The sequence below is a fragment of the Calliphora vicina genome, chromosome 5 (genome assembly GCF_958450345.1).
Source record: "Calliphora vicina chromosome 5, idCalVici1.1, whole genome shotgun sequence".
Classification (NCBI taxonomy): Eukaryota; Metazoa; Arthropoda; class Insecta; order Diptera; family Calliphoridae; genus Calliphora; species Calliphora vicina.
This window is the reverse complement of record NC_088784.1, coordinates 52,084,687-52,373,044: the sequence shown is the minus strand read 5'-3', so window position 1 is coordinate 52,373,044 and position 288,358 is coordinate 52,084,687. Positions and strand designations below refer to the sequence as shown.

The 288,358-nt window shown below is 30.5% G+C and overlaps 1 protein-coding gene across 1 annotated transcript; it reads left to right on the top strand.

Annotated features, from left to right (window-relative positions):
• Positions 1-55,113: 55,113 nt before the first annotated feature.
• Positions 55,114-279,413, top strand: Drep2 (DNA fragmentation factor-related protein 2). Its single transcript, XM_065511772.1, has 4 exons — positions 55,114-55,244; positions 214,076-214,172; positions 214,245-214,418; positions 278,072-279,413. The coding sequence occupies exons 1-4, from the start codon at positions 55,233-55,235 to the stop codon at positions 279,184-279,186; spliced, it is 1,398 nt and encodes a 465-aa protein (XP_065367844.1). The 5' UTR covers positions 55,114-55,232; the 3' UTR covers positions 279,187-279,413.
• The last annotated feature ends 8,945 nt before the right edge of the window (positions 279,414-288,358 follow it).

Below are 288,358 nucleotides of genomic sequence, written 5' to 3'. Positions count from 1 at the left end.
TTTTTTAACGATTTATTAATCAATTTTTTTACAAGTTGTGTAAATATATCAAAGGGTTTTGAACGCGAGATTTTCGATAGATCTTAATATTCTGAACGTCTGTTGAATACTTGTTTAATTATACATTAGTGGTAAACTATTAATGCCCAAACATAACTGTCTCAATCTCAAGCTGACTAAAATTCCTTTTTTTAAATGTATCCAACAATTTTTGAAGTAGTTGCCCATAATAACATACAATTTTGGAACTTTCTTTTAATTTTTTACGTATTTTTACTATTTGATAAATTTTAATATTTGTGTGTATATTTTTAATTGAAATATATGGAAACTAAGCTCCCTTAAATCAACGAAAACTCTATGAATATAAGCGATTATGGGTACTCTATTTTTTATTTAAGTAACTTAGGCCATTATCAATTGGACCTTAACAAAATACATAGTAAAATATAGAAATGAAAAATTACAATACAAACAATAAAATTATATAAGTAAAATAAAATAATGAAAAATAAAAGAAAATATCCAACAAAAATATGCAGTTATGAGTTAAATATGCAAAAATATGCTATAAAACGCAAAATATGCTAAAATATGCAGTAAAGGGCAAAATATGCACTAACAAATCGATGCCAAAATTCTTAAAATTGTCTGAAACGGATAAATAACTAACTCATATGTTTATACGACGCACAGCAAAAATGATATTGTATATTTTTGGTTGCCCTGGTTATGAGGATGTACTAAAAGTAGTGTTTATAAACCGGTTAACTGAAAAATCGGTTTTTCTTCGAAATCTCGGTTTTTTTCGAACCGGTTAATTTAAAATGTTGATTTTCGGTTAACCAGTTTTTAAAATTTGGGACTAAAATTAATTAATCTCTTTTTGTGCATTTTTTATATTCATTGTATAAACATTATTGATCCGATTTGAAACCTAAACTGCTGATTTACAATACAAACCTATATTTTTAAGAATTTCAATGATTCTAAATAGTAGAAGACGACGAGTTTACTTAAAAACTTTTTCAGAATAAATTGCACATAATGAAACTATTGAAAATTAAATTCCGCATAATTCTAGAAGTTAAGCTGAATCTTAATAATGATTCATTATAAACTTAGTGATGATTTTACCAATCGTTAAATTGAATTTGACGTACATTTTTTATTATAATAAATTTGACTTATTAGTGTGTTTTGTTCTTAAAGTTTTATTTTATTATTCATTTACAGGAGAGACAAAAAACGTTCTAAAATTCATGATTTGAAATATTTTTGAAATCTGATAATGGAGTTTTATTAATTATTTGGTATGATTTATAATGAAAAATTTGGGACTAGTAACATTTTCTGTTTCATATCAGAAATATTTAATCAAAAAAATTGATTTACATATTTTGGTTGAAATTTAATGAATAAACCAATAATTAAAACAAGTATTATATATTTAGTAACATTTTTATACTCAATTCCATTTGACTGAGATAATAATTTTGAAATTTTTACAAAATAAAATGGACTTAGCACTTTTGTATATTTATAGTTATTTAATATTAACCATTCATGACTACTAAAAACTACAAATATTAAAGCTGTGTATACTTTATAGGACATTTTATGTTTTCTACACATATATGACGGTTAACCGGTTTTTTCGATGTCGGTTAACCGAAAAACCGGTTTTCTAAAAAAGGCCAATTTTCGGTTAACCGACACACAGCACAGAGGGATTATGGTGTCAAAAAGTCAATTTTTCAAACACTTAATTTCAAAAATCAAATGATGCAGTTTTGTAGAGAAATGTTTAAAGATGAAATGTACTGATAGTTTTAAGAATTTTTTTTTTTAAATGAAGTAAAGTCCATGCAAGGGTGTTAAGCAAAAATTTACTTATATTTTCACGCAATTCAGTGGTTTATATATGTGTAATTTTCCTAATAATACCATTCACCTTTAACATATTTGAAAAATATAGCATTTCTCCATAAATACAAAAAAAATAATTATCGGGATTTCATAAACCGTTAAGAAGATATGGCCATATTTATAAGTCTCTAAAAATTATTTTATTTTTGATTTTCCAAGGGATTGTCTTGTTTCGATTTAAAAAAAAAAATAGTTTTCGGAAGTTTTCGGAACAGGACTAAAACTTAACAGATTTTATCGAATAATAAACGAAATATCCAAAAAATTCTTATCTATGTATGGGTTTCGTGGGCGTTGTGCGTGACCGATTTTATTGAAACTCGGCATGCGTTCCTTTTTTTGTTTCAATAAATGTACGTACCAAATTTCTAGACTTTTGCTTGGATATAAACAATTTTATGCGTAAAAATCAATTTAGATTGTATGGGCAGTGGGCGTTGGGTATGGTTGATTTTGATAAAATTTAATTTTTTTCTTAATTAAGTCCATATAATTCTCGGTGCCAAATTTCAATGCCCTACGACCACTCCTTATAATTTTTGCACAAAAATGTTTTGCATTTGGATTGCATGGGCGGTATGCGGTGGGCATGGCCAATTTTAATAAAACTTAGCATACGTTCTTCTTTTGTTTCAGAAAATAAATGTACCAAATTTCTAGACTTTTACTTGGATAAAAAAATTTTATGCTAAAAAATCTATTTGGATTGTATGGACAGTGGGCGTTGGGCGTGGTCGATTTTGATAAAATTTTATTTTTTTATTAGTATGGTCCATATAATTCTGCCAAATTTCAGTGCTCTACGACCACTCCATATAATTTTTGCAAAAAAATGTATGAGGCCCTCTGTGCACAGTGGGGGATCTGAAAAAAAGTGGAAATAAATCTGTAACTTCTAAACGAATTGCCCGATTTTAATAAAATTCCCCGTGGCTATAGAGGAGGTGTTGATAAGTTTTAGTTTTGAATTTGGGCTTATAACACCAAGGGGGGGTCGAGCCACAATGCCCCAAAGTGGGGCACCTCGGGTATATCAAAAATTAAAAATTTTGCCAAATTTTTGTTTGCGATCCGATTTGAAAGATATTTATATATATGGAATCTACTAGACAAGATCTACAAAAAACATTGCTTTAGCCATATATTATCTCTTATAGTTTACGAGTTATTCGCATTTGAAAAGTAAAATTTTATTTTATTTACCTACCTTGGTCTGGTTTTTTGCTATCTTTTCTTTTCCCGTAGTCTAATTAATGGATTTCAAATAACAACAAACTGAAAATTTATAGAATCTTGCCGTTTTGTAGAAATCTTGCACTTTAAAGATAATTATCTTGTAGAAAACTACAAGATAAAGCTAATTACTGCGAGCTATGTATTTGAAAGCCATTAGTTATGCTACGGGAAAATAAAAGATATACATATTATATATCAACGTGTAGGAAATTATGTCCTCTTTTCAAAAATGTACAAAATTTTTAAGAATTAAAAAAATTATAGAAGACTTTTTTCAAAAATATGGGAATAAAATATTATAGCTGATTTTTTTGGAAAATTTTAATTTTTAAAATGCAATAAAAGTTTTGTTTATGAATCGTTTTTAATGAAATTTTACACTTATATAGAAATTTTCGATCCAAATCCAAAAGTGAAAAAGATATTTGTGAATTGTTAATGACAATCCCACAATTCTCAAACAACTTTCCAAAAATCCCAAAATTTTTTGATTTATTGAAGGCACCAAGCTCGGGGCTATGAAATCCCTTTGCACAATATTGAAGATCATATTGGGACATATAAAACAGGCATGCGATTTGAGAAAATGTTGTCTAAAGTTGAAATTTATATAAAAAATATGTCTACTTCGGAAGGCTCTGGACCACGTAATAATACGAATTTTGATATTATTTTGCATTTATAATATTTCACAAAATGTTGTCTTTCAGAAAAATATAAATACACTATTTATCTTTTTCTTATTTTCTGTATAATTTAAAATTAATGTAAGTACTTTTTTCGAAAAAAAATGTCGAAAAAACTACTTTTTTATTATACCCTCCAGCACCATATGTGGTGAATGAAGGTATATATAAGTTTGTCATTCCGTGTGTAACATTGAGAAATATTCATCTGAGATTATTGATCCTTATGAAATTCTAAGTCGATTGAGCTATGTCTGTCTGTCTGTATGTCTGTGTAAAACACGCTCACGTCCAAAATAAACAAACAAAATTGGTAAACTTGCAAGAAAAATGTTTATTGTTCTCCTAAGCAGTTTGGTATTGAAAATCAGCAAAATCGGTTCAGTGAAACCAGAGTTATGAACCAAAATGTGAGACAACCTAAAAAAAACATGATAATTTTAAAATTGTTTTTGTTATATGTGCAAATATATTGCAGATAATACCATAAAATTTTACACACGTTATTTTTATATTAAAAGGACTAACTCTGGTAAAAATTATAGGAATCGGTCCATGATTTCTCCTAGCCCCCATACAAATTTCGTCCCGAAATATGGTTCTTTGGTCTGTAAATGCCTACCAAATTGCAGTATCCACACAAAATTCAGGAAAAATAAGTGTCGTGCTTAAAAAAATCACAACACCAAATTTTTTGTGGATCGGACCATAGCCCCCATATAAAGTTCACTTCCGAAAATCACTTAGATAAGCATAAATGTCTTATAAATATAGCTATTAAGTTCAAATTCGTCATTAATAGTCGCCATATATACCAAAAATGCTGTACCAAATTCTATGAAGATCGGCCAATAATTGGTTATAGCTCCCATATAAGGACCACTTCCGAAAAACATATTAACCTACATAAATATCTGAAAAATATCTATATCAAAACAAAATTTTATACAAATCTCTAATTTATATTTAGAAATCATTCTACAGGATTTTGTGAATATCGGTCAATATTTGACCATAGCTCCCATATAAGGTCCACTTCTGAAAATCAGTTAAGTACTCATAAATATCTTATAAATAGCTTTATCATACTTAAATTCGACACAAATAATAAGTATATACACAGAAATTACTGTACCAAATTTTACGCAGATTGGGCGACAACTGGTCATAGCTCCCTTATAAGGCCCATTTCCGAAAAAGATATTAACCTTAATAAATATTTAAAACAAATCGATATCAAAATTAAATTACGCACAGATCAGTAATTTGTATCCAGCAATCATACTACTGTGAATATCGGTCCATATTTAACCATAGCTCCCATATAAGGTCCACTCCCGAAAATCACTAAACTCCTCATAAATGTCTAACAAATATAGTTATCAGGTTGAAATTCGAAACAAATTTGTTCAGTATATGTATACAAAAATCGATGTACCAAATGTTACGATGATAGGCCCATAATTGGTCATAGCCTCCATATAAGAACCACTTCCGGAAAACACAATAATAAATATCCAAAATAATCTGTTCTGAACCAAAATTTTACACCGATCAGTAATTTGTATCCAAGAATCGTACTACAAGATTTTTTAAATATTGGTCCATAATTCGTCATAGCTCCCATATAAGGTCCACTCTTGTTAATGGCGTTGTTTATATGAAATTGTACAAAAATAGCACTCAAATACTTAGGTCCATAATAGGTCATAGGTTCCATATATTGAATCAAAATAGTACACAGATCAGTAATATTTAAAATCATACTACTGAATTTTGTGAATATCGGTCCATATTTGGCAACAGCTCCCATATAAATACATAAAAATTACGTTAAAATATTTTATGACAATCGACTCATAATAGGTCATATCTCCCATATAAGTCCCACAACCCAATATCTTGAAATTTGTCTAAATATATATACCCTTTTTTATAATCTGTTTCTTCAGTGAAGAATCTTCACTTGAGGTTAAAAAGGAAAAATGTTGATCCAAACGTATTAACTTATTTTCTTATGTTCTAATAGGAATTTCAATTATAAATTGCTGAATTAGATCTGCGTAAACTAGTCTTACTAACAACTGTTATATTATTTCAGTTGTTATACCATTATATTTAGGTGGAGGGTATTTAAGATTCGGCACGGCCGAATATAGTACTCTTACTTGTTTTAATTCATTTTATAAGACTGTCAAAATTATAGTTCTGTAGATAATGGAAAATATATATTTACTTGGTGTGGGTGTTGCCACGCCCATTTTTCCAATTTCGCATTATACACCATAATAATATCAAAATAAAAGTTTTAATAAATTAGCAAATTAATTTATAGGCCTGTTCACGATATCGAAAGAAAAATGATTCGAACAAATTTGTATGAAAACTATTCGAAAGAATTTAAAAAACTGAGTGGTTTTCATACAAGTTTTTTCGACTCATTTTTCTTTCGACATCGTGGAACAGGCAGTATAAGTTTTTTCGTACGACAGGATATTAGGTCGGGCATTTCAATTTGCTAATTCTGATAACGGATTCGTAATCAGCGACATCAAAAACCCCCATATACCAATTTGTAGATCATTTTCTACATTTTTTGACTTTTGGCCGCACTGTGAAATGGTGTAATTGCTCATGCAAAATTTGAGGACTATAGCTATTATAGATTCCTAAATATTTAATTTTTAAAATTAACTTTGTATAGGAGGTACCACGCCCACTTGAATGGAATATCGGTTTAGCCGTCTATAGACTTTAACCATACAAACACATATTCACTTTTATATTCTTTATCTTTATATATATAATTTTTCTGTACGTGTGTTAAGGCCCAACTATAATATGCATACACTAGCTTAAGCAATTCCTTACGGAATCAGCTGTTTGTTTATTTTATACAAAGAAAATAAAGAAATAAATGAAAAGGATGAAGAAAATGTACAAATGGGGCTAAATTGTTTTGAATGCACGTAAGTACATTCTAGCCACAGAAAAGTTTCTTCGGATTTCCTTAAGCATTTGACAGACTTTTCGTTCGATTTTGACATTACCTTAAGCTAGCTTATGCATATTATAGTTATTTTTATATTAAAAGGACTAACTCTGGTAAATATTATAGGAATCGGTCCATGATTTCTCCTAGCCCCCATACAAATTTTATCCTGAAATATAGTTCTATGGTCTGCAAATGCCTACCAAATTGCATTATCCACATAACATTCAGGAAAAATAAGTTTTGTGCTTAAAAAAATCGCAACACCAAATTGTTTATGGATCGGCCCATATTTGACCATAGCCCCCATATAAAGTTCAATTCCGAAAATCACTTAAATAAGCATAAATGTCTTATTAATATCGCTATTAAGTTTAAATTCGTCATAAATAGTCCCAATATATACCAACATCGCTATACCTAATTCTATGAAGATTGGCCAATAATTGGTTATAGCTCCCATATAAGGACCACTTCCGAAAAACACATTAACCTACATAAATATCTGAAAAATATCAATATCAAAACAAAATTGTATACAAATCTCTAATTTATATTTAGAAATCATACTACCGGAATTTGTGAATATCGATCCATATTTGACCATAGCTCCCATATAAGGGCCACTTCTGAAAATCAGTTAAGTACTCATAAATCTCTTATAAATAGCTTTATCATGCTAAAATTCGACAAAAATAATAAGCATATACATGGAAATTACTGTACCAAATTTTACGTAGATTGGCCGATAATTTGTCATAGCTGCAGATCAGTAATTTGTATCCAGCAATCATACTACTGTGAATATCGGTCCATATTTAACCATAGCTCCCATATAAAGTCCACTCCCGAAAATCGCTAAACTCCTCATAAATTTCTTACAAATATATTTATCAGGTTGAAATTCGAAACAAATTTGTTCAATATATACAAAAATCGATGTACCAAATGTTACGATAATTGGACATAGCCTCCATATAAGAACTACTTCTGGAAAAAACATTAACCTTCACAAATATCCAAAATAATCAGTACTGAACCAAAATTTTACAACGATCAGTAATTTGTATCCAAGAATCGTACTACAAGATTTTTTAAATATTGGTCCATAATTGGTCATAGCTCCCATATAAGGTCCACTCTTGTTACTGGCGTTGTTTATATGAAATTGTACAAAAATAGCAATCAAATACTTAGGCCCATAATAGGTCATAGGTTCCATATATTGAACCCAAATAGTACACAGATCAGTAATTTTTAAAATCATACTACTGAATTTTGTGAATATCGATCCATATTTGGTAACAGCTCCCATATAAATACATAAAAATCACGTTAAAATATTTTATGACAATCGACTCATAATAGGTCATATCTCCCATATACATAAGTCCCACAACCCAATATCTTGAAATTTGTCTAAATATATTTGTATACCCTTTTTTATAATCTGTTTCTTCAGTGAAGAATCTTCACTTGAGGTTATTATCTATATATGGGGCATTTCACGTCAAGTGAACCAACTTTTGAAATCGATGTCTTCCGATCGCGATGAAATTTACACCAATGTTAGTTCTATTGGATAGTAATTCGGACACCATTTTTCAACAAGATCGGTCAAGAACTCTCTGAGTTATAGGAGGTCAAAATTTGACATTTTGGCCAAACAGGTGTTTTTTTTTATCCATATAACTTATTACCTATTGTTCTTAGCAAAATGTGTCCCAAATAGTTTAGATAGCTATTTATGCAATCTTTCGAAAAAAAAAATTAAAAAAATTTAATAAAATATTTTTGATTTTTTTTTTTAAAATCAAAAATATTTTTGACTTTTTTTTCAAAATGGGCCCTTTTTATTTTTTTTTTTTATTTTTTTAAGAAAGCTTAGGTCTTTTCCTAAGCGACCTATATGGTCGCTTAGTGGGATGCGAGTGGGATATCTATCAAAAAAAATATTTTGTAACTCAAGATTTAAAATTTTTGAATTTTTTTGCAAAATCAAAAACTTTGTTGACTTTTTTTAAAAAAATGGACCCATTTTTTAATTTTTTTTTTGCTCAGAAGAAAGCTTATGTGTTTTCCTTTAACACCCTTTTTGTCGCTTAGTGGGATGCGAGTGGGATATCTATAAAAAAAATGTTTTGTAACTCAAGACATACAATTTTTTACTTTTTTTTGAAAAATCAAAAACCTTTTTGACTTTTTTTTTCCAAAATGGACTCTTTTTTTATTAATTTTTTTTTTCTCAAAAGAAAGCTTAGGTCTTTTCCTTTAAAACCTTTTTGGTCGCTTAGTGGGATGCGAGTGGGATATCTATCAAAATAAATGTTTTGTAACTCAAGACAAAGGTTTTTAAATTTGCACTATTTTAATTTTTTTCATATTTGTGTGTAAACCTTAAAAATTAAACTTACGCAGATAAACTAGACACATTAGCCTTTCCGATGGTATGTAACATACCCAACTAAAATTTCATAGCCTCGATACTGTAATACCCATAATATGTTAACCTCAGGAATAAAAATCACTTTTTTTCTATGGAAATGTTGAATAATTTAATTTTTTTATTTATTTGTAATAATAATTAATTTAATATATAATAATAATAATAATAATAATAAAAAGATGAATAATTTAGTAAAATTTAATCTTAATCACAATAGATCAATTTATATAATAACTATTTTTACATTTAATTTATGAAGTTTTTAAATTTTCAAATATCCATACTTTTATCCTCCTTATTTGTCACCTTTATTAGCTGCTTTTTTTTGTCAATCCTTTCTTGGCGTTATTAGATTCAGCTACTGATTTCGCTGCTGGCTTCTTTTTTGGCTTTGGAAAGAAATCGCATTGAGTAGATGCAGAAAACTTTTTTAATTTGAGTCTTCCATCGACAAGCGGTATGAAAGCATGGTATTGAGCAGTGCCATCGATTGTTACCGCAGCATCGAATCTGCTCTTTAGTGTTTTCAATGTTTCCTCATGATCCTCTTTGCTACTACAAACTATTTTAGTTTCTTTACAATAATTCTTTGCCCAATGGAATAAAGCAGTCGCATCTAAGATGCGATCTTGATGAGAGCACTGGAGGCTATACTTCGCTGCATTTCTTTTGAGGTTTGCTCCAATACCATCACATGCTCCTTTACCATGAGCAGTAGGATGAAAATGCCACTCAGCTGGCATTCCAAAATCTTTTTCATGAGCTGTAAGATTTGCGAAGCTACTTTTGTTTTTAAAATGTTGGCGAGCTCCGTCCGAAACGTAGTATACCTTTTCTACTGTAAATTTTGATTTTAGATAATTTAGTATTATCTTCTGGTACTCATAAACTGCAACGGTGTCATGTTTTAAATCGTCGGATATGATTGCCATACTTTTGTGTTCCAGGTTTTCTTCTTTCATGTAGTAAATAACTACTGTGAATATAGTTGCTTGGTCGTTATTGAAGTGGAATGCTTGTATGGAATCCTGAAGAACATATTTATAGTTCTCTGCGAAATCAAATGAAATAATGAATTCACCAGACTTCAAATGTGTTTTCAAGTCCTTGAAGAATGACCACTGCTCTTTGACTAAAACGTCATGGGTTCTCAAATTTAGCAATCCTCTACACAGTTCTTCCACAAAATCATCCACATTTAAAATTATGGGTTTCAGTGTGCATCTTTCAGTCTGAAGCCAAGATTCAAATTTTAACTCCTCAATATATTCTCGATCAAAAGAGTTGATTAAATTTTATTTGATGGATGTGGTTTCCGGGCAATTCGAACATTCACCTAAGTGGCAAGAAGTTGTAGCATTAGGGCACATAGTCAATTTAAGACAATCGCGGTAATGGTGTAAATCTTCTGATGAATCATCTTCTAAGTAATTTAAGTTGATTTCCTTCAACATCAATTTAACATTTTCATGGTAAATACAAACACATACTGTATGAGTTCCGCTGCTTCCTGCCAAAACGCAATGTTTTGGCCTCAGTTGTGTAAATTTTGTGAATCCAATTTTGACATCCTCGTATTCAGATTGAAATGTTGCGAATAATTCATTCAGGTTACAGAGAACCATTCTCTTCTGCATTTGAACTTTCTTGCCATCGATTCGTACAGACATCCAGTCTTTCATCCCTGGCATCAGGCGACTCATATCATCTCGCTGATAAAACTGAGTTATTAGAGATTTAGTATCGCACTCCAAAGTTTTTCCCTTCTTTTTGTTTGGGAGTGTGAGAATCCCATGCTCAGCAACCAATTGTTTAGCAATTCTTGCTTTTCGTTGAGACGTTCCAAACTCAGTCATTGTTTTTGCAGAACTCCATGTTCTTGGAGCAAGCGTGAGAAGTTGAATTCTTTCAGCTTCACTCTGTGACGTAACAATGAAAATCACGTGCGCTGAAAACTACCTCTAGGATTGACTAAAAAAGCCGCAAGATACAAAACTCAGACAAATTTTGGGGGTGGAAAATTAATAGCGGTCGGCCTCATATTGCACCCCTCCAGTGGCTATTATCGGTCAGTTGTTGTGGTTTTTATTTTTAAGGTTTTAGAAACACTTACACACAAATATGAAAAAAATCAATTTAAAAACATTTGTCTTGAGTTACAAAACATTTATTTTGATAGATATCCCACTCGCATCCCACTAAGCGACCAAAAAGGTTTTAAAGGAAAATACCTAAGCTTTCTTTTGAGAAAAAAAATTAATAAAAAAAGAGTACATTTTGGAAAAAAAAAAGTCAAAAAGATTTTTGATTTTTCAAAAAAAAGTAAAAAATTGTATGTCTTGAGTAACAAAACATTTTTTTTATAGATATCCCACTCGCATCCCACTAAGCGACAAAAAGGGTGTTAAAGGAAAACACATAAGCTTTCTTCTGAGCAAAAAAAAAAATTAAAAAATGGGTCCATTTTTTTAAAAAAAGTCAACAAAGTTTTTGATTTTGCAAAAAAATTCAAAAATTTTAAATCTTGAGTTACAAAATATTTTTTTTGATAGATATCCCACTCGCATCCCACTAAGCGACCATATAGGTCGCTTAGGAAAAGATCTAAGCTTTCTTAAAAAAAATAAAAAAAAAATTAAAAAGGGCCCATTTTGAAAAAAAAAGTCAAAAATATTTTTGATTTAAAAAAAATAAATCAAAAATATTTTATTAAATTTTTTTAATTTTTTTTTTCGAAAGATTGCATAAATAGCTATCTAAACTATTTGGGACACATTTTGCTAAGAACAATAGGTAATAAGTTATATGGATAAAAAAAACACCTGTTTGGCCAAAATGTCAAATTTTGACCTCCTATAACTCAGAGAGTTCTTGACCGATCTTGTTGAAAAATGGTGTCCGAATTACTATCCAATAGAACTAACATTGGTGCAAATTTCATCGCGATCGGAAGACATCGATTTCAAAAGTTGGTTCACTTGACGTGAAATGCCCCATATATAAATCAGGGTTTCGAAGAACTACTAAAAGCAGTCGCATTTACTGAATAGTTAACTTTTTACAGTCTCATGCTTAACAAGTAAGAGTGCTATATTCGGCTATGCCGAATCTTATATACCCTTCACCTTTGTTGTGGATGCATTATTATTTTTTATAATTAGTATATATGTATGTACATTTCAGCGTACAGCATCCTAAATTTATCAAGAACACAAAAAACAACAACGCCAAACGAAACAAAACACCAAAAGAAAAAACAAAATACGCAAGCCAATGAAACCAACACACATCCAAACATACGTTTAATTGTTTAAAAAACAACAACGCCAAAAGAAACAAAACACAAAAGAAAAACAAAATACGCAAAGAATGCACATCCAAACATACGATTTGTTGCTGTTTTGTCAAAAAAACCAACACACAACCAAACAAACGTTTAGTTGTATAAAAAACAACAACAACGCCAAAAGAAACAAAACACAAAAAAAACAAAATATGTACGCAAAGCATGCACATCCAAAAACATACGTTTTGTTGCTTTTTTGTCAAAAAAAACCAACACACAACCAAACAAACGTTTAGTTGTATAAAAAACAACAACAACGCCAAAAGAAACAAAACACAAAAAAAAAAAAAAATATGTACGCAAAGCATGCACATCCAAAAACATACGTTTTGTTGCTTTTTTGTCAAAAAAAACCAACACACAACCAAACAAACGTTTAGTTGTATAAAAAACAACAACAACGCCAAAAGAAACAAAACACAGAAAAAACAAAATACGCAAAGCATGCACATCCAAAAACATACATATGTACGTTGCTTTTTTGTCAAAGCATGCAATATATTGTGTGTTTTTGATGAAATTTTCAGAGGTTGTCTCGGATTTTTGCTCATATCTCCGTTATTTATGGACGGATTTTGCTGATTTTAAATAGCAAAATTCTCAAAAGTATGTCTGACAGAATTGTTGAAGATTTGGATCCCGGAGATATCTGGGGCCTTCAGAAAATTGATTTCAACAGACAGACGGACAGACAGACAGACAGACAGACAGACAGACAGACAGACAGACAGACAGACAGACAGACAGACAGACATGGCTTAATCGACTCCGCTATCTATAAGGATCCAGAATATATATACTTTATAGGGTCGGAAATGAAAAATGTAGAAATTACAAACGGAATGACAAACTTATATATACCCTTCTCACGAAGCTGAAGGGTATAAAAAAAAGTAACTAATTTCAGTTTTTGATCACATGGTTACTGAAAACAGTTGACTGTGCACACACATTACAACAGCAAGCAGCAATCGATTTTGTTTTTTTCCAGCAGCCAAACGAATCAGCAGCCGCCATGTTTCAGTTTTCAACTCTACCGAACTGATTACACGACTTCAGCAGCAAAAACATTTCTGTGTGTGCTGCTTACGCATTGTCAGTTTCGAGTTTTGTTTTTCGTACTACGCAGCGTAACAAAAACTGCTAGCTCGACTGAATAGTACGACTGGCTAGTTTGGCTGGTTGGTTAGAATTTGTTGTTGTATACACTTTGTGAAGCTAAGTTGTATCGTATGGTTTTTGTGTTTACATTTCATAGAGAAAATTTAAGTGTTGTTATTGTTAATAGAGATAAATGCAAAATTCTTTTTTCAGAAAAAAATTTAATATACATATATTCGATTAACATTAAATTTGATTTCATTACATTTATAAATTTCATAATTTTTCATTATAAAAAATTAAATTAATTACTAAAATTACATACATATCGATGGCTTAATATAAAAAAAGGCGTAACTCGATTTTTTGTTACTTTACTGGAGAAGGAAAAAATTTAATAAAATCCATAAAATTTTAGACACAAGAAAAGTTTTAATGTAATTTTGAATAACAAGAGACTTCACATTTTATTTCTCATTTAAAATGTATTTATTTTTATTTCAATGAAGTTATTTAATATTTAATTGATATTTTTGAAAAAAAAAATAGTTACGCCTTTTTATATTAAGCCATCGATATGTATATTTTCATGTCGCGACATGTCGTTAATAAATTTTTAAAGTCTCCTTGCACAAATTTTTATTGGTTTATGATTTTTAGATACAAAATAAGATTTTATTTGAATTAATATTTACCACTATTTTCTGATATTTTAGTTTTTGTCATTTACTGGTTTTGTTCAATAAATGACAACCACAGTTTTTACACAAAAATGAAAATAAACAAGTAATAGTGCTATAAATACCCTTCACCAAATTATACTTCAAAATTTTAAATATTTTTAGGTAAACAAAATTTAATTTTTTTTACAGTTGTTTTTTGAATTTTTTGGAAAAAAAAATTTTTTTTTGTTTATTTTAATTTTTTTTTTAAATTAAAAAAATTTTTTTTTTTAAATTTAAATTTTTTTTTTTTTGTAATTCCTATCATTAGATATCCATATTGTCTATATTAATGTCTTAGTAATCCAGATATAGGTAAAAAAAAATAGGTCAAAAATCGAGGTTGTCTTGGTTTTTTCCTCATATCTCAGCCATTTGTGCACCGATTTTGCTGATTTTAAATAGCAAAATTCTCGAAAGCATGTCTGACAGAATTATTGAAGATTTGGATCCCGAAGATATCTGGGGTCTTCAGAAAACTGATTTCAACAGACAGACAGACAGACAGACAGACAGACAGACATGGCTTAATCGACTCCGCTATCTATAAGGATCCAGAATATATATACTTTATAGGGTCGGAAATGAAAAATGTAGAAATTACAAACGGAATGACAAACTTATATATACCCTTCTCACGAAGGTGAAGGGTATAAAAAAGGGCTGGGCATTGTCTGGACTTTTTTTAAATATAAGTTGATATCCTACCTATACTTTTCTAAAATCCATAAAACTATTTCCAACTTTTACTAACTTAATACTTGTGGCCCACTGAATGCGGAAATTATCCCAATTTTAGACCGTTTTTAAGAAAATGATTAAAAATATTTAAACATAATTTTTATAAAAAAACAAGTAGGAAAGTATTGTCGGTCAAGCCCGACCATATAATACCCTACACTAAGTAAAAGAGCAAAAACATTTTTCTTTTAAAATTTCAATAATTTATATTTTTGAGTGATTTTCGGAAGTGGGCCTTATATGGGGGATATGACCAATAATGGACCAATCACCATGAAATTAGGTCGAGTGATTTATGTCTATATGAAAGTTTACTATGTTGAATTTTGTGAGTATACCAACATTTTTAAGCGATTTATGCACGTTAAAGTGATTTTCGGAAGCGGGTCTATATGGGAGCTATGACTAATTATTGACCGATCGTAACAAAATTTGGTGATACATTTATAAATTAAACATTTATGACCGATAAAATCCAATTTCGGAAGAACATTTGTATGGGGGCTAGGTGAAATAATGGACCGATTTCGGCCAGTTTCAATAGGCTTGGTCCTTGAGTCGAAAAAATAATATGTACCAAATTTGATCGAAATATCTTCAAAATTGCGACCTGTACTCTGCGCACAAGGTTTACATGGACAGCCAGCCAACCAGACGGACTGATGGACATCGTTTAATCGACTCAGAAAGTGATTCAAAGTCGATCGGTATACTTTAGACTAATAACAGCTAGTCAAGCAGAATTTTTTCTACTTTTACCATATACCCTATAAATTTATTATAAAAACATTATTTCTAAATTTCAATAAACGCCACTTTGTACCATTTGAACCCAATGTACATCGCTAAAGTTTTTTGATACGAAAATAAGGAAATATTAGCGGTATTCACTTTTAAGTGCGAATGGTCTAGCATCATTGCAAATGCAATGATGTAAATGCAAAAAACATTTACAATTTTGCATTTGCAATGATGCAATACCATTCGCACTTAACACTGAAGTCCGCTATTATTTCGCTCACTGACATTGAAAAGTAAACAAAGGTTAGAAAATTTTTTATTTGTTGGTCTGTCGAATTATTGAAAATATAAAATATGTATTTATTTGAAAGTAGTAGGTTTTTAAAATAGAAAAAATAAACGGTTAACCGGTTCCAGAATATTTCTCAAAATAAGTTAATTTGTTCCTACCTTTATTATTTAAGTGGCCTAGGGAATATGTAATAACTTTACAATTTATTTTATTGAGTTTGGTGTTTTATATTTCTTTAGAACTAAAATTGCGTTTACATTACGATTACTTTACATTAAAATAAAAACATACTTGTTTAATGAAGAAATTTTTGCTAAAACTGAAAAAATACACATTTTCCCCTCCATTTATATTTTTTAGAACATGTTTTGCAATCCCAAGAACAATTCGGTGGGCCGATCGAAATTCGCAAATTATTTTTTTTGCTCACTTTAATGTAAATTTAAGAAATTTTTTTATTCCACCATACTGGTATCTATGTACTAAATATGTAAATGATATTTAAGTTTTTAATGAAAATAAAGCATTTCATTTTATTAATAAATATATTCCAAAAATCATAAAGCAAGTGATCATTATTCAATATAAAATAGAATAAAAAAATATCAATAATTTTTATACCCTTCAGCTTCGTGAGAAGGGTATATATAAGTTTGTCATTCCGTTTGTAATTTCTACATTTTTCATTTCCGACCCTATAAAGTATATATATTCTGGATCCTTATAGATAGCGGAGTCGATTAAGCCATGTCCGTCTGTCTGTCTGTCTGTCTGTCTGTCCGTCTGTCTGTCTGTCTGTTGAAATCAATTTTCTGAAGGCCCCAGATATCTCCGGGATCCAAATCTTCAACAATTCTGTCAGACATACTTTCGAGAATTTTGCTATTTAAAATCAGCAAAATCCGTCCATAAATAACGGAGATATGAGCAAAAATCCGAGACAACCTCTGAAAATTTCATCAAAAAACACAATGTATTGCATGCTTTGACAAAAAAACAACAAAACGTATGTTTGGATGTGCAAGTTTTGTGTATTTTGTTTTTTTTTGTGTTTTGTTTCTTTTGGCGTTGTTGTTGTTTTTTATACAACTAAACGGTTGTTTGGTTGTGTGTTGGTTTTTTTTTACAAAAAAGCAACAAAACGTAGGCTTGGATGTGCAGGCTTTGCGTATTTTGTTTTTTTTTGTGTTTTGTTTCTTTTGGCGTTGTTGTTTTTTAAACAATTAAACGTATGTTTGGATGTGTGTTGGTTTCATTGGCTTGCGTATTTTGTTTTTTCTTTTGGTGTTTTGTTTCGTTTGGCATTGTTGTTGTTTTTTGTGTTCTTGATAAATTTAGGATGCTGTACGCTGAAAGTGGGCAATGTACATACATATATACTAATTATAAAAAATAATAATGCATCCACAACAAAGGTGAAGGGTATATAAGATTCGGCATAGCCGAATATAGCACTCTTACTTGTTTATTCTAAATTTATTAATTAATAATTTTATTAAATTTATTTTTTAATAAGAAGTATTTTTAATTAAGATATAATAAATATAAGAATTTCCTATTTATTTCTATTAACAATAATAACATTTAAATTTCCTCTCATATTCATTCATACGATTCAACCTAGCTTCATAAAGTGTGTGTTGTTGTACACACATTTTAAACAACCAGCCAAACCAAGGCGAATTTATACAAGGTGGAGTCAGTCAAACAGCTGATAATTTTTTTTCGCTTTTTTGGTTCTAACAACTGTCAAACCTTGTTTTTATATTTAAATATCTACATATACTAAGCTTATTAACAAAAAATTTATTGTTTACATAAATAATTAAAGCCCTCACTATTCAATTATCTACACTATATTAAGTTTAAATACTTATTTGTTTAATTTTTCATATTGGTTTTTTGACATTTGTTAAGAACAATCGTTGTTTTTGTAGACCTGACACCACCTTAAATGAATTCGCCTTGAGCCAAACTAGCCAGTCCACTATAGTTCAAAGTATCACTTTTTCCGTGCGAAATTAATAACTATTAAAGTATTCTACTGTTTGATACCAAAATTGGACCATAGGTAGAAATACTTATATTTTCAACAAATTTAAGAAAAAATTAACCCTTTGTCGACCATTAATCCATCAGGAGAAAAATAAAGTAAATTCATTGCTTTTGATTAGAAAAAATTTATTTCATATTAGTTTTCAGTCAAATTAGTTGAATCAGTAATTCATTTTGTAAACACATTTGATTCAAAATATTAATTGAAGTATCAGATAAAACTTCGCACAGTGGTATAGAAAAAAAAGAGGGAAATAAATCTGTAATTTCTAAATCCTTAGTCCTTAGTTAGATTTGAATAAAATTTGACATGCGCAAAGAAGAAGTGTTGACAAGTTTAAATTTTGAATGCATGGGCTCAGCAGGGGTGGATGTCATTGGTAACCAAAGATACAAATCTGAAAGCATATATCACCAATAAGCCATATAGTATTTTCATTTCGAAAATAATCTTCCTTTCTTCTGCATTTTTGACATTTTACTTTTAAGTAATTGTAGACAAAATGGCGGACTTTTTCATCCAATAATTTCTTACAGCCCTTAGGAATAACAGGAGCACTAATTTTCTTCACAATATATTTAATAATAGCATCATACTTTGTGTGGTTTGGGCGTTCTTTTAGCCAAATTTCAAAAAGTTAATTTTTTTTATAGCACAGTAACCTAGAAAAAATTAAATTACTCAAAAAGCGCAAAAATGCGCAGTATGAGATAAAGTGAAGTAAATTCACAGCATTTCAATATATTTATTTCCTTTTATTTCAAGTTTAACAAACGTTAACATTTTTTTAAAAGCTTCTATAAAGTTGAAGTTTTGTAATCAAAAGAAATTACTTTAAGGTTATGTTTAAAAATTGTAATTTTTAATATAAGGGGAAATAGTTTTCAAATAATTAGGAGAGATAAATTAAGTACTTAGACGTCTCGTTGTTTTCCATTTTAAACGTTATTTAAATTATTCACACACTTTCCACAATTAACGGTTAAAAGTTACAATATAATATTGATACTATTCACAAATTTTTAAAAATGTATCGAAACTTTGACTTTGAAGGCGTGCTGTCAGGCAGTATTTTGTATTTTACAAAAACCAATTGCGAATTTGATTGCATTGGAGTTTTAGTAACAGGTTGACAGCAAAAAATAATGAATAATAACAGCTTCGAAATTTGAATTTCGCACGAAAAAAGTGATACTATGAACTATAGTGCAGTCGTACTATTCAGTCGAGCTAGCAGTTTTTGTTACGCTGCGTAGTACGATAAACAAAACTCGAAACTGACAATGCGTAAGCAGCACACACAGAAATGTTTTTGCTGCTGATGTCGTGTAATCAGTTCGGTAGAGTTGAAAACTGAAACATGGCGGCTGCTGATTCGTTTGGCTGCTGGAAAAAAACAAAATCGATTGCTGCTTGCTGTTGTAATGTGTGTGCACAGTCAACTGTTTTCAGTAAGCAAATTGTTGAAATTGAAAACTTAAACTTTTTTCAGTTCAGTCGTTACATGAGACTATTTATTTTGGTGCTTAATATTAAACCCTGATATAAATGAGTAACGTTACTGACGCACTGACTGACTGACTGATTCATCATCGCACAGCCCAAACGACTGAAGCTCGAATCATGAAATTTTAACTGTGGGTTCCTCCCTCCCTAAAACGATCCGATAAGAAGGGATTTTTGGAAATTCGAACGTTTAGGGGGTAAAAACGGATAAATTCGGTAACCTTATATATTAAAAACTAATAAAGATACAAAAAAACTTAAAATTGCATATTACTCCATTTAAAAAAAAAGCTGACAGGTGTACTTTTTCGAAATTCGAACCGTTTAGGGGAGAATACCCGTTTTCTCCCCTAAACGGTTCGAATTTCGAAAAAGGACGAAACACCTGTATTTTGGTACTTTTTTGGCACCCTATGTATCTTTTAAACCAATAAACAAATTTTAAATCGCATTCTTTACTTATCAAAAAATAAAAAATATAAGTTTGGTACTTTTTGGAAATTCGAACCATTAAGGGATAAAAATTGTGTTTATTTTTGGTACTTTTTCATAAAATATGTTTTTCTATAATTTGACATAGACATACGAATATTTTATTAGGAACTCCCACCACGATGCAGATTTTTATTTGAATAAAATTTTACCATCGCAATGTACCAAAAAGGGGATAAAATCGGGAAAATACATTTTATTTGAAATTATTAAGCCAATTTTGATAATTTTTTTAACATTGGTTCCTGGATTCATACAAAAATTAACTAACAGGGTGGTATTTGGAACTCGAGTGCCAAGGAGTATATTGGGCCAAATCCGGGTAAACAGTTTGGTACTTTTTTTAAAACATACTTTTTCTTGGCACATTAACACAGATTTTAATCTTTTGAGACATGTCTATAGCATAAACAAAATGGATTGGCAAAATGGAATATTTTTAAATTTCAAACTTGAGGGGTGTTCAAAGAAGAAAAGGGAAATTGGTACTTTTCTCCTAATGGTACTTTTTAACATTTTAAATTATTTCAGTTATCGACATTAAAGTTAGCTGATATGTATCTGAGTGAAGTTAGTATTAGGAATAGGGTATAATATTTATGTACCAAAATGTGAGAACTGAACTATAGGTACTTTTTTATTCATCTAATGGTACTTTTTCAATTTTATATGACAATGGACTTAGAAATATGAAATTAAGCATATATGGTCCTAAGTGAGTGAGAATTCTAAGGGGAGACTTTTTGGTAATTTTTCTTTATTCGAATGGTACTTTTTGAAATTTCTTCACCAATGAACCTAGAAACTTGAAATAAAGCTTACATGGGTCCGAGTGAATGGGAATCCACAAGTGGCTGCTTTTTGGTACTTTTTCTATTTTCTTATGGTACTTTTTGAATTTTCTATAATAATGGACCTATAAATATGAAATTAAGAGTATATAGTCCTATGTGAGTGAAAATTCAAACGGATACTTCATGGTACTTTTTCTTTATTATAATGGTACTTTTTTTAATTTTCTATAATAATGGACTTAGAAACATGAAGTTAAGTGTACAAGGTCCTAAGTCAGTGAGAATTCTAGGGGGAGACTTTTTGGTACTTTTTCTTTATTCTAATGGTACTTTTTGTAATTTCTTCACCAATGAACATAGAAACATGAAGTAAAGCTTATATGGACCGGAGTGACCACAAGTGCCTGATATTTGGTACTTTTTATATATTGTAGCGGTACTTTTTGAATTTTCTGTAATAATGGTCATAGAAATATGAAATTAATCGTACATGTTATAAAGTGAGTGAGAATTCCAGGGGGAGACTTTTTGGTACTTTTTCTTTATTCGAATGTTACTTTTTGTAATTTCTTCACCAATGAACCTAGAAACATGCAATAAAGCTTATATGGACCCGAGTGAGTGGGAATCCACAAGTGGCTGCTTTTTGGTACTTTTTCTATTCTAATGGAACTTTTTGAATTTTCTGTAATAATGGACATAAAAATATGAAATTAAGCGTATATGGTCCTAAGTGAGGGAGAATTATAGGGGGAGACTTTTTGGTAATTTTTTTTATTTCTAATGGTACTTTTTTGAATTTTCAATAACAATGAACTTAGAAACATGAAATTAAGCATATATTGTCCTAAGTGAGAATTCTAGGGGTAGACTTTTTGGTACTTTTTCTTTATTCGAATGGTACCTTTTGTAATTTCTTCACCAATGAACCTAAAGCCATGAAATTAAGCTTATATGGACCCGAGTGAGTGGGAAACCACATGTGGGGGATTTTTGGTACTTTTTATATATTCTAATGGTACTTTTTTAATTTTTTTAATAATGGACATAGAAATATGAAATTAGGCGTATATGGTCCCAAGTGAGTGAAAATTCAAGGGCATACTTCGTTGAACTTTTTCTTTATTCTCATTGGAACTTTTTTGAATTTCCTATAATAATGGACCTAGAGTTTCCAAAAAATCGAAGAATTTCAAAACCGCGGTTTCGGTTTTAAAAAATTAAAAACCGATCGGTTTCGGTTTTAAAAAATTAAAAACCGATCGGTTTCGGTTTTGTGATAATTTATTAAATATTAAGTATTATAGAAACAAAATTAGTTGATAATATAGGAAATGATATACAAATCTAAAATTCAAACTTGATGGGTTATGGTTTAGTGAATGCGAATTTAAAAGTGATAATCAATACTATTTCCTTATTGCAATGGTACTTTTTGAATATTTTATAATAAAAATTTAAAATTAGGAACACATTTTGCATTTTCTATAATAATGGACCCAGAAATATGAAATTAGACATTTACAATTAGATTCACAAAATGAGACTTGATAGTACTATTTCTTTCTTCTAATTGGGGTGGCGAAGCGCACCGGGTCAGCTAGTTAAGTATATAAATTGTTAAATTTCATACGTTCTAATCGGAATTTCAATTATAAAGTGCTGAATTAGATCTGCGTAAACTAGTCTTACTAACAATTGTTATATTATTTCAGTTGTTATACCATCATATTGAGGTGGAGGGTATTTAAGATTCGGCACGACCGAATATAGAACTCTTACTTGTTTTTTTAAGTTTGAATGCACATAACTTTTGACTCAGTAGATGTTTTTAAACAGTTATTTCATACTATTATTAATACATGTCTTGTTAATTCAAAAAATTATGTTTCAAGAAAATCGGGAAAGAATTGGATCCGTTATTAGCTAAAAAACCAGACCAAGGTATGTAAATAAAATAAAATTTTACTTTTCAAATGCGAATAACTCGTAAACTATAAGAGATATATGGCTAAAGCAATGTTTTTTGTCGATCTCGTCTAGTAGATTCCATATATATAAAATCGGATTCAAATCGGATCTCAAACAAAAATTTGGCATTACAACAATTAAAAACTAAATAATTAAATAAAGAAACTATATTACAGTACTAAAGAAAATAAGTCTAAAAATCGTTGTACATCCCAGCAAAAACTTCGCTTACAAATCTACAATGGCTTTTTAATAATGTCTTTTTTAATAACTTACTTTTTAAGTAGTAAAGTCTAAAAAAAAACAAAATAAACAAACAAAACAAAAAAACTGTTACTTTTTTCAATTTGCCCATTTTTTTATTGCTAAGCAGTGGTGTAGTTCGAATCGGGTCTGCGACTTATTTTTTTTTTTATTTTTTTGTGTAAATAAAAATTCTATAAATAACTCTACTAACAAAACAACTTATTTCCGGCCAAAATATAAAGATTTACTTTTGGGACATCGCGAACAAAAATAATGACTTCTTACAGTAAAAAAATAAGTAGTTGAATCGTCAAATTCCCCTTATTTTTCGGCTTATTTGTAAGTAAAGTTTTTGCTATTGAAATCAAATAATATTTAATGCTTTATATTCTAAATAGATATATATTAATTATTATCCTATTTTGAATAATATAGAATAATTTCAATATAAATTTATTTTTTCAAATTTAACTAAAATTCAAAAATAATTAAGTTTTTGGAAATATTTTGAATAAAAATATTCACAATTTACAGCTATGTTCTTCACTAATGAGTTTTGTATGGTGGTCCTCCACCAAAGTTTCTTCAATTGAGTTTTAATGGGTCTCATCCAATGAGTTTTGAATGGTCCTCCACCAGGTTTCTCTTCACATGTATGTACAGTAACCCAAGAAAGTCTACATACAGCAGTTTTTTTAGTTTTTTTATGAGATACATATATAATAATAAATGTCTTATGTCGATTTTATCAAAAAAAAATTCAAATAACGCCCAAAAGTTCACAGTTATTAGAGTTATTGATTCTGAGTAAAATAACGACTCAAAGAAACGACTCAAAACTGTGATAACAGTTATGCGACGGATAAAATTAATACCAATGCGAGGTGAGACGCAGAACTCTCGAAAGCCAAACAACAAAAATCGGCCTGACCGTCATTAAGAGATAATGACGATGACGCGCGAGTTGTTCCTTATCAATGAATCTAAAAGTTCATATTGAAATTCCCTTTATACGCAAGCATTGCACAGTGTAAGATTTTGCTAATCTAGCTGGATTAAAGTAGTTTTTTTGAGTTTCAATTTGAGTAAATATTTTTATCAAATATGAAAGAGCACTTATTATAAAATAAGAAAATGCAAAAACTTTGCCTAATTTGTCACCAATAACAATACAACGGTACTCTAAACTTTTATTTTTGAGTGAATTGAAATCAACAAAAACACTTACATGAAATTGCTCATTTTTAAAAGCGTGTTACTTTTTATTGGAATGAAATTTTGTATCGATTCTTTTTTTATTTTGAAGCTCAACTCGCTGTTAATATCATCAGAATTTATTTTTAGAACATAGAAAATTCTTTTAGTACTTGTTATCGCTGGCTGCTGGTCGTCCATAAGGGGCGAATTTAACAACACCAAAAAAGAGACACAAACAATTTTAAATAATTTGCAGTAATGTGCGGTGCGACACGGTGCGACACGGTGCGTTTGTATATGTGCGTTTATTTCTATTAAAAAATTATTAAAATTAAAATAAAGAAATACAAATAAAATGCATCTACTTACCGCAGTGCTTTTCCCTTATGAACAGACTTTACTTAAAATATTATTTTGTTTTGGACCACTAGTTATTTATGTGTATAACACATTAAAAATAACGGTACCAACTTAACGAAACAAAAGCACTGCAGTGAGGTCAATGTAAAAAGGAACAACAACTAATACATAATCTTCACTAACAAATAGGTAAATATGACAAATAAACAAAACATTAAGGCGGCTCACAAATAATAAAATAATAAAGACAAATAATAAAATTTCAGCTCGCTTATGAGCCATTCTGCGACATCCCCACCTCCGTGGATCGGCTACGATTCACTACTCCAAATCAAGGACAGCAAGTTTGGAAACAGGTCGCTTTAGTATTCCTGTATTAGTACGTACATCAGCACGACGAAAAACACCATCTCTACCTTTAAACACCTCTTCCACTCTGCCTCGTTTCCAATCTCTACGGGACACGGATGGATCACAAATTAGAACCAAATCACCAATAACAATAGGCTTCGTACGTTGACACCATTTGGAGCGTCTAGTCAACGTGGGCAAATAGTCTTTTATCCACCTGTTCCAGAAGTGATCACGTAGCTGACGGGAAATGCGCCACTGCTTTTTTAGAACAACAGGCTGTTCTTCTTTTGCTCCGGCAGGATTTTATGTTACATTAGGGCAACCCAACAAAAAATTATTAGGCGTTAGTGGTTCTTCATCTTCGTGGCTCAACGGCAAGTGTGTCAACGGACGGGAATTCACAATATTTTCCGCTTCAATCAGGAAACAGTGTGTGTTCACGAGGGGCGGATTCTTTCAAAGTTGACTGCAACACACGCTTTACACATTGGACCATCCGTTCCCATATACCACCTTCTGCATGATTATGTGGACAATTAATCTGCCAGTCTATACCTTTAGATGTAAGTTCATCTTGAATTTGAGCCACATCAAATACTTCACTGAACTTCTTGGCAACTTTATCAGCACCAACAAAATTTGTACCATTATCGCTCCTCAGTCTTGTAGGCAGGCCACGTCGATTTATAAAATTGCGTATGGCAAGAATACACGCATCGGTTGACAAATCGAAAGCGACTTCCAAATGAATGGCTCTTATGGTCAGGCAAGTAAATAAGGCCACCCAGCGTTTTTCATGGCGACGACCAATGGTTACAATGAGTGGACCAAAATCGTCCAAACCAGTGTAGGAAAATGGACGAATATATGGCGTCAATCTGTCTGACGGCAATATAATCGGACGCCTTATATCCAATGGTAATCAACTCGCTGCATCCACACGACCATAAACTCGAAGTAATGTGTTTTCATCCATATATGGAGTCAGGGCATACAATTCATTACTTTTGGGCAAAGTACCTTCATTTTTATTAACTTCAATTTCAGCGCTAAATTGTTCTCGTTGGGCTTGACGGCAAAGACAAATGTCAGCACTTTTTAACTCTGCAGTAGTAAACCATTTTCTTCTTCAGGACCAATCATCTTTTGGCAACGATTTATAAAACGTAACACCCAAGCAATCGTACGTTTTAATTTCAAATATGATGAAAATCTATTGAATTCAAAAACAACAGGGTTCTGTCTCTAGGCTACAAGTAGGTATTTCTCGTGTTTTTGGCCATTCATCTTCACAATCGTATAGAAATTTAGGTCCCTTAAACCAGCGGCAATCATCAGAAAAATCAACCAGGCTCTTCATTCTGGTAGTTTCGTCGGCAACATTAAGATTTGTTGGCAGCCATCTCCAATCTGCTGGGCTAGTAGAATCAAGTATCTCAGTAATTCTATGGGCAACAAAAGGTTTGTATCTTCGACTTTCAGATCCAATCCAACTAACTACGGTGCTTGAATCACTCCAGCAAACGATTCTTGATACCTTAATGGAATGTTCCTTCAAAATTGTACTCATCAGACGAGTACCCAATACAGCAGCCTGAAGTTCGAGACGAGGAATACTCATTGCTTTCAGAGGAGCACATCTAGTTTTTGCAGCTACAAAAGTCAATTCAATTTTATTATCAGCATTTATAGACATCCAGTATGACACGGCACCAAATGCATCTTCACTAGCGTCGACAAAAACATGTAGTTCCAGGCGAGAAGGAACACCATTTCTAAAATAAAACCGAGGCACTTTAACATTGATGACATTTTGTAGCTCTTGGCGCCAATTATTCCACATCTCGTTTAATTCTCCGGGCAATGCATCATCCCATCGTATATTGTGTCTCCAAACTTCACGCATCAGTAACTTTGCCGTTATCATATAGTAGCTCAGGAAACCAAGTGGATCGAAAACAGACATAACCACACTTAACAGCTCGCGTTTTGTTGGACACTTCATACCTTCTATAACATCAGCATTCACATTGTGGAACTTCAAATTGAACCTGAAATTATCATCTTTAGGTTGCCAATACATACCAAGTATCTTCTCTGATTGTAGCTGGTTGACATCGCTGGAAAAATTCCTTTAAGAGCCACAATTACTTTTGAAGAGTTCGACGAAAAATTACGTAGTTCAAACCCAGCTGATTTATGAATGTCGCGCACTTGTTTGTCAATCTCAATGGCCCTTGCTGGCGTCGGAAAACTATCCACAAAGTCATCCATATAATGATGATCAACAATCGACTTCACTGCACGCGGATATTTATCACGATAGCTCAGGGCATTTGTTTCTTTGACATAATGGGCTACACAAGGCGAGCAAGCAGCACCAAAGGTCATAACGAGCATTTCATAAAAATCAGGTAGTGCTCTATTGTCCTCGCGCCATAGAAATCTTTGAGAGCATCTATCTTCAGGAGCTACAAGGACCTGGTGAAACATTTCTTTGATGTCTCCACACACTCTCCTCGAAAATTAAATAAAACGGATGGCAGAGGCTTATATTGCTGCGGGCCTTTTAGCAGTTTAGAATTCAGGGAAACACATTCAACATTTGCGGCAACATCAAACACTAAACGAATTTTTCCTGGCTTATTAGGATTAATCACTCCAAAATGCGGAAGATACCAAGTCCTGGGGCACAAATCAGCAGCTTCAATTTACGTACATACCTCTTGGACAAATAATCCTTCATAATGGATTTGTATGCAGCACCAAATTCAGGACTTCTTTTCATCTTTCGCTCAATACCAACAAGTCTATTTAGAGCCATAGAATAGCTATCAGGCAACATAACATCATCTGCATGCCACAAGAGCCGAGTTTGGAATCTACCATCAATCTTAACTGTAGTTTCGTTCAATATTTTTCGAGCCCGTAAGTATCCTTTGATTCTATGACCGGCAATAATTTCACACCAAAATTCTCCGTTTCAAAATAATTTGCCACTAAGTCATAGAGTCTTTGCTCTGGCTGAACTGACAAAAGACACAAATTTTCGCTAGATTGCTTACCCATCATTTTCCCAAATACGACCCATCCTAATGAGGTGTTAGCAGCATATGGACCATTTTCATCCAGAGACACAATTTCATCAGAAAGTCCCAGATGACAATGATCTAATCCAATCAGAACTTTGGAACAACATCATTATATAATTTAATGGGCAAACCAGGATGGCGACTTAAATCCATATTGAAGCTTTGGGCCGGCAATTTTAAATTTGAAACTCCATAAACATTTTGCAAGGCATATTTTCTCTGCTTACCAATTCCACTTACGTGCATATCAACCACTGTTGCCGTTTCTTCCGATGATTTACCAGCATACTAATTTAAATTCAATTGACTTTGATGCCCCTGAAGACCAAGTTTCTTCACCAAGGAGCTGTCCACCATAGTAACCGACGAACATTCATCCAACAACGCATAGGTTTAAATTTTGTTACTGGGACCATAAAGCACAATTGGCACCACTCGGAACAACAACACACCTTTATCTGCAGCTTTAGACAAACAGCTAAGAACAGACTCATGTTCATTTGTGGAACCACTTGGTGCAGGCGAAACAGACGAAAGCTCATTTTTTCCACCATCATTAATCTTGACATCATGTAATAATTTGTTATGTTTTCTTAGGCAACCATCTACGGGACACGTCTTTCGATAACGCAAAATCTACTGGAATGTCCACTACCGAGACACTAAAAACATAACCTCATTTTTTTCACTTCACTCCAACGATTAGGCACACTTAATGAACCAAATTTTCTACACTCAAATATTTTATGATTTGCCTGGCACATAGGGCATTCTTGTTATTTACGTTGACCATCAGCAGCATGAAGGACAACTTTTCTTTTTGGTTCATTATTTTGACGATTTCCACTTGTAGTTTGCACCATTCTTACCAAATCAACAACTCTTTGAGCCATTTGCTAAAATCCAAAATAGTTGGGTATGGTTTTATTGTTGAGGCACAGCGGGTCCACTCCATTCGTTTACTCATTGGATGCTTTCCGACCAATTCTTCCATTAATGTTGGATTAGCTAAATGCTGTTGTCCATTAGCAGTTTCCAAAAAGGCGGCAAGATTCCGCACTTTAACAGCAAAGGGCACAAGTTTATCCACAGCACTTTCACTAATGGGCGCAATTTCTTCCACTTGTTGTAGCTGGCAACGAATAAGCATCTATGGGCGACCATATTGAAAACACAATTGTTCCATAACCATACTCACCATACTCACGTTATCTGCATGGATCAGCAACGACTTCACACATTCACGGGCATCACCCTTCAAAGCTTTTTGGAGCCTTAAACAATTTTATTAAAAGCCGTTATGGGCCAATCTTCAGGCGAGCCACTAAAATCCGGTAAATCATAAATTTTTCGATGCATCAATCCCAAACCACCATTTTGAGACAATCGGAAATTTGGCGGCAACGGTTGACTTCCACACAAATTCGAAAAATTATTTTCATTGCAGCTTACCGAAGAAAATGGCGTACGACGTTCAGTGCAGTCAACGTTGGCTGAGGCAGAATTGTCAACGTTGACTTCGCTGGTACCCGTTACTGGCGGCGCCATATTGGACGGCGCCATATGTTCCGGCGACATGGGAACTGGCAGGCAAAGAAGAAACTCCGGCGTCCGAGGGAGCCACTTGTTGAGAAACAATTTTTGTTCCGGCAGGCGACTTGGCTGTAATCGCTGGCTTTTTCTTGCTGGGGAGCGATGCATTATGAACCACAAATAATCACAAGCGTTTCTCAAAGAGCACACAAAATCTCACAAAAATCACAGCAAATAAGCACCAACATGTTTTAAATATATTTTTATTTGTTCCGGCAGAAAAGGAACCACTTTAAAATATTTCAGATTTAATTTTATTTATTCCGGCAGACAAGGAACCACTTTAAATATTTTTTTAAAAATGTATTTTATGTTCCGGCAGGCTAGGATCCACTTTAGGAAATTTTAAAAAAATTAATTTTATGTTCCGGCAGGCAAGGAACCACTTTAAAATATTTCAGATTTAATTTTATTTGTTCCGACAGACAAGGAACCACTTTAAATATTTTTTAAAAAATGTATTTTATGTTCCGGCAGGCAAGGAACCACTTTATTTATTTCCAAATTAATTTGTATTTGTTCCGGCAGACAAGGAACTACATCGCAGAAAAATCTGCAAACTTTGTTTTATTCCGGCAGACAAGGAACCACAAAAATTTAGCAAATATCAGCTCAAAAAGTACGAAACAAAATTTGTTATCGCTGGCTGCGATGGTCGTCCATAAGGGGCGAATTTAACAACACCAAAAAAGAGACACAAACAATTTTAAATAATTTGCAGTAATGTGCGGTGCGACACGGTGCGACACGGTGCGACACGGTGCGACACGGTGCGTTTGTATATGTGCGTTTATTTCTATTAAAAAATTATTAAAATTAAAATAAAGAAATACATAAAATGCATCTACTTACCGCAGTGCTTTTCCCTTATGAACAGACTTTACTTAAAATATTATTTTGTTTTGGACCACTAGTTATTTATGTGTATAACACATTAAAAATAACGGTACCAACTTAACGAAACAAAAGCACTGCAGTGCTCAAGGTTCATTTAATAAGGTGCCATCGGCAGCACAGCTGATTATAGAAATAGCTCGCACAAATGTCAAACTGCATATATAAAAAATATTCGCCCGTACGTCCGTATGTCAAACTCTATATATAAAAAATAAGTGAATTCGCCTGTATTTATTTCAATTCGCCACTGCTGTCACCTTGTTAAATACGCCTTGGCAGTGCTAATACATAATATTCACTAACAAATAGGTAAATATGACAAATAAACAAAACATTAAGAGCCGCCTTAATAAAAACAGGACGCCATATAAATTCAAATAAATATTTTAAATGAAATACAAAATTATACAATGACAAATAATAAAGCCAAAAGCTTATGAGCCATTCGGCGACAGTACTATTTCATTTAAAAAAAAACTAAATTCTATAATCGATAAATTCTTTTCTATATAGGCTATATCACCAAATTATTTTTAAACGATCTTTAAGGCACATATAAAATTATCTGCAGAAATTTGCCGATTAAAAAAAACAAATAATGACAACGAAATTTTTAATATATGGCTTAAAACACCCGAAAATGAGAGGCTTGACCGTTCCGTAAATCATATTTGTGGAAAAATAAGCAGTAGTAAGTAGTTCTAATTCTGATATTGATTATGAGTAAGTACAAATTTTTGTAAAAAATGTGTATGTAAGATTTAAGGTAAGGTGGAAAGCGGTAAACCGAACAAAACGTGATTTTATGATTTTTTTTGCCTGGTTAAGCACAAACATTGAAATTTCGCAATTTATTTATAAGAAACACGCCGCTTTTTTACTTTTTGATTATCCAACGCGAATAATCACACTTATCGTGGTTGGCGTAAACGTCTTGCGCCTACGACTTTTTTGTACTAGATAAAATGCAAACTGTTTCTTTAATCTAGTACGAAACTGTCGTAGGTGTATGACCAAGATAAGGGTGAATATCAGATTTAAATTTTTGCAGTTGTATGGTAGGTGGGCGTGGCAGTGGTCCAATTTCGACTATTTTTTGACAATGATACATATTGGCCTAGTAACACCTTGTACCAAAATTCATAAGTCTAGCTTCATTTTTTTCCAAGATATTTAATTTAGTCTTCCTAGAATGGCTAAATCTTACACTGTGCATTGCTGGTTGGTAAAATTAACATATTAAGAACGGCCAATGCTAAGTCTTTAAAGTGAAATGTTCTACCTGCATCTCAATAATTGTAAACTTGTGGCCAAAAATCTAACATTTTTTGTTGGAATTTCACCTTTAAAGATCTGAGTCCAACTGATATATGCTAATTTTGACCATTGCAATTAATATTCCCCTGCAGATACTTTTGGATTGAAAAATAAAGTTAATGAATTTTGAACTACCGAAAATTTCCATTTCATTTCAATATTGAAAATTCATTATATACTTTAACAAGTAAGAGAGCTATATTCGGAATGACAAACTTATATATACCCTTCTCACGAAGCTGAAGGGTATAAAAAGTACCAAAAAGTCTTCCCCTAGAATTTATTTATTTATTAATTTTATTTATAAAAGTCTTTGGATTTACAAAATATCCTTACAGACTATTCGCTTAAAAATAATTATAACAAATTCTTTAAATAATGTTTTAATTTTTCTTTAGAAAAACTAAAATCTAAAACATAATTTTCATTTAAATTATTAAACAAATTTTGAGCTCTAACCAATGGTTCATTCAAAGAATAGTTAGTTTTATGTAAACCAATAAAAAAGTAATTATGATATCTTAATGATCTAGATGGTACACTTATATTAACATATGACAACAAATTAGGACATACTTTATTATAATTTACTATATCAAATAAGAATAAAATAGATTGGAATGACCTTCTGCTCTCAAGTGTTTGAATGCCCAACATATTACAACGGATAATGTAAGAAAACATATGATTATAATCTATTATATTGAAAGAAAGAGCAAATTTTGTAAATTTACGTTGAACTCTTTCTAAACGATTTACATGTACAATATAATGGGGGTTCCATATAATAGAAGCATATTCAAGAACAGGTCGAACAAATGAAAAATATAAAGTTTTACGTGTAACGGCCATTTTCACAATGTCGGTTTGTTTAACGGGGACCATTTAACCAACGGTTACCGATTTACGTTTCACCATCATTTGATTACTTAACCAAAGTATTCAGTAGAAAGTATGGCAATAATGCATACATTTGTTTACGAAAACAAGTAAGAAAGTATATAATACCCTACACCAAGTAAATGAGTAAAAATATTTTTCTTTAAAAATATCAATAATTTATATTCGTGAGTGATTTTCGGAAGTGGGCCTTATATGGGAGCTATGACCAATTATGGACCGATCACCATAAAATTAGGTGGTGTGATTTATGTCTATATTAATGTTAAGTATGTTGAATTTTGTGTGTATACCAAAATTTTTAAGCGATTTATGCACGTTAAAGTGATTTTCGGAAGCGGGTCTATATGGGAGCTATGACTAATTATGGACCGATCGTAACAAAATTTGGTGACATGAATTTTGTATATATAAAACTTATTTGAAGCGAAATTTGTGTAGTTACATAGATAAATTAAACATTTATGACCGATAAAGTCCAATTTCGAGGGGACATTTGTATGGGGGCTAGGTGAAATAATGGACCGATTTCAGCAAGTTTCAATAGGCTTGGTCCTTGAGCCGAAAAAATAATATGTACCAAATATCATCGAAATATCTTTAAAATTGCGACCTGTACTCTGCGCACAAGGTTTACATGGACAGCCAGCCAACTGTAAAATTTACAAAACAAACTGAACAACAATTACTGAAAATCAACAAGGAAAAGTGCACATTTGTTGTTTGGTTTGTAAGTGCAATATCCGTGTGGTATATGGATCACCCCGTGCAAAATTTACTTTTTTTCGCTTTACACTTTTAAAAATTATAAATATTACAAAAATATAAATGTTTTTCCATGTTCTTTTATTATATTTCTTACAATTAAGATGCTAATCGGTGAAATTTATTCGGTTATATTTAACAGCAACTTTGTTGTTAAATAGTGTCAGTTAAGAATTAATCGTACATTGTGAAATTCATATCAGCCTAACTTGCGGTTAAAGTTCACGTTAACTTTTAATCGTACATTGTGAAAATGGTCGTAAATTGATTAACAAATTCAGTACTATTTCTCCTAACAAATGCTAGAAGAGAATATGATTTTGGAATAATATAATTTAGATGGTTTATGAAAGTTAATTTGCTATCAAATATAACTCCTAAATCCATGATATCATAAACTTCTCGTAGTAATATAGAATGTGTGGAATAATTAAAATAAACAGTATGTTTCACTTTATGAAAGCATAGATAACAACATTTATCAATATTAAATTGTAATATATTACGATCCGACCATAAAACTAATTTATCCAAACTCTTCTGCAAATCTAAAGCATCTTGAGAACATTTAACATAAAGCAAAAATTTACAGACATTAAGCAAGAAGAAATATCATTATTGTAAATGCAAAAAAAGGGGCCTAACACACTTCCTTGAGGCACAAGGAAGTGTGTTAGGCCTTCTATCCCTTGAGGGATAGAAAAATAATCATCAATATTGACATAACAAACACGCCCAGCAAAAACTTTACTTACTTAGTAAGCCAGCAAGTAATATTGGAGCCAAGGCATAACTACTTATTATTTGACTGAAACACTACTTACCTTTGTTCGAGATTTTTAAAAAATTCATGGGTCAAGCTTACAAATGTACTTACAATCAGTTAAGAAATAAGTAGTAAATTCACAACAAGAATATGTAGCTAAAAAAAAAAAAACACAAAAAATATTGCCTTGTGTGGGAATCGAACAGTCACATTATTTGCTTGTGTTTGATAGTCAAGCTGCTAACTCACTGCTCCATGTACGAGTTATTTTATTGTAAGTTAACAATAGTTTTAACATCAACATATAAATGAATATGATATGAACAAAAAAATTAATGGCTTTGACAGGTGCACAGTGGTTTAGAAACTTTTTTTTTTGGAAATAATTCGGTATCTCGGGAACTATTGGAGATATTATTACAAAATTTCACATGGTTAGAGCTGAGGTGTTTTCGAGTTGAATTACATTTGTTCAGCTTCCTAGGTGTAATACGGGCCAGTTTGTGCCCCCTCAAAGTTGGTCTCAAAATTTTTAAAAAAATCCCCAAAAATTCATTTATGATCCGAATGAGCTGAAATTTAAAATATAAATAGTCCTGGAGAAGATCTACAAAAAATACGCTTACATGTGTAGGTTATCTCCTTCAGTTGAAGAGATATTTAGGTTTATTTATTTTTTTTTTAATTTTGCTCGATTTTTTTTTGTTCTTTAGATATGGCGGCCCTACGGAGGGTAACAGTTATCTCGTCCGTGTAAAAAGTTACACGCATCCAAAGTTGGAACATGTAAAATGGGTCTAATTTTTTACGATTTTTCCTAAAAAAGTCCCTATATTTTTTCTTTTGTAGAAACAAATTTTCTTTGGGACTATATACAATTTTTATATGTTCCGGAAAGAAAACTTAATGCAAAAGCATGTAAAGTAAAATTGGGCTCACTTAAGCGGACACAGTATCCCCCAGACCTATCCAAACTTGGACAATTTTAAAAAAAATATTTAGGTTTCAGTAAAAAATTCTAAAAAGGCAAAGCACCGATCCTCGAAAGAGTTCCGTATTTGTATAACCCTATATGTTGTTTAAATACTTAGAAAGTTGTTTTACTAGCACACGGTAAATATCGTCACAGTAGGCACTTTTCTAAAAAAACTCAGTTTTTGGAAAACATTTTCCCCGTTTTAGGAATTTCGGTATTTAAAAATAAAAAATTTCAAAAATTATAATGTCATTAATTTAAGGACATTTGGATCTAAATTAGTTCCTAATTTTGTTATGATGTCTTTAACCGTTAAAATTTTACATTAAATCAAATTTTATATTTTAATTCGTGGAAAATCACCATATGAAAGTTTTTTTAGTTTTTAAGGTAAATGAAGTCCCAAAATTTTATAAAATTATTTAATTTTACTAAAATATCAATCCTCAGGTCATAATGTTTTCAACAGTATCAAATACTTATATAAAAAGCCTTTATTTACTCCTCAGAAGTTCCACAAACCTTGCCCGCTTTGACAAATTTGAACGTTTTTTCATATAATGCGTGCAAAAATCTGTTACACTAAAATTTCTGTTAAGTCAGTATGTGTTTGAATTCAAAATTTACATTTGATATGTTAATAACATTTTGCACGCATTATATGAAAAAACGTACAAATTTGTCAAAGCGGGCAAGGTTTGTGGAACTTCTGAGGAGCTCTAACCATGTGAAATTTTGTAATAATATCTCCAATAGTTCCCGAGATACCGAATTATTTCCAAAAAAAAAGTTTCTAAACCACTGTGAGGTGGCGAACCACTAACCTCCCGTTTTCCAGTCAAACACACTAGATAGCTGTGCTAAATGCAGAAGTTCATTACCTACCTGTATAAAAATAAGTAATTATTCTAATATAATGCATGAAATAACTAGTTGTCATTACAAAAATTCACAAAATTTTTGCTGGGCGGTTACTCAAATAAAAACTTAACCAGTTCAAAAAATTTTAATGAAATCCAATTTTATCCAATTTTGCTAGCAGGATATTGGATGAGATTTTATCAAAAGCTTTAGAATAGTCCATATATATCGTATCTACTTGAAATCCTAATTCAAAGTTAGATATACAATAATGATTAAAAACTGCTAAATTCGTTGTTGTTGAACGGCCTTGTAAAACCCAAACTGAGCCAATTATAATAGGCTCAACAAAAAAAGAAATTTTTTTAATTATCGTATGTTCAAAAAGCTTTGAAACAGTTGATAACTTAGAAATAGGTCTATAATTTTCAACATTACATTTATTGCCAGATTTAAATACAGGAGTAATAGACGAAAGTTTCCATTTATCTAGAAATATTCCTAACTTCAATGATTTATTGAAAATCAATTGCAGAGGGAAGCAAATAGATAAACAACAATTCTTTATAAAATAAGCACATAAACCATCCGAATCACAGCCTAGCGAACTCTTTAGAACAGATATAGCAGAAACTATATCAGAAATAGATAATTCAATGTCTGAGAACTGACCTGCTGAACGAATATTGTTCAAAACGGAAAAATCAAAATTAGCTGATGGTAAAATAAAATTAGATTTGAAATATTGTGCAAAAAGATTTGCAGACTGAATAGAAGAGTTTGACATATTGTCCTTATAAAAAACAGAAGACGGAATAGAAGATTTACCACGTTTAGAAATAATAAATGACCAGAATGATTTTGGGTTAATATTAATAGAATCCACAAAACCAATAATATATTGATTATATAAATATCTATTGAGAAAATTAAATTCTTTCAAATAATGTTTATATAGCTTAAGATGTTCAATATTATAACCAATCCTATACTTCCTGAAAAATTTCATAGTTTTTTCAAGACCCTAGTATACCAAGGCAACTTATAAACCCTACCATAGCCCTGGGTACATACAAAGAAAATATATCCGACATTTTCCTAAGAAAAATATCATAACAATCAAACACACTTTTCTCAAGAAAAAGCTCAATCCAATTTACAGAATTAATAAAATCATTAATTATATCATAATTACAACATTTAAAGTTATAACAAATTTTATCTGTATTTTTTTTATATAATTATAAGCACAAAAATCTACAGAAATACTTAATGGAATGTGATGTCGCACATTCTGATACTGTACAATTAATTTCATTGGAAACAAAAACTAAGTCCAATATTCTATTTAATGTATTTGGAATAGTATTATATTGTTTTAAGTTAAGACTAAAAAAATAATCAATTAAATTAATCTCATGTAGGCCGTTTACATTTCCTGGTAAAAATAATTGATCATCACCAGGAATAAAAGACCATGTTAATTTACTCAAATTAAAATCACCTAAGATACAAAATTCTGATTCAGTAGAATTAGAATCATATAAACTGATTATATTATTAACATGTTTCTCATAGAGTAAATCACTGCTATTAGGTGATATATAAGAAGCACAAATATAAATATTATTATTACAACTACCTGAAATGGCAACACATATTTGATCTATAAGAGGATCATCATCATGTAAACATATTAATTTTGACTCTAATGAACGTTTTACAATAATTACAACACCGCCTCCTTTATTGAGACCAGTTTTAATAGCATCTCTATCTTTTCTAAATACTTGATATATATTTAGATAAAAAAATTCACCATCATAAAAATTTTCATTAAGCCATGTTTTAATGATAACGTATACATCATAATCCATTTGAGATGTAAATGAAAGAGCTAAGGGCGATTTGCTTCTCATTCCAGAAACATTTTGATAATAAATACATAAAGAATTAGTTTTATGCGTGTTTTTAGCTATGTTAAATGTTGAACCGACGGCTTTTTTGGAAAATTTTTAAACGGACGTACTCTAATATGTTATGGCCAAATAGAAGCATCAAAAAGTCTCTCATAGAAGTTTGAAGATATTCCAAGTTTGAATTTGATTTTATTAAGATCATCTAAATTAGCATCCTTCTTAATTAACTTATAACAGATAATATGTTCTGCATTAACATCAATATGTTTAGCAACATACAACTTAATCTGATCTTCTGTTACAGATGGTTTAAATGACGATAAGTGCACCCATTGCCTACGAACAATAACATCAAGTTCACTGTTATTACTCTAGCCAAAAACAATTATTTTTTGTTTATTATTCTTCTTTTTTAAAACATTAGTCCATTCCAGCGTTGCCACTCATAAAATATTTTTCCTACCAAATTTCAGATTAAAAACTACCAAAACCTACCAAATTTTAAATATTTGTGAAATGATATTTGGATTCCTTTCAAAATTAATAGTTAAATTAAAATTATATTATTGCTGCTATAGCATTACCCTGAGGATGAATATTATTTAATTACATTACAATCATAAATATGTCACATCTAAAAATTGTGTGTGAATCGTTTTATAATTGACCATAAGCCCCATATCAGGCCCATTTCTAAAACTTATTTTAAGGAGCATAAAACTCCTAAAAGTGTTGGTATCCCGACAAAATTCAACACAAATAAGTTTCATGGCGATCGGTACATAATTGGTCATAGCTGTCCACTTCTGAAAATCACTCACGAAAATAAATTATTGAAATTTTAAAAGAAAAATGTTTTTGCTCACTACTTATTACTTCTTTCAACATGACTACACACAATTTAAATAATATGTGTTATAATTGTGAAATATTTAAAATGTGTAAATTAAATGTATAATACGTTAAAAGTTTTAGTATTGCAAGGCCTTTGGCATTTTTGAACTGAACACTACTAAATACGTATTTACTTGACTAAACTAAAAATTTAAGATAATTCTGTCTTCATATTTTATAAATAACTAGCTGAACCCAGTCCGCGTTGCTGGCCCACCGATGATTGTTGCCTCAATTAAATTTGGAGAACATTTTTTGATTGTCAATCGTGTTCCGTTGCATAATTTTGGCGGGTTTATGTTGCGGAGGAACATTATCTGTGATCCAACCTTCAATGTTTCAGTAGCATAATTGAGGCTTGTTCTTCGTTCATTACTGTGTCAATCGACTTGTATTTCATTGTTTCGCCAGTCAGTTTCAATTAATTCGCTTGTTGACATCATCATTTTTTGGTATTGCACGTTCCCACAGCCAATCCGAATTTTTGTAGTTGGTTGTAAGACTTGTGAATACCTTGTCGACAACGGATTGAATATTCATTTGCATTTGGCAGAAGTTCGGCGGGAACGAAATCTGATTTGTCGACGTTGTTTACTATATTAGTTGTACTTTCGGAAATTTTGTTTATCATCGGTGATAGTACAATGTTAACAGCGGCCTACTTGTTTTATTTACCACGCCCCTCCGCCCACAGACCGAAAATCAAAAATCTGAAGATTCACTGAAAATTTGATAAAAATCGGTCCAGCCATATCTCCGGAACCACTATGCCGATTTCGTACAAACTTCACATAAACCATCTACAGACCATCCCCAATGTACCCTCAAATTTTGGTTGAAATCAGTGGACCCATTTTCGCAGTTAGTGGTGACATCAAAATGTACACTTCTTTTTATATATAAGATTTTATTATTTTGGATTAACATAGTTCTTTTGTTAAGTTTTTTGTTAATTTGTTCTTAAAAACACATATTCAAAAAACCTACCAAAATGATACAAAAATCGGAACAAACCAACCAAACTACCAAAAGTCAATTTGTTAACTTAAAAAAAAATTGAGTCGTTGTCCACTCAACGAGACAACTAGGAATACGCATGAGCACTGGTGTATGACTTTTTCTTTATTTTTTCAGTTATTGTATTTGTGTGTTTGTAGGTGCACTGAATAAAATAAAGAATTGAATGTGTTGGTGAGAGTAAGTGTATTGGTGAGAGGATTTATTTTTGCGAACCTCTGCTTTAGATGTAGACAGCGTTACCATATGTCAAGTTTTCCCTTTTTTTGCAAGGTTTTTGAGATGCAAAAAGTTTGGGCCTTTTCGGAAATGCATCACTGCACTGCATTTGATGCGCATCTGTGATAAGTTTGCGATGCTGATGCAAATCAGCTGATGCTATTGCGCAGACAATGCATCAGCTATTTTTGCTAGTTGATGGGTTTTTACGCAGGCTCTTTTATTTTTTTAAAAAAAAGTTTTTTGGAAAATTGTAAATTTATGATATCAATAAATTGAACCGTTTATTTCAAAATGATGTTCCCAAATTCATTTACTAAATATGGTAATTGATTTATTTAGGAGCTGAAGTGTCTCCACCACTAAATTCACATAAATTATCTCAGTCTAATTATATGTACGAATTGGGTTTTGTAATTTTAGTATGTACATATGTAGTTAAAAAATGTTTTTTTTGTTTCAAAATTTTCTTCAAAAAATTTATGGCAACACTGGATGTAGATCAGTGATGTTCAGAAATGAAGATGTATTGGTGAGAGAGCTACCCAGCAAACATAATGTAAAACACTTAAAATAAGAACAAAATAAAGAATGTTTAGATTTAGAATTTTTGCCAGATATAACCAATTTATTAAATGAATGTAATATAAATTTTAAGGAAATGAAAGAAGCCGTAAAATGTATTACGGCCTAAATTGTTTATTTTTTATTTTTGACTTTGTCTTTTTTGTGTTCAATCGTAATTGAAACGCCTGTGTTTGCTATGCTTCATCCAAAAACCAACCAACAACAATGCTTAATGAATTTCTTTAAAAAAAGAGGCATTTGTTACACTCTTTAAAAGAGCACAACAAATGTGTGTACATTTTTTAAACAATTGTTGTATGGGTGAACATCACTGATGTAGTGGATATAGATTGAACACAAAAAAACAAAGTTAAAAATAAATAAAAAATTTGAGGGTATTTCGGCCGTATAATGTATATTCTTTCATTTCCTTAAAATTTAAATTATATTCATTTAATAAATTGGTTTTATTTGACAAAAATTCTAAATCTAAACATTCTTCATTTTGTTATTATTTTAAGTGTTTGACATTGTGTTTGCTGTGTAGCTCTCTCACCAATACATCTTCATTTTTATTTTTGAACATTAATAAAGTAGACTCAGTAGAACAGCTGACTATTTTTTTTACTTTGGTCTGAACTGTCAATTCACTTGTGGTTGTTGTGGCGAAAAATACAACAAGCCCAAAAGCAAAAACAACAACAGGCAACTTTGACAGCTCAGACCTTAAACCAAAAACAAAATTGCTTGTGGTTTTTGTAAATGTTGTATTTGTTGTAGTACTGTCGCTACTTTATTAATTTACTTTGGAATATTCTCATTATCAACAGCAACAACTTCATTTGGGGAGAGCGATTGTCGAACATCACTTTTATTAACGACAAAATCATTGGATTCAGCAATTACATGTTTACTATAAGATGTATTGTTTGCAGTCTCAATATTTTTATTGTAATTTATTATTTTTAAACGGCCATATTCATAAAAATTTTAAACAGCATTTTAAGGCATTTTTAAGCAAAATTCCAAGGTGTATTAATAAGGTGAAGTTACGAACACAGCTGATTTTTATTTATTTGTTTATGTTGAGTTTGAGATTGTCAAACTTTCTTTACTTTTTTTGTTGTCATTAAAAAAAATAATTGAAACAGAAAATATTGAAAAGTTTTCAATTTTGTAAATTTTAGTCTAAACAAAGAATTGTGTAAGAAAAATAAAAGAAAACACATTAAACAATAAAATGAGGTGAGTAGCAGTTGTGAGGACGCAAAGTCACACATTTGTTTTGGCCCACACATTTATTTATTTTTGTCTTATTTTATTTAATTATCTTGTCTTTTGCTAAAATACTAAATTACAATTTAATTATCCGTTAATTTAAATTTATTTGTTACGCCATCTACATGTCGATGTATTATTTATTAACTACAACTCTACCAACAGAGTTGTATAAAACAGTACTAGTAGTCAACTGTGGCTAGTAGTCAACAGTGTGTATGTCTATGTATGTATGTGTCTATGTAATTGTACTATGTGTATAAAAGGCAGGCACAAACCACAGAACAAGATCAGTTGGTTTTGGGCTGATCGCTAGGTAATGTTTGTTTGACTATTACCTATAATAAAATAATTGGGTAGAGTTTGTATGGCCTGCCTTTTTGCTAAATGGATTAATTAGTATTGTTCCCTACCACGCGTACGGTTTTAGAGAAAGTGTATTTAAATTTAATAAAAAGTTTTATAACGTAATATGAAAAAATATATTGTGTTATTATTTTAATAAATTCTGATAACGACCCTGGACAACGTTGAGCTACCCCAGCGTTGAGGAGAAATTCCGTCGTTACAGTGGCGCCCGAGCAGGGACTTTTAAAAAAAAAAAAAATGATCTTTACAAAAAGACATTGAAAAAAAAAGTCATATTGTGAAAAATAATGTTGTGTATAAACTGTGCGTGTTACGAACTTTTGCTAAAGAAAAGATTCATAAATATTAAATAATAGTTAATCGGGCTTCAATAAATGGATTATCGCAAAATAAAAAAATTAACTAATATACGGATAATATTTATGATATTAGCAAAATATCCATATTACGTCAACTGTGTTTATGTCGTGTTCGTCATAAATATAAATAAATTTATATTTAACGCGCTTCGGAAAAAAAAAAAGTTAATCGGGTCGAAAATTTTAAAAATAAATATAAATTTATAATCGCGGAAATGCACTGTAATACGCGTTGCACATTAAACATTTGCTCACAAATATCTACGAAATAATTGAAAAAAAATATATATACTTGTTTATGTCGTGTTTGTCATAAATGTAAATAAATTTATATTTAACGCGTATCGAAAAACAAATCGGGTCGGAAAATATAAATTTATCATCGCGGAAAGGTTTTATTCAATAGAAAAAAAAAATAATAATAATTGTGAATCATGTTAAAAATTTCATGGGCCTACACATTACGCAAGGATGACTTGGTATCCTACTTGGACGAGTTTGGAATTCAACCGGCTGGCAGCGTGGACGAGATGAGAAGGCAGATGGCACAATTTATTGGTAGCCCACACTCTCCTGACCAATTACATCGTTTACTAGCATTGCAGGCAAAGTATGAAAATTCTTCAGGTAACTCTCCAAATCCAACAGTGTCACCATCGAAAGCTCCCAGATTATTAATAAACGGAGAATCGAGCCCACTAAAAATGGAATCAGGTACGTCATCAAATATTAATGCCAGGAAAACAGATGGATACGATACAACCGTACATAAAGTGGAAAATAGGGAAACTGCATTAATCAACACGATTGATTTAGTTCGAAAATGGGGTATACGTTATGATGGAGGAAAGGATCCCCTCATATTCATTGAAAGATTAGAGGAAATGTCGGAACTTTACGGTGTCGATAAAAATTTCTTACCAAGAACTATGCCAGAGTTATGTAAGGAAAAGGCATCGATATGGTTCCGAAATAACAACAAACATTGGAACAAATGGGACTCTTTCAAATCAGATTTTTTAAAATTTTTCCTTACTTCTAGATATTTTGAAAAGCTGGAAGATGATATCCGAAGAAGATGTCAACGATCTCGGGAAACTTTTAAAGATTATGTCCTGGCTCTGCAGAATTTAATGCGACATGCAGAGATGACAGAGGAACAAAAATTGGAGCGGATTTATCGTAATGCGCATCCCAAATATTTGTTATATATTCATCGAAGGGATTTTACCAACTTGAAGGAACTGCTATCCCTCGCCGATGATTTCGAAAGTATACCCACGACAAATAATCCACCAATAAATCCCCAACCCCCTCGATATGAACAACATCGGATGATGACTAATCAAACGCCCAACAATTATAATTCCATCGAAAGGAATTTAAACCAATCTGGTCAACATCGCCAAAATTCTAGGAATGAGGAAATTCTAGAAAATGCGATCCAACACCCATCACCACCTTTGGAGTTAATAAATCTGAGATGTGATGAAAACCGAATAAGTGTAATTACTAAAATTGGAGTGAAAACCATAAACGCTACCATTGACACTGGAGCCACTAGCAGTTATATTAATGAAAATATGGCTGAAACTGTTTTCGCAGCTTATCCAAAAATTACCACCAACCTTGAGGTCATACTAGCCGATGGATCCACCAACCGAATATGGAGTGCTATTGAGAGCCCTGTGAAAATTGGTCAGGAGTTACACAACATAATGTTCCTGATTATGCCTACAGCCATAGAAGAGATGATCATCGGTCTAAATCTACTTAAAATCTTCAAAACTACGATGTCATTTAGTAACCTATCTCTATGTTTGGATGATACCTCATCTGGAGCCGACCCAACGAGTATGGTTATGCAAACCCAACCTGGTTGTTCCGGAAATCCGTCACCAACATCAACAGAAGAAATTGAGATAACACATACCCAACATGAGGAACAAGAAGTTGTACCTAATCCGGTAAGTGTATCCATTTCAATGACAGACGGGACTACTAATAATGACAAAGACGCAGAAAATCAAGAAACAATTAATGCATTTATCGAAGAGGAATTGCAGAAATTTAGAGATATTCACGGCCCTACGAATCTAACGGAGCATCAGATAGTCATGAAGGATGACCGTCCCATAAAAATAAGATACTCAAATCGCAACCCGGCGATGCAGTCAATAATTGATGCGGAAATCAATAAATTACTCGCGAAAGGATATATAGAACCCTCTACCAGTCCATATAGTTTTCCCATAACACTAGCCAAGAAGAAGAATGGCTCATGGAGACTTTGTATGGATTTTCGTCAACTTAATAATCGTTCGATCACCGATGCTTACCCTCTACCGCGTATTAATCATATTCTGGACCGATTAAGAGAAGCAAAATACATCAGCTGTATCGACTTGGAAAACGGTTATTGGCAGATACCAATGGCTGAAAATAGCAGAAAATATACAGCATTCACCGTACCTGGCCGTGGTCTATACCAATGGAGAGTCATGCCATTCGGACTACATTCAGCGCCAGCCACATTTCAACGAACCCTTGATTACGTTATTGGTGCAGAGATGGAACCTCATGCATTCGCGTATTTGGACGACATCATCGTTACGAGTCGTACCTTTAAACAACATATTCATCACTTAAAAGAAGTATTTCATCGATTGAGAAGAGAAAAATTGGTATTAAATTCCGAAAAATGTGAGTTCTTCAAAAGGGAAATTAAATACCTTGGTCATGTCGTGTGCGGAGAAGGTATCAAAACCGATCCCGACAAAATTGCAGCTATCATCAAAATACCAACCCCGAAAAATGTGAAGGATGTACGAAGATTTCTGGGAATCACCTCCTGGTACAGACGCTTTGTTCCAGACTTCGCAAAAATTTCACAACCATTAACATTTTTATTGAAAAAGGGAAGACATTTTAAGTGGGGTCCGGAACAAAGCTTTCGGAGACTTGAAATGCAAACTCACCGAATCCCCTATATTAGCTTGCCCAGATTTTTCGAAATCGTTTCAACTACAAACCGATGCCAGCGATTACGGACTTGGAGCAGTACTCACCCAGGAGATAGACGGGTTGGAACGAGTAATTGTCTACGCAAGTCGTCACTTAAATCAAGCGGAGAAAAACTATACAACTACAGAGAAGGAATGCCTCGCCATCGTATGGGGAATACGTAAAATGAAAATGTATTTAGAAGGATATACATTTGTGGTAATCACCGACCATTTGTCGTTAAAATGGTTAAATTCGATTGAATCACCAACAGGCAGACTAGCCCGCTGGGCTTTAGAACTCCAGCAATATCAGTTCACAATCCAGTATAGAAAAGGATCTCACAATGTGGTTGCCGATGCTTTATCTCGACAACCTTTAGAAACTTTTCAACGTATGGTAACCAGTGAAAAATCAATAGAATGCCCGTGGTTAAAACGAAAAATTAAAGATGTCAAAGAGAATCCCGAAAAATACTCAGATTATTTAATAATAAACAATTCTCTTTACAGACATTTTCCAAGAAACCATTGTGATGAAGATTGTCATCCATGGAAACTTTGTGTGGGAACGAATCTCAGAGAACGTGTATTGAAGGAAAATCATGATGATGCAACAGCCGGCCACCTCGGAATTCGGAAAACAATTAATCGCGTTTGTAATCGCTACTATTGGCCAGGCCTATTCAGAGACATCAGTCGTTATGTGAGAAAATGTTCATCGTGTCAGAAATATAAAATTAGCCAACAAAAGCCAGCAGGAGAAATGTTAGTCAGAATACCAGAGGAAACATGGGCTACCATTTGTCTCGATTTTGTTGGACCATTACCACGTACTAAACACGGAAACACCATGTTACTCGTTATCATCGATCGATTTTCAAAATGGACGGAAATCATACCCCTACGGAAAGCAACATCGGAAAACCTAATTAAAGCATTCAGAGAACGTGTATTATCTAGATTCGGAGTTCCCAAAACAGCTATCACAGATAATGGCTCACAATTCACGAGTAGAGTGTTTCAGAAATACTTGGAAGAAATTGGTGTTACGCAACAATTAACTGCACCATATACACCACAACAAAATCCTACGGAACGTGTCAACAGAACGATAAAAACGATGATATCGCAGCTATCGAATAACAAACACACCATTTGGGATGAACATCTCCCTGAAATAACCTTAGCTATAAATACAAGCTGTTCTGAATCAACCGGTTATTCACCAGCATACATTGTACAAGGTCGAGAACCTCGGTTACCAAGTGCACTATACGATGCAGTAACCATAGGCTCAGGTGCTCCAACACTAAACCCAAAGGAGAGAGCAGTACAATTAAAAGAAATCTTCAGGATAGTAAGAAGTAATCTAGCCAAGGCTTCACAGGATCAAAAACGACATTATAACTTGAGACGTCATATATGGAAGCCGCAAATCGGAGAACAAGTATTGGTCCGTCAACATCAGCTTTCGAAAGCTGTAGACCAATAATTTCTTTTAAACATATACATATATCACATTTTTTAAATATTTTTATAACAATTGTTTTATCTTATTAATAGAATAATGGACAAATAGACAGATGAGAAGAAATTCCAACCAACTCGCGAGAATTTGAGAAGAAGCTATGTTATTATCAACCCTCTATCTCTAGAAATGTACCATACGTGCCACGGACACAGAGATCTCTTCGGTGCACAGTCCGACAAACCATCATTGTGCCAGACACTAATCAGAAAACAACAACTATAAATATAAACGAAAACAACAATTTATACTTTACCACGACGTACATCGGGGCTTACCATAGCCAGCCCAATTCGAAACACGATTCATCAACCCAGCCATAGATACATCGGATTTTGATGACCATAGCGTGTACCGGCTACAAATCCACCCCAACCGAATAATTATAAAATTCGTCAACCGACGAGAGGAGGACGTGTGAGGACGCAAAGTCACACATTTGTTTTGGCCCACACATTTATTTATTTTTGTCTTATTTTATTTAATTATCTTGTCTTTTGCTAAAATACTAAATTACAATTTAATTATCCGTTAATTTAAATTTATTTGTTACGCCATCTACATGTCGATGTATTATTTATTAACTACAACTCTACCAACAGAGTTGTATAAAACAGTACTAGTAGTCCTGTGGCTAGTAGTCAACAGTGTGTATGTCTATGTATGTATGTGTCTATGTAATTGTACTATGTGTATAAAAGGCAGGCACAAACCACAGAACAAGATCAGTTGGTTTTGGGCTGATCGCTAGGTAATATGTTTGTTTGACTATTACCTATAATAAAATAATTGGGTAGAGTTTGTATGGCCTGCCTTTTTGCTAAATGGATTAATTAGTATTGTTCCCTACCACGCGTACGGTTTTAGAGAAAGTGTATTTAAATTTAATAAAAAGTTTTATAACGTAATATGAAAAAATATATTGTGTTATTATTTTAATAAATTCTGATAACGACCCTGTACAACGTTGAGCTACCCCAGCGTTGAGGAGAAATTCCGTTATTTAATCCTCAAAAGTCGAATGGATGACCAAAATAACATAATTTTGTTTGTTTGCTTGTTTTTACATTTAAGATAACGTCACGCCAGACAAACAAAGGTTTATTCTCTTTATCTCTACGCTGCAGCGCACTGACGATCGCAAGTGTGTGAAATTTTGTATTATAACAAAGGTTTATAAAATAAACTAATTACAGAAAAAAATCAGTTATTAAACAAATAGTTAATTTTATAGTCATTTTCAAAAGTGTGCAACGTCACGCCAGATTATGTGTAAAAAACCGTAAAAGGCAAGAAAAATTTTGTTTTCAAAATAATAAAGAAGACATTCCGCAAGGCACTCAGCAATACAGATGCAAACAAAACTTGAGAATTTACTGTCCTCCCGAAATATGACTTTATCGGTAATAAATATTCAATTTATATAGGTATCTTAACAAATTTCGCTCCAAATAAGTTTTATATATAGTGAAGTCATATCACACAATTTCATAATTAGTCATAGCTCCCATGTAAAGCCCACATCCAAAAATCACTTTAACGAACATAAATCTCTTAAAAAATTAGGTATCCACATTAGACTTGCCACCTTTTGAAATTTCCAAAACGGGACACCACTAAATTATCAGAGAACGATGGAAAAAAACATGGAAAATGACCTAGCGTGGGTTATAGGACTTGCTGAGTACATTACAAATTGTGTCAAAAAATTTCAGAAACACCTTCAAATTCAAAAGTTATTCTGAAAAAACCGTTTACAGTGATGTTTTCCAACTTATCGATCTGTAACTCAGTCAGTTTTTATTCAATTTTTATTTTAACGTGTTGGGAAAGAAAACTTATTACGCTTCAAAATGACATGCATTTATTGATACATTTGTAAGTGTTTTATGCGCATAAAATATGCACTTAAAAACGAAAAATATGCTCTTAATATATAAAAAATATGCACTTAAAAATAGTTGGTTATTGATTGATTTCAAAGTTTTATTAAAAAAAATATACAATAAGTAAATAAAATATTGAGCTCATAAATTAAAATTGGTTATTATAGAATTAAATTTAGATTTTAGAGAATTTGGCACCACATGAAAATAAGTAGATTCAATTCATTTTATTATATTTAGTAATAAATTACTATGTGTTTACTTAAGTTTTAAAATTTTTAAACTAAATCTTTGTTTTAGATTCCGAGTTTCTTAGACAATCATAATCAATTGATTTGTCTCATCTTTTAAACTGCCTAATACTTAAAATTTTTTTTTAGTAATTAGTGACATAACATTCTTAATCCATGTGTCCCAATGTTTATAAGATCTCTACTGAGGATGTAAGACTGCGGCAATTAAAAAAATTAAAAAAAAAATTTTGTTCAAGTTTTATCATTGGGACTCAAAATACCCTGACATTTCCTATGTTTCTTCCTTTCTCATCCATTGTATCGTCTATCGATATCCACGTATATTCTTTTTTAATGATTTCTTAATAAATTTTTTTACAAGTTGTGTGAATATATCAACGGGTTTTGAACGCGAGATTTTGATAGATCTTAATATTCTGAACGTCTGTTGAATACTTGTTTAATTTTACATTAGTGGTAAACTATTAATGCCCAAACATAACTGTCTCAAGCTGCCTTAAATTCCTTATTTTAAATGTATCGAAAAAATTTTTAAGAAGTTGCCCATTATAACATACAATTTTGGAATTTTCTTTTAATTTTTTATGTACTTTTACCACATATTTGTTAAATTTTAATATTTGTGTGTGTATATTTTTTATTTAATTGAAATATATGGATACTAAGCTCCCTTAAGTTAACGAAAACTCTATGAAGATAAGTCGATTATGGGTACTCTATTTTTTATTTAAGTATTTAACAAAATAGTAAAATATAGAAATGAAAAATTACAATACAAACAATAAAATTATATCAGGAAAATAAAATAATGAAAAATAAAAGAAAATATGCAGTTATGAGTTAAAAATGCAAAAATATGCTATAAAATGCAAAATATGCTAAAATATGCAGTAAAGGGCAAAATATGCAAAAATATGCACTAACAAATCGATGCCAAAATTCTTAAAATTGTCTGAAACGGATAAATAACTAACTCTTATGCTTATACAACGCACAGCAAAAAATATGATATTGCATATTTTTGGTTGCCCTGGTTATAAGTATTGTTTTTGTTACGACCTTTTTTTGATTTTAGTCGCTTTTCATTGCTTATTTTGATATGAAAGCTTATAAAAATTTATATCAATATATAAAGAAAAGTTCTTAATAAAACATGGTTTTAATTTTTCAAATCGGATGAAAACTGTAAAAGTTATTCAACTTTTCATTAATACCTTTTTGAGTACTTTCTCCCCCAGCGCATTTAAATGTAAAAAAAACAGGGTAAATATTTTTTCGAACTTTTTTCGAAAAAGTTTAATAACTTTTGCAAATATAAACCGATTTTAATAAGTAATATCTCCTTTTTGTCTATATAAAATTGTCTTTAAAGCACTGTGCAAAAAAATTTGGTTTTCATAGAAAAAAATTAAAAAAAATTAAAATAGCTATTGTTGAATTTGAAAAATTACGAAAAAAATAAAAAAAATTTAACTTTTTTAATAAAATTTTTTAAAATTTTGAAATCGGTTTTAAAATGTCTGAGTTAGAGGTATTGAAGTACTACCTACCCTAAAACACTTGTTTCAAAATAACTCAAAATTTTGAGGGTGTTCAAAATCTTTGAAAAAGGTTTTAGCATGGCCTCATCTAGGCATACAACCTCCATTAGGACGCTTTTCAAGTTCTGACAAAAAGTGTTATTTTGAAGCAGTGTTATTATCCTATTTTATTTATTAAAATCAACAATTACACATTAATTTTAATTGTGTAAAATCTGGAGAACTATTACTGTGAAAGTCTTCGAACTTTATACAGGAGTAAATAGTTATTTTCGAATATCTGGAGAACTATAATTGTGGAAGTCTTAAAATTTGCCCTAATATAACCCTTACTATTCTACATTTTTTGGGTGAAAATGTTATTGTGTTAGTGGGCGTGACATCTCTCATACAAAGTAAATAGTTAATTTCGAATATCTGGAGTACTATAATTGTAAACTTTGTATGAATCAAAATGGGCGAGACTGAATTTTTTAAAGTAAATAGTTATTTTCAAATATCTGGAGTACTATAATTGCGAGATTCCTCAAACTTGTCCGATAGCTCACTTATCATTTTACATAGTTTGGCTGTAAAATGGTCGGGATTGGATTGGTGGGAGTGACACCACCCATACAAATGTATTTAAACTTTGTATGAATCATATTCTTATCACTGTACAGAGTTTAGCTAAAATGGTCTAGATCGGAACAGTGGGTGTGAAACTTTCCATTCAAAGTACATAGTAAATTTTGAATATCTGGATAATTAAAATTGCGAGATTCTTCAAACTTTGTCTGAAAATTAATTTTTTATAATTTTACCTAATTTGTTTCACCTCATTAAAAAAATAGTTTCTAAAATCTTTAAATTTTTTTTATTTTACTACGTAGGAGTAACGAAGCGCAGCGGGTTATTTAATAAAGTTTACCTATTTCAGTCCATAATTTAAAATTTATATTTATTATTATTTGAAGTAATAAATTCGACAAACTCAGTCCATTTCAATGGACCAACAACTCACCTTTAACTAAAGGTACAAGCATCCTAGAGCGAGTATCGTGCCATTTATTTTTCATGAAAGTTAAATAATGTTTACTAATGAGTTTATTGAAACTCATAGAAGTTAATGCACTAAGTATCTATGTATATTGTTAAATAGTGATATTCAGTTTTTAGAAAATACTATATTTCATAAAATAAAGCATCCTTGTTTATCGGTATTTCCAATTTTTGATTTTTTTATATTTTTTGTGGTAATTAATGAAAAAGTTATGTTTTTTTTTTTAAACGGGACAAATGGCGTCCCGTTCAGAGTATCGCCGGGACACGGGACATTCGACTCTAAAACTGGTCTGTCCCGTCGAAAACGGGACGGTTGGCAAGTCTAATCCACATAGAATTCAACATAAATAAGTTTAATGTAAACATAAATCACTCGACCTAATTTCGTGACGATCGGTCGAAAATCTGAGTTTGTAATGCTATTTGAAAATCTGAGTTTGTAATGCTATGAATAAAAAACCATCGAACAAAATGGCAATGTTGCTTTAAGAAACAATTATGAAATTTAATTAGCTTTCTAATGCATGTAATTAGGTTCAAATCCGTTAAGAATTGCTTAAATTAGAAGCAAATTACTAAAGCACGATTTTTTAATTTTTTGGAAAAAATGCATTTTGCCTAAAAAAACGATTTGAGAGACCACTTCCTGTTCATCCATATTTAAGTGTTATACACCAAAATTCTTAGTTTTTAGAGTAGATTAAGAAAATCGATGTTCATGAAGGAATTTCGAAAATAGTATAAAAACTGAGACGGTCTAATATAGAGGTACTTAATTACAGTAAAAAAAATTAAAGTAAAAAAAACTTTTTACAAATTTGTCTTTATCATTAATTTTTTTTAAATTTTGTCGTACAAATGTAACGTCACGCCATAATGGAAATGACCATATGTTGATTCTCAAATAAATGTGTAAACTATCGACAAAAAGTATTAAAAGTGAGTTTTTACAGTACCGATTTCACTATTTTTTTATAATTTTTGAAACTGCTTATTTATTATTGGGGAAATATTTGTAACACTATTTTTGATGAAAATCCGATAAATCTTAAAAAAATCCCTATATTGGGCGGTGTATAGCAAATACTGTACGGTTTCTTAAATTTTTTTTATACAAATACTGTTTTATTCTATTCAGGTGACGAATGTATCTGTGTATCTATCGGTTTCTATTATTGACTGCTGCTACTGTAAAAATCCCTATATTTTTTCAACCACTTTTGAAATTCATCCCTATTTTCCTCGTATTTGTCTTGTGGTCCATTCGCAGTGAAAAATCACATTGATGGAAAAAATATAAAAGGGTGTCTTTTCTTTGGACAAACATTTTTCTGCTCGTTATTATTTCAATGGTTTACTGTAGAGGTTGAAAAGTTGTATCTTGAAAGTCAAATCAAATAAAAAATTTGTAGACGTTTTAATAAAAAATACAAAAATTAACTTTAGATTTGGGAGTGGAAGTGCTAAAAAAATATGCATATGCTATTGGCTATTGGCTATAGTTTGCGAAATAAATCTAAAAAACAAATGTTCGGATAATTCGTTCTGATGCTTCTATAGTAAACATATTTAAATCATACATACATATGTAGATGTTAGTTGAATCTCCACAAAAATCAATACAAAATAGATTCGTTTCTTGTGCGAATTTCCAAATGCTTAGCATTACTATCGTAATACTATGAATATGTGCGTGTGTGTTCTGTGGACCTGAAATGTGAAATAATACATCCGACTAAATAAAAAGTATAAAACGGACATCAGACATACAATATATGTATGTACATATGTATGTATGGAAATAAAATCTGTAATATTAAATTATTTTGAAGATTTTACAAAAATTGTTATATAGAAATGAATAATAGGAAACAAACAAACAAAATGAATGAAAATGAGAAAACGTAATAAAAACATCAGCGGCTAACTTCACGCCTTTTTCGTTGCCGTCACGTTACGCACATTATTCACATACCTATACACACAATTACTCTCTCTTTCTCTCTCAGCATCCGTCAATATTTGCCCACACAAAAAACAAACGAAAACATACACACACACACATGCATAATTCATACAACGAACAAGAAGAATAAGTAAATGTGAAAAGTTTTTGTTGGATTTGTACTAGGACTCACTCGTACAGACAATTTAACGGAATTCACTACCAATCAACCAACCAACCAACAAAGGAACGAGTGGATGTAGTTATTTATTGTCTCATACATATGAATGAACTTAAGTGAACGAGCGAGTGAAAGACATGCAGAAGAAGAATACGGAAAACTGTGGAATAAAATAAGAATAAATATACACAAACGAGTATAAAATCGAAATGAAAAATTCAAATAGCCGATGAATTAAAAAAAAAAAAACTAATTAAAATAATAATTCGTAACCTCAAATATTTATGATCGTTTTAAATAACTGCCAAATAATATATGTTTAAAATATAAAAATAACATCCATCATCAGCAATCCTTTTGTTCTTAATCTTAATATTTACTTCATGATATGTAAAATACTATTCATACAACACGAAAATGACTTATCGCAAATATAACGTGCAAAACATAGAAAGAAACATTTACACTTACTGTATATATAGTAAATATGTACCAATGTACATATGTATCTATGTATGTATGTAGGTATACATACAACTATCTCACAGATATGAAATAGTGAAAACGTCTTCCTTTAAATAAATAGCAAAAAAAAATATACATATATAAACAAATTAACATAACAGTCAATAATAAATAAAAAAAGCAATAATATAATACTCATACACTCAACCACATACACCAAATAAACTTCGAATAAAAGTTACATCCATTCGAGCATTTATATATATTCTTGATATGATAATAATCGTGGCCGACATAACTTATTGGAACATTTGCTGATCGTTTTCGTCACGTGCAGGGTATCAAATGGCAGACCCTTTTTGTGGGTTCTGTTGAGGCATGTCGTAATGGCAAGAGAGGTAAGTCCTCTATTATTGTTTATTTTAAATGATATGTGTGTAGGTGTGTTTACATCAGTGATGTTCAAAAATAAAAATGAAGATGTATTGGTGAGAGAGCTACCCAGCAAACATAATGTAAAACACTTAAAATAAGAACAAAATAAAGAATGTTTAGATTTAGAATTTTTGCCAGATATAACCAATTTATTAAATGAATGTAATATAAATTTTAGGGAAATGAAAAAATATACATTATACGGCCGAAATACTCTCAATTTTTGTATTTATTTTTGACTTTGTTTTTCTGTGTTCAATTGTAATTGAAACGCGTGTGTTTGCTATGCTTCATCCAAAAACCAACCAACAACAATGCTTATCGAATTTCTGAAAAATTAGACATTTGCTCTTTAAAAGAGCATAACAAATGTGTTTAAATTTTTTAAATAATTGTTGTATGGGATGAACATCACTGTTGTATGGGATGAACATCACACACATCCATACTTACATATATTTAAATTTTAGTTTGATTTTAAATATTTACTGTTAAAAAAAATTATACTGGGGCAAAACAAACCATTTCGAACGAAAAAATAGATTTTAGAATCTTGTCTATTTCAAATTCAATGTTAATAACAGAGTATTATCAACATTGTTAATAAGTAGAAGTTTCTAATGATAGAAATATTTATGAACATGATGTATGTTGCAAGCAGTCATTATTTGCATATTCGATTTTCGAATGTTAAGGTAGGATCACACGATTGCCGCAATGCACCAAATATTGGTCTATTTTATACGTCAATCGTGTGATTCCACAAATTATTGGCTCATATGTAAAACCACAACAATATTGTGCTTATTTGGCCCAATGAAATGCAACCCTGGTGCGGCAATCATGTGAATGCTTGATAGGCAACATATATATGTTCCCGTTGATCCTATATGGAGCATAGGGCCTCAAGGCAACATGCACCAATAAAAAAGTTAAAAATACACCAATATTGATTGTCTTCTAGTGGGACAATTAAAAAATGAGCGCCAATATTCATTTTTGTAAATGAAATATTCTTTTTGTGAGCCACTCTCTGACCCACATACATCTTTTAACATTTCTTTATTAAGTTTTTTATATGATAATTAAGGCAGACGCAATTTTTTTTATTTAACAAATAATTTTCACAAATAGATTTTTTTTACATTTATGTAAACAAAACAAAGTTTAACATCTAGTACAACAGCTGTTTCTCTGAGTTGCCGTAAACTGGAACAATCGTGTGACTGGAATGCGACAATTATTGCCACTAAATCGCTTTGCGCCAATTTACGACAATCAAATCATAATTGGGGTATTCACACGGTAGTCATAAAGTCGTATGTCATAAAATAATAACACGAAAAAATATGACTGCTGTGAGCAACCCTCATAAGTTAGTGTGCTATTTCAAATTTGAGTCAGCTGATAAAAGAAAAAAACAATTATAAACAATTACAAATATTTTTAATAAAAAATGCCAAAAAAAATTTAATTTAAATTAACTTAATAATAAATTAATAGGCAAGTTGATTTCTTTAGACCCTTTTTACGCTCACATTATACATTCAATTTGGGAAAGGAATATACCATTTTATAGGGATTTATTCACAGAAGTGCAGAATATATATTGAAATCGGTTCAGTTTTTTAGGAGTTATAAGCGTTTAAAGATGTTACTAACACATATGCAAAAACGTGTACATGTGAACCTTAAGCAAAAAAGTAAACAAAGCAATATGTTGTTGTAAATAAATAAGAGAAACAATTAAATAGTATTGATTTCGCTCTGTTTTAAGTGAGAGTTGTTATAGAAAACAAAGAAGAAGACTTTAGTAATTTAAAGTCACAAAAATATATTTTGATGGTGTTTTTTTATTTTCTAACTCCCATATGTGACGGTTTTCAAACTTCATACGAATCAATTATTTATCACTGCATGAAGTTTAATAAAAAATGGGACGGGTCGGAAAAAATGTAAATAGTTATTTCTAAATATTTTGTGAACTATAATTGCAAGATTCTTCAAACTTAGTCTAAATGGCTCTTTTATAATTTTGCAAAGTTTCGCTGAAATTGTTCGGGATTGGAATATCTGTAAAAGTGTTTAAACTTTTTACGAATTAATTTCTTATTACTGTGCGAAGTTTAGCTGAATGTATAAGAAATTAGAATAGAGGGCGTAGCACCTCCCACACAGAGTAAATAATGATTTCAAATATCTGGGGATCCAAAATGGGAGGGGTCAGAAAAGGAGTTGAGTCACCTCCCATACAAAGTAATAATTGCAAGGTTATTAAAATTTTTTCCGCATAGCTCTCTTACCATTTTACAGAGATTGTCTGAAAATGGTCGGGATTGCAGTAGAGGTCGTGGCACAAAGTAAATAATTAATTTTGAATATCTCGAGAACTATAATTCTAAAAATATTTAAACCCTGTATCAATCAATGTATTACCATTCTACGGTGGTTAGCTAAAAACGAATTTATTTCTGATCCCTGTACGAAGGTTAGCTAAGCGTGATCGGCGTAGTAGAAAGACCTCCCCCTTATAAAGGAAAGTTAAAGTAAAGCTTGATATGAGTTATTTTTACATAAAATATTTAAAAATGGGTGGGATCACGGGAGTGGTATCCAAATTAATTCCTTATATTTTGCATGTGTTATTTTCGTACCATGTACGTAGTTAGGTTGTATCAGAAATCCATTCATATTTTTTTAATTTTACTATGATAGGGGTAGCGAAGTGCACCGGGTTATGCTAGTATTAAGAAATCAGACGAAAAAATGGATGAGAAAGGAAGAAAAATAGGAAATGTCATGGTATTTTGAGTCCCAATCATAAAACTTTAACAAAAAGATTTCGTTAGTTGTCGCAGTTTTAAAATCAAATCATTCCACTATTGTAAAGCTTTTTTATAATTCTATTTAAATTTTGGAAATGATATAAAAGTGATTTTTAAACCTTTATGTAGAATAGAAATATTTCGAGAAATTTATATGGAACATGAGGCACATGGATTGAGTAAGTAAAATATTTTTCCACTACTTACAAAAACAAAATTTGAAGTATAAGGCAGTTTAAAAGATGAGGCAAATCAACTCTACGGAAATCTAAAACAAAGATTTAGTTTGAACATTTAAAACTTAAGAAAACAGATAGTAATTTATTGCTAAATATAATAAAATGAATTGAATCAAACTATTCTCATGTAGTGCACAAGACAATGGAAATTTAATCCTATAATAAACAATTTTAATTAATGAGCTCAATATTTTTTTTACTTCTTATATAGTTTTTTCCGCCCAAGGACCAAGCCTATTGAATTTGGCTGAAATCGGTCCATTATTTCACTTAGCCCCCATACAAATGTCCTCCCGAAATTGGACTTTATCGGTCATAAATGTTTAATTTATATAAGTATCTACATAAATTTCGCTCCAAATGTGTTTTATATATACGAAATTCCTGTCACTAAAATTTGTAATGATCGGTCCGTAATTAGTCATAGCTCCCATATAGACGCGTTTCCGAAAATCACTTTAACGTGCATAAATCTCTTAAAAATGTTGATATACACACAAAATTCAACATAAATAACTTCCATATAGACATACGACCTAATTTCATGGTGATCGGTCCATAATTGACCATAGCTCCCATATAAGACCCACTTCCGAAAATAAGTCACGAATATAAATTATTGATATTTTAAAATAAAAATGTTTTTGGACATTTACTTAGTGTAGGGTATATATGGTCGGGCTTGACCGACCATACTCTCTTACATGTTTTTTAATAAAATGTTGAAATCAAATAGTAACCAACTATTTTTGGGTGCATATTTTTTATATTTTAAGAGCATATTTTTCGTTTATAAGTGCATTTTATGCGCATAAAACACTTTTTTTAGAGCATATTTTTGGTTGCCCTGCTCATCACTGGCATGATGGGCTTTTATATAAAATAGGCTCCTTATTACCCTAAAGTACCCACAGTTACTTCGGAATTATTTATTAGATCGTTCATTTGTAGTAAAGTATAAAGACCACACCTCTGACTCTAGAAAAATCGCAGCAGGAGTTCCCCAAGGCAGTATAGTTGGTCCTCTCATGTATATTCTTTATACTTCAGATATGCCCACAAATAACCTGTTACACAAGTCAACTTTTGCAGACGATACAGTTTATAAGCTTACATAAAATTCCAGAAATCGAAATGGAGGATAAGTTAATCCAACAAAGTGCGCACATGTTACTTTCACCTTGAGAAAGGGAAACTGTCCCAAACAAAATCATATTAAATATCTTGGTATACACATTGATCGTCGCCTTACCTGGTCTCAACATATTGAATCGAAATCCACACAACTTAAACTTAAACATTACAGCTCCAGTGGCTCCTTTGTTCCCATTCTGCTCTCAACCTAAACTACAAGGTTCTACTCTACAAAGCTATTATTAAGCCAATATGGACCTATGGGGAACAGCTTCTGCTTCTAATATAGAAAAATTACAAAGACGACAAAATAAAATATTGCGACTAATTACTGGTGACCCGTGGTTATCAGTAACGCGAATATTCATAAGAACCTTAATATTCCATTTGTTCGCGACGAAATAAAACTCTTATGCTCCAGATATGTACGAAAACTGGCAAATCATCCAAATCCTCTTGAACAGGATCTACTCTATTATAATGGACATACTCGACTCAAGCGGGTAGACACATTAGCCCTAGCGGAACAGCATTTAAGATGGACACTTTACGCTACGAAAAATGGATTTTCTGTTGCAATGGCAATAGTCCCAGCAAATATTAGTTAATTTAAGATCTTAATACTAAATCCGATCCAATAAATAAAAAAAATCAACCTGGAACTTGAAAACATTAAATAGTATATAGGTTTCTGGAATAATATGTAACGGTCCATCTTGATATTAAAGATTATTAATTTATATTTCTAGATCATGTAGTTTTTATCTTGCATTTCTAAGCCACTCTCTAAACTTGTCAACGTTTTGTCCAAAAGTCGAAAAATTTAGAAAATTATCCACAAATTGGTATATGGTGGTTTTTGGAGTCGCTGATTACTAATCCGTTATCAGAATTAGCAAATTCAAAATGGCCGACATAATATGGTGTCCTGTCATACGAAAAAATTTATAAATGAATTTGCTAATTGATTAAAAATTTTTGTTTTGATATTATTAGGGTATATAATTGAAAAATTTATTAAAACTAAACAAATTTTAAATATTGGATACTAAAAAAAATCCAAAAAAAATATTATTATTGTATTTTTATACCCTTCACCTTCGTGAGAAGGGTATATACATATAAGTTTGTCATTCCGTTTGTAATTTCTACTTTTTTCATTTCCGACCCTATAAAGTATATATATTCTGGATCCTTATAGATAGCGGAGTCGATTAAGCCATGTCCGTCTGTCTGTCTGTTGAAATCAATTTTCTGAAGACCCCAGTTATCTTCGGGATCCAAATCTTCAATAATTCTGTCAGACATGCTTTCGAGATTTTTGCTATTTAAAATCAGCAAAATCGGTCCACAAATGGCTGAGATATGAGAAAAAAACCAAGACAACCTCGATTGACCTATATCTGGATTACTAAGACATTAATATAGACAATATGGATATCTAATGATAGATATTTCAAAATCATTTGCAACGACGTATATAAGACCATAGTAAGTTGGACCTACAATGGGTCAAAATCGGAAAAAAAAATTAAAAAAAAAAAAAAAATTTAAAAAACAAAAAAAAAAAATTTAAAATTTAAAAAAAAAAAATTTTAAAATTTAAGATAACAATCGAAAAAATTTTTTTTCCAAAAAATGAAAAAAACAACTGGAAAAAAAATTAAATTTTGTTTACCTAAAAATATTTAAAATTTTTAAGTATAATTTGGTGAAGGGTATATAAGATTCGGCACAGCCAAATATAGCACTCTTACTTGTTATACCCTACACCACCATAGTGGGGAGGGTATTATGCGTTTGTGCAGATGTTTTTAACGCCCAAAAATATTAGTCTAAAACCCACCTTAAATTATACCGAGTATAATTATAATTAATATAATATGTACAGAGTACAGGTCGCAATTTTGACGATATTTCGATAAAATTTGGTACATATTACTTTTTCGGCCCAAGGACCAAGCCTATTGAAACTGGCTGAAATCGATCCATTATTTTACCTAGCCCCCATACAAATGTCCCCTCGAAATTGGACTTTATCAGTCATAAATGTTTAATTTATCTATGTCTCTACACAAAATTCGCTCCAAATAAGTTTTATATATACAAAATTCATGTCACCAAATTTTGTTACGATTGGTCCATAATTAGTCATAGCTCCCATATAGACCCGCTTCCGAAAATCACTTTAACGTGCATAAATCGCTTAAAAATGTTGGTATACACACAAAATTCAAGATAGTTAACTTTAATATAGACATAAATCACACGACCTAATTTTATGGTGATCGGTCCATAATTGGTCATAGCTCCCATATTAGGCCCACTTCCGACAATCACTTACGAATATAAATTATTGAAATTTTAAAAGAAAAATATTTTTACTCATTTACTTGGTGTAGGGTATTATATGGTCGGGCTTGACCGACCATACTTTCTTACTTGTTTTTATTGAAATTGAACATGATAAGAAATTAACGTATGTTTGTTTGTTTGCCGATCCTCTTGAAATTTTTACTGTGTGTGTTCCTCTATATTAAGACGACTAGATTTTGAAAATTAAAATAGATGACATAAAGAAAAAAGTCAATTCAGCAATCAACATATAAATGTTATGTTATACAAAGATGAAATTTTATGTCTGAATTTTCATTATTTTTAATTTTTATACCCTACAGCACCATAGTCTGCAGGGTATAATGCGTTTGTGCAGATGTTTGTAACGCCCAAAAATATTGGTCTAACACCCACCTTAAAGTATACTGATCGACTTAGAATCACTTTCTGAGTCGATTAAACGATGTCCGTCCGTCCGTCTGGCTGGTTGGCTGGCTGTCCATGTAAACCTTGTGCGCAGAGTACAGGTCGCAATTTTGAAGATATTTCGATCAAATTTGGTATATATTATTTTTTCGGCTCAAGGACGAAGCCTATTGAAACTGGATGAAATCGGTCCATTATTTCAGCTAGCCCCCATACAAATGTCCTCTCGAAATTGGACTTTATCGGTCATAAATGTTTAATTTATATATGTATCTACACAAATTTCGCTCCAAATAAGTTTCATATATACAAAATTAATGTCACCAAATTTTGTTACGATCGGTCCATAATTAGTCATAGCTCCCATATAGATTCGCTTCCGAAAATCACTTAAACGTGCATAAATTTCCTAAAAATGTTGGTATATACACAAAATTCACACGATCTAATTTCAAGGTGAACGGTCCATAATTGGTCATAGCTCCCATATAAGGCCCACTTCCGAAAATCACTCAAAAATATAAATTATTGAAATTTTAAAAGAAAAATGTTTTTGCTCTTTTACTTTGTGTTGGGTATTATATGGTCGGGCTTGACCAACCATACTTTCTTACTTGTTATTTATACATATGTACATACATATCGTCCCCTTAATAAAACAATAGTGTATAATTTGTTTGCCATTTCGAAATAATTACTTTAATTAATATGAGATAAGTTCAAGTTTTTTAGTTAAATATTTAAGTAAAAATAAAGATGAAATGAAAATTGGTTTTAAATTTTTAAGAATACATGCTTGAGTTTGTCAAGTTTAAACTATCTTTCTTAATATCTATATCAAAACAATTTGAATTGTTATATTTTAAAAAATCTTTAGAGTAAAGAATACCTTCTAAAGGTTCGATTACAAGGGAACATCGAAATTTAGTTTTATTAAGATTGACCTGACTAAAAATACGTTTAGCATTCGCAGAAGAATGTGGCAGTATCATTATTTGTTGAATACATTTTTCTAAATGGGAAAGCAGATGTTTTATCGCCACGCTTTTGTCCACAAACTGTTTTCCAAAACGTTGGTAAATTAATTTCAAAGTCATCATATACTTATATTTTCCTTCCATAATAAATTGAGGATTAATCATATTTAAAGATTTAAAATTGTTATTTCCTTTTCACTCTCTAACAAAATAACATATGCTATGTTTACACTTGGACTTTTAAACGCGTTTAAGCAAAATTTTGATTAAGTTAATCAAAGCCGTTCACATTACATTTGAGATGATTAAGTTGACACTAAAATGATTAAGTTGACAAATAAAAAACAACAAACTAATTTATATTTCTTTTAGGCATTAAATATGGAAATATTATTTTAAACTTATTAATGATAAAATTGTGAACATTTTTTTTAGGAAAAAAAAACTTGTGTCAAAATTTATTTATCGGTAAAATTTAACTGGATTTTTAAAAAATAACTGGACAATTAGTTCAAAAAAGTTAAATTTAAATAATTTTTTTTTTACAAAAATAAAAAAAATAACATAAAATATAAAGAAACGTTAAATTCAGTCCTACATATGTACATATCGTCACCTTAAATCCAAAACAACGTATCATCAAAAAATTCGAAATTAATTTTATTATTGATTACGATTCACTACATATGTATATGCATGAATAACAAAAATTCAAACAACATACCATCAATTGCATGATTTTCTTAAACAAAATAACGTATACGCTTTGAGTAATTAATTAATAGAATTTTACACTATTTTAGGTAGTTTCCTTATATTTTTTAATAAATTTGTTGCAAGAGTTTTTTTTTTTTGGCAATAAAGTAAATTTTTTAATTTAAATAAGTTTCTATACAAACTCCTTTTTTATTTAAGATTTTTTTTCATACAAATTTATATTGATAATACGTTTTTTTGGTTTTAGAAAACATCAGCTCAAAATAACGTAAGACGCATATCATAAAGTGTACTTTGAAAAGTGTACTTTTTTATAAAATATATATATAGTTTTATTGTAATCCAAATTTGAAAATTTTGTTTCAATATCACAAGTAGTTTTAATTTTATATCGTTTTTTGCTTCTTCTATAAACTAGTAAAAATTGATGTTACGTTATTTTGAATTTTAGGTGAAGATATATTCATTTAAATAACATAAAAATATAGAACTATTTTATTTGCCACATATATTTTGTATTTTTATTTACAAAATTTACTAACTCTTTTGCTTTAAAATGTTTGAAACTTTCATTAAAATTTAGCCTTATTCAAATTTCAGCCTTTCTTATGAGTACAGATTATTTAAAATACTAATAATTCTTTTAATCCTTTATATATATTGTGTAAGTTATTTTTATGGCATTTAAAAAAAAATGGACCATATCACATCAATCGCATGCAGCAAAAGTCATTGTAAAACATGCCGTCAATTATATTTGATTTTTCTAAAACTTTGTAAGCTCTGATAAGTTATCCCACAATAAAAGTGATTGTTTAAAATTTAAAAAAGAAATTTTGAAGTAAAGTGATTCGTCTCCGAAATCATATCATTGCTCTAAGTACGTAATATCAAATTTTAAAAATTGATTTGCTTCGAATTTTAAAGTTTTTGTTTCGATATTTTTTAAAATAGCTACTACTTTGCTTCCATATTTTAACCAATGAAAAGATTACTCATAGTACAGTTCTATAATAATGCAGGAATAACTTTATAGGGCTAAATTAATGCATTAAGCCTAGTACTCTGTTCATATTTTTCGCATGAAAAAATCATGGTTTTTTCATGCGAAAAATTTTATATGCAGCTTGACGGCTCGCTGTTGCTTTTAATTTCGTGCGAAAGAAGTGCTGCGTATGTTATTTCGTGAGGAAAAATAAGGTTGCCAGATGTATTTCACATGTTTTCCACAATAAAAACAGAGTACAACTTTTGCGAAATTATTTCGTATATATTTCATGCCAAATATTTTATATGTAGTTTGACAGCATTTCGCACGAAATTTTGAACAGAGTACCTAGCTTTACGTTATACATAAAATACAAATATGCCTCTGACAAACCTTCATCTATATATACTTCATCATCATTATAACAAATTTAAATGACTTTTACCTCTTTACTGCTGGCCAAGAATATATTAATCGGTCGGTTGCTGGCTACATTTCACAATTGTATAACTATACAATTTTTTTCTGTACATAATATGTATTAATAAAAAATATAATTAATACAAAAAAATATTTTTCTAAATTAAAGAAATTATTTTTTAACTGGACAAATTGCATTTTAGCTGGAAACTGGACAAGACACAACAAATTGGATAATCCAGGCCATCTGGCAACCCTACACTACCTACCCCTATCGTAGTAAAATAAAAAAATGTGAAAGGATTTTATAAAAAATTAAATGAATATAATAAATACAGTAATTTTGACTTACCTGCACAACCAACTTTGCACGATATTTTGTGCAGGTAAGATAAAAATGCAGTTAACCTTAATACACTTACGTGCTCATTGATGCTGGTAAGTGCATTTAAGTTTACTGCCCAAAAAAGCAGCTAACGGCAAATAATTTACATGAAGCTTTGTGAATTTTCCGTCTAAACATAATGACAAATTTGTTATTTTAGCTACGTTTCAAATTATTAAGAAGTTGCAAACTTCTCATTTTTTCAAAATCGTATTTTCCTTACTTTGTTTTGATTTAATTTTGTATTAGGCAGCTAAATGAAATTTTTTTCATGAAAACCAGTTGTAGCTTCCAAAAGTATTATGCCCTTATCTTAAATGTGCAGGTATGAACAATGCACTTAAATTAACGAATTTATATGGAGTTTGGTAAATAAATATACAAAGCACAAGTTTTGTGCACTTATAAGCAAAATGCTCTTAAGTGAAAGGCAGGTAAGTCAAAACTACTGTACCGGTATTTTTTTTGTTAGCTTTTTATTGTATACCATGCTTTTCCATTGAAAGTATAAAAAATATCCTGCGATTTTAAAAAATCTTGATACATTTCTTAATTTTGTATATTTTTACAGTGGGAATGTTTCGATCCAGCCTATGATTAGTCAAACTAATTACAATGATAGGAAAGTAAGATATAAAAAGTTAGAAGACTCTAGCTATCTCACAGCTATTTAGATATTCGAAAATAAATATTTTAATATTTAATAGGTATGTATCTTTAAATAGGTGGGAACATCTCCCTTGTTCCGAACTACGCTCAGTTGTTATTGTTCTCACTACGAACTACTGAATGAAAAAATTAATGTATCCATAATCGACTTACCTTCATTGCATTTTCGTTGACTTAAGATAGCTTAGTTTTCATATACATATGTATGTATATTAGAGTGACAGCCGTTTTTTTTTTAGATTTCAAAGAGTGCCGGGTGGAATATTGTGACACTAGGCCTAAATGTTAAGTGCTGAAAATTTGAGCCAAATCGGGCAACGATTTCTGGACGCGCATCGAGGTCAAAGTTCTTATATATGCAAAATTATACTATTTATATGGAATAAATAGGTGAAACTCGTCAAATTTCTGCATTGTTTTCTAGAAATAAATAGATTTATTTATATTAATGAATATTAAATAAAATTTTTTCGCCAAAATTCGGAAAAAATGCAAATTTTTCAGATATTTTAAAAATTTGGCTACTAAATAAATACTTTTGCAATTGAATACAAAAGAATCGAAATGTGTACGTAATTGTCGTTGTAATGAGATATAAAGTTATTACAAATTCGCCAGACCATTATCGTGTTTCAGGCCACTTGAACAAAAAATTTAGGAAAAAAAATTAACATATTTCGAGAAAAATTAAAATAAAAGCTAATTTTTATTTAAAATATATCCGTATTTACTTATGTATGAGTTTTTGTCTTCGTAGGATACCGTTAACCTATTCGCAGGTATGGCCAAAAAAAATTATTTTTTTTAACGGCTGTTTCAAATCTCCATTTTAAAATTTTTAAAAATTTTGTTAAACAAATTTCAGAATTTTTGATCATCACATTGGGATTTATTGAGATCAAAATAGGGAATAAAAATATGAAAAATTATGTCAATACCTCTTACAGTTTTTCCGTACCTGCGATTTAAATTTTGCGATTTTCAAGAAAAACTAATTTTTTGTCCATATTTAGGCGAATGAGCCCAATTTCCTTAATGTTATAAATTTTAAGTAAAACCTATTCATAATACTTGTAATTTTAAATATGGTCTGAAAGTTTTACTAAAATCGGAAAACGATAACCTTAAATCGTGAAGGTCAAAGGTCAAATTTTTCAATATTAGAAAAGATAGCGAAATGTTATACATTTTTGGGCCGATTTTAATGAAACTTGAGCAAAATATACATTGGGGTCTAGCATTTACAACAACAGTGCAAAAATTAATTTTAACCTTTAAGAGGATGGTTAAGAAAATGGTTGTGTTTTTCTTGATTTTAAAAGTTGAGAATAATTTGGACCCCAAGTGCTGCTAAGGGTTAATTTCCATTTTTGTGCTGTTATTTTAAATTCTGGACTTTATGTTATACTTTCCTCAAGTTTCATTAAAATAGGCCCAAAAATATATAACATTTCGCTATCTTTTCTTTAGAAATTCCAAATATTGAAAATTTTTTTCAAAAACTGAAAAAATTGCATTTTTCTCTAATTTTGGCGATAATACAGTTTTTGGGTCATTTTGACCCAAAGGAGATACAGGGTTAATTTCCAAAAAAAAAATTTAATGTAATATTCATTAATCTTATATATAAATAGGCCACACGTTTTTTTGTGGTACACTTTTAAGTATGATATTGTCCACCAATATTGATGAAACCTATATTGGTTAAAAGATTATTTTCTCTAAATGTGCACAATATAATTTTTTTTTTAAAAATTCTTTCCATAAAATTGTTAAAAAACGTTTTAAATTTGCTTGGAAAACAACAACAACATGTTTATGAACATCTAAATACAAGTGTATTTGTACACAAACGTGAAAAATATTTTTGCGTATACTCAAAGTAACTGTATAATTTTGTTATTAGTGGTCGAATTTTGACCACCAGGCGATCCTAGTATAAATAAATCTACATATTTCTAGAAAACAATGCAGAAAGTTAACGAGTTTCACCAATTTATTCCATATAAATAGTAAAATTTTACATATATCTGAACTTTGACCTCGATGCGCGCTCAGAAATCGTTGTCCGATTTGGCTCAAATTTTCAGTACTTAACTATTAGAACTAGTGTAACAATATTCCACCCGGCACTCTTTGAAATTTAAAAAATAAAAATCGGCTGTCACTCTAATGTATATAATAGAAATTTTTGCACATTCTAAAAGATGTTGAAAAAATATTCAGCCCAACTACAAAAGCATAAAGTCGATTTTAATTCCATAAAGTTGACTATTATTTTAAATTTCGTACCATAAAATAAATTTCAAATATAATTTAAAATGTTGTTTTATTATTTAAAAAAAAAGCTTTTTGTTTTGAACTTTTATATTTTGTGTTTTTTATTTACATTCATTGAAAAATATTTTCAATTATTTGAATGTACAGTGACTCTCGTTAATATTCTGTTTTTTTATTCGAGTAATTAAAAGTCCACAAAATTAATAGAAAATAATAAAAAACCGGACATATTATTTTTTTTATTCATAAGACATATGAATAAGAGATCAAAAAAAACTTGTTTTAGAAGTCTGAATATTGAACAAACAACATAAATAAAAACAAAACAAAAGTTAAATAATTCACACTACATTAATATTTGTTTTTTTTAGCATATATAACATATATTGTTTAAATGCAAATTTAAAAAAATAATTTAATATCTGGTTGAATGGATATAACCTCAGAAAGACAATTTGGCATGTTATGAACAATTTTTTTCAAGTAATCTACCCTGATTTTATCCCATTCTTCCTGCAGCCTTTTCTTGAATTCGTTTTTCGAAGAAACGGGATTTCAGCAGACTCGGGGATCTAAATAGACCCATAAATTTTTTATGGGATTCATGTCTGCGGACTGGGCTTTATGGTCGTTGTCCTGATACAATTCAATAGTTCTTGCAATTCCCATTTTTTCTGCAGATTGTTTCAAATTATCTCTCAAAATATTCAAATAAACACCCTTGTTCATAATGCCTTCGATTAATACCAATTTCCCAACCCCTTTCGGTGATATACAGCCCCAAACCATTACACTTCTTCCTCCATGCTTCACTATTGGAGTAAAAATTTTCCTTTTAACTCCTAATTCGGCTTCAGTCACACCATAGTTTTTCCCTCACTTCCAAATAAGTTAAATTTGCTTTCATCGAGAAAATTACGTCAGTAAATTTTAACCTCAGTAAATGAACCCTTAATTTAATAAGGATTCAACGGCCGTATTGCCCGAAAAAAGCCATTACATTCAGGAAAGGTTTTTTCTGAAAATATCTTTCCAAATTCCGCCTTAACTTCAGTAACAATTTTTGGGCACTTAAGCGTTGGTAAGCCTAGATTTTTCGTACAAAACGGAGCTCTTTCATCTCGGTAAACTTTTTTGGATAATGTCACCGACAGTATTTGGCTTCTTATTGAATATTTTAGCAATATTTTTTTCATCTTTTGTAATGATAATCCCCAATTTTCTTTGCTCTAACTTGAGAATAATAATGTTTATTCAGCTAACATTATTAGTTTGATGTTAAGTAATGAGTGTATCCCAATTTTACAAATAATTTATGTAAATATGCAGATTTACAGCGGTGAATTTTATGGTAAAACTAAAAAACCGAATATTATTGAAGCGTGCATATCTATAGTATTTCAGTTTCTTATTATTTTAAAATAGATTCACTCAATATTAATTAAAACCAATTAGTGAAAAGTGAGCTCTAAATATATACCTTTAAGTAAAAAAAAAAAATAAACATTAACAAGATGTCATTATATTCATTGAGAATTTTCGGATTTCGGAAACTGATATATAAAAACCGATTATTAATGAGAGTCACTGTATATCTTGGAAAAAGTTTTGAAGCTTTTTTCAAATAAAAACAAAAGTTCTATTTTAAAATAAAGTCGACTTTAACAAAAATTATCTTTAAAATTTCTTTCGTAGTTAGGGTGATTATGTTCTGCATACTCAGAAATCCTGAAATCGTCCTTTTATCCTGGGACATATAATTCCAATAAGCATTTTTCGTGGGACATAGTTATAATCCCAATCAGTATTCTTGATGGGTGATTTGAAATTAAAAAATTAATAAAATGTTAAGTTAGAAATACACGTTTTGTTAATAAAAGCAATAACGTCCACCAAAATATTTTGTTTTTTTTTTTTAATTACTTACTATCCCCTCTCTTTACCGTATTATGCACGATTTCTTTCTATTTGTTTAATAACTGATAAAAGAAAGTTTTAATTCATATCAAAATTACACTTTTTGTGCTACACTTTGAACGTTGCTTGCAAATGTCTACCTCGACTGCCCATAAATCAGCCGATATTTGTTATTTACAGAAACCAAATATGCAGTTATTTGCTTTGATTTATGCTTATTCAAACGTCATTAACAAAAACATTATAATTGTTAGTGCAAAAAATGTGCAATGTTGTGAAATTCATTGTCAATCTGCATGAATACGCTGACATGTATCGATATATTTTTATTCAAATATTATAATGAACTCTTAAACAGGTTTATGGGTTATTTAGATAAGAAATTGCATTTAAAATAAACAAAATACGAAAGTTTGAAAATTGATGGGACGTTTTATCCCAGTAGTCCTGAAAGGGTTAAGGTTGCTTGAGACAGTTATGGTTAGACATTAACAGTTTACCAATAATATTTAGATTATTAAGATCCATCGAAAACCTCGCTTTCAAAGCATAGATAGATTTACTCAAATTGTTACGAAGATATTAAGTAATCATTAAAAAAAATATACATGGATATCGATAGACGCAACAATGGACGAGAAAGGAAGAAACATAGGAAATATCACGTTATTTTGAGTCCCAATGAAAATACTGCAGCAAAAAGGTTTTTTTCACTATTGTAAGGCTTTGTGATAATTCTATTTAAATTTCGGAAGCCGAATTTATTTAGATCTTAATCCACATGATGTATCCATTGGAGCAATGACACACGATCTCCATAGTGTTTTTCAAATATTATTTAAATGATAAAAATTGGGTTTTAAATCTTTATGAAGAATAGAAACATTTCGAGAAATTTATCCGGAATATCCTCTGCCAACTGATCCTAGAAATATTGGGGCACATGGATTGAGAATGTAAAATATTATGCCACTAATTGCTAAAAAATGTTTGAAGTATTAGGCAGTTAATAACATGAGACAAATCAGTTGATTAAAATTGTGTAAGAAACTCTACGGAAATCTAAAACAAAGAATTAGTTTGAAAATTTTCAAACTTAAGTAAACATATGGTAATTTATCGGTAAATATAATAAAATGAATTGACTCAAACTATTTTGAAGTAGGGCTAAAGTCACTAAAATCGAAATTTAATTCTATAATAACCATTATTAATTTATGAGCTTAATATTTTATTTACTTCTGATATATTTTTTGAATAAAACTTTGAAATCAAACAATAACCAACTACTATTTGTAAGTGTATATTTTTTTACATTTTAAGAGCATATTTTTCGTTTTTATGCGCATAAAACACTTTTTAACAGCATATTTTTGGTTGCCCCCCCCATTTTCAGACAAATTACGTACAATTAAAAAAAACAAAGTATGAAGAATCTCGCCATTTTAGTTATCCAGATATTCAAATTGATTCATACAAAGTTTAAATATTGTGCCATTATAGTTCTCCAGATATTCGAAATTAACTATTTACTTTGTATGGAAAGTCCCAATCCAATACCAACCATTTTTTGCCAAACTATGTAAAATGTTAAGAGAGTTATTCGGACAAAGTTTGAAGAATCTTGCCATTATTGTTCTCAAGATATTTAGAAATAACTATTTTCTTTGTGTGGTATGTGACTCAAGTCCTGTTCCGATCATTTTTGGTTAAACTTCATGTTGTGATATGAAATTGATTCATATAAAGTTTGAATACATTCACAATTATGTACACTCAGGTCGCGTTTTATGCGGATTCAAATTTATGCGGTTTTTAAATTCACTATTTGTTTTTGGAATTTTAACAGATTCTAAAATTTAAATGTTTTTTTTTAAATTCTAGTGATGAAAATGATATTTTACAATATGATGATATGATTATATCACCTAGTGATGAAAATGTCGTGAACCAATTCCTAAACTATGCCGACAATTATTCAGTCATTCCGATTGATCATACATATTTACAGAATTTCCTTAAAAAATGTTTAAGCTTATTTTTTTGATCATTTTCTGTTATTAATGAATTAATATTATATTTTTGTTTATTTTTTTTAAAGGGTTCTTGTTTTTACTGTTTAAGTAAATGAAATAAATATATTTTTGTTGATTTTTTTTATGTTATTTTGCTCTGGATTTTTAATTAAAATTTGAATTTATGCAGTTTTTGGAACGAATCATTAGTTTTTATATGACGCTAGCGTATCGTTTTATGCGAATTCAATTTATGCGATTTTTTTTGGAACGCATCTATCGCATAAAATGAGACCTGAGTGTATAGTACTCTAGATATTCGAAAATAATTATTTATTTTGTATATAAAAACTACGTACACTATGGTTCCAAATCGAATTTTTTTGGCATAAATTAAAATAATCATGTCAGAGCTTTTAATTTCAGCACATTTAATGTCCATGGCATATAAATAAATTTAAACAAAAAATAGTTAATTGGACCACGCCCACACTCTACGCCCACTAAATGGGAAGGTATCCAAACTGAACTATTTGATTATATTTAAAAGAAAATTATATACATTTTGTTTTATATGATTTTTTTTGTTAATATTGATATATCATTAGTATATCATATTTGCGCCCGTTTGCTGTAGAATCCGAAAGCATTTCGGTACGGGTAATCAAAAATTGTGCTAAAATAAAATGGCAATTGTGGGAGTTTGCTTAAAAATGCTGGCGAGATATGAATATACACTCAAAATACACACTTTGGCGAACACTTCCACATTTAAACATCCATGCAAGTTCGTGACCAAACACAACTTTTGGTCCACGGAACTTATAGGTTATGGCGATACTACACAACTACAATATTAAAAATTACAACAAGGACTCAATAAAAATAAAATTCAAAAATGTACCATGAAACTACTTACCTAGGGCTACATTTGCCATTGTTGAAATACTTTATAACTTTATTTTTTAAGGTTTGCTCGTTAAGCAATTGTAACACTGTTTTAACATTTATTTTAAGAACACGTGTTTAGACTTTAAAGTTTCAACTTTGAAAAACTAGCAGACCGGCAGTGTTGCCAACTGTTTTTTTAAATATATTTTTTTGATTGCTTGGAGTGTTTGTTGCCTTTAGGAAAATAAATACATTTTTAACAATTTTAAACTTTTTTTTTTATTTTCGCCAAAAGAAATCGTTTTGGGACCATAGTGTTAAGAAATTGATTCATACAAAGTTTAGATACTTTTACGATTATAGTTCTCCAGATATTCGAAAATATCTATTTATCCGTCCCATTTTGGATAGACTTCATACACTGATAAGAAATTGGTACTTATAAAGTTTGAAGAAAGAAATTAGAAATCTGCAGATATTCGAAAATAACTATTTACTTTGTATGGGTGTTGCCAAGTCCATTTCAAGAAGATCGGTCAAGTGGTTTAGGCTCGCTTTCTTATCGATATAGTGTCAAAGTTCGCGAAAAAAAAACGTTTACTGGCACACTTTTAAAAAAACATTTCAATTATAAATATAATTTAAATTTAACACTAATAAAACTTTATAAATTATAATTGGTTTCAATTTCCCGTAAAATTATTGACGGGAATTTCCGGGAAATTTAAATTTGTTTCCCGGGAAAAACGGGAAATTTAAAATTAATTAAATAGATTTAGATGTAACATCTTTGTTTGATGAAGGGATTGTTCCAAATTTAGAAATATTAGTAGAGGTTTTAAACATCATTAAAGATACAGTAGAAGCATTAAGCTGAAATGAAACCATTTTGCTGTTATCTATAAATTCTACGATTTCTCAAAAAAATATCTATGGAATAAAATGTAAAGTTAATAAACGATATATGTATGTAAGTAACAGCAGACTTATGTCATTGATAAATTACCTAAAAACTTCACAACATAATGAGCTAACAATTACAATGTTAAATTTATTGAAAGCAAAAACTAATGTATTGAATTAAAATAAATTTGACACAAAAGATATTTCATATTTATACCCGTATACTGAACTTTATAACAGTGAGAAATCAATAACAAAACTGAAAATTGTATAACTTTTGTATTGAGTTCATATGCTATGTTCATTAAGTACTATGTTACCATTCGTGTTAAAATTGGAAAGGCAGTTTAAAAGTTATTTACCATTGAAACTGCACAATTTTTGTCGAAAATGTTTGCTACCTCCCTATATCAATGTTAAAAATAAAATGTATTGTTTTATTTGATAAAAAAACCAACTTTTGTGAAGACCGAAATATAAATGAAGCAAAATTTTATTATCTGACGATAAAACCAACATCTGTGGAAACCTAAAGAGTTTTCTCACTGGGTGAAAACTTTGCCACTAAAATAAGAAATCGGATGTCAAATGACTTATTGAATGCATTAGTTATTTTGAAAACTCATTTAAAAAAATTAGTTCTATGTCGAACATATAACATTATTTCTATGAAATAATACTTAATTTTATAGTAACCAACGATCTCCAAATATTCTAAAAAAATTTTTGTTTGCTTTATGTTAATACAATTAAATTATAATGCTTTGCTTTTCATTCTTTTTTAATGAAATGACTCAATTTTATAAAATAATTTTATTTTTTACATACATATGTACATATTTTTTAAAAAAAATTAATGAAATTTTTCATTCGTTTCCCGGAAAATAAAATTATACGGGCAGAAATTGTGAAAATAAGCGAATTCACATAATTGTGAATAAATTCGAAAAGAATCAAACGATATGATCGATATCTCATTTTGTTGCTATTATGTGACTCTAGAGTTGTCAAATATTCGACATATTAAAAAAAACGGTTTTCGAATAATTCGAAAAAGCGTAATTTTTAAAAACCGGTTTTTGGTTTTTTCTATCAAAAACTGGTTCGAATAACCGGTTTTTAGCCTTTTTTGGTCAATTTAAGAATTTAGGTATAAATTAAGCTTAATTTTTTTTATTAAAACAAATTTAAAAATCGGTGAATTTGTGTTCGTGTAGCCTGTTGTCTTGAATGTGTTTAATGCATTAAGCTTTGCTTTTGTAGTATGGCACTCTTAACTGAGCATTCAATCGCTCTTTAAATTATAGTATGTGACATGATACAACCATTAGAAGGTAGAATCACTAGAGAGTGAGTTTAAAATGCTATGGAAAAATAAAAAAAAACAGAAATCCAAAAATACGAATAATAACAAATGAAAATTGAGAAATATTTTGTTTATATTTGAAATAGATAATTTATTTGCATACGAAAAAAAATCATTTACGCCTTTTACTGGTGTTTTTGATGTTTTATTTCAATTGTACTTTTATTTTCTATTAGTCTGACAATTCAAGGCAAGTATAATTGAGAACATATTTTGTAGTGATTCTACCTTTTATTGTTATATTATGGTATGTGATAAAAAGTTCTTTGTTATAGCTCGATCAAAACAAAATAGAAATACATATGTTTATAATTAAGTATTCTACGAGTACATTAATGATAATTTATTTAAAGGCAGTGACATATAAATATATTTAAAAAAAATATTTAAATGTTTGACTTACATTCCAGGGATGCTGAAGGCCTTCTGCTTTCTCGATGAATTGACGATGTGGGTAAAATTATTAATTTTTTAGAAATGTTAAATATATTTATATGTTAGTGTTATATGTACATAAGTTTATGTTAACATACTTTAGCAAAATTGAATTTACTCTTAAATGAAAAAAATAGATGTATACGAATAGTCTTAAAACTGGGATATTTATAAGGTAGGTATTATTAAATATTGGGATTAGTTTATAAATCGGAAGTTATACATTTTAATGAATGGAAATTATAAGTAAATGTAGATTGAGATTATTGTTAATAAAATAAGGTATAAAAAGTTAGAATTTATTTTTTTAGGTGTATTATTAGAAATTAGTGTTATGTAGGTATATAAAATATATATAAATCATTTTCTTTAAGTATTCATTAGATTTCAGTATATATTTTACATAATATTTTATACATTTTATATTAAACTTTATATAGGAAATTATTTAGTTGTCACATTAGGTAGATTTAGGAATAAGGTGTTGTAATTTGTGTTAGATAAGTGTTGTAATTTAGTATATAAATGTAATCTTATTTAGTTTAGTTAGAACTATGTGTTTTAGTTTGATATCTTTATAGCGTAGACAGACGACAGCATTAATTTGCATTATCAGACTTAATTCAAATTAACTTGACCCCTTTCACACTCTCTTGCCCAACAACAAAACAGCATGTAAAATTTTCTTCTTCTTAACCCGACAATACCTCTGGCATCTACAAACACAAGAGACTTGCGCAACTAAATTGCCTAGTGTGAAAGGGGTCCCTGTTATAATGCGCATTAGCTTTGAAGTAAATAAACAAAATCAAACTGAATTTAGCTATTTCAATATGGCAATACAGTCGACAATCAATTAGCTGTTGGAAAATTGTTTACTATTGTAAAAGAAAACGTAATACAGTAGAATAGAAAAAAGTGGAAAATGAAGTTGTAACTTCTAAACAGTTAGCCCGATTTGAATGAAATTTCACACTCGAGGAAGAGTTGTAGAGTTTAAGTTTTCAATTCGGGCCACCTGGGATCACCAGGGGTATGTTAAAATTTTAAAACAATCCTATTTCTTCCTTTGTGTTCCAATTTCAAGCAAGTTATATATGTATGTAGAGTCTCCTCATCGAGCACTACAAAAAACCTCGTCGTAGCTATCACTTATCTCTTACAGCTTATCAGATATTCGCATTTGAAAATTAAATTTTCCAAATTTTTACCCACTTTACTCCAGCATTTGAATTCAAAAAAATTTAAAAAGGCGATTTTTCGCTAGTTTTTTGGGAATAAGGTACTTTTTTTCTTTTTAAGTTATCTAAAAAATTTCTACGAAGATGTATAAGGGATTTATACTTTTTGAAAAGCTAACTTTACACAAAATTTTTTAAATGAAAATCGATTTCAAAATTGTTGATACCGAACGGACCAGTTCCATCCAAAAAATGACTATTTTTTATGTAAAATTTAACTTTAGGGCAAAAATTCTCAAATCGCATAGTCGATATCAAAATATAGTAACTCAGTTTAGATGGCCCAATATTTTCTTAATTATTTTGTAAAAGGTTCCGATAACACCGGCACTGGTGTGGTTATTATAGTAAAAAAACCAAAAAATCCCATTTTTGGGATTTTTCAAAACTTTTTTGGGAATTGCGGGATTCTTGATAACAAATTTCAAAATTTTATTTAAATTATGCATTTTCAATAGAAAAATCTATATTATTGCGAAATTTCATTAAAATTAGTATCTTCGCAAAAACTCAATAAAAAGATTTTTTTGTCATATTTTTCAAAAGTATGAATTTTTTAATTGTCAAATTTTATACATATTTTTGAGAAATAGACAAAATACCCTATCTATTGATATATAACATGTCTACCTAATGTGGCAATTAATTAGGGAAAACTTAACATCTACCAGAGAATTTACCGATTTGCAACAAATTTTTTCACAACAATTAAACAGCTGTTTACTAAATGCAAAACCTGTCGTCTGTCAGGGTTAAATTTTAATTTACATTAGTGTGTTGTTAATGCAAATTAACTCTGTCTACGGTATTAGTTAGATTATATGTTATTTTTTTCATATTGGTGATAATATGGGTGTCAATTCTGGTAGTTGAAGTATCGCCGGGAAATAAAAGTTGGATTTATTATCAAGAATATGGATTTATGGTTTGTTGGAAGGTTGACTTTTTTGTTATTTGATGTGCAAATATAAGTAGAATTTGGACAGTTTTGATGTAATTCCAGGGTGTAATCAAAATTATATCTTTCGAGTGATGAAGTTTGATGCTGATTGACCATGTGGTCCACACACCAAAATGTCAGAAACAAAACTCACCCGAGAGATTGTTGTGGAGCTACACATGGAAAACCCAATAGTGATTAGATTGGATTCGTTAATTTATTAGAATAATCATACAATTACCTTATGTTTAGATATATAAGATGAACAAAAAAATCTGGATGAAATGTTCTGTCCTATTCCTTATGGAAATTATTTGGACAACGCACTTTATCAAAACACGTAAAATTTTCCAGGGATTATTCTTATTAGTTTTTAAATTTGAATAATATTTGAAGTAAAATATTGGATACAAATTTATGATCGATACCGTAAATTTAATTTTTCTCAAACCAAGTTGATTATATTCTGATTTTAGCGATGTCAAAAGTTTGTGTGTCTTATTTGGTGTTAACAATGCAAAAAGACCTGTTACATCGATCATTACGATAGATCACACCACTTATTGCGTTTTAAACTATATTTATTTTGACTTAACTTCTTTTGAAAAAAAGAGTACATATGAATTGCTACACATATAGCTATCTCAAAAATCATGTATGCGACATATACATACATGATTATGCCGAAATATACATGATGATGAGTTAGTGAAAAGTAAGTGTAAAAGAGAATAGCTGAAAATTGTCAACGTTGTATTTAATAGTATTGGGTGAATTCCAAAACGTCTGTATGCAATGCAACCTTAAAAAGTCGAGGGATTCTTAACGCAACCGTGTAAACTTTGATAATGTTTCATATCGCAAAATGTATGAAAAAGTAAAAACAGGCAGTATGCTAAGTTTTTTTTTAAATTTTAACTACGCGTTTGCTTGCTTTGTCTTGATAAAGATATGACTGCATTGCATACACACGTTTTGGAATTCACCAATTCAGTGATAATGTAATAAATACATTTGGTACACTTTTGTGTAAATGCATACTAAAGAAAAGTACCAAAATATGATTAAATATAAAAAATATTTAAAATTAAACAAATAGAGATTGTTTTGACGGGTTATAGGGAGAGGGCAATACTTGACCTTATGGGTAAATAAGAACACTGACTTTTCTTGAAACGTTATAAAATGTCTTATATGTTTATTAAACTTATTTTCAGGGGTAAGTATATACATATATTTATTTATATATAATTATTTATTTATGGGTTAGGGTTATTTGGGTAAGTATAATTAGTTATAAGATTTACGGCCATTTTCACAATGTACGATTATTTCATTTTAACCGGAAAATTAACTAACTGTCGGTTTGTTTAACGGGGACCATTTAACCAACGGTTACCGATTTACGTTTCACCATCACTTGATTACTTAACCAAAGCATTCAGTAGAAAGTATGGCAATAATGCATACATTTGTTTACGAAAAATAGTGTAATGAAAGATTGAAATATAAAAAATTGTCTAAAAGACGGCATAAAAAATAATAATTTGTGTTTTCTTAGTGGTATAATAAAAAAACGTATAAAACTCAAAAATATTAAGGTACCTAACTGTAAAATTTACAGAACAAACTGAACAACAATTACTGAAAACCAACAAGGAAAAGTGCACATTTGTTGTTAGGTTTGTAAGTGCAATATCCGGGTGGTATATGGATAACCCCGTGCAAAATTTACTTTTCTTCGCTTTACACTTTTAAAAATTATAAATATTACAAAAATATAAATGTTTTTCCATGTTCTTTTATTATATTTCTTACAATTAAGATGCTAACCGGCGAAATTTATTGGGTTATATTTAACAGCAACTTTGTTGTTAAATAGTGTCAGTTAAGAATTAATTGTACATTGTGAAATTCATATTAGCCTAACTTGCGGTTAAAGTTCACGTTAACTTTTAATCGTACATTATGAAAATGGCCGTTAAGGTAAGTATAATTATAAATACACTTCAATTCACTTTATTTTATTAGTTTTAGTTATTTTTATAATTCACAGACTTTTTTTATTATTATATTTTAAATAATTCGGGTTTTGTTCAAAAGCTTCGTTGGTGTCAATAGTCGATCGATTGTGATTGTTTTTGTGGGGCGAATTGCAAACATCATCTCACACATTAAGTTAGTTGCAGTTGTTGTGTTTGAGGGCAGGGTTGGACATGTATATGTGTTCACAGACGTCAACATTATCCCGGGCCTGGCAACCTGTGAAGAAAAGGACAATTATTTTTATATGTTCAACTAAAAGTTTAAAGTGTATAGGGTAATAAATGTATATAAAATACTTCGTTAATTATTTATTGGGTCAGATAACACTAGTTTACAAATCAAACATTTTTGTTTGCTCATGGAATGAAACTTATATTTTTGAGAAGAGCTAGGGACGCTAGTTAATTGACCATTTTTTGTTTCCCACCTATACGTCAAAATTTTGAGATATATGGGTTTTTATTTTTCACCTGCCCTGAGTACTACTAATGCATACTGTAGTGTACCGAATTGTAGTAATTAAGTATTTACATTGTTTTTGGGTACTCAACACTCTGGCGAAGCTACTAGATACTTTCAGAGTTGTATTCTTTTGACAAATTCCGAAAAAAAATTTACGGGAATAAAATAAATACTATTTAAAAGTACATCTTTTCTGTAGATAAAAGTTAATAAATCGCTATTAAATACAACACTCTAAAGTAAAAACTATTTTAAAATGTCTTCTAGAAAGTGTAAAATAAACCCAGACAATTTTTGTTTTATTTACTGAAAAATTATTCAGTCAAATCGAGGTTTTCCTATAACACAAACACTACAAAATGCTTATTTACATTAAAAAATTACGTAAAAGCTTTAGATAAGACAAAACCAGCATTTCAATATTTATGCAGCGTGTTCCCGAGTCTTTCTGAGGCCAAAATAAAAGAAGGGATATTTGTGGGTCCTCAAATAAGAAAAATTTTGGTTGATACTAAATTTGAGTGTCTATTAACCGATGTTGAAAATGCAGCATGGAATTCTTTTAAACTTGTTGTTCAAGAATTTTTGGGGAATAAGAAAAGTCAAAATTACAGAGATATTGTTGCGAATTTATTACTTAATTTTGAACTGATGGGTGTAAATATATCCCTCAAAATTCACTTTTTACATTCTCATGTGGATTTTTTCCCGGAAAACCTCGGACACATGAGTGACGAACATAGAGAGCGTTTCCATGAAGATTTGAAGTTTTTCGAGAGGAATTATCAAGGTTTTTGGGATCAGAATATGCTAGGAGACTACTGTTGGAGTATCGTGAGGTAGACAAATGAAAATAATTATAAAAAGAGGACTAAAACACTTTACTTTTAATTTTTGTGTCCTAATTTAATGTACATTTTTATATTTTTCGTTTTTAATAAATATCTCAAAAGTTTGACGTCCAGGATTTTTTTAAATATTTTTTCCGAAGTTAGAACTCCTAAATACACAAATCCCCATATGTTTCAATTCATGAGCAAAAACCTTGTAAACTAGTGTAATTAGTCGATCACGGGTTGATTTTATTTCCACTGCATCAAGTGTGTTATTAGTATATTTAGTCTATTAGTGACTGATTGTGGGTTGTTTCGATCAAGTATGACTCTATCATTTCGAAGTGTATTTCTACGTTTATATCGAAATCGATAGATATATGACATTACTCTTCGAGCTTTAGAAAATTTTGAAAATCGTGAAAAAATATCTGTAATGTATCACGAAAATCTTTCTTAACACCAGATTTTAAAACTTGAGGGTAGAAGTCGCTGCCAATAATGAAATCGATTGGTCGACTTTCATAGAATTTCTGGTCATAATGATTGTCAAACAAAAGAAAACCCAACAGCTGTAAATCTGGAGTTACCAAAAAATACAAATACTTTATTTACGCCTGAAAGTATGCTAGCAATACCAGCTTTAGAAACGAAATCCACCACACCGACAACAATTAAAATTAACCCATTAAGCGGCGCTATACCCAAGATTAGTCATCCATTAAATAAAGATAATAAATCCCAAATACAGGTTGGAATGGACCGGTATGTTACAGTATTAAAACGGGCACGAAGTCCCAAGTCTTCGAAAGCGGCACCCTTGGCTAAATTATATAAGGATAATGAACCTGCTAGACTAATCAATGAAAATCGTTTTTCTATTCTGGAATGTGAAACAGATGAACCAGTAAATAAAATTACCTCTACAAAACCACCCCCTATTTACTTGAGAGAAAATAATTCAAATTCACTGGTTCAGAGCCTGATCTCATTAATAGGAGAGAACTCTTTTTACGTTATCCCAACCAAGAAAGGCACGATTCATGAAACTAAAATACAGGTCAATAGTGAAAACGATTATAGAAAGGTTGTAACATATTTTGAAACTCAAAAGAAAAGTTTTTACACTTATCAGTTGAAAGGAAGCAAGGGTCTACAAGTTGTAATAAAGGGTATTGACTGTAATGTTGAACCACTCGAAATAAAGCAAAGCTTAGAAGATAAAGGCTTTAGACAAAAAATGTGATAAATATTAGAAATCTTGAAAAAAAACCCAACCACTCTTCCGTGATGAACTTGAACCCGAAAAAAAATTAAACACATCCCATATATAACCTGAAGTACTTATTGCATCGTAAAATTACGGTAGAAGAACCACATAAACGATTTGACCCCGTCCAATGTATGAATTGCCAAGAATATGGACACACCAAGGCATATTGCAAATTGCCACCAGTATGTGTTATTTGCGGGGAGTTGCATAACACATCCCAATGTAACAAATCCAAAGATGAAGGTTGTCCTGTCTACTCAATTGTTAAAAAATCACAAAGCCAGAAACCAAAGATTTTCCCCGCTCAGCCATTAAATAACATCAATTTTATCTACCCCCCCGTTTGTCCAAATTGGTTTTAAAATGATTTTATACAGGGTGACTTTATAGTCCAGGCTTAACTTTGATTGGTCACTTATTAACCAGTGAAGGCTAGATGCTTTTAACTTCATGTGAAGTCTCTTGGTTTCTATATGACGGCGCCAAGTAAGTCTTCTATCTAAGTGAATACCAAGGTATGTAACATAATCGGACTGAGGTATATTAACATTGTTAAGTGTGACAGGTGGACAGCATCCCCTCCTCAGTGTGAACGTAACATGTTTGTTTTTTAACTCATTTACACGTATTTTCCATTTGTTTAACCATGTTTTCACACATCTTAAGTAGCCATCTAGTATACTAGATGCTATAATATATGGATTTTCATGCCAGCTAATAATTGCGGTGTCATCAGCAAATGTAGAAATAGTCAATTCATCGCTCGTAGGCAAATCAGAGGTGTAAATCAAATAGAGGGTAGGTCCAAGAATACTTCCTTGTGGTACTCCTGCTCCAATCCTATATTATCTTGTCACGTAATCATTGTACTTAACTGTAAATATACGGTCCAATAGATAAGATTCCAATAGTTTATGAGTAGATGGTGGCAGCAAACATTTTATTTTATATACCAGCCCTTTGTGCCATACTTTGTCGAAGGCTTGAGCGACATCCAAAAATATAGCTAAACAATATTTCTTTAATTCAAAGGATTTTCTTATCTCTCCGGTTATACGATTAACTTGTTCGATTGTTCCGTGGCGTTCCCGGAAACCAAATTGATGAACTGGGATTATATTTTTCTCATTTAAAAATGGTATGATTTTCTTTTGGAACACTTTTTCTAACAGTTTCGATAAGCAAGGAAGCAAGCTTATTGATCTATAGGAGGATGGCACGGCTTTGGTATCATTATTATCTGAGAAGTTTTCCAATTTGTCGGAAAAACTCCATGTTTAAATATCGCATTAAATATTGTAGACAGCACAATTATTGCCACACTCGGTAGGTTTTTAATCATAGTAGGTGTAACAGAATCATTTTCAGGCGAATATTAATATTATATTATCCTTGATTACTTCGTTAATGTCTTCTGGGCTTATATCTAATATGTCATCATTAGATAATGTTGACACAGGTGGCTCTTCAAGTTCAAAAACAGTTGTTGGCGAGTTTGGTTGAAAGATCGGCAGATATTTTAGCCTTTTCCTCCGTGCTGCGAGCCCAGGTACCGTCAGCTTTCCTTAAAGGTCTTTGCCCCTCTACCGGTGGCTTGAAATTTTTCGTTGCCTTCCAAAGGGAAAAATTTGTGTGTTTGGTATTTGTCAAACTTTGAATGTAATTTCTATTTATGCGATCCTTCTCTAATTGAAGGGTTTTTTTCAGGATTTTACTAGCAGCAGACAGCCTAGCTTTGCAGCAGGTGATCTATTTTGTTGCCATTCTCTTCTGAGTTTTCTCTTTTCTAAAAGAAGTCGTTCAATATCTGAGTTGGAAATGTGCATATCAGTTTTAGGAAATATTTGACACTTTGAATGATTTAGAGCCGATACAATTAATGACGTAAAGTCATTGACACTTTTATCTACATCTTCCTCACACTGAATACAAAGATCTGTGTGTATATGACTGCTTATATATTTTTTATATTTAAGCCAAATTGTTTATGAAATTATGAAATTTTGAAATGTTAGTCCTCCCGTAATAAGATACTATAATTGGGGAATGATCAGAAGATAAATCATATGACATTTCTGTAGATATTGAATTTCGATTAATATTTTTTGTTATCAGGATTTTTTTTAGGATCAGCAGGCCAGTATGTTGGTTGTCCAGGGGACATAATATCCAGGCCATTGTTGCGATCAACTAATGCTTTATAAAGCTGTCTACCTCTGGGATTCATTAGTCGAGAGCCCCAGTAAGTGTGTTTGGCATTATAGTCGCCACATGCCAGAAAGCGACCTCCTAGCGTGCTAAAGAATTCTTCAAACTTCTCCTTGGTCATTGAAAAGCGTGGTGGGCAATAGATCGCGCTTATATTTAAATCTCCAGCAAAGCTTTCCAGATGAATGGATGTTGCCTGCATATAGTCTTTTGAGAATTCATCTAGGGGATAATGTTTTAAACGATTTCTAATTAAAATACCAGTGCCACCATGTGCCTTACCATCAGGATGATTTGTACAGTAGAACGTATAACCCGAAATATAAAAGTTTCCGAGTTTCCGAAACCAATAGCACGTCGATGTTTTTATTCTGCATGAAGTGGGATACCTCTGATTTGTGTTGGTTTAAACCGTTTGCATTCCAGAAACATAGTCTCAAATAACTCATTTTTTTGTTAAAAGGATTTGTATCATTTGGTTCTGCGATCTTAAAAGCTCTAGTATTGCGTTTGCATGGATGACATAAAGTTTGTCATATTTTGATTAAGAGAGGTAATATTCTGGGTAAGCGCGTGCATAAGTGCTTCCAACCCTCCCGTATTTTGGGGAACACCAGGTTGCTGGTAACCCGTTCTCAAAACATTGGCATAAGAACCTGCTACATTCTTAGGCTGATCAATTTGAGTGGATTGTGAATTTAATGGTATTGAGGCTGCTTGCTTGTTCTGCTAGCGGAACTTCAGAATTGACTGGTGGATAGGCGTTTTCAAATTTGTAGGCTGGTACTTCAGATGTTTTCCCTCTTATTAGCTTTTGCCTCTCTCTTAATCTGTTCAATAACTCCTTATAAACTGGGCACCCCGGTAGTTGGCTTCTTCTGACACCATTCTTTAGGATATCACATTGTGATGAAGAATGAAGGTCTCCGCATGCCACACACACTGTTCGCAAGGTACAATAATTTTTAGTATGTCCAAACTCTTGACAATTGCCACATTGAACAGGACGATTTCTTTTAAGAGGCTCCTCAATGGTTATTCTACGATTTAACAGATATCGTGTTGAGTAAATTGGGTGAATTTCATTTCCCCTCAATTTATTTTTTTCTGGCTCCAACTCGACTCTAAACATTGGCTGAGGAATTTTATCTTTGTTAAATATATTAACTACAGCTCTTATTTCGTAGCCCAATTCTTGCAGGTCCTCCTTTATATCATTAGTCTCAACACTGGACTCTATGCCTTTAATGACAACTGTCAACCCTTTACTACTTTTCAGTTGATAGGTATAAAAATTATTTTTATTATCATTTAGGTATTGAGAGATTTTTCTATAAAAATCCTCAGTGTATACGACTATTTTCGTCTCTTGCACACCGCCTTTTCTTATTGGAACAATATGGAAGTTATTTTTTCCAATGTGTTTGTGAATGTTGAAGAAAATTCGAAAGAAAACAAAAATACAAGAGTTGATGACAGCTTGTATTTGACCGCCAAACAAAGTGATCGAGCTCGTTCATTATCCCCCGCTTTGTTTACGAAAGAAAATTTGCCGTTGACAGCTGTTGATGGAAATATGGTAACCAAAAGTAAACTTTTAGTAGCGCCTGAAGGTATGCTAAATAATTCACCCCCTAAAACAAAAACCTGCACAGTAAGTACAAACCCAATTAACCATAGTACGGGAGCAATACCTAAAAATGTTCAGCCCAAATATAGTGCACAAAAACCACAAATCCAAGTGGGAATTGATAGGTACATTACCGTACTGAAACGAGGACGCAGCCCAAGATCCTCAAAAATTGCATCAACCGCAAAAGTTCCTAAAGATAGGGAAATTGATAGGAAAACTACCGAAAACAGATTTTCTATTTTGCAAGATGAAACAGCTGACCACCCAACATTACCCAAGTCGTCCAAACCCCCTCCTATTTATTTGAGAGTGCAAAATTCGAATGCTCTAATTAAGAATTTAATCTCGTTGGTCGGAGAAAATTCTTTTTACGTTGTAACTTTTAAGCGACGCAACATAAGCGAGACTAAGATACAGGTAAATCATGAAAATGATTTCCGTAAGGTTGTTACCGAATTTGAAAACAATAAACAAAGTTTTTACACATACCAATTGAAGAGTAGCAAAGGGCTTCAAATTGTTATTAAGGGTATTGACTCTTGTGTAGATCCTGAAGATATAAAGGCTGCTTTGGAACATAACAAGTTTAAAATAAAAAATGTAGTCAACATTAGAAATCGCGAGAAAATTCCCCAACCAATGTTTAGAGTTGAACTAGAACCAGGTGATGTTAATCTCAAGAAAAATGAAACACACCCAATTTACAATTTAAAATATTTATTGCATCGTAAAATTACGATAGAGGAGCCACATAAGAGATCGGGACCCGTCCAGTGTTTAAACTGTCAAGAATATGGTCATACTAGGGCATATTGCAAACTAGCCCCTGTTTGCGTGGTGTGTGGAGAATTGCACGGTTCTACCCAATGGGATAAATCCAAAAACGACTCAAAAGTAAAAAAATGCAGCAATTGTGGCGGAAATCACACAGCAAATTACAGAGGATGCCCAGTATATTCTATAGTTAAAAGAACATTAACACAGAAACCTAGTATTTATCCTGTGCAATCAAAGAACCTAGTTGATACCCATTACCCCCAAATCTCGCAAACCATGAATAATAAAGGTTCATACGCTAGTGTTCTAAGAACGAATCCAACTTTTGCTCAAAACCCACCAATAGGAAAAGAAAATAACCCTAATATCAATGTGGAATTTGCAGACCAACATCCCACTTCTAATTTTAGTCGACTGGAAGCTACAATAGAGACCCTAGTGAAATCGGTTAACAATTTTACCAACTCTATGAGTAATATGATGCAGGAAATGCTTAAAATGCAATCAATGTTATTACAAGCTATCCTATAAGCCATGAACTGTTTGAAAATATGTTTCTGGAATGCAAACGGCATACGCCAACACAAAAACGAACTCGAATATTTTTTAAGAAACCAACAAATTGATATAATGCTGGTTTCTGAAACTCATTTGTCGTCCAGAAGTTCATTTCGAATAAATGGATACGTAATATATGATACCAAAGATCCCAGAGATAGAGCATGCGGAGGCTCTGCAATTTTAATAAAAGCTCGAATCAAACACTACTTAATATGTGATCTTTGCGAAGATTATCTTCAAGCTACTACAATCTGTCTTGAAGATTTTCATCGAAACTTAGTGATTTCATCGATATACTCACCCCCTAGATTTTCAATTACAGAAAGTCAATATAATAGATTTTTTAAATCACTAGGCCCCCTTTTCCTGGCTGCTGGCGATTATAATGCTAAGCACACATTCTGGGGATCACGACTGATTACCCCTAAAGGTCGTGTTTTGTTTGATACAATTTCTAAAATGGGTTTGAATGTGAATTCGAGCGGCCAACCTACCTACCTACTGACCAACGAAAAATACCGGATGTTATTGATTTTAGCGTGATGAAAAATATCCCTGGGGAAATGATTCAAGTTGAATCCTCGATGGAACTATCTTCAGATCACTCAAATATAAAAAAATACCTCAGTACACATACCGCTAAGAACACCAGAAAACATCGATCACTCTCTTATCAATTTCGATAAAAATCTCAAACTGGCTGCTCAACATGCTACCCAAACCCCCGACAAATCAGATATAATAGAATTTATTCTGCAGATGTCGAACGGCTCTTAAATGAAAAAAGAAGAGTTCGAAGAGAGTGGCAATTGCACAGATTCCCCCAACTCAAATCGAAGCTTAAAGATTGTATAAAAAGACTTAAAAAGCTCTTGGAATTTCGAAAAATGGAATCATTGAATAAATATTTAGAAAGCCTGGACGCAACCCCGCAATCGGATTACTCATTATGGCGAGCAAAAAAAAGTCTTAAAAGACCTGTCATATGTAAGCCCCCCTTGCGAAATTCAAGTGGTGGTTGGGCAAGAAATGATACTGAAAAAGGGAATCTGTTTGTTAATTATTTGAAAAACGTATTTACACCGAACACATCAAATGAAGCAATTGAGTTGCCACCTGTTGTACCCCATTTTGGAGCAGTCGTACCCTACGTTTTGAGATTCGAGAGATCGAAAAGGCTATTGTTGATTTAAACTCCAAGAAAATCAGTAACAAGATGCTTATGGAGCTACCCCGGATAGCAATAAAAATAATTCTTTTTATTTTTAATGCTATATTACGCCTTGAATATTATCCTCCAGAATGGAAGGTTTCAAGAAATATTGTTCCGCTCTCTTTATTGACATTTCTCAAGCGTTTGATAAATTATTGATAAGTGATTGAAGCTGGAGTCCCCCAAGGCAGTATCCTGGGACCCTTTTTATATTTGATATATTCGTCTGATATGCCAACTAACAATCGCACTCATACATCAACATTTGCTGATGATACTGCTATTCTAAGCATTCATGAAAACCCTCAAGAAGCGTCTCGTTACTTACAAAGTCACATATTTGAATTAGAAAAATGGTTAAAACAATGGAAAATTAAAATCAATGAGCAAAAATGTACCCATATAACATTTACATTGCGTAGAGAATCATGCCCCCCTATTCATATCAATAACCAAACAATAATTCAACAATCGGAAGTGAAATACCTCGGAATACATCTCGATCGTCGCCTTACATGGAAAAGTCATATAGATGCAAAGTTGATTCAAATGAAATTGAAATCAATTCAAATTAATTGGCTTATTGGTAGAAACTCTACGCTTAGTTTAGATTGTAAACTTTTTACTTTACAACATGATCATAAAACCGATATGGTGTTATGGCATACAGCTATGGGGCACGGCCTCAGCGTCAAATGTTGAAAAGATCCAAAGACGCCAAAACAAGTTTTTAACAATGATCACAGTTGCCCCCTGGTATATCAAAAACGCGAATATACACAAAGATCTAAACGTGCCCCTTGTAAAAACTGAGATCACGAAAAATGTAGAAAAATATTTAAAAAAACTTGAAATTCACCCAAACCCACTGGCCCGCAACATATTAAATAACCGTGGCCACACTCGGTTAAGAAGGAGGGACACAGCAGACCTAATCCAAAGAATAGAAGGAAGAATTCCAATTTAATAAAAGCTAAATGAATAAACAATTTTTCGTCCGGCACTGGCTGGACTAATTAAATTATAATTATTAGATATAAGATTTGAAGTACTTGTTGTTAGTTCATGAATGAAGATACAATAAATAAAAAATAAAACTGAAAAAAAACAACATAGGAAACAGTGCTGCTCCACTAAAACATTCTTTTTGGGACAAAAATGTGTTTCCAAAAGCGCTACAATCTCATCATATTTTAATTGATTAACGTTCTTAGGTGCTGCTAATGTGGTCAACAGCGTATATCTTGGTGAACCAATGTATTGTAGTAACAATTTTGCACACATCTCCTTATCCTCAAAAATCCTTTTTATCTGAAAATGAATTTGCAGACGATCCTTGTATGTTTTAAATTGTTAAATTTTGGGATTAAATGCTCAAAGCTTGATATAATATTAACACTTGTGTTGGACGTTTGTTGGCTCTGCTGGATTTGCTGGCGTTGCATTGCCGTGGTCATAGCTGTAATAGCTTGCAGCAATTGTTGGGCTTGAGCCTCCATTTCAGAGGTTATGCACGATTATGTTCTTCCTAGTTTTTCTTCGTCGCCTATTCTGTTGTGTTTGTTGAAATAAATACATGCTGCTTTTTTGGTTTTAACAAAGAGTAATAGAAAAAGGGAATAAGATAAAAACTGAAATGTATTTAAGAAGATAATATAATGGAATGTCAAATATAAAAAGGATTGCCATGTTCGCAATACTGACATTACAGTACCCTCTGAATGGAACATAAATTCCAAATTATTTTTCAGATACTCTTATTTTTGCAAAATCTATTCCACTCTATAGGCGTACAAATGTCACGTACGATGATATGAAATTGCCCATATGTCAGTTGTTATACTTTCTAAATGTATTTCATGGATGTTCGAAAAAATATTTAATTTTAATTTTACTTTGACATTTGTATTTGTATTTGGATCACTAAAACAGAAAAATAAATACAAAAAAATATGTTAAAGTGAAAAATAAAAAAATCGGTTAATCGGTTATTCGACACAATTAATCTGATTATTTGTTATTTGAAAATTGGCAATTTTGAATTATTCGAACAGTTATTAATCGGTTATCTAGAAAACAAGATTGGCATGTGAAAAACTCGGATAGGGGTCGCAAAAAATTTTTAACTGAGATTTTATTAACATTGTTCAAACTGTTCCCCTACACTTTTTAGTTCAAATTAAATTAATAAACTAATAATTAAAACTTCTTTTGAATTTGAATGAGATATAAATTTATAGACACCAGATAACTGTACTTTTTCGGTTATGATTGTACTGCAACACATTTTCCCATATTTGTACAAAAACCAAAAGGTACAAAAATATTTGTTTTATGCTAGATGCAGCCAGCTCGACATTCGTAAACAAATGAAATAAACAAACTTATTTATTTAGACAACAATCTGTTGCTCTGTAAATTTATTTGTCATTTTTTTCGCAATAGGTTACAAATGTGCAGCGGGGTGGACATACAAAAAAAATGCTAAAATAAGGGTCGGGCAACAAATTTAATGCCACATAGCCTTACCTTGATTATTGAATTGTTAACAATAAAATTATATACATACATATGGGCAAATCCTGCGTGAAGAACGTTTCATTCGTACACGTTTTCATATTTAAATATGAAAATTTTTTGGTTTTTCAAATAAGATACCTCCAAAATGGAAGTAACTTTAAAAGTTGAAGTGTTTTTTCGTAATTTTAGCGAATTTTGCATTATTCCTAAAAGAAAGATGAATGAACGAGAATTATAATATAACTTATTTGCATGAACAAACATTTGCCGTTTTCATAAAAACCAGATAACATTTTGTGACTCACGTTACGTAACGCTCTTTACATTTTTCCAGTACCTTGAAAATTATCACATTTTCCGTGAGAAGTTGTGAAAAATTACATTCAAAGTGAAACTACTCAAAATTAATTTGTATTTAAATTGAATGGTCAAAAATATAGCTGTCGATCGAACCATCTTCTTAACACATAAGTAATGATAAGAACACATTAAAAAATTAATTTTTTTTTGTATATTATTAAGATATTTGAGCTAGTGTTGGATTTGGTAATCATTTTTGTATGAATGACCATCGAAATACATTTTGTTTATATGTACTTATATAAAATATAATATACATATCAAGTCCAATATTACAATTAAAAAATTCCAAGTTTGATTCATTTAAAATTTTTTTTATTGGTAGACTGTTTCTGGGACTTGCCCATACATATTTCTTTTAGTTTTTATACTTCACAACTTTAAATAAATTAATTGAAATGGTTAAGTGCTCAAGAAACCGTGTTCTACGAACAACTGATCACAAAATTAATTAAAAATTTTTTAGTGTGGACTGCTTGAAAAAAATTTTTAGAACAAAAAGCTTGTTCAGCTAGCTGTATAAATGGTCGTAAGACGACAAATTATTTTCTTAAGCAGGTCTGCAGACGTTTGTCAAATAGGCTCCAGTAGGCTGCACGCCGAAGACAGGATTCGAGACTATGGCAAATTATAAACAGATTCTTCAATAAAACGGTTTAACCGGTTAACCGACACACAGGTGGAAATAAATCTGTAACTTCTAAACCCTTAGTCCGATATGTCTACATTGTCCTTTTTACGTGGCAAATTAATTAGGGAAAACTTAACAACTCGCAGAGAATTTACCCCAGAGGCGGGGTTTTCGGAACCCTTTAGAAAATAATTAAGAACATATTGGCCATGTAAAATGGGTTACTATATTTTGATATCGAGTATGCGATTTGAGAATTTTTGCACTAAAGTTGAATTTTACATAAAAAATAGGCGTTCTTTGAATGGACCTGGTCCTCTCGGTATTAAAAATTTTAAATTTTTTTTAATTTAAAACATTCGATGTAAAGTTAGCTTTTTAAAAAGTACAAATTCGTTATACATCCTTTTAGAAATTTTTTTAGATAACTTCAAAAGAATAATAGTACTTTTTTCCCCAAAAATAGCGAAAAATCGCCTTTTTAAAATTCAAATGCATGTAACTTTGGACTCAGTCATGATTTTTAAACAATTCTTTCTATATTTCATACATAAATTCCAACAAAGTCCAAAAGAAAAATAAAGAAAATCGGGAAATATTTGGATCCGCTGTTGTCACAAAACTGGAGTGGGGGGGTGTAAAAATGATGAAAATTTAATTTTCAAATGCGAATATCTCCTAAGAGATAATTGATAGCTACGACGAGGTTTTTTGTAGTGCTCGACGAGGAGATATGTGATCGTTTTGAAATCGGAACACAGCCGAAGAAATAGGATCGTTTTAAAAATTGAACATACCCGAGGTGTCCTACTTTGGGGAACCTTGGTCGCACCCCCGGTGGGCTCATGCGGTCAAAATTCAAAACTTAAACTCGACTACACTTCGTCTGTGCGCATGTCAAATTTCATTCAAATCGGACTAAGGGTTTAGAAGTTACAGATTTATTTCCCTCTTTTTTTTCTCATACCACTGTGCGACATTCAAAGCAATTATTTTAAAATTTAAACAATACTCTTTGTATGTAGAAAACAAAGCATGATAAAAATATAGAAGGTAGTTTCAATCAAATTTTGTTTTTTAAAATAAGGTTTTTTGAAGTTTCCTTATTTTGTGAGAATTATAAAAAGAGTTGCCACATTCCTAAAAATGATTCTGATTATCGAGACATTTATTACAGAAAATGTGTAATTTATAATTTAGTATTTAAATAAAAATGTATTATGTTGTGTTGGAAGTTATTGATTCAATTTCTAACGTGCGCTTACTTATATTGGAACACGTTGACTATTTTTATAGGTATTTTTCGTATCCATTTTTCCATTTATATTATTACTATGCAAATATTTTATATTTTAATTATAAGAGACAGCACACGCATGAATGTATTTTCAAGATCTAGCCGAGCATTTGCAAAAAATATAAAAAGTCTTTGAAATCTGATGGAAAACAAAAAATGGCACGCGTTTAAAAAATTTGCATGTCGAAGGTGCTTTGAGTTTTAGATATAGCCAGCCGCTGTTGTCGTATGTTGGGTAATGTAGAGACTTTAAAAAAAATCATGTTTGAATGTTTGCAAAAATATTTGGTTTTTTTGCAGTTGGGGAAATTAAACTCATTTTTATGTGTTTTAATATTTTTCAAATTAATGTAATTTAAATATTCCCAATGAATTAAAGGGAAAATTTAAAATTAATATGGCATTACTATTTTTACGAATACGTCACAATCCTTAAGCATGTCAGACGTAGAATTTGAAAAAATAAAGAGAGAATGAAACTACCTTCTATTTTTCTACTATGAAACAAAGTATACCAAGTAGTCGGACTCTCTATTTTTTAAATTACTCTCTCACATACATGGGTTCCATGTGTATTAAACACCGCACGTGATTTACAAAATTTTTTTTTGGAAATAATTCGGTATCTTGTGAATTATTGGATATATTGTTACGAAATTTCACATGGTTTGAGCTGAGGTGTTTTCGAGTTGATTTACCGTTGTTCAGCTTCCTAGCGATAATGGCGGCCAAAATTTTTTTTAAAAAATCGCCAAAAATCCATTTATGATCCGAATGAGCTGAAATTTTAAATATAAATAGTCCTTGAGAAGGTAGGTTATCTCTATTAGTTGAAGAGATATTCAGGTTTATTGATTGATTTATTTTTTTTAATTTTGCTCGATCTTTTTATGGTTTTTTAGATATGGCGGGCCTACGGGCACTTTTCTGAAAAAACTCAGTTTTTGGAACACATTTTCCCCGTTTTAGGAATTTCGGTATTTGAAAATAAAAAATTCTAATGCTATTGATAAATTGATTTGAGTCTATATTGGTTCCAAATTTTGTTATGATCCTTTAACTGGTAAAATTTTACATTAATTCAAATTTTGTATTTTTATTCGTGGAAAATCACCATATTGTAATTTTTTTAGTTTTTAAGGCAAATGACGTCCCAAAATTTTATAAAATTATTTAATTTTACTAAAATATCAATCCTCAAGTCCTAAGGTTTTCAGCAATATCAAATACTTATATAAAAAGCCTTTATTTACTCCTCAGAAGTTCCACAAACCTTGCCCGCTTCGACAAATTTGTACGTTTTTTCATATAATGCGTGCAAAAATCTGTTACATTAAAATTTCTGTTAAGTCAGTATGTGTTTGAATTCAAAATTTACATTTGATATGTTAATAAGATTTTGTACGCATTATATGAAAAAACGTACAAATTTGTCAAAGGGGGCAAGGTTTGTGGAACTTCTGAGGAGTAAATAAAGGCTTTTTATATAAGTAGTTGATACTGTTGAAAACATTATGACCTGAGGATTGATATTTTAGTAAAATTAAATAATTTTATAAAATTTTGGGACTAAAAACTAAAAAAATATAATATGATGATTTTTCACGAATAAAAATATAAAATTTGACTTAATGTAAAATTTTAACAGTTAACCAATTTAGACTCAAATGTCCTTAAAACAATAGCATTAGAATTTTTTATTTTCAAATACCGAAATTCCTAAAACGGGGAAAATGTGTTCCAAAAACAGAGTTTTTTTCAGAAAAGTGCATACTGTGACGTTATTTACCGCATGAGAGTAAAAACACTTAGTAAGTATTTAAGAAACATATGGGGTTATACAAATATGGAGCTTTTCGTGGATCCGTGTTTTGCCTTTTTAGAATTTTCTACTCAAATCGACTTTTTTTTTAAAAAATTGGCCAAGTTTGGATAGGTCTGCGACAAATTTTTCTGTACACGCTTTTGCATTAAGTTATCTTTCTGGATCATATAAAAATTCTATATAGTCCCGAAGAAAATTTGTTTCTACAAAAGAAAAAATATATGGGCTTTTTTGGGAAAAAACGTAAAAAATACGGCCCTTTTTACAAGTTCCAACTTTGGATGCGTATAACTTTTTATAGGGAATAGATAACTGTTAGCAAGTTTTTTTATTTTATTTAGAATTTTATCGTCAATATAGCTGATATTTTAAAAATAAATTTCGACCTTCCGTAGGCCCGTCATATCTAAAAAACTAGAAAAAGATCCAGCGTATTTTTTGCTCATTCGGATAATAAATGTATTTTTGGCGGTGCACTGTGCACCGTTGTTAGAGAATTAAACACATCAAAAGTCTCGAAATTTTATCTATAAATTGTGTTTATTACACGTAAAGTCACTAACACACATTATTTTATAATTTTTTTCAACACATTTAGCACTTTTTCTTTTCCGAACTCGTCTATTTCGCACAAACTAAAAAAATATTTTTTTTTATTAATTTTGACATTTGAGGAGCCGCAGAACAAGAGTTACTTCTTCGCACATTTAAAATTTTTGGGAAAATGAGTTTTATTTATTTCGCCTCCTTAAAAAACTGCATTAACGTGGAAATGGTAACAAGCTTCTTACTTATCAATAGATACATCTAACTGCCATAAGTCACCATATTAAATGTTAAGGATGTTTGACATAAAACCATTTTAATATCGGAAAAAGAACTTTTTGTTATAAAATAAAGAAAAGTACGTTTTGTTAGAAACAAAATTAAAAAGTATGTTTTTTATGCGTTTTTTAACGATATTTTAAATTAATGTTTTTCATCCTCATCTAATATATAAACAAATTACAGATTGAAATTAAATAATTTTTTTTTCGTTTTATACTAGTGTTTGTTAAGCACAATTTTTTTTAGAACCCTTTTACTTAGTAAAAAAATTTTGCTGACTTGATTGTTTCTAGAAGATTTCAAACCAAATATTAAAAAATACCAAAAAACCAATTTTTGATAAGATGCGAAAAAGTACCATTTGTTCTGTGGCTCCTTATTTTGTTTGTGGTAGATTTTAAAATATAGAACAGTTTCTATTTTTGGTATTGAAAATAGAACAAAATTTAAATAAATTCAAATTTAAACATTTTTATAGAACTCTGTTTGTCTGGTGAAAATTATAAGTCACCAACACATGTACATTTTTGTTACTAACACATGTTTAGAGTTAGGTACTTTTTCACTAACACATGTTTAGAGTTAGGTACTGCTGTCAAAGAGTCGGACTACTTGTTATACTTAGGTAGAAAATATAAAATATCCAATAAAGTATGTACAGTGAATGTCACTTAAAATCGTACACCATCGTAGTCAAATTTTATTCATTAGTTTTAGAAAGTTGATGTTTTGGAAATATTTTAAAATGTTATTTTTATATTGTGTGTGCTATTACCTATCAGAAAATTGGGTATAATTTTAATTGCCCTTATACACAAATAAAATAATTGGGTAAGACTGTCAGTGCCCAGAATATCAACGCTTCATTTAAAATCGTAAAGGCACTAAAAAATAGCAAATGATACCCTACAAAGTATTACGATTATTTAATATTAACATTTTTTTTAATTTTTAAAGTTTAAATTATAATTTAATATAATTGTACGAATTTAAGTGAAATATGAATTTTGTGATGTTCTTTAATTTTCATCAATATTTTTTTAAAGAATTGAGGTTTTCTTAACTTTTTTGTTGAAATACATATTTTTTGTTCCAATTAATAAAATTACTTTTAATTTTTTATATAATCACCTATTTTGCCTGTATAATTTAATAATATTTAAAAAAAAAATATGTTGTACGATTTCGAGTGACACTCACTATATACATAGCATTAAAATTTGTTTTTAGTCAGTTAATATTTTTTTATTTTGTAAAAATTTCACAATTATTATCTCAGTGAAATAACGGTTATCCAGAAAATTTGAAATCAACGGAGATCTATACTGTTATATTCCAATACATTCGTATCATAACATGGCTAAAAAAGCATAACCACTCTTTTTTAGCACAAATTTGTTTGACGTGTGTACTAGGGTATTCAATTAATCGGGTTTCTGGTTTAATCGGTTAATCGAGCAAATAATTAATCGAGGTTTAGATTTATTCGATTAATAATCGGTTAATTTAAAATTATTCGATTAACCGAATAATTTCTATTTTCATTTTAAATTGAAAATACAACCATTAATTTTTTGTACAAAAATATAAAAAACGGCAAATAACGGTATTTGAGATCATTTTTGTAAACATATCGCCTATTTGCTGCAACAACGTCATAACTCAAAATCCGTGTTTTATGAACTGAATAATACAAAATATGCGCTGTTCTATAATCTTTCATTTAGTTTCATCAGTTTTCAAAAAAGTCAATTATTTTTTGTGGGAGAGTGTTTTTTTTGTTGTAAACATCAAAATTAAAATTCATGTTTTCTCGTATATTGATAATTAAAAATTTGGGTTAAATACAGATTAGAAAGATATTAACATCTACTATTTATATTTATGAAATCGCATGATTTGTTCAAAATTTATTTAAGAAATAGTAAAATGTCATAAAATATTCAAAGACGTTTTTCTCGAAACGACTTTTTTGAATTATGACGTTGGTGCAGCAAATGAGCGATGTGTGAGTTTTGTAGGGTTTTAGTGAGATCTTCTGAAAAAATCTTTTATAAAAAGAATATAATTTAAACGATATTTTTCTTTAGATTTAATAAAATTTTTCTTGGAAAAAAACTCTCTCGCTGATTGTATATGTTGGAGAAATCAAAAGCATGATAAAGAATATTCCTTTTTGGATTGTTTTAGATTTTGATCAATTTAATAGTTTTGTTTAGTTATGTTACATTTAAATACAAACAAAGTTTCAAAGACATGTAAATTAAATATGTCAGTTGTTATACATACTCACTAATCATGTTTATTGGATGTACTAAAAAAATCTAATTTTTATTTGAAATTTGTATTTGAATTGAAACGGAACAATAAATACAAAACATTTTTTTAAAGTGCAAAAAAAAGGAATTTCAATTAATCGGTTAACCGATTAACGGTTAGTGTGTACTCTTACAATTGTGTTCTTGTATGAGTTTAAATAGTAAAAAAAGTATGGCCGACTTCATAAACGCAGTAATGCAAAGCAATTACAAGGCAAAGCAATACTTTGTGACATTCATGAACACATAAATGTTTTGTAAAGAATCATAAATAAAAACAATTCACAAATTTGACAGATGCTGCGCATGGACAAGCATTGCCATACAATAATGAACTTGCGACATTGCCAAAACAAAATCTATTGCGTTTATGAACGCTATGCATGGCAGCGTTGCTTTGCAAAATGCGTTTATGAAGTCAGCCTATATCTTTCGTTTTTAAAAATTTTGGTTTTATTTTACTTAAAATTATAAATTGGTACGCATCAAGGCAGTGCTTTCTTAATAATAGTTGAAAAATAAGTAAATTATATTTTAGAACACAATTTGAATATGCTTACAAACAAACACACAAACATACTTCAATATTACCTATTATCTGTATAAAACCTGGTTTTGAGTACAAACAGAATACATACAATATTGGAATTTTTATTTATTACATTTTAAATACAATTGCCAAATTAACAAAAATATAATAACGGGTCACAAACAATATTCGTTTTAATTATTAACAGTAGAGGTCATTATAAGTATATAAATATAAATGTAATAGGACGAAAAGAATAAGTTTACTAGGAACTTCTCCAACAAATTGTTTTGTAAGAATTATCCAAAGTGAAATAAGTTTTTGAAATAAATAAAAGAATTCAAATATTCATTTAAAATCAAAAAAGCGGTAAGCATTTTAAAAATTTTACAGGAGAAGCAAAAAACTTCTTAAAATGAAAAATAAACAAAATTTTTTCAAAATCTGTATCTGTTTGTTGTTTTAAGTTTCTGGTTAAAACAAAATTTTTTCAAAATTTGTTTCTGGTTTTTTATTATAAAATGAAAAGAAAAATTTCCAATTTTTCTATTATTTATAGAGATATGAAACTTACTCCTTTGAAGATTAGTTTTTTCAGAAACCGAAAAAGGCGTAAGTCGTATTAAAAAAATGGTTATAGGTCATTTTATAATATGTGGCACTTGCGTTTGTTTGGAGAATCAATTTTGCTGCTTGCATATTCATGCACAATAATAACCAAAACCCAAACTTGGCATTTTCGACATCGTTTTCCTTTTCTTCTTTCATAACGTTTAGATATCAACTGCCGTGAAAATATTTTACGATTTCGTGTTTTTTCAAAAACTTCCACTTGACTTGTAACTAGGGTTGCCAGATTCAGATTTGCAAAAAGCATTGGGGTCTAAAAAGCTGGAAAATGTTAATTTTGGTTTTGTGTAACTAATTTTTATTAAAATATATTTTTATCCATTGTAATCAACATATATATGGGGCATTTCACGTCAAGTGAACCAACTTTTGAAATCGATGTCTTCCGATCGCGATGAAATTTGCACCAATGTTAGTTCTATTGGATTAGTAATAGAACTAACATTGGATTAGTAATTCGGACACCATTTTTCAACAAGATCGGTCAAGAACTCTCTGAGTTATAGGAGGTCAAAATTTGACATTTTGGCCAAACAGGTGTTTTTTTTTATCCATATAACTTATTACCTATTGTTCTTAGCAAAATGTGTCCCAAATAGTTTAGATAGCTATTTATGCAATCTTTCGAAAAAAAAAAATTAAAAAAATTTAATAAAATATTTTTGATTTTTTTTTTAAATCAAAAATATTTTTGACTTTTTTTTTCAAAATGGGCCCTTTTTATTTTTTTTTTTTATTTTTTTTAAGAAAGCTTAGGTCTTTTCCTAAGCGACCTATATGGTCGCTTAGTGGGATGCGAGTGGGATATCTATCAAAAAAAATATTTTGTAACTCAAGATATAAAATTTTTGAATTTTTTTGCAAAATCAAAAACTTTGTTGACTTTTTTTAAAAAAATGGACCCGTTTTTTAATTTTTTTTTGCTCAGAAGAAAGATTATGTGTTTTCCTTTAACACCCTTTTTGTCGCTTAGTGGGATGCGAGTGGGAAATCTATAAAAAAAATGTTTTGTAACTCAAGACATACAATTTTTTACTTTTTTTTGAAAAATCAAAAACCTTTTTGACTTTTTTTTTCCAAAATGGATTCTTTTTTTATTAATTGTTTTTTCTCAAAAGAAAGCTTAGGTCTTTTCCTTTAAAACCTTTTTGGTCGCTTAGTGGGATGCGAGTGGGATATCTATCAAAATAAATGTTTTGTAACTCAAGACAAAGGTTTTTAAATTTGCACTATTTTAATTTTGTTCATATTTGTGTGTAAACCTTAAAAATTAAACTTACGCAGAGAAACTAGACACATTAGCCTTTCCGATGGTATGTAACATACCCAACTAAAATTTCATAGCCTCGATACTGTAATACCCATAATATGTTAACCTCAGGAATAAAAATCACTTTTTTTCTATGGAAATGTTGAATAATTTAATTTTGTTATTTATTTGTAATAATAATTAATTTAATATATAATAATAATAATAATAATAATAATAATAATAATAATAATAATAATAATAATAATAATAATAATAATAATAATAATAATAATAATAATAATAATAATAATAATAATAATAATAATAATAATAATAATAATAATAATAATAATAATAATAATAATAATAATAATAATAATAATAATAATAATAATAATAATAATAATAATAATAATAATAATAATAATAATAATAATAATAATAATAATAATAATAATAATAATAATAATAATAATAATAATAATAATAATAATAATAATAATAATAATAATAATAATAATAATAATAATAATAATAATAATAATAATAATAATAATAATAATAATAATAATAATAATAATAATAATAATAATAATAATAAAAAGATGAATAATTTAGTAAAATTTAATCTTAATCACAATAGATCAATTTATATAATAACTATTTTTACACTTAATTTATGAAGTTTTTAAATTTTCAAATATCCATACTTTTATCCTCCTTATTTGTCACCTTTATTAGCTGCTTTTTTTTGTCAATCCTTTCTTGGCGTTATTAGATCCAGCTACTGATTTCGCTGCTGGCTTCTTTTTTGGCTTTGGAAAGAAATCGCATTGAGTAGATGCAGAAAACTTTTTTAATTTGAGTCTTCCATCGACAAGCGGTATGAAAGCATGGTATTGAGCAGTGCCATCGATTGTTACCGCAGCATCGAATCTGCTCTTTAGTGTTTTCAATGTTTCCTCATGATCCTCTTTGCTACTAAAAACTATTTTAGTTTCTTTACAATAATTCTTTGCCCAATGGAATAAAGCAGTCGCATCTAAGATGCGATCTTGATGAGAGCACTGGAGGCTATACTTCGCTGCATTTCTTTTGAGGTTTGCTCCAATACCATCACATGCTCCTTTACCATGAGCAGTAGGATGAAAATGCCACTCAGCTGGCATTCCAAAATCTTTTTCATGAGCTGTAAGATTTGCGAAGCTACTTTTGTTTTTAAAATGTTGACGAGCTCCGTCCGAAACGTAGTATACCTTTTCTACTGTAAATTTTGATTTTAGATAATTTAGTATTATCTTCTGGTACTCATAAACTGCAACGGTGTCATGTTTTAAATCGTCGGATATGATTGCCATACTTTTGTGTTCCAGGTTTTCTTCTTTCATGTAGTAAATAACTACTGTGAATATAGTTGCTTGGTCGTTATTGAAGTGGAATGCTTGTATGGAATCCTGAAGAACATATTTATAGTTCTCTGCGAAATCAAATGAAATAATGAATTCACCAGGCTTCAAATGTGTTTTCAAGTCCTTGAAGAATGACCACTGCTCTTTGACTAAAAAGTCATGGGTTCTCAAATTTAGCAATCCTCTACACAGTTCTTCCACAAAATCATCCACATTTAAAATTATGGTTTTCAGTGTGCATCTTTCAGTCTGAAGCCAAGATTCAAATTTTAACTCCTCAATACATTCTCGATCAAAAGAGTTGATTAAATTTTCTTTGATGGATGTGGTTTCCGGGCAATTCGAACATTCACCTAAGTGGCAAGAAGTTGTAGCATTAGGGCACATAGTCAATTTAAGGCAATCGCCGTAATGGTGTAAATCTTCTGATGAATCATCTTTTAAGTAATTTAAGTTGATTTCCTTCAACATCAATTTAACATTTTCATGGTAAATACAAACACATACTGTGTGAGTTCCGCTGCTTCCTGCCAAAACGCAATGTTTTGGCCTCAGTTGTGTAAATTTTGTGAATCCAATTTTGACATCCTCGTATTCAGATTGAAATGTTGCGAATAATTCATTCAGGTTACAGAGAACCATTCTCTTCTGCATTTGAACTTTCTTGCCATCGATTCGTACAGACATCCAGTCTTTCATCCCTGGCATCAGGCGACTCATATCATCTCGCTGATAAAACTGAGTTATTAGAGATTTAGTATCGCACTCCAAAGTTTTTCCCTTCTTTTTGTTTGGGAGTGTGAGAATCCCATGCTCAGCAACCAATTGTTTAGCAATTCTTGCTTTTCGTTGAGACGTTCCAAACTCAGTCATTGTTTTTGCAGAACTCCATGTTCTTGGAGCAAGCGTGAGAAGTTGAATTCTTTCAGCTTCACTCTGTGACGTTTTGTATTTCTCTTTTATTTATTCAAGAACTTCTACTGCATCCTTATGGTATTGGTTTCGACACTCATTCGTTGAATTTGAAAAGTTAGAATAACCATCATCATCAACAGTTCTGTCTTCATTCTCGGAATTACTTTTGCCTTCATCTGGAATAACTTCAACGCAAGGCTCATTACTATTCAAATTCGGTAATTCGTTCAACTTTCCGAGCTCTTTCCTGCATGATCCACAAATTTTCAATCGTTTTGACAGCGTAGGGAATTTTTTTAATAAGCCGTAGGAAATATTTCGCATATCTGATGATCTGTGCTTCATTTTGTTAAAGGGATTAAAACAAAAAGACGAATAAATTTCATTTTCAACCTTAGCCTTTTTAGAAGTCGTAGACATTTTGAATTTTGTAAGTATTTATGTAAATAACACACGTCTTAACTTTAACGCTGTTTCTAAAAAACTGATTTCCGTATGTCTTCAGAATGACAATAAATAGTTTTTTAAGATCATATAGGTAGTACGTTTTAATGAATGAGTCTAAAATCTTTTATTAGGGTCAAGAAGGGCTTACATACTAAAGTACCTAGTTTAACCAAATGTTACAAATAATAATAAAAATAAACCACCATATAAATAACCTACCTGTCAACTTCTACCTCTCCACCCACTTCTTAAAGTCAAATGTCATAAAATAATAAATAAACTGGTACTTCGGAGAAGGGCCATAAAATATTTCCACTTGATTCCAAAAATTTGTTTCTGGGGCACCTGATATTTTAACAATGAAAATCACGTGCGCTGAAAACTACCTCTAGGATTGACTAAAAAAGCCGCAAGATACAAAACTCAGACAAATTTTGGGGATGGAAAATTAATAGCGGTCGGCCTCATATTGCACCCCTCCAGTGGCTATTATCGGTCAGTTGTTGTGGTTTTTATTTTTAAGGTTTTAGAAACACTTACACACAAATATGAAAAAAATCAATTTAAAAACATTTGTCTTGAGTTACAAAACATTTTTTTTATAGATATCCCACTCGCATCCCACTAAGCGACAAAAAGGGTGTTAAAGGAAAACACATAAGCTTTCTTCTGAGCAAAAAAAAAAAAATTAAAAAATGGGTCCATTTTTTTAAAAAAAGTCAACAAAGTTTTTGATTTTGCAAAAAAATTCAAAAATTTTAAATCGTGAGTTACAAAATATTTTTTTGATAGATATCCCACTCGCATCCCACTAAGCGACCATATAGGTCGCTTAGGAAAAGACCTAAGCTTTCTTAAAAAAAATAAAAAAAAAAGTCAAAAATATTTTTGATTTAAAAAAAAAAATCAAAAATATTTTATTAAATTTTTTTAATTTTTTTTTTCGAAAGATTGCATAAATAGCTATCTAAACTATTTGGGACACATTTTGCTAAGAACAATAGGTAATAAGTTATATGGATAAAAAAAAACACCTGTTTGGCCAAAATGTCAAATTTTGACCTCCTATAACTCAGAGAGTTCCGATCTTGTTGAAAAATGGTGTCCGAATTACTATCCAATAGAACTAACATTGGTGCAAATTTCATCGCGATCGGAAGACATCGATTTCAAAAGTTGGTTCACTTGACGTGAAATGCCCCATATATGTATTACATGGTGCAACAGTGAGAAAAAAAACTTGGAAAACGACAAAGCGTTGGTTATAGGTCTTATTGAGTACATTACAAATTGTGTCAAAAAATTTGAGAAGTTATTCTAAAAACCCGTTTTAAGTGATGTTTGTCAACTTATCGACAGTTTTTGTCCGATTTTAATTTTTTAATGGGTTTAGAAAGAAAATTTATTACGCTTTAAAATGTCGTGCATTTTTTGATTAATACGTGTTTTAGTATAATATTTGTAGTTTTTAATTTACAAGTAATTTTTTTCGAACTTTGTCGAAAATGTTTATAAACTTTTGCAAATTTAAACCGATTTTAAGAAGTAATATCTTGTTTTTTTCTATATACAATTTTCTTTAAAACATTGTACAAGAAATAGGTCCGAAAGCTTAATTCTTTGCCTTTACATAACTGTTTAAAATTTTTCGGTCTAAAATTGTGATAGTTAGATGTACTAAAGTACTACGACCTATTGTAAAACAGTTTTTTTCAAAATAACTCAAAATTTTTAGGGTGTTTCAAAGTCTTTGAAAACGGGGGTCTACAATCCCCACTTGGTCGCTTTTCAAGTTCTTACAAAAAAGGTTTTTTTAGCAGTGTGTTATTATTAAAAAATTTAGAATCACAATTAAATATTTTCATTTCATTCCTTAAAATTTTTTAACTAAACTTAAATTTGTTCGGTTCGGTCCGTCATATACATATTTATATTATTAAATACTAAAAACGCTGTCACTTTATTTCGTTTTTGGGCTTACGGATTTTGGTCAATTCCAAAACTAGAGGTTTGTAAACAATTGTGAAAATCTCTACAAACTTCCTCTAAATTTGTTCGTATTATTTAAGCTCTAATTAGGTCGAATGACATTCGGTTTTAGTATAAAGATTGTTTACTGATGTTGAAAATACGAAACATACAACTTTTCTTAAGTTCTCGAATTCATTCCTTTCACCTTTGGTAAAAAAAATAGGACCATATCATTTGACAAATCTCTTGGTATTTGTTTATAAACTTCACTAAGGCTGCAATAATCGGTATACATATGTATAGTTTATCGTTATCTATTTCTTCAGATATTTGAAGGTTTTGCGGAAGTTTTAAATTTAAAAATGAAATTTTTTTAAAATAACGATTTTCTAAATAGCTGACCGCTGTGTAAAAAGTCTTAAAAGTTCATTAGGCGAAATGCTGTTGACTTTGGTGCCAAAAAATGTGTCATTTAATCTAATTTTGAGGCTATTTATAAGTGCGGTCATTATATCGAGCAACTCTAAAACTGTACAAGAGTCGTTCTCAAGAGCTAAAATAGTTGTATGAAATTCCTGCATTATGTTTTGCATAAAATATAAAAATGCTTCTGATAATCCTTAACTTTTACATTCATCTTCATTGACATCATTATCAGAAATTCCATATGACACGTATTCCCATAAAACTTTTTGGCATTTATTTTTTCCTTCCTTCAAAAAATACATACACTTTTTTGCATGAGTTATTACCAGGGAAACCGGAAATATGTTCCAAAAAAGCGCTTTAAATATGCAGTAAAAACTTTAAAATATGCTCTTAAAATTTAAAAAATATGCTCTTAAAAAAACCAACTTTTACATAATTTTTAACCAAAAAATATACTTTTATTTAAAAAAATCATTTCTAAAAAGGTAAAGTAACATAAAATACACAAAAATAACAGGAACTAAAACAAATATAACAAAAAACAAGTAAGAGTGCTATATTCGTCTATGCCGAATCTTATATACCCTTCACCTTTGTTGTGGATGCATTATTATTTTTTATAATTAGTACATTGCCCACTTTCAGCGTACAGCATCCTAAATTTATCAAGAACACTTTTAAAAATTGTAGAAGTTACAAACGAAACAAAACACCAAAAAACAACAACAACGCCAAACGAAACAAAACTCCAAAAGAAAAAACAAAATACGCAAGGCAATGAAACCAACACACATCCAAACATACGTTTAATTGTATAAAAAACAACAACAACGCCAAAAGAAACAAAACACAAAAAAAAAAAACAAAATACGCAAAGCATGCACATCCAAACATACGTTTTGTTGCTTTTTTGTCAAAGCATGCAATACATTGTGTTTTTTGATGAAATTTTCAGAGGTTGTCTCGGATTTTTGCTCATATCTCCGTTATTTATGGACGGATTTTGCTGATTTTAAATAGCAAAATTCTCGAAAGTATGTCTGACAGAATTGTTGAAGATTTGGATCCCGGAGATATCTGGGGCCTTCAGAAAATTGATTTCAACAGACAGACAGACGGACATGGCTTAATCGACTCCGCTATCTATAAGGATCCAGAATATATATACTTTATAGGGTCGGAAAATTATATTGTGGAAATTACAAACGGAATGACAAACTTATATATACCCTTCTCACGAAGGTGAAGGGTATAATAAATACAATATAAAAACAATAGGAATTTAAGTTATGAAAAGGTCTCGAGAGGTATTTTTTGATGATATTTTATATAAATATAAAGTCACTTCTTCAATTAAGGTTATTATTGCAATAAATTACAAAATGTTGACTTAAATCGTTGTCTTTTGGATCTGAAAACTTTTTTATACATAAAAAATGTTCTTTTGACATCAACTGATGTTATAGGAGCAAATTTAAAAGATAATATTTCGTTAACACTTAATTTTGAAACCTATGTTGAGGAAATTCCTTTAAACTGTTTACAAATGCTTTCAATAATTTTTAATCCTTAATTTTTTCCTATTATCTGTTCAAATTTAATTTTTAAGTTTTAACACTACAATTTGGTATTTTATCAATATTTTTAAATGTTTGTTCCACTAAATAATACTTTTCGGTCATTGTAAACCCAGCTGTTTCAAGTGTTTTTTAATAAATGTTTCAATAAATCTAAAATTTGACGTTATAAAACTAAGTAATTATACCCTTCACCTTCGTGAGAAGGGTATATATAAGTTTGTCATTCCGTTTGTAATTTCTACATTTTTCATTTCTGATCCTATAAAGTATATATATTCTGGATTATTATTGATAGCGGAATCGATTAAGCCATGTCCGTCTGTCTGTCGTTTGAAATCAACTTTCCGAAGCCCCCAAATAACTTACATACACGATTCATACTTCAATATCTCCGGAATTCTTCCGGCTCGGTTGCTATTTAAAATCGAGAAAATCAGTCCACAATTGGCTGAGATATGAATCAGGACAACCTCCATTTTTGACCTATATCTGGATTACTAAGTCATTAATATAGACAATATGGATATCTAATGATATATATTTCAAAGACCTTTGCAACGACGTATATAAGACCATAGTAAGTTGGACCTATAATGGGTCAAAATCAGAAAAAATATTTTTTAACCCAAATTTTTGTTTTACCAAAAAATATTTTTTTTTTTAAATTTAAAAAAAAAATTTAAATTTAAAAAATTTTAAAATAACTATTCAAAAAAACATTTTTAACAAAAAATGAAAAAAACAACTTTAGAAAAAAAATAAATTTTGTTTACCTAAAAATATTTAAAATTTGTATTTTGAAATATAATTTGGTGAAGGATATATAAGATTCGGCACAGCCGAATATAGCTCTCTTACTTGTTTACTATAAAATAAGCAATATTTTAATAATAGCGCCATATAAATATCAAATTTTAGTTCTAATTCAAACTTAACTAATATTAAGAGAATGTATAATATCACAATATATTAAATATGATATGAGAAACAAGAAACAGTAATATTCACATTAAAATTATAACTTCCATTGTGAATATTGTGTTCAATGTGTCAATGTAATTTGATAAATTTAATAAGGTGTAGTCACTAAAACAATAGCTGCTTGCTTTTATATGTGAAATTTTGACTGTTTACTGTCAAAGTTAGTACGAAAAAAATATACGTATATGGTTGAGGCAGGTAAAGCTATTATGATTTTTTATCACAAGGCACAGTGGTTTAGAAACGTTTTTTTTTTTAAATAATTCGGTATCTTGTGAATTATTAGATATATTGTTACGAAATTTCACATGGTTTGAGCTGAGGTGTTTTCGAGTTGATTTACGTTTGTTCAGCTTCCTAGCGATAATGGGGGCCAGTGCGTAGACCCCCAAAGTTGGTCACCTCGGGTCTCAAATTTTTTAAAAAATTGCCAAAAAATCCGTTTATGATTCGAATGAGCTGAAATTTTGAATATAAATAGTCCTTGAGAAGGTCTACAAAGTAGGCTTACAAGTGTAGGTTATCTCTATTAGTTGAAGATATACTCAGGTTTATTGATTTATTTTTTTTAAATTTTGCTCGATATTTTTATGTTTTTTTAGCTATGGCGGGCCTACGGAGGGTCGAAATTTATTTTTAAAATATCAGCTTATTGACGATAAAATTCTAAATAAAATAAAAAAAAACTTGCTAACAGTTATCTGTTCCCTATAAAAAGTTATACGCATCCAAATTTGGAACTTGTAAAAAGGGCCGTATTTTTTAAGTTTTTTCCCAAAAAAGCCCATATATTTTTTCTTTTGTAGAAACTAATTATCTTCGGGACTATATAGAATTTTTATATGATCCGGAAAGACAACTTAATGCAAAAGAAAGCCCAGTGAAGCAAAAACAAACTCTGGTAGTAAGTAAATTTTAAGTAATAAATAATATAGGCGCATATTCATAAACGATCACCAAGTGTTGACTTTTTTAAGTACCTATTTAAGTTATTCACAATTGGTTACTGTCAGCACAATTAGTTAGCACTTATTCATGGGTAAAGTTGTAACTAAATGCCAACTACTAATACATTAAAAAAAACAGCTGATTGATTTCATTTTAATACATGTATACAAAAAGAAAATAATCTAGAGATGTGTTTTTTTTTTGTCAACAACATTCTATTGAAAAATTTCATTCTACATACCCTTATTTTAATTGATTTACATACAAACTATAACCATAAATTTTTTATGTACTTTTAGAGAACAAAAATAGTCTCTTAATAGCTTTATGAGCTTTTTAATTAATTACAGTATATATCGATCAAAATATTATCGATATTTTGTGTTCTCTATATGTCAAAGCAGTAACTAAGCTAGTTATGAATTGTGAATGAGATCTACAACTATCTATGAACTATTTTTTAGTTTCTGATTTACTAGTTCCGACTTTAGTTATGATTTCTGAATATGCGCCATAGATATTATTGTCGAAAATTTATATTTAGCTGGACAAATGATATTGTTACGTTTTAACCTTTTCAAAACGTTGGTTTATTTCCATTAAATAAACTGGATACTTTTGATTGCAAATAAAAGCCGTTTAACTTCGCTTACAAAGCTACAAGTAATGTCTTTTTTAATAACTTACTTTTTAAGTACTAAAGTCTAAAAAACAAAAAAACTGTTACTTTTTTCAATTTGCCGATTTTTTTATTGCATGTTTATTTTTAGAAAAACAGAAAAGAATTTTGCATTACTGTGTGAAAACCATTATTTGACGCACAATAAAATAACTAAGCAGTGGTCAAGGCGAATTTATATAAGGTGGAGTCAGTCAAACAGCTGATCATTTTTTTTTTTGGTTTTTTGGTTCTAACAGTTGTCAAAGCTTGTTTTTATATTTAAATATCTACATACTCTAATCGTATTAACAAAATATTTATTTTTTCAATAAATAAGTAAAGCCCACACTATACAATTATCTACACTACATTAAGTTTTAATACATATTTGTTTAAATTTTCATTTTTTGACAGTTGTTAAGACCAATTGTTGTATTTGTAGAACTGATAGCACCTTGCATGAATTCGCCTTGGTAGTGGTGTAGTGAGTACAACAACAGACTAGCAAACGGATAGTTATTGGTTCGACTCGTGGCTGCGACTTATTTTTTTTTTATTTTTTTGTTTGCAAATACAAAATTCTATAAATAACTCTACTAAAGGTACGGTCAGACGCAGCTAATATTTGACGTTTATCGTCAAATATTTCATTGCCTGAATCTGACCACAAATAAAATTTAGACTCTAACAACAAAACAGATGATTTTAGTCAAACAAAATTATTTGTCGGCACACAAAATATTTTCTTAATGTGAACAAAGTGTGACCACTAGCTATATAAATACCTAAAAAATATAGAATTTGATCTTGCAAATATTTTTAAGGTTAAGCACTTATTTGGAATTCTAAAGCAATTATTTTATTAAAGTTTTAATAAATTTTGTTAGCATATAGTGAATTTAATTTTTCACTTTTTGTTTGACCAAACTGCTACGAAAAAGAATCAGTAAATTTATTTGCCGTGTGGTCACACTATGTCCAATACTTTCATGAAATAATTGTTTGATCAAATAGAGAAAAACAGAAAATTATTTGCTCAGTATGGCGGAAAAATAAGAGAAGTTTATTTAAATATTTTTGGTACTAAATTAAAGGCACAAATTCACTATTTTTTTTAACATAAATATATATTCAATATTTCTTTAATATTTGTTATTTAAATTATTTTCACTAAATAATTGCATCAATAAATGAAGTCTTCTTCTTCACATAAAAGTCATTCAGCATAGGATGACATACTGGGAGAAAAACTAATTGAAGACATGAAGTCTATGTTGCGATTTTTGCAATTTTATGCGATTTATATTTTTATACGTTTAACATAGTCAGATGTTTGATTATTTTTTATTTATACATGGAGTTTGTCTGTTTTCAAAATTTAAAATTGCTCATATGTACATATGGAATATTAACTGAAATTTTATACAGATTGAATTTAAAATCAAAGAAAATTTTTTATACATAAATAGTATGAATTGATTGTAATAAAAAAATAATTCTTAAACAGTATGATCTGTTTAATTTTCTTTTTAATGCAGAAGAAGAATATGTCTAATAGCATTTTTCACTTTTCTGATTTTAGTACTATCATACAAAATTGTTTATTATAAATTTTTAGATAATGCGATTGAATTGGAATTAATTAAAAATTAGGTAAAAAAGGTAAACATTTCCGTAAAATTTAACAATATTTGTGAACATGTTCTTATTCTGAATGAAAAAAGTTTGGAAAAAGTCGTGTTCGATTAATAATATGTATTAAAAAACTAATAAGCATTTTTACTGGAATTCAAGTTGATAGCAAGTGTAATTCAAGCCTTGAGTTATAGTCAAGCAATTGAATTACAGTTGTATTAAAAAATGTTAAAAGGAAACATAAATTCAAGCCATATGTTTTTTGTTTGAAAAATATTTAATATTTCAAATATTTTTCAAGTATAAAACATAATTACATTTCCATTCAATTTCAATTATGAATTGTGATTAGGGTTGCCAGCCTGGCTGGACTTGGCAGGATTGTCCAGCTTTTTTGATGCCTGTCCAGTTTCAAGCTAAAATTTCATTTGTCCAGCTAAATAGAAATTTTCGACAATTATTTCTATATTATTTATTACTTCAAATTTACTTACTACTAAGAAGAAATGAAAAAATGAATGCCAAAACGTTTTAGGGGAATACGTGGTATATGGAATTTATGAATTGAATTAAGGATTCAATATATATTTTTATATTTTATGCAAAACATAATGCAGAATTTTCATACAACTATTTCAGCTCTTGAGAATGACTCTTGTACAGTTTTAGAGTTGCTCGAGAAAGTAGAAAAAATTAAAAATTTGTTGGCACCAAAGTTACCAACATTTTGAAAAAAATTTCGCCTAATGAACAAAAACTTTAAGACTGAAGTAGAAGACTTTTTTAAAACAGCGGTCAGCTATTTAGAAAATCGTTTTTTTTTTAAAATAGCATTTTTAAATTTTTTAAACAAAACATATTTTCTTGGGTAGATTTACAAAAACTTCCGCAAAATGAATGAATGAATTCGTGATTTTAAGAAAAGTTGTATGTTTTCACAAAAAGCTTTGCTTTTTGTGAAAAAAAAGAATTTCTACTATTTTAAACAATCTTTATACTAAAGAAATAAACCGAATGTCGTTCGACCTGATTTGAGCTGAAATATTAATACGAACAAATTTAGAGAAAGTTTGTAAAGATTTTCAAAATGGTTTACAAACCTCTAGGTTTGGAATTGGCCAAAATCTGTAAGTTCAAAAACGAAATAAAGTGGCAGTGTTATTAGTATTTAATAATATAAATATGTATATGACGGACTGAACCGAACAAATTTAAGCATAGTTAAATAAATTTTAAGGAATGAAATGAAAATATTTTATTAAATTTGTTTAAAAACACTTTTTGTAAAAACTTGAAAAGCGACCAGGTGGGGGTTGTAGACCCCCGTTTTCAAAGATTTTGAAACACCCTCAAAAGTTTGAGTTATTTTCAGAAACCGTAAATAACGGTTATCCAGAAAATTTGAAATCAAAAAATCACTATGTTAGAGTCAACGGAGACATATACTCTTACATACCAATAGATTCGTATTGACGTGATCTTTCAGAATCTATGGTGATTTTAAAAAAATGATCCCAACTCCAAAGTTAGCCGTTATTTTTCAACGTAAAAATAAAAGTTCCGATGAAACTGTTGAAAAAAGAGTTTTAAATATCCGTCATAAATAAAAGTCTTTTGAGGACTTTTATTTTTTCCGTCAGAAAAAAAACTCATTTGAGGACTTATATTTTTTCCGTCAGAAAATAAAATTCATTTAATGTAAATTCATTACTATTTGTAAGCACCTTGCAATGCGTTGAAAAATAACAGTTTTAGATGGATTTTTATTTTTAAAGTCACAAAATAACGGTTATAAAATAACTTTTTTGATATCCCTTATAACCGTTACGGTCCCTGGTTTTTTTGAAAAAACTGTTTTACGATAGGTCGTAGTTCTTTAGTACATCTAACTCACACATGTTTAGAACGAAAAAAAACAGTTAAGGGTGGATTAGCCGACTGTAATGTAGTGTAACCTTAACGGAACAGCTGATCGTTTCTATTGTGTGTTAAGTAGTTAAAGCAGTTATAGTGACAAAATGTAACGTAACTGTAACGTCTGAACCTGTTAAAAACAGAATTTGTTTACGTTTCAACGTGACATTTACTAAGGGTGTTGTCAACTTGTTGATTTTAAAAGTCTTGTATAAAAAATACTTATGCTCAGAACGCTTAACAATATTTGCAATGTTCTAAAAATGTTTTAAATATTTCAATAATATAAATACATAAATAAAAAACAAAATGTAAGAATAGATAAACTCACTGTTTATTGTTGATTTTTTGTTTAAGCTTTGATATTTTTACAAATAAAGCTTGAGTGTCTGTAATTCTCATTCACTCTATAGTTTGATTTGTATAATTATCTTTTAGATCTGGCTTAAGCAACCAGTGAAATGCACATAGTCTACGTATACAATGCAGAAATTGAAAGGTAGACAGACGAAGTTTGATGGCGAGGTGTTGAAGAGGTACAGTGTGTATTACACAGGTTTAGGTTAGTTCAAAAGGGAATAAGAAAAATGTCTGCCTTTCAATTTCTGCATTGTAAAAGGGGACAAAGGAACTAGCATATCCCACAACAATAAATGTCAGTGAATTTATCAATAATTGGGAAATTTAGCACAATTCTTACTAAAAACAAAATTTTTTTATTGTTATGGTAATATTTACATATTATACAAATTAGTTCACACAAGCATTTATAAAATGTATACTAATAATAGTCGAAAGTAATAAGTTTGAAAATATTAAATTAATATTTTGTATAGACAAATTAAATTAACAAATTAGGGCCATTATTACAACTTGCCTTTATGTTCGAAATAGTGAAGGTGAAACTTTAAGCAATAGAAAAAGGTACCCTTAAAGTTAACTATTACTATTACGAACATAAAGGCAAGTTGTAATAATGGCCCTTAGTATAAAGTAAAATACAATATTAATTATTTTTTAAGTTATCGGACCTTTAATAAATAAAGTCTGTATGACAAGGTAATAAATAATATTTATAATTGTCTCCTAATGGGTTAATATAAACATATATGAAGTCACTTCGATGTCACAATGTTGATGAATACATTTTTTTTAAATCGCAGAAAAAAATTATAAAATCGCTTGAACAGTATTTAAAACAATTGTGTTGATAACACTTTCAAACAGCTGTTTAAATTTGTTTGTTTATGTCAAAAACATATGACACGTTTTTAATGTTCTATAATCGCACTAAAGTGTTACGTTAAGTCAACATTACGGTTACATTACATCAACGGTCGGCTAACCCAGCCTTTATGGTTATGGAAAGGCAAAGAATTAAGCTTTCATAAAATTTATGCATAAAATGTATTTTCTATGAAAACCTATTTTATTGTACAATGTTTTTAAGAAAATTGTATATAGAAAAAAACGAGACATTACTTGTTAAAATCGGTTTAAATTTGCAAAAGTTTATAAACTTTTTCGAAAAAGTTCAAAAAAGTTTTTGACACAATTTGTAATGTACTCAACAAGACCTACAACCCACGCTTTGTCTTTTTCCAAGTTTTTTCTCACTGTAGCAAAAATATATTTTAATAAATATTATTTACACAAAACCAAAATTAACATTTTCTCAGTAATTTTTTTAATGTCCAGTTTTTTTTGATTTGTCCAGCTTTTTAGACCCCAATGTCCAGCTTTTTGCAAATCTGAATCTGGCAACCCTAATTGTGATAGTAATATAATTTAATAAATAAACATTTAATAATTATATTATTAAATTGTTCAAGCTTGTGATCTTTTCGCGATTTGTTTTCATTATTTAGCGATTTTTAATTTAAGATATAGCAACACTACTTTTGCGATAACACATGATGCAACAGCTGTTATTTGACGCTGTTTGATCTTGCAAATGAATTGCAAGATCAAATAAAACAAGTAAGAGAGCTATATTCGGCTGTGCCGAATCTTATATACCCTTCACCAAATTATACTTTAAAATAAAAATTTTAAATATTTTTAGGTAAACAAAATTAAAATTTTTGTCCAGTTGTTTTTTCGAAATTGTTTTAATTTTTTTTTTAATTTAAAAATTTTATTAATTTTTTTTAATTTAAAAATTTTTTTTTTTAATATTTAGTGAAAAAAAATGTTGGTGAAAAAATTCGGGTTAAAAATATTTTTTCCGATTTTGACCCATTGTAGGTACTACTATGGTCTTATAACCGTTGTTGCACAGGTCTTTGAAATATCTATCATTAGATATCCATATTGTCTATAATAATGATTTAGTATTCCAGATATGGGTCAAAAATAGGTAAAAAAATCGAGGTTGTCCTGGTTTTTTCCTTATCTCAGCCATTTGTGGACCGATTTTCTCGATTTCTCGATTTTAAATAGCAACCGAGCCGGAAGAATTTCGGAGATATTGATGTATCATTCGTGCATGTAAGTTATTTGGGGGCTTCAGAAAGTTGATTTCAACACACAGACTCCGCTATCTATAACGATTCAGAATATATATACTTTGTGAGGTCGCAAATGAAAAATGTAGAAATTACAAACGGAATGACAAACTTATATATACCCTTGCCACTCATGGTGAAGGGTATAAAAATACCCAAAATGCAGGAAAATATTTGCTGTTTAGTGGTCACACATTGGTCACATTACAAGAATGTTTTCATATTGGCAAATAAATTTGTTTGACCAAATTCAGCTGTTTTCTTGTTTGCAGTGCAAAAATATTTTCTGTTCAAACTAGAAACATAAAATATTTGACGCTTAAATAAAAGTACTGAATTTCATAATTCTTTCAAATGTAAAGCAAAATCTGGTAATATTTTACGTTCTAGAAATGTCTTTTTTATGATGAAAGAAATTAAAGTTGTTTTGCAGCTTTATTTAATAATTATTTAGAACAAATAATACCATAAATGTGACCACAAGACAAATATATTTTCCCCTTTGAGTGTTTGATAGTATTTCGGTGTAATTTGATTAAACAATATGGCAAATAAATGTGTGCAGCGTGAACACAAAATCAACCCATGAATTAATTGATGTTGTTTTGATCAAACACATGAAACATCTTGTGTCAAATAATTTGCGTAGTCTGACCCTACCTTAAGTAATCCAGAGCATAGTCACTTTAAATGTTTATAGTGTACTACACTTTATTGAGAGTATACGTACATAATGGTTTTATGCAAATTGTGTTGATATAATTCTCATACAGTTTACTTTCTATTTGCATAAGTATACTTTCATTCCAAGGAAATCTAGCACGAATATGGAGTGTAATCACGTTAATTTTGTATTGCAATTTAGAAAGTAGTTTTTTACTACGTGAAGTAATCTACAGCAGGAAGATTTGTTCACAAGCAATTGTTTATAAGACAGTCTACGAGATGTCTTTTTATCGGGCTATTTATGGTCAATTAGCTTCCATGTTAAAATAACAAGTTATGTAGCTAATCAAGTAACCAGATAGGTAGCCAGTAGGTAGAGTATTCATTCGAGTAATGATCGTTCGATTAATCTAATAATTTCTTACGAATAATTATTCGAACAATTTACAAATTACCATTTTCGAATAACTAATAATTCGAAAAATTTTATGTAGAATAATCGAATAAAACAAATAAATATACATACATATATATTTACATTTATTAAATTGCTTAAAATTTTTCATAATTCCAAATTTAAATAAGTATAATGACCAGGGAAACTAAAATATGCAAATGCATGTTTTTCCTGGTGAGTCTAATGGGCACATTGATAAGATATTTACACGTTTCAGAACTATTTAAGAATTTTGGCATCGATTTGTTAGTGCATATTTTTGTATATTTTTTATATATTTTTGAATATATTGGTTTTAAGAGCATATTTATGTCATATTTTTGCGTTTTTAGAGCATATTTTACTGTTTAATAGCATATTTTGACTTTATCAAAAACAAATTTTGTCTTACTTATTTTTCGCTGTTGTGTTACAGGTTTTTACTTCCTTTGTTTAAAATTCAAAATTAAAAAATAGATGTTTTTTTAATATAAAATAAGCACTATTTTAATAATAATTTATTGCAATAACAACCTTAATTGAAAAAGTGACTTTATATTTATATAAAATTAGCTGTCCCGGCAAACGTTGTTCTTCCATAGCTCACACAAAGTTTGAAGACTTCCACTATAATAGTACTAAAGATATGCATTAATAAATTTTTACTTTGTATGGGAGGTGCCATGCCCATTGTACCTATATAGGTCAATTGTGAATCTAAACCATCCAGGGACCCACTCAAACACACACAACAAATTTCATCGAAACAGAAGAATTATATATATAAAATATCATCAAAAAATACCTCAAAGCCTTTTCATAACTTAAGTTCCTATTGTTTTTATGTTGTATTTATTTTTTGTTATACTTGTTTTAATTCTTGTTATTTTTGTTTATTTTATGTTATTTTACATTTTTAGAAATTTTTTGGTAAAAAATTATGTAAAAGTTTGTTTTTTTAAGAGCATATTTTTTAAATTTTAAGAGCATATTTTAAAGTTTTTACTGCATATTTAAAGCGCTTAAAACGCTTTTTTTAAAGCATATTTCCGGTTTCCCGGATAATGACTTACAATAATTGTATTGTTTCTGAAATTCGACATATAACTAAAGACAAAGGGAGTCTTTCGATCACTGTAGATGAGTGGTCCGATAGCTCCTTCTAGAAATATATAAATACTACAGCAAGAAGTTAAAATTCTAAAAACTTGTCTTTCAAAATTTTTAACTTATGACTTGAACCAATGAAAATAAATGGTACGGAATAAAATATTGTTATTTAGTAAAAAAAGGCAGAATGATTTTGGAATTGATTTCGAGACAGACATTTTAGGGTCTAAATATGATGGGGCGGTCGTAGTGTGATCATATGCTGGCGAAATATCAGCACAATCGCAATTAATAATCAAAATGTTAACTTAGATTAAAGTGGTGTTGAAAGTAATGGCGAATCCCACTTGACCACGGCTGTCGATTATGGAATCACGACAAGAGAATGTGCTCCTAGAGCACACCTGTCGCTCAGTTTGTGGCAGCAAATCTTTCGATCTCGAAGTTTCGCTTACGATATCAATAGCGAGTATTTAGCAATATTAATTATGAATTAAAAAAAAACATCTTTTAAGTTCCTATCTCGATATTGAGAAAAGTTTATAAAATGTTTTTTATTGATATTGCAATCGTGTTCGTAAATGATACATTTAACGATATCGAGATACATTCGCCAGAGATATTGTTAACAGTTTACATTCGATATTGCTAAAAAATCGTCGGTAATGCGATAGCAATACTTCGAGAATGAATATTTTGTATCAATTCCAATTTATTCCCATAAAAAGGCTGTTTCTAGTATTACTTTAAAAAACTTAACAATTTATTTCATATTTATTCCTTACATTTTATGTAAAAATATCTTATAATAAAAAATAAATTAATAAATGCAAACATAAATTTATACTAACACTATTAGTTTAATAATATTTATTTATAAATAGTAAACGATTAAGGTGGTAGCTGCTCGTTGTCATGTTTTGTTTTTTTGGAAGCGTATTTGGAACATTTTGTCAGCCTGTCATGGGCGTACTGGAAATGCTTTTGAGTTATTTTATCAAAATCCTCGTCTTCCAGCGCAAATTTAATCTTAAAAGCATCTAATTAAATTATTCGAAAAATATTTATATACTTATTAATATTTATATATTAATAAAAAATAGACTTACGTCGAATAGCCAAAGTTACACGGCATCCACGAATGCATTGCTTAGTGTTGTTCCTCTCCACGAAAACTGCTCAGCAAGGTTGTCGGAAAACATATTTTCCAGCAGCTACGGATAAATTTATAAAAAGATTTTACTGACGACAAGGGACGTTCTTTAACCTTAATATTTAAAAGACAAATAGTTATTGAAAATAAGATTATAGTACATAAATTCAATTTGTAATGTGTTAACTTACAAATTGTTTAAAAGTCTCTTCCTTTTCCAACTTGCTTGTAAATTCGTTGTACTGCTGGATAGTCTCGAAGGTATCTGTGGAAAAACATACTCATGTTGAAACCTCGCTTCTTATGGAAATACCTTCAACAGTGAGGCGGTCAACTTTCGAATTTAATTCTTTGATATGCCCTCTAATTTGTGCAAAACATTTAATATTTCTAAAAGAAAAGAACATATGTACTATATAACAAGTAAGAGTGCTATATTCGGCTATGCCGAATCTTATATACCCTTCACCTTTGTTGTGGATGCATTATTATTTTTTATAATTAGTATATATGTATGTACATTGCCCACTTTCAGCGTACAGCATCCTAAATTTATCAAGAACACAAAAAACAACAACAACGCCAAACGAAACTAAATACCAAAAGAAAAAACAAAAACAAAATACGCAAGGCAATGAAACCAACACACATCTAAACATACGTTTAATTGTATGAAAAACAACAACAACGCCAAAAGAAACAAAACACAAAAAAAAAAAAAAAATACGCAAAGCATGCACATCCAAACATACGTTTTGTTGCTTTTTTGTCAAAACAAAACCACATATGCAAAGCAAAAAGACCAACACACAACCAAACATACGTTTAGTTGTACAAAAAACAACAACAACAACGCCAAAAGAAACAAAACACAAAAAAAAAGAAATACGCAAAGCATGCACATCCAAACATACGTTTTGTTGCTTTTTTGTCAAAGCATGCAATACATTGTGTTTTTTGATGAAATTTTCAGAGGTTGTCTCGGATTTTTGCTCATATCTCCGTTATTTATGGACGGATTTTGCTGATTTTAAATAGCAAAATTCTCGAAAGTATGTCTGACAGAATTGTTGAAGATATGGATCCCGGAGATATCTGGGGCCTTCAGAAAATTGATTTCAACAGACAGACAGACGGACATGGCTTAATCGACTCCGCTATCTATAAGGATCCAGAATATATATACTTTATAGGGTCGGAAAATTATATTGTGGAAATTACAAACGGAATGACAAACTTATATATACCCTTCTCACGAAGGTGAAGGGTATAAAAAAGAGTATATATTTCATTATTCCAAAAAATTTACCTGTTAATTGACTGCTATTGCTGTTGGTCATAGGTGGCATTGTGTAAGATAATTGGCTGATGTTGTTTTTGGACGTCAGTGACACTCTGTATGATAATCTTTGGATGTTATTGTAGTTGGTTGTCGGCGACACTGTCTTTCTGTCCATTTTCTTACCATTTAATTTAATTTATTTTCAATTTATATTTGTTTATATTTATTCACTTCTTTTATTTATTTTTTCAAACTTTCGATTTTAATTCAATCCGTTTAAATGAACACCGACTTAAAACTAACATTGTTTTCTGTTTTGTGCTTTTGGTTGCACAAAAAAAGTACCGTTACTTTATTGTTTTCATAAAAACTGCATTTATTTTCTTTCGTTAAACAGACAGTCGCAATATCACTTTCGAGCCTTTGCAAAGACAAAATATATTTTTTTGGTTGCTAAGCATCAGCTAAAAACAAGATCACGGTATCATTAATAAATCATTGGCGTCAATTTAGCGAAGTTTTTTTTTTGGAAAACGAACCTTCGAGAAATTTTGAAGCATAGATAATTTCTCGAACATTTTTGTTTCAAAATTTTAACAAAAAAAACGTATTATTGACAAATTTTCGAGGATTAAAATTTTTTCGATGTTTTCTCGAACATTTTTATTTCGAAATTTCTTCATTTTAGTGAATAATCTTTATTTTCGAAACTTAGGTCGGGTGGGATGTGATTTTGAAACGGTCGTCGAAAGTGATATTGAGGATGACATTTATAATGATTATGTTGAAATAGACGAAGGCCATGATCTTAAAATATATATGGGGGATTTCATGTCAAGTGAACCAACTTTTGAAATCGATGTCTTCCGATCGGGATGAAATTTGCACCAAGGTTAGCTCTATTGGATAGTAACTCAGACACAATTTTTCAACAACATCGGTCGAGAACTCTCTGAGTTATAGGGGGTAAAATTTTGACAATTTGGTCAAACAGGGGTTTTTTCTTATCCATGTAACTTATTACCTATTGTTCTTAGCAAAATGTGTTCCAAATAGTATAGATAGCTATTTCTTCGATCTTTCGAAAAAAAATATTTAAAAAAAAAAATAAAAAATTTTTAATATTTTTTTTCCGAAATCAAAAACTTTTTTGACTTTTTTTTAAAATACGCTATTTTTTTTTATTTTTTTTTTTTCTTAAAATAAAGTTTAGATATTTTCCTTGAACACCTACTTGGTCGCTTAGTGGGATGCGAGTGGGATATCTATCAAAATAAATATTTTGTAACTCAAAACATCAAATTTTTGACTTTTTTTTTGCAAATACGATTTTTTTTCCAAATGGGCCCTTTTTTTAAAATTTTTTTTGTAGTCAAAAGAAAGCTTAGGTCCATTCCTTTAAGATATTTTTAGTCCCTTAGTGGGATGCGAGTGGGATATCTATCAAAATAAATATTTTGTAACGCAAGACATACAATTTTTTAATTTTTTTTTGCAAAATCTAAATTTTTTTCCAATATGGGCCCTTTTTTAATTTTTTTTTTTGCTCAAAAGAAAGCCTAGGTCCATTCCTTTAAGATATTTTTAGTCCCTTAGTGGGATGCGAGTGGGATATCTATCAAAATAAATGTTTTAACACAAAAATTGTATGTCTTGAGTTACAAAACATTTATTTTGATATATATCCCACTCGCATCCCACTAAGCGATCAAAACCATCTTAAAGGAATAGGCCTAAGCTTTCTTTATAGCAAAAAAAAAAATTACAAAAAGGGCCCATTTTAAAAAAAAGTCAAAAAAGTTTTTGATTTTGCCAAAAAATCAAAAATTGTATATCTTGAGTTACAAAATATTTATTTTGATAGATATCCCACTCGTATCCCACTAAGGGACCTAAAATATCTTAAAGGAATGGACCTGAGCTTTCTTTTGACTAAAAAAAAATTTTTAAAAAAGGGCCCATTTTGAAAAAAAATTCGAATTTGCAAAAAAAAAGTCAATAATTGAATGTCTTGAGTTACAACATTTTTATTTTAATAGATATCCTACTCACATCTTCCTAAGTGACAAAATAGGTCTTAAAGGAAAAGACCTAAGCTTTCTTTTGAGCAAAAAAAATTTTTTAAAAAAAGTCCCATATTGGAAAAAAATTTCGATTTTGCAAAAAAAAATTAAAAAATTGTATGTCTTGCGTTACAAAATATTTATTTTGATAGATATCCCACTCGCATCCCACTAAGGGACTAAAAATATCTTAAAGGAATGGACCTAGGCTTTCTTTTGAGCAAAAAAAAAAAATTAAAAAAGGGCCCATATTGGAAAAAAATTTTGATTTTGCAAAAAAAAATTAAAAAATTGTATGTCTTGCGTTACAAAATATTTATTTTGATAGATATCCTACTCGCATCCCACTAAGGGACTAAAAATATCTTAAAGGAATGGACCTAAGCTTTCTTTTGACTACAAAAAAAATTTTAAAAAAAGGGCCCATTTGAAAAAAAAATCGTATTTGCAAAAAAAAAAGTCAAAAATTGTAAGTCTTGAGTTAAAAAATATTTATTTTGATAGATATCCCACTCGCATCCCACTAAGCGACCAAAAGGGTCTTCAAGGATAATATCTAAGCTTTTGTTTGACCTAAAAAAAAAGATTAAAAAAGGGTCCATTTTGAAAAAAAAAAGTCAACAAAGTTTTTGATTTTGCAAAAAAAGTCAAAAATTTTATGTTTTGAGTTACAAAATATTTATTTTGATAGATATCCCACTCGCATCCCACTAAGCGACCAAGTAGGTGTTCAAGGAAAATATCTAAACTTTATTTTAAGAAAAAAAAAAAAATAAAAAAAAATAGCGTATTTTAAAAAAAAGTCAAAAAAGTTTTTGATTTCGGAAAAAAAATATTAAAAATTTTTTATTTTTTTTTTTAAATATTTTTTTTCGAAAGATCGAAGAAATAGCTATCTATACTATTTGGAACACATTTTGCTAAGAACAATAGGTAATAAGTTACATGGATAAGAAAAAACCCCTGTTTGACCAAATTGTCAAAATTTTACCCCCTATAACTCAGAGAGTTCTCGACCGATGTTGTTGAAAAATTGTGTCTGAGTTACTATCCAATAGAGCTAACCTTGGTGCAAATTTCATCCCGATCGGAAGACATCGATTTCAAAAGTTGGTTCACTTGACATGAAATCCCCCATATGTATAAGTGATGTTATTAACAGCGTACGTAAGTGTTGTAAAAAAAATATTTTATAAATCTAATGATAAACACAAAATATTGCAAACTTTAGTTTTGTAGCAAGAAACGTAAAACATCGTTGGACATCTTTGGATATCTAACATGGTAATAAATTCGTCAATCATGCACTGTCTGACTTCAAATTAGCCATGTTCACTGACAATGATATCAAACTTTGGATAGATTTGTGTAATTTAATAAGACCACTTAATTAAGTTTTTTTTATACCCTTCACCTTCGTGAGAAGGGTATATATAAGTTTGTCATTCCGTTTGTAATTTCTACATTTTTCATTTCCGACCCGATAGCGGAGTCTATTAAGCCATGTCCGTCTGTCTGTTGAAATCAATTTTCTGAAGACCCCAGATATCTTCGGGATCCAAATCTTCAATAATTCTGTCAGACATGCTTTCGAGAAGTTTGCTATTTAAAATCAGCAAAATCGGTCCATAAATAACGGAAATATGAGCAAAAAACCGGGACAACCTCGATTTTTTACCTATTTTTGATCTATATCTGGATTACTAAGTCATTAATATAGACAATATGGATATCTAATGATAGATATTTCAAAGTCCATTGCAACGATGTAGATAAGGCTATAGTGAGTTGGACCTACAATGGGTCAAAATCGGGAAAAATATTTTTTAACCCGAATTTTTTTTTCATCAAAAAATTTTTTGTCATAAATTTTTTTTTTCAAAAAAAAAAATTAAAAAAAAAATTTGGAAAAAACTTTTTTTAAAAAAAAATTTGGAAAAACAATTAAATTTTGTTTACCTAAAAATATTTAAACAAATTTATTTTAGAGTATAATTTGGTGAAGGGTATATAAGATTCGGCACAGCCGAATATAGCTCTCTTACTTGTTTTTTCTTTATTTATTTAAAACAGTATAAATTGACAAATACAATTTTCATAAAATACTACGACTAGTCAATATAGACTAACTAGCAGCTTAAGTTTAGTTTTCAAATAATTTCGTTATTAACAGCAATTTAAAATTTGACATTTAAAAATATTATCAAACAAAATATGTAAGTAGAAAATGCAAAAAAATTGTAAATCATTTTTAACAAAATTATAATTGGAAAAATATTACAACGTATAGCGTTTAACACCGATGCATGAGAATGGACCAGGTAAAATAAATTTTAATACCCCACTACATGCATACATACATATGTATGTATTCATACATTTTAAAACATTATATCTTAAAATGTTGTGGCTGCTTTAGAACTTTTTTTTATTATTTTTGATATGTTTACAGCAATCCATTATATCTCGTCCATTCACTAGAAAGCAAGTGTAAGTCCAGTAGCAAAGTCTAAGCTGATTTAGTACCATGACTTCTGCTTTGGTAGCGCTTTGAAACCTCAGATTTCCGCAGATAAATCTAACCAAAATATTATTTGGTTCGAAATGCTCAATAGAAATAAAGAAACAAGAACCCAATCAGCGTAAAAAATAATGGATGCAAATTTAAAATATTGGTAGTACCTCCAAGCCCAACACGATTCAAATAAGAAATATGTTTGCCTTTTACAAGTCCAAAAGAAGAAGCCAGGACGCGCGAATAAATATATAAATATATTTTAAGTCTTATATTTTGTAGTATTTCTAATAAAATTATTTAATTCAATTGTCTTTAAATACAATCCACAAATATATGTGTATCAAATAATATTTTAATTGATAATACTGATGATTCAGTCATATTCACCGAATTAGATTTTAAAAACAGTTGTGTATTTCATATATTCAGTAATAATAAAGGAATTTTTCGGTGCTCGCAATGGAATTGTGTGATACTACTTGCAACTGACTAAATTCGATTGGCGCCAAATTCGGTTGTCACTACAAATCTGTTTTCTCTGTGCATATTTCTTTGTTTTCTAGAGCAATTTCAATTTTATGTGTTATCCTATGTATTTGTTCGAGTGTAGAGTGTTTTTCACGAAATCCAAATTGATGGTTTGGTATAATATTTCTGTTTGTGATTACATTTTTAAGTCTTTTACTAAAAAGTTTTTCAAAAAGTTTACCTATAACTGGTAATAGGGATATTGGTTTATATGAACTGCTATCAGTGAGTGGTTTTCCTGGTTTAGGAATCATTATTATCTCAGCCACCTTCCAAATAATTGGTTTATTATAACATTGAAAATTAGTGTTAATGTAACAACCGCTTTGTGTGGTAAGTGTTTAAGAAGCTCAGCCACTATTAGGTCATATCCTGGACTTTTTTTGCATTTTAATAACTTAATTTCATTTTTCACTTCAGTGTTTGTTAGGAGTGGTATTTTTTCGTAGTCGTTATTTATCTCCGGTTCGAGATCATCAGCATTATACAATTGCGTTTTAAATACACTTTCAAGGTATGTTCCAAAAACTTCAACCTAAGCTATTAAAACTTTTGGTAGCTTTCCATAAGGAATAGTCTGTCTTATTATCATAAGTTAAATGTGAAAGATAATGATTTAGATTATCGTTTTTGAATTTTAGTATTGCTCTTTTCAGAATTTGAGTAGTATTATTTAATAGAGTTTTATCGCACGGTGCTCGAGCATTTTGCCATTTCCGACGCAGTTTTCTTTTAATTGAGATAAGATTTCTTATATTTTGGGGATACGATGCATTACTGCAAATATTTGGTTTACATTTAGGCATGCTTTTCCAAGCGGCATCTCATTTTCCAGACCATCTGTTGTGTGGATTTGTAGATGAGAATTGATTTTATTTTTAATATTTAATTTGTATAAATTCCAATCTGTATATTTATTGTATAAAACTGGTTGTGATTGTTTGTGTTAGTTGTATATCACACGAGAATGTTAGGTAAATTGGTCAGTGGTCAGAATTTAAATCAAAGCCTTCTTCTATTTTGAGATTTAATTTTGAAATTTTCCGAAATAGGAAAAAATCAATTAGATCCGGAATTTTATTTGGATCCGTTGGCCAATATGTTGGGCTTCCCGTGGATATGAAATTACATCCGGTATCTTTTGATGCTTTATAAAGCTCTCTGCCTTTATTGGTGGTTAGTCTAGAACCCCATTGTGTGTGTTTGGAATTAAAATCCCCTCCCATTATAAATCTATGCTTATGCTTTTCTATTAGTTGTTTGTATTTTATGGCATGTCTCGGGGGACTATAAATTGATGAAAACGAAATATCTGAGTTATTAATTTTACATGTTATCGTAGTAACTTGAAATTCGTGAAGACTAGTTTTTTCTTCTTCATAATGTTCAATGTTACATTTAACAAGTATGGCACTACCGCCTCTTGCATTATTGAAATATAGAAATTGAATTATAGAAATTGAATAAATGATTGCTTTGTGAGATGTGTTTCACTTATCATACATATAATTATGCATTATTTTTGAATTATTAGTTCCAGTTCATTTGTATGTTGTTGCAAGCCATTTGCATTCCATTCCATTATTCTAATTGAAGTTTTCATTATTGGACAAGTTACATTCTAAAATTTTAAGTCGATTTTCGAACGACTTATTGAAAGATTCAAGATTTTCTAACTTGGATATGATTATTTGTAATAAATTACCATTTTTGGTTTTAGAGCTGTTTAAGCTCACGAACTCAGCAAATGTTCTTTTGCTTCACTCTTGGAACTATCATTATTAATTATACAGTAATTTTGACTTACCTGCACAACCAACTTTGCACGATATTTTGTGCAGGTAAGATATTAAGGTTATCTTACACCATAATACACTTACGTGCTCATTGATGCTGGTAAGTGCATTTAAGTTTACTGCCCAAAAAAGCATTTGTGATTTTTCCGTCTAAACATAACGACAAATTTGTTATTTTAGCTACGTTTCAAATTATTAAGAGGTTGCAAACTTCTAATTTTTTCAAAATCGTATTTTCCTTATTTTGTTTTGATTTAATTTTGTATTAGGCAGCTAAATGTTTTTTTTCATGAAAACCAGTTATAGCTTCCAAAAGTATTATGCCCTTATCTTAAATGTACAGGTATGAACAATGCACTTAAATTAACGAATTTATATGGAGTTTGGTAAATAAATATACAATGCACAAGTTTTGTGCACTTATATGCAAAATGCTCTTAAGTGAAAGGCAGGTATGTCAAAACTACTGTATTAGGATTTCGGACCTGTTGAACATTATTATGTTTAGTTGTTGATTTTTACCTGATTTTTTGAAGTTCTTTTGCAACGATGCATCCTCTAGAACTTGCTGGGTGTTCTTCGCCACAATTACAATATTTGGGGTGTTGGATTTTATAATTTTTGCATTCAACCGATTCATGCTTACCAGCGCATTTAACACATCTTGTTTCTTTTGAACAGTAATTTCTTGTGTGACCGAATGATTGACACTTTTTGCATTGAGGTATTTGTTTAGGTGCTCGTATTGGTTCAATTTTGACCACCGTATTTAATATATATTTTATTTTATAAATATTATTAATATCATCAGATTCTTCAAAAGCAAGAATAAACATGTCTAATGGCTCTTTACTTCTGTTCTTTAATTTATTTTGAACATCAATAATTTTAAAACCTTGAGCTAATAAGTCAGCTTTTATTTCGCTTGGGTGAAAGGAGTGGTGGAGATTTTTAGTTAGAACTCTAATGGGTCTATTTTGTTTGTCCTCATATGAATGCCAAGGAATATTGGATTCATTTAGTAATTTGGTTATATTTCTATAATCATTGCTATTAAAAGTATTTAGTTTGTATTTATTGCTCAAGAGTTTTATTGCGAATGATTTGATCATATTATAAAAATCATTGAAATTACTTACAACACTTATCATGATTGGAGGAGGGCGTTGTATTTTTATTGTAGGTGTGATTGGGTTTTCACTAGCATTATTTCTGACATCCTTTTGATTAAGTAAAGATACGGTAACGTTGATAGAGCTTGCGGGTATAATACAATTTGTTATAAATAATTTAGAAAAAGTTAATAATTCATTTACTAAAGAATTGTTACTCATGAATTCAGGATAATGTCCAACTAGCTCAAATTTTTTAAGTATAGCTCCAAAACATAACTCAAATGTTTGCTAGTCACTTGTTTTGTAGATTGTTCTGGAGGGAATCTGATCAGAATATTTCTGATGAAAATTTAATGATGGCCTTTGTTTTCGAATGGTTTTTAACATTATCAATACTTGAATTGTTAACTTAACGTTATTTTTTGTTTTTCTTTAACAATAAAATATTAAAAAACTTACATCAGATCTTCATTCTTTACTTTTTTAAAAAAATTTACATTATTCGAATAATTCGATTAATTTTAAACGTGTGATGGAATTATTAGAACAACCCAGGAAAAATTTTGTGAATTTTTGTAATGACCACTAGTTATTTCATGCATTCTTTTGTAAGGAGTGGTGGTTACCCAGCACATTATTTTATTTACTAGAATAAGTACTTATTTTTATGCAGGCTGGTAATGAACTTTTGCATTTAGCACAGCTATCTAGTGTGTTTGACTGGAAAACGGGAGGTTAGTGGTTCGCCACCTGTCAAAGCCATTAATTTTTTTGTTCATGTCATATTCATTTATATGTTGATGTTAAAACTATTGTTAACTTACAATAAAATAACTCGTACATGGAGCAGTGAGTTAGTAGCTTGACTATCAAACACAAGCAAATAATGTGACTGTTCGATTCCCACACAAGGCAATATTTTTTGTGTTTTTTTTTGCTTGACTATCAAACACAAGCAAATAATGTGACTGTTCGATTCCCACACAAGGCAATATTTTTTGTGTTTTTTTTTTAGCTACATATTCTTGTTGTGAATTTACTACTTATTTCTCAACTGATTGTAAGTACATTTGTAAGCTTGACCCCTGAATTTTTTAAAAATCTCGAACAACGGTAAGTAGTGTTTCAGTCAAATAATAAGTAGTTATCGCTTTGCTCCAATTATACTTGCTGGCTTACTAGGTAAGCAAAGTTTTTGCTGGGAAGTTAAAATCTCTTATTCGTTTTATTCGAACATGAGAAAAATCGAAAAATTTGTGAATCCAATGCGTTGTCAGATCGAAATCGGCAAAAAACATATCATTCAGAAAAAAAGCTTGATTTTTTTTGACAATTTAAAATTCAGTTAAATTAACAAAACAAAATACATATATAATTTATATAGTTTTTTTCATTTGATTTAATTTTAACAAATTTGGTACGTTTTTGATAAAGTAATAAAATTACACTCTATTCAGAATTTTCATTACAAAACTAGTTTTTATACCCTTCACCTTCGTGAGAAGGGTATATATAAGTTTGTCATTCCGTTTGTAATTTCTACATTTTTCATTTCCGACCCTATAAAGTATATATATTCAGGATCCTTATAGATAGCGGAGTCGATTAAGCCATGTCCGCCTATCTGTCTGTCTGTCTGTTGAAATCAATTTTCTGAAGACCCCAGATATCTTCGGGATACAAATATTCAATAATTCTGTCAGACATGCTATTTAAAATCAGCAAAATCGGTCCACAAATGGCTGAGATATGAGGAAAAAACCAAGACAACCTCGATTTTTGACCTATTTTTTTACCTATATCTGGATTACTAATTCATTAATATAGACAATATGGATATCTAATGATAGATATTTCAAAGACATTTGCAACGACGTATATAAGACCATAGTAAGTTGGACCTACAATGGGTCAAAATCGGAAAAAAAATTTTAACCCGAATTTTTTTTCATCAAAAAATTTTTTTTGTCATAAATTTTTTTTGTCATAAATTTTTTTTCCAAAAAAAAAAATTTCAAAAACAATTAAAAAAAAAATTAAATTTTGTTTAACTAAAAATATTTAAAAAAAATTATTTGAAAGCATAATTTGGTGAAGGGTATATAACATTCGGCACAGCCGAATATAGCTCTCTTACTTGTTAAATTTTATTTACTAAAGTTTTGTTAATATTAGCTATATTAACAAAAATTTAAAATACATTGCATAACATTTAAATTAAAGCACATATCCTTCACCTTCGTGAGAAGGGTATATATAAGTTTGTCATTCCGTTTGTAATTTCCACAATATAATTTTCCGATCTTATAAAGTATATATATTCTAGATCCTTATATATAGCGGAGTCGATTAAGCCATGTACGTCTGTCTGTCTGTACTTCTGTCTGTTGAAATCAACTTTACGAAGCCCCCAAATAACTTACATACACGATACATACATCAATATCTCCGGAATAGACCATATGGATATCTAATGATTGATATTTCAAAGACCTTTGCAACGACGTATATAAGACCATAGTAAGTTGGACCTACAATGGGTCAAAATCGGAAAAAATATTTTTTAAATATTTTTTTTCAACAAATGTTTTTTTTTCGCTAAATATTAAAAAAAATTTCAAATTTTAAAAAAACAATTCGAAAAATTTTTTTTCCAAAAAATTAAATAACAACTATGGATAAAAAAATAAGTTTTGTTTACCTAAAAATATTGTTTTTTTTTCATATTTTATTTATTGTATCTTCACAAAATAATGTGAACTATCAATAATTTGTTCGAATCTTAAATTTAAATATTAATTTTTATTTACGTATTTATGTTTAATTTATAGATCCTATCATCAGCGCAGGTCTGTTGGGTTCCATCTTCTTAATCGGATGTAGCCATTACTTCTCATTAATGTTCGTTTAAGTGGGTTTGGGTGAACTTCTAACTTTTTCAAATATGACTCCGCTTATTATACCCTTCACCTTCGTGAGAAGGGTATATATAAGTTTGTCATTCCGTTTGTAATTTCCACAATATAATTTTCCGACCCTATAAAGTATATATATTCTGAATCCTTATAGATAGCGGAGTCGATTAAGCCATGTCCGTCTGTTGAAATAACAGGTTTTATACTGAGGCGTTTGCGACATTTTTTAAGCTCCGTTTTAAGTTGAGGGGATCTGTAGAGTTGCCACTCTCGACGAACTCTTCTTTTTTCAGCTAATAACTGTTCAATGTCTGAAGAATAGAGTCTATTGTATCTTATATGTTCGGTTATTTGAGTGGCGTGTTCAACAGCAAGTTTTAAGTTTTGTTCAAAATTTTTGAGTCAGATATCGATATCTTCTGGTGTTCTTAGCGATATATTTTCTGTACTGTGTGTGCTAATATATTTTCTATATTTCAACCAATTTATTTTCGTGCTTGTTATTGCAGAGTGACCAGTCGGGGATACTATTTCTAGGGGGTTCAATAGAGTAACGAAGGTGGGTGTGTGATCCGAGGATAATTGTAATGAAGATTTAACCTGCATTAGTTCCATTGGTAAATTTTTTGTAACTGCAAAATCAATGACATCGGGTATTTTACTTGGGTCAGTAGGCCAGTATGTTGGTTCTCCGCTCATCAGCACATTCAAATTCTATTTAGAAATTGTATTAAACAAAGCGCGACCTTTCGGTGTTACAAGTATTGATCCCCAGTGAGTATGCTTAGCATTATAATCGACAGCTGCAGGAATCGGGGTCCTAGTGATTCGTAACAATGTTCATATTTGTTTTCAGTAATCGAAAACCTTGGAGGTGAATATATCGACGAAATTAATAGGTTTCTGTAGCAATCATCCAGATTGTCGTAGCTTGAAGATAATCTTCACAAATATCACACATTGAATGGTGTTTGATACGGGTTTTAATAAAAATTCCAGAGCCTCCACATGCTCTATCTCTTGGATCATTTGTGCCATAAAAAACATAGCCATTTATCTTAAATAAACTTCTAGACGTCAAATGGATCTCCGAAACTAACATTATATCAACTCGAGTTCGTTTTTATGTTAGCTAATGCCGTTAGCGTTCCAAAAACATATTCTTAGGCAGTTCATGGTCTGTTAAACACAGCCTGCAATAACATTGATTGCATCTTAAGCATTTCTTGTATCATGTTACTCATTGAGTTTGTAAAGTTATTTACCGATTGCACAAGAGTTTCTATTGTAGATTCTAGTCTGGTAAAATTGAAAATTGGCGTTTGCTCTCTTACCTCTGGGTTCATATTTTGGTTTTGTGGTTGACGGACTTGCGTCTGAGTTTGGTTGTTTCTTAGTACATTTGCATATATTTCTTTGTTGTCGTATGTCTGAGCGGAGAAAATCTTCGGTTTCTGGCTTTGTGATTTTTTAACAATTGAGTAGACTGGACAACCCCTGTAGTTTGCTGTGTGGTTACCTCCGCAATTGCTGCATTTTTTTTATTTTAGGATCATCTTTGGATTTGTTGTATTGGGATGTGTTATGCAACACCCCGGAAATAACACATACTGGTGGCAGTTTGCAATATGCCTTGGTGTGTCCATATTCTTGGCAATTCATACATTTGACGGGGCCAAATCGTTTATGTGGTTCTTCTTCATCTGTTTCACATTCCAGAATAGAAAAACGATTTTCATTGTTTAGTCTAGCAGGTTCACTATCCTTATATAATTTAGCCAAGGGTGCCGCTTTCGAAGACTTGGGACTTCGTGCCCGTTTTAATATTGTAACATATCGGTCCATTCCAACCTGTATTTGGGATTTATTATCTTTATTTAATGGTTGACTAATCTTTGGTATAGCGCCGCTTAATGGGTTAATTTTAATTGTAGTCGGTGTGGTGGATTTCGTTTCTGAAGCCGATATTGCTAGCATACTTTCAGGCGTAAATAAAATATTTGTATTTTTTGGTAACTCCAGATTAACAGCTGTTGGGGTTTCTTTCGTTTGACAATCATTAGTTGTTGACAATGCGGTGGAACAAGAACGAGCACGGTTAACAGGCTTGGCGGTTAAAAACAAGCTTTCATCTATTCATCTGTTTGTTTTGTTTATATTTTTTCATCTGCATTAACTGTAACTTATGCATTTCTGCCGTTTACACTTAACCTTCGCTCACTGTTTTCGTTAAAGAGATTCTTTGAAGAGTAGTTGTAAATACTTTAGTTAACACTTTTGATCTATATTTAATAGTTAATGCACAAGGTTCAAAGAAAAAAATAAAGAATTTTCACTTATTTATCTTTTAGTTCTAATAATATTATTAAATTAAAAGCATCCTTTCGCGTAATTAATAAACAGGTGTAATTTATATTTATTTTCCGAAAGAATCATTGAAATAACAAATTAACTCGGAGTAAAAATAAAACACGTCCAATTTCAGTCACAGTGTGAAGCACCTAAAAATATTTAAAATTTTTATTTTGAAGTATAATTTGGTGAAGGGTATATAAGATTCGGTATATACGATTCAGCACTCTTACTTGTTTTTAAATCTATTTATTTTGCCACATGTATTTGGTATTCTTATTAACTGATTTAATTAATCTGGTGTAAGTAAATACTGCTGAAAATTTCTAAAATGTTCATCAAAATTTTGCATAAGGAATTTATACGTTTTGAAAAGCTAACAATACGTAAAATATCCAGGGCTATTCCTGTTCCCACTTTCACCATTCACCGTAATTTTGGAATCATAATTACAACAATATTTATATTAAATAATTAAGTTTCTAAAATTATATAATTAAGGTTAAACAAATCACGTGTAAGAATTTATAATTAGAAATTCTGAGGAAATTACATAAAACTGTTGTAATTATGCTTCCAAAAATACAGTGAATGGTCTATCAGGGCTATTTTTTCTTGATTCTTGACATGTATTGAAAAAATTTGACAATCAAGCCAAATCAAGACAAGACAAGACAGTACATTTGTAATCTATAGGTATGTTCAATACACACATGTTAAAATAACTAGTCACGCAGCTATTTATGTAATTAGTGGTCACACTGATAGTTAAAATCACAAGTTCGAGACAGTCACCTAGGACTGCTGGGTGACTATTATTATGTATTTATATACATACATATGCAGTATCGGTCATAACTAAAGCACCCCCTCTGTGAATTTATTTTTTTTTTTTTTTGTAAAAACAAACCCAGCAATAACTTTACTTACCTAGTAAGCCAGCAATTAATATTGGAGCAACCTGATAACTACTTATTATTTGACTGAAACACTAGTTATTTTTTTTTCAAATTTTATAAATGTACTTACATTCAGCACAGGTATAAGTAGTTACATTCACACAGTGTTGTTAATATAGCCATTTTCAATCTTGTTTAGCCACAAAAAAATTAATTTAGCCTTTAGCCATTTTTTTTAGCCTTTTTTATTTTCATTTTGCCATATATATTTATTCTAATGAAAATTATATATTTACTCTAATGATCTGAAATTTTTGGTGTTGAAAATTAGTAAAATCAGGTCAAAAAAATTGGCAGGGATATTATGACAAAAATTAACTAAAAATGTTGAACCTGTAAACAATTTAAGCACATACAAATTGTTGGACCTTCCATACATTAAACAAATGTCATAACTAGGGGGCGGATTTATATGCAAATGCATGTTTTTTCTCGAACGTCCAAATACAATGTAGACTAATTATCTATCCGAATCGCACATTTTGCTGCAAAATGGCATCGATTTGTTAGTGCATATTTTTGCATATTTTATTGATAACGCATATTTTGTTATATTTTACTTCAAAATGCATATTTATATGCATATAATGCCAATTTTTAATAAAAATATAATTTTTTGTCGTTAATGGGCAATACATTGTTTCGACAAAAATTTTTTTGTCGAATTTGTTATAGAAATAGCAGTAAATTTTATCGACTAACTTCTTTCGACATCGAGAAACTGGCATTAAGTTTTTCATTTCTCTATCAGTAATTGAAAATTATCATTTCAGAACACTTTTATTCAAAAAAGTTTAGTTTTTTTAAGTATCAAAAATTCATTAAATGTGTCGAAAACATTCATATTTGTTTTCATTGCACATTCGATTTATAAGAGATTTCGTTATCGAAAGATTTTGTAACTTCACCTACACAGTAACCGCTCCTGACAGTCATTTCCAAGCAGTTCTACGAGACTGTCGTAAACTAGTGATTTTGGATAACTTAGAGACAAATACACTACACAATTAACGTTTAAAGTCCTTACACTATAGATTACGTAGAGACACTTAAGTGACAATTGTCTTTATGCTAGATTACATGGGATGTATAAATTAACCAATTGACGAGATAAATATTAAGGTTGGATGCTACTTTACAGCACGATCAAAATATTGATGATTTTAAAGGGAAAGTCACAATATAGAAGCTCTTGGCTTTAAAGTTTAAACAAATATTTATACCAAGATATTACAATTAATATAAATATCCATTGTTTTTTAGAAGAAAAGTAATGTTAAAAATAGTTTTAGAACTTTAATTCTTTAATACCTGGTATAATTTAAAGAGTTCTAACTGCTGGCAACAGTGTTGTGTATTTTTAAGATATTTCGAAATTCATACTTAATTATTTTATGTTTTTGCACAAAAATATAAGTGCATATTTTTTAAATTTTTAGGTCATATTTAGATTTTTTTGAAGCATATTTTAGGCGCATATTTTCCAATAATAAATGCATGAAAATCCGCCCCCTAGTCATAACTAATATAGAGAATATGGACGTTATTTGAATAAAAATTGTTAATAAATATGTTAATGTTTTAAGCGCGGATCCGGGCGTTTATAAAATCATATATATGATTAAAGAGAATACTTTTAACTTTATCTGGGCGATGTATTGAAGTAAATATAGTACTTTAACAAATATTTTATAACACATGCCATGTAGTATACCGTTTTCAAAGACTACAATCCAACCAATTTAGAAAGAAAAATTCAGTTCATTATCGATAATAATTTAGCTATGATCATTTTTATCTGATCAAATATAGAGAATTAACTTTTTTCCAAATTTAAATTAAATATTTATGTTTACATATTTTGGCTACCTTAGTTTTGATATGTTTACTAACTAATGGCAAAATTTATGTTTTTGCAAATGAAAATCAATTCTGTCCGGCGACGTGTATAATTTTTAGAATATTTTTTTTTCTGCATTACATGAGAGGCTTATTTGCCATATATTCACTTATCAAAATATTCTCCATCGAAGTTATCACAAAGGATTACTTTATACATAATTTGTCTTTCATATAAAAAAATTTGCCTAGGAGCATTTTGCAGGCCAGGTGCATTCACAACAAGAATATGTAGCTAAAAAAAACAGACAAAATATTGCCTAGTGTGGGAATCTAACCGACACATTATTTGCTTGTGATTGATAGTCTAGCTGGTAACTCAGGAAGGGTTTAACATAAATATATAAATTATCATTTATAGGTATATTAAAATAAAATAATATTAGTGATAAACACATTTTTTTAAAGTTAATCTCAACTCAAACTTAAAAAAATATTAAATGTAGAAAATGAAACGGACATAACTAAAGCACGCCTTTATGGAAAAAATTAATTAATACTTTCTTGCAAATCCTTTGTTTTGGATGACACAATCACAAGCACGATATTAAGTTTTTTATGGTGGCTTACGATATTCTTTCCCAGGCTATTTTAACGGCTTGAAATAAATCGTGAAAATTTCTGATCCTTATTTCGGTAATTTTCAATGAAGAAATTGAATCTTCGTTGTATTTGGATTCGTCAGATAACAGTATTGTCTTTATATTAAACTTGTTCTTACATGACTAGCTGATGCTGTAGGATCTTTTTGTATTGCTCTTTTGATCAAGTAATTATCATATTACGCGGACGTCATCCAGAATGCTCCGGTGATATGCGACCAGTCTGCTAAAACTTTGAAATGATCCTGGAAATAACTAATCTGTTAATTGAATATTTTTTACTCAATTCATGTAGTCCAGTCTTCAATAACTCTACTTGTTCCTTGCCATTGTTTTTTTCACAATAAACTTTATAAATCTTAAATTATACACACACCGCACAGTGGTAAAGTAAAACAAGTAAGAGTGCTATATTCGGCCATGCCGAAGTTATATACCCTTCACCTTTGCATTATTATTTTTTATAATAATTGGTACATGTATATTGCCCACTTTCAGCGTATAGCATCCTAAATATATCAAGAAAACTTTTAAAAATTTGACATTTAATTGCGGACGAACAGATTATATTGTAGAAGTTACAAACGAAATGACAATCTTATATATACCAAACGAAACCACCAAAAAAAGAAAATATGCAAAGCAATGAAACCAACACACATCCAAACATACGTTTTGTTGCTTTTTTGTCAAAGCATGCAATAAATTGTCTTTTTTTGATGATTGTCTCGGAGGTTGTCTCGGATTTTTGGTCATATCTCCGTTATTTATGGACTGATTTTAAATAGCAAACTTCTCGAAAGCATGTCTGACAGAATTATTGAAGATTTGGATCCCGAAGATATCTGGGGTCTTCAGAAAATTGATTTCAACAAACAGACATACAGACATGGCTTAATCGACTCCGCTATCTATAAGGATTCAGAATATACATATATACATTATAGGGTCGGAAAATTATATTGTGGAAATTGCAAACGGAATGACATACTTATATATACCCTTCTGACGAAGGTGAAGGGTATAAAATAGAGCGAAATAAATATGAAACTTCTAAACGGTAAGTCCACACAAAGAGGAAGTGTTGTCGGGTTTATGTTTTGAACTTGGACCTCATGGACCCAACGGGGGTTCGACCAGGGGTCCTCAAAGTATGTTACATTTTTAAAACGATCTTATTTCTTCGTTAGTGTTCCGGTTTCAAAAAAATTACACATATAGAATCTCCTCATCGAGCACTAAAAAAACCTAATTATCTCTTATAACTTAGGAGAGATTCGCATTTGAAAATTAAATTTTCAACATTTTTACCCACCCTACTTTTTTTTGATAACAACGGATCCAAATATTTCGCAATTTTCTCCAATTTACATTTTTGTAAAGTAGACAAAATCCTCTATCCATTGATGTATAATATCCAAGTTCGACAATACTTCCTCTTTGTGCATGTGAAATTTCATTCAAATCGGACTTACCGTTTAGAAGTTACATATTTATTTCCCTCTATTTTTTTCTATACCACTGTGCAACGCCTTCCTTTATTTTTATCTTCTGGAATTTATAAATGCATTCGTTGTGAGTCCCGTTAACTCAAATTGCAATTATGATTTGAAAAAAATCCATTGAGGGGTTGCTTTAGTTATGGACGATACTGTATATACTGTATATTTATATCATGTATATGTGCAGTTTACAATTGTATGCACTTCTTTCGTTATCATAAATGTTTAATTGTGTATGTGTGTGTGTGAGAGAGTGCTTATACATATGTATGTATGAACAGACATTGCAAACTGGGTCAAATGTAAGTTAACATTTTTTAACAGAATTTGTTTTTATTGCAAGATGTATGCATTGAGTGTATGTTAAATCTAGCGCTGGACCATTTCAGTTCCGATTCATCTTTCGGTTATGAGGGCAGTGCACTTAGTGAGTTTCCTTCGAAAGGAGTAGAACGTGTACTGCTGCATCGCGTTATCATCGCACTAGATAAAAAAAAACTAAAAATTATAATTAATTAAAAAAATAATTAATATCTTTTTAAATGAGTATCTTTTCATATAACACTGATTTATTTAGTTTAAATTCATTTCGATTTCCTTAATAAAAAAAATAAATAAAATTTTATAACATTGTCAGTTCCATGCGAACAAGATGTGTGCTACTGTGTATGACCTCACTTTTTAACGTACATACGTACATACATACATATACATATATATGTATATGGCATATAAAAAATTATATAAAAATATAGAATTGTTGCAAGAAAAATTAATAATTATTTGTGGAACGCCCAATTGTTTATGTGTTTTATAAGTGAATATGTGCAGTTTTCAATAATGTCATTGTTTTAAATTTAAAACAGCTTGTCATCACCTTGAACACTTTATTAGGCCCAGTAAATACTATTACATTATACTCAGAGTTCAAACTCAACAAAGGATCGAGTTCTGAATATACAAGAAATTATGTGATTTTCAAAAACTAGATCCATAGATTAAACGCAGCCAGCTACGCCTTCTCTTATTGTGCATGCGATGTGTTTCAATGTGGAACAGCAGACATAAGAAGTGAAATTTTAAGCAACAACAATTTAAAGAGATTTTCCCGAAATTAGTTAAGACTTGAATTGAATTTGAATGCTCTAAAAATGTGCATGTTCGTTATTTGTTTGCTGTGTACTGAAAAAAGAAAAGATGCTACTGGGAATAAAAATGTCGTTACATCTAATCCCGTTTCAGTAAAAAAACGTACATCATCAGCATCGTCATCGAAAACAAACTCCTCGTTATCCTCATCATCGTCGTCCTGCTTGTCAGCTGGTTCCATTTACTCCCCAGCAAGTAGTATAGATGCAGCAGCAATAATCTTGCCCATTACACGAGTCAAAATCACAAAACCATTATTGTCTTCTAACCAAACTGCCAAAATAATGTCGCCCACCGTTTTCTATCCGGAGTTGCCAAAGTATAAAGCCTGGCTATAAACAAAATAAAAACGTTTATTCAGTCAATCTTAATCGCAAGTCCATATTTCAATATGTATTAATAAAATCTATGTAGTGTGTACTTGTGTGTTAACACCAAAATGGCTGGAGTAATAACAATAATAAGCCCAAATAAAAATCATTAATGCAGCTGTTCTACATTAAATAATATAAAAAAAACAACAATCTTCTGCGACATCTTCAACACCACCCTAAAGTGGCAGGCAGTCTTAAAACTAAAAAAAATAGAAGTTGAGTATTAAACAGAAACTGAATAAATAGTTACAACTTACAAACAACCTATTTTTTATGAAGATGTGTATTATTTCTTTTTTTTTTGTCCATTTAAATTATGTACGAGTTCATTAATTCTGTCGATATGAATGTGTATTATATCTTCGTGTCCCAATTATTTGCTTCGTATGTAGGCCAAATAATAACGGTAGCAGAAGCAGCAGCAGCAGCAAAAGAGGCATATTCCTTATGCTTGTCTCTCTCAATGTCCTCGTATTTACAGTATCTCTCTTACACACACATCCACACACTCCGCCCGTATGTTAACTAACACCAGTGTTAAACTAACACTGGTAACTAACCGTGATACAAACAAAAAGTGAAATAACAACAACAACAATATATATGTAATATGTAGTTAAATACATGCATATAACAAGTGCAATGATTTAGTGAATAAAACTAATACAAACATACCAACACATACATACAAACATATAAATATATATGTATATAAACTTCATATTAGCACAGTAACAAAAGTGAACAAAAGAGAAATTCTCAACACTGTAGGAAGATGTAATCCTTGCTCTTTATAAAAAAAATAGAAAATAAAAAAGCATAAACTGAAACTGAAGCGAAAATATTTCTCTTTTGCTATCGAACACATGTGATTTTTGTACTCGTTTTCATTGTTTGTTGACTTTGTTTTCCATCATCAACACAAAATGATTACGATGATGATGATGGAAATATAATAATGACATTATAATACAAAGAACCTTCACTGCAACTTGCATTAGCAGAACATTTGAACATTGCTCGTATTCGTCTAAAACCCTTCAGATATCCGTGCGATTAAGTTAATCAGAGGTTAGTTCATACATACATACATATTTACTCGTATGTACATTTGTATATACGTACATACATATGTGCTCTTAATAATAAATTTAATAAAAAGTTTATGCCTAAAAGTACTCCATAATACTGCGGGTCTTCGAAAATACGTACCGGATTTGCAATTTGACAATTATTACAACTGAATATTTTTTGGCTAAAATATTCAAATTAAAAAAAATCTAGTGACGCACACATACCTATAATTAAACATAAAAACTTAGTTTTCAAAATACACAAGTATTTTTCGAACAATTTACGGTTTCAAAAATTGAGGCAACGGCAGCATCAAAACAGAAAATAATAGTGGAATTAATAACATTGCAGTAATGAGAGAGACGGAAACTACAACAACTACAACAACTCTAATGCATTTATAATGAAATAAAAACGAATTTCCAATTAATAGTAAATAGTAAAATCAAATAATAACAAAAACAAAAGAAAACAAATTATATATGTACTACAACTACTACTATTTTTTTGTTTTTAATAAAAATAAGTGAAGTTTTATAAATTTTAGATCGACGCTACGTTGAAAACGAATTTTATTAATAAGTACACACAATAATATCCAACATGTTTATTTTGATATAAATGGAAATTATTGCAGTTTGTTTTATCCTCGTATACAAAAATAAATATTAAACAGTTTAGCGTAACAGTAAAAACCAAAAAAAAAAAAAAAAACAGCATCAACAGTGTTCCCACTTTTTCAACAACTTACATACATAGTATATTTAAGTATTTAGCAACGTTTGATTAAACGAATATGATGATGTATTATATATAACCTACAAATAGAAAACGAAATGGATGTGAAACTAAATTTTCAAATCAACTCAACTACTTCAACAATATCCGACTTCCAATAGAACTAGTTCTACACATACACAAAATACATACATACTTACTACTACTACATCTACTATACTACAGCCTTGACAAGTGCTAACCAAGTGTACGAAAGGAATATTTTTATACTCATAAACGAAAGTGAAAAACATACAAACGTGGATAACAAAGGCGAAACGATGTGGTCCAATGCTTTATGCACATTGGGCGTCACAAAACCAATTTGCAATTGCCTCAGCATTAGGCAAGTGGCTGCAGCTGCAGCGGCTGCTGCAGCTACTCAGGGGGCTACTATTACTGCAGGTCCAACAGCATCCAGCAACACTTCAGGGGTAAATACAAATATATTCAAATAATTACATATTTAATTCATATACATTAGAGTGTCCCAAAAAAATTTTTGGAACGCATACCGACTTGCGATTTAGTTTTGAGGTGCATTTACAAGGGGAAAAATGCAATTTTTTCAGTTTTTGTAAAAATTTTGCCATTGTCGTTCTAATAAGATATAAAACACTAAAATTGGTTAAAAAATGTTGAAGTTATTAAAAAATCGCCAGGCTATTAACGTTTCTCAGGACACTAGACAATAAATGTAGGAACAAAATTAACACATTTTGAGAAATATTAAAATAAAAGTTTATTTTTACTTAAAATATGTACATATTTACTTGTATGTGAGTTTTTGTATTCGTATGATTCCGTTAACCTATTCGCTGGTATAACCAGTTATTAGGTTATTAAAAAATCGACAGGCCATTGACGTGTCTCAGGCCACTGGAACAAGAAATGTAGTAACAAAATTAACATATTTTGAGATATATTAAAATAAAAGCTTATTTTTTTACTTAAAATATATTCATATTTACTTGTTAACCTATTTGCTGGTATAACCAAAAATGTAATTATTTAAGGGCAACATTTTTACAAAAACTAAAAAAATTGCATTTTCCCCCTTGTAAATGCACCGCAATCATGATAGAAAGACAAAATTTCATATTTAACTTTTATTAAATATATATTTAAAATTTTTTTTGGGACACTCTAATATACATACATACGTATAAAAAACTAACTATCAACAGATAGTTTTTCTTTTTAAATTTCGGCACTCAGAAAATTTCAGTCAAATCATACGTTCATTTTATCCGTGTCACATCGGCTCAGTAAACAATTTTTTATTAAATTTCAAAAAGTTTAAATTTGAAATTTCGCATACATGTACATTATGGTGGTTTTATAAAATCGATTTCCGATTTTTATAGATGCTCACGTCTAGAATTGTTCCTTTTAGTGTAAAAATACGATTGTTAAAGTCTTAGCTCAATCGGACTTTGCCTTCCCGTGTCGAAAGTGCTTCGAAGTTTTAAAATGACTACTACTTTTTCTCATTTTGACCTCACTTACTTTCTCAACTATTCTGGCATCCATTTTGCAACATCTGACATCTACTAGTTAATTTTTCATTACTAATCATGTATTACAGCAGAATGTAAAAATCTGGGAATCCCAATTTTGATATTAACCTGTCGCTTGTAAAGGTACTTACTGGGTATTCGAATTATTCGATTTTTCTCTTGTTCGAATAAAACGAATAATTCGAATAAGAGATTTTAACTTGTTCGAATAATTCGATTACACGTTTAAAATTAATCGAATTATTCGAATAATTTAATTTTTTTTAAAAAAGTAGAGAATGAACTTTTGATGTCGGTTTTTTAATATTTTATTGTTAAAGAAAAACAAAAAATAACGTTAAAGTTGACAATTCAAGTATTGATAATGTTAAAAAACATTCGAAAACAAAGTACATCATTAAATTTTCAACAGAAATATTCTGATCAGATTCCCTTCCTAACAATCTACAAAACAATTGGCTAGCAAATATAATAGTTTCAGATTTGGAGCTATGCTTTAAAAAATTTGAGCTAGTTGGACATGATCCTGAATTCAAATAAAATATAAACGTATTAAGAACTTTTTGGGTCGTTCATTAATTCGGGTTTTAAATTGAGTAACTAATTCTTTAGTAAATTAATTATTCACTATTTCTAAATTATTTATAACAAATTGTATTATACTCTCAAGCTCTATCAACGTTGCCGAATCTTTCCTTAATAATGTGGTCTTGGGGAATTACACACAATTACCAAAGTTTGATATCATTTATCATTCGATTTGTTAAATATTTTGCAACACAGTTAATAACATCACTTATCTTCTTCTTATATATAAAAAGAAATGTACATTTTGATGTCACCACTAACTGCGAAAACGGGTCGACCTATTTCAACCAAAATTTCAGGGTCTGTAGATGGTTTATGTGAAGTTTGCATAGTGGTTCCGGAGATATGGCTGGACCGATTTTTATCAAATTTTCAGTGAATCTTCACATTTTTGATTTTCGGTCTGTGGGCGGAGGGGCTAATGACACTATACCGCTAATAATTTCAAGGTCAGTAATTGTGGCCAAACTTTTGCAAATAAAAAAAAAAGTTAAAATGCGAAGACGTAATGATTTCACGCATACCAAAGATTTCCAACGACAAAGCATAAGGCCAATCGTTGACTATTGCTGGCTTACATTTGGAAAATTCATGTTTTGTATGTGGTTTGCTCCCGAGTAAATAAAAAAAAAGAAACGTATATCCCCTGTCCTTAAGATGAATTCATAAATATAATATCCCATTTGCCTTAAATTCATCCGTTTCTTTTTTTTAAAGACATATCATGCCACTGTACTTATAGATATCTGCTACAACTTTGTCAAATGACCACCTCATTGTTTCGGGTGCGATGTCAGGTCGGGGAAGTCCGTGCTTTTTTTTGTCCGACACTGTATATTCAAATCGAGATGCAATATAAAACAGAATTATTGTAAGGACCAGCAACGCGGACCGGGTTCAGCTATTTATATCTAAATTTTTATAACGGAATAGGAGCATAGCGTTTTTTGGATAAAATGTTTATCCTTTTGAATTTTAATGTCTTTAAATAGTTTTTAGCAAATTTTTATAACTATTTTTTTCAAAATTTAAAAAACAAGTAAATTTTCTTAGAGTGGCATTTTTTAAAAAAATGTTGGACAAAATGTCATACAATAACTGCTTATTGCTACGTTTATACGCACGGCTTATTCGCAAATAAAAATATTGCAATTTGAAAAAAAGTCACGTAAAAAATTCCTGATTAACGACACTATTTGCAATTAAGATTTTAAACATTGCCATATGTTTTAACGTATTTAGTCTATTAACATATGCTGATATTTAAATATAAATACAAGCTTAGACAACTGTTAGAACCAAAAAGCGAAGAAAAAAAATTATCAGCTGTTTGACTGACTCCACCTTGTATAAATTCGGCTTGATTGCTACCAAGTGATTGAATTTTACCATCCGGCATAACATAAAAACAATAATTTTCCGTAACCAAAGTGACATATAAACACAGAGTTATTTAATTGCAAATAATTTTTATTTGCGAATAGGCTACGTATAAACGTAGTATATTATCAATATGAATATAAAAACAGCAGATGTGGACAATTGTATACCTTTTTGAGCAAAATCGGTGCTGTTGAAAATCACATTGTATAGCGTTGCATTTTTTATGCTCGCTACAAGTGTGTTCACCACGAACACATAAAATTTTTCTACAACTTGACCAAAAAAATTTTTTTTTAAATAAACATATTTTCTCACATTTATATCATTATATTTTTATAATTATAAAATATTCGGACCAAATTTCGTATTTTTAGTTCCATTAGTTTCGCTCATATCATGTTATTAACAGCGGATATTCGCTGAGGTGGGTCAACGTATTTCCACATATCTTTGTCCATATATGTTTTACCGATTTTTCCAAACATTTTTCAGAAACTAGAAACATTAATAATAAATTTCATATCCTTAGAGGTCCTTTTATTTAGGCTCTATCGCACTTAAAATTCAGTTGATGAAAAAAATTCAAGTATTTGTCTTAAATTGGTGGCCACCACTGTAGTTATATTTTTGATATTCGGTCTGTGGGCGGAGGGGTGTGTAAAAATCAAATTTTCACATTATACCGCCAACGCCCTATATCTCATAAAAATGGATGTGTGTATGTATGTTCCGTATGGACTCAAAAATGGCTGGACCGATTTTGATGAAATTTTCACGGAATCTTCAGAAAAGCCTATTGGGTAACAGTAAAGTCAGATTTTTGATTTTCGGTCTATCAGAAACAATTTTGTTTACTCTTGCTTATTAGGTGCATGAATAAGAAATTTCCATACCAAATTTTTGAATTCATTGTAACCAGCGGAAATACCACTACATGTATTAACATTGAAGGTTGGATCACCGACTTTATCCGACACAGTATATTAAAATCGAGATGCAATATTAAACATATGTTTTCTAAGGGCCAGCAACGCGGACCGGGTTCAGCTAGTATACGTATATTTTAAGATCATGGTCTTCATCTATTTCAATGTAATCATTATAAATGTCATCCTCAATATCACTTTCGACGACCGCACAGAGGGTTGAAATGTACCAAAAGTGGCGATTAATTCAAAAGCTGAACTTTATCTGTTTCAATCATGTTTGGTATTGGGTTGAAGTGCATTAAATAATACATCACAAACTGCTAAAATTACAGTTGTGAGTAATTTACTTTATTGGCAGTGAGCGGTCAAAGTCAAATAATTTTTACAAATTTTGCGTGCTGTGGTTAAAATTGAAAATTGTGATATTTCGAGAGCTTATATTTTTTGTTAAATCTGTTAAAGTAGAAATATTAAAATGGAACCATCAACTTCAGGTATTTGAGAACATAAATAAATAATTTTTGTTTAGATAAATGTTTTGAAAATATTTTTTAAGATTTTTTTTAAAGTTCTCCATTATTGTGGTTTTTTCGATATCGGAACACTCATCTACAGTGATCGAAAGTCCCTTTGTCTTTATTAATTTGTCGAATTTCAGAAACAATCCAATTTTGTGAGTCATTATTATTTATTTAAATTTGAAAATAAGGAAAATTTTAAGCAATTTAATAAATTTAAATATATGTATATGAACATTTATTCGTTTTATTCGATTATTCTACATAAAATTGTTCGAATTATTCGTTATTCGAAAATGGCCATTTTTAAATTGTTTGAGTTTAAAAAAAATCAGGGCGAGATCGGGTAAATTCCATTAAATGCTCTTAAAATATGAACTTTCAGCTTCTATATACAGAAAAAAAATCGTGCGGGTTTATTGAGGTTTTTTACTTATTTAAGTTATAGTGAAAGAACTCCTCTTGCTAAAAAACATATTCTGATACAAAATAGGTAAAAACATTTTTTTCTTACATTTTTTTTAAAGTTGTGTTTTTATGTATTTATGATTGTTCATTACAAAAATTTATAATATTGTCTTTTGTGGCTTTTTTTAAAAAAAATTTGTACATTTATAAAATTTTGTGAAAAACAAAAATTAGATTTTAAATTAAATTTATGCTAATGTAAATACATATAATAAATTTATGTTTTGAATTTTTTAATAGCATATTAAGTATGCTTTTATTTCCAATTTAATTGATTAACTTATCGCTTTCCATTCCAAAGTTACAGCATAAATTGTGAACTAAGGTCTTTTTTTCAAAAAAAAACAATAATGCACTTAACGGGTTAAAATTTTTTTCTTTTAATTTTTTTTTATTTTAAATGGTGTGTCTTTATGTATTTATGATTATTCATTACGAAAAAATTATAATATTCTCTTTTGTGACTTTTTTAAAAAAATTTGTACATTTATAAAATTTTGTGTAAAACAAAAATTGGATTTTAAATTAAATTTATACTAATATAAATACATATAATAAATTTATAATTTTATTTTTTTAGTAGCACATGAAGTATGCTTTAATTTCCAATTTTATTCATTAACTTATCGCTTTCTAAAGTGCTGTGTTTTTATGGATTTATGATTATTCAGTACTAAAAAATTATAATATTCTCTTTTATGAAATTTTTTTTAACCTTTTTTTCTAAAATGCTGTGTTTTTATGTGTTTATAATAACTCATCAATAAAAAAATATAATATTTTAAAACTACGTCTTCTATGAATTAATCGCCACTTTGGATACCATTCAACCCACTGTGGACCGTTTCAAAATCACATTCTCCATCACATTCAACTCCACTTTAATCTAAGTTAATATTTTGATTATTAATTGCGATTCTTCTAATATTTCGCCAGCTAAATAACAAATATTTTATTCCGTACCTTTTATTTTCATTGGTTCAAGTGCTAAGTTAAAAATTTTGAAAGATTTGTATATATGTATTTATATATCATCTACAGTGATCGAAAGTCCCTTTGTCTTTATTTATTTGTCAAATTTCAGAAACAATCCAATTTTGTGAATCATTATTATTTATTTAAATTTGAAAATAAGGAAAATTTTAAGCAATTTAATAAATTTAAATATATATATATATATATATATATATACATATATGTATATGAACATTTATTCGTTTTATTCGATTATTCTACATAAAATTGTTCGAATTATTCGTTATTCGAAAATGGGCATTTTTAAATTGTTCGAATAATTATTCGTAAGAAATTATTCGATTAATCGAACGATCATTAGTCGAATGAATAGCCTAGTACTTACAGAGAAATATTAATTTAAACTTTGTTGTTGCAATATTGGTAAGCAAAGGAGATGATGAACAACTACTGGGAATCTCCGCTTTAGCGATAGCCTTTTTGAAAACTTCAAAAAGGCTATCGGCACGGGAAGTCAAAGTCCGATTGAGTTAAAACTTTTACAATCGTTTTTTATACTAAAAGGAACAATTCTAGATGTGAGAACTTAACTCTTTGCGGTTTGGTGGTTAGTTTACTAATCACATTTTCTATAGTCTTTAAAACATTGTGTTTTGGCATCTATTGCCATTTTGCTTAACAATTATATTTTTTGAAGTCATCGTTTATGATTTTTTGCAAAACTTTGCCATCAGGGTGCATTGGTTAGATAAATATTAAGGTATTCAATTAATCGGGTTTCAGATTTAATCGGTTATTCGAGCAAATAATTAATCTGGTTTTAGATTTATTCGGTTAATAATCGGTTAATTTAAAATTATTCGATTAATAATTTCTATTTTAATTTTAAATTGAAAATATAACAACGAATTTTGTGTACAAATACATAAAAAACAAATAAAACATAACAATTCAACCAAAAAATAATAGCAAATATAACGATTTTAACGGCTGATTTAAAAGTAGACTAATGCTTTCAAATAACAGTGCTGTAATAGCAAACTGTAACATAACTGTGGGCATTATTAAATAAAAGCTTTCAGTTGACCATTGATCGTAAGTTGGCAACGCTGCCACCGTATATTCGAACTCGAATAATCAGTTAAAGAACATTGTAGAAATAGAGCTTTCTAGATGGTTATGCAGTGTTATAAATAGTGGCAGAGGTTGCAGTCGTGAGTGAGTTTATCAGAGACCCTATTTTTCAAGTGAATTCGTATACATTATAAAGTTTCTGTATTTCTGAGAATTTATAAACGTGTATAAAAAAACATTGAGTGACTATTTAATTCTGTTATTGTTGTACATTTTAAATAAATAATGAGTTGTTACAATTTTCAAACTACTAAACGGCTTTTATTTGCAATCAAAAGTATCCGGTTTATTTAAAGGAAATAAACCAGCGTTTTGAAAAGGTTAAAACGTAACAATATTAATTTGAAAATATTGTAATAATCATTTTTTTTAAGAAACTTTCACTCATTCAATAAAAAAAGCACAGAGTGTTTATTGTTCATCGAATTCAGTGCTACTTTGATATTTCGGTTGTTTAGTCAGAAAATTTAGTTAAAAATATTCGATTTCAAAAAAATGTATACCAAGGCGAATTTACTGTACAGGTGGCGTTGGTATTACAACAAGTACAACATTGCATTGTTTTATTGTTGCTTGGGGGACAAAAGTGTCAAAAAAACAAAACAAAAATTTGTGAAAAAAAACAAAAATAAAATCAATTTAATAAAAAATAAAATAAAAATGTAATAAAATCAATAAAAATAACGTTAATTTTACATAAACGCTAAATTTATTTGCGAGGACATCGATCAGCAATTGCGTGGTCCAGAAAAAACATCCAAAGATAATAAAGCAAATGAAAAAACTGATAAAATAAGGGTGTCTCCTGGAAGCTTCTGTAATGGTGGCACAGTTTGCGGTGAAAATGGTAGCGCTAATGCTCCAAATGTATGCACGTGTCAAATGGTTGTGATTGATCGAATGAACTCCGGAGCTACCCGTTTTGTTGTACTTTTAAGAGATCTTATAAACTTTTTTTGGAGCTAAAAAGGTAAACAAAACAAGTTTTGACATAAAATAAATTCGTTTTGTAAACAATTTTTGACAAGTTTGCCCCCAAGGCGAACAAAAAAAAGTAGATCAGCTGTGCTGTTAACGCCACCTGTACAGTAAATTCGCCTTGATGTATACGAAACAAAAATTTTTATCATTGTTATTTTTAATGCCAACCAGTGTTGCCGTTTTCGTTATTTATAACCAAGATTGGTTATTTTTTTCCTGATGTGTAGTAGGGTTCTATAGCTGAAACAAATAGGCGACTTTTCGACCTTTCGACTTTTTCCGTTTTTTAAAAAGTCGACTTTTCGAACTTTCGACTTTTGGTAGTTTATGAAAAGTCTGTAGGTGAATAAAAATACTTTGTGTTTTTATATATCAAAAAATATTAAGTTTTCATTTTCTTAATTAATTTTATTAATCATATTAGTTTTCAATAATTTTCATTATAATTTTCAATATTCTACAACAAACAATAAAATTTTGTAATTTTGAAATAAAACCAGAATATTGTATTTTATTTTAAAATAATATAAATATAATCTCTACAAATTTTGGCGATCCTGCATTTTACACGTGAAGAAATAAAACGAATAATATTCCGTGTAATTAAGAAAATATTAATTTTTCGAAACAATTACCTGCAATTTGAAATTAATGCAAAAATAAATACCATCTAATCTCAACAAATAAATATCATCTAATCTCTACAACGCCTGTCTTTATCATCTATAAATTTCAAAGACGACAAATCCAATTTGTATTATCAACTATAAAGTAATTCATCTGAAGATTCACATCAGTTTCAGTTCAAGTCACAGCAAGTCACTATTATTATAATCAAGATAAAACTTGTTCAAGATAAGTTGACCATCAGTTTTAAATTTCCGAGAAAAGAAGTCAGTATAAGTGTTTATTTCTTGTTCCATATTCAAATATTTCTTAATATTGTTTGCCTATTATTGTTTACTTTTAAAAATACTAAATATCTACATACATATCTAATCACGATTATTATCATAACTAAATTAACGAATAATTAATTTAATTTAAACTTTAATTTCGATTTTATTTGTAAACTTTCCCTCTTAAAATGACCACTCGCTCTCCAACACGTACTAATACACATACACAAAATTCAACACATTCACAATCTAATTCAATAACTACAAATAACAATTTAAACTCAAATTTGACTAGTAATCATCCGATCGATAGAATACCCCAAATTGATTTAGACATATGTGCTTCCTCTGTTAAACTCCCTCAATTCTGGACCAATTGTCCAGATGCATGGTTTGTTCACGCCGAAATGCAATTTGCAACCAAAGGCATTACTACAGACCAAACCAAATATGAATATATTATAACTGCTTTACCACAAGTATATTCCTAAGTTAGCCGAATTTACTAACCCCATTCATGCTATAATTACCAATGCATTAAAAAAGAAATGTAAGATTTTAGAATGGACTAAGGAAGCCCTCAATTCATTTGACCGTATCAAGGAATCATTTGCATCACGTGTTTTATTGAATCATTTCAATAATGAAGCAAAATTGACCTTAACGGTAGATGCTTCAAATGTGGCCATTGGGGGCGTTTTACAACAATGTTATAATGGTATTTCGGAACCATTAGCATTTTTCTCTAAAAAATTAACCTCTTCCGAATCTAAATATAGTACATTTGATCGCGAATTGTTAGCAATATATTTAAATATTAAACATTTTAGGTATTTGTTAGAAGGCAGATCATTTGTTGTGTATACAGATCATAAACCTTTGGTTTTTGCTTTGGAATCAAAAACCGAAAGAAGTCCAAGACAGACTAGGCACTTAGAATATATTTCCCAATTTACAAGTGATATTCGACATATAAGCGGTGAAGCTAATGTTGTAGCTGATACCTTATCTAGAACATTTGAAATCGAAGCATACAAATATTCCGATATTAATCTTAAAAATTTATTTGATGAACAACAGAAAGATAAAGATCTTTTAGAACTTCTTGCTGATAAAAACAAACATCTTAATCTAAAATTCTTAAAAATTCCAGTCCTAAACTTAGATATTTGGTTTGAATGTACATTAAGTACACCTAGACCTTACGTTCCATTTAATTTGCGAAAAATTGTATTTGAAAAATTACATAATATTTCACATCCAGGTATCAGAGCTACACGCAAATTAATAACAGAACGCTATTTTTGGCCAAATATGAAAAAGGAACTTAACGTCTGGTCAAAAGAATGTCTTAACTGTCAAAAATCAAAAATAATTAGACACACTAAATCACCAGTGGTCAAAATTGAGATACCTAAAGGAAGATTCGAACATATACATTTAGATATTGTTGGACCTTTACCTATATCCCGGGAACATCGTTACATATTAACAATAATTGACCGACATTCTCGTTGGCCAGAAGCATACCCACTAAAAGACATCACAACATCTAATATAATTGATACAATAATAAGAAATTATATTTCTCGGTTCGGTGTTCCTTTGAAAATAACAACCGACCAAGGTGGACAATTTACCTCTAAAATGTTTTCAGAACTAACACAAATGTTAGGATGTTTTAAAATAACAACTTCTCCATATCACCCTCAATCTAATGGCATGGTTGAACGATTTCATAGACAGCTTAAAGCAACATTAATGGCTAAAGGTAAATCAGCAACTTGGTATGACGAGCTTCCGATTGCTTTACTAGGTATTCGTTCAGTATTTAAAGAAGATCTACAAGCTACTCCTGCAGAAATGGTTTATGGTCAAAGTTTACGTTTACCTGGAGAAATATTAACACCTACAGGAGATTTTGATGCATCTGACATTTTATATAAATTAAAAACCCATTTCAAAAACGTAAGATCTAATTTAAATCATCACAACAATTCAAATACAGGTATTCATGTACCAAAAGACCTAAAAGACTGCAAATATGTATTTGTGCGTGTAATTCATAAGAGATCTTTGCAACAACCATATGAGGGTCCTTATAGAGTAATTGAAAAGAACAAGAAATATTTCAAAATTGATATAAATAACAAGTCAGTAGTTATACCTATCGATCGATTGAAACCAGCATTAACTGAAAACACTTACATTAATTCAAACATACATTCCAGTAATACTAAATCAACAACAAAGAGAGTTTCTTTTAATTTATTGGGAATAAATTTTTTGGAGGGGGAGTAGTTGTAGGTGAATAAAAATACTTTGTGTTTTTATATATCAAAAAATATTAAGTTTTCATTTTCTTAATTAATTTTATTAATCATATTAGTTTTCAATAATTTTCATTATAATTTTCAATATTCTACAACAAACAATAAAATTTTGTAATTTTGAAATAAAACCAGAATATTGTATTTTATTTTAAAATAATATAAATATAATCTCTACAAAGTCGACTTTTCGAACTTTCGACATTTCGACTATTTTCGACTTTCCGACTATTTTCGACTTTTTTCAACTTTTTACCATTTCTTGTAAAAAATACATGGTTTCTACATTTATTGATGCGCCTTTTGTAATGTTTAGCAATAAAAATTAAATTTATCAAGGCGATAATAGTTAGAATAATGTTGTAAGAATTTTGTGTAGAAAAAAGCTTTATTTTATAAACATTTATTTATTTATTATTTACATATACAGTACGGGCTCGATTTGTGCAACTACCTATTATTGCAACTGACCGATTAGCGCAACAGCCTATTTTTTAACAGTAGAGTCTTTATAACTGCAACTTTTTTCAAAAAACAGACGCGATAAGTGCAACTTTATTTTTTTTTTTTCATATGTAATATTATTCAGAAGTTATTTTATTCTCTTCTCTATTTATTCTGGTTGTTTTTTTAATCAGAAGCGTAATTCAAAACTATTTGCCAAATGATAAGCACCTAAAAAATACTTTCACGACGACACTGCTCTCATAAAGAATTCTGGCTGTTTATTTTTTATTAAAATATTTTTTTATTTATTCGAGTACATATTATATTTATTTACACCATTTATTTTTACTTTGTTATGTTTAATAAATGAATTAATTACTTTTTGTTAATTAAATTGCATGTTTTTGTTAAAAAAAAGAATAAAAAATAATAGCGTATATAGTGGTTGCTTATTGCAACATTTCGAATATCGCAACAACCTCGATTTCCTTTCGGTTGCGCAAATCGAGCCCGTACTGTATTAGCATACACTACAAAAAATGCAAGTGCAATATTTTTTCAAACAATCTAAAAAGTCGACTTTTCAATATTTAATGGTGGTATACTCTCAAAAAAATGTTTCGAAATTGGTTCATGTTAATCCTTGCTGTAGGTGTATAATTTTACATGAGAGTTTTCATAAACAAATTATATTTATCGTGATTGGAAATGAAGCCAAAACATTTGAGAAATAGTAATTATTTTAAAAGATATTTATGATTTGTGTGAATTAGGGATGTAAATGAGTTCCCAATATTGGTTTAATTACAACAGCGAAACAGACATTTTGGTGCCGGAAATTTCAATTACATTTTGTACGAGTTGATGAACTCTCAGTACTACGTTAAACTTGTTTATTTTCAGTCAGCTCACGATTTCGAAATATAGCTGTTATTATATTCACATTACATACCCTATTTGTTGGTGTTTTTCTTCTAAATTTTGGGTAATACAGCATAGAAAATGATTTTTTTTACCATTAAACTGGTCTACGTAACCATATGATTCTTTTGAGTATAATAATTCTGGTGGATGTTTCTTTTAGCTTTATTGATGATAAATAAAATGTTGTATTCCGAAAATTCTGATTATATTTAATATTTAGCTAGGCTCAACCTATACTATTGGTTTAGATTTTATTAAAAATACTCTAATAAAAACTACCAATGTCGTATGCATATAGAAATCTGTATAAAACTGTATTTACATAAGACAATGATATTTCAATTCAAATATTAAAAATGTTATTAATAATTTATTTTATAAAAATTATAAAATAGTTTTCTTGCTGTAGCCAGTAACGCAAATAAGATAATTAATATGAAAAATGTTCAGCAAAACCACAGCAAAAGTGTAATATTTAAAAATCTATTCCACTATTTGAAAAGATATTTCATGTAGAGGTTAGACAAAATGAAATACATTTTAAAATAAATTAAAAGATTTACATTCAGTAAATATAATTGTGTAAAATAAAAAAATATCAGAAAAAGGAATGAAACTGGAATTTTTTTTAAATATTTAAAAAAAATTTAATTAAAAATTATTTCTGTCGATTTTTCAGAATATTTTGCTATTAAGAATTTATTTTCATAATATTCTAAATGTTGAAATCTTGACATAAAATTTATCTTGAAGTATAAAAACCTGTGTAAAATGTATAAAAAAAATTAAATTTCATACTTCTGTCAATATTTCTTTTTTTAAAAAAGTTAAAAGACGTTTTCAACAATTTTTTTTGATTACTTTTTTAAAATTTTTGTTATTTTTTTAATCAAACTTGGTTACAAATATTTTGAGGTTGTGGCAACACTGTTCAAAGCTGTCATATACGAGCTGCGATCCAATGGATCCGGCACATACCTCTGTATGCTCTCCTCGTATTTTCTAAGTTCCTGTCTAGAGTGGTCAAACCGGTTTTCGAGTTATTCGACAAACCGGTTTTTTTGTCTCGAATTATTCGACAAAGTCGAATATTTGTTTTTATTTATTTTAAGATTCTGCGATTACTTTTAATAATTAGCGATTACTTTAAACAACACTTTTCATCTAAATGTGTGTTATGATTTCATGTTGAAAGCCATTAACAAGTTATACATCAAGGACTAGGCGCAGTCGAGCGACATTGTCATTATTTCTGGCCCATTTTTGTTTTTTACCTTCGAAAATTTTGCGTCTCGTTCTGGCGCGTGTTTGATTTAGCTTCGTATAACGGTTCCTGTCCTACGTAGGTTATACCAACCGCGTGTCTTTTAAAAAGTCATATCATAAAAAGTCATTGATACTGTACCACTGCCATTGTCACTACTGATTTTAATAACAAGGTTTAATCGTTCCAGCTTCCTATACGTAGATATAGGTTTAGAATATATTGATTGTGACTCAGAAAATTTAGAAGCTCAGCTCAGTTTAACAATAAAAGAACTTCGAAATCCACACAGAAAAACTAGTATTGCAACAACTAGCGATTTAAAACCAGATTTTGATTACTTGGACAAATTTTTTTTTATGCTGTTACTTTTTAATCAAAAATAAATTGAGGAATCGTGTGTCCTCAAATTATTTAAATTGTATTCTCTTCTTGAAATATTATTTTTAAAAATACAACTAACTATTAGTATGTGTTAATATTATATTAATATACATATATCATTTCTTTTGATTTAAAATATTAAGCAAATTTAAAGTTGTGTTAAATAAATTTAATTTAAGTTAAATAAATTTTTAAAAGACTGAATGATTCTTTAATTAGTTTTAATAAAAAAATATTTAAGCTTAATTTATACCTCAATTCATAAATTGACAATAAAATTAAAAACCGGTTATTCGAACCGGTTTCTGATTGAAAAAACCGAAAACCGGTTTTTAAAAATTACGCTTTTTCGAATTATTCGAAAACCTGTTTTTGGAATATGTTGAATATTTGATCACTCTATTCCTTTCTGACATGCCTTGGGGGAGACTCCACCAATTTTTATAAATGTTTAATAGCTTAAAATACCTTTTATACTTTAAACCTAATGCAATTGTTCAACATAATTTTAACTCCGCTGAAGAATAAGTTCCATTAAATAAGCAGGGCAACCAACAACGTGCTGATCGTCGTATAAATATATGAGTTAGTTATTTATCCGTTTCAGACAATTATAAGAACTAGCATAACCAGGTGCACTTCGCTACCCCTACCCTAGTAAAATTAAAAAAATATGAATGGATTTCTGATAAAACCTAACTGCGTACAATGGTACGAACATAACATATACAAAATATTGAGAATCTCTCAATTACAGTTCACTTGATATTCGAAGATAACTAACTAATTTGGCATGGGAGATAATTCCACCGTTCTGAACCCACCCATTTTTAAACTTTTATGTAAATATCAAGCTTTACTATAACTTTCCTACAAAGCCGATCGGAACAAATTTGTTTTTAGCTAACCTCCGTAGAATGGTAATAAATTGATACTGAGTTTAAATTTAAATACTTTTATAATTATAGTTCTCCAGATATTCAAAATTAGTTATTTACTTTGTGAAATATTTAAAAATAACTACTTAATTTGTATGGGGCTCATCATTTGTTCCAACCCGTCCCATTTTTTATTAAACTTCATGCCGTGATAAGAAATTGATTCGTATGAAGTTTGAAAACCGTCACAGTTATTTATAACTATTTACTTAAAATAACTATTTATTTATGTACAATTACATATTTACCCCCATATGCATAAACAGTTTCTAAAATTGTCAAAGGTTTATAAAACAAATTTTGAATGGAAATTTTGTTTTATAAACCTTTGATAAATTTAAAAATTGTTTATGCATATGGGAGTTAGAAAACAAAAAAAACGGTACCGTGAAATAATTCCCAAATGAAATAACTCCCCACGAAAAAATGAAATAACACCCAACAAATTTATCATACAACTTAGGACTTATTTCATTATGAAACAACTCCTAACGCATAGGGAGTTATTTCATAATGCAATAACTCCCAATGAAATTTTTGTTGGGTTTTATTTAATTTTATTTTGGGAATTAGGAGTTATTTCACTGTATTGGGAGTTATTTAATTTTTCTTGGGTTCTACTTTGCAAAAGCAGAACTAGGGTTTGGGGTTTCCCGGATAATTTAATTTCCCGGGAAACGGGAATGAAAAATTTCATTTCCCGGGAATCCCGGGAATGTTTTTTTAACTAAAAAAATAAGTAAAGAAGAAAATTATTATATAAAATTGTGTCATTTTATTAAAAAAAAAAAAAAAACAGAAAAACAATACATGACAATTCAATTGTACCCACATAAAACCAAAATAAGTTTGTTAAAATATTTGGAGATCACTTGTTACTATAAAATTAAATATTAGCGGTATTCATGATATAGTAGAGCATTGGTAGGCAAAAAGAGGCATTTAATTTGAGTGCTCTTTTGGGTAAAAAATAAAATATCCACAACAACATCAAGAATGAATGAATGAATTGTGTGTATTTTTACGCTCTTTTGTTCACATTCGGGCAGGGCTGTCAGATGTGGCGATTTCTCGCCAAACTTGGCGATTTTTCATTGCCTTTGCCGACCAAAATTTCCAATTGGCGACATGGCGATTTACAGACTAGTTGGCGATTTATTTGGCGATTTTTTAACAAATTATTGGTTTTTCTTGAAATATTTTTTTTGATATTTATTAACACAATAGTTTATAAAATTAATCATTAATAATCTGATCATATGGATGCAGGTAGCATACATGATCAAATTGTTTCAACAATATTAACTTGTTCTTCTAAAATGTTTAAGCCGTCATTTTAAAATAATAATGGAAATATTGATAACTTAATATGCTCATTAAAATAGCCGATTGGTTCGACGGATTCTTTGGAATCAGGAATCTATCGATTTTGGCACAGAATTTGAAATGGAATTACAAAATATAAAAACGGAGGAATATGATGTAGAAATTTTAAAAGAAAATAGTTTTTTGTACTTAAAAAAATTCGAAAAATTTTTTTTCCAAAAAATGAAAAAACATCTTTTGCAAAAAAAAGAAAATTTTGTTTTTACCTAAAAATATTTAAAATTTTTATTTTGAAGTATAATTTGGTGAAGGGTATATAAGATTCGGCACAGCTGAATAAAGCTCTCTTACTTGTTAAAGTATACAATGAATTTTCAATATTGAAATGCAATGAAATTTATTAACTTTATTTTTCAATCCAAAAGTATCTGCAGGGGAATATGAATTGCAATGGTCAAGATTAGCATATATCACATGGACTCAGATCTTTAAAGGTGAAATTCCAACAAAATTTGTTGGATTTTTGGCCACAAGTTTACAATTATTGAGATGCAGGTGGAACATTTCACTTTAAAGACTTAGCATTGGCCGTTCGTAATATGTTAATTTTAACAACCAGATTCATTTAAGATGTTAATAAATTTTGTTGCAATTCATTTCAGCCGACAGATAAAATGTTAAAAAAGTTTAATTCTAATACAATGTAACTTTTATATCAATTTAATATAAATAACTAAATAATAACTAGATTTAAACCGAAATAAATTTAGTATGTACGTATTTTACAATATAAAACTAAAAAAAAATATTTTGGCGATATTTGGCGATTTTTCGTTTAGCTTTTGGCGATGGAGGTAAAAAAAATCTGACAACCCTGCATTCGGGTTGTTTGACGAAAATCATGGTAACCTGAACAATATGAACGCCTACCATGGTAGTAGAGCAGTGATGTTCAAAAATAAAAATGAAGATGTATTGGTGAGAGAGCTACCCAGCAAACATAATGTCAAACACTTAAAATAAGAACAAAATAAAAAATGTTTAGATTTAGAATTTTTGCCAGATATAACCAATTTATTAAATGAGTGTAATATAAATTTTAAGGAAATGAAAGAATATACATTATACGGCCTAAATTCTCTCAAATTGCTTATTTATTTTTGACTTTGTCTTTTTGTGTTCAATCGTAATTGAAACGCGTGTGTTTGCTATGCTTCATCCAAAAACCAACCAACAACAATGCTTAATGAATTTCTTTTAAAAAAGAGGCATTTGTTGCGCTCTTTAAAAGAGCACAATAAATGTGTGTAGATTTTTTAAACAATTGTTGTATGGGATGAACATCACTGTAGTAGAGTAAAAGAGCAATTAAGTATCACAAAATCTTATAAATTGTGAACGTATCTTTATAATTCGATGTCGATTAATATGTTAATGGGATTTTTAATGCACTTTTTAGATTCTTTCTTTTGATTTTTCTGTTATATTTCTTTTTATATAAAATATATATATTTTAAAATAAAATTAAATTCATTTCAAAACAAAAATATGAAATTCAAAATTACCTCATACACAGAAAAAAGTTTCAACATAAATATTATGATTTGATTTCATTGATTTCAATTCATAACATTTATAAATAATTTCTTAAATATTAAGATTTTGTTCATATTTTATGTTTTCAAATTAAATCTAGAAGGCTTGGAAAATATAATTTCAATTTCATTTATATTTTTATGTTGTTGAAAAATGTTTGAAATTTTTCTTGGAAAATTTTTTATTTATTTTTATGATTTTCAGCTTCAAAATGAGCCAATATGCGCGAAAATTATTAAATTTTTTTAAGGGGATGATATGCGTTATGTTTATTTATATTTTATTATGTTTAATGATATTTTTAATTTTCAGATATTGTTGATTCATCTTAAAATATTGGCCAGTATATGGCTATTATGCAAATAGTTTTGAATTAATTCATTAGATAATGCAATTATAATTCAATTTATTATAAAATATTATTAAATTTATGCAAAAAAAGCAAAAATTTCCGTCATGTACAAATTAATAATATTTATGAACATGTTCTTATTCTGATTGAAAAAAGTTTGGGAAAAAAAAATCAAGTTCGATTAATAATATTTATTACAAAATTCATTCCAATTATGAATTTCTTTTTTCTGTGTATAGTTTAAAAAGAGTAAAGCAGTAAAAAAGTAGTTCTAATATATTTTGTTTTCTGCTAAACTCTTTTGCTACTTTGCTATAGAAAGTACTCTACATTGTGAATACCGATATTATATCATAAAAATAATGTTATATGTCCGTCATAGAACTATTTTTTTAAAAAATTGATTTGTCAAAATTACTAATGCATTCAGTAAGTCATTCGACAAGAAAACTCTTTCGCTTTAAACATGTGTTGGCTTTATCGTTATTAAAGCATTATAAAGACAATCAAAATGTATTCTCCAATTGTTACTTAAGTAACAATTGGAGCAATTGCTTCAAATAAATCTAATTCCCGCTTAAAACTTTCAGCATTTGATTTTAAATGTTTAGGGCTTTCCTTTTCAATATTGATTGATTATTCTAATTGGTTTTAAAAATTTTGCTCCATTTGTATTTCGGAAACCTCATCATCAACGCTTTGAACAGATGATTGAATATTGTTGTCAAATAGACGTTAATACATTTGCTGTCCATAAATTTTTAACATTGTGTTTTTATATTAGTTCAATTCACAACTGACGTTGTACAGTCGTATGAGTTATAAGTCGTCTGAATCTACAATAGTTGTACAAATGTTGTTGATAATTTCTATATAAATATTTTGTACAACACCTACAACATTTTTACATATGTTTTTCGAATGTTGTATTAAAATTTAAGTATTACCAAAAGTTCATATTTAAACATAAACAAAAAAATTTGTACATTTTAGTGTAAAATAACAACCAAACGATAACAATGAAATCAGTTGGTTTATTTAATTTATGAAAAACGATAATTTGTTTTAAATATTTGTCAATTGTTTGCACTTTTTAAACAATTCAGACATTAGTTTGCTATTCTTCGCTGCACTATTAATTTTACATAATAATAGACTTTGGGATGTTTTGTTTTTATCTGTTTCTTTTGGCATTTTCAAGACTCCAAAGGTAAACTTACGACTTTGCGAAATTTGCGTTCACAACCACAAAAGTAGTATCATACAACGTACAACATACAACTACGTTGTGAATTGGACAATTATAATTTATTTTATAATGTTGAAGTTTTTAGGTTTAATTTAATTGAATGAACCGTTTTTTGAGAAATCGTAGAATTTTTAGATAGCATCACCTATCAGAAAAATGGTTTCATTTCGGCTTAATGCTTCTACTGTATTCTTAATGGTGTTTAAAACCTCCACTAATATTTGGAACAAGCTATTCCTCAAGCAGAGATGTCATATTTAAATATATTAAAGTATTTTTGATTAATTTTAAATTTCCCGTTTTTCCCGGGAAAAAAATTTAAATTTCCCGGGAATTCCCGACAATAATTTTACGGGAAATCCCGGGATTTCCCGGACGGGAATTCCCGGACCCCAAACCCTAAGCAGAACCCATAAATATCAAAAACTGGCTTCACTCAGAAAAGTTTTTTGCTTTACCGGCCTTCGGCTGGGCGCTAAGGTTTTCTCCTCTGGGGTGTATTAAAAACTGGCTTCGCTCAGAAAAGTTTTTTGGTGTATCAAAAACCGGCTTTGCTCAGAAAAGACTCTTTTTTACATCGTCGGCCTTTGTCAGGTTGCAACGATTTCTTAATCTGGTGGGAAATGAAAATCGGTTTTTTGAAATATTATAAAACCTTTCTGCAATGAAAGAAATCTTTTCTGAGCGAAGCCAGATTTTGATTTTGATACAGGAGGAGAAAAACTTAGCGCCCGGCCGAAGTCCGGCAATGCAAATAACTTTTCAGAGCGAAGCCAGTTTTTGATACACCCCAGAAGAGAAAACCTTAGCCCATGCTTAGGCAATGCAAAAAACTTTTCTGCGCGAAGCCAGTTTTTGATATTTATGGGTTCTGCTTAGGGTTTGTGGTCCGGGAATTCCCGTCCGGGAAATCCCGGGATTTCCCGTAAAATTATTTCCATTTTCCATTATTTTGTTTACATTGCAATTTTTCATTTCTATATTTTACTATTTTGTTAAGGTTCAATTATAATTGGACTAAACTACTTAAAGGAAAATCGACTTATCTTCATTGAATTTTCGATGACTTAAGGAGCTTAGTTTCCATAGACCTATCCCAACTTCGCCAATTTAAAAAATAAACTATATGTTTGAGTAAAAAAAAGTCTAAAAAGGAAAAACACCGATCCTCGAAAAATATCCACATTTGTATAACCCTATATCTTATTTAAATACGTACAAAGTTATTTTACTATCACACGGTAAATATCGTCACAGTATGCACTTTAAAAAAACACATTTTTTGGAACACATTTTCCCCCTTTTAAGAATCTTGGTATTTGAAAATAAAAACTGTGAGAACTTATAATGCCACTGCTTTAAGAACATTTGGATCTATTTTATTTTCAAATTGTGTTATAATATCTTTAACGTTAAAAATGTACATTAAATACAATTATTTCATTTCACTACTGTTAATCATGAAGTCCTAAGGTTTCTAATACCAACTGCTTATACAAAATCTTATATTTATTCATCAGTAGCTCCCTTTTGAAAAATTTTAACGTTTTTTTATATTGTTACGTTTTAACCTTTTTAAAACGCTGGTTTATTTCCTTTAAATAAACCGGATACTTTTGATTGCAAATAAAAGCCGTTTGGTAGTTTGAAAATGGTAACAACTCTTTATTTATTCAAATGTACAACAACAATAGAATTAAATAGTCACTCAATGTTTCTTATACACGTTTGTAAATTCGCAGAAATAAAGACACAATTTATAATGTACACGAATTTACTTGAAAAACACAACACACTTTAAGGCACTCAGTTGATGTTTATTCGAAAAGCGTCTCTGATAAACTCACTCACTACTGCAACCTCTGCCTCTATTTCTACAATGTTCTTTAACTGAATATTCGAATTCGAATACAGCGTTGCCAACTTACGATCAATGGTCAACTGAAAGCTTTTATTTAATAATGCCCACAGATATGTTACAGTTTGCTATTACAGCACTGTTATTTAAAAGCATTATGCTACTTTTAAATCAGCCCTTAAAATCGTTATATTTGAATTCAAGTACAATTTCGTAACAATATATTCCATACAAAATGTGTTTTGGAAAAAACGTAAAAAATAGGCCATTTTACATGATCCAAATTTGGATGCGTGTAACTTTTTATAGGAAATCGAGCAAATTTAAAAAAGTAAATAAATAAATAAACCTAAACAACTCTTGACCTAAAAGTGATAACCTACGTTTATGAATAGATCTTCTCTAGGACTATTTATATTTAAAATATTAGCTCATTCTGGTCTTAAATAGATTTTTGGTAATTTTTTTTAATAAATGTGAGACCCAAGGTGGAGTGCAATTTTGCTACTTATGCGTAAAGGGCTTTATTTACAACTTTGGTGACACCCACTGAAATTTTGCGGCAAAAATTTTCGTAAAATAGTTTAATCCTTAAATGTCCATTTGAAAGAATTTTTTTTGATTTGAAAAAAGGGTAAAGTTTACCCCGAAAGAGAGGAGCTAGAGGGTTACGATCTTGCACGAAAATGACGCCCTCTGACAATAAGAATTCTCTTAGACATTTACTTACAACATTTTTTTCAGTTAGTATAATGCTCCCTTCGATCAAAAAATGAAAACTTTGACCCACTGTAAAATAAATTCAGACCATCTGGACTATAAGTTTATTCTACAAAAATTAGCTACCCAACATGCCCTTTCAGAATTATAGGGTCGCTATTCTGTCCCAATCAAAAAGTCTCAATTTGTTGGACAATGTTATTAATGAATTTATGATTGAAATTGAATTTTTTGTAATAAAAATTAAAATTCAATTATATTTTAGACATTTCCTTTTTATATTTGTTCATTTTCTTTTGTTTGGCTTTATAGGGAAAGTATAATTGAGAACATACTTTCTAATAATTGTTCTGCCGTGGATACAACTTGTTAAGCGGAACGGAGAAATTTAAGATATTGTAGTTGACCAGTGTGCAAAGTTTCGAGCATAACTCTTCAGCCGTTTTTGTGTCATTTTAAAAACAAGCGAACCTATTTGCGAGCTTTATGTATGATAGCAATGTGAATATATCATATCAATTGAAAAATCTTTAAAAGGCTCTAAGAGCCATTAACCTTAAGTATTCCGTTATAGTATTTATTAGGGTATTCATTCGAGTAATGATTGTTCGATTAATCGAATAATTTCTTACGAATAATTATTCGGACAATTTATAAATTACCATTTTCGAATAACGAATAATTCGAACAATTTTATATATAATAATCGAATAAATGTACATATGTATATTTTTAAATATATTAAATTGCTTAAAATTGTTCCCAATTTAAATAAGTAATAATGAATTACAAAAAAATGTTTGTTTCTGAAATTCGACAAATAACTAAAGATTAAAAATAACTAAAGATAAAGGGAGTCTTTCGATCGCTGTAGATGAGTGCTCCGATAGCTCCTTCTAGAAATATATAAGTTAAAATTCTAAAAACAAGTCTTTCAAAATGTTAAATTTATGACATGAGCTAATGAAAATAAAAGGTACGGAATAAAATATTTGTTATTTAGTAAAAAAAAGTCTGAATAATTTTAGAATTGATTTCGAAACAGAAATTTTAGGGTCTAAAAATTACGGGCGGCCGTGATTGGAACATATGCTGGCGAAACATTAACAGAATCGCAATTAATAATCAAAATATTAACTTAGATTAAAGTGGTGTTGAAAGTGATGGTGAATGTGATTTTGAAACGGTCGTCGAAAGTGATATTGAGGATGACATTTATAATGATTACGGTGAAATAGACGAAGGCCGTGATATTAAAATATATATAACTGATGTTATTAACCGCAACGTAAGTGTTGCAAAATATTTAATAAATCTAATGATAGACACAAAATATTGCAAACTTACGTTTTGTTGCAAGAAAAATATTTGTCTAACATGATAATAAACTTTTTGCGTCAATCATGCACTGTCTGACTTCAAATTAGCCACCTTCACTGATAACGATATCAAACTTAGGACAGATTTGTACGTTTATATTGTACATGAATTCAGGATCATGTCCAATTTGCTCAAATTTTTTAAAGCATAGCTCCAAAACAGAAACTAAAATGTTTGCTTTGTTCAGAAAATTTAATGATGGACTTTGTGTTCGAATGTTTTTAACATTATCCATACTTGAATTGTTAATATTAACATTATTTTTTGTTTTTCTTTAACAATGAAATATTAAAAAAACTTACATCAAACTTCATTCTTTACTTTTTTAAAACAAATTAAATTATTCTAATAATTCGATTAATTTTAAACGTGTGATCGAATTATTCGAACAAGTTAAAATCTCTTATTCGAATTATTCGTTTTATTCGAACAAGAGAAAAATGTAATAATTTGAATACCCTAGTATTTATCCACCAGATCTATGTTCCTACCAACCTAATGTAACACCGTAATGTCAGAAAATTAAAGTTCACAAGAAATCATTAAACTTTTGCTAACCTAGGAGAAAACATTTGTCTCCTCGAAACAAAAACATTAACTGTAAATGACCGAAAAAAAAATTTCGTAACTCCCTTGCAGATATATTTTTAAAACCGATGTCTTCCGATCGGGATGATATTTGCATCAAGGTTAGTCCTATTGGATAGTAGTTTAGAAAAAAATTTCAACTGGATCAGCCAAGAACTCTCTGAGTTAGAGGGGATCAAAATTTGACATTTTGGCCAAACAGATTCTTTTTCTCATCCATGTAACTTATTACCTATTGCTCTTAGCAAAATTAGTTTGATTCCTTTTCTTTAATCTTTCGAAAAAAAGTCAAATATTTTTTTTCGAAAGATTGAAGAAATAGCTATCTAAACTATTTGTGACAAATTTTGCTATGTATAAAATTGAATAACGTTGAATAAAGTCGTTTGATATTATAAAGAAAAACAGATTCGATGTACTATTAATTACTTTTACGTGTAGATTCCTTATTTTATTGTCAGAATCAGAATTCATCACAGATACCTCTTTTGAAAGGTTTTGAAATTATCTATTTTTCAGTTTCACCAATTGTTGCAAAAAATGGCCGCAAGATGGTGGTAATGACATTTTTCTTATAAATTTAAGAAAATACCTCTTATTTAGATTTTTTCGATGTTGGTACATTCAGAAAAAATGTAGACCTAACACTCCTGGATAAAGTTGCGGAACATTGTCAAAAGTCGTAGAGCAAACATTATTTCTGATACCCCAGAGATTAATTTTCTACAATAAAAAAGTTATTTTTCACAAAAAGTCGATTTTGAGATATTTCTACGTATATTTGAAAATAACTAAAACTTTTTTTTTTAAATTTTGCATTTTTATACACTTCACCTTCGTGAGAAGGTTTGTCATTCCGTTTGTATAATATAAAGTATATATATTCTGGATCGTTATAGATAGCGGAGTCGATTAAGCCATGTCCGTCTGTCTGTCTGTTGAAATCAATTTTCTGAAGAACCCAGATATCTTCGGGATCCAAATCTTCAATAATTCTGGTAGATATGCTTTCGAGAAGTTTCCTATTTAAAATCGGTCCACAAATGGCTGAGATATGAGGAAAAAAGCAGGACAACCTCGATTTTTGACCTATATCTGAATTAACGTCATTAATATAGACAATATGGATATCTAATTCCAAAATTTTTTGGAAAATGTTTATTTTGATGTATAATTTGGTGAAGGGTATATAAGATTCAGCACAGCCGAATATAGCTCTCTTACTTGTTTCCTTTAAAATTAAAGAAATAAACAGCTGAAATAAAGTTTAACTGTCAGGAAATATGATCAATATTTATACCCTAAACCACCATAGTGGGGAGGGTATATTGGGTTAGTGCTGGTGTTTGTAACATGCCTAAATATTGTCCCAACACCCACCTTAAAGTATACCAATCTGCTCAGAATCACTTTCTGAGTCGATTTAGTATAGTAATCAAACTACAGGTCGCAATTGGAAAGATAATTCGATCAAATTTGGTACAAGCTCTTCTATTACCCCGAGGACGAAGCCTATTGAATTTGGTAAGAATCGGTCCATTATTTCTCCTAGCCCCCATACGATTGCTCTATCTGAAAATAGTTAAGCTCTCATAAATGCCTTTTATATAGATATCCAAACCAAATTCTGCAAAAATTAGTTTTATATAAGTCAAACTCGTCCCACCAAATTTTGTGATGATCGGTCCACAATTAGTCATAGCTACCATATAGTCCTACTTCCGAAAATCACTTTAACTAACATAAATCCTAATTTTATTGCGATTGGTCGATAATTAGATTGGTGTAGGGTATCATATGGTCGGGCCTGACCGACTATAGTTTCTTACTTGTTTTAAATGAACTTGTATTATTCTTTATTGTATTAAAAATGTACAATATTAGAATTAGGGTTCCTAATTTCGAGGAGTTTTTCTTTCTTCGATAAATCAGACACTTCTAGAAAATTACATTTGAAAGAAGTGTGAAATTTCAATACTTTTATTTAAACGTCAAATATTTTATGTTTCTAGTTTGAACAGAAAATATTTTTCTCGGTAAACAAGAAAACAGCTGAATTTCGTCAAACAAATTTATTTACAGATAAGTAAACAGTTTTGTAACGTGACCAATGTGTGACCATTAAACAGTAAACAGTTTCCCTATTTTGGGTAATTATACCCTCCACCACCATAAGTGGTGAATTAGGCCAGGCGCGGATCCACGGGGGGAAAGGAAATTCCCCCCACCAAAACCAATTGTTTTAAATAAATAATAAACCGAACAAAGAAAAGAAGAATGAATAATAAATTTTAAAATAAAAATATATTTTGATGAGAAAGCATAACATTATTAAACAGTTTCATGTTTTTTTAAAGTGAAAGTATGTGCAATATTGATTATTCATGATTTTCTAAAAGTATTGTTTAAAATACAGAGAATTCGCAGAAAAAAAACGTAAACCAAAAAATGTAAACCAAATTTTTTTTTTTATTTTACATGTCCGAGAAATGTTTGAAAACTTCTAGATTTATTACTTTATTACATTTCATGATTCCACATATTTCTATTTATGAGCAAAAGTTTGCTAAAATTCAAGTCGGAACTTGCAAAAATTTGAAATTACATTTGACTAGAGAAATTATATCCATATACATTTGGGTTTTGTTATTATCTTCATAAATGTACATAAATATCATTTTGGTGACGTGATTTACAAAATAGGGGCATAAATTTCAAAAATTAAAAACGAAAAGCACATCAATTTACAGAACAAACTTTTAAAATAATAAAACAAAATGAATATTAATATAGGGCTAATATTCTAACAAAATACTGTAGTATTTTTGATAGTGGAAATCAATTTGTGAGTGGTTCTAAATCCCAGTTGTAAATCCAAGATTTCAGCACAATCACCCCATACAAAACTGCATAGTTGGTCAGTATTGAAGTATTTAAATTTTCGTTATTATGAAGATATTTTAAATGTGTTTTATCATATTTATACTTTCATATATTATACTTTCATATTTATACTTTCATATACTTTCATATATTGAGATACAAAATGTCGGTGATCAAACTATTGATGAAATTGGAAAATTTTTTTTAAAACGCAAAAAGAAATTTAAAAAGCTAACTTTCTATATGAAATTTTTCATTCGCTGCAAAAATGCAGAAATATTAAATGTGTAAATTTAAAGGAATTTTTAGAATGAGACAATGACCCCAGCAAAAACTTTACTTACAAATAAGCCGAAAAATAAGGGGAATTTGACGATTAGACTACTTATTTTTCGGCGGAATAAGTACTTATTTTTGTTCGCGATGTCCCAAAAGTAAGCTATACTTTTTGGCCGGAGATAAGTTGTTTTGTTAGTATAGTTATTTATAGAATTTTGTATTTGCAAACAAAAAAAAAATAAGTCGCAGCCAAGAGTAGACTTGCCAACCGTCCCTTTCATGAAAAATAAATGGCACGATACTCGCCATACTAGATACCTTTAACTAAAGGATGCTTGTACCTTTAGTTAAAGGTGAGTTGTTGGTCCATTGAAATGGGCTGAGTTTGTTGAATTTATTACTTCAAATAATAAAAAAGCTGATAAAAGCGATTAAAAATATAAATTTTAAATTATGGACTGAAATAGGTAAACTTTATTAAATAACCCGCTGCGCTTCGTTACTCCTACGTAATAAAATAAAAAAATTGTTAAAGATTTTATAAACTATTTTTTTAATGAGGTGAAACGAATTAGGTAAAATTATAAAAAATAAATTTTCAGACATAGCACGATGGGGCCAATGACAGGTTTTGAGGCAAAAAGTCCTTTTTTCAAGTCAACCATTTAAAAAAAATAATAACGGAATTTTATATTTAACACCTTGAAACACTCAAATATTAAAAAATTAAAGTCAGGTGGCAACTCATGGCGACATGCCGAGCTGCCAAAGTTGCCAAGTTTTGCTTTGCTACATTTTCCGACATTCAATCATAATGAAACAACAAAGGAATTTTAGTCGTCAAACAAAAACTTTTAAGATTATAAAAATTTTGTAAAAAGGAAAACACTTGTTAAGGTGTGTTAATTAAAATATTATTAAAAATTTCAAAAAAAAGTTAGATGTAGTAAATAATTTTTTGTGTCAACTTGTGTTGTCTTTTTTGTGAAGTTTTTGCTGTCGTCCATATATTCTTTGGAATAGAACTTTGTTTATCCGAGCGTATCCGTGAAAAAATATATGTGTGGGGAAAGGTAATAATGTGTACTATAACTTTTTGGAAAAACCATCTGCCGCCATTTGCCGCTGTTTATAAAAATTTATTTCCTGATAGCGTATAACTTAAAAATTTGGATATTTATAGCCTAAACCTCCATAGTGGGGAGGGTATATTGGGTTAGTGCTGATGTTTATAACGAGCAAAAATATTGTTTCAACACCCACCTTATGGTGTACCAATCTGCTCAGGATCACTTTCTGAGTCGATTAAGCGATGTCCGTCCGTCCGCCTGTCCTTCTGTCAATGTAAACCTTGTAATTAAACTACAGGTTGCAATTTTAAAGATAATACGACAATATTTGGTACAAGCATTTCTCTTATCCCAGGGACAAAGCCTATTGTATTTGGTTAGACTCGGTCCATTATTTCTCCTAGCCCCCATACGATTGCCCTATCTGAAAATAGTTAAGCTCTCATAAAAATAGTTATATAGATATCCAAACCAAATTCACCACAAATAGGCTTTATATAAGCCGAAATCGCACCACCAAATTTTGTGACTATCGGTCCTTAATTAATCATAGCTCCCATATAAGGCCCACTTCCGAAAATCACTTTAACCAGCATATATCTCTTAAAAATGTGGGTATTCCATTAAAATTCAATACAAATAAGTTCTATAGATACAAAATTCATATCACCAAATTTTATAACGATCGGTCCATAATTAGTCATAGCTCCCATATAAGGCTCACTTCCAAAAATCATTTTAACGAGCATAGATTTCTTACAGATGTTCGTTTTAAAATAAAATTCAACACAAATAAGTTTCATATACACAGAAAACATGCCACCTAATTTTAGGGCGATTTGTCCATAACTAGTGATAGCTCCTCACTTAATTTCACGATCCGCCTATCGCCATGCATATATTTCCTGTCACTAGAGGTGGGTGTGGCAGTAGGCGGATTGACTTGAAATGATTACTAATGTCTTTGGTGGACATTTATGCGACCTAATTGAAAGTCAGAAACTTATTATTTTCCAGTGATCTTCATCCGCAGTTGCACTTTAATACACCTACTGGAAATAGGCGTGGCACTGCCCGATAGACTTAAATTTTTTACTGGAAATTTAAAAACTTATTATTATCATCTGTACGAAGTTTTAAAGGTCTAGCTGTTTCCTGTGATTTATTGCCTCAAAACTGGTCGTTGGCCCCATCGTGCATAGTTTGAAGAATCTCGCAATTTTAATTATCCAGATATTCAAAATTTACTATGTACTTTGAATGGAAAGTTTCACACCCACTGTTCCGATCTAGACCATTTTAGCTAAACTCTGTGCAGTGATAAGAATTAAAGTACTAGAGATATTCGAAATTAACTATATACTTTGTATGAGAGGTGTCACTCCCACTAATCCAATCCCGACCATTTTACAGCCAAACTATGTAAAATGATAAGTGAGCTATCGGACAAAGTTTGAGGAATCTCGCAATTATAGTTCTGAAAATATTTATTTTCCTTTGTGTGGTAGGTGACTTAAACCTTGTTCCAATTCTTTCCAATTTGGTTAAACTTCATGTCGTGATATGAAATTGATTCCGTATAGTGACAAGAATTTGATTCATACAAAGTTTAAATACTTTACAATTATAATACTCCAGATATTCGAAATTAACTATTTACTTTGTATGAGAGATGCCACGCCCACTAACACAATAACATTTTCACCCCAAAAAATGTAGAATAGTAAGGGTGATATTAGGGCAAAATTTTAAGACTTCCACAATTATAGTTCTCCATATATTCGAAAATTACTATTTACTCCTGTATAAAGTTCGAAGACTTTCACAGTAATAGTTCACAATTAAAATTAATGTGTTATTGTTGATTTTAATAAATAAAATAGGATAATAACACTGCTTCAAAACACTTTTTGTCAGAACTTGAAAAGCGACCTAATGGAGGTTGTATGCCTAGGTTTGAGTTATTTTGAAACAAGTGTTTTAGGGTAGGTAGTACTTCAATACCTTTAACTCAGACATTTTAAAACCGATTTCAAAATTTAAAAAAAAAATCCAAGAAATTGTTCATAGAGAATTATACATGGAGACGAAACACTCCAATTTGTCAAACAAAAATACAACAAATCATATGTTTGATACAACAACAAAATACATTGAATAGCATGTATTTTGTTGTTGCAAGAGATAGGTTTTTGACAACAGACTTAGGTTTAGAAATTGTTTAAGTTATTAAAAAAGTTAAATTTTTTTTTTTTTTTTCGTAATTTTTCAAATTCAACAATAGTTATTTTAATTTTTTTCTATGAAAACCAATTTTTTTTTGCACAGTGCTTTAAAGACAATTTTATATAGACAAAAAGGAGATATTACTTATTAAAATCGGTTTATATTTGCAAAAGTTATTAAACTTTTTCGAAAAAAGTTCGTTTTTTTACATTTATATGCGCTGAGGGAGAAAATACTCAAAAAGGTATTAATGAAAAGTTGAATAAAACCAAAATTAAAACCATGTTTTATTAAGAACTTTTCTTTATACATTGATATAAGTTTTTATAAGCTTTCATATCAAAATAAGCAATGAAAAGCGACTCAAATCAAAAAAGATCGTAACAAAAACAATACTTATAACTTACAAATGTAACAATAAATGCATGTCATTTTGAAGCGTAATAAGTTTTCTTTCCCAACACGTTAAAAAAAATAAAAATTGAACAAAAACTGACTGAGTTACAGATCGATAAGTTGAAAAACATCACTGTAAACGTTTTTTTCAGAATAACTTCTGGATTTGTAGGTGTTTCTGAAATTTTTTGACAAAATTTGTAATGTACTCAGCAAGTCCTATAATCCACACTAGGTCATTTTCCATGTTTTTTTCCATCGTTCTCTGATCATTTAGTGGTGTCCCGTTTTGGAAATTTCAAAAGGTGTCAAGTCTAGCCAAGAGTCGAGTATTAAGTGCGAATGGTATTGCATCATTGCAAATGCAAAATTGTAAATGTTTTTGTGTGTATTTTGTTATTGGATTACGGTAAAATTTTGCATTTGCAATGATGCTAGACCATTCGCACTTAACAGTGAATACCGCTAATATTATTTTGTATGTTTCTAAGAATAAACATGCAATAAAAAAATGGGTAAATTGAAGAAAAGTTACTGATTATTTGTTTTGTTTTTTTAGACTTTACTACTTCAAATGTAAGTTATTAAAAAAGACAATATTTGTAGCTTTGTAAGCTGAAAGGTCTTTCTCAAGGTCCTTACAAAGTTATTGAGAAATTTTATACAAATATATCCATAAAATCATTTTATAAAACAAAATTCTAAACATTAGTCGAAAAGGGCTCCTCCTAAGTTGATCACGCTTATCACAACTTTGCAAACATTTTAAGAGGTTACGTCAGTTTTCGAGAAAAAAAATTTTTTCCCTTTGTGTTTTCACTAAAAGTCTAGTTTTTATAAAGGTTTACTTTAAGAACTTGGAGATTATCTTGCAGATATTCGTCGAATATTATAATAGTTTTTAAATTTTAATACAAAATGTTTTTAAAAAGTTGTTTATTTTCTGTACACACATGGCTTTTAGTGAAGACTTAAAAGTGAAAATATCTTTAAAATGTTTGCCATATTTGTTATCAGCATGATATAATTGTACGAAACAAATGTTTTGGATGAGGAGACCTCTTCAATTTTTTTTTTATTTTTTTAAATCTATTGTCCGTTCTATATTTTTTTAAATAAATAATATTGTTTTGAATGAAATACCGTATACATAAAATGTATGAAACCATTATAAATATGATATAAAATCGATTACAAATTTAATTTCAACAAACAGATGGATAAAATATGTTTTCTAAAAAAAAATAAAAATTTCCCCCCACCCAAAAGCTTTGGCTGGATCCGCGCCTGAATGAGGGTATATATAAGTTTGTCATTCCGTGTGTAACATTGAGAAATATTCATCTGAGAACCAACAAAGTATAGATATATATTATTGATCCTTATGAAATTCTAAGTCGATTAAGCCATGTCCGTCTGTCTGTCTGTGTAAAACACGCTCACGTCCAAAATAGACAAACAAAATTGGTAGACTTGCAAAAAAAAATGGTTATTGTTCTCAGCAATTTGGTATTGAAAATCAGCAAAATCGGTTCAGTGGAACCAGAGTTATGAACCAAAATGTGAGACAACCTAAAAAAAAACTTGATAAATTTAATAACACACGTTATTTTTATATTAAAAGGACTAACTCTGGTAAAAATCATAAGAATCGGTCTGTAAATGCTTACGAAATTGCAGTAACCACACAAAATTCAGGAAAAATAAGTTTCGTGCTTAAAAAAATCTCAAAACCAAATTGTTTGTGGATCGGCCCATATTTGACCATAGCCCCCATATAAAGTTCACTTCCGAAAATCACTTAAAAAAGCATAAATATCTTATAAATATAGCTATTAAAATTCGACATAAATAGTCCCCATATATACCAAAATCGCTGTCCCTAACTCTATGAAGATCGGCCCATAATTGGTTATAGCCCAATAAGGACCACTTCCGAAAAACACATTAACCTACATAAATATCTAAAAAATATCAATATCAAAACCAAAAAAAATTTTACACAGACCCGTAATTTATATTTAGAAATCATACTACAGGATTTTGTGAATATCGGTCCAAATTTGACTATAGCTCCCACATAAGGTCCACTTCCGAAAATCAGTTAAGTACTCATAAATATCTTATAAATACATTTATCATGCTAAAATTCGACACAAATAATACTCATGTACATAGAAATCACCAGGGAAACCAAAATATGCAAATGCATGTTTTTTCTGGTGCGTCTAATGGGCACATGGATAAGATATTTACACGTTTCAGAACTATTTAAGAATTTTTGCATCGATTTGTTAGTGCATATTTTTGCATATTTTACCCTTAAATGCATATATTTGTTTCAAGAGCATATTTATGTCATATTTTTGCGTTTTTAGAGCTTTTTTACTGTTTAATAGCATATTTTGACATTATCAAAAACAAATTTTGTCTTACTTATTTTTCGCTGTTGTGTTACAGGTTATTACTTCCTTTGTTTAAAATTCAAAATTGAAAAATAGATGGCTTTTTTATACCCTTCACCTTCGTGGGAATTTCTACATTTTTCATTTCCGACCCTATAAAATATATATTATGGATCCTTATAGATTGCGGAGTCGATTAAGTCATGGCCGTCTGTCTGTTGAAATCAATTTTCAGAACACATCAGATATCTTCGGTATCCAAATCTTCAATAATTCTGTCAGACATGCTTTCAAAAAGTTTCCTATTTAAAATCAGCAAAATCGGTCCACAAATGGTTGAGATATGAGGAAAAACTAGGACAATCTCGCTTTTTGACCTATATCTGGATTACTAAGTCATTAATATAGACAATATGGATATCTAATGATTGATATTTCAAAGACCTTTGTAATGACGTATATAAGACCCTATTATGTTGGGCCTACAATGGGTCAAAATCAAAAAAAATATTTTATAACCCGAATTTTTTTCACCAAAAAAATTTAAATTTAAAAAAAAAAAAACATTTAAAATAATTATATATAAGATTCGGCACAGCCAAATATAGCTCTCTTACTTGTTTACTATAAAATAAGCACTATTTTAATAATAGCGCCATATAATATTAAGAGAATGTACAATAGCACAATATATTAAATATGATATGAGAAACAAATACAGCAATATTCACATTAAAATTATAACTTCCATTGTGAATATTGTGTTCAATGTGTCAATGTAATTTGATAAATTTAATAAGGTGTAGTCACTAAAACAATAGCTGCTTGCTTTTTTGAAATTTTGACTGTTTACTGTCAAAGTTAGTACGAAAAAAATATTCGTATATGGTTAAGGCAGGTAAAGCTATTATGGTTTTTTACCCCAAGGTTATACGTGTCACATGCATTGCGCATGGTTTTCATCACTTGTGTGAATGTATAAGGAACGTATAGGATTGATACATTAAAAGAAATGTATCCTGCTCTAGAATTGCCACCAGAGCTTGTTGTAAAAAAAACTTGAAACAGTTGGGCTTACAATGACCGAGCAGTATAATTTAGTGGAACATTTAAAAATATTGATAAAATACGAAATTGCAGTGTTAAAACTAATATTAAAATAAAATTTGAACAAATAATAGGAAAAAACAAGTAAGAGTGCTATATTCGGCTATGCCGAATCTTATATACCCTTCACCTTTGTTGTGGATACATTCTTATTTTTTATAATTAGTATATAGGTATGTATGTACATTGCCCACTTTCAGCGTACAGCATCCTAAATTTATCAAGAACACAAAAAACAACAACAACGCCAAACGAAACAGAACACCAAAAGAAAAAACAAAAACAAAATACGCAAGGCAATGAAACCAACACACATCCAAACATACGTTTAATTGTATAAAAAACAACAACAACGCCAAAAGAAACAAAACACAAAAGAAAAACAAAATACGCAAAGCATGCACATTCAAACATACGATTTGTTGATTTTTTTGTCAAAAAAACCAACACACAACCAAACAAAAGTTTAGTTGTATAAAAAACAACAATAACGCCAAAAGAAACAAAACACAAAAAAAAAAACAAAATACGCAAAGCTTGCACATCCAAACATACGTTTTGTTGTTTTTTTGTCAAAGCATGCAATACATTGTGTTTTTTGATGAAATTTTCAGAGGTTGTCTCGGATTTTTGCTCATATCTCCGTTATTTATGGAAGGATTTTGCTGATTTTAAATAGCAAAATTCTCGAAAGCATGTCTAACAGAATTATTGAAGATTTGGATCCTGATGATATCTGGGGTCTTCAGATTGATTGATTTCAACAGACAGACGGACATGGCTTAATCGACTCCGCTATCTATAAGGATCCAGAATATATATACTTTATAGGGTCGGAAATGAAAAATGTAGAAATTACAAACGGAATGACAAACTTATATATACCCTTGCCACTCATGGTGAAGGGTATAATGAAGGATTAAAAATTATAGAAAGCATTTGTAAACAGTTTAAAGGAATTTCCTCAACATAGGTTTCAAAATTAAGTGTTAACGAAATATTATCTTTTAAATTTGCTCCTTTAACATCAGTTGATGTCAAAAGAACATTTTCTATGTATAAAAATGTTTTCAGATCCAAAAGACAACGATTTTTATTTGAAAATTTAAGTCAACATTTTGTAATTTACTGACTCACTGACTGATTCATCCTCCCTCCCCAAAACGATCCGATAAGAAGGGATTTTTGGAAATTCGAACGTTTAGGGGGTAAAAACGGGTAAATTCGGTAACCTTATATCTTAAAAACTAATAAAGATACAAAAAAACTCAAAATTGCATGTTACTCCATTTAAAAAAAAAGCTGACAGGTGTTTCGTACTTTTTCGAAATTCGAACCGTTTAGGGGAGAAAACGGGTAAAAACTGTATTTTGATACTTTTTTTCACCCTTTTTATCTTTTAAACCAATAAACATATAAACAAATTTTAAATCGCATTCTTTACTAATCAAAAAATATAAGTTTGGTACTTTTTGGAAATTCGAACACTTAAGGGATAAAAATTGTGTTTATTTTTGGTACTTTTTCATAAAATATGTTTTTCTATAATTTGACATAGACATACGAATATTTTATTATGATCTCCCACCACGATGCAGATTTTTATTTGAGTAAACTTTTACCACCGCAATGGGGATAAAAAAGGCACCAAAAAGAGGATAAAATCGGGAAAATACATTTTATTTGAAATTATTAAGCCTGGATTCATACAAAAATTAACTAACAGGATGTTATTTGGAACTCGAGTGAATAGGTATATTGGCCAAATCCGGGTAAATATTTTGGTACTTTTTTTAAAACATATTTTTTCTTGGGCACATTAACAGATTTCAATCGTTTGAGACATGTCTGTAGCATAAACAATTTTGGCAAAATGGAGTATTTTTAAATTTCAAGCTTTAGGGGTGTTCAAGGGGGAAAAGGGAAATTGGTACTTTTTCCTAATGGTACTTTTTTAATATTTTAATTATTACACTTATAGACATTAAAGTTAGCTGATATGCATCTTTGTGAAGTTAGTGTTAGGAATAGGGGATAATATTTAGGTACCAAAATGTGTGAACTATAGGTACTTTTTTGTTCTTCTAATGGTACTTTTTTGAAATTTTTATAACAATGGACTTAGAAACATGAAATTAAACATATATGGTCCTAAGTGAGTGAGAATTCTAGGGGGAGACTTTTTGTTCCTTTTTTTTATTCGATTGGTACTTTTTGTAATTTCTTCACCAATGAACCTAGAAACATGAAATAAAGCTTATACATATATAAACCGAGTGAGTGGAAAACCACAAGTGTGGTTTTTTGGTACTTTTTCTATATTCTAATGGTACTTTCTTGAATTTTCTATAACTATGGACTTAGAAACATGAAATTAAGCATATATGGTCCTAGGTGAGTGAGAATTCTAGGGGGAGACTTTTTGGTATTTTTTCTTTATTCTAATGGTACTTTTTTGAATTTTCTGTAACAATGAACTTAGAAACATGAAATTAAGCATATATGGTCCTAAGTGAGTGAGAATTCTAGGGGGAGACTTTTTGTTCCTTTTTTTTTAATCGATTGGTACTTTTTGTAATTTCTTCACCAATGAACCTAGAAACATGAAATAAAGCTTATATGGAACCAAGTGAGTGGGAAACCACAAGTGTGGGCTTTTTGGTACTTCTTCTATATTCTAATGGTACTTTTTTGAATTTTCTTTAACAGTGGACTTAGAGACATGAAATTAAGCATATATGGTCCTAAGTGAGTGAGAATTCTAGGGGGAGACTTTTTGTTCCTTTTTTTTAATCGATTGGTACTTTTTGTAATTTCTTCACCAATGAACCTAGAAACATGGAATAAAGCTTATATGGAACCAAGTGAGTGGGAAACCACAAGTGTGGGCTTTTTGGTACTTCTTCTATATTCTAATGGTACTTTTTTGAATTTTCTTTAACAGTGGACTTAGAGACATGAAATTAAGCATATATGGTCCTAAGTGAGTGAGAATTCTAGGGGGAGACTTTTTGGTACTTTTTCTTTATTCGAATGGTACTTTTTGTAATTTCTTCGCCAATGAACCTAGAAACATGAAATAAAGCTTATACATATATAAACCGAGTGAGTGGGAAAACACAAGTGTGGGTTTTTTGGTACTTTTTCTATATTCTAATGGTACTTTCTTGAATTTTCTATAACTATGGACTTAGAAACATGAAATTAAGCATATATGGTCCTAGGTGAGTGAGAATTCTAGGGGGAGACTTTTTGGTATTTTTTCTTTATTCTAATGGTACTTTTTCGAATTTTCTATAACAATGAACTTAGAAACATGAAATTAAGCATATATGGTCCTAAGTGAGTGAGAATTCTAGGGGGAGACTTTTTGGTACTTTTTCTTTATTCGAATGGCACTTTTTGTAATTTCTTCACCAATGAACCTAGAAACATGAAATAAAGCTTATATATGTATAAACCGAGTGAGTGGGAAACCTCAAGTGGGGGATTTTTGGTACTTTTTATATATTCTAATGGTACTTTTTTGAATTTCCTATAATAATGGACCTAGAGTTTCCAAAAAGTCGAAGAATTTCAAAACCACGGTTTCGGTTTTGTGATAATTTATTAAATATTAAGTATTATAGAAACAAAATTAGTTGATAATATAGGAAATGATATACATATCTAAAATTCAAACTTGACGGGTTATGGTTTAGTGAATGTGAATTTAAAAGTGATAATCAATGGTACTATTTCCTTATTAAAATGGTACTTTTTGAATATTTTATAATAATAAACCTAAAAATTTAAAATTAGGAACACATTTTGCATTTTCTATAATAATGGGCACAGAAATATGAAATTAGACATTTACAATTAGATTCACAAAGTGAGACTTGATAGTACTATTTCTTTCTTTCTTCTAATTGGGGTGGCGAAGCGCACCGGGTCAGCTAGTATTTATATAAAATATCATCAAAAAATACCTCTCGAGGCCTTTTCGTAACTTAAGTTCCTATTGTTGTTCTGTTGCATTTATTTTTTGTTATACTTGTTTTAGTTCCAATTATTTTTGTGTATTTTATGTTACTTTACCTTTTTAGAAATGAATGTATTGATTTTTTTTAAATAAAAGTATATTTTTTGGTTAAAAAATATGTTAAAGTTGGTTTTTTTAAGAGCATATTTTAAGAGATTATTTTAAAATTTTTACTGCATATTTAAAGCGCTTAAAACGCTTTATTTAGAGCATATTTCCGATTTCCCTGGAAATCACAGTACCAAATTTTACGCAGATTGGCCGATAACACCGTCCGACAAATAGAGAAACAAATCGTTAGTCACGAATCGGATGATATACGCCTGAAACTATAAATTTAATGGAGAAAAACTGTGTTTTCAGTTTTTCATTTCGTGATCCTGTGTCCTTTTTTATGGTCTTCAAAGTTTTAAAGAAGTACATTTTTCAAAAAATATTTTAAAATACTTCTACTGATCAACCAATGTCAAATTTGAACAAGAAGAGTTGGTAAATATTTTGTATTATTTTTATTTTATCGGGATAAAAAGATGTCAAAAATGTCCTTTAAAGTTTTTATTCTTTAATATCTATTTAGGTTTTCAATATTATTTTTTTAAGAAAATAGTGCGTCAAAGACCCAATTATGGAACACCACATACCGAAATTTCGTCTACTTAAGTGTTAAATAAAACTTTAAATTTGCATTATTTTACTTTTTAAATTTTATTTTAAAATTTCATCGAAAAATAAAATATTTAGTACATATATTATTTTGTACCTATCATGTTTTTTGTAGATTCTGAAATAATTGTCACTTAAAAACATCGACTAGATATTTTTAAATATATAAATGACAATTTTTTTTTTCCTTTATACACATATGTATTTATATATAAAACTCAAATTAAATTGTTTATTTGTATACAAAAAAGGATTATTATGAAAAGTGTATATTTTTGGTTTTTCGTTTTTAATGACCAGTAGTGTCACGACAAATTGACCAACAATATTCGGCCAGCATATGGGCGGTATTTTTTTCCACGGTACCGATTCTAAATTGTGGCGAGGTCTTGGTGGAATCTCTCCCCGTGTTCATCACTAAAGAAAAAAATCCAGGTTGCTGTCCAAAAAATGTATTTTAAGTGACATATTGACACCCATTATTCCATAACTATCCATTATCCACTAGTTTCTTAACAATAGCTTCATAATTTGCAGATTTATTATTGCCCAAAAAATTATTTATTACATCTTCCAAACTTTGCCACGCTGCCTTTTCCACCGTCATTAATAAATTTGGAAAGTCTTTTGATTTCATTAAAAAAACTTTAATAAAAATTACCCATTATGATCATTAAATGTACCAGCCTGGATTTTCGCAGCACTTAACTTTGGAAAAACAGTTTTCAAATATTCCAATGCTGCACAATTGGGATCAAGTGCCCGAACAAAATTGCGTATTAAACCCAATTTTATATGCAGAATTATTTTAGATGATGGAACAAGTGGCATTTGATCTAGGCTATTGATCCCAAGCTGATGACTTTGGCCATTTATGGTCGGTATGATGCAAATCACGTCGTCGACCTTCCCAAAGGCCTAAAAAGCACTGATGTTTACAAAATCCATTTTTTATTTCCATGAGAATAGCCACCCCTTTAAGGTCACATCAAATAAGCCAACGATGTGCATCGTAATTTATTAATTTAAGAATGATATTCATATTTTTATAAGTTTCTTTAATATCTGTCCCATAAATGATGGGAACTGACGGGTCCACGTTACCATTATGTAATAGTACTCCTTTAAGACTTTTAACCAGGGACGGAATATAACTGTTATTTTTTTATTTCAGATAAAAAGGTTACGAGGAAATTCCTTTTATTTAATATTGGGAATTTTTAACCATTATCATTGCATATATATTATTTTGGTTATCGTAACCAATTAAAGAAAGAAATATTTTTTTTTGGTTATCGTAACCAATTAATGTAAGAAATATTTTTTTTTGGTTATAAGTAACCATTATATCAACCAAAAAAATTTTTTGGTTAGAAATAACCATTACAAAAAAAATTATTTTTTTTTGGTTATAATAATAAAAAATGAATTCATAAATATTAAATAAGCCGAAAAATAAGGGGAATTTGACAATTAAATAAAGTACTTGTTTTTGTTCGAGATGTCCCAAAAGTAATCATCTACATATATTCTTTTAAAGAGTTATTTGTTTAGAATTATGTGCATATTTACAAAAAATGGAAGTTCGTGGCTGCGGTTTGAACTAACAACCTTCCGGCTGCTAGTCAACTGTTGTGCTAACTACACCACTGCTTAATTATTGTATTATGAGTCAAATAATGGTTTTTAATATATTGTCGATTGTTTTATTTATTATTATACATTTGTGGAGAGATATTTTCTTGAATTTTTAGTTTTAACGTAATACAAATCGGTTCAGCAGTTGTTGAGAAATTTAAAGCTAGGTGAAATAATGAACCAATTTCAGCCAGTTTCAATAAGCTTCCTCAGGCCATATAATAGACCTAATAAAGGTTACATACAGTCAATTGCAGTTTTAATAAAGTTTTTAATGGATTTAGAAATCCCTATTTAACATTTATGAATTAATTTTTTATTATCAACTAGCTGTACTTGGTCCAGCCGTTTTTGAGTTCATTCGGAACATACATACAAGAGTGTTTTGGAATTTCGGAACGCATACCCTCTAATTGTTTTATATATATAAAACTATAGTTAAATATGAAATTTTGTCTTTCTATCATGATGCAACCCGTGCCGACTTGCGATTTAGTTTTGTGGTGCATTTACAAGGGAAAAAAATGCAATTTTTTCAGTTTTTGTAAAAATTTTGCCATTAAATAATTACTTTTGCAATTTAATTTAAAAGAATCGATATGTGTACGTAATTCTCGTTCTAATAAGATATAAAACACAAAAATTGGTTAAAAAATGTTAAAGTTATTAAGAGTGCTATATTCGGCTATGCCGAATCTTATATACCCTTCACCTTTGTTGTGGATGCATTATTATTTTTTATAATAATTAGTAGAAATATGTTCACTAATATATTAAACAAAAGCAAAATAATTCTGAAATCTATATACATATATAAAAGAGTAACGTTACTGACTCACTGACTGATTCATCATCGCACAGCCCAAACGACTGAAGCTAGTATCATGAAATTTTAACTGTGGGTTCCTCTCTCCGCAAAACGATCCGATAAAATGGGATTTTTTGAAATTTCGAACGTTTAGGGGGTAAAAAGGGTAAAAACGGGTAAATTCAGTAATCTTATATCTACAAAATTAATAAAGATACAAAAAAACTTAAAATTGCATGTTACTCCATTTAAAAAATAAGCTGACATGTGTTTCGTACTTTTTCGAAATTCGAACCTTTTAGGGTAAAACTGTATTTTGGTACTTTTTTGGCACCCTATGTATCTTTTAAACCAATGAACATAGAAACAAATTTTAAATCGTATTCTTTACTCATCAAAAAATAAAAAAAATATATGTTTAGTACTTTTTGGAAATTGAACCCTTAACCGATAAAAATTGTGTTTATTTTTGGTACTTTTTCATAAAATATGTTTTTCTATAATTTGACATAGACATACGAATATTTTATTATGAACTCCAACCATGATGCAGAATTTTATTTGAATAAAATTTTACCACAACAATGTGGAGAAAAAGGTACCAAAAAGGGGATAAAATCGGGAAAATACATTTTATTTGAAATTATTAAGCCAATTTTGATAATTTTTTTAACATTGCACAGTGTAAGATTTTGCTATCTAGCTGGACAAAGGTCGTTTTTTTGAGTTTCAATTTGAGTAAATATTTGTATCAAATATGAAAGAGCACTTGTTATAAAAAAAGAAAATGCAAAAACTTTGCCTAATTTGTCAACAATAACAATATAACGGTACTTTAAACTTTTATTTTTGAGTGAATTGAAATCAACAAAAACACTTACATGAAATTGCTCATTTTAAAAGCATGTAACTTTTTATTGGAACGAAATTTTTAACGATTTTTTCTTGTGTTCGCGTATTTGATAATTTGTACAAATTATCACTGGAAGTTACGGGATTCCGTTCGTTTACTTTTAAAAATTTGTAACGAGAGAGCAAGAGAGTGTTAAAAGTGACAGTTCATAGATAGAGAACATGAAAATAAGTAAAATAGCACAAAACAAAGCTTTTTAATTGATTTATAATAAAATACAACTTATGATTACAAATTGTTGTTCGAGTACTTTTTTTGATTATTTTTCAGATTGAGAGTAGTTTATTTTTACTCTCTAAAATAAAGTTACTGGATATTTTTTACTGGAAAGTACGCGAACACACGTAATATCATTAGAATTTATTTTTAGAACATAGCAAATTCTTTTCGTACTATTTCATTTAAAAAATTACTATTTTCGTTAAGTTAGGAAAAAAAACTAAATTCTATAATCGATAAACTATTTTCTATATAAGGCTATATCACCAAATTATGTTTAAACGATAGTCTGAAGTACCTACTTTAAGGCACATATAAAATTATCTGCCGAAATTTCAAGGAGGAAAAGGGAAATTGGTACTTTTCTCCTAATGGTACTTTTTTAATATTTTATCTTATTTCACTTATCGACATTAAAGTTAGCTGATATGCATCTGTTATGTTAATGTTAGGAATATGAGATAATATTTAGGTACCAAAATGTGAGAACTGAACTATAGGTACTTTTTTGTTCTTCTAATGGTGCTTGTTAGGAATATGAGATAATATTTAGGTACCAAAATGTGAGAACTGAACTATAGGTACTTTTTTGTTCTTCTAATGGTACTTTTTTGAAATTTCTATAACAATGGACTTAGAAACATGAAATTAAGCATATATGGTTCTAAGTGAATGAGAATTCTAGGGGGATACTTCTTGGTACTTTTTCTTTATTCGAATGATACTTTTTGTAATTTCTTCACCAATTAACTTAGAAACATGAAATAAAGGTTATATAAACCCGAGTGAGTGGGAAACTACAAGTGGGTGCTTTTTGGTACTTTTTCTATATTCTAATGGCACTTTTTGAATTTTCTATAATAATGGGCCTAGAAATATGAAATTAAGCGTGTATGGTCCTAAGTGAATGAAAATTCAAGCTTTTTGAATTTTCTGCAATAATGGACATAGAAATATGAAATTAGGCGTATGGTCCTAAGTGAGTGAAAATTCAAGGGCATACTTCATGGTACTTTTTCTTTATTCTCATGGGTACCTTTTTGAATTTTCTATAATAATGAACCTATGAACATAAAATTAAGCATATATGGTTCTATGTGAGTGAGAATTCAAAGAGGGACTTTGTGGTACTTTTTATTTATTCGAATGGAATTTTTTTATTTTCATCACCAATGAAAAATTATGCTAAGTAGTGACATTATGAAATTTTTTTTTATTTCTAACGGTAATTTTGAGTTAGTTATTAAAAGTTTGACTTTTTTCAAAAATGTATTGTACTTTTTGTATTCTAATGTTAGTACTTTATATTACTTTTTCATAGCTAAAGATAATTTCTGAATTTTCTATAGCAATTGACCTAGAAACATGATCATGAGTGAGAATTTTGCTACATTTTTTTTATTCGAACGGTACTTTTTGTATTCTCTTCACCAATGAACATAAAAACATGAAATAAATCTCAAAACCCTTAATAAAACAATAGTGCATCATTTTTTTGCCATTTCGAAATAATTGAATGGAACAAAAGTAATATTTCAATTTATTTTTTTTTTAACGTTTATTTATCGAATCTGCCTTACTTAGGTCTGACAATCTATATATATAAAAGAGTAACGTTACTGACTGACTGACTGATTCATCATCGCACAGCCCAAACGGCTGAAGCTAGAATCACGAAATTTTAACTGTGGGTTCCTCCCTCCCCAAAACGATCCGATAAGAAGGGATTTTTGGAAATTCGAACGTTTAGGGGGTAAAAAAGGGTAAATTCGGTAACCTTATATCTTCAAAACTAATAAAGATACAAAAAAACTTAAAATAGCATGTTACTCCATTTCAAAAATAAGCTGACAGGTGTTTCGTACTTTTTGGAAATTCGAACATTTAAGGGATAAAAATTGTGTTAATTTTTGGTACTTTTTCATAAAATATGTTTTTCTATAATATGACATAGACATACGAATATTTTATTATGAAATTTATTTTATTACATAAATTTATTTGAATGAAATTGTACCACCTCAATGGGGATAAAAAAGGTACCAAAAAGGGGATAAAATCGGGAAAGGGGATAAAATTGGAACTCGAGTACCAAGGTGTATATTGGGCCAAATCCGGGTAAACAGTTTGGTACTTTTTTTAAAACATATTTATTCTTGGGCACATTAACACAGATTTTAATATTTTGATACATGCCTATAGCATAAACAATTTTGGCAAAATGGAATATTTTTAAATTTCAAACTTGAGGGGTGTTCAAGTAAGAAAAGGGAAATTGGTACTTTTCTCCTAATGGTACTTTTTTAACATTTTAAATTATTTCAGTTATCGAGATTAAAGTTAGCTGATATGTATTTGAGTGAAGTTAGTGTTAGGAATAGGGGATAATATTTAGGTACCAAAATGTGTGAACTGTACTATAGGTACTTTTTTGTTCTTCTAATGGTACTTTTTTGAAATTTCTATAATAATGGACTTAGAAACATGAAATTAAACATATATGGTCCTAAGTAAGTGATAATTCTAGGGGGAGACTTTTTGGTACTTTTTCTTTATTCGATTGGTACTTTTTGTAATTTCTTCACCAATGAACCTAGAAACATGAAATAAAGCTTATATGGAACCGAGTGAGTGGGAAACCACAAGTGTGGGTTTTTTGGTACTTTTTCTATATTCTAATGGTACTTTTTTGAATTTTCTTTAACAATGGACTTAGAGACATGAAATTAAGCATATATGGTCCTAAGTGAGTGAGAATTCTAGGGGGAGACTTTTTGGTACTTTTTCTTTATTCGAATGGTACTTTTTGTAATTTCTTCACCAATGAACCTAAAAACATGAAATTAAGACCGGAGTGAGTGGGAATCTACAAGTGACTGCTTTTTGGTACTTTTTCTATATTCTAATGGTACTTTTTGAATTTTCTGTAATAATGGACATAGAAATATGAAGTTAAGCGTATATGGTCCTAAGTGATTGAAAATTCAAGCGGATACTTCATGGTACTTTTTGTTTATTCTAATGATACTTTTTTTAATTTTCTATAGCAATGGACTTAAAAACATGAAATTAAGCATATATGGTCCTAAGTGAGTGAGAATTCTAAGGGGTGACTTTTTGGTACTTTTTCTTTATTCGAATGGTACTTTTTTTAATTTCTTCACCAATGAACGTAGAATCATGAAATAAAGCTTATATGAACCCGAGTGACTGGAAAACCACAAGTGTATACTTTTTAGTACTTTTTCTATATTATAATGGTACTTTTTTGAATTTTCTATAACAATGGACTTAGAAACACGAAATTAAACATATATGGTCCTAAGTGAGTGAGAAGTCTAGGGGGAGACTTTTTGGTACTTATTCTTTATTCAAATGGTACTTTTTGTAATTTCTTCACCAATGAACCTATAAACATTAAATAAAGGTTATACGGACCCGAGTGGGTGGTCAACTACAAGTGGGTGCTTTTTGGTACTTCTTCTATATTCTAATGGTACTTTTTGAATTTTCTGTAATATAATGGACCTAGAAATATGAAATTAAGCGTATATGGTCCTAAGTGATTGAAAATTCAAGCGGATACCTCATGGTACCTTTTGTTTATTCTAATGGTACTTTTTTTTAATTTTCTATAGCAATGGACTTAAAAACATGAAATTAAGCATACATGGTCCTAAGTGAGTTAGAATTCTAGGGGAGACTTTTTGGTACTTTTTCTTTATTCGAATGGTACTTTTTGTAATTTCTTCACCAATGAACCTAAAGCCATGAAATTAAGCTTATATGGACCCGAGTGAGTAGGAAACCACAAGTGGGGGATTTTTGGTACTTTTTATATATTCTAATGGTACTTTTTTGAATTTCCTATAATAATGGACCTAGAGTTTCCAAAAAATCGAAGAATTTCAAAACCGCGGTTTAGGTTTTAAAAAATTAAAAACCAATCGGTATCGGTTTTGTGATAATTTATTAAATCTTAAGTATTATAGAAACAAAATTAGTTGATAATATATGAAATGATATACAAATCTAAATTTCAAACTTGACGGGTTATGGTTTAGTGAATGCGAATTTAAAAGTGATAACCAATGGTACTATTTCCTTATTGCAATGGTACTTTTTGAATATTTTATAATAATAAACCTAAAAATTTAAAATTAGGAACACATTTTGCATTTTCTATAATAATGGACCCAGAAATATGAAATTAGACATTTACAATTAGATTCACAAAGTGGGACTTGATAGTACTATTTCTTTCTTCTAATTGGGGTGGCGAAGCGCACCGGGTCAGCTAGTAAGTAATAAAACGGGAGCGTTGATGTTCATATGGGCCACATCTTAGCGGGGTGGTAGATCGGCTCTACGAAGCCTTGATCTTGTTTGGGTCTGGCAAGCTTCACCTGTCATTGTCCTAAGGATTCTCGATTGGGCCCTCTGTATAAGTTCAATACTGGAATTACTGGCCGTTCCCCACAATTGGATTCCATATGTCCAGATTGGTTTTAAAACACATTTATACAGGATGACTTTATAGTCAAGGCTTAATTTTGATTGGTGATTGAGTAACCAGTGAAGGCTAGAGGCTCTTAACTTCATGTGAAGTCTCTTGGCTTCTATATGACGACGCCAAGTAAGTCGTCTATCCAAGTGAATACCAAGGTATGTAACAGTATCTGCCTGTGGAATGTTTATGTTATTTAGTGTGATAGGTGGACAGTCACCCCTTCTGAGAGTAAATGTGATGTGTTTACTTTTCAGTTCATTTACTCGTATTCTCCAGTTATTCAACCATATCTCCACGAGTCTCAGATAATTTGCCAGTTTCGTAGAAGCTACCTGCGGATCTGCATGTGAGCTAAGTATTGCCGTATCATCAACGAATGTTAATATGGTAAATCAATCACATACGTCAGAAGTATATATCAAATAAAGTGTTGGTCCGAGAACACTTCCCTGTGGAACACTTTAATTTCCTGTTACATAATCACAATATTTCACTCTAAAAACTCGGTCTTATATGTATGACTCCAGCTATCGATGCGTACTTGGTGGCAGTAGGCACTTAATTTTGTGAATTAACCCCTTATGCCACACCTTGTCGAAGGACTGGGCGATGTCCAAAAAGATAGCACAGCAGTATTTTTTATTTTCAAAAGATTTTCTGATCTCTCCAGTCAATCGATTAACTTGTTCAATGGTTCCATGTTGTTCACGAAATCCAAATTGATAAACTGGGATAATATTTTGGTTATTTAAGTATGCTTTCGAGCGGCCAACCTACTTACTGGCCTACTGACCCACGAAAAATACCGGATGTTATTGATTTTAGCGTGATGAAAAATATCCCTAGAGAAATGATTCAAATTGAATCCTCGCTGGAACTATCTTCAGATCACTCACCCACTATTATTACTTTATTGAGCCCCCTAGAAATTGTATCCCCGACTGGTAATTTAGCGATGGCAGGCACAACAATAAATTGGCTCAAATATAAAAAATACCTCAGTACACATTGCTCGGAAAACATACCGCTAAGAACACCAGAAAACATCGATCACTCTCTTATCAATTTCGATAAAAATCTCAGAATGGCTGCTCAACATGCTACCCAAACACCCCGACAATTCAGATATAATAGAATTAATTCTGCAGATGTCGAACGGCTCTTAAATGAAAAAAGAAGATTTCGAAGAGAGTGGCAATTGCACAGATCCCCCAACTAAAATCGAAGCTTAAAGATTGTATAAAAAGACTTAAAAAGCTCTTGGAATTTCGAAAAATGGAATCATTGAATAAATATTTAGAAAGCCTAGACGCAACCCCGCAATCGGATTACTCATTATGGCGAGCAACAAAAAATCTTAAAAGACCCGTTATATGTAAGTCCCCCTTGCGAAATTCAAGTGGTGGTTGGGCAAGAAATGATACTGAAAAAGGGAATCTGTTTGTTAATCATTTAAAAAAAGTATTTACACCGAACACATCAAACGAAGCAATTGAGTTGCCACCTGTTGCACCCTATTTTGGAGCAGCCGTACCCCTACGTTTTGAGATTCGAGAGATCGAAAATGCTATTGCTGATTTAAATCCCAAGAAAGCGCCTGGTATGGACAAGATCAGCAACAAGATGCTTATGGAGCTACCCCGGATAGCAATAAAAATAATTCTTTTTATTTTTAATGCTATATTACGACTTGAATATTATCCTCCAGAATGGAAGGTTTCACTGGTTACCATGATACCCAAGCCGGGAAAAGATCACACAAAAGTAGAATCATACAGACCCATCAGCCTATTGTCTAATATATCAAAGCTATTTGAGAAGATACTTATGAACAAGTTGTACCCGATGTTAACTGAAAACAATTGTATTCCGAATCATCAATTTGGATTTAGAAGAAAACACAGTACTATCGAACAAACCCATAGACTTGTAAATATGGTGAGAAAAGCGTTTGAAGAAAAGAAATACTGTTCTGCACTCTTCACACATAAGCTGTTGGGAAGCTATTTAACTGGTCGAACATTTAAGGTTAAAGAGGGAAACTTTTTAAGTACTGCACAACCCCTTGAAGCTGGAGTCCCCCAAGGCAGTATCCTGGGACCTTTTTTATATTTGATGTATTCGTCTGATATGCCAACTAACAATCGCACTCATACATCAACATTTGCTGATGATACTGCTATTCTAAGCATTCATGAAAACCCTCAAGAAGCGTCTCGTTACTTACAAAACCACATATTTGAATTAGAAAAATGGTTAAAACAATGGAAAATTAAAGTCAACGAGCAAAAATGTACACACATTACATTTACATTGCGTAGAAAATCATGCCCCCCTATTCATATCAATAACCAAACAATAATTCAACAATCGGAAGTGAAATACCTCGGAATACATCTCGATCGTCGCCTTACATGGAAAAGTCATATAGATGCAAAGTTGACTCAAATGAAATTGAAATCAATTCAAATTAATTGGCTTATTGGCAGAAACTCCACGCTTAGTTTAGATTGTAAACTTCTACTTTATAACATGATCATAAAACTGATATGGTGTTATGGCATACAGTTATGGGGCACGGCCTCAGCGTCAAATGTAGAAAAGACGCCAAAACAAGTTTCTAAGAATGATCACAGTTGCCCCCTGGTATATCAAAAAACGCGAATATACACAAAGATCTAAACGTGCCCATTGTAAAAACTGAAATCTCGAAAAACGTACAAAAATATTTAAAAAAACTTGAAGTTCACCCAAACCCGCTGGCCCGCAACATATTAGATAACCGTGGCCACACTCGATTAAGAAGGAGGGACACAGCAGACCTAATCTAGAAGGAAGAATGCCAATTTAACCAAAACAACCATGAACACAAAATTTTTTCGTCCGGCACTGGCTGGACTAATTAAATAATAATATTAGATATAAGATTTGAACCACTTATTGTTAGTTCATTAAATAATGAAGATACAATAAATAAATGATGAAAAAAAAAAAAAAGTATGGCATAATTTTACATTGCAATATTTTCTCAAATAACTTTGATATGCATGGCAGTAGACTTATAGGTCTGTATGAAGACGGCATTGTTAAATCTTTTCCTGGTTTAGCCTTTAACTTATGACGTGAAAATTTTTGACATAGTCACAGATGTGGTGTAAATTTTACACCTTATAATTTTTGCAAAAAATGTTACTTTAAAAAATATTTTTTCGTTAATATTTGCTTTTTAACAATAAGATACAACAATTTTAATTTAAAAAAATTAAAAAAAAAAGCAAAATGTTATTTGAAACAAAAATCCAGGTACTTTATTTCGCAAGCCTTTTTGATAAAACTTTAAAAACATTAAGAGAGGGTGTAAAATTTACCACCACCTCATAAGTTCATTATGATCTGAGCAATTTTCCAATTTTTTGGGAAAACGCCTAGTCTAATGATCGCAGAAAACAATACAGATAGCACGATTATAGCTATGTTCGGTAGATTTTTAATCATGGATGGCGTAATTTTGTCATATCCTGGAGATTTTTTTGTATTTATGTTATTTTGATAACTTTTCGAACGTCCTCGGGACTTACTCTGATATGATCATCCGCTGTCTTATGAACAGGAGGATTTTCCAGTACAAAATCATTGTTGGGTGGATTTGGATTAAATATATTACGTAGGTGCTCGGCAAAAATTAATGCTTTGTCCTTAGCATTTCTTGCCCAATTACCGTCAGCTTTTCTCAACGGAGTTTTTCCCTCTACCGGTGGTTATGTTACGTGTGGCTTTCCAAAGAGAAAAGTTCGTATGTTTAGTATTCGTCAAACTCCCAATGTATCTTCCATTTCTGCGATCCTCTTCTAAACAAAAGGCTCTCTTCAGTCTTCTAGTAGCGATGGACAGCCTCTGCTTTGCAGCAGGTGATCTATTTTGTTGCCCCTCTCTTCTAAGCTTTCTCTTTTAGAGAAGCAATCGTTCAATATCTGAATTGGAAATATGCATTTTTGGCTTTCTGTAGATCTCGATCTTTGAATGATCCAGAGCCGAAGTAATTAATGATGTGACGCATTCGTTTATCTCACCCTCACACTGTATATTTGAGATTTTGGAATGTTTTTCCCATAATAGGTGACTGTTACGGGTGAATAGTCGGAAGATAAATCAAAAGATATTTCCGTAGATATGGAATTTCGATCTACATTTCTGGATATGGCAAAATCTATAAGGTCAGGAATCTTCCTAGGATCAGTAGGCCAGTATGTTGGTTGGCCAGGGGATATGACATCCAGGCAATTCTTACTGTCAACTAGGGCTTTGTAGAGCTGTCTTCCTCTAGGGTTAATTAGCCGTGAACCCCAGTATGTATGTTTCGCATTGTAATCACCACATGCCAGCAAAGAATTCTTCAAATTTGTCCTTAGTCATCGAAAATCGTGGGGGGCAATATATTGAATTCACTGTAAGATTTCCAAATAAACATTCCAGTCGTATGGAAGTTGCTTGCATTCTTTTGAAAATATATCTAGGGCATAATATTTTAAACGGCTTTTAATCAAGATACCAGTACCACCATGAGCTTTTCCGTCGGGATGATTTGTGTTATGGAATGAAAATCATGGAATATTAAAGTTGTATATATTTGTAAGATGTGTCTCAGAAATTAACACCACATCGACGTCTTTATTTATTATAAAATTATAAACCTCAGATTTATGTTGGTTCAAACCGTTTGCATTCCAAAAACAAACTTTCAAGAAACAAATTTTTTTGATAGGAGGATTTGAAGCATTTGGCTTTGCGCTCTCAAAAGCTCTTGTATTGTGTTTTGCATGGTTGACATTATGTTAGTCATGTTTTGATTAAGAGAGGTAATATTTTGTGTAAGCGCTTGTAACAGGTTTTCTAACCCTTCCGTATTTTGGGGTATATTAGGCTGCTTATTTTCTGACTGGAAATTTGCATTCATTGCCGTAGAGTTTTTATTTTCATTGTTACGGGCTACTGAATTTACTGGTGTAGGAAAATCTATGTTAACCGCAAATGGTGCAAAAAAGTCATCTCTCTTTGATTGACGCCTCGCTCTCAATCTTTTTAATAATTCTTTGTAAACTGGGCATCCCCGATAATTCGCCGTATGGTCGCACCACAGTTTCCAAACTCTTGGCAGTTACCACACTGGACAGGTCGGTTTCGCTTGAGAGGTTCCTCTATAGTTATTCTACGATTCAGTAAATAACGAAGAGTATATTGGGTGAGTTTCATTCCCTTTTAGTTTTTTTCATCTGGATCTAATTCTACTCTAAACATTGGTTGAGGAGTTTTGTCTCTGTTAAATATATTTATTACTATTTTCGTTTTATAGCCCATTTATTCCAGGGCCTCCTACACTGGACTCTATACCCTTTATGACCACTATAAGGCCCTTACTACTTTTCAGCTGATATGTGTAGAAATTTTTCTTGCCGTCGTTGAAGTATTATTGAGAGATTTTTCCATAATCCTCCTCAGTGTATATGACTATTTTTGTTTCATGCACACCACCTTTTCTTATTGGGACGATGTGGAAATTATTTTTTCCAATAAGATCAATGAATATTTTTACCAAATTATTGGAACTAGGTTCCCGAAGGAAAATTGGTGGTGGCTTTAATGGTTTCTGATTAGAATTACCATTTTTAACAGACTGAATGTTGTCATCTTCACTCAAAAGCGCGTAACGATTATTATTCAAGGGACTTGTAGTTAGTTTCTGCTTTTTAACAGGTGTCTCCTTTTTTGTGGACTTAAAATTCTTTTATTAGTTCTTATGTATCTAAGCATACCTGGTAATACTGCTGGTTTTGTTGTGGTTACATTTTTTACATCCTTTGGAATGGCACCCTTCGATGCACCATTATTACTACTTACGGTTTTATTCGTGTTAATTACACTTGCGCTCTCACTAGAATTTGTTTTCTGTGGTTTATTTAAAACTTGCGTATACATGTTTAACTCTGATGTTGTTGTTGTGTTTAACACAGTTGTGGACAGCAGGCTACCAACTTCAATCTGTCAAAAATAAAATGCACACGTTTATATGAAGACGATTATTTTGACGACAGCAAAAGCTACACGGCCACACGACTCCTCATGCCGATGTAGCCGAATTAAACTAATTTCTATTTCTGTCAACTACAAAGCAGAAATAGTGTTGCTAATATAATAAAAAAGTCAGCGATTTATCGAAAAATTCTAGAAAAATATGTATATGTACAAAGTAAATTGTACATACATATGTATATTGGAAAATTCAGAAAACATATATACATAGTTATAACTTATAACAATAAAAAAAATTAAATTAGTTAACAGTTTTAACTAAAATTGAATTTAATTGAAAATTGAGAGCCAATCTTCTGCATTTGTACTTTCGTATGTGGAATTTGTTCCAATTTTGTATACCACTGATTTCGGAACCTCGTAATTATAGCAACATTTGTGGTTTAATTTTAACCCGTATCTACAAAATTATGTAAACATTAGAACAAATTGTGTGATTACTAATTTTCAAATTCTTACCTTACGTGTAAAACAGCATTAACGGTATCGGTAATTAATCTGTTTCTTAATTTGGTTTTAACAACGTTCAGTTGGCTAAAACCCCTTTCAACATCAGTGTTGGACCATGGGAGTGATAACATCTCAATTGCAAATTTAGCTAGATCCTTAAATGGATTATTTCCTGTAGAATCCTTAAAAAGATTAACTTCAGACCAAAAGGAACATGTTGATGTATTTTCGGTCCATTTGACATAACTTATATTACTATACTGGCTATTGATTGCATCAATTAAATCAGTACTAACATTAAAAATCTCTAAAAGTGGTAGCAGATTATTATTTTTCGGTTTCAATGTATTTTCAACGGAAAGTAAATTCACCAACTTTAATATTTTATAATTTTCAGGTAACCTGCAAAAATATGGAATGTTAAATATTATTAATTATATGTAGATGTATATATTAGATTATACCTTTTTTTAATTCCGTTATTAAATTAACAACAAACTGAATGCAAGAATTACGAATGTCTAATTCCTTTTCTTCACTTAATAAACCTTGATCTTTCAAGCTTTTCATATGAGTTTCAAATTTATATCCTAAATAACAATCGTAACATATATGCTCTTTGAAATCTGAAGTTATTATGTCGAATTCCACCATTGGATTTATAACAAATTGCGTTAAGAAATTTATAGTCAATTCCATTTCATTTAGTAGTTTTCTTGGGTCGCAATTTTTACTTTGGAAACTTTTGTTTAAAATTTGAACGCGTGTCAGTATTGGTTGAAGAAATATCAAATAGCATAGATTAATGTCATTGTATAAATCGTAGAGATTTTGGGCCATATAACATTTTTCATAGTTTTTTGCTATGCCAAAATGTGTTTTAAGTTGAGTACATTGAGCAGCTATTCTCGATATAGAGACTTCGATAGAAAGCCAACGAGTATCGCAAATATTTGTGATTTTTAAGGGATCCTATAATGAAAAATATTAGATATGTATAAGGAAAAATAATAAAAAAAAAATACATACATACATACATACATACATACATACATACATACATACATACATACATACATACATACATACATACATACATACATACATACATACATACATACATACATACATACATACATACATACATACATACATACATACATACATACATACATACATACATACATACATACATACATACATACTCTCCGTCATTTATTGCTTCAAATATATGTTTATAGCTTTGTTGCCTTATGTAACTTCGAGAAAACCAATTGTATGTTTCATTTATGAGATACTCCAGAGAACTTGGCTTGCATAGTTTCCATGAATTGGTAACGGCCAGCTGAACTGAGTGACAAACACATCTTATAAGAATGAGATTTGGAATAACTTTTTTTAATTTCGTGTAGACGCTTTTTCTGTTACCAACCATAACATTGGCATTATCAGTGCCAATTCCTATAGCTGTGGAGTTATGTATTTCAGTTAAACTTAAAAATGTTGACACAACTTTTTGTTTTTCCGTACTAAAATAAATTATCACAATACCTGAAAAAATTATATTTTCAGATTATCTATATACTTTTTGAATTAAAATACTCACCTAACAACTTGAGGACACCAACATCTGTGGATTCATCCACTAAAATACTGTATTTGGATGCTGCGATATCATTTCGTAGTTCCATAATGAAATGGGGCGCTAAAACGTTTTTAATTATTGCAGTACATTTGGTTCTAAGAATACGGATTTTATTAGCGTCATCAAAATAGTTTTTACACATATCACTATGGTGGTCAATCGAATTGTTTGAAGTATGTTGACAAATAAATAAAGATACATACGATTCATAATTTCCACGTTCAAACGTACATATGTAATTGCATGTGACATAACCTCTATTAGTTTATATGTTTGTTGTTTTTAACAATATATTTATTTAATACATTTTTTAATCACAATAAATATATTTAATGCAATGGAATTTATTTTGTTATGATTTTACTTTACTCTTTTTTGTTTTGTTTTTTTTTTATTTTGCACTCACACAGTGTTGTATTTCAAAATACAACACTGTTATACACACGAAAATAGAACATGCTCTAATTGCCAAAAATGTCACGAGTAATACACATGTATTTTACATACACAAAGTTTCATATGGATCACACGGTATGTATATATTTACATATGGAAAAATGTCACAAAACACAAGCAATACATGCCGTCTGACCCCCCTTTAAATGATGAGGCTGATTTGTGCTTTTTAGTTTCCGCATGACTTAAAAGATAGTACAGTTTTCCTGACAGGGAACATCTGCAATACTTGCAAAATCCTTTTGAGTCATCTTTTTCATCCTGCGCAACCCGATTTCAATTTTTCATGACTTAGCCACTCACTCCGAAATTTTTGATTATATTTAGGCCCCATTCCTTAAGTTGTTATAATAAATACTTTTCCAGATTATTTTTAGAAGCTTACTTTAGTTAACACTTTAAATTTTATTTCCGTCAAACAATTGACATAAAAAAAGAATTCGCGTTGTTTGTTTATTTCTTTTGTTTGTATATAATACCGTTATATGAGTGTCACTTTGTAGCAGTGTTACCAATTCATGGTGAACAAAAAGGGCTAAATACTTAGGAAAAAAAGGCTAAAAAAGGGCTAACATTTTTAATTAATTATTTTATTTTTTTAATTAATTAAAAAAATCATTCAGTCTTTTAAAAATTAAATTTTCGCTAGTGGTTGCAATACAAGTTTTTTTTTGTGGATTTCGAAGTTCTTTTATTGTTAAACTGAGCTGAGCTTCTAAATCACATTCAATATATTCTAAACCTGTATCTACGTATAGGAAGCTGAAACGTTATTAAAATCAGTAGTGAGAATGGCAGTGATACAGTATCAATGACAGTTATACGAAGCTAAATCAAACACGCGCTAGAAAGATTCGCAAAATTTTCGAAGGTAAAAAACAAAAATGATCCAGAAATAATGACAATGACGCTCGACTGCGCCTATTCCTTGATGTATAACTTGTTAATGGCTTTCAACATGAAATCATAACACATAATTAGAAGAAAAGTGTTGTTTAAAGTAATCGCAGAATCTTAAAATAAATAAAAAAAAAATCGATTTTGTCGAATAATTCGAGACAAAAAAACCGATTTGTCGAATAACTCGAAAACCGTCCTTTTGTAAAAACCGGTTTAAAAAAATCGGAAAATTTGAAAATAATCGGTTTTTCGAATTATTCGAAAACCGGTTTGACCACTCTATTTGTGCTATATTCTATACAATCATTTTTCGGTGATATTGATTGCATATTATTTGCATCATATAATTGAAGAGCGGGGGAACAAGAGCGAGCTCTGTCAATAGGTTTGGCTGATCACTCTCCACACTGAGAAATATGTATGCATTTCTGCCGTTTAAGCTGAACCTAGCAGTCTCATCATGAGAACTCATATGCTCTTTCACTCAAATCAAAAGAAAAGGAACACAAACACACTTTCTTATTAATTTAAATCTATTTCTGTTAATTTAACAATGTTTTTATTTGCACTATTTGTTTGTTTTTTTTACACTGTTTTAGGTGCACAATTGTTTTTTTTATTATTTTTCTCTAAGCGTCCAAATCGCCAAATATTGTATATATTTTTAATTTTAAATGTCTTTAACACTTTTAATTTCAATAAAAGTAAAACACGTCTGTATCTTAAGAAAGAATAGTTAAAATTGATCTTATGACCCACTTTGTGGAAGTAGAATTTCAAAAAATATGTTAGTGTATATATAATTTTAGACAATTTTAACAAATTTTTCAATTTTAAAATCGCGATATTTTTGAAATGGAAAGGGTTTCCGATGAAAAAGTCATTGCTTTGAGGAACCCTTTGGAACTGTAATATGTGTGGTAAATTTCATTAAAATCGAAAATGTCAAATCCTAAAATAGCCGTTTTATGTCCGTTTTGATATGGATCCTCCTAATACATAGCACTATTTGAATATAAACCCTCGATAATCAGTTTGAGGTACGTTCAGGTGATTCTATATGATTAATGAAATGATTAAGTTTTAACCTTGTCAATTTGAAGTGATAACCAAATCATTTAAATGTATGTGAAAGATAGAATGTTGCATGTATCTCTTGTGTATAGATGATAAATAAGACGCTTATCATTTCACACCTATGGTTAAGTGAAATATTCTTATCAATCGTGTGTATAGATAAATCGCATGCGTATAATCACGTACGCATGTATTCTAGATTATTTTTTAGATTTTAGTGTTTAGTTCTTAAGGTTTTAGTTTTAATAAATAAATGAATGCCTTATACGCATTCAACGAGTAATGACAAATATAGAATTTGTTATTAATTCATTCAGGAACCCTCCCTCAGAGGGTTCCAGGGGGTGTGCCACTAGCATGGATGGAGTTAGTGGAGGTCGGTCATACATTTAGATTCAATTGGGTTTAAATGCGTCAAAGTGGGATTCTTAAAAATTTGACCTTTGGGTCAAAATAAGGAATATCAGAATTAATTTTAGAGGTATGGTTCCTTGAGCAAAGTTTCTTATTTTGATCCCTTGAGTGCGATTTTCCTTGTCACTTGGGAGATTTTTAAATCGACCCGCCCTAATGGATAATCATCTCGATTTTGATGTGATTAGAGTTTAATCACGTTTGAGATGATTAACTCTGCAAATGATTAGAGTTTAACTCTGCAAATGTGAACATAAGAGTGCTCCAAAAAAATAAAATTGCGAATTTTGACCGTCCCCCCATCTAGAATTGTTCTATGTATTGTAGAAACATGTTGTGTAAAATATTAGGATGATAGGATAACGTTAGCTGGTGGCGCAACGACGCTAAAGTTTTGAGGTGCATTTACAAGTGGAAAAACAGCATTTTTTTCAGTTTTTGTAAAAAATTTGCCATCAAATAATGACATTTACAATTTAATTTAAAAGAATCGAAATGTGTACGTAATTGTCGTTATAATAAGATATATGTAAAAGACAAAAATGGTTAAAAAATGTTGAAGTTATTAAAAAATCGCCAGGCCTCGTGTCTCAGACCACTAGAACAAGAAATGTACGAACAAAATTAACATATTTTGCGAAATATTAAAATAAAAGCTAATTTTTACTTAAAATATATCCATATTCACTTGTATGTGACATTTTGTCTTAGTAGGAAATCATTAACCTATTCGCAGGTATGACCAAAAAAAATTAATTTTTTAACGGCAGTTTCAAAACTCCATTTTCAATTTTTTAAAAATTTTGTTAAACAAATTTTAGAATTTGTTGATCATCACACGGGGATTTATTGACAACATAATAGGGAATAAAAATTTGAAAAAAGTATGTCAATACCTCCTATAGTTTTTCCGTACCTGCGATATAAATTTTGCAATTTTCGAGAAAAACTAATTTTTTGGCCATATTTTGGCGAATGAGCCCAATTTCCTTACTGTTATTAATTTTAAGTAAAATCTGTTCAGAATATAATAGTCCAGGTAATTTTAAATATAGTCTGAAAGTTTTCCAAAAATCGGAAAACGTTAACCCGTAAATCGTGAAGGTCAAATTTTTCAATACTTGGATATCTCTTGGAAAGATAGCGAAATGTTATATATTTTTGGGCCGATTTTAATGAAACTTAAGAAAACGATACTGAAAAAGGAAACCTGTTTGTTAGTCATCTAAAGAATGTATTTTCCCCAAACGAGTCAAACGATATAATAGAGTTACCACCTACTTTACCCCATAGTACTGCAGCTGAACCACTTCGTTTTGAGATTTCAGAGATTGTCAAGACTATTGTTGATTTAAACTCCAAAAAATCACCTAGTATTGATAAAATCAGTAACAAGATGCTCCTCGAGCTACTCAAAATTGCATTAAGAATAATCCTATTTATTGTTAATGCTATATTACGCCTTGAATATTATCCACCAGAATGGAAGGTTTCTTTAGTTACAATGATACCTAAGACGGGAAAAGATCACAGTAAAGTAGAATCATATAGACCCATTAGCCTATTGTCAAATATATCAAAGCTATTCGAAAAACTGTTAATGTACAAGTTAAAGCCGATAGTGAATCATTTTGATTGTATTCCAACTCATCAATTCGGATTTCGAGAAAAACATAACACCATAGAACAAACTCACAGGTTGGTAGAAATCATATCCAAGACATTTGAAGAAAAAAAATATTGTTCTGCACTCTTCATCGACGTTTCGCAAGCCTTCGACAAAGTATGGCATGAAGGATTATCGATAAAAATAAAACAATATTTACCAGTGAACACACACAAGCTTCTAGAAAGTTATTTAAGTCATCGAAAGTTCGTTCTTAAAGAGGGAGACTTCATAAGTTCACCACAGCCTATTGAAGCAGGCGTATCCCAAAGAAGTATACTGGGTCCCTTCCTATATTTGCTATATACATGTGATATGCCTACAAACAGTCGAACCCACATATCTACTTTTGCTGATGACACAGCTATACTAGCCATTCATGAAAACCCCCAAGAAGCATCTGTACTGTTACAAGACCATATACTCGACATAGAAAGGTGTTTAAAACAATGGAGAATAAAAGTAAACGAGCAAAATTGTATACATCTTACATTCACATTGCGTAGAGAATCGTGCCCTCCAATCCTAATAAATAATCATATAATACCTCAACAAACTGAAGTTAAATATCTAGGTCTGCATTTAGACCGACGTCTTACCTGGAAAAAGCATATAGATACGAAATTGACTCAAATGAAGTTAAAATTACTACAAATTTACTGGCTAATTGGTAAAAACTCGAGATTGAGTTTAGATTGCAAACTTTTGCTGTACAGCTCAATAATAAAACCCATATGGTACTATGGAATTCAATTATGGGGCACGGCCTCAGCTTCTAATATTGAAAAAATTCAAAGATTCCAAAATAAAATATTACGAATGATAACAGCAGCGCCTTGGTATGTGAGAAATATTAACATTCATAAGGACCTAGGTGTCTCCCTGGTGAAAAATGAAATAAAAAAACAAGCGGAGTCATATTTGAAAAAGTTAGAAGTTCACCCAAACCCACTTGCACGAACATTAATGAGAAGTAATGGCTACATCCGACTAAGAAGAAGGAATCCAACAGAACTGCGCTAATGATAGGATTTATAAATTAAACAAAATTTTTCGTCCAACTGTGGTGGGACGTAAATAAAAAAAAAATAATATTTAGATTTAAGATTTGAACAAATTATTGATAGTTCACATTATTTTGTGAAGATACAATAAATAAAATATGAAAAAAAAAAATATAACATGAAGTCTAGTATTTATAATAACAGCACAAACATTAAAATTAACCCTTAATATCACTTGGGGTTAAAATGACCCCAAACTTCTAAAACCATAAAATAATTGATCAAAATTTGATTTTTATAGGAAACAAAATTTTAAAATATTGTATTGTGTATTAGAAAATAGTATTAGTAATCCATTCTGAAAAATGTTCCCAATTTTGACCTTACATTTATCAAACGGCAAAATAATGGCCCATAATCATGGTCAAAAATAAAGTACATTTTAAGAGAATTAAACTCGACTTTACTTAAGAGTAGACTTTAGGTCTATCATAGACAAGTTAAAGTATACTTCTGACGCTGAAGTCGACTCTAAATCAGAGGTTCGCAAAAATAAATCCTCTCACCAATACACTTACTCTCACCAACACATTCAATTCTTTATTTTATTCAGTGCACCTACAAACACACAAATACAAAAACTGAAAAAATAAAGAAAAAGTCATACACCAATGCTCATGCGTATTACTAGTTGTCTCGTTGAGTGGACAACGACTACTAAAATATAAGAGCATAAGAATACGTGTGATTTGATTCTGCACAATTGTGCTATGGGCTGCGCATTACTGCTCTAAATATAAAACTAGCTGAAGTTGTTTTTAACTTGTTTAACAACAGCATCAGCTGTTCTTCGCCGAGAAAAAAGTTCGTCACAAAGTAAAAAATTTTTAAGTTACAAGATATTGGTAGAGATTTTGCAATTATTGAACAGTTATCAATAAAATTAGTACCAAAATATCGTAATTATTATTAATTAATCTTATCTTTTCCATTTTTCCACAACAAACAACTTTCTTTCTTTAGATGTCCCGGTTACTTTTATTGTTTACGTTTTTTGTTTTTTTTTAATTTTGTATGTCAGCTGTTCAGCGTTGCCACTTGTGTGTTTTTTGTTGTATATTGTATGAAAACATTTTCTACATTTGCGGTGCACCCAGTTAAAGTCGGTTCTATTTAAAACATACTTTAATTTTGACTATGGTTGCAAATTTATAAATAGCAGGTTTTAATTTTAAAGTTGATTTTAAAAAGAACCGACTTTAGTGTTTGACTATGATTATGGGCCATTGTATTTATACCTGATTTTTGCTTTAATAACGTAATTAATATTTTATTGAGTATTTTTGAATAATAAAATTGATTTTAAGCCTTTATTGAACTTTCGACTTATTAAATAACGTAAATGATTCAGTTTATTTAATTCTGAAAAACATTAAAGTTAGCACCATTGATATTGAATGTGTTTTTCGTGATTTTAAAAGATCAGGGTCGTCTGGACCCCAAGAGCTATCAAGGGATAATTTCCATTTTTGTGCTGTTATTGTAAATACTAGACTTCATGTTATATTTTTCTTAAGTTTCATCAAAATCAGCACAAAAATATATAACATTTCGCTATCTTTCCATTAGAAATTCCTAATATTGAAAAATTTTACCTTTGACCTTCACGATTTAAGTGTTAACGTTTTCCGATTTTAGGAAAACGTTCATACTATATTTAAAATTACCTTGACTATTATATTCTGAGCAGATTTTACTTAAAATTAATAACAGTAAGGAAATTGGGCTCATTCGCCAAAATATGGCCAAAAAATTAGTTTTTCTCGAAAATCGCAAAATTTAAATCGCAGGTACGGAAAAACTATAGGAGGTATTGATATACTTTTTTCATATTTTTATTTCCTATTATGTTCTCAATAAATCCCAATGTGCTGATCAGCTAATTCTGAAATTTGTTTAACAAAATTTTTAAATATTTGAAATTGGGGTTTTGAAACTGCCGTTAAAAAAATTTATTTTTTTTGGTCATACCTGCAAATAGGTTAACGGTATCCTATGAGGACAAAAACTCATTTACAAGTAAATATGGACATATTTTAAGTAAAAATAATCTTTTATTTTAATATTTCTCAAAATATGTTAATTTTGTTCCAACATTTCTTGTTCTAGTGGCCTGAGACACGTTAATGGCCTGGCGATTTCTTAATAACTTTAACATTTTTTAACTAGTTTTTGTCTTTTATATCTTTTTATAACGACAATTACGTACATTTCGATTCTTTTAAATTAAACTGTAAAAGTCATTATTTAATGGCATACTACTATAAAGAACTTAAGCCTGAATAATTGAATAATATAATTCCACTGTCCAGCAAATTAAGACTTTTTGATTGGAACAGAATAGCGACCCTATAATTCTGAAAGGTCATGTTGAGTATATCATTTTGTAGAATCACAGTGATTAAAAGCTTTAATTTTTTGATTGAAGGGAGCATTATACTAAATGAAAAAAATGTTGTAAGTTAATGTCTGAGAGAAGATTGTGGAAGATCTTAACCATCTAGCTCCTCTCATTAGGGTTAAATTTGACGCCTTTTTCGAGAAAATCAAAAAAGTTCTATCAAAATGGACATTTAAGGATTAAAATATTCCACGCAAATTTTTGCCGGAAAATTTCAGTGATTCAAAGCTTTAATGTCACCAAAGATACCAAAGTTGTAAATAATGTTCTTTACGCTTAATTAGCAAAATTACACGCCATCTTGGGTCTGAAATTTGTTTAAAAACATCGCCAAAAATTCAGTTATGTTCCGAATGAGCTGATATTTAAAAAAAAATAGAACATCATACATATGTAAGTTATCTCTATCATTTAGAGATATTTAGATCTATTTATTTATTTCGCTCCTCTTTTTTTCGTTTTTTAGATATGGTGGTCGGGTTTTTTAGAATATCAGCTATATTTGTGATAAATGCCGAATAAAACAATTTGGTCTTTATGTTCCATTCAGAGGGTACTATATTTTAAAATAATCATGGCTATTCCTGTTCTCACTTTCACCATTCACCCTATTTTTGAAAGCATAATTGCAACAATATAATATAAAATAAAATTTCGAAAAATATATAATTAAGGTTAAACAAATTACGTGTAAACATTTCTAATAAGAAATTCTGAAAAAATTAGATACTTTTGTTGTAATTGTGCTTTCAAAAATAAGGTGAATGGTGAAAGTGAGAACAGGAATAACCCTGAATAAAAAGTTCTTTCGAATAGTTGTCCAAAATATCGACCGAAATAAGGGTATATCGTACTTGATATAAAACGGAAGTCATTTTGAGGTACATGTAGAAATATGCGAAAATTTTCGAATCGTGAGAGGCGTTATGTTTTCTTTTAATTTCTTACACTAAACAAAATATTTTCCCTTTACAATCCGTTATATTTAAATAAAAACGGACGATTTTATAATAAATAAAATTTAATATCGTACGTGACATACCGTACGTCACAGATTTTTCACTTATAATAAAACAATTGCTGAATTCACAACAATTTGTATCGTGTATCTTGTATTAAATACAATTTTTGTTTATTAGTTTGTGAACACCCATTGTATATTGTATGAATGTTTTTGAAAGCGTAGTATGTATGTGTATGTGTGCTCAGAGAAATTTATAGTTGTAAACCAATACAACTTTTTAAAAACATACAAAATAAAAGTGTATAAGTGTATTTAAATTTTGTATGAAAATTTCCCACAATAAGCTTACACTATTGTATTTGAATTCAATAATACACTCGATACAATGATACAAGGGGTTTTGTGAATTCAGCAAATATATATTCTGTAAATAAATGTATACAAAAACTAAAAAAATTAATAGAAAATATACATTCGGTTTCAATAAACAATTTTATAATAGCAAATAAACATTCAGAGTCAAATTTATTTCATACAGTATATAGTCAGTTTAAAAAACTATTATTATGCCAATAATATGTTGTAATAGGCTCTAAATACTTACACATAGTAATATTTTAGTGTTTTCTCCTATTCAAATCATCTTGAAAAAAAGTTTCACGGGTTTTTGGGTTTTCGGTCGTGGTAGTAATTCTCGTGGAATTGCCCACATATGAAAAAACGGGGGAAATGTTTGTGGAGCTTCTGAAGAGTAAATATAAGCTTTTTATAAGTAGTTGGAATTCGTGAAAGCAGCATTTAATGAAATGAAATAATTTTATTTAAATTAAAATTTTTTATTTTACTCAAACCTAACTTTTTATAGGGACAAGATAAGTTAGCAAGTTGCCTTTATTTTATTCGAAATTTTCTCACAAATATTCATAGCTGATATTCTAAAGAAAAACTAAAAAAAACATATAAATAAACCTGAATATCTCTTGAAATAAAAGAGATAAATTACAACTTTGATATCTTTGGGTGCTATAGCCGGTGCCAATCAACATCAGTTGATAATAATTACACTGTTGAAAAAACTGTCAAACGGGGCATCCGGTGGGGTAAACTAATTCGAGTATGCTGAGTTCAGTGGTGCTAACCATTTTTTTAGGTTAGCTCTTGTTTTCGAGATATACCCTTTTTTCGAAAAGATGAGGTTGCACAACATATATTCGCGTAACTCAAAAACGGTTTAGTCTATTGAATAAACGAAATTCCGCAATAAAATTACCTTTAAGTAAGACTTAACATTTTTTAATCTGGTCAGTCGTTTCGATAGTTTTGCATAAAACTGCTGTTCAATCAAAACGAAAATTGATATAAAAAAAGGTCAGCTGAAAAAAACATATGGTCAATGTTGGCCATTGTTAGATGCTTTAAAAAAATACAGCGCTACATTAGAGTGAAAGAACAGAAGTTAGCTGTTAAAAACATATGAGGAGCCGCAGAAAAAAAGGTACTTTTTCGCATCTTATAAAAAATTGGTTTTTTGGTATTTTTATAATATTTGGGTTGAAATCTTGTAGAAACAATTAAGTCAGCTAAATTTTTTTATTTTTTTTAATAAGTAAATGGGTTCTAAAAAAACTTGTGCTTAACAAAACGTACAACACTAGTATAAAACGAAAAAAACATGTATTTAATTTCAATGTGTAATTTGTTTATATATTAGATCAGTAGTGCGATTCACTAACTTTTAACGAACCGACAATCGTAATGTTTATCGACATAAATAATCGCTTGCAGTAACGATAGTGTGATTCAGTAATTTATTTTTAACGATTGTTGAAGATATAACATCTCTGTCTACAAAATATCAAAATAAGCGAAAAGTAGAAAACCATTATTTGACACATAATGAAATAATTAACCAGTGGTGTAGTGAGTACAACGTTGACTAGCAATCGGAAGGTTGTTGGTTCGACACTTGGCTGCGACTTGCATTTTTTTATTTATTTTTTTTTAGTAAATACATAATTTTATAAATAATTCTACTAACAAAACAACTTATTTCCTGCCAAAATGTAAAGGATTACTTTTGGGACATCGCGAACAAAAATAAGTACTTGAATAATTAGTAGTACTATAATCGTCAAATTCCCATATTTTTTATATTTTATTGTAAATATTAATAAGTTAAGTAAACAAAAATGTGTTTCCATTATTTTTACGATAGTTCCAGCTACAAAAGATGAAGATGACGAAGAAAAAATTGCAAATACACTTTATCGATTAAATAAACACAACTTAAATTATTGTCGCTAATATAACGAAAGAAAAACTGCATAAAGTAACAGCTGACTTCAACCGACAGCGAATGTCGTTAAAAATGTTACTGAATAGCAAATTCGATAAATTTTCGTTATATTTATTTTAACGATACGATTATCGTTATAAAAGTTAGTGAATCGCAGTACAGGACTAAAAGCATACATTTAAAATATTATCGTTAAAAAATAATAACTCATAAAAAACAGACTTTTTAATTTTGTTGTTAACAAAACGTACTTTTTTTTCTTTATTTTTTAACAAAAGATTCTTTTTCCGATATTAAAATGGTTTTATATTAAACATCTTTAACATTTAATGTGGTGACTTATGGCAGTTAGATGTATCTATTAAGTAAGAAACTTGTTACCATTTCCAGGTTCATGCAGTTTTTAAGGGGGCGAAATAAATAAAACTATTTTTCCCAAAAATTTGAAATATGTTAAAAAGTACCTTTTGTTCTGCGGCTCCTCATATGGTAGTTTATTAAACTTAAATAGAATTTATATGGCCAACGTTCGCGATTTAAGTGTGTCGTGTGTCAAAATCTCTATTAAAAATTATTAATACGACTGCTTTTCCGAGCGTGATGCAATCTGTCTGCTTTATAAAGTTCATGACGCGATTCAGCAGCAGCTTCACTAAAGAGACCAATGATCTGCATGGAATGTATCAATACCTTGTGTAGTGTGGATGTCATTGGTAACCATGGATAAAAATCTTCTATTAATTTGGCTGTTTGGAAGCAGAACGTTTGAAACTTGCTAGGATTTCATTGTAATGTGGATATTAGGGTATTCAAATTATTCGATTTTTCTCTTGTTCGAATAATTCGAATAGGAGATTTTAACTTGTTCGAACAATTCGATTAAACGTTTTTAAAAAAGTACAGAATGAAGTTTTTATGTATGTTTTTAATATTTTATTGTTAAAGAAAAACAAAAATAACGTTAAAGTTAATAATTTAATTACACGGTGCTACGATGGAAAAAAACTTAGAAAAAGGCCTAGCGTAGGTTATCGGGCTTGCTGAGTACATTAGAAATTGTATCAAAAAATTTCCAAAACACCCTCAAATTCAGAAGTTATTCCGAAAAAACCATTTTCAGTTATGTCCGTGAATTTATCGATCTGTAACTCAGTCAGTCTCTGTCCGACTTATACAAATTTATACCAATGTATTAAGGAAATTTTGTTCTTAACAAACCATCTTCAAATCGGATGAAAATTGTAAAAGTTATTCAACTTTTCATTAACACCTTTTTTAGTATTTTCGCCCCCAGCCCATATTAATAAAAAACAAAAAAATCTTTTCTAGACAAAATTTAAAATAACTATTGTTGAATTTGAAAAATTAGGAAAAAAATAAAAAAGAAAGCCAAACTATTTATAAAAACTTAAACAATTTCTAGGAATATAGATCTTATACATACATTTTATGAAAGCTCAATTCTTTACCTAACTATAATTGTTTAAAATTTTGAAATCAGTCTAAAAATGTATGAGTTAGGGGTACTAAAGTACTACGACCTACCCTAAAACAGTTTTTTCAAAATAAGTAAAAGTTTTGAGCGTGTTTCAAAATCTTTGACAACGGTTTTAGTATGTCCTCACCTAGTCCTACAACCTCCACTAGGTGGCTTTTCAAGTTCTAACAAAAAGTGTCATTTTGTAGCATAGTGTTATTAATAATGTTAAAAAACATTCGAAAACAAAGTCCATCATTAAATTTTCATCAGAAATAATTCTGCCTTTTTTACAAAATAACAAATATTTTATTACGCACCTTTTATTTTCACTGGTTCAAGTCCTAAATTAAACAGAAAGACTTGTTTTTAGAATTGGACTATAACATTCTGAACAGGTTTTACTTAAAATTACAGTAAGGAAATTGGTCTCATTCGCCAAAATCTGGCCAAAAAATTTGTTTTTCTCGAAAATCGCAATGGAAATATAACCATATACGGACACCAGTACGTGATAAAAGACAAAAAAAAAGACCCGTGTCTCCCAGTTTTGCCCAAAGTCATGCACTTTTTTTATGGGTCCCCAAAGATTTGGGGCCTCGGTGTCATTTTTGCAAAAAAGTGATAATTTTCTCAGGCTCATATCTTGCAAACAGTTAGGAATTTTAATTTACTCTCTGAAGCAAAGTTGTAGCCCTTGTCAAGATCAAAATCGAAAAAAAACAAAAAATTCTAAATACATTTAGAAATAAAATTTTTTAAGCTGCCTAAAATATGCTTTAGTTTATAATAATTTAACAATTTTAGTTTTTTCTTCCTAACCTATATTGACCTTCCAAACGGTGTTAAGCATCATTCCTAGGAAGTTCAAATTTGTTTATTCAGATCTTAATTACAATTTTGTAGTTGATTGTTTCCTTGAATTTTGAACGGTTTGCTACCTATGGACAATGCCCATTAGACATGAACAGGGAAAAAAGGTAAAAATTTTTGCACTTTGTTATAAGTATACAAGGCAAATTTATTTACAGGTATGTATACCCAATTCTACAACAAATACAACTTTTGGTTTTGTAAAAATATTTGCTAGCTGTCAAACAGCGAAACAACAGCAGACTGCAAAAATCAAAAACATGAGTGAAAATAAATAAATACGTAAAACTTACTTTCATGGAGTACATACTTATTAACTTTTCTACAATTTTATATTTTTTATTAAAAGAAACGAAAACGTTAATTTAAATTAACAAAGAAATGTAAACAAACTTTGACAGATAGAAGTGAAAAAACATTTTTTTAAACGCTTTATTTATTGAATCTGCCTTTTATAGACCTTACAATAAGTATTTAAATCTTATAACTAAAATTAAAACTATTTGCTCTTCTGAAAAAAACATATCGAGCAAAAAATAGTCAGCTGGCTTATTAACGTCACCTGTAATAAGTTCGCCTTGTTAGTTTACATTTTATTTGGACGTTCGAGAAAAAACAGCATTTGTATATAAATCCGCTCCCTAATAATATGTACATTAGGCATTAACTAATTTTGGCGAAATTTTGGCATACCATCACGTGATGGCCAATGTGTATAAGTAATGAAAATAATTTTTTTAGTTCATTTGGAATCAAAAACATCACGCACCAACCCCTTTTTCTAAAATAAACCAAACTTTTTTTTCTCTGAAAAATTATATAAATAATTTCATTATTTTTTTTTGCAAGTGTCAGGGATACTTCCCTTATTTAAAAATTATCTTTTGAAGTATGTCCGCAGTTATTATTAAAATAAAATATATTGTATTTAAAAATAATTGAAAATATTTCATGAAAAATTTTATTGCGTTTAGTGCGTGAACTTTTTTAAAAACCGCGAAAAAAATAATACCGTGGTTTTTTATATTTTTTAATGCTCTATTCGACTATGCTATGCCAATTTGTATATTTGCAAAAATTGTCAATAGTTATATCCCTAATGTACATACATATGTATATTTTATTATTATTTTTTAAAAAAATTTTTGTTTCTTATTATTGCAGGAGTCTCGTGGAAAGAGACCGCTAAAAATTTGGGACAGCTGGCGAAATGTACGAAAAGGAGTAGTTGTTGGCACATTCGAAGAGTTATTAGTTAGAGGTTTGATTCTAATCACATGTATGCAGAATATTTAATTCTCAATAATCTTATATTTTCAATTTACATTTAAAGGTAAAGATAAATTAGGGGTTCCAGCCTCAGAACCGGTACGACTTGTTCTGGAGAGCGATGGAACCCAAATTGAAGATGGAGAATATTTTCGAACTCTGGCAAATAATACAATACTTTTGCTGTTAAGGCAGGGAGAACGTTGGTATCCAACTGGCGTCGATGTCATAAAGGCTGGTGAGTACATGTATAACCTAATAGATAATCACTGTCATCATGTTTATTTAATCAAAATAAAGAAAAAGTTTGTATTTCAAAGAAATAATTAAATTTTTTCTTAGGGCCTAATTCAGAAACACGAAAGGAAAACAATTTTAATAACATTATTTAAAAATTCGCTAACGGCATTCGCCAACATAAAAACGAACTCGAGTATTTTCTTAAAAGTCATGAAGTTGATATAATGTTAGTTTCGGAAACCCATTTGACGTCTAGAAGTTTATTTAAGATAAATGGATTTTTATGGCACAAATGATCCAATAGATAGAGCATGTGGAGGCTCTGGAATTTTAATTAAAACCCGTATCAAACACCATTCAATGTGTGATATTTGTGAAGATTATCTTCAAGCTACGACAATCTGTTTAGATGATTGCTACAGAAACCTATTAATTTCGTCGATATATTCACCTCCAAGGTTTTCGATTACTGAAAACAAATATACAGTGAGTGTCACTCAAAATCGTACAACATATTTTTTTTAAATATTATGAAATTTTACAGGCAATAATAGGTGATTATATAAAAAATTAAAAGTCATTTTATAAATTGGAACAAAAAATATGTATTTCAACAAAAAAGTTAACAAAACCTCAATTCGTTAAAAAAATATTGATGAAAATTAAAGAACATCACAAAATTCATATTTCACTTAAATTCGTACAATTATATTAAATTATAATTAAAACTTTAAAAATAATAAAAAATGTTAATATTAAATAATCCTAATACTTTGTAGGGTATCATTTGCTATTTTTTAGTGCCTTTACGATTTTAAATGAAGCGTTGATATTCTGGGCACTGACAGTCTTACCCATTTTTTTTATTTGTGGATAAGGGCAATTAAAATTATACCCAATTTTCTGATAGGTAATAGCACACACAATATAAAAATAGCATTTTAAAATATTTCCAAAACATCAACTTTCTAAAACTAATGAATAAAATTTGACTACGATGGTGTACGATTTTAAGTGACATTCACTGTATGAAAATTTTTACGAATCACTAGGACCCCGATTCCTGGCAGCTGGCGATTATGATACTAAGCATACTCACTGGAGATCAAGACTTGTAACCACGAAAGGTCGCACTTTGTTTAATACAATTTCTAAATTGAATTTGAATGTGCTGTCGAGCGGAGAACCAACATACTGGCCTACTGACCCAGCAAAATACCCGTGTCATTGATTTTGCAGTTACAAAAAATTTACCAATGGAACTAATGAAGGTTAAATCTTCATTAGAATTATCCTCGGATCACTCACCCACCTTCGATACTCTATTGAACCCCCTAGAAATAGTATCCCCGACTGGTCACTCTGCGATATCAAGCACGAAAATAAATTGGTTGAAATATAGAAAATATAAGTAAATACACTTTTAATTTTTGTGTGTTTTCCGCAACTTTTCAGGTGCGACCTTTATTTTTGAATTAAGAAACTTAACTAAACTATTTATTTTAACATTCTTCAAATTAAAATTAATTACTGCTAAATAAGCAATTTTAGTTTTGCATTTTTAAAGTGAAATTAATAATTGCCAAATAATCGAATTTTTTTATTAGTATTTATCACATAATAAATGATTCTTTAATATTGACACTGCAGTTTTATTATTTCGTAAAAAACAAATAGGTTAACGAACGTAACTTGATACTTATTTTGCAAAGACAACCCAACAAATGTTTTTGTGGTTAATATATATTAGCACACACAGTACTGACTCAAAAATTTTGAACAAAACTTAAAACTTGCTGTTGAACACGCCACTCAAATAACCCAACAAATAATATAGAATAGACTCTATTCTGCAGACATTGAACAGTTATTAGCTGAAAAAAGAAGAGTTCGTCGAGAGTGGCAACTCTTCAGATCCCCTCAGCTTAAAACGGAGCTTAGAAAATGTCGCAAACGCCTCAGTATGCTTGTTCACAAACGCAAAACTGACTCAATTAATAAATATCTGGAGAACTTAGATGCCACCCAGTACTCAAATTACTCTCTATGGCGAGCTACAAAAAAATTAAAAATACCTTTTATGAGCAGACCTCCTCTACGTAATACTAGTGGAGGCTGGGCGAGAAACGATACTGAAAAAGGAAACCTATTTGTTAGTCATCTAAAGTATGTATTTTCCCCAAACGAGTCAAACGACATAATAGAGTTACCACCTACTTTACCCCATATTACTGCAGCTGAACCACTTCGTTTTGAGATTTCAGAGATTGACAAGGCTATTGTTGATTTAAACTCCAAAAAATCACCTGGTATTGATAAAATCAGTAACAAGATGCTCCTCGAGCTACCCCAAATTGCATTAAGAATAATCCTATTTATTTTTAATGCTATATTACGCCTTGAATATTATCCACCAGAATGGAAGGTTTCTTTAGTTACAATGATACCTAAGACGGGAAAAGATCACAGTAAAGTAGAATCATATAGACCCATTAGCCTATTGTCAAATATATCAAAGCTATTCGAAAAACTGTTAATGCACAAGTTAAAGCCGATAGTGAATCATTTTGATTATATTCCAACTTATCAATTCGGATTTCGAGAAAAACATAACACCATAGAACAAACTCACAGGTTGGTAGAAATCATATCCAACACATTTGAAAAAAAAAATATTGTTCTGCATCTTCATCGACGTTTCGCAAGCCTTCGACAAAGTATGGCATGAAGAGAGAAATATTAACATTCATAAGGACCTAGGTGTCTCCCTGGTGAAAAATTAAATAAAAACACAAGCGGAGTCATATTTGAAAAAGTTAGAAGTTCAGCCAAACCCACTTGCACGAACATTAATGAGAAGTAATGGCTACATCCGACTAAGAAGAAGGAATCCAACAGACCTGCGCTGATGATAGGATCTATAAATTAAACATAATTTTTCGTCCAACGGTGGTGGGACGTAAATAAAAATTAATATTTAGATTTAAGATTTGAACAAATTATTGATAGTTCACATTATTTTGTGAAGATGCAATAAATAAAATATTAAAAAAAAAAAATTGTGATTTTCATACAAACATTTGAAATAATCATCTTATATTAGCGGAGTTCAGTGTTTGATGTTTATGGTCTTGCGAAAGTGCAATGCAAAATTTTATAGTTTTGTGTGTATTTTGTCATTGGATTACGGTAAAATTTTGCATTTGCAATGATGCAAGACCATTCGCTCTTAATAGTGAACTCCGCTATTGTATTTGCAAAATTAGTGTGGTTTTATCAACACGTTTGTGTTAAAAATAAATAAAATATTTGTAATAATCATAATTTTAGAAAAAAATTTAAAAAATGTCTAATACCGACTACGATAAGTCAGAAACACATAATTCTGGTGGATTTCATGTCAACTGAACCAACTTTTGAAATCGATGTCTTCAGGATAGTAATTGAGACACAATTTTTCAACAAGATCGGTCGAGAAGTCTCTGAGTTAGAGGGGGTCAAAATTTGACATTTTGGCCAAACAGGTGTTTTTTCTCATCCATGTAACTTATTACCTATTTATCTTAGCAAAATATGTCCCAAATAGTTTAGATAGCTATTTTATCAATCTTTCGAAAAATAAAAAATTGTTGAATTTTTTTTCGAAATCAAAAATTTGATGACTTTTTTTTTCAAAATGAGTCCTTTTTTTCTTAAACAAAATGGGCCGTTTTTAAATTTTGTTTTGCTCTAAAGAAAGCTTAGGTCTATTCCTTTTTCTAGTGCTTTTTGGCCACTTTGTAGGATGCGATGGGATATCTATCAAAATAAATTTTTTGTAACTCAAGACATACAACATTGGTTCACTTGACATTAAATCCCCCCATATACAAAAGAAAATTGAAAAAAAAAATGGAGATAAAGTTGATATAACCAAAGCCCTACATAAATGATAGGAACCGGTTCTAGTTCCAATGCTTTATAAGAAATTAACACGCATATTAACATGGCATTGGCCTATAAGGTGGTATTGATACTATTTAGACACTCTGTAAAAGTTCGAGAAACTAACTCAAATAGCTTGTTCTATTTGGGATATTAATCACACAATTTAAATTAAATTTATTGATATTGTTAATTTTTTGGGATGAAGCGCTATCGAAATTGAAAGTTGCATATGGGCAATTCCATATCATCGTACGTGACATTTGTACGCCTATAGAGTGGATTAGATTTGGCAAAAATATGAGTATCTGAAAAATAATTTGTCTTTATGATATTGAGCGAAATAAGGGTATATCGTACGTGACATAAAACGGAAGTCATTTTGAGATACATGTAGAAATATGCGAAAATCGTGAAAGGCGTTATGTTTTCTTTTAATTTCTTACACTAAACGAAATATTTTTCCTTTACAATCCATCATATTTAAATAAAAACAATGTTTGGATGATTTTATAATAAATACAATTTAATATTGAAAAAACAGTCAAACGGGGCACCCTGTGGGTTAAACTAATTCGGGTACGCTGAAATCAGTGGTGCTAAGTCTTTTACACACAGCAAGTTTACTTGAAGCAAGTCTCTTCGATTCCCTTTTAAACTTGCTCGACTGTTTACACACAGCAAGTCTGTGTTCAATTTTGTATGTCAAAACCTAATATACGCCATAGTGAAAATAAGAAAACAAAAGAGAATTGAAGAGACTTGCCAGTACAAGCAAGTGTGTACCCCACTTCTTTCTTCTTGCCTCTCTCTACTATAAACTCTAGACTTGCGCAAGAAAACTTGCCCTGTGTAAAAGCAGACTAACCGTTTTTTTAGGTTAACTCGTATTTTCGAGATATACCGTTATTTCGAAAATGGAGGAGGTTGCACAACATATATTCGCGTAACTCAAAATCTTTTTATTTTATTGAATAAAATGAAACTGAAATTCCGCAATAAAATTACCTTTAAGAAAGGCTTTACATGTTTTTAAACGACTGCGAATTATAGAAATATAAATTGTTTTTGGCAAACAAAATTACGATTTTTTTTAAACGCCATTAATAATTTGAAAATGAAGCTACGCTGTTAATTTTTTCTACGCGTATAGAAAATAAACAAAACAAGTTCTAAATGATTAAAATCTGCCTACAATCTGTCCCCTAATAACATTTTAAAATTTTTTCCGATATTTTTAGAAAAAGTCTTCTATAACTTTTTTAATTCTTAAAAATTGAATACATTTTTGAAAAGAAGACAAAATTTCCTATGCGTTGATATATAATATATATATCTTATCTTTTCCACTAGTCAAATTTATGGATTCAAAATCAACAACAAACAGAAAATTTGTAAAAACGGCACTACACTGTCGACTATTGCAGTACTAAACATAGAAGAACACTGCACGATGTAGCTAATTACTACGAGTTATGTATCTTATATTTTGTGAATAAAATTATTTTTCAATTTTGAATGCCGGTTTAAAATCAAAAATTTCGAAATTTTTCTAAAAAATTATTTTTTGCCAAAAAAAATGTATATTTCTAAAACGACTGCGAATATTACAAACATGCTAAGCGTTAAACGCAATTTTATTGCGGAATATCGTTTTTTCAGTTTACTCAAGAAACTAAACCGTTTTTGAGTTACGCGAATATATGTTGTGCAACCTCCTCCATTTCCGAAATAACGGTATATCTCGAAAATACGAGCTAACCTAAAAAACGGTTAGCACCATTGAATTCAGCGTACCCGAATTAGTTTAACCCACTGGGTGCCCTTGTGTAAATTTCGAGCACAATGATAATTGTGTCCGTATTGAACCGGTTATTATAATCAGAGTCCGAATTAACGCATTCGATATTGAGTAAAGCTGATCGTAATTTTCTTATTCGAGATTATGCCATTCGATATCGAGCAAGAAATATAGTTAATTTTATTATAATTTCGATACGATAGCTCACTCAATCACGAATGCGGTAATTCAGTCCCAGTTTTTTTTATAGGCTGTAGTTGGCTAAATATTCTCTACATCAACATTCTTTAGATTGTATACTTAATCCTGGTATTCGTCAGCACTTAAATCAGGGACTCATGGTAGAGGAGTGAGTGCTCACGAGATTTTTTATGTAAGCTAAATCTCCTAGATACATTTGATTTGAAAATTTAATTTAAAAAAATAAGAAGTTGTTTTTATATCATTAACTTCTAAATAGTTACTTGCGATTATTATTATAAATTTTTTAACTCTGCTAGTAGGGTGATCAAATATTCGACATATTCCAAAAACCGGTTTTCGAATAATTCGAAAAAGCGTAATTTTTAAAAACCGGTTTTCGGTTTTTTCAATCAAAAACCGGTTCGAATAACCGGTTTTTAAATTTTTTGTCAATTTATGAATTGAGGTATAAATTAAGCTTAAATATTTTGTTTTATTAAAACTAATTAAAAAATCATTCAGTCTTTTAAAAATGTATTTAAATTTTTTTTAACACAACTTTAAATTTATTTACTATTTTAAATCAAAAGGAATGATATATGTATATTAATATAATATTAACACATACTAATAGTTAGTTATATTTTTTAAAATAATATTTGAGGACACACGATTCCTCAATTTATTTTTGATTAAAACAGTAACAGAAATACCACGTTCACTTATAGTTGAAATTGCATTGTATAAAAGATTTACTTTATTTTAACTTTTTGAAAAATTTTCCAAGTAATAAAAATCTGGTTTTAAGTCGCTAATTGTTGTAATACTATTTTTTTTGTGGATTTCGAACTTCTTTTACTGTTAAACTGAGCTGAGCTTCTAAATTTTGCGAGTCACATTCAATATATTCTAAACCTATATCTACGTATAGGAAGCTGGAATGATTAAATCTTGTTATTAAAATCAGTAGTGACAATGGTAGTGGTACAGTATCAATGACTTTTTATGATATACTCCAATTTAAAAGACAAGAGGTTGGTATAAACTACGAAGAACAGGAACCGTTATACGAAGCTAAATTAAACAGACGCAAAATTTTCAATGGCATAAAACAAAAATGTCCCTGAAAAAATTACAATAACATTCGACTGCGCCTAGTACTTGATGTATAACTTGTTAATGACATTGAACATGAAATCATATTACACATTTAGAAGAAAAGTGCTGTGTAAAGTAATCACTAATTATTAAAAGTAATCGCAAAATCTTAAAATAAATTAAAAAAATATTCGATTTTGTCGAATAATTCGAGACAAAAAAACCGGTTTGTCGAATAACTCGAAAACCGTCCTTTTGTAAAAACAGGTATCTGCTAGCGAAATAAGTAGCAGCTGCTTTTCTGTTTTTGTTCAAATAGTTTAAAAGTTCTACAGTGTATGAAAGGAACACCAAATATATTTTTGTTATGCCGATGTTTAAATAATCTATTCTCCTTTAAAGATGTGTGTTGCTCTCGTTCCGCCTACACTTGTTTTAAGTGAAAGCTATCTTAAAATTGTATGGTTGTCTAATTAAAGGAAATGTTGGTATTTTGAAATTTATATAACATTTTGGAGTTTCAACTAAAATATACATCATGTCCTCAATTGAATTTTTCTAACTTCTAGCATGACAGCTACATTAATTACATTAAAAAATAGTTATATAATCCAGCCATAACATTTGTTGTATCTGACGAAATCTTCCAAATGCTCAAAATTGGATATTAGCCAGCTGAAGAGTACGTTACTATGATATTTCGCATTTCCAGAGTCTGTTTCTAAATGATATAGACCAAGGTGGTAATAAACACTATTGTTTAATAGAAACATCCGTGGCATGATATGAATTTAAAGTACTAAAAATATTTACTACATTTTCATATTGTACTTTATTTAGACGCAGGGCTGAAAACTGACGAAAATAAGGTCCAAAACATGAAAATTATACAATGTTGAAAAGTTACGAAAAATGTAACAAATGTAAACAAACGGCACCACTGTTGCTTACATGTGAAAACAAGAGAGCTCTTGCCTATCGCGGACAGTGATGTTAACTTTTTAATTTTGATTACCGTACAGCCCTAACAAAATTACCGTTTTTTATGTAAAATTATCGTATCCAAGGTCTTGTGCAAAAATAATAATATTTTCTTATTGAAATAGGTTTATTTTTATAATTCAATATATCGAGGGCCTATATTCAAGTTATTATTAAAATAATTATAACTTGAATTATTAAAATAATAAGTTGGACAATTACACTGTCCAACAAATTGAGACTTTTTGATTGGAACAGAATAGCGACCCCATAATTCTCAAAGAGCATGTTGAGTAGATAATTTTTGTAGAATAAACTTATAGTCCACCTGGTTTGAATTTTTTTACAGTCAAAGTTTTAATTTTTTGATCGAAGGGAGCAGTATACTAACTGAAAAAAATGTTGTAAGTTAATATCTAAGAGAATTCTTATTGTCAGAGTTATATTGTGGAATTTTATGGGGATCATTTTTGTGGAAGATCTATCTCCTCTCTTTAGGGGTCAATTTGACCCTTTTTTCGAGAAAATCAAAAAAAGTCCTTTCAGGAAGGACATTTAAGGATTAAAATATTCGAAGAAAATTTTTGCCGGAAAATTTCAGTGGGGGTCACCAAAGTTCTTTATGCTTAATTAGCAAAATTTCACGCCACCTTGAGTCTCACATTTTTTAAAAAAATCGCCAAAAATCTATTTATAATCCGAATCAGCTGATATTTAAAATAAAATATAAATATACATATATAAAATATAAATAGTCCTAGAGAAGATTTACAAAAAAAGTTCTTACACATGTAGGTTATCACTTTTAGGTCAAGAGTTATTAAGGTTTATTTATTTTTTTTATTTTTCTTATCAACAATAGAATAAACCTTTTTTATTTGAGTTTTAGTTGAGCACTCTGAAAAATTTGTATATTTACGACGATCAACGGCTGGTTCTGGAAAAATAAGATCTCCTTCTAACCATTCTTTATTTCAATCTGCGAATTTTGTCATGATTCTGTGACTAGTTGTCCACTTGTACCGCAGTTTATTAACATTGCTCTTCGTTATATTTTGATGGATCAATAACATTAGAAAAAACATGATTTTCCACCGCCAAAAACGTTTTTGCTAGTACTGGTTTAGACTCTGACATTGCATCTAAAAAACGTACAAAATCATAAAGTTGCAGCTAATTTTTCACATGGACATAGAAAACAGAACATAGAAACAAATAAACCAAACATTGGATAGGAATTCGTCGAATACTCAAAACTTTTATTCCACAGAAGTTTAAGTTACATATAATAAAACACTATTTTACACAGGCCATTTGTTTACCACATTTAACAACAAAAACATATAAGCACAAATCACAAACATATTTTTATACCCTCCACCACCATAAGTGGTGAATGAGGGTATATATAAGTTTGTCATTCCGTGTGTAACATTGAGAAATATTCATCTGAGACCCAACAAAGTATATATATTATTGATCCTTATGAAATTCTAAGTCGATTGAGCCATGTCCGTCTGTCTGTCCGTCTGTCCGTCTGTGTAAAACACGCTCACGTCCAAAATACGCAAACAAACTTAGTAGAGTTACAAGAAAAATGTTTATTATTGTCCTAAGCAGTTTGGTATTGAAAATCAGCGAAATCGGTATAGTGGAACCAAAGTTATGAATTAAAATGTGGGACAATCTCCAAAAAAAATTGATAATTTTCACATATTTTTGGACATTTTTTGTAAATATATTGCAGTTAATATCATAAAATTTTGCACTCGTTACTTTTATGATAAACGGAGTAAATCTGGTGAAAATTATAAGAATCGGTCCATGATTTCTCCTAGCCCCCATACAAATTTTTTCCCGAAATATGGTTCTATGGTCTATAAATGCCTACAGAATAGGAATATCCACATAAAATTCAGCAAAAATAAGTCTCGTGGTAAAAGAAATTATATTACAAAATTTTTCGTGGATCGGCCCATATTTGATCATAGCCCCCATATAAAGTACACTTCCGAAAATCCCTTCAATAAGCATAAATGTCTTATAAATGTCGCAATCAAGTTGGAATTCGACATAAATAATCCCGATATATACCAAAATCGCTGTACCTAATTCTATGAAGATCGGCCGATAATTGGTTATAGCCCCCATATAAGGACCACTTCCGAAAAACACAATAACCTACATAAATATCTAAAAATATCAATATGAAAACAAAATTTCACACACATCCGTAGTTTATATTTATAAATCATACTACTGGATTTTGTGAATATCGGTCCATATTTGACCATAGCTCCCATATAAGGTCCACTTCCAAAAATCAGTTAAGTACTCATAAATCTCTTATAAATACATTTATCATGCTAAAACTCGACAAAAATTATACTCATATCTATAGATATCACTGTACCAAATTTTATGCAGATTGGCCGATAATTGGTAATAGCTCCCCTATAAGGCCCATTTCCGAAAAAAGATATTAACCTTTAAAAGTATTAAAAACATATCGATATCAAAATGAAATTAGTCACAGATCAGTAATTTGTATCCAGTAATCATATTTCTGGATTTTGTGAATATCGGTCCATATTTAACCATAGCTCCCATATAAGGTCCACTCCCGAAAATCACTAAAATCCTCATAAATTTCTAACAAATATAGTTATCAGGTTGAAATTCAGAACAAATTTATTCAATATATACAAAAATCGATGTACCAAATGTTACTATGATAGGCCCATAATTGGTCATAGCCTCCATATAAGAACCACTTCCGGAAAACACATTAACCTGCAGAAATATCCAAAATAATCTGTACTGAACCAAAATTTTACACCGATCAGTAATTTGTATCCAAGAATCGTACTACAAGATTTTTTAAATATTTGTCCATAATTCGTCATAGCTTCCATATAAGGTCCACTTATATATGAAATTGTACAAAAATAGCACTCAAATACTTAGTCCCATAATAGGTCATACCTTCCATATATTGAACCAAATTAGTACACAGATCAGTAATTTTTAAAATCATACTACTGAATTTTGTGAATATCGGTTCATATTATGTTATGACAATCGACTCATAATAGGTCATATATCTCCCATATAAGTCCCACAACCCAATATCTTGAAATTTGTCTAAATATATTTATATACCCTTTTTATACTCTATTTCTTCACTTGAGGTTAAAAAGGAAAAATGTTGATCCAAACACAGAAAAAACTATATTTCAATTCAAACATTTATCACATATTGAACTGGTTTCAATTATTATTCAAAAATTATCTATTCAATAATTTTTGTATTTAATTTTGTCAAAATTATCAAATTCAAAACTCAAAATTCAATAGACAATATCAGAAAATTTTGTTTTTGAGCACATGAACACTTGATTCAATTATGAAATAATTGAATCCAGTTCAATATGTGACAAATATTTGAGTTGAAACGGTTTAAGAAATAATTTTTTCTGTGAAACGTATTAACTTATTATTAAGTATATAAATTGTTAAATTTCATACGTTCTAATAGGAATTTCAATTATAAATTGCTGAATTAGATAACATTTTTTTAAATAAAATATCTTCTGCGTAAACTAGTCTTTTAACAATTGTTATATTATTTCAGTTGTTATACTATCATATTTAGGTGGAGGGTATTTAAGATTCGGCACGGCCGAATATAGTACTCTTACTTGTTTTACTTATATAAACACAACAAAATTTAACATCTAGCACAACAGCTGTTTCTCTGAGTTGCCGTAAACTAGAACAATCGTGTGACTGGAATGCGACAATTATTGCCACTAAATCACTTTGCGCCAATTTACGACAATCAAATTTATATAAAATGAGGCAATCATGTGACTGCAGAGAAATTGATTGGGACAATTTCTTTATTGGGACCCAATTCAGCACAATAAAAATTGTATTTAATTGGTGTATTGCGGCAATCGTGTGATCTTACCTTTAGACATTAACTTACAACATTTTTTTCAATTAGTATACTGCTCCCTTCGATCAAAAAATGAAATCTTTGTCCCACTGTAAAAACAAATTCAGACCAGGTGGACTATAAGTTTATTCTACAAAAATGATCTACTCAACATGCCCTTTCAGAATTATAGGGTCGCTATTCTGTTCTAAAAATGCTGTTGTGACAGTGTTATTATTTTAAAGCAACTACTGAATCTCACATATAATTGGTTTTTAAAATTTTGCATTATTGGGGACTTTATGATAGATGGAGGGTTTTTCTTCTCAAAATATTCAATGTGTATGTATAAAAATTATAAGATAGAGGCTTTTGCATTTTAATAGAATTTAATTTTTTTAATTTCATTTATGCCGTCTGTCAGTTTTTAACGTGATTTATTTAAAATAACGGCTAATAATAAAACATAAGATAAAAAACACTTTAAAAGTAGAACACTTTAACCATTTATTTTTATGCCATGAAAATTATATTTTCCAAAAACAAAAATTTAAAATATTTTCATGGTAATTCATTTTTTTAAATGATTGAAAAATGTAAAATTCTTGTGCAGCAATCAAAAATTAGTAAGAAAACATGAATTGCAAGAAGAAATTATTCCAAAAAAATTTTTTAAAATTAATTATTTGAAAAGATAGAGGTTGTTGCATTCGGAAAAAATTAATTGTATAAGATGAATAACAAAAATGCAAATAAAACAGCAAAAAAAATATGTTAGTATGAAATTCACACCATAGATGAGGGCTGTTTTACTGAACATTTTACCATCAAAATGTAATTTTCGTGAATATCAAAGATAGAGGGTTTTGAATATAGGACCAAGTTTGTAAAACAGCAGAATGCCATTTTTATCAACATCTTTTATTTGCCTTAAAGGGGGGTCAGACGGCATGTATTGCTTGTGTTTTGTACCATGTATTGGGACATTTTTCCACATGTAAACATATACATACCGTGTGATCCATATGAAACTTTGTGTATGTAAAATACATGTGTATTACTCGTGACATTTTTGGCAATTAGAGCATGTTCTATTTTCGTGTGTATAACAGTGTTGTATTTTGAAATACAACACTGTGTGAGTGCAAAATAAAAAAAAACAAAAACGAGTAAAGAAAAATCATAACAAAATAAGTTTCATTGCATTAAATATATTTATTGTGATTTAAAATTTTTTTAAATAAATATATTGTTAAAAACAACAAACATATAAACTAATAGAGGTTATGTCACATGCAATTACATATGTACGTTTGAACGTGGAAATTATGAATCGTATGTATAACGTGAATTTTGACATACACATGGAATTCCATATGTATCGAATACATGTCCCAATACACAAGCAATAAATGCCGTCTGACCCCCCTATTATAAGCAAAAATTCCTTATCAATTTCATTAAATTCATCCATTTAAACAGCTTCTGGGAAATGCAAAACTAAAGGAATTACAGAAATATTGGTATCGAACAATTGGGGATTTATTACGTCAATGTTTTAAATGCAATTTGATTCAAAAAATTCTTGCAATTTTTAATTTTAATTTGTATGTTGAAATATCCATACTTGAAAGACTTGCGATTACTTTACCGCCTAGATATATTTTGTCTAGCGGTACCAGCGTTGCCGCTTTGATTCAATTGGACCAAAAGTGGTAGATTTTATTTACAAGTACAACGATTGGTAGTTTGGTTGGTTTGTTCAATTTTTTTTAATTTTTTGGTAGGAAATACAATTAATATTTTTAAAATTTATAGTTTTTAAATTTAAAGATAACAAATAAAAAACATGTGTGAAATAAAATAGTTGGAAACCCTGATTATTGAACTTAACGCCGTTAAATGTATAACATCTTTGCATTTATATGAAAAACATCAAAATCATAGTGTCAGTGCAAATTAAATGTAAACAAACACTTATATCTCTTAAACAAAAGGCCGCAAAAAAGTTATTTTTTTTACAATTTTATTTAATAGTTAAAATATGTAGTATTTTTAGATATCTTTCAAAAACTCCAAGACTGGCAATTGATGCTGATGAAGAAAACCAAACATCAAACGGCAATGATAGAAAATAAATATGAATAAAATATCTATTTATTTTACTTTTTTGTAGTGAATAAAGTTGCAAAACGAAGCGGAAATTTAGGAGTGAGTGGATTCAACTTTTTGATTGGTTGCAGGAGAAAGATGGAAGCTGTTTTTGCATTGTATGTTTCAAAACAATCTTAAATCATTGCTCCCACATAAATAATTGAATTTGCTTCGGCTAAGTGATATATCTTTAGATATTAATGCTCGCATAAATTTGTTCGGGAAAATGTAAGCACACTTAAAGATGGATTCAATGAACTCTGTTATAGTGACTTATGTAATTTTATTTTTAATATACTTTCACTTCCAAATATTTATTTAAAATTAAATTTTTGGTAGGATAGGACAGAATTTGGTAGGTTTTAGAGTGTATGTTGCACAGTGGGGGATCTGAAAAAAAGTGGAAATAAATCTGTAACTTCTAAACGAATTGCCCGTGGCTATAGAGGAGGTGTTGATAAGTTTATGTTTTGAATTTGGGCTTATAACACCAAGGGGGGCCAAAGTGAGGCACCTCGGGTATATCAAAAATTAAAAATGATGCCAAATTTTTGTTTGCGATCCGATTTGAAAGATTTTTATATATATGGAATCTACTAGACGAGATCTACAAAAAACATTGCTTTAGTAATATATTATCTCTTATAGTTTACGAGTTATTCGCATTTGATAAGTAAAAACTTTTTTCAGATCTCCCACTGTGTGTTGGTAGGAAAAATATTTTCTTTGTGGCAACGCTGAGCGGTACACAGTGGTTTAGAGACTTTTTTTTTTGGAAATAATTTGTAACTATTGGAGATATTGTTACGAAACTTCACATGGTTTGAGCTGAGGTGTTTTTGAGTTGTTTTACGTTTGTTCAGCTTCCTAGCACTAATAGGGGCCAGTGCGTAGCCCCTTAAAGTTGGTCACCTCGGGTCTCAATTTTTTTTAAAAAAATCGCCAAAAATCCATTTATGATCCGAAAGATCTGAAATTTTAAATATTGTTACGAAATTGTACTTGAATGCAAATATAACGATTTTAAGGGCTGATTTACAAGTAGCATAATGCTTTCAAATAACAGTGCTGTAACATATCTGTGGGCATTATTAAATAAAAGCTTTCAGTTGACCATTGATCGTAAGTTGGCAACGCTGTTTGCTGCGACCGTATATTCGAATATTCAGTTAAAGAACATTGTAGAAATAGAGCTTTCTAGATGGTAATGCAGTGTTATAAATAGTGGCAGAGGTTGCAGTCGTTAGAGAGTTTATCAGAGACGCTATTCGAATAAACATCAACTGAGTGCCTTAAAGTGTGCTGTATTTTTCAAGTGAATTAGTGTACATTATAAAGTGTCTGTATTTCTGAGAATTTATAAACGTGTATAAAAAAAACATTGAGTGACTATTTAATTCGGTTGTTGTACATTTTTAAATAAATAAATAAATAAAGAGTTGTTACAATTTTCAAACTACTAAACGGCTTTTATTTTCAATCAAAAGTATCCGATTTATTTAAAGGAAATAAACCAGCGTTTTGAAAAGGTTAAAATGTAACAATATAAATACATAGTCCAAAAAAAAACGCTTACAAGTGTAGGTTATCTCTATTAAACCTCTGCATGAATGGATTTGTTGTACACGTGTACTTGTAAATTTTGTACACTTACTCGAACTATACATAAAAATAATGTTCATATTTTTGAGAACAACAAAATTACACAGTATGTATTTGTTGTTACTCGTCTTTATGTTTACTAGTTAAGTACAAGTTTGTTTTACGCTCGCACTCTCAACATACATGAAGAGAACATATCGAGTATCAAGCCACAACCAAACTTCAAGAGGTGCTTGCAGTACTACGTGTAAAAAGGCAAAGCACCGATCCACGAAAATGCACCTTATTTGTATAACCCCATATGTTTTTTAAATACTTACTAAGAGCCAGTTTTTGACTTCGTATTTAAATATGAATTATATTTAAGTTCTATTTAAATACGAAAATGAGTTTCTCAGTGCTTTTTTAAATGATATTTAAATGGCCAACGTTGGTCATTTAAATTCTATTTAAGTTTCATAAACTACCATATGTTTTTGACAGCTGACTTTTGTTGTTTGGTTTTTTTTCACTCTATTGTAGTAAAAAAAAAAACAAACAACCGCGTCTTGCTAAAAAAAGCGTCTTGCAAAAACTACAATTCCGATGCGGTACAATTGGAGCTTCTTTTGTGCATTTTCCTACCAATAATTTTATTGTTTAATAAACTTTTATTTCTTATTGGGCAAAATGTATCAATTTTTGTTTTGGTTGAACAGCTGTTTTAAGCAAAACTATCGATAAATTTTTGATATTTAGTAGTGCTACCATACTTTTATCTTATTTAAATAAGACAAATTATGTAGCACTGAAAAACTCAAACTGTATTTAAATACAACTTAATTTTAAGTTAAAATTAACTAAATACGTATTTAAATAACAAGTCAAAAACTGGGCATAAGTGTTTTTACTATCACACGGTAAATAACGTCACAATAGTTTTACTAAATTATCAATCCTCAAGTCATAATGTTTTCAACAATATCAAATACTTATACATATAAAAGGCCTTTATTTACTCCTCAGAAGTTCCACAAACATTGCCCCCTTTGACAAATTTGTACATTTTTTCATCTTAAAATCTAAAGATAACACAAATACAATACGCTCGTTCATTGTTTACGAATAATATTTGTAAAACAAAAGAAAATTTTTCATTGACTGCTGTTGATAAAAATATGGTAACCAACAGCAAACTTTGGTAGCGCATGAAAGTATGGCAAGTAATTCACCCCCTAAAGTAAAAACATACTCAGTAAGTACGAACCCAATTGACCATAGAATGGGAGCAATACCTAAAAATGGTCAGCCCAAAAATAGTTTACAACAACCACAAATCCAAGTGGGAATTGATAGGTACGTTACCGTACTAAAACGAGGACGTAGCCCAAAATCCTTAAAAGTTGCATCGACCGCAAAAGTACCTAAAGATAGGGAAATTTATAGGCAAAATACCGGAAATAGATTTTCAATTTTCCAAGAAAAAACATCTCACCTCCCAGTATTGTTTTTCAAAGTCCATCCTATTTATTTGAGAGAGCAAAATTCGAATGCTTTAGTTAAAATTTAATCTCGTTGGTCGGAGAAAATTCTTTTTACTTTGTGCCATTTAAACGAAGTAAAATAAACGAGACTAAAATTCAGGTAAATCATGAAAACGATTTCCGTAAAGTAGTTACCGAATTTAAGTCCAATAATAAAGGTTTTTTACACATACCAATTGAAAAGTAGCAAGGGTCTCCAAATCGTTATTAAAGGCATTGACTCTTGTGTAGATCCTGAAGAAATAATGACTGCTTTGGAAAATAATGGGTACAAAATAAAAAGCGTCATCAACATTAGAAATCGAGAGTAAGTTTCCCAACCACTATTTTGAGTTGAACTAGAACCAGGTGAAATGAACCACACCCAATACCGTGGTGCACAACTTGGAAACAAAAATACCCTAATATTAACGTGGAATCTACAAACCAACCTCCCCCTCTTCTAATTTTAGTCGACTTGAAGCTACAGTGGAGACCCTAGTAAAATCGATTAACAATTTCATCAACTATATGAGCAACATGATGCAGGAAATGCTTAAAATGAAATTTATGTTATTGCAAGCCATCCTAAATAAACCATGAACTGTTTGAAAATATGCGTACGTTCGTAAATGCAGTTGTTGTGCATCACTGCAGCATAATTAACGTCAAATGTTCAAAAATGCATCACTTGGCAGCACTGATTTACGTCAAAATTAATAATAAGAACCAGTAGCTCGTTTCTGTATTTGAATGCGAAAACAGACAACACAGATTCTGTTCTTACTGGAATATTTCCAGTAATTAAGTGTCAAATGCAAGACAAACGCCAACGAAAGAAAGAAATTATAATAAAACCTAAACAGTGAAAGGCTAAAAAATTTAAAATGCTAAAATATAACAATTGTGTTTTATTGATTGTCATCATTTAAATATAAAACAAAAAGTAAAGTGTGGCGCTTAAAACCGCTGAATTTAAAAAAATAATTTAGAAACACATTTTTGTGTACTTACATGTGTATATATAATTATTTTATTCAAACTCTGTGCTACTTACGTTTTCGGCTGATTTGGGTTCCATATTTATACATACGAAGTTAAAAATATCTATATTGTTACGTTTTAACCTTTTCAAAACGTTTATTTCCTTTAAATAAACCGGATTTATTGCAAATAAAAGCCGTTTAGTATTTTAAAAATTGTAACAACTCTTTATTTATTTAAAATGTACAACAACAGAATTAAATAGTCACTCAATGTTTTTTTATACACGTTTATAAATTCACAGAAATACAGACACACTTTATAATGTACACGAATTCACTTAAAAAACATAGGACTCTTTAAGGCACTCAGTTGATGTTTATTCGAAAAGCGTCTCTGATAAACTCACTCACGACTGCAACCTCTGCCACTATTTATAACACTGCCATCTGAACTCTAGATTTCTCTTTAACTGTCTAGACTCTAGAGGTTTCTAATACATACGCCATCTGTGGTGTACTTTCTACAATGTTCTTTAACTGAATAATGCTGGTTTCTGAAACTCTTTTGACGTACAGAAGTTTATTTCAAAGATCCCAGAGGTTAAGCGTGTGGAGGCTCGGCAATTTTAATAAAAGCTCGAATCAAACACTACTTAATGTGTGATCTTTGCGAGGATTATCTTAAAGCTACTACGGTCTGTATTGAAGATATTCATATTCATGCTCAATCTAGCCGATAAAAGTCATAACTCACTTTTGAAAAGCCGTACCGATATGAAACTATTACATAAATTTGCTGAACACATGTTTTACCTAAAATGTAAGGATCACATGGTTTCTTATGCCGATTAACAATAAAATATGAAATTCAGATGTAAACTTTCAAAAATCCGATAGAAGTTTGTAGTCAGATAGAAGTTTGTAGCCATATATTTATGTATATTCAGCCTTATCATGTAAGACGTATTCGTTTTACGACAACGGCAGTTTCGTACTAGATTAAAGAAATTATTCAACCTGTTTCATTAATCTAGTACGAAACTGTCGTTGTCGTAAACCGCCTACGCCTTCCATGATAAGGCTGATTATGTAAAATTTATTGTTTATGACTGAAATAATGCAAAGCAATTCCGATTTTTGTTGTGGCACAAAGCAACCTTGCATTTGATGCACTCAGTCCTTGAAAATCCTTTGCAACCTTAGAATCGCACCTATTTTCATTATGGCCTTATCAACCACTCTGATCTTATACCTGCCCAAAAAGCTGTCCATGAGATCCACTCCTATCATATGGACATTGTAATCTTTTACTATTTTGGGGCAGGCTATTGAGATTTGTTTCTTTTGATTTTTCTCATAACTGTTGGCAGTTTCGGCTGATTCAGCACCAACATAAGTTGACGCTAATGTGACTAGCTTATTGTCTTTCCAGCATGTCACTGAGATATCCATACCTTCGTAAGCAGCAATATGTTTCTCATACATAGGTTCATCGAGCAAGAGAGTGTTTCATATATTATTTTATAGCTGGTAGTTCTTTCCGAGTCGGTTCCTCTGAATAGTTCCCAATGCATATATTCCTTGCGTGCATAGGTAATACAGTGGAGGCACAGATGTCCATTAATTATCGAAATATGTATATTGACCGGCACAATATCACCACTAAATTACCTACTACGCCGATATCAGGTTCATCATATAAGATGTCAACATCTTGTTTTCCTAAATATTTATTTTATTTTTTACGAAGACGGCCAAGGTTTGTGCTGTGAATTATCATTGAAATTAATTACGGACCTTATTTCTCAAATCTATTTAGAACCATCTTTGTATATGGGCAATTCCATATCATCGTACGTGACATTTTGGAATAGATTTTGCAAAAATAAGAGTATGTGAAAAATAATTTGATCTTTATGTTCCATTCAGAGGGTACTATAGTTGAAAATAATAAAAAGTTCTTTCAAAACATTGTTGTAAAAATTATCGAGCGAAATAAGGGTATATGGTACGTGACATAAAACGGAAGTCATTTTGAGGTACATGTAGTAATATGCGAAAATTTTCGAATCGTGAGAGGCGTTATGTTTTCTTTTAATTTCTTACACTAAAATAAATATTTTTCCTTTACAATCCGTCATATTTAAATAAAAACAATCTTTGGATGATTTTATAATAAATATAATTTAATATCGTAAGTAATCAATATATATTCGGTAAACTAAAAAAATTAATAGAAAATGTACATTGGGTTTCAATAAACAACGGATTAAAGCGAGCAAAACTTTTAAATGAAATAACGTATGTTATCATTTTATACATGAAATTTAAGATAATTTATTAAGCTTTAGGTTTATGTGTCTTTATTTCGAATAAACTTTTCTTCCCACTTCCACCGTTATTCCAGCATATTTATGTCACTTTGTTCTAATCATTTAATGTGCCTGCACTATTTACAATTTACATTTAACAATTGTCCAATATATCTCAATTGGACGAAGATTTGGTGGATTGATGTGTTTTGGTATAAAATCAATATTATTCTTCAACATCACAGTGTTATTTGAGTAATGACTACTTGCCAGATCTGGCCGAAACTTTATATCAGAAGTGTGATGACTTATAATTTACAGCAATCGCTTTTCCAAACTCTCTTTTTATATATGAGGAGCAGAAAAAAGGTACTTTTTTGCTCATTTCAATTTTTTGGAAAAATGAGTTTTATTTATTTCGCCCCTAAAAAACTGCATGAACCTAGAAATGGTAACAACTTTCTTAGATACATCTAACTGCCATAAAACACCACATTAAATGTTAAGGATGTTTGATATAAAACCATTTTAATATCGGAAAAAGAATCTTTTGTTAAAAAATAAAAAAAAACAAAAATACATTTTGTTTGTTTATGCATTTTTTTTAAAATGCTTGGAAATTCGAAAAAATTAATCTTTGAATAAATATCTAGAAAATCTGAGCGGAACTCCGCAATCGGCTCCATACATTGAATAATATCAATATGTTATAAGAGTAACTTATATCGAAATTTATGTTAATATTATTATATAGGAATTATGCTGAAATGAAAACTCTGTTTTGAATGTCAATCCCTGCCAGCAATTGGAAGTTATATTTTCGATATGTATACTAAAATGTGTCTCTTTTGTGTCGTAAAAATGTTACTCAGCATATAAAAAACATTTTACATTACTATCGAATTATGCTCATCTTAAAGTACATTTTAGTTACAAACAAAGATCCCTAAAAATTAACTTAATAGATAATATTAAAAAGTACATTATGATAAAAAAACGATCCATTTTAGTATACAAAAGAATATTATTTTTGGTTAGTGACAAATTTTACAATAAGTTTAATTCTCTTAAAATGTACATTATTTTTGAATATGATTATGGGCCATTATCTTCTCTCTGGACACTTTTTACATAAATTTAGATATAATACACTAAATGAATAGAATTGGTAGGTATCATATGCGTGGCACGTTTTCTTCCGCACTGTGACACTATTACGATAAGAAAGCGATATCAATTCAATGAGTTTCAACTTCAAGATGATACGTTTGGGACACTTTTTGGATAGTAATTGTTGGCAGGGATGCAACTCTTTTAAACTTCACACATACACTCACATATATTTTAGATCTTGCATTTTTCCTTTTGTATTGTTACTTTTTAACCTTTTTAAAACGTTGGTTTATTTCCTTTAAATAAACCGGATACTTTTGATTGCAAATAAAAGTCGTTTAGTAGTTTAAAAATTGTAACAACTCTTTATTTATTTAAAATGTACAACAACCACAGAATTAAATAGTCACTCAATGTTTTTTATACACGTTTATAAATTCTCAGAAATACGGACACTTTATAATGTACACGAATTCACTTGAAAAATACAGCACACTTTAAGGCACTCAGTTGACCTCTGCCACTATTTATAACACTGCTATCAGCACTCTAGATTTCTCTTTAACTGTCTAGAGGTTTCTAATACATACGCCATGGTGTACTTTCTACAATGTTCTTTAACTGAATATTCGAATTCGAATATACGGTCGCAGCAAACAGCGTTGCCAACTTGCGATCAATGGTTAACTGAAAGCTTTTATTCAATGTTAATAATGCCCATAGATATGTTACAGTTTGCTATTACAGCACTTTTATTTGAAAGCATTAGGCTACTTTTAAATCAGACGTTAAAATCGTTATATTTGAATTCAAGTACAATTTCGTAACACTGCCCCCCGCTTAAGCCTGTTCGTCCCAAATAGGCATAGATTCACTTCTCCCATAGGCAACTAGTCGTTCTAGATGTACGACCTTCATTTTAGATCTCGGGCATTTTTCTTTCTGTATTCTGTACACCACGTCGTTTAATTTCTTAATCACCTTGTATGGTCCATCCCAATGGGTTTGTAGTTTGGGAGACAGTCCTTTCTTGCGTTGTGGGTTATACAGCATTACAAGTTGGCCTTCATTAAATCCCTCAGAATTCGCTGCTCGATCGTATCTGGCTTTCATTTTGTCGCTGGTAATTTTTATTCGTCTGCGTACGAATTCGTGAAGTTCGTTAAGATCATCTTGCAATTTTTGCAGGTGTTTGAGAGGTCGAATCATGAGCAGCTGACTTGTATGCCAATAGAAATTTTGGTATGTGTTCATCCCAGTCCTTCTGGTGTGCACTGACCACTTTTCTTAAATATTCCTCCAGGGTGCGATTGAATATTTCGACCATGCCATCAGATTGTGGATGCAGTGGCGTTGTTCTGGCTTTTCTTATTCCGTATAAATCGCACATTTCCTTGAATACGGCGGATTCAAAATTTCTACCATGATCCGAGTGCAACTCCAGTGGAACACTATTGCGACACATCCAGTTGTTCACAAATACGCTTATAACCGTTTTAGCTTCCTGATTGGGTATTGCATATACCTCTGGCCATTTGCTGAAATAATCCATAACCACTAAAACATAACGGTTTCCAGCATCACTGACAGGGAAAGGGCCTGCTACATCCATCGCAATCCGCTCGAATGGCGCACCTGAGTTATACTGCTGAAGTTATCCACGACTTCTTCTTACTGGGCCCTTCGCTACTATGCATTGTGGACAATTGGCTACCCAATCGGCTACTGTTTGCTGACAACCCACCCAATAAAGACGTTGTTTTAGCTTCTCTAAGGTTTTTGTCACACCACTGGTACCGTCATGAAAATCTTTCATTACTTCGTTTATTTTAGAGGATGGTACAACAATTAGATTTGTCACTGTTTTACCGTCAGCACTTTCCCATATGCGGTATAAGCAGCCATTTAACAATTGTAGACTATTCCATAGCGCCAAATATGATTTCATCAGTGGACTTTCGGCCGATATTTCATTGCGGGCTGGCCTTCTGCCTTCTTCTTTTGCCGATATTATTTTTGACAGTATGGGGTCATTTCTCTGCAATACAGGCCAATCTGCACTGGACTGCATTAGTCGAACGTCAACGATACATTCCTTTTCCTCGGCTCTTGCGCAATGCTTGCATTCCATGTTGCAAGGCCGTCTTCAGAGCGCGTCCGCATTTCCGTGTTTCAAACCCTTCCGGTGCTCGATGCTAAAGTCATAGCTCTGAAGCCGCTCAATCCAACGAGCCAGTTGCCCTTGAGGTTGTTTAAATTGCAACAACCACCTGATGGCAGAATGATCGGTTCTCAGTTGGAAGTGCTGACCATACAAATACTTGTGGAAATGCTTCACACACTCTAATACTGCCAGGAGTTCACGTCGCGTTACGCAGTAATTTCTCTCAGGCTTGGAAAGTATTCGTCTGTAGTAGCGTATAACCTTTTCAGTCCCGTTGATCACCTGCGAAAGCACACCGCCTATTCCGTATCCACTCGCTGTCTAGCACAAACTTCGTCCCTGGGATTGGATATGCCAAAATTGGTGCTGTACACAACAATTCCTTTAACTGAAGGAATGCCTGTTCTTGAGATTCACTCCACAGGAACGCTCGCGACTTCTGCGTTAGCTCATGTAGGCTTGCGGCAACACTGGCAAAATTCGGTACAAATCGTCGGTAGTACGTGCAAAGGCCTAGAAAACTGCGCAATTCGTGAAGATTTCTCGGACGAGGCCAGATCTTTACGGCTCGTATTTTATCCTCATCTGTTGATATGCCGTCTGCTGTTCCGTGATGCCCTAAATACTTAACTTCTTTCTGGAACAATGCACATTTCTTTACGATAAGTTTTAGTCCAGCCGCAGCTATTCGTTTAAGGACTTCTTCAACGTTTCCCAAGTGTTCATCGAAAGACTTCCCCATGACAATTATGTCATCGAGGTACACCAAGCATGTCTTCCAGTGAAGTCCTTTCAACACATGTTCCATTAAACGCTCGAATGTGGCTGGAGCATTGCAGAGTCCAAAGGGCATCACATTAAACTGCTATAATCCATCACTAGCACTAAACGCAGTTTTCTCTTTGTCTTTTTCTGCAATCTCTACTTGCCAATAACCACTTTGCAAGTCCAATGTGGAGAACCATTTTGTTCCAGCTAATGTGTCCAGGGTGTCGTCAATTCTTGGTAGCGGGTAGCTGTCTGTCTTGGTAACGTCGTTCAGCTTTCTATAATCGACGCAAAACCTAGTGCTGCCGTCTTTCTTTTTAACTAACACAACAGGCGAGCTCCAAGGACTTGAAGATGGTTCGATTACTCCATCCCGCTCAATTTCGTTAACCAGCTCCTTCACCTCACTTCGTTTTGCTAGAGGAATACTTCTGGGCGCCTGCTTTATGGGCCTCGCTTCGCCAGTATTTATTTGATGCTTTACAATTGCCGTTCTACCTTGGCTTTGACTTTTTAAGGCGAAGACCGAGGTATGTTTCTTCAGAAGCTGTTTGGCCTTATTTCTATCCGGCGGCGCTAATCCTCCTACCCATTTCCCCACATATTCCGCTAGTAGCTCGTGTTCCTTGGTGGATTTATTGGGATGTTCCGGGTTTTTCTCGCAATTGATTACTGCCTCTGCTGAAGTGCATCGACCTATTTCGGAATTTGGCTTAACTACTTTTTCAGAGCTGGACAGGTTAAGCACTCTTACAGGAACTATTTTGTTGTTGCAGGGCTTAACGAGGGCTTTTGCTGTTATAAGATCACTTTTTATTTCTGCTGGTTCTACCACCCACAAACTGTTGTCCTCACAATCTTCCTCCATACGAGCCCACACTAAAGTTTCTGACTTCTCACTTGAGTCCTATTTTCATATCCGACGTTAAGGGGTATTTCCACATTTCGCCAAATCATAACTTTTTGTTCCATATCCAAACTAATGCCATGACTAATCATGAAATCAGCACCAATGATTACTTCGTCCACAATATCGACAACAATAAATAAATGATTGACGCTAACATTGGCAATGGTTAATTTCACATTTACTTTACCATAGACAGTGACCGGCTCCCCAGTTGCTGTGTGCAGACTTACCCCACGTAATGGTTCAATTATTTTCTTGACTAAATCGGGTTTGACGATAGAATGTGATGCCCTAGTGTCTATAGTAAAAACGTGCTTCTGACCGTTTATGTACCCACAAGCAGTAAGGTTGCTATTTTTCTGCTGAATTACGGATATGGAGATTGTGGGACCCTCAGATGTGGGAGCTAGTTCTTGCCCCATAGCGCTAGCGCGTTTTAGTTTAAAGGTAACTCTTGTGATGAACCACTATTCGCCTGCTGCTCGTTTCTTGGTGGCGAAACAGATCTGGCTCGTTTTCTCGATGCTTTGCAGTTTCGCTGAATATGACCAGTTAGGCTTGCCAGATTTGAAATTGTCAAAAAACGTACATCGAATTTAAAAAAGCAGTACAATTGAGTAAAAAGAAGTACAATTGTTTATTTTCAAAATTTATTTAATTCAATAAAAAAACTAACAAAAAATAGTTCACAACAGTAACAATGAAGAACATAAAAAAAGAGATCATAACTACATTTTTCTATTTAATATAAAAAAATGAACTTTAAATTTAATTTAAATCAGTTTTTGTGATTTTAAATCTATTGAATTTATATATATTTCAGACTAGACTAAAAACAACTTATATTATGATAGTATTATTGGTTTCTTAATTTAACTGAATAAAAACTCAAAAACAAATTTTCATTGTTTAATACTTCAAAATTAATTTAAAAAGTATAATTTTAATGGTATACTTTGATATAAGTACATACATATATACATTTTTAATTTTTGAAAATTATTGACTTTAAAATTTACTGATTTAAATAAATTATAAATGTTTTTCACTTTTTTGTATTTGTTGTACAAATTCATTTTTACCTTTTTCGGTTTTTAAAAAATTGAAAAACTCAGTACAACTGTATTCAAAGATTGTTTTTATTATTAACACATTGACTGCCAAGGCACTTTCAGCAAATATAATGCTGGGGGCCACAGCATCTTCTTTGCGCAATCTCTTTGAAAACGTCAATATTGGAATTTAGGCTACTGTCAGTAATATTTACTGCTTAGAAACAGATTTTTTTTATAAATAAGAGGGTCTTACGAAATGTCGAAAAGGATTTTTTTGTGGAATACTGAGTTAGAAAAAATACTCAGTACAAGTTCAGAAAGTGATGAAGAATGTGAAGATTACAGTTTTGATGAGGAACTTCCAGACAACATCGAAAAAGTTCTTAAAATCCAGCACTATTGTCTGACATGTCTCTAGAGAGTAAAAGTCGTGTCGGACATATATGTCCAACGTGGCGTAAACCGCATAGTCAAGTGTCACACATATGTGTCCGACGTGGCAGTCAATGTGTTAACTCCAAATTTTCTATTAAAAGTTTATTTCGTTCCTTCCTCCAAAAATTATACATTAAACTAAAAATTCGTTCAATGGCTGCATTAGAATGAGGAATTGAAAAGACGAAGCAACAAATCTTTTCAAAATTAGGAAATGATCCACTATTTAAGAATTCTTTCCATTTTTCTTCTGCAGATTTTTCATTTTCAATGTTTTCAGCAAATGTTTTTAATGATATATGTAATTTCGTCAAAAAGTTGATCTAAATCAATATTTTTGATTGAAAATAATGTAATTATTTCCACAAATTCATGAAAAGAAATGTTTGAATTAAGATGGAAAATTTAAAGTTTTTCAAACTTATTATTTTTTAAATTGAAACGACCTTTTATATAAGTACTTATATTCGATTTAATTTAATTTAAAAGTATAATTTTAATGGTATACTTTGATATAAGTACATACATATATACATTTTTAATTTTTGAAAATTATTGACTTTAAAATTTACTGATTTAAATAAATTATAAATGTTTTTCACTTTTTTGTATTTGTTGTACAAATTCATTTTTACCTTTTTCGGTTTTTAAAAAATTGAAAAACTCAGTACAACTGTATTCAAAGATTGTTTTTATTATTAACTCCAAATTTTCTATTAAAAGTTTATTTCGTTCCTTCCTCCAAAAATTATACATTAAACTAAAAATTCGTTCAATGGCTGCATTAGAATGAGGAATTGAAAAGACGAAGCAACAAATCTTTTCAAAATTAGGAAATGATCCACTATTTAAGAATTCTTTCCATTTTTCTTCTGCAGATTTTTCATTTTCAATGTTTTCAGCAAATGTTTTTAATGATATATGTAATTTCGTCAAAAAGTTGATCTAAATCAATATTTTTGATTGAAAATAATGTAATTATTTCCACAAATTCATGAAAAGAAATGTTTCAATTAAGATGGAAAATTTAAAGTTTTTCAAACTTATTATTTTTTAAATTGAAACGACCTTTTATATAAGTACTTATATTCGATAAAAACTCAGCTGAACGATTTTTAAAAAGGCAAATCTCTTGCTGATTATTGCAACTAAAAACCCATAGAAATTTTCATCCTGCTGTTGTTCAAATTTGTCGTTTAAGTGACATGTTTACCTCTATAAAATTATGGTGAAAGTAAAAAAAGGTAGAAAAAAAGTACAAAAAGAAGTACAGATACTAAAAAGAAGTACATTTGCGTACTTCTTTAGGGGTTATGCAGTTAAAAGTACAAAAACTAAAAAAAAGAACGCGTACTGCTGAAAACAGTACGTCTGGCAAGCCTATGACCAGTAGAGATGCCCTTAAAAATAGATTTGCTTTGGATGAGTCTTATTTTGATCGTTAGTAGCTAAAACTAACTACTGCAAAATTTAAGTGAAAACGGATAACTAGAACACGTGCAGGAAATCGATTGAATGTTGTAAAATTGGGTAATAATGGTTTAAATAGGGACTTTTTTAAGATATCGGAAAAAGGTCCATTATTTACCCAATTTTACAACTTTCAATCGATTTCCGGCACGTGTTCTAGTTATCCGATTGCACTTAAATTTTGCAGTATCCAAAGCAAATATATTTTTTAAGGGCATGTCTAATGACCAGTTTTCCGCAGTTATAGCATTTGATTTTAGCTTTACCTTGCTTCTCATTTAAAGCCTCTAAAACTGCCTCTTTTATTTCACTGACTATATTTCTCTCATTTTCAGCTATAACCTCGATATTCCGTACCTTGGCATTGAAGATTATTAATTTTCATTTCCAGATCGAGAAATTTATTATCAACATCCTGGGATTGTTTTTCTAGGCCGCTCTCTAATTCGGACACCTTTTTGTCAATGACATCCAATCTGCTGTTAATAACCTCAGACATTTCTTGAATTTTCTCATCTGTAGCTCGAGAGGATTCTTGAAGTTTCGCTTCCATTTCAGCTAAGTGTTTGATAGTTTCTTTGACTTCAGCTTTAACTTCAGCACGAAGTTTCTCATTGTCGTCAAGAAGTTTCTCGTTGTTGAAACAGTATAATTTCAGAGTACTTAGAACTAATTTGTGCAAAATTTTATCACGATTGCGCATTCAGGAGGACAATTGTATGGGGCTATGGGAAATCATGGACCATTTCCAATACCAAACAAACCTTATCAACAGAGAGTTTTTGTAGAAAATTTTGGCCGGCTGGCTCCTTTCATTTGTTTTAAACAGACAGATGGACATTTTTTGTTATAAAATAAAACAATAGTTTTATATTTTATTTTAAATATTAATATAGGGAGGAAACAAACATTTTCGACAAAAATTGTGCAGTTTCAATTGTAAATAACTCTTAAACTGCCTTACCAATTTCTACACGATTGGTCTCATAGTCATGGTAATGTACGCTTTTCTAAAAATCCTTTTACTATGAACATAACATATGTGCTCAATACAAAAGTTGTAAAGTAAGTTTGTCATTCCGTTTGTAATTTCCACAATATAATTTTCCGACCCTATAAAGTATATATATTCTGGATCCTTATAGATAGCGGAGTCGATTAAGCCATGTCTGTCTCTTGAAATCAATTTTCTGAAGACCCCAGATATCTTCAGGATCCAAATCTTCTATAATTCTGTCAGACATGCTTTCGAGAAGTTTCCTATTTAAAATCAGCAAAATCGGTCCACAAATGGCTGAGATATGAGGAAAAAACCAGGACAACCTCGATTTTTGACCTATATCTGGATTACTAAGTCATTAATATAGACAATGTGGATATCTAATGATAGATATTTCAAAAACTTTTGCAACGACGTATGTAAGACCATAGTAAGTTAGACCTACAATGGGTTAAAATCGAAAAAAATATTTTTTTACCAGAATTTTTTTTCCCAAAAAAAAAAAAAAATAAAAAACAAAAATTTTTTTTTTTAAATTTTAAATTTTCTTCATCGGAAACCCTTTCCAATTCAAAAATATCGCGATTTGAAAATTTTGTTAAAATTGTCTAAAATTATGTATATGCACATAATTGCCCATAACATTGAAACTACTCAAAGTACAACATAATTTTTAATTCCATTTTAAAGGCAAATATATTGTCCTTAAAACGGTGTGAATAAAATTGTTTACTTCCAAAAGGTTAAAGGTCAATTTTCGGAGCATATATTTCAATGTAAAAATATCAAAAATCGCGGTGTTAAAAATTTAAAAATAAAATGGTATGAGGACACCTAAATTCTCTACAATACTCGTGCAAAATAATTTCGATGGAGACTCGATTAGTTCAGGGGCCTATTTCACTAAGCTACAAGTTCACAATTACATGTGTTTTTGCCTGTAAAATTGTGAACTTGTGAATAATTGTGTTTCATCAAAATACAGTTACAAGTTTGTAGCTACAAGTGAATTTTACAAGTCACAAGTCTACAAGTCATACTTCTACAAGTGGTTTTGTTTCACTAAACTAAATTTGCACTTCTAAACTTGTAGAATTGTAGAAGAAAAGCTTAGGGTCGACGGAGACCCTCAGAAAAATTTTACAAGTTACAAGTGAATGATAAATTGAAATAAAATTAGATTTTTAACTATTTTTTAATACAAATTAGTTAAAATAAACACAAAATCCAAAAATTTTAATATTAATTAGCATTTGGTTACCTTAATATAGAAATGCCCTAACTCGTATTTTTTTTAAGTCGAGATTTTTTTGCTAAATATGATATATGAGTGGACCATTTATCGAAATAATCGAAAATCTGGGCTTATAAAAAACACGAGTTAGGACCTTTCTATATTAAAGTAACGATTTATTTATTTTGTTTATTTTTTTTGAAATAGGTTTCATAAATACAGAAGTCTTGCCACCTAATTTTAAGGCGATTGGTGTAGGATATCATATGGTCGAGCTTAACCGACTATACTTTCTCACTTTTTTTTTTTTTTGCTTTTGGAAATAGCTACTTTGGAAATCTAAACATATATAGACAATTATAAATTAGTACCCATAATTGCAAAAATATTTATTTTTATCAGTCCCCGCACATTTTCCGATAGATTGGGTCTAAAAAATAAGTAATATTATTGAAATATGTTATATTGCTTTTTATATGATTGGGGGATTCAAACGGTCTGCTATTAGGTCGTATTGTCATAATGTCGTAAAATATTTAACAATATATTTGTACAAGAACTTGTAATTGTATAAATTGTAGTTTACAAGTGCAAAAAGCTACAAGTGTTGTGAAAATTTTAATGAAACACATTTCATCAGCACTTGTAAGAATTAGACTTGTACAACTACAAGTCAAAACTTGTAAACTTGTAGAATTGTAGTTTAGTGAAATAGGCCCCAGGAGTTATAAAGTAAACCGATATTAAAAGTACGTTTTTTTCATATAAATTCATATACAAATTTAAGCAAATAGAAAACAGAACACATTCAAATCAATTTAAATTTATATAGTAAAACACAAGTTCTAAAATTTTTATATGAATTTATATGAAAAAACGTACTTTTAATAACGTAATCGAGACTCCATCAAAATTTTTTGGAACGAATATATTAGAGAGTTTAGGTGTCATACTCATACCGTGTTTTTTTATTAATTTTTAACACCGCGATCTTTGATATTTTTTTCTTTTACTTTGAAATACATATATACTCCGAATATTGCCTTTAACCTTTTGGAAGTAAACAATTTTATTCACACCATTTTAAGGACAATATATTTGCCTTTAAAATGGAATTAAAAATTATGTTGTACTTTGAGTAGTTTCAATGTTATGGGCAATTATGTACATATAATTTTAGACAATTTTAAAAAAATTTTCAATTTTCAAATCGCTATATTTTTACATCGGAATGAGTTTCCATTGAAAAAGTCACTGATATGAGAAACATATTGGATATATTATGTATGTGGTAAATTTCATTAATATCGGAAATGGTAAATTCGACTGCTGCACAGTGGGGGATCTGAAAAAAAACAAGTAAGAGTACTATATTCGGCCGTGCCGAATCTTAAATACCCTCCACCTAAATATGATAGTATAACAACTGAAATAATATAACAATTTTTAAAAGACTAGTTTACGCAGAAGATATTTTATTTAAAAAAATGTTATCTAATTCAGCAATTTATAATTGAAATTCCTATTAGAACGTATGAAATTTAACAATTTATATACTTAATAATAAGTTAATACGTTTCACAGAAAAAATTATTTCTTAAACCGTTTCAACTCAAATATTTGTCACATATTGAACTGGATTCAATTATTTCATAATTGAATCAAGTGTTCATGTGCTCAAAAACAAAATTTTCTGATATTGTCTATTGAATTTTGAGTTTTGAATTTGATAATTTTGACAAAATTAAATACAAAAATTATTGAATAGATAATTTTTGAATAATAATTGAAACCAGTTCAATATGTGATAAATGTTTGAATTGAAATATAGTTTTTTCTGTGTTTGGATCAACATTTTTCCTTTTTAACCTCAAGTGAAGAAATAGAGTATAAATTTAGACAAATTTCAAGATATTGGGTTGTGGGACTTATATGGGAGATATGACCTATTATGAGTCGATTGTCATAACATAATATGGACCGATATTCACAAAATTCAGTAGTATGATTTTAAAAATTACTGATCTGCACAGAAAGAATTATTGCTAAAATATTTTCAAACAATCGACTGTCTGAAACTAATTTTATTTTCTATAAATATTTTTATAGATTCTATTAATGTTTTTGTTTGATTTTTATTTTAATACAACACTTGGGATAAAACAACAACACAAGCAAGTAAATATGGGTGTTTGTTGTTATCATGTGCATATTAGTCACATTGGGTAATTTCGTTTGCATGTGTGTTTTAATGATGTGTCTATATAATTCTCATTTGGTTAAAAATATTTTATATATAAGTAGTTTTGGTTTTATCAAAGGCATACAAAAATATGTGAGTTGTCTGATAAACAGATAATAGCATTGTTTAATGTTTTTCTTTTCCTTTCTTTACTTTTCTATTTTCTTTTTTTATTTGTAGTTTTTTCTTATTTTTATTTTCTGAAATTTTTATTTTTAACCAATTTTTTTTAAAAATATTATTTAAAACAGACAAACTTTTCACTAAATCAGTAAAACTAAGAAATTCCAGAAAACCAGAATCATTGAAATTTTTGTCTGTTTTAAACAAATATTTGTTTGAAATTGTGTGTAATTTCAAACAACATTTTTATTCAATATCATATTTTTTTAATTGAAAAAATATTGTTTTTTTTTCAATTAAATTTTTGCAAAATTTTGTGTTTGAATTTACAAATTTTGTGATAGGTCCTAATTCAAACAATATTTTGTCTGATTGGGTGAATTTCTTGATTGAATCAGAAATTTAATTCTTTCTGTGTGTGTACTAATTTGGTTCAATATATGGAAGGTATGACCTATTATGGGACTAAGTATTTGAGTGCTATTTTTGTACAATTTCATATAAACAACGCCATTAACAATAGTGGACCTTATATGGAAGCTATGACGAATTATGGACAAATATTTAAAAAATCTTGTAGTACGATTCTTGGATACAAATTACTGATCGGTGTAAAATTTTGGATATTTGTGCAGGTTAATGTGTTTTCCGGAAGTGGTTCTTATATGGAGGCTATGACCAATTATGGGCCTATCATAGTAACATTTGGTACATCGATTTTTGTATATATTGAATAAATTTGTTCTGAATTTCAACCTGATAACTATATTTGTTAGAAATTTATGAGGATTTTAGTGATTTTCGGGGGTGGACCTTATATGGGAGCTATGGTTAAATATGGACCGATATTCACAAAATCCAGAAATATGATTACTGGATACAAATTACTGATCTGTGACTAATTTCATTTTGATATCGATATGTTTTTAATACTTTTAAAGGTTAATATCTTTTTTCGGAAATGGGCCTTATAGGGGAGCTATTACCAATTATCGGCCAATCTGCATAAAATTTGGTACAGTGATATCTATAGATATGAGTATAATTTTTGTCGAGTTTTAGCATGATAAATGTATTTATAAGAGATTTATGAGTACTTAACTGATTTTTGGAAGTGGACCTTATATGGGAGCTATGGTCAAATATGGACCGATATTCACAAAATCCAGTAGTATGATTTATAAATATAAACTACGGATGTGTGTGAAATTTTGTTTTCATATTGATATTTTTAGATATTTATGTAGGTTATTGTGTTTTTCGGAAGTGGTCCTTATATGGGGGCTATAACCAATTATCGGCCGATCTTCATAGAATTAGGTACAGCGATTTTGGTATATATCGGGATTATTTATGTCGAATTCCAACTTGATTGCGACATTTATAAGACATTTATGCTTATTGAAGGGATTTTCGGAAGTGTACTTTATATGGGGGCTATGATCAAATATGGGCCGATCCACGAAAAATTTTGTAATATAATTTCTTTTACCACGAGACTTATTTTTGCTGAATTTTATGTGGATATTCCTATTCTGTAGGCATTTATAGACCATAGAACCATATTTCGGGAAAAAATTTGTATGGGGGCTAGGAGAAATCATGGACCGATTCTTATAATTTTCACCAGATTTACTCCGTTTATCATAAAAGTAACGAGTGCAAAATTTTATGATATTAACTGCAATATATTTACAAAAAATGTCCAAAAATATGTGAAAATTATCAATTTTTTTTGGAGATTGTCCCACATTTTAATTCATAACTTTGGTTCCACTATACCGATTTCGCTGATTTTCAATACCAAACTGCTTAGGACAATAATAAACATTTTTCTTGTAACTCTACTAAGTTTGTTTGCGTATTTTGGACGTGAGCGTGTTTTACACAGACGGACAGACGGACAGACAGACGGACATGGCTCAATCGACTTAGAATTTCATAAGGATCAATAATATATATACTTTGTTGGGTCTCAGATGAATATTTCTCAATGTTACACACGGAATGACAAACTTACCTCATTCACCACTTATGGTGGTGGAGGGTATAAAAAGTGGAAATAAATCTGTAACTTCTAAACGAATAGCCCGATTTTAATAAAATTTCCCATGGCTATAGAGGAGGTGTCAATAAGTTTAAGTTTTGAATTTGGGCTTAAACAACTGGGGGGGCCGAGCCACAATGCCCCAAAGTGGGGCACCTCGGGTATATCAAAAATTATAAATGATGCCAAATTTTTGTTTGCGATCCGATTTGAAAGATTTTTATATATATGGAATGTACTAGACGAGATCTACAAAAAACATTGCTTTAGCCATATATTATCTCTTATAGTTTACGAGTTATTCGCATTTGAAAAGTAAAATTTTATTTTTTTTGCCTACCTTGGTCTGCCATTTTGCTAATAACGGATCCAATTCTTTCCCGATTTTCTTGAAGTACCTTTTTTGAATTAACAACAAATTTATTAATAATCTTAAGAAAGAATTGTTAAAAAATATCTACTGAGTCAAAAGTTATGTGCATTCAAACTTAATTTTAAATTATACAGAAAATGAGAAAAAAATAAATAATGTGTTTATATTTTTCTAAAAGATAACATTTCGGGAAATATTATAAAAGCAAAATAATATCAAAATTCGTATTATTGCGTGGTCCAGAGCCTTCCGAAGTAGACCTATTTTTTATGTAAATTTCAACTTTAGACAACATATTCTAAAATCGCATAGCTGATTTCAAAAAATTAAGACCAGTTTTGTATGTCCCAATCTCTTCTTCAATATCATGCAAAGGGATTTCATAGCCCCGAGCTTGGTACCTTCAATAGATCCAAAAATCAAAAAAATCCCAATTTTGGGATTTTTGGAAAGTTTTTGGGAATTGTGGGATTGTCATTAACAATTCACAAATATCTTTTTCACTTTTGGATTTGCATCGAACGTTTCTATATAAGTGTAAAATTTCATTAAAAACGATTCATAAACCAAACTTTTATTGCATTTTAAAATTTTAAATTTTCCAAAAAATCAGCTACAATTTTTTATTCGCATATTTTTGAAAAAAGTCTTCAATAATTTTTTTAATTCTTAAAAATGTTGTACATTTTTGAAAAGAGGACATAATTTCCTACACGCTGATATATAATATGTATATCTTTTCTTTTATTATCTCTTATAGTTTTTTGTAGATCTCGTCTAGTACATTCCATATATATAAAAATCTTTCAAATCGGATCGCAAACAAAAATTTGGCATCATTTTTAATTTTTGATATACCCGAGGTGCCCCACTTTGGGGCATTGTGGCTCGGCCCCCCTTGGTTGTTTAAGCCCAAATTAAAAACTTACCTCCTCTATAGCCATGGGAAATTTTATTAAAATCGGGCTATTCGTTTAGAAGTTACAGATTTATTTCCACTTTTTTTTCAGATCCCCCACTGTGTGCTGTGCGCTTTCACATGGATCTTCCCTATTGTTGATTTAAACTCCAAGAAAGCACATTGTATTGACAAAATCAGTAACAAAATGCTTATGGAGATACCCCGGATAGAATCCAGAATGGAGGATTTCACTGGTTACCATGATTCCTAGCCGGGAAAAGATCACACAAATTGTCTAATATGTCAAGGCTATTTGGATTTAGAAGAAAATACAGTACTATTGAACAAACCCATAGACTTGTAAATGCTTTAAAAAAATCGTTTCAAGAAAAAAATATTGTTCTGGTCTCTTTATCATTTTTTCTCAAGCGTTTGAAATAGGCATGATGGTCTAATATACAAACTGAGTCAAAATTTACCCGCAAACACACATAATCTATTGGAAAGTTATTTAACTGGTCGACAATTTATGGTGTTTTCTTTTCTGGCATAAATGATGCATTTATTCTGCCTTTTACCCTTCGTTGTGTTCTTTTCTGGAAAAATGTAGTTTCGTCGTGTTCTTTTCTAATAATGTTACCCTAAAACCCTGAATATATGCAACATGTTTCACCCTCAATTTTATCAAAGGGTTAGAAATGCACCACTTTTTATGTAAGCAAAAAGTATAGTTTTATAATATTTAGAAGCTAGATAAAAGAAAAGTGCATAAATGGTAATGATTTTTGTTCTATTGTGATCGTTAAAAATGCAACACATTATGAGGGTATGGGTAACCTTTAGCAAATGGTACAAAATATATAGGCAACATTTTGTGTCAGAAAAGAAAACATCGTTTTCCATAACGATAAACATCCAATAAACATTTTTTTATGAGAACTGTCAGTTTATCGTCACGATAAAAAATAACCAGAGATTGAGAAAATGGGTGGAGACTTTTAAAGTTCACGGCAACTAATATTCGCAATCAGACATCAACATGTACTGATGGTACTGCTATTAATGAAACCCCAAAAAACGTCTCGTTACTTACAATGGAAAATAAAAGTCTACGAGCAAAAATGTACAATGCGATAATTCAACAATCGGAAGTTGTTGTAGCAGCAGGGGGTTCTGCATCAAGTCCAAAGAATTGTGCTACTTCGACTGGGTGGGTCCATAAATCCACTGGACGTAGTGAAGTAGGGTTGGCTAGACAGTTGAATATGTGGAGGGTGTCATGAGGACGTGCCGTGCCTGTCAATGCGGGATCAGAAGGCATTAAGCCTGTTGCTCCATCCGGATCTTAGTTGTGCCAGAACGACTTCTGTTTTACGCAGCAGAATCTTCCCGGCGTCTGCTATCGTTGGTAGGCGACCTCCAAGTACGACATTCATAAGGTATCCTGCTACCACGGAATTGACGGCATCTCTATGAATGTCGTTCAAAGCTGTCATATACGAACTGCGATCCAATGGCACATACCTCTGTATGCTTTGCTCGTATTTTCTTAATTCCTGTCTGAGATACCACCGGGGAGACTCCAACTATTTGATGTTGAAGTTTGGAAAGCTCATCAACGTTGTGACGTGTCGACAAGATAGCGCAGTCGTCCGCATAGCTGATTACCTCCACAATCAAGGCACTGGGAGTTTAGAGAGGTAGATGTTAAACAGGAGCGGCGATAGGACTCCGCCCTGAGGGACTCCTTGTTTAAATCTATACTTTATAGATCTCCAACTCCGTCTCTACCGATCTGACCAGAATACTCTGAATGTAAAGAAATTTGTCTCTAGAATTCAGATAAAAAAAATATTCCCGTGATATCACCCCAGGTCTACGAACTGCAATCGATGGAGAGAGCGGCGATGGTTGTTGTTGCTGCTGCATATGTTGTACGTGCTACTGTTGTTGTGATTGCGGCGCGGACCAGTAAAATGCGGATCAACAATGCCGGAAAGTGTAGCTCCGAAGTTAAAAATTTGATTATTGTTGTTGCTGGGTAGACAGCCCTTGGCCGAAGATTTTCGGGTCATTCCGGTACGTAGAACCGGCTGTCGTGGGAATGAATCGGAAGTTAAATACCTCGATATACATCTGTATTATCGTTTTACATGGAAAAGTCATATAGATATACAATTGACTCAAATTAAATTGAAATCAATTAAAAGTAATTGTCTCATTGGCAGAAACTCAACTCTTAGTTCAGATTGTAAACTTCTACTTTATAACTTGATCATAAAACCGATATGGTGTTATGCACACAACTATGGGGAACGGCCTCAGCGTCAAATGTATTTAATCAGAGCAAATTTAATCAGAGCAACAATGGATATAAATTTCTTCGTATGGCACTGTCTGGACTAAATAAATTTTATATATAATTATTTGGTAAATAGGTTTATTTATGTGTTCTTTTAAGTTTTAATCAAAATTAATTTTATTTAATTTAAAATATGAGCTTAGCTTATTAAGTTAAGGAATTAGTTTTTGAAAAGTTTAATAATGCTCTTATGACATATTGTTAAAAATATTAGAAAGACAATGTGGTTGTTTTGAGTTGTTGAAAACATCAACTTTATTAATGGCAACCGAGTACTTGGTATCTCGAGGTTAGGTTAGGTTATGTGGGTTGCTCGCAATTTAGCGAGTTCACTCGGAGGCCTTGCGGCACATTGTGATACCCTTAGAAATACTATTCCCTTATGCTGAAAATTCGTACATAAAGTGAGAATAGTTTCCCTCCCTAATTTCGTTGACTATGTGATTCCTGTGATCCCCGTGGGAACCAACCGGTACTTCTAATAAATCTGATCATATTCACTAGTGACACATCTCTGAGACAGTCCATATCATGGAAAAGAGCTCTACCAAGATGTAGTAGTCTATGCTCTTGTAAGGCTGGGCATTCACATAGAAGGTTCTGTACCGATTCCTCCTCCTCTTCATCTAAACAACTTCTACAGTAGCTATAACGTGGGTAACCCATACGTTCCGACATATGTCCAATCATACAGTGCCTGAGTAAGAAGCCTGATCAAATTTCTGCTAAGATACAAAAGAGTCCTAGTTCTATCCTCTGTCAGATTGGGCCAGAGCATTCTGGATATTCTACAAGTGATGATATTTGACCACCTGAGTTCCGTCTCACTCAAAGCCCATTCATCTATCAATATCGATACTGTCACCAGGGGAGTGTGAATATCCCTTTGCGCTAGAGATACGTCCAGGGACGACCCGTTGGTTGCGCACTCATCAGATACTTCATTTCCCCGGATGCCCTCGTGTCCTGGAACCCATATCAACTCGACGTAATGTTGTGTCAGTTGTGCCAGTGATTTGATACAATTGAGAAGACATTTCGACCTGATCACGTTGGAGTTAAGAGCCTTGATTGATGCAAGACTGACCAAGTAGATATGTATAGTCGAATTTTCGAGATTCAGTTCCCGGAATCTTCTCGCGGCTGTATCGATGACATAAATCTCTGCCTGGAAACCGTGCAGGTATCGGGTAATCGAATAGACATCAAAAGGTCCAGTTCATCTGAAAAGATTCCCGAGCCCTTGCCTCTTTCTATCTTTGAACCATCAGTGTAGATTGAGATCACGTCATCCCTTAGGACAGAGTTCGCGGCCCAATCATCCCTTGTCGGTATTCTGGTCTTAAAAGTTCTGTCAAAATTCGGTGTAGGTATTATGTAATCCGTTCCCGCCCTATGATTGGCCTGCCTATCTTTTGTAGGATCGTGCCATGACCAATACGATCATGCTTTAGTCCGCTCGACTGTTTAAGTCGTAGAGCAGACTTAGCAGAAATGCATTTGATATATATATCAAGGGGAGTTATATTTAGCATCGTCTCTAGACTGGCCTGAGGGGTAGAATTCATAGAGCCAGTCCAAACAAGAGCCCCATAGGTCAAAATAGGTCTTATGACCGCGGTGTACATCCAGTGTACAATGTATGGTTTAAGACCCCATCTCTTCCCAAAGGTTTTCTTACATATATAGAAGGCACATAAAGCCTTCTTCATTCGACTCTCAGCATTACGTTTCCACGAGAGCTTAGAGTCCAAATTGGCTTCGCTTGAAAACTTCAGAAAAGTACCATCCAGTCGTGGAGGTCTGAATTCTGGAGTTTTATATCTTCTGGTGAAAAGAACCAGTTCGGTCTTGGCAGGATTAACACCTAGACCGTTTTCCTTGGCCCATGATAGCAGAACGCTGATTCCATGAGTTCACTTATTGTGGAAAGAAACTTACCCTGAATAAGAAGCATAACGTCGTCAGCATATGCGACTACTTTGGTACCTATCCTGCTGAGCCTGAAAAGGATTTTATTTACGACAAGATTCCACAGAAGTGGAGAGATGACACCACCTTGTGGTGTGCCTCTTGTCACAACTTTCCTTGTCCTACCAATGCCCATATTAGAGTTAATGGCCCTGCTCCTAAGCATATTTTCTGTCCAATTTCTTATCCGCTGATCAACACCTAGGTCACCCAATGCATCAACTATTGCGGATATGTTCACATTATTAAACGCACCCTCTATATCCAAGAAAGATGCCATAACATACTCCTTTTTGTCAAGTGTCCCCTCTATAGTTCCGACAACGTCGTGCAAGGCAGTCTCCACCGACCTCCCTTTAAGGTATGCGTGCTGTGCCTTACAGAAATTATCAGGGGAGAGGATGTTCCTGACATGGATATCGACCAATCTTTCCAGTGTTTTCAATAAAAACGATGACAAACTGATCGGTCTATAGTCCTTGGCGGTACTGTGGTTTACCTTTCCCGCTTTGGAGATAAATACCACTGTAACCTCTCTTCATTCTTTAGGAATGTATCCTGTTTCCAGGCTGTACCTAAATATCATTCCTTCCTTAGCTGCATTAGTCTAGGATTCCACCATGGTTGCCGGAATTTCCTAGGTCCCTGCCGCTCCCTACACGAAGCATAGTAGGCTTCCCTTAATGACCTGGATAGAAACACTACCGAGTCGTCCAAGTTCCGTGTACTATTTAGTCCATCCATTGCTGGAGGTGGTATGGTGTCACTAAGATTACTGAATTTGACCCAGTCGGTTTTCCTAGGATTTCTAAAGGGTTTTTCCCTATCCAGTGTAAGCTGTATCGTAAAAACTATCCTGTGGTGATCGGAGAATGAGCACTCGAGTGAAACTCTCCAATCAAGAATTCTAACTGAGTCAGTGTTCCCTACCAAAGTAATATCAATGACCTGCTCCCTGATCCTATTGAAGAATGTTGGTCTATTACCCCTATTGCAAACACTTAGGTTAGTAGATAGAAGGTATTGAAGTAAACACTCACCCCTGTAATTTATATCCGAGCTCCCCCACAGAGTATGATGGGTATTTGCATCGCATCCTATGATGAGATCATGGCCCCTTGTGTTACACCAGTCTACAAGTGTGCGTACAGCACTTGAGGGCGGATTAACTTCATTGTATGGTAGGTACGCAGATGATATGATTAGGGTTGGTAACACTTGTCGCTCTAGTGCAACTACCGTTAAATCACCAGAACTGTAATTAGATAGAAGGAAAACCTTAATGTCTTTCCTTACCAAAATACAGCTCCTTACTTTACCTTCAGGGGTCGGAGAAAGGAGCACATAGTTTCGTGACCGGACGCCTCGAACTTTACTGGCTACAAGCCAGGGTTCTTGGATTAAGGCCACGTGGATATCGTCCGATGCTGCTTCGGAGTGGTGCAGATTAATCTGTACCACTCTCAGGCCGCTTGGGTTCATCACTGCGCTTCACCGCGGGCAAGATCAACCGGAGTTGGTTTAGCCCGTACTTAATGACGCCTTGCGAAGAACGCAGGAGTCGGAGGGAATCTGAACCGATTTTGATCCAGAGATCCTTGCCTTCTCCTTTGTCTCTCGAGCGTCCTCGTTCGATCGTCCAGTTCTCTGTGCCATGTTCCTTGTTCTGACGCTTTATAAGTGTTAGCGTGGCTTCGTCCTCCAAAAGAGGAGGAGGAACCCACACTCTCACCGTCGTACGAAAAGGTACTTGATCCAGTGGGACGATTTCGATTCTTGCATTGGGCCAGAGTTCGCCAACTCCTCGGATACAGTTTCTGAGAAAGCTTAGAGCCTTCTCGTTACCACGCCCGATGATCTTGACACCTTTTAACCATTTGGCGCCGTCGAATACAGTGAAGGAATCATCCTCACTGCATGCGAGTTCTTCAACTAGAGCCCGCAAGATCTTCTCCTCCAGAAGCAGCCATCTGTCCGTAGTCATTTTCCCATCAGGTTGACTACGATCAATGATGGCTACTTGTAGCTCAGATGCTGATGATAAGCTAGTTGATGGTTTCAGCCGCTTACCCTCAGACACCTGAGTTTCACCTGACCTTTGCCGCTTAATACTAGGCCTGCTAGCTGGACCTTTCGCAACCGTCGCGGTTCCTCGAGTAGAGGAGATTGCGGGCAGCACCTTGGGTGTTGTGCTAGCAGACTTCGTCGTGCCGCATTGGTAATCACCTCTCTTTGATCCCGATGTGGCCCTCTTTGATGTAGATGGGCGTACGTCAAGATCCTCCGAGACGGTGATCGTGTTCGGTTCAGTGCTGGCATGGGGCACATGTTTAGATGTGATCACCTGCCTGCTCTGGTTTGGTTCGGTCGTAGTCTTGACTGGCCTGACCTCCACAACAGTAGTATTTAGCATAGCCTCATACTTCTGTATGTGGTAGGTATGTTTACGCCGTAAACGCTTTTCCCTGGTGGTCAAGGACGCGGGATCTCGTGAGTCCAACGTCCTGACATACCGGAGAGAGCGTTTGTAGCCCGCCAACCTTTTCCGTTCGTCCTGTTCTAAGTCCTGTTTCTTGTTTTTCTGTTCTGTGTCTCCTTTTGCAGGGTCATGGGCCTCCGGATTGTGTACGTCTTCCTTCGCTTTTAGCGGCTCGGAGGACACCATGAGTAAGTCCTCCTCATCAGTCTCATAAAGGTTTAACCCTTTCAGACCTGAGAGGTTGTCGTCACTGTCGTCCAAAGTCACTCTTTCCTGTCTTGTCATCCCAGTAGCATCACCGACTACAAGACCCGGGATATTCGTCTGATTCGCGCAGTCACAGTAGCTCCAGTGGCACTCAGATCTGTGGCTTCCGCCTGAGTACTCACGTTACCCTTGGAGATTTTAGCACCCTCGACCAAGGACATAGGGCCGTCTTTATTATTTGACATTTCATGGGGGGGGGGTTTGGCAGTTTATACCTCTATAGGTAAGAAAAAAGACACTTATAGGAACCGCAACCCGTCTCCCACATGAAGTCGATTTGGGTTGTGTTAATTTAGGTGAGAAGCTTACTGCTGGGCTGGATTTGAGATCATTGTTGCTAGGAACTTGTTGAATTATTCTATCAGGTAAAATTTTTTGTTTCGTATTATTATCAGGGAGCGATAGGTTCTTCTTGAAATGATGAAGCATCATTGATATCTTTGGTTTCGATAAAAGCTGGTTTTAACAGGTCGATACTTATATTACTCTGTCGACCTCGAATCAAAATTGTAAAAAATTTGTCAAAACGTTTTAAAACCGGATACGGACCATCGTACGGATGAGTAAGTGAAGGCCGGATCGAGTCGTTGCGGATGACAACGTGCTTTGTTTTTTGAAGATTTTTTGAAACGAATGTTAGAGGCGTCGAATGGTGAGCGGTATCGGTCGGTTTAAGTTTCTGCATTATTGGAAGTTATTCGAGCTGGAACGCCAAATCTCGCAATCCACTGAGATAGAAGAGCTTTCACGACTGTGTCAGCTGACAAGTCTGGAATTGAGACTGCCTCCGGCCAGCATGTGAAACAGTCAATAATTGTGAGGAAATATCGCTGTCCTTCACACAATGGAAAGGTACCAACGATATCAATATTGATTTTTTCTACATAATTGATATTCTTAATTGTAAAAATTCTATAACTTTTGCAAAAATTATCTGATTGTAATGAAACTTGGTATGTTTATTTGTATTTACCACATAACTTTTTTGGTTAATAAGCTTTGTCCGTCCGCCAGTCTGTCCGTCTCCATATATCGGTCTGTCCGTTTTTCCATGCAAATTTGTTAATCAAGGTATATGTCACAATTTTAAACATGTTGCAATGATATTTGGTCCACATCACTTTTTCGACCCAAGGACAAACTTTGATAATTTTGGTCATAATCGGTTCATGATTTGAAAAAATTTGCATTTTTCTCTAATTTTGGCGATAATACAGTTTTTAGGTCATTTGACTCAAAGGAGATACAGGGTTAATTTCCAAAATTTTTTTTTAATGTAATATTCATTAATATAAATAAATCTACATATTTCTAGAAAACAATGCAGAAATTTAACGAGTATCACCTATTTATTCCATGTAAATAGTAAAATTTTGCATATATCTGAACTTTGACCTCGATGCGCGTCCAGAAATCGTTTCCCGATTTGGCTAAAATTTTAAGCACTTAACATTTAGACCTAGTGTCACAATATTCCACCCGGCACTCTTTGAAATCTAAAAAAAAAAAAAATCGGCTGTCACTCTAATACATATTTAAAAGTTATTACCCTACTTTAGTCTGGATTTTTGCTAATAGTGGATCCAAATCTCTCCCTATTTTGTTCAAATATACATTTTCGAATTACCAACAAATATACATTAGTAATAGGAAAAAAAGAATAATTTTAAAATCTATACCAAGTCAAAAGTTATATGCATTTAAATTAAAAATATATTAAAAAGTAGTTTTTTCGCCAATTTTTTCGAAAAAAGTACTTATATTATTGTTCAGTTATACAGAAAATAAAAACAAAATAAATAATGTGTTTATATTTTTCTCAAACATAACATTTTGAGAAGTACTATAAATGAAAAATAATTTCAAAAATTTTATATCTACGAGTTCCAGAGCCTTCCTAATTAGACCTATTTTTTCTATAAATTGCAAATTTATGCCAAATTTAATCTTATCACATAGCTGCTTTTAAAAAATTAAAACCATTCTTGTATGACCCAATTTGTTCTTAAATATCTTGCAACGAGAATTTATAGCCCGGACCTCCGTACAATCAGCAAAGTCAAAAATCTAAAAAATACCATTTTTGGGATTTTTGAAAAGTTTTTTGGGATTTGTGGGATTCTCAATAATAATTCAAAAAAAAATTTCTATATAAGTTTAAAATTTCGATAAAAACGATTCATAAACAAAACTTTTATTATATTTTAAAAATTAAAATTTTATAAAAAATCAGCTACCATTTTTGATTCCCATATTTTTGAAAAAAGTCTCCTATCAAATTTCTAATTCTTAGGAATTTAATATATTTTTGAAAAGAAGACACAATATACGTTTATATATAATATGTATATCTTAAATTTCCAATGTCTTGCAGTAGTCGGCAATGCAGTGCAAAAAAAACAACAAATGTGCACTTTTCCTTGTTGGTTTTCAGTAATTGTTGTTCAGTTTGTTCTGTAAATTTTACAGTTAGGTACCTTAATATTTTTGAGTTTTATACGTTTTTTTATTATACCACTAAGAAAACACAAATTATTATTTTTTATGCCGTCTTTTAGACAATTTTTATACCCTACACCACCATAGTGGGGAGGGTATTATGCGTTTGTGCAGATGTTTGTAACGTGCAAAAATATTAGTCTAGCACCCACCTTAAAGTATACCGATCGACTTAGAATCACTTTCTGAGTCGATTAAACGATGTCCGTCCGTCCGTCCGTCCGTCTGGTTGGCTGGCTGGCTGTCCATGTAAACCTTGTGCGCAAAGTACAGGTCGCAATTTTGAATATATTTCGATAAAATTTGGTACATATAATTTTTTCGGCCCAAGGACGAACCCTATTGAAACTGGCTGAAATCGGTCCATTATTTCATATAGCCCCCATACAAATGTCCTCCCGAAATTGGACTTTATCGGTCGTAAATGTTTATTTATATATGTATCTACACAAATTTCGCTCCAAATAACTTTTATACATACGAAATTCATGTCACCAAATTTTATTACGATCGGTGCATAATTAGTCATAGCTCCCATATAAGACCCGCTTCCGAAAATCACTTTAACGTGCATAAATCGCTTAAAGATGTTGGTATACACACAAAATTCAACATAGTTAACTTTAATATAGACATAAATCACACGACCTAATTTTATGGTGATCGGTCCATAATTGGTCATAGCTCCCATATAAGGCCCACTTCCAAAAATCACTCAAAAATATAAATTATTGATATTTTAAAAGAAAAATATTTTTACTCATTTACTTGGTGTAGGGTATTATATGGTCGGGCTTGACCGACCACACTTTCTTACTTGTTTATATTTCAATCTTTCATTACACTATTTTTCGTAAACAAATGTATGCATTATTGCCATACTTTCTACTGAATGCTTTGGTTAAGTAATCAAATGATGGTGAAACGTAAATCGGTAACCGTTGGTTAAATGGTCCCCGTTAAACAAACCGACAGTTAGTTAATTTTCCGGTTAAAATGAAATAATCGTACATTGTGAAAATGGCCGTTAGTATAATTTCGCCCGGTGGCCGAAATTCGAAAACGATATATGTTTTATTAATATTGGTGTACAATAACATACTTAAAAGTGTACCACAAAAAAACGTGTGGCCTATTTATATATAAGATGAAGATATGAATCAAGTTTGAACTAAATTAACATTTCACTCAAACATTCTTTACAGTAACTGATTGTAGTTTATTCAAAAAGTTTTCCGTAAAATTAAAAATTAATACTTATTTTTTACAGAAATTATTTTTTTAACTTTTTATGCATGTTGTTCAAAAAACAAACTACAATAAAAAATTGTATTTATGTACAGTTAATATTTGCAGTTATTTGATTTCATATCATTTTAAAAACAAAAATTGTGCTTCAGTATAAGCTTTGAGTTTGCCTTCAAAAAAACTAAAGAAAAATCAGTTATTTTTACGTAAATTGTTAGTTATAAAAACAACATTAAAAAATAAATGAAAAATTTGTTTGATTCAAATGAAATGTTAGCGGTCCGTTTTTTGAATAAATTTATAGTTATTAATAATGAATTTTCTGTTGAATTTACCTACATAATATTTTGAGTGTAAGGTTTGCAGAAAAATACGATAAGTAATTTGGAGATTGCTATGTTTGGTTTTCCAAGTGGACATTTCGCCGTTTGTGATAGTTTTGTTTGCGTAATATTGGTAATAGAAACAAAATTTTAGTTTATATACATAAAAGACTTTTAATTCCAACATGAAAATAATATAAAACAACAAATACTATTCAATAACTATACATTTTTACAAGTTATTACAAATTGTTATTGGAAAAATTTGAATTTACATTATAATTTTAAATTGTTTATAGAATAAGGGTAACGGTATTTACAGACAACGGGATAAACTATTATATCGGTAACGGTAGTTATTTCGGCAGTTATTTCGGGGTAACGTTAGCCAATCTTAAGAGAAAAAAACAAGAACGTAGGAATTTGTGTGAGAAAAATTTATTTACATATTGTTACTACTTATTTTTTATACCCGTAAGAACTGTTTTGTGTTTTGTGTTTATGTCTGTCTGGTTTCTGGTTTGTGTTTTAAATAATAAACAATAAAATTGACTTACTATATTGGAAGCTTTATTTCAAATTTATAACTACACATTTTAAAAATATAAAGGTTACAAGATTTTACTGCTAAAGTATTTACTGGGAACGAAAATGATCAAAACTATAATTTTTAAACTGAAAACAAAACTGATTTCAAAGCACTTAATATAAATTATTAATACATTAAAATTCTAAAGCAAACAGTGTGCTATTTATTAAATATTGTTAAATTTTTAATAGAAATGTAACAATTTCCAATGGAACAATCTCCGAATGGACATTGATTACTATTTGTTAAAAGCGTATTTGAAACTGACATATTTGACTGATCTCAAGAATTCATTAAATTAGAAAAGTTCACTAAAAAAAAGAGATTGCTAACCTTGCTTTAATACCCCTCATATATCCAATTCCTGGATAAATTAAAATCACCGCAAGTGAAAATTGTCCATTGACAATAAAGTGATCGTATTTGGTCCAAACATCCCAGAGTCCAATGTGACAAACCTTTTATATTCATGACAATTTTAGACAATTTCTCGTATTGAAATCCCGAAAATTTATTTACATGTGTAATTTTTTTCTCGTATGTGTAATTTAGGCATGAGGCATGTGTAGTTTATAATTTTCTTGGTTGCAACACTGATTATGACATATATAAAGCTGTCCCTACTTGCCCCAATATTTTTGGTAAATGTTTTTTTAATGTCAACATCCCTTCAGATTCGTAATATTTTCAACCTCTGAGTAGAGGTAAAACAAAATAAAACAAGTACTGTGATGAATGAATAAACAATATACATATAGCAGCAAATCGTTTCCAAATGAGGAAGTTTATGCTGTGAGTTATTTTAATTTAACTTATACAAATTCATTTGAGTAAGCGTTTGGTATAGGTTCCAAGTACAAACAATTGCAAAGGTCGACCCAAATTAAGTTATGAAGAATCATCACAGCGCACATAGGGGCAGCTATATATGGTGACTTGTGGCGATAAATGAAAAATGAAAAATGCGTTTTACAAAACAAATGATATGTCATTGGATAGAGGACACTTTTCTACATATAGTTTGTTCAGAACATTTTTTTTTCAAAGCTTTGGTTTAAGAGTAGCAGCAGTCCAAACGTAAGAAAAAAATACAACATTTAATATCTATTAAAAATGGAATATTAAGGTGTATACTTGATTATTAAAATGTCCTATTCGTTATTGAATAAAATAGTTTTTTGGAATAATAATATTGATATATGTTGTTGGGAACTGATTTGAGATCTTTTTTTAAAGAAATTATGAATGCACGTACTTAAATTTTGGTAAATTCCGAACAAACTATTATATTATATTATTATAATTTTTTTTACATGAAAAAGTTCTTTGGAAGGAAAAAAGTATCATAAATGAGCAAAAATGTCCATAACTATTTTATGTTGATTAAAGAAGGGAATGTATAGAATTATATTCTATTTTAACATCTTGCGGATTTTTGCGGTTTTCGATTTTATTAAATTTTTAAAATTTTAGGCCTTTATTCAAAAACGTTTATCAAAAGATTGAAGTACAAATTTTGTATGAAAAGTTGTTTTATAAATCTTTGATAAATAGTTTTAAATAATATATAGCAATAAATTTTTAATTAGCAAATAAGATTTTGAAAATTTTTAAACTATTTTTAGCATTAGTTTAACTTTTAAACTAACGCTAAAAATACCAGTTTTTATATCGGCAAAATTTGAAAAACGTAATTTTTGTTAATATTCATTTCTCAAAGAAGGCTTTGAAATCTATGTTAATGTCCATTATAAATTATTTTTAATTTTGACCGCTGTTTTCATAACAAATCAAAATGTCAGCTAAGACAAATTCAAGTTCAGTCCAAGTGACTAAAATAGACATTCACAATATGATAAAAAATATCTTTACTGCAGCACACTAGTGAACGGCTATTAAAAAGTATTGATGTTAAAGATATCAAAAATAGCTTGAATCTTTATAGTAAATGGGGTCTTGATGGAACTACTGGACATAATCAGTGGAAACAGACTTATTTAAATGCAACAGATACTGATTCTCACGTCTTATTAACAACATTAGTTCCTTTAATATTATGTGTTAGAGAAAGAGTTATTTGGGAAAATCCTTGTCCATCATCCACTCGTTATTGCCGTCCGATAAGTGTTGAATACACTAAAGAGACTGCAGACATTGTAAAAATTAAAAAAGATGATATCGACAATCAAATTAAACATTTAGAACCGTCAATTGTAAATTTGGATAACAATATTTTTGTAATAAGTCACTCTCTAATACTTACAATGATAGATGGTAAAGTCTGTAATAATATTACAGATACGAAGTCTATGATGGCCTGTTATATCTGCAAAGCGACATCAAGTCAATTTAATAATATTGAAAAAATTACAAAATTACCCTTGCAAAATTTGGTATATGGGATTTCTCTTCTTCATGCGTGGATAAAATCATTTGAGTGCCTTCTGCATTTGTCCTACAAAATTCCCATACAAAAATGGCAAGGAAGAGGCAAAGATAAAGACGTTATATTAGATAATAAAAAAAATATACAGAAGGAGTTCAAAATTAAAACTGGTTTAATAATTGACCAACCGAAACCCGGAATGGGGAACTATAATGACGGCAACACAGCTCGGCGGTTTTTTAAAAATTATTCAATATCATCTGAAATAACCAAAATAAATGAACAATTAATTAAAAATATATATATCATTTTGGTGGTTATTTCGAGCAAACAAACTATTAAAGTTTCAGAATTTAAACAATTTTGTTTGGAAACTGCCAAATTATTTACTTCATTATATCCATGGTATTATATGTCTCCAACACTACACAAAGTCTTGATACATAGCACGGACATAATTAAAGCCTCAAAATTACCTATTGCAGCTTTATCGGCAGAAGCCCAGGAGGCAATGAATAAATCTTTTAAACGAGTCAGAGAAAACTGCGCAAGAAGATGTGGGAGAAAAGAAAACATAAACGATATATTTAACTTTCTTCTCATAAATTCAGATCCAGTAATAACACGACTCCGAAAAAGTCCCAAAAAAAATATAAACGAGCTTCCACAGGAGGCATCGGAATTTTTCGTGCCAACCTGCGATACATCAACTTCAGATGAAAGCGATATAGACGATAGTAGTGATGAAAATTATGCTTTTATATTAGAATAATTGTTTAATTTTTTATGTATGTATTTTTAATTTTTTATATTACTTTTTATTCTTAAAATCACATATAATGTAATTTAATGTATTTTAAATGACTATTTTAAATAATTAGAAAAATTAAAAAAAAAAATCCATTTTTTTTTTATTTCAGTATTTTTCACTTTATTTTGTTCGGTGGGTTATAATATTTTTACATATTTGAAATCTAGAGAAAATTACCTTTTCAATGATACCAATAACTTACATCAAAACCCAGTGGTTGATTTATCGCCCCTTTTAACATATATTTGCCCCTATGTGCAGCGCACAAAAAGAAGGCGAGTCGATGAACTTGGCTGACTTCGGAAATGTATCAATGCAAAGTTCGTATGCAGTTCTCCTACGGTATTTTAATTATGTACATATTTAAACTTCCTAAACAATGCAACTATATACATACTTTGTTTACATTTACGATATGAAATGAACATAATGCAAATTATCGTTTTTTTCACTGAAAAATATATAAAAGTATTAATTTGGTATTTATTAGAAATGCCAAACGGGACTGGGTTTTACAAATCCCGGGATTCGGGATTTTAGAAATGTAAATCCCGGGATCCCGGGATTTTTCGGGACCCCAGGATTTTTCGGGATCCCGGGATTTTTCGGGATTTCGGGATTTTTCGGGACTTCGGGATTTTAATTAAATGTCAAAAAACATCAAGTTCAACAATAAAAACTATTTATTTCGTTAATACACTAAGTAGAAATATAACAAAGCAAAAACTAATGGATTGAATTAAAATATATATAAAGTATTGAGGAAACCGGGCTACATTTGTCCCTAGTCCCCATACATGGTCCCCTTCAGAAAATGACTTTAACATTCATAGTTGTCTTATAATAATTAATATAGTGATAAAATTGAATAAACAAGTTGCATATGAAAATTAATCTTTCTACCAACTCTTGTGAGGGCCAGTCCATAATAATATAACCTCTATATCAGAAAATATTTTATTGTCAATAAATAATTTATATATAATGATATTAACATAAATTTCATTCATTCATAAATACTGATTCAAGTCCCCATAGAAGACCAAAACTACATATTGATGGTGGGTATAAAAGATGAATATACCACTCTTAGTTGTTTTATATTAGTATTATAAGCAGGGAAACCAAAATATGCAAATGCATGTTTTTTCTGTTGAGTCTAATGAGCACATGGATAAGATAGGCTTTTCACCAAAAAATAAAAAATTAAAAAACAGAAATTTTTTTTTAAAATTTAAAATAACAATTCGAAAAATTATTTTATCCAAAAAATGAAAAAACTGAAAAAAAATGTTCACCTAAAAAAAAATTTTTTTTCCAAAAAATTAAAAAACTGAAAAAAAATTTTTGTTCACGTAAAAATATTTAAATTTTTTATTTTGAAGTATAATTAAGTGAAGGGTATATAAGATTCGTCACAGCCGAATATAGCTCTCTTGTTTTAATATAAAATAAGCACTATTTTAATAATAGCTCCATCTAAATATCAAATTTTAGTTCTAATTCAAACTTAACCCTTCTAAGTGTTAAAGAAATATTGTCTTTTAAATTTGCTCCTGTAACATCAGTTGATGTCGAAAGAACATTTTCTATGTATAAAAATGTTTTCAGATCCAATAAACAACGATTTTTATTTGAAAATTTAAGTAAATTTTTTTTGGTTAAAAATTATGTAAAAGTTTGTTTTTTAAGAGCATATTTTTTAAATTTTAAGAGCATATTTTATAGTTTTTACTGCATATTTAAAGCGCCTAAAACGCTTTTTTTAGAGCATATTTCCGGTTTCCCTGATTATAAGTATGCTGAAATTTAGCTTTCTAGGTTTCATCCTAAAATATTAAAAAATCTCGCAATTTTCGGGATTTGTTAATACCGAAAAATCCCTGGATTGTTTTTCACAAATCCCGGGATTCGGGAAATCCCGATCCCGAAAAATCCCGGGATTTTCGGGATCGGGATTGGCATCCCTAGTATTTATATTAAGTTTTTTTATCCAAAAAAAATAATATTACTTCCATTTGTGAGTCGGCCATTTTCTATATTCTTTTCTTTTTTATTTGTGTGCGTAAATAAAAAATTGTCAAAGAAAGCATCAACTATAAAACCGATGCGTGATTGCTTTTTTACTGCGTATTATACACAGTATACTTTGTTCAAATACAAAGCAACTAACATTTTGGAAGTCAGCCTTGTTGCATCTTCAGTCGATGCTATAGCTAAAGTAGCAGAAAGAATATCTGATGCACAAACAGTAAACAAGTTATCGGTGGAACAAGCATTAGCTTTATATATAGACATGGATCTCTCTGTTAGACATTATAATATGATGAGTAGTGAGTTCTATTAATGAAGATTGTTTCCCGTCTTATTACTTAATTTTAGAAGCTAAAAAAAATTATTCCGGAGGATATTACCGTAAAAAAACCTTTTTTTATATGGAGGTTAATCCATTTATGTAAATAATAAGTATGGGTATGTCCTTCCTCCTATTCGGAAACAATATTTTATTGACATATTGGGAATGTTATAAGTGTTTCAATTACAAAACTACGTTATGAAAATTTAAGTTTTTGTAAATTTTTTTTAATTTTTGAAAAAGTACATTTTTGATCTTGTAGTGTCCTTGCTCCGAATTTGCTCAAAACGTTAAAAATGTTCCAGAAAAATATTGTACAAAATTTTGATTTTATTTTTTAGTGCATATTTTTAATTTTCAGGATATATGGGAAGGACACGAATCCATGCCCCAAATTCATCCAAATTTGGTCAAAACGTTAAAAATGTTCCAGAAAATTATTATACAAAATTTTGATTCATTTTTTTTAAATTTTTTAGTATTTTTTCAAACTTAGGATTTTACTATCTTTTCAAGTAAGTGTGCCAAATTTCATGTCTGTACGACAACTCCCCCTTATTTTTGCCAATCTTTATATGAAATCAAAACACTGTGCGTCGCTATCGGCAAAGTGATCGATGATTTTTTGCTTTACGTAGTCGTATCGATCCGATTGTGAAAGTGTGGCTATGACGTCTGCCAACTAACAATTTTTTTTGGTCCATATTAGGGTGGCACAAAAATCCGGTTTTCGAATAATTCGAAAAAGCGTAATTTTTAAAAACAGTTTTTTTCTATCAAAATCAAACGTAAGTTTAAATAAACTTAAAATTAAATTTAGTGTTTAATTGATTTCGTAGAAAATTTATGGGAAAAAGGAAAAAGTACATAAAAACAACAGTCAAAAATATCCGAAAATAAAAAGTTAATATTTTGTTGGTCTTCCATTCAGTTTAATTACGGCCTCTAGGAGTTTACAAGATGTTCTGTTATATCTTTAGTAATTCCGCCCCCCTCTTCCATTGAAGTACGGAGTTCGTCCTTAGATGAAATGCTTAGTTTTCCAATATTTTTTTTTTTTTAGTTTTGGACAACTTTTTCTATTTTGGAAATTTAACTAAACGTATGTCGTTTTGATCCCTAGGTTGGATGAGCGGTGTGACATTAGGAGGCATGAATATCGTCCAAATTTGTATATCTTTAGTAGTTTTTACTAATTGTTCTTCTGTATGATGGCTTGGTGCATTATCCACGATTAATAAAGCTTTCATTGTAAGGGATATCGATTCTGAAAATGATTCAACCTTTAGAAAATTAAACTCAGGGACAAACATTAAAAAAAACAGATTTTGAAGATTCCAGATTCCAATTAATTTGTGTAAATATAATTTACAGGAAAAACTTATTATGTTTGTTTTTATTTTCTTCATAATACATGTTGAGAATTTTGTTATTCCATATTTCATTCATTCATCTAAATTTTTAGTTTTTCGTTCAATGAAATTGTTCTACGGTTTCCCATGTTTAATTAACGTGAATTATAGCCTGTTTTACAATATCGAATGAAAGATTTCGTTCTCATTCTAAGCGGATGAAAGCTGATTTTGGATTCCCTAACTTCATGTTTATGTGAAGGAATCAGTTTTCTTTCGCTTAGAATGCGAACGAAATTTTTCATTCGAATTTGTGACAACAAGCAATTAAAACCACTATAGAAAAAACCAGTAACAGAGCTATATTCGGCTGTGCCGAATCTTATATACCCTTCACCAAAGTATACTTTAAAATAAATTTGTTTAAATATTTTTAGGTAAACAAAATTTAATTTTTTTAATTTTTTTTAAAAAAATTTTTTTCCAATTTTTTTTTTGGAAAAAAATTTATGACAAAAAATTTTTTTATGAAAAAAAATTCGGGTTAAAAAATATTTTTCCCGATTTTGACCCATTCTAGGTCCAACTTACTATTATAGCCTTATCTACATCGTTGCAATGAACTTTGTTCTTTTTAAAAACAACTTTAAAATAAAAACCAGCTTTTTATTAATTTGCAACCATAGTATGTTTGAAAATACAATATACAACAAAAAACAGACAAGTGGCAACGCTGAACAGCTGACATACAAAATTAAAAGAAAAATCCAAAAAACGTAAACAATAAAAGTAACCGGGACATCTAAAGAAAGAAAGTTGTTTGTTGTGGAAAAATGGAAAAGATAAGATTAATATCATAATTACGATATTTTGGTACTAATTTTATTGATAACTGTTCAATAATTGCAAAATCTCTACCAATATCTTGTAACTTAAACATTTTTTACTTTGTTTTTTTTTTTTTTCATCATTTATTTATTGTATCTTCATTATTTAATGAACTAACAATAAGTGGTTCAAATCTTATATCTAATATTATTATTTAATTAGTCCAGCCAGTGCCGGACGAAAAAATTTTGTGTTCATGGTTGTTTTGGTTAAATTGGCATTCTTCCTTCTAGATTAGGTCTGCTGTGTCCCTCCTTCTTAATCGAGTGTGGCCACGGTTATCTAATATGTTGCGGGCCAGCGGGTTTGGGTGAACTTCAAGTTTTTTTAAATATTTTTGTACGTTTTTCGAGATTTCAGTTTTTACAATGGGCACGTTTAGATCTTTGTGTATATTCGCGTTTTTGATATACCAGGGGGCAACTGTGATCATTCTTAGAAACTTGTTTTGGCGTCTTTGGATCTTTTCTACATTTGACGCTGAGGCCGTGCCCCATAACTGTATGCCATAACACCATATCGGTTTTATGATCATGTTATAAAGTAGAAGTTTACAATCTAAACTAAGCGTGGAGTTTCTGCCAATAAGCCAATTAATTTGAATTGATTTCAATTTCATTTGAGTCAACTTTGCATCTATATGACTTTTCCATGTAAGGCGACGATCGAGATGTATTCCGAGGTATTTCACTTCCGATTGTTGAATTATTGTTTGGTTATTGATATGAATAGGGGGGCATGATTCTCTACGCAATGTAAATGTAATGTGTGTACATTTTTGCTCGTTGACTTTAATTTTCCATTGTTTTAACCATTTTTCTAATTCAAATATGTGGTTTTGTAAGTGACGAGACGCTTCTTGAGGGTTTTCATGAATGCTTAGAATAGCAGTATCATCAGCAAATGTTGATGTATGAGTGCGATTGTTAGTTGGCATGTCAGACGAATACATCAAATATAAAAAAGGTCCCAGGATACTGCCTTGGGGGACTCCAGCTTCAATGGGTTGTGCAGTACTTAAAAAGTTTCCCTCTTTAACCTTAAATGTTCGACCAGTTAAATAGCTTTCCAACAGCTTATGTGTGTTTGCCGGTAAATTTTGACTCAATTTGTATATTAATCCAGCATGCCATACCTTATCAAACGCTTGAGAGATGTCGATGAAGAGTGCAGAACAGTATTTCTTTTCTTCAAACGCTTTTCTCACCATATTTACAAGTCTATGGGTTTGTTCGATAGTACTGTGTTTTCTTCTAAATCCAAATTGATGATTCGGAATACAATTGTTTTCAGTTAACATCGGGTACAACTTGTTCATAAGTATCTTCTCAAATAGCTTTGATATATTAGACAATAGGCTGATGGGTCTGTATGATTCTACTTTTGTGTGATCTTTTCCCGGCTTGGGTATCATGGTAACCAGTGAAACCTTCCATTCTGGAGGATAATATTCAAGTCGGAATATAGCATTAAAAATGAAAAGAATTATTTTTATTGCTATCCGGGGTAGCTCCATAAGCATCTTGTTGCTGATCTTATCCATACCAGGCGCTTTCTTGGGATTCAAATCAGCAATAGCATTTTCGATCTCTCGAATCTCAAAACGTAGGGGTACGGCTGCTGCAAAATAGGGTGCAACAGGTGGCAACTCAATTGCTTCGTTTGATGTGTTTTGTGTAAATACTTTTTTTAAATGATTAACAAACAGATTCCCTTTTTCAGTATCATTTCTTGCCCAACCACCACTTGAATTTCGCAAGGGGGACTTACATATAACGGGTCTTTTAAGATTTTTTGTTGCTCGCCATAATGAGTAATCCGATTGCGGGGTTGCGTCCAGGCTTTCTAAATATTTATTCAATGATTCCATTTTTCGAAATTCCAAGAGCTTTTTAAGTCTTTTTATACAATCTTTAAGCTTCGATTTTAGTTGGGGGGATCTGTGCAATTGCCACTCTCTTCGAAATCTTCTTTTTTCATTTAAGAGCCGTTCGACATCTGCAGAATTAATTATATTATATCTGAATTGTCGGGGTGTTTGGGTAGCATGTTGAGCAGCCATTCTGAGATTTTTATCGAAATTGATAAGAGAGTGATCGATGTTTTCTGGTGTTCTTAGCGGTATGTTTTCCGAGCAATGTGTACTGAGGTATTTTTTATATTTGAGCCAATTTATTCTTGTGCCTGCCATCGCTAAATTACCAGTCGGGGATACAATTTCTAGGGGGCTCAATAAAGTAATAATAGTGGGTGAGTGATCTGAAGATAGTTCCAGCGAGGATTCAATTTGAATCATTTCTCTAGGGATATTTTTCATCACGCTAAAATCAATAACATCCGGTATTTTTCGTGGGTCAGTAGGCCAGTAAGTAGGTTGGCCGCTCGAAAGCACATGCAAACCCATTTTAGAAATTGAGTCGAACAAAACACGACCTTTAGGGGTAATCAGTCGTGATCCCCAGAATGTGTGCTTAGCATTATAATCGCCAGCAGCCAGGAAACGGGGGCCTAGTGATTAAAAAAATCTATTATATTGACTTTCTGTAATTGAGAATCTTGGGGGTGAGTATATCGATGAAATCACTAAGTTTCGATGAAAATCTTCAAGACAGATTGTAGTAGCTTGAAGATAATCTTCGCAAAAATCACACATTAAGTAGTGTTTTATTCGAGCTTTTATTAAAATTGCCGAGCCTCCGCATGCTCTACCTCTGGGATCTTTGGTGTCATATATTACATATCCATTTATTCGAAAGGAACTTCTGGACGTCAAATGAGTTTCAGAAACCAGCATTACATCAATTTGTTGGTTTCTTAAAAAATATTCGAGTTCGTTTTTGTGTTGGCGTTCATGGCAGTTCATGGTCTGTTAAGCACAGCCTGCAATAACATTGATTGCATCTTAAGCATTTCTTGCATCATGTTACTCATTGAGTTTGTAAAGTTATTTACCGATTGCACAAGAGTTTCTATTGTAGATTCTAGTCGGGTAAAATTGAAAATTGGCGTTTGCTCTCTTACCTCTGGGTTCATATTTTCGTTTTGGGGTTGACGGACTTGCAGCTGAGTTTGGTTGTTTCTAAGTACATTTGCATATGTTACTTTGTTGTCATATGTCTGTTGCAACGGGGGGTAGTTCAAATTGATGTTATTTAATGGCTGAGCGGGGAAAATCTTTGGTTTCTGGCTTTGTGATTTTTTAACAATTGAGTAGACAGGACAACCCCTGTAGTTTGCTGTGTGGTTACCTCCGCAATTGCTGCATTTTTTTATTTTAGGATCATCTTTAGATTTGTTACATTGGGATGTGTTATGCAACTCCCCGCAAATGACACATACTGGTGGCAATTTGCAATATGCCTTGGTGTGTCCATATTCTTGGCAATTCATACATTGAACGGGGCCAAATCGTTTGTGTGGTTCTTCTACCGTAATTTTACAATGCAATAAGTACTTCAAGTTGTATATGGGATGTGTTTCATTTTTTTTCAGGTTTATGTCACCGGGTTCAAGTTCAACACGGAAGAGTGGTTGGGGTATTTTTTCGCGATTTCTAATATTTATCACATTTTTTGTCTTATAGCCTTTATCTTCTAAGCTTTGCTTTATTTCGAGTGGTTCAACATTACAGTCAATACCCTTTATTACAACTTGTAGACCCTTGCTTCCTTTCAGCTGATAAGTGTAAAAACTTTTCTTTTGAGTTTCAAAATATGTTACAACCTTTCTATAATCGTTTTCACTATTGACCTGTATTTTAGTTTCATGAATCGTGCATTTCTTGATTGGGGTTACGTAAAAAGAGTTCTCTCCTATTAATGAGATCAGGCTCTGAACCAGTGGATTCGAATTATTTTCTCTCAAGTAAATGGGGGGTGGTTTTGTAGAATGGATTTCATTTACTGGTTCATTAGTTTCACATTCCAGAATAGAAAAACGATTTTCATTGTTTAGTCTATGAGGTTCACTATCCTTATATAATTTGGCCAAGGGTGCCGCTTTCGAGGACTTGGGACTTCGTGCCCGTTTTAATACTGTAATATACCGGTCCATTCCAACCTGTATTTGGGATTTATTTTCATTATTTAATGGTTGACTAATCTTGGGTACAGCGCCGCTTAATGGGTTAATTTTATTTGTAGTTAGTGTGGTGGATTTCGTATCTGAAGCTGATATAGCTAGCATACTTTCAGGCATAGATAAAATATTTTTATTTTCTGATTGAGTTGAATTTTCTTTTGTTTGACAATCATTAGTTGTTGTCAATGCGGGGGAACAAGAACGAGCGCGGTTAACAGGTTTGGCTGTTAAAAACAAGTTGTCATCTATTCTTCTGTTTGTTTTGTTTATATTTTTTTCGTCTACATTAACTGTAACGTATGCATTTCTGCCGTTTACACTTAACCTTCGCTCACTGTTTTCGTTGAAGAGACTCATTTGAGAGTATTTGTAATTACTTTCATTAACACTCTTGATCTTTATTTAATAGTCAATGCACAAAAAAGGTTCAAAAAAAGAAAAAAAAATATAAAGAATTTTTTTTTACTTATTTGTCTTTTAGTTGTTGTTTTGATTTTTTTATTTAATAATATTATTTTAAAAAAAGCGTCCTTTCGCGTAAATAATAAACAGGTGATATTTATATTTATTTTCCGATAGATACATTAATTTTTTACTTTGTGACGAACTTTTTTACTCGGCGAAGAACAGCTGATGCTGTTGTTAAACGAGTTAAAAACAACTTTAGCTAGTTTTATATTTAGAGTCAACTTCAGCGTCAGAAGTATACTTTAACTTGTCTATGATAGACCTAAAGTCCACTCTTAAGTAAAGTCGAGTTTAATTCTCTTAAAATGTACTTTATTTTTGACTATGATTATGGGCCATTGTCTATATTAATGACTTAGTAATCCAGATATAGATAAAAAATAGGTAAACAATCGAGGTTGTCCAGGTTTTTTGCTCATATCTCCGTTATTTATGGACCGATTTTGCTGATTTTAAATAGCAAACTTATCGAAAGCATGTCTGACAGAATTATTGAAGATTTGGATCCCGAAGATATCTGGGGTCTTCAGAAAATTGATTTCAACAGACAGACAGACATGGCTTAATCGACTCCGCTATCTATAAGGATCCAGAATATATATACTTTATAGGGTCGGAAATAAAAAATGTAGAAATTACAAACAGAATGACAAACTTATATATACCCTTCTCACGAAGGTGAAGGGTATAAAAATAAACCAAACGCACTCAAATACATACAAATTATGCACGTGTGTGTTTGATTTGTAATTCCCCAGCGGGAAAAAATGATAGGACTTCAATTTGTAGGCCTTCTAAAAGGCATACTTACACATTCTAAAAGATCCGATACTCATTCCACCCTGCCTGCTCTTAGAAGGTGTTCAAGAAGCCCTATGAATCCCCTTCTAATAACAAGTGAGCTTGTTGGCTGCCAACAGCCCATCATAAGTAGGCCTTCTCTCAGCCCTCTAACAGCAGCGAGTATGCAAGGCCTTGGCTCGCAATGACACGCCGTGTAAAATTGAAATGATTTTGCAATGCGGCAAAATGATTTTGCAAGTCCTTGTGTCTGCAAAATGAGGCATTTAGGAAGGCCTCTTTACTGCATCTTTTTCCCGCTGGGTCTCATTTCATTCCACATTGTAGATTCTACACAACAACAACATTCTACAATGTACAAAGAAACAAAATAGAATTGGTGAATATACTCAATGTGTATTACACACATCTACATACATATGTATATACACACAAGTAAACTTTTGTTTTCTTTTTATTATGCTATTATATATGTACATGATTTCATGAAACACTAACAAAATACATGGGTTTTTGGGTTTTTTTGTTTATATTTCGGCCATTTGTGGACCAATTTTCTCGATTTTAAATAGCAACCGAGCCGGAAGAATTCCGGATATTTTGATGTATCAATCATGTTTGTAAGTTATTTAGGGGATTTGGAAAGTTGATTTCAACACACAGACGGACATGGCTATATCGACTCCGCTATCTATAACGATCCAGAATATATATACTTTATGGGGTCGCAAATGAAAAATGTAGAAATTACAAACGGAATGACAAACTTATATATACCCTTGCCACTCATGGTGAAGGGTATAATGACAGCAGCTATTATTAAAGAAAGTAACCATTGAAAACGGTACTGTAACGACTTATTTTCTCATTTTTATATTCTTTACTTCTTTTATTTTTTATACTTTCTGTTCGTTATATTGAGCGTTACAATTTTCGAAATATTCGCTATATAAGGTTGTCAATGTTAAAAATTTGGTCGTTTGTTTGATTTTGTTTGTTTTTTCTCATCATTCGTTATATCGCGCATACAATTTCTGAAACGTTCGTTATATAAGGTGGTCAATGTTACGAATTTGACCGTGCGTTAAATCGGATTTTCGTTAAAGTGAGATTCGCTATACCGGGATTTGCCTGTATATGTAAATAAAATGCGTTGCTGTACTCCGCGAAATAACATATAATCTTTGTCAAAATTTACAAAAATTTAAAGCTATGACATAGGCTGCACGCAACTTGAAAACAATTTTATAACAAATTGTGCAAAAATGTAATCAGCTGTTTCCTTAATGGCAATTGAAACACCAACTTGAAAGAAAAATTTAAATCAAGTTCGTTTCAATTCTTAAAAGTGTGAGTGTATTAAAACTTGAAAGGCAAAACTTGATCGTGTAACCCCCAAGTAACATGAAATTATAACACACATTTAGAAGAACAGTCTTGTTTAAAAAATATTCGATTTTGTCGAATAATTCGAGACAAAAAAACCGGTTTGTCGAATAATACGAAAACCGTCCTTTGGTAAAAACCGGGTTTAAAAAACCGGTTTGATAACTCTAGTGACATAAGATGAAATTTTATTGAAATTCACCCGGATTAGTCACTTAAGTTTATTAGGTGTTCAGATTTATAAATTTAATAGGACAGATATTCTAATTTGAAGCGAGATTTAATTAAGACAGATTTTACTATTACGTCTCGTATTTGACATAAAATAAATACCAAACGATTTAATTATTTTTTGGGTTAAACTCTTTTATACATTTTCCTATATGATTTACACATAACTATTTTCTATAAATCCTAAACCAATAGAGATATTTGAAAACGGTTTAGTGAGTATATGCACGATAAATAAGGCTTAGTGGAATAAAAATAAAATCAAAATTACACATAGCTCCTTTTTGTATGCGTAGTGACGAGTATTTTGCTATTGTAAACAAATTTGGACATAATTGACTTTCAAAATGTTTAAATCATAGAGAAAATATACATAGAAAAATAATAATAAAAAATAATCAAAATAATCACACATATGAGTGTTGTTTTTGTTTTCATATAGTTTGTTTTACTAATACTTTCTCACTACTTAGGTTTTTGACAACTGAGTTAGGCCTATGACAGCAGAGATTCCGATCTACATACATATGTATGTGTATTTATCTATGGTTTAAATTTTCTTTTAAGTGTTTTTAGTGGGGATGTGCAATTAATCAACATTCTGTTTTAATTATTCATTTTCAAAATTAATTGAATAATGTTGATTTTGATTATTCAAATCAAAGCAACCTTCTGGCTGAATTATTGATAATGAGTAATATCGGTCCATGATTTCACCTAGCCCCCATACATACATATAATTTATATTTTCAATTCTCTTCTGAATGCTGTTCTATTAAAACATTATAATAAGTGGATGAATAATAGTATCTTTATTATTTCTATTTTCGTTTTAGCAATATCAGCTATACCAAAAATCGTCTGCGAGACGATCCATGCATTGGAGTTGCACGATGAGACGCCTTCTTGGAAAATTATGGACAACAAGGGTCGAGTCACGGTGGTTCTTCACTGGGACCAACGTCAAAGCGGTGGAGCAACAGGTGGTCAAGGCGGACCGAACAGTAGTGGAGCTGGCAGTAGTAACGGTCTTATATCCTCAGAAAAATATTCACCATCGAAAAAAGGGCTTTCTGCACAAAGTTCATTGGACAACAAATCCGTATCATCACAATCCTCTCAACAACGGTATACAAGTCCACAAATAACAGTCATAAGTGATGAAGGACCCGCGAGTGTATATCATCCAGGTGGTGTGGTTCTTCCACCCGGCGTTGTGATACCTGGCACTAATAGAAGACTTTCAAAGCAAGGGGGTTCTTTCGATAGTGCTGTGGGTGCAGTTCATGTGCACACACCTGAATGTGCGCATCATGCTCACACACCCAGTCGAGCGGGCAGTCCTAGTACCACGGAGTGCGACTTTCATTGCTGTGCTTTGCACGAGGAGGGTCGCAAAATCGCTGTACACAAAAGTGTGGCGACCTCTCCAATTCAAGATGGTACCACGAGCCCACAACCTCAGCAGCAGGCTACTTTGGGCATGTCATCGGTTGTGGATCCTATGATGGGCGGCAGCATGCAGCGCCGCTCCTCAGGGACAAAAGGTCATGTACGGTTCCTGGATATTGCACCGGAGCGCGACAGTTCCGAAAGCGAAACTGAAAACACAATCATGGAAGATGAAAAGGTAACGACGGAAAAGTTCTTACTACTCATCGACCAACTGTCTGTTGATCAAAAACGTCATCTTAGCATCAAAGACATTGGCATCATATTAGAGCGCCTAAATTCGAAAATTCTCGATGTCGAACGACTGGACAGAGAGTCTGAGTCGGATGACTGTTACAATTGGACGATAAAGGCGACAATACGAGGTGATGCTCTGCGCGAACTAGGCGTTATTTACAATGGCAACTACTACGCTATCTCAGAACACCCCGGCTACAAAGAGGAAGTCGAAGAAAACGGCGAAGAAGTGGAAGAAGAGGATGAAGAAGATCGGATATAAATAGTGATTATTGTAATTGAATTTAATAACTTAGTTTCAACACATTTGCAAATATTTGTAAACATCAACAAATCAAGAAATTAACAGGAGCGTATGCATAAATATTTAAAAAAAAATAGAAAATTATATTTAAAACGGAAAGACCTAGATTGTGTACAGTAGAAAATAAACCCAAACAAATAACTCAATATTATTACGGCGGAATAATAAAAATCGTAAAAAAACTACTCATGCATTCATTCACTCATTCGCTACATTGACTATTAGTTTTTAGGAATTTATTATAATTTTAGTTATCCAGCAAAAACTTGGTAATGACTTCCGCTTACTAAATAACATACATTTCAATAACATAGACGTTTTCTGATATATAAGCACATATTTATTGGATATCATCATGATCATATGCACAAAACCAGACATCACCTGGTCCGTTATCGTATCGCACTGTGTAGCACAGTGGTGTTGATCGTAAAAAACTGATAATAATTTTAAAATTTTCGTTTTCTACCAAATGATGTCATGGTAGAAAACGAAAATTTTCCCAAATATCTTCGGTAATCTCCAAATAATTTTCTAAAAGTATCCTATTACAGAATTTAAAAATGAGTCTGAAAAATTGCCAAATGTTGACAAAAATAGATCTTAATTATTTTTAATATTTCTCAAAGATTTTTTTTAAATAATTTGTAATATTTGAAACAATTTTGATAAGACCTCGCTTCAAAATGGTAAATAAAACATTTTTAAATCGATTTAGACATACACCCTACTTCGGTCATGCACCCTAAAAATTGTACAATTTTTTTAAATACATACATACAAATTAGAATTTATTACTTCCAATAATTATGTTTATTACATTATGTAAATTTTATTTTTTTAATAGCTATTTTCGACCCATGCTTGAATTAGGGTACATGTCTATAGCGATTAAAAATACTTTATAAGACTTACCGCCATTTTCTCAATCTCTGGTTATGGTTTTTCTTAACGATACACTTCCAATTATCGTCACTATACAAAATAACCAGAGATGATTGAGAAAATGGGGGTAAAAATATTAAAAAAAAATTTATAGAAATGTTGAGAATTAGAAATCATTTCGAAATTTTTACTTTGATTATTTTTCACTACTAGTCGGATTAAGATATAGCCAAACTAATTTTTAAGTGTTATTTTGGAATTCATTAGAAATAAGAGAATATTTTTAAAAAATTATTTGGACAAAAACAAAATAACGCCAAGGTAAAAAACGACAATTTTAAAATATGAACATGAATTTCTTTTAAACTTTAACAGATAACTTTGTGAAATAAACAGAAATTTTTTGATATTTGTAAAAGTTACAAGCTGTTTTCAGTTGCATTGCACAGTTGTTTGAAGGTGAGGTGTTTTCGAGTTGATTTGCACCTCAGGTCTCACACTAAAAAAAATCTGCAAAAATGCAATTATGATCCGAATGAGCTGAAATTTAAAATATAAATAGCCCTTAGGTCAATCTCTTTTAGTTCAATACATCATTAGGTTTATTTAATTAAACTCGATCTTTTTTTTCGTTTTTTTTTTAAATATTGTCGACTTTTTAAATACCACCTATATTTGCTTGGTAACAGCTCGTCCATATAACAGCTCGTCCATATAAAATGTTGAACACATCCAAGTTTGAAACATATAAAAAGGGCTGAATTGTTGCCGTTTTTTTTAAAAATTCCTTATAAATTATGCTGAACAACTGCAAATCAACTCGAAAACACCTCAGTTCCAACCTTGTTAAATTACTTTAGGATATCTCGAATAGTTCCCGAGAATTGTTTCCAAAACAAAAAAAGTTTCTAAACCTCTGTGCCTTGTAACGGTTTCCGATTTCTTAAAGCTTATGTCTTTCTCTACGAAAGAAGATTACGATTTATTACCACGTTTTTCGATCGACCCCACTGTGTTACTAACGAAACTAACATTCCGCTTTTACTGATTCTGAATTTCCTTATATCAATAAGTTATCCTTGACGTTACATATTGAGTTGTAAGTAAGTAGTAGTTGCCTCCAGTGACATCGTGGTAAAATATTGAGTTAAAATTCTAACGTATAATTAGTGAAATTTCATTATATTAGTATTTTAACCAATTACTTTGTAATGCAAGTTTTTGCTGGTTATTTATGTACCTATCTTTTTTTTAAGCTACCTTTCTACTATCTGAGTTCTCATCTTAGATGAGTAGTTGAGACACGTTTATGCAGTGTCTGATTTATAAGAACTTCTATGATGTAGAGTGAAGGCTTAAGCGATTTTTTTAACATTTACCAAGATAAGAGCTCATATAGTGTAAAGCAAACTCTGGGTCTGATTTCCTAAATCACTTCACTTAAAAAACAAATTATACAAACTTTTGGAAAATGTTAATACATATTTTTTAAGATAATATTCTCAACGCCGAGTGATGGGATTTATAAAATTAGGCTCTACTTTCGTCATGTCAATGACATTTACAATATAATATATATATAAAAGCATACATACATACATATATATATAAACATACGTAAAATAATATAAATAGTTACATATATTGGAGAATGATGTCGTAAAAATACACTTTTTTAATTTACCATCATCGACTTTAATCGAATTAAGTTTTAAATTATATTGAAACGTAATAATAATTTCACAAATTAAAACATAAAATTATTTAGTCATTGTCCCAAAGATTTCTTGAATGCCAAAAAATCTCAGAGCTTTTTAGGCAAATGAATCCGAAAACATGTATCAACAATTACCGCCTCAATTTACATAGTTTACACTATATACATTTTTTCAAATTAGCAATTACTGTTTTTTACATTTTAGTATGTATCTGGCAGATCGTACGAATCAATGTTTTTGTTAAAATTTAAAGTTGTTTTTTATCATTTAAAAATGTGCATTTTGTATGTACTGATTTCATTTTAGTAAGCTTTTCAAATTAGTAAGCTTTTAAACCAAGATCCTGGCGTTGTTCCATACTCTCCGCGGAACTACTACTGTTGAATGTGGTCTATTCGATCGAAACCCATTTTGTACAGAACGCTGATTTTTGTAATGCCTGTGAATAATTTGATTGATTTGATTTATATTGATTGAAGTACTTATTCAATTATGTTTGAAAAATGTTTAAAAGCTTTTGTTAAAATATTTCATATGGTACGGAAAAAACAAATGTTTTATAATTAAATAAAGTCGATTTTAACAAAAATTGACTATCGTAACTATCGTTACTTTGACGAATCGATTGAACTGTAATATTTGAATAATGTATGGATTAAAAAAAGCACTTTATTCGGAAATGCATAATAAGAAAAGTATTTAAAATAGGAGTTAATAAACTGGGATATGTTTCGCGATTGGTGTCCTTAAATATATGTATGTATGTATTCATTTTATTTTTTATATAAAATGTTTATATTTTGTAATTGTAAACCAAACTGCCATTATTCAGAAAAAAATAAAAATTAGTAATTAATAATTAGCAACAAAACACGCATAATTTTTGTAATATACAAAATGAGTAGTAGTAGTGAATATGACAATTAAAAAATTACATAAAAACAAACAAATAATTACAAATTCGATTAACATTTCTCTCATATAAAATAGTTTTTAGTTCTTCATAAAATTTCACTTCAGTTACAATTTATTTTATGAGCACATTTTCATCATGAATCATGCGAATCCTGTAGACCTTGTGCTGGTGATTCGTTCAGATATCGTGCTACTTTGGACCACAAATCACCATTGAAATCACATACAAAATCATTAGTTTAATGTTACAAGACAATTTGTAAATTATTTTTTATTTATATCAATAGATATAAATTATTTTATTAAAAAACAATGTAATTTACATATATTTAATTCCCGCATTCCGATCTGTATGACTATTTAATTTGTTCATTGCCATAAAATTTAGAATACGGATGTATGTAGATGTAAAAATCAATATTTAAGAATAGCAAAATATATATATTTTTTATATATATTTTCATATATTCTGAAATCATTTTAATAGCAGGAAAACACATGTATTAATTTATATACCCTTCACCGCGAATTTGTCATTCCGTTTGTAATTTCTAAAATATTTATACATACAGTAGAAGACAAAACCGTTTACAAAAAGTCCCGAAATTTTTGTATTACAGAAGAATTTTATTATTCACTATGTATAAGAAAAATAAATTAATTTTAAAAGAGTATCAATTTACTAACTTAAACAAAACATAAAAACTAAATTTAAAAATTGGATTACATAAATACAATATACTACTTTTAAAACAAAAGACGGTGTGAACAGTTTTGCCCCTTGTGTGAAAAACAGAGTAATTTTAAAATTAATATTTTGTATAACCTCCACGCGATTTTTTTAGAGCTTTGATTCTTTCTGGCATACTATTTACAAGATTTTCCGAAATGTTTGGGCTTATATGTTGCCTTGCTCGAGGAACTCGCTCCCACATTTCAACTACAGGTCTTGGAGAGTCTTTTTCGGCAAAAATGTTCCGTTTCAAAATTGTCCAAAGGTGATCGATAGGGTTTACATCTAGGCTGGCCATTCGAGCAGTTTGATTTCGTTATCAACAAACCATTTTTTTTGTTATTTTCGCGGTGCTCTTAGGATCATTGTCCTGCATAAATATTTCTTGTTGAACACCGAATATATCCAGACTCGGGAGATAAGAGGCGTCCAATATGGTAATACAATCAGTGGCACTCATAATACCATTGATACGCCGAAGTATACCGGGTTCATTGCCACGAAAACATCCCCAAACCATGATTGATCCACCCCTAAAATTTCATAGTTTGACATATGTTGCGATATTGTACCTCAACGCGTTTAACAACCCTTGTCAATATGTGTCTATCTGACATCACCCGATTAATTTTAGTTTCATCAGACCAAGTAACTTGTTTCCTTTAATCGAGCCTTACGATGCTTTGACTTAAATTTTTTTTTTTATAATCGCTCTTGCTTTAAGTCCGTTATTTTTAAGACATCTTCGAATTGTTTTGTCACTGACGTTGACTCCATGGGTCTCTCTAAGCACTTAACTAATCTAATTGCTGTGGAAACTGCAGTATTTGTGGCTCCTGAAACAATTAAGCGCCTTGCAATTCGAGCATCAGCAGTAGATAGCTTCGGTGGACGACCACAACAATTTCGTGGGACTGATAAATTAATTTGTTTTTTTATTACATTGATAAGTCCGATAGAAACTTTGTATTTTTTAGCAATTAATTGGTAAGAAACACAATTTTGTATATCTTCTAGGATGTTTTTCTTCAAAACTGAATTTATAGCTTTATCCACTGTAAAGTAACTGAAAATTTATTGAAGTGCTTTATTTGATGTTTTTTGTAATAAAGGAATTAAAAGGATTAATTTTCTTTAATTTTTATTTCACATATTTTAATTTTTTCACAAAATCTATTGGCGGACAATACTGTTCACATGTGACTTCGTTCAGATGTGATTAAAAAAACGTATAAAAGTTCCGTTAGTTTAAGAGTGAGATACCAGATAATAGTAAATAGAGTGCTTAACAATTTACAAAAGGAAAATGTTATCGGACCAGTTGTTATGTGCAAGAAATAATCTGTAAACTAAAATTTCATCTAATCGTGAACAGTTTTGTCTACTACTGTATATATGTATCCTTATAGATAGGGAGGTCGATATATCGATGCCCCTTTGTCTTTTGAAATCAACATTTCGAATGTCCCAAATAACCGACGGACGCAAATCTTGATTCCATATATTAGATATAGCTATTTGGAATTAAAAATCAGCAAAATCGGAAATATGATCAGAAAACCATGACTACCTCGATTTTGGGAAATCTTTTTGGATATACATACATATGTATCTCTGATACTAAATTCTGTACATAAAAAAATAACAAAAATTTATTGTACCAAAAAATCGGTTTTATCAAAAAACTCAACTTTTATTTTAAAATGAACTTATGTGAATGTGAAGGGTATATAAGATTCGGTACAGCCGATTTCTTTCATTTGATATTTATCAACGACTCAAATTAACTATTATTCAAATTTGCCGACTAAAAGAAATAGCACTTTCACGTTAAATTAAAAATTTGCCAATTTTCAAATAATTGAGTTTATCACGAAATCCTTAAAGTTCAAAACACAGGTACTACAACATTTGGGAGGCATTGGCATAATTATTGTTGGATCTTATTCTCGTATAAATAAATGCATTTCCAAACATCAGTTCCGATGGGCTCAACTTTTGAGTTCTGTAGTTTTATAACAGGGTACTATTCCGACCTGCACTTAAAAAAAAGGATAGAATTTATTGACAGATTTGTCAACTGAAGATTATTGTCCTTCGAATGTCGAATTTTCATTTTAGTTGAGCTGTATGCTGTATACAAATAGGTCCACCCCAATATATATTAGGGTGACATCCTTCATGGCTTTTGAAGTTGAAAGTGTGTGGGTTGAAATATTGTAGCACTATGTCTAAAACTTCTGATCTAACGCGACGCACGGCGAGGACAAAGTGGACATAGAGTAAGTTCGGGTAATATGGTATAGGCGGGTAATGTGGTACAGCGACTTTTCTCTAAAACTAAGAGCATAGGAATAACGGTATCAAGCTTAAGAGTTTTATGATCTCAAAGAATTAAAATTGGGTGAGTGTACTTCTTTTTTGCAGGTCATGGAAATAGTCAGTTGTAAAAAATCAGCGTGATCTAGTGGTAGACTTTTTTTGTGATCTGTAAAAAATTAATTTTTTTTTAAAAAAATACAGTTTTAAACTTCATTTAATTTTAAAGTAAAATGGGAATATTTTGCTATTGATTAACACATGTAACAATATAGCATATTTAGTGTATTTTATAATAATTTCAATAAAATACTTGGTCGGCTAATGTGGTATAGCTAAAGAATTTCAAACAAATAATATGCCAAAGAAAGGTGAAGTAAGAAAATGGGCTGCGGAATATTTGAAGAAAGCTATCTGAGCTATTAGACACAACTAGATGGACATTTTTTCGCATCTGTCATTCAATGTCTCCTACGAAGCGAAGAATGTATTGAGGAGCTTCTGGTAAGCTTGGTCAGCCGCCAACTTTAACCGCATTCATTGAAGATGATTTAAATAAAACGCAACTCATATACAAATTAAAATACTATGCATCGACTATGTGGTTTAGTATACAATATCAACAGAACATGGTATACCACATTACCCGCCAATTTTTTCAATGGCTTGTTTATGGGTTTTCTCTCTTTTTCCCAAATTTCTCTGAAACTTGAACTTAAAAGACTTTTTTACTTTCATGGATGTAAACCTAACACTTGTAGAATTAAGATTCTAAAAATTATAGTCAAATGAAAAATAGGTATACCACATTACCCGAACTTACTCTATTAAAATACGTGAATTTGCATACCCATTCAATATTTGCTACCGATTCAAAACGGCTTATTTCGGTAACGGTATTTTAATGATAACGTTAATTACTGTCAGACTGGAATTATTAATAAAATTTACAAAAATTACAAATAATTTAACAATGTTATTATACAACATTTTAAGTTGTGTAGATTTCAATTGGCATTTTCATAATTGAAAATTATTTTAGAATAACGGTAACGGTATTTACGCGGTAACGATAATTGTAGTTAATTCGGTAAAAGTAGCCAAACTTGATAATACTTCTAAAATGTTAACAGCCCAGCAAAAACTTCGCTTAAAAAGCTACAAAGTCTTTTTAATAATGTCTTTTTTAATAACTTACTTTTTAAGTAGTAAAGTCTAAAAAAACAAAATAAACAAACAAAACAAAAAAAACTGTTACTTTTTTTGAATTTGGTCATTTTTTTTTTGCATATTTATTTTTAGAAAAACAGAAAAGAATATTGCATTACTGTGTGAAAACCATTATTTGACGCACGATGAAATAACTAAGCAGTGGTGTAGTGAGTACAACAACAGACTAGCAAACGGCTGGTTGGTGGTTCGACTCTTGGCTGCGACTTCTTTTTTTTTATTTCTTGTTTGCAAATACAAAATTCTATAAATAACTCTACTAACAAAACAACTTAATTCCTGCCAAAATATAAAGGATTACTTTTGGGACATCGCTAACAAAAATAATGACTTCTTACAGTAGAAAAATAAGAAGTCGAATCGTCAAATTCCCCTTATTTTTCGGCTTATTTGTAAGTAAAGTTTTTGCTGGAAGATTAGATTTTGATTTAAGAAATTATAAATAAGTGGTAACTTTTCGGAAATTTTGGATATAATTCTAACTAACAATAATTTCGCAAAACAAAAAAATATTTCGATGTAATCGATTAGGCCAATTGTTGTTTTTGTAGAACTCCGACCACCTAATTTCGGAAACGGTATTTTAGCCTTGTGTAAAAATAGTGCTTTTGTTGAATTTTTTTCATTGACATTTCTCTCTCCTTCCGTTCTAATATGTATTTATACTAGTTATTAATTTCATACTGTCTAATTTACTATACAATTTGTATTATTGAAATGAAGCTACATTACTTTTTCGACAATGTTACAAAATTTTTAAAATATGTTACACAGGTTTGGCTTTTGTCGAGGATAACATTTTATATAAAACATCTCAATTTTAATTTTATATAACTTTTTAACCGCATATTCAATTTTTACTTTACTTGTAGTTTCAATTATACGCTGCGTTTACACATGCAAGTAGATTGGGTGCCAGTTTTAGTTTTGCAAAAAGCGGGACAATTCTGAAAATAGATGAAAAATGGTGGGATTTTCAAAACATACGCGGGACAAAATATAATAAATTATACCTCAACTATCTTAACACGAGCGGAGTTCACTATTAAGTGCGAATGATCTTGCATCATTGCAAATGCAAAATTTTAATGGATATTGGGTGTATTTTGTTATTGGATTACGGTAAAATTTTGCATTTGCAATGATACAAGACCATTCGCACTTAATAGGGAACTCCGCTACTGTATTTTTCCCATATTGTAAATTTACGCAATAAATATGTAAATCTTATAATAGAGTTAAATTAAAGAAAATTTCGTCCTGTATAAAAAATACGTAACATATTTTGTTCGTTTGTTTAGTACTTTCACTTGATTTTGAAATATACCAT

Excerpts from the sequence above, each read along its gene's own strand:
- Drep2 (XM_065511772.1), top strand. Across the intron at positions 214,173-214,244 it reads CGAAGAGTTATTAGTTAGAG|GTAAAGATAAATTAGGGGTT; the intron begins GTTTGATTCTAA and ends TTACATTTAAAG. Across the intron at positions 214,419-278,071 it reads CGTCGATGTCATAAAGGCTG|CAATATCAGCTATACCAAAA; the intron begins GTGAGTACATGT and ends TTTTCGTTTTAG.